Below are 226,682 nucleotides of genomic sequence, written 5' to 3'. Positions count from 1 at the left end.
AATGACTATATTTGTCTTCCCTTTTTGTCCGGCCCATAACTCTGCCTAGAAAGGCCCTACATGCCCCAAACTTGGTCTGGTCTGCTCATCAGAGTCCCCTCTACGGGCGTGTTTTGGATTGGATTTTGAGATTTTTGACCATATTTGTCTTCCCTTTTTGTCCGGCCCATAACTCTGCCTAGAAAGGCCATACATGCCCCAAACTTGGTCTGGTCTGCTCATCAAAGTCCCCTCTACGGGCGTGTTTTGGATTGGATTTTAAGATTTTTGACCATATTTGTCTTCCCTTTTTGTCCGGCCCATAACTCTGCCTAGAAAGGCCCTACATGCCCCAAACTTGGTCTGGTCTGCTCATCAGAGTCCCCTCTACGGGCGTGTTTTGGATTGGATTAAAACAAAAATTGACCATATTTGTCTTCCCTTTTTGTCCGGCCCATAACTCTGCCTAGAAAGGCCCTACATGCCCCAAACTTGGTCTGGTCTGCTCATCAGAGTCCCCTCTACGGGCGTGTTTTGGATTGGATTTTGAGATTTTTGACCATATTTGTCTTCCCTTTTTGTCCGGCCCATAACTCTGCCTAGAAAGGCCATACATGCCCCAAACTTGGTCTGGTCTGCTCATCAGAGTCCCCTCTACGGGCGTGTTTTGGATTGGATTTCTTTTTTTAAATGACTATATTTGTCTTCCCTTTTTGTCCGGCCCATAACTCTGCCTAGAAAGGCCCTACATGCCCCAAACTTGGTCTGGTCTGCTCATCAGAGTCCCCTCTACGGGCATGTTTTGGATTGGATTTTTTTTTTAATTGACCATATTTGTCTTCCCTTTTTGTCTGGCCCATAACTCCGCCTAGGAAGGCCCTACATGCCCCAAACTTGGTCTAGTCTGCTCATCAGAGTCCCCTCTTCGGGGGTGTTTTGGATTGGATTAAAACAAAAATTGACCATATTTGTCTTCCCTTTTTGTCCGGCCCATAACTCTGCCTAGAAAGGCCCTACATGCCCCAAACTTGGTCTGGTCTGCTCATCAGAGTCCCCTCTACGGGCGTGTTTTGGATTGGATAAAAAAAAAAAATGACCATATTTGTCTTCCCTTTTAGTCCCCTCTACGGGCGTGTTTTGGATTGGATTTTGAGATTTTCGACCATATTTGTCTTCCCTTTTTGTCCGGCCCATAACTCTGCCTAGAAAGGCCCTACATGCCCCAAACTTGGTCTGGTCTGCTCATCAGAGTCCCCTCTATGGGCGTGTTTTGGATTGGATTTTGAGATTTTTGACCATATTTGTCTTCCCTTTTTGTCCGGCCCATAACTCTGCCTAGAAAGGCCATACATGCCCCAAACTTGGTCTGGTCTGCTCATCAGAGTCCCCTCTACGGGCGTGTTTTGGATTGGATTTTAAGATTTTTGACCATATTTGTCTTCCCTTTTTGTCTGGCCCATAACTCTGCCTAGAAAGGCCCTACATGCCCCAAACTTGGTCTGGTCTGCTCATCAGAGTCCCCTCTACGGGCATGTTTTGGATTGGATTTTTTTTTTAATTGACCATATTTGTCTTCCCTTTTTGTCTGGCCCATAACTCCGCCTAGAAAGGCCCTACATGCCCCAAACTTGGTCTGGTCTGCTCATCAGAGTCCCCTCTTCGGGGGTGTTTTGGATTGGATTTAAATAAAAAATGACCATATTTGACTTCCCTTTTTGTCCGGCCCATAACTCTGCCTAGGAAGGCCGTACATGCCCCAAACTTGGTCTGGTCTGCTCATCAGAGTCCCCTCTACGGGCGTGTTTTGGATTGGATAAAAAAAAAAATTGACCATATTTGTCTTCCCTTTTTGTCCGGCCCATAACTCTGCCTAGAAAGGCCATACATGCCCCAAACTTGGTCTGGTCTGCTCATCAAAGTCCCCTCTACGGGCGTGTTTTGGATTGGATTTTAAGATTTTTGACCATATTTGTCTTCCCTTTTTGTCCGGCCCATAACTCTGCCTAGAAAGGCCCTACATGCCCCAAACTTGGTCTGGTCTGCTCATCAGAGTCCCCTCTACGGGCGTGTTTTGGATTTTAAGATTTTTGACCATATTTGTCTTCCCTTTTTGTCTGGCCCATAACTCTGCCTAGAAAGGCCCTACATGCCCCAAACTTGGTCTGGTCTGCTCATCAGAGTCCCCTCTACGGGCATGTTTTGGATTGGATTTTTTTTTTTAAATGACTATATTTGTCTTCCCTTTTTGTCCGGCCCATAACTCTGCCTAGAAAGGCCCTACATGCCCCAAACTTGGTCTGGTCTGCTCATCAGAGTCCCCTCTACGGGCGTGTTTTGGATTGGATTTTGAGATTTTTGACCATATTTGTCTTCCCTTTTTGTCCGGCCCATAACTCTGCCTAGAAAGGCCATACATGCCCCAAACTTGGTCTGGTCTGCTCATCAAAGTCCCCTCTACGGGCGTGTTTTGGATTGGATTTTAAGATTTTTGACCATATTTGTCTTCCCTTTTTGTCCGGCCCATAACTCTGCCTAGAAAGGCCCTACATGCCCCAAACTTGGTCTGGTCTGCTCATCAGAGTCCCCTCTACGGGCGTGTTTTGGATTGGATTAAAACAAAAATTGACCATATTTGTCTTCCCTTTTTGTCCGGCCCATAACTCTGCCTAGAAAGGCCCTACATGCCCCAAACTTGGTCTGGTCTGCTCATCAGAGTCCCCTCTACGGGCGTGTTTTGGATTGGATTTTGAGATTTTTGACCATATTTGTCTTCCCTTTTTGTCCGGCCCATAACTCTGCCTAGAAAGGCCATACATGCCCCAAACTTGGTCTGGTCTGCTCATCAAAGTCCCCTCTACGGGCGTGTTTTGGATTGGATTTTAAGATTTTTGACCATATTTGTCTTCCCTTTTTGTCCGGCCCATAACTCTGCCTAGAAAGGCCCTACATGCCCCAAACTTGGTCTGGTCTGCTCATCAGAGTCCCCTCTACGGGCGTGTTTTGGATTTTAAGATTTTTGACCATATTTGTCTTCCCTTTTTGTCTGGCCCATAACTCTGCCTAGAAAGGCCCTACATGCCCCAAACTTGGTCTGGTCTGCTCATCAGAGTCCCCTCTACGGGCATGTTTTGGATTGGATTTTTTTTTTTAAATGACTATATTTGTCTTCCCTTTTTGTCCGGCCCATAACTCTGCCTAGAAAGGCCCTACATGCCCCAAACTTGGTCTGGTCTGCTCATCAGAGTCCCCTCTACGGGCGTGTTTTGGATTGGATTTTGAGATTTTTGACCATATTTGTCTTCCCTTTTTGTCCGGCCCATAACTCTGCCTAGAAAGGCCATACATGCCCCAAACTTGGTCTGGTCTGCTCATCAAAGTCCCCTCTACGGGCGTGTTTTGGATTGGATTTTAAGATTTTTGACCATATTTGTCTTCCCTTTTTGTCCGGCCCATAACTCTGCCTAGAAAGGCCCTACATGCCCCAAACTTGGTCTGGTCTGCTCATCAGAGTCCCCTCTACGGGCGTGTTTTGGATTGGATTAAAACAAAAATTGACCATATTTGTCTTCCCTTTTTGTCCGGCCCATAACTCTGCCTAGAAAGGCCCTACATGCCCCAAACTTGGTCTGGTCTGCTCATCAGAGTCCCCTCTACGGGCGTGTTTTGGATTGGATTTTGAGATTTTTGACCATATTTGTCTTCCCTTTTTGTCCGGCCCATAACTCTGCCTAGAAAGGCCATACATGCCCCAAACTTGGTCTGGTCTGCTCATCAGAGTCCCCTCTACGGGCGTGTTTTGGATTGGATTTCTTTTTTTAAATGACTATATTTGTCTTCCCTTTTTGTCCGGCCCATAACTCTGCCTAGAAAGGCCCTACATGCCCCAAACTTGGTCTGGTCTGCTCATCAGAGTCCCCTCTACGGGCATGTTTTGGATTGGATTTTTTTTTTAATTGACCATATTTGTCTTCCCTTTTTGTCTGGCCCATAACTCCGCCTAGGAAGGCCCTACATGCCCCAAACTTGGTCTAGTCTGCTCATCAGAGTCCCCTCTTCGGGGGTGTTTTGGATTGGATTAAAACAAAAATTGACCATATTTGTCTTCCCTTTTTGTCCGGCCCATAACTCTGCCTAGAAAGGCCCTACATGCCCCAAACTTGGTCTGGTCTGCTCATCAGAGTCCCCTCTACGGGCATGTTTTGGATTGGATTTTTTTTTTTAAATGACTATATTTGTCTTCCCTTTTTGTCCGGCCCATAACTCTGCCTAGAAAGGCCCTACATGCCCCAAACTTGGTCTGGTCTGCTCATCAGAGTCCCCTCTACGGGCGTGTTTTGGATTGGATTTTGAGATTTTTGACCATATTTGTCTTCCCTTTTTGTCCGGCCCATAACTCTGCCTAGAAAGGCCATACATGCCCCAAACTTGGTCTGGTCTGCTCATCAAAGTCCCCTCTACGGGCGTGTTTTGGATTGGATTTTAAGATTTTTGACCATATTTGTCTTCCCTTTTTGTCCGGCCCATAACTCTGCCTAGAAAGGCCCTACATGCCCCAAACTTGGTCTGGTCTGCTCATCAGAGTCCCCTCTACGGGCGTGTTTTGGATTGGATTAAAACAAAAATTGACCATATTTGTCTTCCCTTTTTGTCCGGCCCATAACTCTGCCTAGAAAGGCCCTACATGCCCCAAACTTGGTCTGGTCTGCTCATCAGAGTCCCCTCTACGGGCGTGTTTTGGATTGGATTTTGAGATTTTTGACCATATTTGTCTTCCCTTTTTGTCCGGCCCATAACTCTGCCTAGAAAGGCCATACATGCCCCAAACTTGGTCTGGTCTGCTCATCAGAGTCCCCTCTACGGGCGTGTTTTGGATTGGATTTCTTTTTTTAAATGACTATATTTGTCTTCCCTTTTTGTCCGGCCCATAACTCTGCCTAGAAAGGCCCTACATGCCCCAAACTTGGTCTGGTCTGCTCATCAGAGTCCCCTCTACGGGCATGTTTTGGATTGGATTTTTTTTTTAATTGACCATATTTGTCTTCCCTTTTTGTCTGGCCCATAACTCCGCCTAGGAAGGCCCTACATGCCCCAAACTTGGTCTAGTCTGCTCATCAGAGTCCCCTCTTCGGGGGTGTTTTGGATTGGATTAAAACAAAAATTGACCATATTTGTCTTCCCTTTTTGTCCGGCCCATAACTCTGCCTAGAAAGGCCCTACATGCCCCAAACTTGGTCTGGTCTGCTCATCAGAGTCCCCTCTACGGGCGTGTTTTGGATTGGATAAAAAAAAAAAATGACCATATTTGTCTTCCCTTTTAGTCCCCTCTACGGGCGTGTTTTGGATTGGATTTTGAGATTTTCGACCATATTTGTCTTCCCTTTTTGTCCGGCCCATAACTCTGCCTAGAAAGGCCCTACATGCCCCAAACTTGGTCTGGTCTGCTCATCAGAGTCCCCTCTATGGGCGTGTTTTGGATTGGATTTTGAGATTTTTGACCATATTTGTCTTCCCTTTTTGTCCGGCCCATAACTCTGCCTAGAAAGGCCATACATGCCCCAAACTTGGTCTGGTCTGCTCATCAGAGTCCCCTCTACGGGCGTGTTTTGGATTGGATTTTAAGATTTTTGACCATATTTGTCTTCCCTTTTTGTCTGGCCCATAACTCTGCCTAGAAAGGCCCTACATGCCCCAAACTTGGTCTGGTCTGCTCATCAGAGTCCCCTCTACGGGCATGTTTTGGATTGGATTTTTTTTTTAATTGACCATATTTGTCTTCCCTTTTTGTCTGGCCCATAACTCCGCCTAGAAAGGCCCTACATGCCCCAAACTTGGTCTGGTCTGCTCATCAGAGTCCCCTCTTCGGGGGTGTTTTGGATTGGATTTAAATAAAAAATGACCATATTTGACTTCCCTTTTTGTCCGGCCCATAACTCTGCCTAGGAAGGCCGTACATGCCCCAAACTTGGTCTGGTCTGCTCATCAGAGTCCCCTCTACGGGCGTGTTTTGGATTGGATAAAAAAAAAAATTGACCATATTTGTCTTCCCTTTTTGTCTGGCCCATAACTCTGCCTAGAAAGGCCCTACATGCCCCAAACTTGGTCTGGTCTGCTCATCAGAGTCCCCTCTACGGGCGTGTTTTGGATTGGATTTTGAGATTTTTGACCATATTTGTCTTCCCTTTTTGTCCGGCCCATAACTCTGCCTAGAAAGGCCATACATGCCCCAAACTTGGTCTGGTCTGCTCATCAAAGTCCCCTCTACGGGCGTGTTTTGGATTGGATTTTAAGATTTTTGACCATATTTGTCTTCCCTTTTTGTCCGGCCCATAACTCTGCCTAGAAAGGCCCTACATGCCCCAAACTTGGTCTGGTCTGCTCATCAGAGTCCCCTCTACGGGCGTGTTTTGGATTTTAAGATTTTTGACCATATTTGTCTTCCCTTTTTGTCTGGCCCATAACTCTGCCTAGAAAGGCCCTACATGCCCCAAACTTGGTCTGGTCTGCTCATCAGAGTCCCCTCTACGGGCATGTTTTGGATTGGATTTTTTTTTTTAAATGACTATATTTGTCTTCCCTTTTTGTCCGGCCCATAACTCTGCCTAGAAAGGCCCTACATGCCCCAAACTTGGTCTGGTCTGCTCATCAGAGTCCCCTCTACGGGCGTGTTTTGGATTGGATTTTGAGATTTTTGACCATATTTGTCTTCCCTTTTTGTCCGGCCCATAACTCTGCCTAGAAAGGCCATACATGCCCCAAACTTGGTCTGGTCTGCTCATCAAAGTCCCCTCTACGGGCGTGTTTTGGATTGGATTTTAAGATTTTTGACCATATTTGTCTTCCCTTTTTGTCCGGCCCATAACTCTGCCTAGAAAGGCCCTACATGCCCCAAACTTGGTCTGGTCTGCTCATCAGAGTCCCCTCTACGGGCGTGTTTTGGATTGGATTAAAACAAAAATTGACCATATTTGTCTTCCCTTTTTGTCCGGCCCATAACTCTGCCTAGAAAGGCCCTACATGCCCCAAACTTGGTCTGGTCTGCTCATCAGAGTCCCCTCTACGGGCGTGTTTTGGATTGGATTTTGAGATTTTTGACCATATTTGTCTTCCCTTTTTGTCCGGCCCATAACTCTGCCTAGAAAGGCCATACATGCCCCAAACTTGGTCTGGTCTGCTCATCAAAGTCCCCTCTACGGGCGTGTTTTGGATTGGATTTTAAGATTTTTGACCATATTTGTCTTCCCTTTTTGTCCGGCCCATAACTCTGCCTAGAAAGGCCCTACATGCCCCAAACTTGGTCTGGTCTGCTCATCAGAGTCCCCTCTACGGGCGTGTTTTGGATTTTAAGATTTTTGACCATATTTGTCTTCCCTTTTTGTCTGGCCCATAACTCTGCCTAGAAAGGCCCTACATGCCCCAAACTTGGTCTGGTCTGCTCATCAGAGTCCCCTCTACGGGCATGTTTTGGATTGGATTTTTTTTTTTAAATGACTATATTTGTCTTCCCTTTTTGTCCGGCCCATAACTCTGCCTAGAAAGGCCCTACATGCCCCAAACTTGGTCTGGTCTGCTCATCAGAGTCCCCTCTACGGGCGTGTTTTGGATTGGATTTTGAGATTTTTGACCATATTTGTCTTCCCTTTTTGTCCGGCCCATAACTCTGCCTAGAAAGGCCATACATGCCCCAAACTTGGTCTGGTCTGCTCATCAAAGTCCCCTCTACGGGCGTGTTTTGGATTGGATTTTAAGATTTTTGACCATATTTGTCTTCCCTTTTTGTCCGGCCCATAACTCTGCCTAGAAAGGCCCTACATGCCCCAAACTTGGTCTGGTCTGCTCATCAGAGTCCCCTCTACGGGCGTGTTTTGGATTGGATTAAAACAAAAATTGACCATATTTGTCTTCCCTTTTTGTCCGGCCCATAACTCTGCCTAGAAAGGCCCTACATGCCCCAAACTTGGTCTGGTCTGCTCATCAGAGTCCCCTCTACGGGCGTGTTTTGGATTGGATTTTGAGATTTTTGACCATATTTGTCTTCCCTTTTTGTCCGGCCCATAACTCTGCCTAGAAAGGCCATACATGCCCCAAACTTGGTCTGGTCTGCTCATCAAAGTCCCCTCTACGGGCGTGTTTTGGATTGGATTTTAAGATTTTTGACCATATTTGTCTTCCCTTTTTGTCCGGCCCATAACTCTGCCTAGAAAGGCCCTACATGCCCCAAACTTGGTCTGGTCTGCTCATCAGAGTCCCCTCTACGGGCGTGTTTTGGATTTTAAGATTTTTGACCATATTTGTCTTCCCTTTTTGTCTGGCCCATAACTCTGCCTAGAAAGGCCCTACATGCCCCAAACTTGGTCTGGTCTGCTCATCAGAGTCCCCTCTACGGGCATGTTTTGGATTGGATTTTTTTTTTTAAATGACTATATTTGTCTTCCCTTTTTGTCCGGCCCATAACTCTGCCTAGAAAGGCCCTACATGCCCCAAACTTGGTCTGGTCTGCTCATCAGAGTCCCCTCTACGGGCGTGTTTTGGATTGGATTTTGAGATTTTTGACCATATTTGTCTTCCCTTTTTGTCCGGCCCATAACTCTGCCTAGAAAGGCCATACATGCCCCAAACTTGGTCTGGTCTGCTCATCAAAGTCCCCTCTACGGGCGTGTTTTGGATTGGATTTTAAGATTTTTGACCATATTTGTCTTCCCTTTTTGTCCGGCCCATAACTCTGCCTAGAAAGGCCCTACATGCCCCAAACTTGGTCTGGTCTGCTCATCAGAGTCCCCTCTACGGGCGTGTTTTGGATTGGATTAAAACAAAAATTGACCATATTTGTCTTCCCTTTTTGTCCGGCCCATAACTCTGCCTAGGAAGGCCGTACATGCCCCAAACTTGGTCTGGTCTGCTCATCAGAGTCCCCTCTACGGGCATGTTTTGGATTGGATTAACCCTTTCACACGTAGGTTCTAAATTCCTTGACTGGTCCCCCAGAGTGAGTTTTTTATGCGCGTGAGTTTGGATCAATCTCAACGTTCCAGAAATTGATTATGACGCATTAAAATCGAATTGCTATACAATTTAAGTATTTCTCGGTTCGCATTTTCCATTGACCTAGTTTGCACCCCGTATTAGTGACGAATACTCCATTCATTGGTTGTTTTGTTTATCCACCTTCTCGTTACGTATTTCTTCCGCTTCAGGGGACTGGCGGAAACCTTCAAAGTAGATATTTTGGCTATTATTCTGGTGACTGAAGTATTTGTATAACTCAAATTATACCACCCATATAGTTTGCACGATACTGAGATGAAAGCATGAACTGTTGTATTTCACGAGGTGATGTTTTTGCCAAACTAGCTAGCTCGTAGTGTAGTAAAGAGTCAATCAACAAGTTAGCTGTTGCTAATTTACTAGGCTATGTTACGTTGTTTGTGTGGTCGGATTATAACGAATACAAAATAATTTGGATACATCCAGTCAGTCTAATTTGATTTATATTCATCGTTTTGTTTTCTCTAGCTGGCTTCCATCTCGTAAACCTTCTGAGTTGGCAACGCAGCCAGTGTTCACAAAATAAGTTACTGGATGGAAGCCAGCTAAACGAAAACAAAACGATACATTACAATCCTAGTAATACGCTAGACTGACTAGATGCACTTGCATTACTTTGTTATAATCCTACTACACAAACTACGTAACATAGCCAAGTAAATTAGCAGCAACTGTTGATCGTCAACCAAATTGAGCTATAGGCGAGACTGGAACATGACTCCCACACACCTCGGCGAAAGGCGATCAAGCAAGCTCATGCTGCTTGGATACCTTCAAACCTTTTTGGTTGGCATCTTTATCTGGGAAACTTTTCTGGTGAGTAGATTATTTATACCCACAAAATATACACATACCTGTGGCATGATATTGAGACGAAAGCATGACCTGTGGTTGTTTTCCACTATCTGATGTTTTTACTAGCTAGCTCGTAGTAAAGGGTATTATTCAGGTAACTAGCGATTACTAACTTGCCATGTTTAGTCAAATTAAAGCAAACACAATAATTCAGACATCCATTCTATATTGATGGCTATGTTTTGTGATCTCTTGCTACCATCTACTGTCATTAATTTCCGTGTTGATAGAAAATGTATTCCTCATTTATTGTCAGGCCACAGTTCAAGCAAAAATGAGAGGCAAGTGTAATTTGTTTGGAAAATCTGGGCTAGGGCTAGTTGATGGACGACATGTAGAATAAACCAGACTTTATGCTTATTCAATCTAACAACCTATTGAAATGACAAGACGGCAATGTATGACTGTAATGTTTCATAGGGTAATGAAACGCACCACTTGTCATACCACTTGATTGCCTGCTGTTGACCGTTTTCTATATCTTGAACATCTCCCTATAATTTTACAGGTGAATGTTGGCCTGCACAGGCCCCGTTCCAAGAAACAGAACATGACAGCACTGCTGTACAAATTGTCCATGTATAGTACATGGCCTTCTCTCAGGTGTCGAGCAAGTACGGTCAGCACAAAGTGACCATTCCTTGCTGAACATCAACGAGACCGTCAAACACCTAATTCCTTGATGTACCAGCAGCATGTTTATTTTTTTGCAAAGGCTGAAAGCCCATCTCCCATCCCACACCATCACCACATTGCATAGAGGGACTGTAGAGAGCATCCCAAGGAGCTGCATCACGGCCTGCAGAGGACAGTGAGGACAGCTGAGAAGATAGTCAGGATCTCTCTGCCCTCCCTCACAAACATCTATACCAAATGCTGCATCCCCAAACCCACACGCATTGTGGACAAACCCATGCACCCCACACGCTCCTGTACATCATCAAACTCAATATTTTTGCATATTGCTGCTACCTCAATAACTGATGTCCATGTATTATGGTATTAGTATGTTATGTTTACATTCAGTTTCCCTTGCACTAGCTTACTTGTTTACATTCACAGTATCCCCACTTCTTGGTGTTTTGAGGCATTTGTCACAAATTTCATCTTGTCTTATTGGACCAATTTTATTGACCTAATTCCACACAGTTGTTGTAGTTGTCTAGGTTATGTCTAGGTCCTGGAAGAACGTTGTTTTGTTTCATTGTGTACTGTAAGTATATGATGACAATAAATACCAGTTGACTTGTCATGACAACAGATCCAGAAATCCCAAGCCCTTCATGATCCTGGATGTCCATAGTGGATCCTGTGTAAAGGATCATGTCCTAAACATAGCCAGTACATCACACAACTCAAACATGCTGTACCTTTTTGCCGATATGTTGACGGAAGCTTTGCCTACCCCTACACAGTAAGGTTTTAAATAATTTTGATGTGATATTTTTTTATAGCTGTGTGCTAATGATATTCATTGATATGTAACGTGACAATGACGAGATTGTACCCTTTCCTGGACATGTAATTAGCTACCTGAAATGAGTAAAAGGATACGTGTTAAAAATTAAGAAACGTGTTGGTGTGGGCTTTTTAACTTATTAAAATATTTATTAAAATAACTTAGTACTGTCATTACTGTTCCGATTTTTAAATATTCACACAGGTGAATCCACAGTGAATTGATATGATATATTATCGTAGTGTAGCTTTCGAGAAGCTAACTTGGCTAATGACGATAATGTAGGCTGCCATGTTTTTTGTTTTGATCAGTACTCTGCATTGTGGGTGTCAAATGGTCAACGAGATGACCTAATCTTCTCACGAGAAAATACTGAGGTGTACGGGGTCAAGGGGTACATCATCAAGGGTCATATTTGTTGCCGGAAGACAAAAAAAATCAAAGATGGCTTCTAGTAGCTCAAAACGAGACGAAAGACAGACGAATGTCAGATGTTTTAGATGCATATTTGTGAACGTATATCTATTATTTCGATCTCTGGTTGGTTGTACAATAGTAAAATCTGTTGAAAGCGATAGCCAAGTCAAGGAAAACGGATAATATTATGGTTTACTAGGTGGCGTGAGTAAAGCGTGAGTTATTTTTGGTTAGCTGTTAGCTAACATTAGCTAAACTAAATTGTTTGAACGTTTTCTTATGGATAATAAAGGTAAACTTTCTCAAAATATACAGTAAATTGAGATTCATGTTTATAACATACGCGTAGGCTAATGCTGAAGAGTTTATTGTTACGTAATAAGCCAAACTGGACATTCTAAAGGACGCGTTCCAACACACCGGTGTGTTGGTACGCTCCAGGGACCAGCCAGGACTCAACACACCGGTGTGTTCGTACGCGTCAAAGGGTTAAAAAAAAAATGACCATATTTGTCTTCCCTTTTTGTCCGGCCCATAACTCTGCCTAGAAAGGCCCTACATGCCCCAAACTTGGTCTGGTCTGCTCATCAGAGTCCCCTCTACGGGCGTGTTTTGGATTGGATTTTGAGATTTTTGACCATATTTGTCTTCCCTTTTTGTCCGGCCCATAACTCTGCCTAGAAAGGCCATACATGCCCCAAACTTGGTCTGGTCTGCTCATCAGAGTCCCCTCTACGGGCGTGTTTTGGATTTTAAGATTTTTGACCATATTTGTCTTCCCTTTTTGTCTGGCCCATAACTCTGCCTAGAAAGGCCCTACATGCCCCAAACTTGGTCTGGTCTGCTCATCAGAGTCCCCTCTACGGGCATGTTTTGGATTGGATTTTTTTTTTTAAATGACTATATTTGTCTTCCCTTTTTGTCTGGCCCATAACTCTGCCTAGAAAGGCCCTACATGCCCCAAACTTGGTCTGGTCTGCTCATCAGAGTCCCCTCTACGGGCGTGTTTTGGATTGGATTTTATTTAAATTGACCATATTTGTCTTCCCTTTTTGTCCGGCCCATAACTCTGCCTAGAAAGGCCCTACATGCCCCAAACTTGGTCTGGTCTGCTCATCAGAGTCCCCTCTACGGGCGTGTTTTGGATTGGATTTCTTTTTTTAAATGACCATATTTGACTTCCCTTTTTGTCCGGCCCATAACTCTGCCTAGGAAGGCCATACATGCCCCAAACTTGGTCTGGTCTGCTCATCAAAGTCCCCTCTACGGGCGTGTTTTGGATTGGATTTTAAGATTTTTGACCATATTTGTCTTCCCTTTTTGTCCGGCCCATAACTCTGCCTAGAAAGGCCATACATGCCCCAAACTTGGTCTGGTCTGCTCATCAAAGTCCCCTCTACTAGCATGTTTTGGATTGGATCAAAACAAAAATTGACCATATTTGTCTTCCCTTTTTGTCCGGCCCATAACTCTGCCTAGAAAGGCCGTACATGCCCCAAACTTGGTCTGGTCTGCTCATCAGAGTCCCCTCTACGGGCGTGTTTTGGATTGGATCAAAACAAAAATTTACCATATTTGTCTTACCTTTTTGTCCGGCCCATAACTCTGCCTAGAAAGGCCATACATGCCCCAAACTTGGTCTGGTCTGCTCATCAGAGTCCCCTCTACGGGCGTGTTTTGGATTGGATTTAAAAAAAAATTGACCATATTTGTCTTCCCTTTTTGTCCGGCCCATAACTCTGCCTAGAAAGGCCATACATGCCCCAAACTTGGTCTGGTCTGCTCATCAAAGTCCCCTCTACTAGCATGTTTTGGATTGGATTAAAACAAAAATTGACCATATTTGTCTTCCCTTTTTGTCCGGCCCATAACTCTGCCTAGAAAGGCCATACATGCCCCAAACTTGGTCTGGTCTGCTCATCAAAGTCACCTCTATTGGCATGTTTTGGATTGGATTAAAACAAAAATTGACCATATTTGTCTTCCCTTTTTGTCCGGCCCATAACTCTGCCTAGAAAGGCCATACATGCCCCAAACTTGGTCTGGTCTGCTCATCAGAGTCCCCTCTACGGGCATGTTTTGGATTGGATTTTTTTTTTAATTGACCATATTTGTCTTCCCTTTTTGTCCGGCCCATAACTCTGCCTAGAAAGGCCCTACATGCCCCAAACTTGGTCTGGTCTGCTCATCAGAGTCCCCTCTACGGGCGTGTTTTGGATTGGATTTTAAGATTTTTGACCATATTTGTCTTCCCTTTTTGTCTGGCCCATAACTCTGCCTAGAAAGGCCCTACATGCCCCAAACTTGGTCTGGTCTGCTCATCAGAGTCCCCTCTACGGGCGTGTTTTGGATTGGATTTTAAGATTTTTGACCATATTTGTCTTCCCTTTTTGTCTGGCCCATAACTCTGCCTAGAAAGGCCCTACATGCCCCAAACTTGGTCTGGTCTGCTCATCAGAGTCCCCTCTACGGGCGTGTTTTGGATTGGATTTTAAGATTTTTGACCATATTTGTCTTCCCTTTTTGTCTGGCCCATAACTCTGCCTAGAAAGGCCCTACATGCCCCAAACTTGGTCTGGTCTGCTCATCAGATTCCCCTCTACGGGCGTGTTTTGGATTGGATTTAATAAAAAAATGACCATATTTGACTTCCCTTTTTGTCTGGCCCATAACTCTGCCTAGAAAGGCCGTACATGCCCCAAACTTGGTCTGGTCTGCTCATCAGAGTCCCCTCTACGGGCATGTTTTGGATTGGATTTTTTTTTATATTGACCATATTTGTCTTCCCCTTTTGTCTGGCCCATAACTCCGCCTAGAAAGGCCCTACATGCCCCAAACTTGGTCTGGTCTGCTCATCAGAGTCCCCTCTACGGGCGTGTTTTGGATTGGATTTTAAGAGTTTTGACCATATTTGTCTTCCCTATTTGTCTGGCCCATAACTCTGCCTAGAAAGGCCCTACATGCCCCAAACTTGGTCTGGTCTGCTCATCAGAGTCCCCTCTTCGGGGGTGTTTTGGATTGGATTTAAATAAAAAATGACCATATTTGACTTCCCTTTTTGTCCGGCCCATAACTCTGCCTAGGAAGGCCATACATGCCCCAAACTTGGTCTGGTCTGCTCATCAAAGTCCCCTCTACGGGCGTGTTTTGGATTGGATTTTAAGATTTTTGACCATATTTGTCTTCCCTTTTTGTCTGGCCCATAACTCTGCCTAGAAAGGCCCTACATGCCCCAAACTTGGTCTGGTCTGCTCATCAGATTCCCCTCTACGGGCGTGTTTTGGATTGGATTTAATAAAAAAATGACCATATTTGACTTCCCTTTTTGTCTGGCCCATAACTCTGCCTAGAAAGGCCGTACATGCCCCAAACTTGGTCTGGTCTGCTCATCAGAGTCCCCTCTACGGGCATGTTTTGGATTGGATTTTTTTTTTAATTGACCATATTTGTCTTCCCCTTTTGTCTGGCCCATAACTCCGCCTAGAAAGGCCCTACATGCCCCAAACTTGGTCTGGTCTGCTCATCAGAGTCCCCTCTACGGGCGTGTTTTGGATTGGATTTTAAGATTTTTGACCATATTTGTCTTCCCTTTTTGTCTGGCCCATAACTCTGCCTAGAAAGGCCCTACATGCCCCAAACTTGGTCTGGTCTGCTCATCAGAGTCCCCTCTTCGGGGGTGTTTTGGATTGGATTTAAATAAAAAATGACCATATTTGACTTCCCTTTTTGTCCGGCCCATAACTCTGCCTAGGAAGGCCATACATGCCCCAAACTTGGTCTGGTCTGCTCATCAAAGTCCCCTCTACGGGCGTGTTTTGGATTGGATTTTAAGATTTTTGACCATATTTGTCTTCCCTTTTTGTCCGGCCCATAACTCTGCCTAGAAAGGCCCTACATGCCCCAAACTTGGTCTGGTCTGCTCATCAGAGTCCCCTCTACGGGCGTGTTTTGGATTGGATTAAAACAAAAATTGACTATATTTGTCTTCCCTTTTTGTCCGGCCCATAACTCTGCCTAGGAAGGCCGTACATGCCCCAAACTTGGTCTGGTCTGCTCATCAAGAGTCCCCTCTACGGGCGTGTTTTGGATTGGATAAAAAAAAAAAATGACCATATTTGTCTTCCCTTTTTGTCTGGCCCATAACTCTGCCTAGAAAGGCCCTACATGCCCCAAACTTGGTCTGGTCTGCCCATTAGAGTCCCCTCTACGGGCGTGTTTTGGATTGGATTTCTTTTTTTAAATGACTATATATGTCTTCCCTTTTTGTCCGGCCCATAACTCTGCCTAGAAAGGCCCTACATGCCCCAAACTTGGTCTGGTCTGCTCATCAGAGTCCCCTCTTCGGGGGTGTTTTGGATTGGATTTAAATAAAAAATGACCATATTTGACTTCCCTTTTTGTCCGGCCCATAACTCTGCCTAGGAAGGCCATACATGCCCCAAACTTGGTCTGGTCTGCTCATCAAAGTCCCCTCTACGGGCGTGTTTTGGATTGGATTTTAAGATTTTTGACCATATTTGTCTTCCCTTTTTGTCTGGCCCATAACTCTGCCTAGAAAGGCCCTACATGCCCCAAACTTGGTCTGGTCTGCTCATCAGATTCCCCTCTACGGGCGTGTTTTGGATTGGATTTAATAAAAAAATGACCATATTTGACTTCCCTTTTTGTCTGGCCCATAACTCTGCCTAGAAAGGCCGTACATGCCCCAAACTTGGTCTGGTCTGCTCATCAGAGTCCCCTCTACGGGCATGTTTTGGATTGGATTTTTTTTTTAATTGACCATATTTGTCTTCCCCTTTTGTCTGGCCCATAACTCCGCCTAGAAAGGCCCTACATGCCCCAAACTTGGTCTGGTCTGCTCATCAGAGTCCCCTCTACGGGCGTGTTTTGGATTGGATTTTAAGATTTTTGACCATATTTGTCTTCCCTTTTTGTCTGGCCCATAACTCTGCCTAGAAAGGCCCTACATGCCCCAAACTTGGTCTGGTCTGCTCATCAGAGTCCCCTCTTCGGGGGTGTTTTGGATTGGATTTAAATAAAAAATGACCATATTTGACTTCCCTTTTTGTCCGGCCCATAACTCTGCCTAGGAAGGCCATACATGCCCCAAACTTGGTCTGGTCTGCTCATCAAAGTCCCCTCTACGGGCGTGTTTTGGATTGGATTTTAAGATTTTTGACCATATTTGTCTTCCCTTTTTGTCCGGCCCATAACTCTGCCTAGAAAGGCCCTACATGCCCCAAACTTGGTCTGGTCTGCTCATCAGAGTCCCCTCTACGGGCGTGTTTTGGATTGGATTAAAACAAAAATTGACTATATTTGTCTTCCCTTTTTGTCCGGCCCATAACTCTGCCTAGGAAGGCCGTACATGCCCCAAACTTGGTCTGGTCTGCTCATCAAGAGTCCCCTCTACGGGCGTGTTTTGGATTGGATAAAAAAAAAAAATGACCATATTTGTCTTCCCTTTTTGTCTGGCCCATAACTCTGCCTAGAAAGGCCCTACATGCCCCAAACTTGGTCTGGTCTGCCCATTAGAGTCCCCTCTACGGGCGTGTTTTGGATTGGATTTCTTTTTTTAAATGACTATATATGTCTTCCCTTTTTGTCCGGCCCATAACTCTGCCTAGAAAGGCCCTACATGCCCCAAACTTGGTCTGGTCTGCTCATCAGAGTCCCCTCTTCGGGGGTGTTTTGGATTGGATGAAAAAAAAAAGGACCATATTTGTCTTCCCTTTTTGTCCGGCCCATAACTCTGCCTAGAAAGGCCATACATGCCCCAAACTTGGTCTGGTCTGCTCATCAAAGTCCCCTCTACTAGCATGTTTTGGATTGGATTAAAACAAAAATTGACCATATTTGTCTTCCCTTTTTGTCCGGCCCATAACTCTGCCTAGAAAGGCCATACATGCCCCAAACTTGGTCTGGTCTGCTCATCAAAGTCACCTCTATTGGCATGTTTTGGATTGGATTAAAACAAAAATTGACCATATTTGTCTTCCCTTTTTGTCCGGCCCATAACTCTGCCTAGAAAGGCCATACATGCCCCAAACTTGGTCTGGTCTGCTCATCAGAGTCCCCTCTACGGGCATGTTTTGGATTGGATTTTTTTTTTAATTGACCATATTTGTCTTCCCTTTTTGTCCGGCCCATAACTCTGCCTAGAAAGGCCCTACATGCCCCAAACTTGGTCTGGTCTGCTCATCAGAGTCCCCTCTACGGGCGTGTTTTGGATTGGATTTTAAGATTTTTGACCATATTTGTCTTCCCTTTTTGTCTGGCCCATAACTCTGCCTAGAAAGGCCCTACATGCCCCAAACTTGGTCTGGTCTGCTCATCAGATTCCCCTCTACGGGCGTGTTTTGGATTGGATTTAATAAAAAAATGACCATATTTGACTTCCCTTTTTGTCTGGCCCATAACTCTGCCTAGAAAGGCCGTACATGCCCCAAACTTGGTCTGGTCTGCTCATCAGAGTCCCCTCTACGGGCATGTTTTGGATTGGATTTTTTTTTATATTGACCATATTTGTCTTCCCCTTTTGTCTGGCCCATAACTCCGCCTAGAAAGGCCCTACATGCCCCAAACTTGGTCTGGTCTGCTCATCAGAGTCCCCTCTACGGGCGTGTTTTGGATTGGATTTTAAGATTTTTGACCATATTTGTCTTCCCTTTTTGTCTGGCCCATAACTCTGCCTAGAAAGGCCCTACATGCCCCAAACTTGGTCTGGTCTGCTCATCAGAGTCCCCTCTTCGGGGGTGTTTTGGATTGGATTTAAATAAAAAATGACCATATTTGACTTCCCTTTTTGTCCGGCCCATAACTCTGCCTAGAAAGGCCCTACATGCCCCAAACTTGGTCTGGTCTGCTCATCAAAGTCCCCTCTACGGGCGTGTTTTGGATTGGATTTTAAGATTTTTGACCATATTTGTCTTCCCTTTTTGTCTGGCCCATAACTCTGCCTAGAAAGGCCCTACATGCCCCAAACTTGGTCTGGTCTGCTCATCAGATTCCCCTCTACGGGCGTGTTTTGGATTGGATTTAATAAAAAAATGACCATATTTGACTTCCCTTTTTGTCTGGCCCATAACTCTGCCTAGAAAGGCCGTACATGCCCCAAACTTGGTCTGGTCTGCTCATCAGAGTCCCCTCTACGGGCATGTTTTGGATTGGATTTTTTTTTAAATTGACCATATTTGTCTTCCCCTTTTGTCTGGCCCATAACTCCGCCTAGAAAGGCCCTACATGCCCCAAACTTGGTCTGGTCTGCTCATCAGAGTCCCCTCTACGGGCGTGTTTTGGATTGGATTTTAAGATTTTTGACCATATTTGTCTTCCCTTTTTGTCTGGCCCATAACTCTGCCTAGAAAGGCCCTACATGCCCCAAACTTGGTCTGGTCTGCTCATCAGAGTCCCCTCTTCGGGGGTGTTTTGGATTGGATTTAAATAAAAAATGACGATATTTGACTTCCCTTTTTGTCCGGCCCATAACTCTGCATAGGAAGGCCATACATGCCCCAAACTTGGTCTGGTCTGCTCATCAAAGTCCCCTCTACGGGCGTGTTTTGGATTGGATTTTAAGATTTTTGACCATATTTGTCTTCCCTTTTTGTCCGGCCCATAACTCTGCCTAGAAAGGCCCTACATGCCCCAAACTTGGTCTGGTCTGCTCATCAGACTCCCCTCTACGGGCGTGTTTTGGATTGGATTAAAACAAAAATTGACCATATTTGTCTTCCCTTTTTGTCCGGCCCATAACTCTGCCTAGGAAGGCCGTACATGCCCCAAACTTGGTCTGGTCTGCTCATCAAGAGTCCCCTCTACGGGCGTGTTTTGGATTGGATAAAAAAAAAAAATGACCATATTTGTCTTCCCTTTTTGTCTGGCCCATAACTCTGCCTAGAAAGGCCCTACATGCCCCAAACTTGGTCTGGTCTGCCCATCAGAGTCCCCTCTACGGGCGTGTTTTGGATTGGATTTCTTTTTTTAAATGACTATATATGTCTTCCCTTTTTGTCCGGCCCATAACTCTGCCTAGAAAGGCCCTACATGCCCCAAACTTGGTCTGGTCTGCTCATCAGAGTCCCCTCTTCGGGGGTGTTTTGGATTGGATGAAAAAAAAAAGGACCATATTTGTCTTCCCTTTTTGTCCGGCCCATAACTCTGCCTAGAAAGGCCGTACATGCCCCAAACTTGGTCTGGTCTGCTCATCAGAGTCCCCTATACGGGCCTGTTTTGGATTGGATCAAAACAAAAATTGACCATATTTGTCTTCCCTTTTTGTCCGGACCATAACTCTGCCTAGAAAGGCCGTACATGCCCCAAACTTGGTCTGGTCTGCTCATCAGAGTCCCCTCTACGGGCGTGTTTTGGATTGGATCAAAACAAAAATTTACCATATTTGTCTTCCCTTTTTGTCCGGCCCATAACTCTGCCTAGAAAGGCCATACATGCCCCAAACTTGGTCTGGTCTGCTCATCAAAGTCCCCTCTACTAGCATGTTTTGGATTGGATTAAAACAAAAATTGACCATATTTGTCTTCCCTTTTTGTCCGGCCCATAACTCTGCCTAGAAAGGCCATACATGCCCCAAACTTGGTCTGGTCTGCTCATCAAAGTCACCTCTATTGGCATGTTTTGGATTGGATTAAAACAAAAATTGACCATATTTGTCTTCCCTTTTTGTCCGGCCCATAACTCTGCCTAGAAAGGCCATACATGCCCCAAACTTGGTCTGGTCTGCTCATCAGAGTCCCCTCTACGGGCATGTTTTGGATTGGATTTTTTTTTTAATTGACCATATTTGTCTTCCCTTTTTGTCCGGCCCATAACTCTGCCTAGAAAGGCCCTACATGCCCCAAACTTGGTCTGGTCTGCTCATCAGAGTCCCCTCTACGGGCGTGTTTTGGATTGGATTTTAAGATTTTTGACCATATTTGTCTTCCCTTTTTGTCTGGCCCATAACTCTGCCTAGAAAGGCCCTACATGCCCCAAACTTGGTCTGGTCTGCTCATCAGATTCCCCTCTACGGGCGTGTTTTGGATTGGATTTAATAAAAAAATGACCATATTTGACTTCCCTTTTTGTCTGGCCCATAACTCTGCCTAGAAAGGCCGTACATGCCCCAAACTTGGTCTGGTCTGCTCATCAGAGTCCCCTTTACGGGCGTGTTTTGGATTGGATTTTAAGATTTTTGACCATATTTGTCTTCCCTTTTTGTCTGGCCCATAACTCTGCCTAGAAAGGCCCTACATGCCCCAAACTTGGTCTGGTCTGCTCATCAGAGTCCCCTCTACGGGCATGTTTTGGATTGGATTTTTTTTTTAATTGACCATATTTGTCTTCCCTTTTTGTCCGGCCCATAACTCTGCCTAGAAAGCCCCTACATGCCCCAAACTTGGTCTGGTCTGCTCATCAGAGTCCCCTCTACGGGCGTGTTTTGGATTGGATTTCTTTTTTTAAATGACTATATTTGTCTTCCCTTTTTGTCCGGCCCATAACTCTGCCTAGAAAGGCCCTACATGCCCCAAACTTGGTCTGGTCTGCTCATCAGAGTCCCCTCTTCGGGGGTGTTTTGGATTGGATGAAAAAAAAAGGACCATATTTGTCTTCCCTTTTTGTCCGGCCCATAACTCTGCCTAGAAAGGCCGTACATGCCCCAAACTTGGTCTGGTCTGCTCATTAGAGTCCGCTCTACGGGCCTGTTTTGGATTGGATTTTTAAAAAAATGACCATATTTGACTTCCCTTTTTGTCTGGCGCATAACTCTGCCTAGAAAGGCCGTACATGCCCCAAACTTGGTCTGGTCTGCTCACCAGAGTCCCCTTTACGGGCGTGTTTTGGATTGGATTTTAAGACTTTTGACCATATTTGTCTTCCCTTTTTGTTCGGCCCATAACTCTGCCTAGAAAGGCCCTACATGCCCCAAACTTGGTCTGGTCTGCTCATCAGAGTCCCCTCTACGGGCGTGTTTTGGATTGTATTTAAAAAAAAAATGACCATATTTGACTTCCCTTTTTGTCTGGCCCATAACTCTGCCTAGAAAGGCCGTACATGCCCCAAACTTGGTCTGGTCTGCTCATCAGAGTCCCCTTTACGGGCGTGTTTTGGATTGGATTTTAAGATTTTTGACCATATTTGTCTTCCCTTTTTGTCTGGCCCATAACTCTGCCTAGAAAGGCCCTACATGCCCCAAACTTGGTCTGGTCTGCTCATCAGAGTCCCCTCTACGGGCATGTTTTGGATTGGATTTTTTTTTAAATTGACCATATTTGTCTTCCCTTTTTGTCCGGCCCATAACTCTGCCTAGAAAGCCCCTACATGCCCCAAACTTGGTCTGGTCTGCTCATCAGAGTCCCCTCTACGGGCGTGTTTTGGATTGGATTTCTTTTTTTAAATGACCATATTTGTCTTCCCTTTTTGTCCGGCCCATAACTCTGCCTAGAAAGGCCCTACATGCCCCAAACTTGGTCTGGTCTGCTCATTAGAGTCCGCTCTACGGGCCTGTTTTGGATTGGATTTTTAAAAAAATGACCATATTTGACTTCCCTTTTTGTCTGGCGCATAACTCTGCCTAGAAAGGCCGTACATGCCCCAAACTTGGTCTGGTCTGCTCACCAGAGTCCCCTTTACGGGCGTGTTTTGGATTGGATTTTAAGACTTTTGACCATATTTGTCTTCCCTTTTTGTTCGGCCCATAACTCTGCCTAGAAAGGCCCTACATGCCCCAAACTTGGTCTGGTCTGCTCATCAGAGTCCCCTCTACGGGCGTGTTTTGGATTGTATTTAAAAAAAAAATGACCATATTTGACTTCCCTTTTTGTCTGGCCCATAACTCTGCCTAGAAAGGCCGTACATGCCCCAAACTTGGTCTGGTCTGCTCATCAGAGTCCCCTTTACGGGCGTGTTTTGGATTGGATTTTAAGATTTTTGACCATATTTGTCTTCCCTTTTTGTCCGGCCCATAACTCTGCCTAGAAAGGCCCTACATGCCCCAAACTTGGTCTGGTCTGCTCATCAGAGTCCCCTCTACGGGCGTGTTTTGGATTGGATTTTTTTTTTTTTATTACTATATTTGTCTTCCCTTTTTGTCCGGCCCATAACTCTGCCTAGAAAGGCCCTACATGCCCCAAACTTGGTCTGGTCTGCTCATCAGAGTCCCCTCTACGGGCGTGTTTTGGATTGGATTTTTTTTTAAATTGACCATATTTGACTTCCCTTTTTGTCCGGCCCATAACTCTGCCTAGAAAGGCCATACATGCCCCAAACTTGGTCTGGTCTGCTCATCAGAGTCCCCTCTACGGGCGTGTTTTGGATTGGATTTTAAAAAAAAATGACCATATTTGTCTTCCCTTTTTGTCCGGCCCATAACTCTGCCTAGAAAGGCCATACATGCCCCAAACTTGGTCTGGTCTGCTCATCAGAGTCCCCTCTACAGGTGTGTTTTGGATTGGATAAAAAAAAAAAAAAAAACATATTTGACTTCCCTTTTTGTCTGGCCCATAACTCTGCCTAGAAAGGCCCTACATGCCCCAAACTTGGTCTGCTCATCAGAGTCCCCTCTACGGGCGTGTTTTGGATTGGATTTTAAGATTTTTAACCATATTTGTCTTCCCTTTTTGTCCGGACCGTAACTCTGCCTAGGAAGTCCCCACATGCCCCAAACTTGGTCTGGTCTGCTCATCAGAGTCCCCTCTACGGGCGTGTTTTGGATTGGATTTTTAAAAATTTGACAATATTTTTCTTCCCTTTTTGTCCGGCCCGTAACTCTGCCTAGAAAGGCCCTACATGCCCCAAACTTGGTCTGGTCTGCTCATCAGAGTCCCCTCTACGGCCGTGTTTTGTATTAGATTTTTAAAAAATTGACCATATTTGACTTCCCTTTTTGTCCGGCCCATAACTCTGCCTAGAAAGGCCATACATGCCCCAAACTTGGTCTGGTCTGCTCATCAGAGTCCCCTCTACGGGCGTGTTTTGGAATGGATTAAAAAAAAAAAAAAGACCCTATTTGTCTTCCCTTTTTGTCCGGCCCATAACTCTGCCTAGAAAGGCCCTACATGCCCCAAACTTGGTCTGCTCATCAGAGTCCCCTCTACGGGCGTGTTTTGGATTGGATTTTAAGATTTTTAACCATATTTGTCTTCCCTTTTTGTCCGGACCGTAACTCTGCCTAGGAAGTCCCCACATGCCCCAAACTTGGTCTGGTCTGCTCATCAGAGTCCCCTCTACGGGCGTGTTTTGGATTGGATTTTTAAAAATTTGACAATATTTTTCTTCCCTTTTTGTCCGGCCCGTAACTCTGCCTAGAAAGGCCCTACATGCCCCAAACTTGGTCTGGTCTGCTCATCAGAGTCCCCTCTACGGCCGTGTTTTGTATTAGATTTTTAAAAAATTGACCATATTTGACTTCCCTTTTTGTCCGGCCCATAACTCTGCCTAGAAAGGCCCTACATGCCCCAAACTTGGTCTGGTCTGCTCATCAGAGTCCCCTCTACAGGCACGTTTTGGATTGGATTTTGAGATATTTCATCAAATTTTTCTTCCCTTTTTGTCTGGCCCATAACTCTGCCTAGGAAGGCCCCACATGCCCCAAACTTGGTCTGGTCTGCTCATCAGAGTCCCCTCTATGGGCTAGTTTTGGATTGGATGCTTTTACCATATTTTTCTTCCCTTTTTGTCCGGTCCATAACTCTGCCTAGGAAGGCCCCACATGCCCCAAACTTTGTCTGTTTTGCTCATTAGAAGCCCCTCTATGTGCAGTTTTTGGATGGGATTTTTGGATTTTTATTTTTTGGAAACACCCCCTCTGAAGCCTTTTTTTTCCCACACTTCCGAGCGACCTCTCCAAAAACTCCCACGCCTCTTCCCTCCCTTCCACGGAGCGAGTCGCTCACCCCCCTTCCCGGCGTGTTTTTAAGTGTCTGCCAAATGATGGTGTCGCAGTGTGTTGAAGTGGTGTTGAAATGTCTTGCCTCTGAAGCCTTCTTTTTTCCCCACACTCCTGATTAATCTGTTTACTGCCTGCCTACCTTTCTGTCTGTCTGTCTGTCTGTGTGTCTGTGTTTACTGCCTGTCTGTCTGTCTGTCTGCCAGTCTGTCTGTCTTAGTATATTGTATTTTTATATGTATCTGTATATTTAGGAGGTTTACTTATTTAAGCACCTGGGAAGCACCTAGGCTGTAAGGCACCTGGGAAGCACCTGGGAAGCACCTGGGAAGCACCTGGGAAGCACCTAGGCTGTTAGGCACCTGGGGGCAACCTGGGAAGGGTTAGGGTTAGCACCTGGGAAGCACCTGGGAAGCACCTAGGCTGTTAAGCACCTGGGAAGCACCTGGGAAGCACCTGGGCTGTTAAGCACCTGGGAAGCACCTAGGCTGGGAGGAGCCTAGGTTTGTCGGCGGGTGAGTCCTGGGAATATGTCCCATTGTGCTAAACCACTGGACCCTCCAATCTTCTACCGACGCTAACTATACCTTGGAAAGCATACTCACCAAAGCCGTGGAAAACCTGGTCTGGAACCGCTACGTCAGGAGTCTGCCGAGGGATCCGGATGAAGCCCTGAATCATTTCAGGGAGACCCTATCAACTGAGGTAGCAAATCTTTCAACGGTGAGAGCGACAAGCGGCGTCGGGTATCAAAAACCCCATTGAGCCTAATCAAACTGGAACATTTCTGGAAAAATGTCTAAGTCCACCAAACAGTCAGCCCCAAAGGATCATGGGAACTCTAAATGATTGAGAAACCAAAGGTAGGAATGGTGGCCCCGAAGAGGGGTATCGGCCTGAGTATAAGTGAAGATTAAATTGATCTGCCTGTCTGATAGACACAGCAATTGGTTGACTGGAACCAAAGGTGTCACGACCACTCCCCAGAAATGTGGAGAGATCCAGGGCCACCCCCCCAGAGAGATGGGGAGGGGCCCCTGTGAAGCTAAATGGGTCCCCTGACCTGTCAGTCCAGGGGACATGGCAGTGTAGGGCGGGACCAGGCACCTGAGGGTTAGGGTTAGAGAGAGAGAAAGAGACTTTAGGACTTTACCATGGAGAAGAAAGTTTTTTTTTAGACTGTACTATGTTGAAGAAAGGGGAGTTTGGGACTCCCGCTTGATTGAGAGAAACCAAAGGTAGGAATGGTAGCCACGAAGAGGGGTACCGGCATGATTTTAAGTGAAGATCAAGCCGATCTGTTTGTCTGATAGACATAGCAATTGGTGACTGGCACCAAAGGTGTCAGGGCCACCCCACAGGAATGGGGAGGGGCGTTGGTTGGGTTTGCTCAGTAGAGTCCCCTCTACGTGCATTTTTATTTTTTCTGTTCCACCTTTATCCACCCCGTAACTCTGACTAGGATGGCCCCACATGCACCAAACTTGGTCTGCAGGGCTCCAGACTAACTTGTTGCCTTGGTTGCACTGGTGCGCCTAACTTTTTTATTTAGGTGCACCAGCACAAAATTTAGGTGCACCCAAATTTTTCCTTGCGTCGCCACAATTTCAAGGTCACCTTTTTATCACGCTCCATATACATTCATATATATTATGTAAATGATCTTAAACAAGAATAAGGTGTAGGTAAATATTTTTTTTATTTGAAGCACAATCATACTGTATATATATATATAAATATTTTAAGTGCTTCACTGAGCTACCAAACTAAAACATTTTAAGCAAAATAAAACATTTCAAAATAGAAAGTGCTACAGTTTAAAAGTGCTTCCCTGAACTGAGACCTAACATTTCATGGCTCAAAGTCTTATAGCGGGTCCCACCTTGCTGTCCCATGCCCTTCAGATGGCCAACACCTGTAATTTGGCCTTCTTGCCCTATGGCCTTGGCTAAATCATCTTGCCACACTCTCCCTAGCATCAAAATCCTAGCTCCATGGGTTAGCTCCATGGCCCAGCTTCGTAACTCAGGGGTCCGCAATTCATTTTTACAAGGGGCCACATGAGAAACCTGAAATGTGTTGGAGGGCCTAATCAATTTGCTCACTATTCATTTTCTCCCATTGTAAAAAGCAGTAAAGTATATATTTTGATTAGCTGCTACTGGTTATCAGAAGAATAAGGATATTCTGTAAATATTTATATAAATATTTTAGATTTTGGTGTAGGTCAAATAGGAAAGATTATAGAAGTAATAAACAGTATAAACAACAACAACAACAGTGTTTCATTTTATTTGTAACCAGTTAATCTTCACAAACACTGAAAAGTTGTTTTGCAGTATGTTAAATATGTGGAATTGATCAACTTTATACAAAAAGCAATACGTTTTTTCAGTTCATTTTGTTCTGTGAGAGAAATCCACTGGGCTTAAACAAGTGCATCGAAATCTGTCTGAATGTCTGAGGTGGATATGCGAAGGACAGCTGACAGGTAATGATCAGGGTCTGCAGTTCAACTAGCAAACCATCAGCCTGCGCCCACTGAATCAGTGAAGTTCTTATGTCCGCGTTAGTTTTTTTTTCTTCACAGCTTTCACTTTGACCTCAGTAAACAGATACTTAGAAGTCCATGTCTTGTTAAAAGTTAATCAGTGGCAAAGTTTTTCATTTTCGAGGGCTAACCAACAGCTAACTCTCCTGTCGGTGAGGTTGCGCAAGCGCACATATGTAAATCGCCTGATCACTGTAGTCTTTCAGGACTACATATTTACTACCGCTCAACACATTTATTTATTTTAAATTTTTGATTTACCTCACGTGGGCCGGATTGAGACAGCCTGTGGCCGGTTATGGCCCGCGGGCCATACAATGCCCAGGTCTGCTAAACTGACTCTCTGGTGCTCAGGTCGTAATTTCAATCACACAGCACGGAGCTACAGGAATATCTGGACCACAGCCAATCAGAGGCAAAGACCCGCCCCATCTCTGTCTCTGATTGGTTTAGACCACGATATGATCCAACCATGAGTGTCAGTTCCGTTTTAGGATAACAAACGCTTCATTTGTGGAGAGACAGCGGATGCGAGGAGGTTAGGTGCACCGGTGCGACCTAGGAAAAAATTTAGTCGCACCCGTACACATTTTGGTCGCATAGTGCGATCAAATTGGTCGCACTCTAGAGCCCTGGTCTGGTTACTCATACCAGTCCCCTCAACGTGCAGTAAGAATCATTTGATGCTGGGATCATTTATTTTCTGTTTTTTTGTCCGTCTACCTTTGTTCACAAAAAACGGCCTGATATAATCTGTATCCCCTCTGTAACTGTTGCTATAAAAGAGCAGACATCTCCATATTATCTCAGGTTGTTCATTGTGACCAGAAGAACACATAAAATAACACACGATGGCAGGACAGACCCTTTGCATGTTAGGGGAGGGGGTACACATATCAGGTGAAAAAACGGCCTGATATAATCTGTATCCCCTCTGTAACTTTTGCTAGAAAAGAGCAGACATCTCCATATTATCTCAGGTTGTTCATTGTGACCAGAAGAACACATAAAATAACACACGATGGCAGGACAGACCCTTTGCATGTTAGGGGAGGGGGTACACATATCAGGTGAAAAAAACGGCCTGATATAATCTGTATCCCCTCTGTAATTTTTGCTAGAAAAGAGCAGACATCTCCATATTATCTCAGGTTGTTCATTGTGACCAGAAGAACACATAAAATAACACACGATGGCAGGACAGACCCTTTGCATGTTAGGGGAGGGGGTACACATATCAGGTGAAAAAACGGCCTGATATAATCTGTATCCCCTCTGTAACTTTTGCTAGAAAAGACTAGGAAGGTGCCACATACATGGAAATTGATCTGGTTACTCATTGCCTCGGGGGGAATGTCCCTGTACTTACTGTAAGTCGCTCTGGAAAAGAGCTTCTGCTAAATGACTAAATGTAATATACAGAACATAAATGACATGCTCCAAACCCTAGGGGGGCTTTCTGATGGCCCACATTCCAACTTTCTGATGCCAAAAAATAAGAAATATAACCACAATTGGAGTGGATTGGAAGCCTCACCACTTGATATGTTGGCCCCCAGGGGCCTAGCAATCAGGGAGGGTAACCTGGAATTGTGTTTTCTGTTTGTTTATGCACATTCACAGGTGACTTGATCACAAACACAATTCTAATGCATATACTTTATTAAGAATGAGAATACAGAGAAGAAACATTTCAAAAGTAATTGTACACAAGGAAATGGGCTGGGTTTAGTACAGAAACGTATCAAATTTGACACTCAGTAAGACGTTGTGTCGAAGACTAAATCTGTTGCCATCCACTGACTTCATCTCCATCATCACACTACCAGCCCCCACCCTACATCCAAATGTCCTGTATGACACAATTCAACTGTCCAGGTCTAAATAACAGACTAGAATATGAAGACACACTGATGTCATCAAACAGAGTTGTAAATTATTACTGGTGTGTTGTGTATCCGTCATATTCTAGAAAACATCCAAGACTAAATCCAACATATTTTAGGAAAGAGAAAGAAGAGGAGAGAGGGGAAGAGAGGGGAGGAGAGAGGAGGAGAGGGGAGGAGAGGGGAAGAGAGGGGAGGAGAGGGGAGGAGAGAACCATGTTTTCCAACAGCTTTTCCAACAAAATATAAAACAGTTTAACCAACTGACCTAAGTGAAAAAATAAAAAACCTGTCTGCCATAATCAATAAACTTGAACGAAGTTATAATTTGTAAGGAAATTATATCAGAAATGAAGAATAAAATCAATAGTACGCTATAATTGCAAATACAGAAAATATATGAGATTCCAAAAACAATCACATTTAACAAGACCTAAACTTTGGTTTAAAGTTTTAAATTATCTTTACGTTAATCATATCAGTTTGAGCTACTAAATCAATCATTTGTACCAGAAATATATTTTAAATCAGTGACATCAAAGAAGAGTCAAATCAATTAGGAACATCACAGCGTAATCTTAGTTTGCAACATCTATATTATGCTTGTATCATTAACTGATTCAGGAGAAACTGAGCCCATCTTGCCAGGAAACACATGAAACTGATGCAGGAATCGGTGCATTTAAACCCGATAATGACGGTGGAGATCAGGACAGGTTAAACTGATCCTCGATTCTTCCATCCCCTCCAGGTCTGTTCACGGGGTGATGACATCACTGCCACATGTCACCGTTATCCCCGTTCTCATGGAAACGGTGCAGGTGATCGGAGTACCTGGGAGACAGGGAGAGGTGAGAAAAGGAGAGAGGTGAGACAGGGAGAGAAGGGTGAGACCGGGAGAGAAACATGAGACAGAGAGAGGGGTGAGACAGGGAGAAACAGGGAGAGAAGGGTGAGACAGGGAGATGGGTGAGACAAGGAGAGATGGATGAGACAAAGAGAGGTAAAACAGGGAGAGAGGAGAAAGACAGGGGGGAAGGTCAGGACTGTCTTCATATCCTATGTGTGAGAGTTTGCAGGGAAGCATACCTCCCTACAAAGGCAAAATAGCCTTGTGCTGCCTTCGGGTCACAAAGACCCGAAGGTTCACAACGACCCATCGTTGTGCTGCGACAACTTTACCCAATACAAAAACAAATAAAAAGCACTTTCTTTTAACCTTCGCGCTGAGGTGGGGTGAGGGGTTGTGACACAGCCCGACAGTTAAAGGAAAATGCTTCACTTTATTTTTGTATGAGGGTAAGTGGTCGCAACACGTGGGGGGGTCACAATGACTGAAGGGTCACAATGACCCGAAGATAACACAAGGGTTAACTCACCAGTTTAAAACTGAGAGAAAATATTTTTTTTTTTGTTTTAGTTGTCCAGCCAAAAGTATTATAGGTAGGACACTGGAAATCTGGCAATTAGATGTTTTAGTAATCACATTTATCTACGTAAAAAAAAATTGTCCTCAAACTTGACTTTTGACCTTTATTTTGGAAGTTACTGAACTCTGCCTCTTAGTGATGAGCATTCCGGCTCTTTTTCGTGAGCCGGCTCGTTTGACTAAGCTCACTGAAAAGAGCCGGCTCTTTTGGCTCCCAAATTACTCTTTTAAAAATATTTGTTTTAACTATGACTTTGACTATGATAGGTGTGAAAACAATTCTAATTAAATTATTAAAGGAAAACATACTCCTTAACCACGTCTTTAAAATGCATTGATTTGTTATGGCTCTCCTCCGAGTTTCGACTACTCGTCTGACTGTGTGTGTGTGAGTTGGCTCGGCCCTCCCTCATACAGTATAATTGGTTGACACTGCATGTATGATTGACAGGAACAGAATGTGAGGCTGATCAGACAGTCGAAACGAATGTGTGTGCAAAATAATAAGGGGTCATAACTTTCATTTCATCGCTTGGTTGCTGATCACTATATGAAATAAGTAAAGGATCATAATAATTATAACATCTACACAACATTTGTGATCATGGCACCATTAGGTTTAATATTATATAAACAAATATATTATGAAGAAAAGAAAAATTATAGACGTGCATAGGAAATTAATATAGTGACTGTCACAAGACTCGTTGATTGAATTGGATGAATGCCAGGGTAGAATACTCACGAACGACTCATGTTAGGGATTTTAAGTGTTGAACACCAGCGAGTAGGCTAATGTTCACACATCAAGCTGTGGATTTAACTTCTCAGGATTCTTGCAGTTGATTTTTTTTTACCAGGTTACAAAAATATCTAAGAAGTTATTTTTCTGCTGCTTAACAACGAAAACGGAGATTGCCAAAGTAGCAGAAAGTCGCCAGATTCGTTGGTAGTTTAAAAAAGAATTGTCGCTAGGTAAGGTGAAAAGTCGCTAAATCTAACGACAAAGGCAACACTGCAGAGTAGCGTAACTCAATTTGAATGTTCTTGAGTGCAGCAAAACAAAGGCAAAGAACCGTAACTGATGTTACTGGATTCTGCCTCGGCTTATCCTCCTCTCCCTCTCTCCCTCTGTCTGTCTCTCTCTCTGTCTGTCTCTCTCTCTGTCTGTCTCTGTCTGTCTCTCTCTCTGTCTCTCTCTCTCTGTCTGTCTCTCTCTCTGTCTGTCTCTCTCTGTCTGTCTGTCTCTCTCTGTCTGTCTGTCTCTCTGTCTCTCTCTCTGTCTCTCTCTCTGTCTGTCTCTCTCTCTGTCTCTGTCTCTCTCTGTCTGTCTCTCTCCGTCTCTCTCTCTCTCAGGGCTTTTGGAAGTTACGGTGAAGACAACCACCTATTTTCTCCAAAAAACATCAACATTAATTCAAGATATTTGTCCACATGATAAAGCAGACCTTAAATGATCCAAAAATGACAAACAAATGTTCTACCTAATTTAAGTTACGGTCTTTGCATGGTAGCATAGGGATATGCAAGTCAATGTAGGAGAATAAGGGTTGCGGTTAGCTCCTACACCATACTCACTTCTTAGCACAGAAAGCATTGCAGTCTCGACCAATACTTTCACTCCAGGCAGTCTTGTACAGCACCTGATCACACACACACACTTTACAATCATGGAAACATTTGGTGAAAGATTTCAAGTTGTTTTTCACTTCTACTGACAGATGGCTTTATTGGGTAGGCACTGACCCCTCCAACAGGTCCTGACCCCCCAAAACCTTCCCCCACAGGCCCTGACCCCCCTAACCTCAGTTCCTATTTGTTGATCAAAGGTGAAAGGTCACATACCAGGAAGACCAGGCAGTGCAGGAAGAGGGTGTAGAAGAAGGCTATGGTTCTAGCCATCTTGTTAGACAGGATACCCCGACCCTGGAACACCAACACTAGGTTAGGAGCAATAACAACAGTGTGTGTGTGCATGTACATATATATGTGTATATATGTATGTGTGTATATTAGGGGTGTATCAGTATACAAAAGTATACAGAAGTCACGGTGCGGTAAGTACAGCGGTTTTGGAGACACGGTTCTATTCGAGTTTGGTTCAAATGCTAGGTTTCATTTCACATTACTTCCATGTCACTTTCTAAACGTTGTCAATCTGTTTACAAAAATCTTGTCTATACAACTGTGAAACTATTACAATTTTCCATTTGGGACTTTTGAGCTGAAGTCCGATGAGTGACCCTGTTTTACATACATTCACTTAGCTAATTTATGTATCACTAGTGCAAATTTAGCAGTGTTGAGTGATAAAACAGACACAGTAGTTGAATCAGCTTCTTTGAAAGTGTTTTCTTTATGGATGAAATGTTGGCTAGTTAACTAGCAGCAATACAATATAAAATGGGTACTTTAGTTTCAGTACAGATGCAGTGAGTTCTATTTCATGCGGTTTGAGGAAAAGAGACTGGCTCAGATAGCTAACCAACTTTGAATATTTTCTGTATATTTTTTTTATAGGATAGGCTTAATTATAATTTAAACTGGGGGGCAGAAAATACAGCTGAGGGGACAAAGCCCCATCTTGCCCCGCGTGACGTGTAAGTGTGTGTAAGGGTGTGTATATTGTATGCGTGCGTGTGTACAGTATGAGTGTGTGTAAGTGTGTGTAAGGGTGTGTATATTGTATGCGTGCGTGTGTACAGTATGAGTGTGTGTAAGTGTGTACAGTTTGAGTGTGTGTAAGTGTGTGTATATTAAGAGTGTGTGTATATTGTATGTGTGCGTGTGTATATTATACACATTACATTTACAGTTAGGTCCATAAATATTTGGACATTGACACAATTTTCATCATTTTGGCTCTGTATACCACCACAATGGATTTGAAATGAAACAATCAAGATGTGCTTTAAGTGCAGACTTTCAGCTTTAATTTCAGGGTATTTACATCCAAATCAGGTGAACGGTGTAGGAATTACAACACATTTTATATGTGGCCCCCCCCTTTTTAAGGGACCAAAAGTAATTGGACAATTGGCTGCTCAGCTGTTCCATGGCCAGGTGTATGTTATTCCCTCATGGGAGTTTGTTATTTCATTGACAAGGAGCAGATAAAAGGTCTAGAGTTCATTTCAAGTATGGTATTTGTGTTTGGAATCTGTTGCTGTCAACTCTCAATATGAAGTCCAAAGAGCTGTCACCATCAGTGAAGCAAGCCATCGTTAGGCTGAAAAATCAAAACAAAATCAAAACAAACCTATCAGATAGATATCAAAAACATTAGGTGTGGCCAAATCAACTGTTTGGTACATTCTTAAAAAGAAAGAACGCACTGGTGAGCTCAGCAACACCAAAAGACCCGGAAGACCACGGAAAACAACTGTGGTGGATGACAGAAGAATTCTTTCCCTGGTGAAGAAAAACCCCTTCACAACAGTTGGCCAGATCAAGAACACTCTCCAGGAGGTAGGCGTATCTGTGTCAAAGTCAAAAATTAAGAGAAGACTTCACCAGAGTAAATACAGAGGGTTCACCACAAGATGTAAACCATTGGTGAGTCTCAAAAACAGGAAGACCAGATTAGAGTTTGCCAAAAAACATCTAAAAGACCCTGTACAGTTCTGGAACAACATCCTATGGACAGATGAGACCAAGATCAACTTGTACCAGAATGATGGGAAGAGAAGAGTATGGAGAAGGGAAGGAACTGCTCATGATCCAAAGCATACCACCTCAGTGAAGCATGGTGGAGGTAGTGTTATGGCGTGGGCATGTATGGCTGCCAATGGAACTGGTTCCCTTGTATTTATCGATGATGTGACTGCTGACAAAAGCAGTAGGATGAATTCTGAAGTGTTTCTGGCAATATTATCTGCTCAGATTCAGCCAAATGCTTCAGAACTCATAGGACGGCGCTTCACAGTGCAGATGGACAATGACCCGAAGCATACTGCGAAAGCAACCAAAGAGTTTTTTAAGGCAAAGAAGTGGAATGTTCTGCAATGGCCAAGTCAATCACCTGACCTAAATACAATTGAGCATGCATTTCACTTGCTAAAGACAAAACTGAAGGGAAAATGCCCCAAGAACAAGCAGGAACTGAAGATAGTTGCAGTAGAGGCCTGGCAGAGCATCACCAGGGACGAAACCCAGCGTCTGGTGATGTCTATGGGTTCCAGACTTCAGGCTGTCATTGACTGCAAAGGATTTGCAACCAAGTATTAAAAGTGACAATTAGATTTATGATTATGTTAGTTTGTCCAATTATTTTTGGTCCCTTAAAAAGGGGGGGGCCACATATAAAATGTGTTGTAATTCCTACACCGTTCACCTGATTTGGATGTAAATACCCTGAAATTAAAGCTGAAAGTCTGCACTTAAAGCACATCTTGATTGTTTCATTTCAAATCCATTGTGGTGGTATACAGAGCCAAAATGATGAAAATTGTGTCAATGTCCAAATATTTATGGACCTAACTGTAGTCATTTAGCAGACGCTCTTATCCAAAGCGACTTACAGTAAGTACAGGGACATTCTCCCCCGAGGCAAGTAGGGTGAAGTGCCTTGCCCAAGGACACAACGTCAGTCGGCATGACCGGGAATCGAACTGGCAACCTTCGGATTACTAGCCCGATTCCCTCACCACTTAGCCACCTGACTCCCTACACAGAGCTAATAGTACACATTATACAGAGCTAATAGTGTCTTACTGAGTGTACTTCGTGACTGCCATCTGACTGTAAGTAACCAGAGTTTGTTTCATTCATTTGTGTTTTTGCTAAAACGTTGCCTCTAGTACAGAGGGTAAGGGTATAGCAGCTAAATTGGTCAATAGGTAGCTAGCTAGAGATCGAGTTTCAGGGTACTTGCCGCCGTGTGAAACCCTGGCTTTGTTTACATAATTAGGGCCATTGTCAGCTGCGCCTTTAGCATATTTAGGCGATTAGCACTGCAGAGGCAGCCTCGTCTGGCAGCCTCGGTGCACGAAGACTCGGTCGAACAAAGACAGGGAGTCTACCTGCGGGAGTCCGCCGAGGATGGCCGACGTGGTGGATCACCTCTTCTGACAAGTATCACCCTATTTGTATTGTAATCCACCTAGAACATATTCATAGCTAGCATGTGTTTCTTCAGCATTCCCGTTCACTACACTACCCGTAGACGTAGATATATCACAAAGTATATACGGTCAACTTCTAACCTTCACTACCTATCCAGATCTTCTCAACCTGCCCTCTCTCTTTCTATAGGGCTCTGGAACTGCCAGTCTGCTGTGAACAAGGCAGACTTCATCCCAGCGTTTGCATCTCATGCTTCTCTTCATGCCCTTGCGCTGACAGAGACATGGATCCGCCCTGAGAACACTGCAACTCCAGCTGCTCTCTCCGTCAACCACTCCTTCACTCACTCACCCCGCTCAACCGGGCGGGGTGGTGGGACAGGGTTGCTTCTTTCCCCACATATTAAATACACATCCACACCACTCCCTGTTACTGCCAAATCATTTGAACACCATTGTGCGATGCTAACTGATCCTATCAAAGCATGCTTAATTGTTCTTTATCGCCCACCAGGCCCGCTAGCCGACTTTGTGGAGGAGCTGGACATGCTCCTCAGCGTCCTCCCGGATGATGGAACCCCCCTGATAGTCCTTGGGGACTTCAACATCCACCTCCAAGGAACTCAGGCCGTCGACTTCTTGTCTCTCCTGACCTCCTTCGACCTGACGTTGCTGAGCACACCGGCGACCCACAAAGCAGGCAAACAGCTAGACCTCATACTGACACGTAACTGTATCACTGACTTAACCTTTGTAACCCCACTGCATATTTCTGATCACTACTTTATCCAATTCTCTATCTCTCTCCCTCCAACTCCTTCTACCTCCCCTCCCCTTGTAACTTTCCGGCGCAACCTCCGCTCCCTATCCCCCTCCCATTTCTCCTCTATTGTAACATCCTCCCCCCCCCATTGACGAGTTCTCGTCCCACCCCACTAACACTGCCACTGACACCTTGTTAACCACTTTAACTGCATCACTTGACTCTCTCTGTCCCCTGTCAACCAGGCCTGCACGATCTTCTCCCTCCTGCCCGTGGCTTACGGATGTTATCCGTGAAGAACGGTCCACCCTTCGGGCAGCTGAGAGGAGATGGCGCAAATCCAAAGGCGGTCCGGACCTTGATAAGTATCACTCCCTCCTCAAATCCTTCTCTTCTCACATAACTGGTGCTAAAACCCTCTACTTTCTGAACAAAATTAACTCTGCTTCAAACCCCCACAAACTTTTTTATACCTTCTCCACGCTTCTTAACCCACCTCCCCCACCCCCTCCCTCCACCCTGACAGCAGACGACTTCTCCTCCTTCTTTGAGAAAAAAGTCGCAGACATTAGCAGTCGGTTCCCTAAGCCCACCTGTCCTACCCTCTCACCCTCCATGACTGACCCGACTAAATGTCTAAACTCTTTTTCTCCCCTGTCTGAGGCAGAGATCTCTGACCTCATTCTCTCTCATCGCCCCACCTCCTGTCCCCTTGATCCTATACCCTCCCCTCTCTTTCAAACCATCTCCCCCTCCATCATAACTTTTCTTCTCCATGTCCTAAACTCCTCTCTTACCTCTGGCACCTTCCCCTCTGCTTTCAAACAGGCTAGAGTTACCCCTCTACTCAAAAAACCCTCCCTTAACCCTGCCGTTCTCCAGAACTACAGACCGGTATCACTGTTACCCTTCCTTTCATAAACAATTGAACGTGCTGTATCTAACCAACTGTCTAACTTTCTCTCTCAGAACAACCTGCTTGACCCCAACCAATCGGGCTTCAAGACTGGCCACTCCACAGAGACTGCCCTCCTTTCAGTCACCACTGCCCTCCAGTCTGCCAGAGCGGCTTCCAGGTCATCTGTCATCATTCTGCTGGACCTTTCTGCAGCGTTTGATACGGTTAACCACCAGATCCTGCTCGCCAGACTTTCTTTCCATTCAGAGATGGGCATCACTGGCACTGCACTCCAGTGGATCTCATCCTACCTGTCGGGAAGATCCTACCAGGTTTCCTGGGGAGGCAAACTGTCAGGCCCTCGCCAGCTCTCCACTGGTGTCCCACAGGGCTCCGTCCTTGGACCCATCCTCTTCTCTCTGTACACCACCTCACTTGGACCAATCATCACCTCCCATGGCTTCTCCTACCACTGCTACGCTGACGACACGCAGCTGTACCTGTCGTTCCCCCCGACAGATCCGGGGATCTCAGCTAGGATTGAGGCCTGCCTGACAGACATCTCCGCCTGGATGACCGAGCACCACCTCCAGCTGAACCTCGCCAAAACAGAACTTCTCATCATCCCGGCTAAACCCTCCATCTCCCACGATCTCTCAATCACCCTGGGATCTGCGACGGTGACCCCTTCATCCTCTGCCAGGAACCTTGGGGTTACCATGGACGACGAGCTCTCCCTCACGGCCCACATTGCTGCGGTCTCCCGGTCGTGTAGATTCACCCTCTACAACATCCGGAAGATCAGGAGATACCTGTCTGAGCACTCCACCCAGCTGCTAGTCCAAGCACTTGTCCTCTCCAAGTTGGACTATTGCAACTCGCTGCTCGCTGGTCTCCCAGCATGTGCAACCCGCCCTCTTCAGAGGATTCAGAACGCAGCGGCCCGCCTGGTCTACAATCTACCCAGACGCTCCCATGTTACCCCGCTCCTCATCTCTCTCCACTGGCTACCTATCATGGCCCGTATCAGATTCAAGACCCTGGTATTGACCTTCCGAGCAGTGAACGGGACTGCACCCGTCTACATCAAGTCTCTCCTGCAGCCCTACACCCCCACCCGTCACCTACGGTCTTCTTCAGACAACCGCCTGGTGGTCCCACCGCTCAAGACCGCCCGGTCCCAACACAAGCTCTTCTCCTGTCTGGCCCCCCAGTGGTGGAATCAACTCCCCACTTCCATCAGAGACACTGACTGTCTCTCCACCTTCAAGAAAAGGCTCAAGACGCACTTGTTCCGGGAGTACAACGGTACTTAGGAATGGTTCGCTTGACCCAATGTTAGTTTCCTCAAGGATCACAATGACTCTTGCTTAGAGACTTGTTGCTCTTGTGGTTAGTGGTAACTGACTTAAATTTTTGTACTCGCTGTGATATATTGTTTTATTATTGTTGCTTGCTTTTTTTCCACAGGTACACTTGCACTTATAGCAGTTCATGTTTAATTGTAACTTGTTTAACTACATGCTCTTATGGTTCTTCCCTTTGGCACTTATTTTGGTTGTTCACAATGTGTGCTTCATGTTTTGGCTACTCGCAATGTTTTGTGGCTATCTCGTTGTTATGATCAGTGACCTATGCACTTTGTAAAGCTCTCTCTTGGAAGTCGCTTTGGATAAAAGCGTCTGCTAAATGAATAAATGTAAATGTATTATGAGTGTGTGTATATTGTATGAGTGTGTGTAGTGTATAGTAGAGTGAGTGTGGCGCTGGGCCTGCTCTATCTAGCTAGCTGGCCGCAACCATTTCTCAAACTCCCGGCAAAAAAATGTGGACGGATGAGGGAAGATTGAGTTTTCATTCATCTGATTAACCTCATAATCTGTGTCCATAGAAACGCCTGACTCAAGTGTGTTCTTCGTCTGACTGCATGCACCAAACAGTGACGTCCATACTGTGAATTTGCGGTATTTGCTACAAATACATGCACTGTTACACCCCCTAGTGTGTGGATGTGTATGTATATATATATTAGTGCCGTTAACGGCGTTAACGCAAACCCATTTTATCGCAAGATTAACGTTCTTTTTGGCCTAGCAAATTTGTAGTTTTATTCCACATGCTGTTGCAACAACTAGTAACGTTAGAAAACCTACAACACCGGATCTAGCTAGACCGGAAACAAAACAACAGGCACGCCGCACACACTTGTTTGGGCTTGCGAGCCGGCCAGAGTAGTAGGCTAACGTTGCGTTTTGAGTGGATGGCGAGCGCGAGACACCAAAATGGATGCCAATAAGATTCTGAATGGAAAGTTTACTTTTAAAAAGTTGCCAAATTGTTCCATTGACAATACCAAAGTGATCTGTGTGTTTTGTCGTAGTGAACTGAGCTATCATCGCAGCACGTCCATTCTGAAATACAACTTGATGGCCAAGCACACAGCTGATGTGAATTCTCCGCCCCCTCGTCAAAGCCAGGCGACAATGGACAGAAGCACATGGATACCACAACTAAGAACAAACTTACTGCAGCCATAGCTAAATGGGTGGCTATTGCATGTAGGCCTGTTAACGTTGTGGAGGACGAAAAATAATGGGACAAAAAGAAATCAAGGGACATTTAGAATAGTTAAAAATGTGCGATTAATTGCGAGTTAACTAGGACATTAACGCGATTAATCGCGATTAAATATTTTAATCGTTTGACAGCACTAATATGTATATATATATATGTATGTGTGTGTATATTTATGTATATATATATACCGGTATGTGTGTATATGTGTGTCTGTCTCACCAGGCTGAGCGTAGCTTTATCCCAGGGGCTCAGACTCAGGTATCTGCGTTGGCGTTCCTGTGGACGTACTCACACACATCACACACACACCCCAAATCATACACACACCTCAAACCCTAACGTCAAGGTTTCTATGGCAATCATCAATGTTTTCACTTGGGGGTGGGCAGGGCTACTTATGTCTCCTAAATAAGCAAATGACTACATAGACAATACTTACATTTAGAAAAATTGCAGATGGGATAGGCTACATTTACATTTAGTCATTTAGCAGACGCTCTTATCCAGAGTCACTTACAGTAAGTACAGGGACAATCTAGGGCTACCTAGGTAAAAAATATATATTTTGAGTGTGTGAGAATACAGTGCAAGTGTGTGTGTGTGTATGTGTATATAATGAGTGTGTGTACATGTGTGTGTAGTGTATGATTGTGAGTGTCTAGTATAAGTGTGTGTAGTGTATGAGCGTGTTGTATAAGTGTGTGTAGTGTATGAGTGTGTGTGTGTGTGTGTGGTGTATGAGTGTGTGTGTGTGTGGTGTATGAGCGTGTTGTGTATGAGTGTGTGTAGTGTATGAGTGTGTGTGTGTGTGGTGTATGAGCGTGTTGTGTATGAGTGTGTGTAGTGTATGAGCGTGTGTGTGTGTGTGTGTAGTGTATGAGTGTGTGTGTGGTGTGTGTAGTGTATGAGTGTGTGTGTGTGGTGTGTGTGTGTGTGTGGTGTATGAGTGTGTGTGTGTGTGGTGTGTGTGTGGTGTATGAGTGTGTGTGTGTGTGGTGTGTGTGTGTGTGTGTGTGTGGTGTATGAGTGTGTAGTGTATGAGTGTGTGTGTGTGTGTGGTGTATGAGTGTGTGTGTGTGTGTGGTGCATGAGTGTGTGTGTGTGTAGTGTATGAGTGTGTGTGTGTGTGTGTGGTGTATGAGTGTGTGTGTGTGTGTGGTGTATGAGTGTGTGTGTGTGTGGTGTATGAGTGTGTGTGTGTGTGTGTGTGGTGTATGAGTGTGTGTGTGTGTGTGTGGTGTATGAGTGTGTGGGTGGTGTGTGTGTAGTGTATGTGTGTGTGTGTGTGTGTGTGGTGTATGAGTGTGTGTGTGGTGTGTGTGTGTGTGTGGTGTATGAGTGTGTGTGTGTGTGGTGTATGAGTGTGTGTGTGTGTGTGTGTGTGTGTGTGTGGTGTTGCTGGGTGGTCCTCCTCACCCTCTTGCTGAAGGAGGTGAAGGGGTCTAGTCTCTCTTCATACTGGCTGGAGTAACGCATCACTGTGTCATCATTGCCACCACCCTGGAGAGAGGGGGGAAGAGACAGGGGAGGCAGAGACAGAGCGAAGGACAGAGAGACAGGGGTCCATGTTATAGCTTAGTGGTAGAGTATATGACTCCAGATCTAGAGGTCACAGGTTTGATTCCACCCCTGCTTGCGATGAAAGTGCCTGCTAAATTAAAACATTATTATTTTCATCCTGGTATTCTCAAAACTTCAGGGTTTGTGTGACGACAAGAGAGCAAAGAAACAGGAGAGGAGGAGGAGGTAGAGAAAGGGAGTAGAGGAGGTAGAGAAAGGGAGGAGAGGAGGTAGAGAGAAAGGGAGGAGAGGAGGTAGAGAGAAAGGGAGGAGAGGAGGTAGAGAGAAAGGGAGGAGAGGAGGTAGAGAGAAAGGGAGGAGAGGAGGAGGAGGAGAGGAAGAGAGAAGGTAGAGAAAGGGAGTAGAGGAGGTAGAGAAAGGGAGGAGAGGAGGTAGAGAGAAAGGGAGGAGAGGAGGTATAGAGAAAGGGAGGAGAGGAGGAGGAGGAGAGGAAGAGAGAAGGTAGAGAAAGGGAGTAGAGGAGGTAGAGAAAGGGAGGAGAGGAGGTAGAGAGAAAGGGAGGAGAGGAGGTAGAGAGAAAGGGAGGAGAGGAGGAGGAGGAGAGGAAGAGAGAAGGTAGAGAAAGGGAGTAGAGGAGGTAGAGAAAGGGAGGAGAGGAGGTAGAGAAAGGGAGGAGAGGAGGTAGAGATAAAGGGAGGAGAGGAGGAAGAGAGAAAGGGAGGAGAGGAGGTAGAGAGAAAGGGAGGAGAGGAGGTAGAGAGAAAGGGAGGAGAGGAGGTAGAGAGAAAGGGAGGAGAGGAGGTAGAGAGAAAGGGAGGAGAGGAGGTAGAGAAAGGGAGGAGAGGAGGTAGAGAGAAAGGGAGGAGAGGAGGTAGAGAGAAAGGGAGGAGAGGAGGAAGAGAGAAAGGGAGGAGAGGAGGTAGAGAGAAAGGGAGGAGAGGAGGTAGAGAGAAAGGGAGGAGAGGAGGTAGAGAGAAAGGGAGGAGAGGAGGTAGAGAGAAAGGGAGGAGAGGAGGTAGAGAGAAAGGGAGGAGAGGAGGAGGAGAGAAAGGGAGGAGAGGAGGAGGAGAGAAAGGGAGGAGAGGAGGAGGAGAGAAAGGGAGGAGAGGAGGAGGAGAGAAAGGGAGGAGAGGAGGAGGAGAGAAAGGGAGGAGAGGAGGTAGAGAGAAAGGGAGGAGAGGAGGTAGAGAGAAAGGGAGGAGAGGAGGTAGAGAGAAAGGGAGGAGAGGAGGTAGAGAGAAAGGGAGGAGAGGAGGAGGAGAGAAAGGGAGGAGAGGAGGAGGAGAGAAAGGGAGGAGAGGAGGAGGAGAGAAAGGGAGGAGAGGAGGAGGAGAGAAAGGGAGGAGAGGAGGTAGAGAGAAAGGGAGGAGAGGAGGAGGAGAGAAAGGGAGGAGACTCACCCTCCCCGGGTAGCCCTGCAGGAACTTGATCTTCTCATACAGCTTGATGTTGTCTGCTCTCATGCTGTCCAGCTCTGTCTGCAGGGCCAGCATGGTCTGCTGCATGGAACGACCCTCCTGGAGGGAGAGAGTTGTGTGTGTGTGTGTGTGTGTGTGTAAAAGAGAGAGGGAGTCATGTTTGTGTGTATGTGTGTAGTGTATGTGGGACTCACAGCCTCCAGCTCCTGGTTGCGTGTGCGGAACCTCTCCCTCTGGCTGGAGATGATGGAGAGCAGGGAGTCCATCTGGCCCTGAGGACCTGGGGGTTAGGGTTAGGGTTACTGCATACATTCATACTGGGGGTTAGGGTTAGGGTTACTGCATACATTCATACTGGGGGTTAGGGTTACTGCATACATTCATACTGGGGGTTAGGGTTAGGGTTACTGCATACATTCATACTGGGGGTTAGGGTTACTGCATACATTCATACTGGGGGTTAGGGTTAGGGTTACTGCATACATTCATACTGGGGGTTAGGGTTAGGGTTACTGCATACATTCATACTGGGGGTTAGGGTTACTGCATACATTCATACTGGGGGTTAGGGTTACTGCATACATTCATACTGGGGGTTAGGGTTAGGGTTACTGCATACATTCATACTGGGGGTTAGGGTTACTGCATACATTCATACTGGGGGTTAGGGTTACTGCATACATTCATACTGGGGGTTAGGGTTAGGGTTACTGCATACATTCATACTGGGGGTTAGGGTTACTGCATACATTCATACTGGGGGTTAGGGTTACTGCATACATTCATACTGGGGGTTAGGGTTAGGGTTACTGCATACATTCATACTGGGGGTTAGGGTTACTGCATACATTCATACTGGGGGTTAGGGTTAGGGTTACTGCATACATTCATACTGGGGGTTAGGGTTACTGCATACATTCATACTGGGGGTTAGGGTTAGGGTTACTGCATACATTCATACTGGGGGTTAGGGTTAGGGTTACTGCATACATTCATACTGGGGGTTAGGGTTACTGCATACATTCATACTGGGGGTTAGGGTTAGGGTTACTGCATACATTCATACTGGGGGTTAGGGTTAGGGTTACTGCATACATTCATACTGGGGGTTAGGGTTAGGGTTACTGCATACATTCATACTGGGGGTTAGGGTTAGGGTTACTGCATACATTCATACTGGGGGTTAGGGTTAGGGTTACTGCATACATTCATACTGGGGGTTAGGGTTAGGGTTACTGCATACATTCATACTGGGGGTTAGGGTTAGGGTTACTGCATACATTCATACTGGGGGTTAGGGTTACTGCATACATTCATACTGGGGGTTAGGGTTAGGGTTACTGCATACATTCATACTGGGGGTTAGGGTTAGGGTTACTGCATACATTCATACTGGGGGTTAGGGTTACTGCATACATTCATACTGGGGGTTAGGGTTAGGGTTACTGCATACATTCATACTGGGGGTTAGGGTTAGGGTTACTGCATACATTCATACTGGGGGTTAGGGTTACTGCATACATTCATACTGGGGGTTAGGGTTAGGGTTACTGCATACATTCATACTGGGGGTTAGGGTTAGGGTTACTGCATACATTCATACTGGGGGTTAGGGTTACTGCATACATTCATACTGGGGGTTAGGGTTAGGGTTACTGCATACATTCATACTGGGGGTTAGGGTTACTGCATACATTCATACTGGGGGTTAGGGTTAGGGTTACTGCATACATTCATACTGGGGGTTAGGGTTAGGGTTACTGCATACATTCATACTGGGGGTTAGGGTTACTGCATACATTCATACTGGGGGTTAGGGTTAGGGTTACTGCATACATTCATACTGGGGGTTAGGGTTACTGCATACATTCATACTGGGGGTTAGGGTTAGGGTTACTGCATACATTCATACTGGGGGTTAGGGTTAGGGTTACTGCATACATTCATACTGGGGGTTAGGGTTAGGGTTACTGCATACATTCATACTGGGGGTTAGGGTTACTGCATACATTCATACTGGGGGTTAGGGTTACTGCATACATTCATACTGGGGGTTAGGGTTACTGCATACATTCATACTGGGGGTTAGGGTTACTGCATACATTCATACTGGGGGTTAGGGTTACTGCATACATTCATACTGGGGGTTAGGGTTAGGGTTACTGCATACATTCATACTGGGGGTTAGGGTTACTGCATACATTCATACTGGGGGTTAGGGTTACTGCATACATTCATACTGGGGGTTAGGGTTACTGCATACATTCATACTGGGGGTTAGGGTTACTGCATACATTCATACTGGGGGTTAGGGTTACTGCATACATTCATACTGGGGGTTAGGGTTACTGCATACATTCATACTGGGGGTTAGGGTTACTGCATACATTCATACTGGGGGTTAGGGTTAGGGTTACTGCATACATTCATACTGGGGGTTAGGGTTAGGGTTACTGCATACATTCATACTGGGGGACCAAGCCTGCACCTGGGGGGGGCACGGTTATATACTGTACACATACATTCTGTCTCTCTCTCATGCACACACACAACAGGACCCTCTCTCTCTCACAGACACGCAACAGGACACTCTCTCACACACACACATCCACGCACACACACAACAGGACCCTCTCTCTCTCACCTCTCACACACACGCAACAGGACCCTCTCACACACACACACACAACAGGACCCTCTTTTTCTCTCTCTCTCTCACACACACACACAACAAGCCCTCTCTCTCACACACATACACACAACAGGACCCTCTCTCACATACACACACATACACACAACAGGACCCTCTCTCACACACACGCCCGGTGTACCAGTGAAGGTGGCACTGGCCTCCTTGACGGGCTCTGGGATGGAGTAGCTGAGGTCGCAGCCCTCTGCGTCCGGCCGGGCGGAGGAGGCCAGGGATTGGATGGCCGGACGGACGGAGGAGGCCAGGGATTGGACGGTGCTCAGGTCCTGCTCCAGCTTCAGTATCAGCTGTTTCTGCTCCGCACCACAACGCACCGCCGCCGAGAACTCCAGCTGCAGCTCTGCATAGCGGCCTGAGGACCACACACACACGCATGCAGATATACACACACACACATATACACATACTGACATATCTACGCACACATGTATGCACATATACATGCATGAACACACACATGTACAGTCAAAATGAAACCACACACAGCCAGGGCAACAGAAGCAGCAGTAGTGAAACATACCTTGTGTTGACAGCCAAGGATCCATAGCTCCAGAACTATACCTAAAATGTGACCCTGTTACTATGAACACTTCACTGTGTTGATGTTAGACTTTACTGACTCACTATGGGATTCAGCCTTCTTCTGATTGACACCCACACACCCTGCTACGGCCAATTAAAGAGCTACAGAGGTCATAGCTACATTTTTAACTATCAGATTAAAGTACACAGGAATAAAGAACATACTTCTAGTGTTTGTATAAAATAAATTTACTTCAATGATCACAACAAGGGTGCTAGTGAATGATTATGAAGAATCAATAATACCAATAACAAATCCATATTGTTTCCACCTGTGATATTGCTTCTGAGAGTAGAGAGGAAGAGAGGAAAATTGCTAAATGAACATTATTATTACTAAGCAGACCCATGTCACAAAAAGCGTCTCAGCTTTCATGGGAGGGTTAAGAGCATGTGGGGCAACAGCTAACTTCTACTTGCCGTCAGCATACAGCCGCCCTGGGACTCCTAATCCCAACTACCCCATACAGCCACCCTGGGACTCCTAATCCCAACTACCCCATACAGCCACCCTGGGACTCCTAATCCCAACTACCCCATACAGCCACCCTGGGACTCCTAATCCCAACTACCCCATACAGCCACCCTGGGACTCCTAATCCCAACTACCCCATACAGCCACCCTGGGACTCCTAATCCCAACTACCCCATACAGCCGCCCTGGGACTCCTAATCCCAACTACCCCATACAGCCACCCTGGGACTCCTAATCCCAACTACCCCATACAGCCATCCTTCTCCGTAATTGGCTTTGTCTGCTACACATACAAACTGAAGTACAAGTGTGTGATGAGTGAAAACACTACCCTGCAAAGAACACACACACATGTAGTTACCCTCTCTCTCCATCCATCTCTCTCTCCTTCCATCTCTCCATCCATCTCTCTCTCCTTCCATCCATCTCCCTCTCTTCATCCATCTCTACCTCCATCTCCCTCTCTCTTCATCCATATCTACCTCCATGTCCCTCTCTCTCTCTTGCTAGTGCAGTAACACTACCTCACAAAGAACACACAGACCAGTAAGGATGATGTAGGAGTGAATTGTTTGTGTGTGTGATCTGCATATCAGTGATTCTTGATGTATGTCCCTACAAACCCCTAATACCTTCATAACTCATTCAACATTACAAGGCAAGTCTTCATCTGGATAAGGTGCTGCTGGCTGTGTCTGTTAAAACACAGATGACGGTAACAGCAGAACAGACTCAGCTACTACGTGTGTTGACCCTGTCCAACAGTACATAGCGTCTATAATCTGATTCTTCTTAATGAAAACAGTAGTCTCAACTGTACATAGCATCTATAATCTGATTTAGCTTCAAAGAAATAGTAGTGTCAACAGTACATAGCGTCTATAATCTGATTTAGCTTCATAGAAAAATATGTATAGCTGAAAAAGTACTGAATCTTCCCACCCCCAACCCACAAAAATCAATCAAACGCAATGGATAATGTATCTGATGAGCGGTCAATGTCCTAGGTAGGTAATTGTTGGCATTGCTAGTTTATTGAATCCCCCTTAACCTGAAAATATTTAAGAAAAACAAGGACGGACTCAACGAGCTGAGGTGGATTCCCTCCAGAAGAGCAGGAAACCGTCTCCCGTGAAAGCAGGAAACTGTCTCTTGTGAAAGCAGGAAACCGTCTCCCATGAAAGCAGGAAACTGTGTCCAGAAGAGCAGGAAACTGTCTCCCTCTTGAAAGCAGGAAACCGTCTCTTGTGAAAGCAGAAAACAGTCTCCCGTGAGAGCAGGAAACCGTCTCCCGTGAAAGCAGGAAACCGTCTACCGTGAAAGCAGGAAACTGTGTCCAGAAGAACAGGAAACCGTCTCCCGTGAGAGCAGGAAACCGTCTCCCGTAAAAGCAGAAAACCGTCTCCCGTGAAAGCAGGAAACTGTATCCAGAAGAGCAGGAAACCGTCTCCCTGACACTCCCGTGAAAGCAGGAAACCGTCTCCCGTGAAAGCAGGAAACCGTCTCCCGTGAAAGCAGGAAACTGTCTCCCTTGAGAGCAGGAAACAGTCTCCCGTGAGAGCAGGAAACAGTCTCCAGTGAGAGCAGGAAACCGTCTCCCTGACACTCCCGTGAAAGCAGGAAACCGTCTCCCGTGAAAGCAGGAAACCGTCTCCCGTGAAAGCAGGAAACTGTCTCCCTTGAGAGCAGGAAACAGTCTCCCGTGAGAGCAGGAAACCGTCTCCCGTGAAAGCAGGAAAGCCATGTTCTCACTACTTGACATTGTACAATTTCAAAATGGCCATGGACGTTTATTTCTGTCAGTAATTATACACAAAATTGAGAAAAGCTTTGTTTTTGAGTATGTACTGAAGCATGAGACGTGTTTTAAAACTCCTGAATTGGTGTAGGGGCACAAGGTGTGGATAGAAGCAGCTGTTCTGTGGGGCAGCATGGTGGGTTAGCCCTAACCCATGCTGGGGGGGCAGAGGCTGTGCTTGGTTTGAAACCACATTTGCCAGAGTTCCTAGGAAAAGAAGGGGCAGGGCTGTTCAGTCCCTGTCCTGGGGGAGCCTAAGGAAACTGTATTAAGTGCTTGGTTGTAGACATCTTGAACAAACGTATACGCTTTGCAATCTCTGTTCAGTGAATGATGTAGTGCTTTGAAACTGAGTTTTTACAGAGATGATGGTCAGACAGACCTGCCAGACCTGTTGATAACACAAAGATTAATGACTGTGATACTGTGATGCTTCACAGAATTCTTTACTAATCTCAATTTGGCAAAGATTATTCCCTTCTGGGCATGCGAGTCATCTGATTATCGTTAGTTTACAACCGTGAACTTTGACCCCATCTGACAGATGACAATGTGCCATCCAACTTCCTGTCATCCCATCTGGTTCATGTCCTCTGAAGGAATGGTTTAAGAGCACCAATGTCATCAATAGACACTCCTGCTTCTGTAACCATGCAGAAAACATCTCGCGAAACAATAAAAATGACTAACAGTAACTTAAGTAAACATCATAGTGTAGAAAGAAACAAATAGAATGAAAACTAGGTTGTCTTGTAAATAGGGTTAGGGTCATTGCGCCATTACTGCTGGCAGTTTGTCAGTCTAAAACTTGGTTCTTTTCCTCAGGTAATACCCTCACACAAAAATTACAATCTCAAAAGATTAGATGTACAATGAAAAAATACAGCACCTATAAATAAGCAGAATAAAATTGACAAAAGTCACACACTATGCAATATATATAGGGATGAAACAATATATAGGGATGAAACAAAACTACAATAAGTCAGAATACTCAACATCGAAACCCTACTGATAACTGACAACCAATAATCCTACAGAGCACCCTTGTGCACTGGAGTACAACACAACTAGAAACCATCAATTCTTCCTCTTACACACACGCATACACACACACACACACACACACTTAAAGCCCAGTCTTAAACCTATGACAGTGATGTTGACATCGCTGTGTATATTCAGTGAAATGTTCCTGATCTGGCCAGTAAAACTGGATTTGTTCTGTGAGAACATTTAGTCGTCACACACACACATACACCTGGTAGGTCCAACCATTGTTAAAGCTGTGATGCAGGTCATTACCAAACTACTATATAAGCTACATAGTTTCAACATTTCATGTTTCAACAACACAACTTTTTTTTTTTTACAGTAACTCCTCTTTTTAGGTCATATAAAAATCCCTTATTTCCCAAACTTGTACTCTTTAGTACAAGTTTGTACTAAAGAGTACTACAGTACTGTAGTACTCTTAGTGGCAATCCCAACTGCAGTGTGTACACTGCAGTTGAAGGTGGGGTCTGGAGGGGGAGTTCAACAGAAAGTTACGCTGCCCATATGCTGCACACACACTCACACACACTTAGTAGAAATAAAGGCAAAGGGTTTGTAACAGTCACTCTACAGTGTGCGTGTTAGGGCCCGGGGCTGAGGCCAGGTATATGGGTGAGGTTGGGGCTTTGCTGAGGATGGGGGAGAGGCTGGGGGTTAGGGTTAGGGAGGCTGTGACTTCCAGGACGGGTAAGTGCTTTTCTCAGTATAAAAAAATAAAACCTAAAACATTAAACTGTTTCCTTGCATCTACTTTTGATCCTTCTATCTTCACCCCTCTCTCTGGGATAAGTTTGTGTAACAAAATGGCCGATGAGCTTCAGTTTGGCTGTCCCCCCTCTTTCTCTGTCCTGTCGGAGCAGAAAAGGAGAGTGGAGGTTGAGGGGTCGTAGGTCAGAGTTCACGAGGTCACAAGGAGGCATCAAGCTTCAGAACTCCCACTCCGAGGGCTCCTCCTTGCCGGCAGCCTTCTCCAGTCTATGGATGATGTTGTTGAGGTTGGCTGCTTTCTTCCTGCGCAGGTTGTTGTCCCGGGGGTTCCTGGCAGGGGCCGGGGAGACCCCACCGGGAGCTGAGGCCTCTGGGAAGCTGAAGAGCCCTCCTCCTCCTCCTCCCTGCCCAGACTGGCTGCTGCAGCCCCAGGTAGTGCAGTCTGTTGGGGCAGGGGAATAACCCGTGGCCCCTGCCTGGGCCTCCCTGTCCTCCGGGGGCTTGTGAGGGCCGTGTGACTCGGTCATGTCCCTGCCTGGCCGGGACAACCGCAGGGAGCCCCCGCCCCCCCCCGCCGCCTGAATCTCCTCTATGAACAGCTCTCTCCTGATACGAGACCTGGAAGGACACAAACAGGAAGTAGGACTACTGGGAGGACACAAACAGGAAAAAGGAGTACTGGGGAGGACACAAACAGGAAGGAGGACTACTGGAGAGGACACAAACAGGAAGGAGGACTACTGGGGAATCATCTCACTATCATCTACTACTATCATCTCACACATACATTGAATAGTAATAATTCATTGTTTGTTGCAAAACATCCATGCACACAGAAACTAATCTTCCTTTTCAATATGACGGCTCACCTGTAGTTGTGGAACCAGTTAATAACGGTGCTGGTCTTGAGGCTGAGCTGGCCAGCCAGCTGCTCGATGGTCTTGGGGGAGGGGTACGGCTTCTGCTGGTACGCCCTCTTCAGCACCTCCTTCTCCTCAGGGCCCAGAACCACCCGGACCTTTTTCTGCTGCTGCTGGGGGCTGTGTCTCTGCAGAGGCTCTGACCCCGCCAAGCCCTCCCCCACCACGCCCTCCCCCGCCACGCCCTCCACCGCCACGCCCTCACTCAGAGAGCTGAGACGCCTCTTCATGTAGGCTGAACACACACACATACGCAAAACAGGGTAAGGCGCAGATATAATTTACTTACTGAACAGATGCCTTTATACAAAGTGTGTATAGGTGTGTGTGTGTGAGGTGTGTGTGTGGGAGGTGTGTGGGTGTGTAGGCAAGTGTGTTTGAGGTTTGTGAAGTGTGTGTGTACCTTTCTTCTCCATGCGCTTCATGTCAGCTAGCTTCTCTACGCAGTGCGCGTCCTGCAGCCAGAGCTGCATGCGGACAAATGGCTCGCGGCCCTTCAGGCTCAGCTTGTTCCAAGGTTTGGGCCGGGCCAGCAGGTCAGACACGGAGCCCTGCGTCAGGCCCAGCACACTCTCCCCAAACAGACGCTGGCCTGGGAGCACACAGGAACAAGGTAGACTGAGAAGGAGAGAGGAGGGAGAGTGAGGGGGACAGAGAAAGAGAGGAGGGAGAGAGAGAGTGTGAGGGGGAGAGAGAGAGAGAGAGTGAAAGAGAGGAGGGAGAGAGAGAGTGTGAGGGGGAGAGAGAGAGAGAGTGAAAGAGAGGAGGGAGAGAGAGAGTGTGAGGGGGAGAGAGAGAGAGAGTGAAAGAGAGGAGGGAGAGAGAGAGTGTGAGGGGGAGAGAGAGAGAGTGAAAGAGAGGAGGGAGAGAGAGAGTGTGAGGGGGAGAGAGAGAGAGAGTGTGAGGGGGAGAGAGAGAGTGAAAGAGAGGAGGGAGAGAGAGAGTGTGAGGGGGAGAGAGAGAGAGAGTGAAAGAGAGGAGGGAGAGAGAGTGTGAGGGGGAGAGAGAGAGAGAGTGAAAGAGAGGAGGGAGAGAGAGAGTGTGAGGGGGAGAGAGAGAGAGTGAAAGAGAGGAGGGAGAGAGAGTGTGAGGGGGAGAGAGAGAGAGAGTGAAAGAGAGGAGGGAGAGAGAGAGTGTGAGGGGGAGAGAGAGAGAGAGTGAGAGTGAAAGAGAGGAGGGAGAGAGAGAGTGTGAGGGGGAGAGAGAGAGAGAGAGAGAGAGAGAGAGAGAGAGAGAGAGAGAGAGAGAGAGAGAGAGAGAGAGAGAGAGAGAGAGAGAGAGAGAGAGAGTGTGAGGGGGAGAGAGACCCTCACCTAGGTTGTTGTCTGTGAGGACCTCCTTCACCCTCTTGGTGATGGCGTAGGTGTCCAGCTCTGGAGACATGGACACCGTCTCCTGGATGCTGTGGCCAGTGGAAGGGGCGGGGGGGAGCAGGGGCGTGCCGGGCTGGGAGCCCCCCCCAGAGGCATCCCCAGAAGGGGGCTCCAGGGAGGAGCTCGGGGGGACCAGGGGGTCTGACTCCTCTGCAGAGCTGAGGGGGGATTCTGAAGGGCTGCAGCTGGCTGAGGTCCTGGGACTGCCCTCTGGTGGACAGGGGAGGAATACAGGCAGGTTAGACATCACTTCATCCAGCAGAAGCCTTCATCCAAGGGGACGTACACAATATACAAAGCATATTGTCGGAGTATATATATTGTCTGGGTATATGCAATTGTCTGAATACTTCATCTGCTCTATAAAGTATACATTTAGTATAGTTCTCTATAAAAAACAGTGTGTGGGATATCCATTAAGATGTCATCTCACCTCCTGTAGACCTTCTAATCAATGTCCACCCATACTGCCATGGCTACCCTAAGCCTCTCTTCTCCTTCCTTCACTCACTCTCTCCCTCCTTTCTCATTCCTCCTTCTCTCCAGCGCAGGGTTGCTCTGCTGTAGCAACAAGCTGGTAGAGAGCATCTATAAGGAGCTGTTACTAAAGGGTACCTCCTTAGATCTCTGGAGTCACACACACAACCCACACACACCACACACACACACAGACACGTGTGTAACCTTGCTGTGTGTGTGTGTGTGTTACCTTACTGGGTGTGTGTGTGTGTTACCTTGCTGGGTGTGTGTGTGTGTGTGTGTGTTACCATGCTGGGTCTGTGTCTGTGTGTTACCTTTCTGGGTGTGTGTGTTGTGTCTGTGTTCTCCATTGAGCCACAGCTGCATGCGGAGGCCTCTCTGTTTGATCTTGTAGAGACACCTGGCTTCCTCACTCTGGAACACACACACACACAGGTAATCAGCTCCAACACTGAACAACAACTACATATTCAGAATACAATTTAATGACTCACTACAGATGCACAAACACAGATCATTCCAGTCACTGTCTATCACATCTGTGACAGCACTGACGCTATTCTAGTCTACTGTACTACAGACTACATCCCATTGTGTGTGCATCGGTAAGATTCTATTTATTTCACTTTTCACAAACCATAACTTAATGTTTAGTTTTTAATAGTGATCATGTGCAGACCACAGTTGGGCTGGGCAATAAAACAATCCTGATATTTTCCACAATAAAATCTTCCACAATCACGATAACAAATAGAAAAAAAAAAAAAAAACACAGCGGGTGCAAAATGCTGCTGCTAGACTATTGACCAGAACAAGAAAGTTTGATCACATAACATCTACTCTTGTCTCTCTACACTGGCTCCCTATCCAAGCCAGAGCTGACTTCAAAGTTCTACTACTAACCTACAAATCTCTGCATGGATTGGCACCACTGTACCTCTCCGGTCTCCTTGCACCCTATTGCCCCGCAAGGACACTTAGATCTCAAGATGCCGGCTATCTGGTGGTTCCCAAAATTAAGAAAAAAACAGCTGGAGGTAGGGCGTTCTCATATAGAGCACCTCTTCTCTGGAACAAATTACCCGTCTCAATTAAGGAGTCTGATACTGTTTCGACATTTAAAATTAGGTTAAAAACGTTATTGTTTAGTCAATTCTACGACTATTAAAGGTAAGTATGTTACTAGTTGGAGGCAACGGGGGACGGGTTGTTTCCATCCTTATTCTATAAGTACAACTTATTTTAGAGTTCTCTTCCCCTGGAACAGATTTCATGTTCCAAATGAGGGGGGCTGTCGCTGTCTTGGTGTGTGGGGTTGCATCAAATTCCCCTTTTTTGCTCTGTTAAATTGCTGCACCAGTCCACACTTGACCGGTGGGGATCTCATTCTATTATGACTGTAACTGTTAGCTGCTCCTGGCATTCTCTAATCCCTGCTCTCCTCTCTCTGTCCCCCCCACACACATCCCTTGTGGTGTGGGGGGTTTGAGTTGTCAGCACCTGCCTGGTCGTCGGTCAGCCAACGCTGGACCTGGTCGCGAGTCTCCCGGTCCTGTCCTACATCTATAAAGTTGAACAATGGATTTTGGTGTTTTAAAAACCCATCGACACTGTATGACTATGTTTAGCCTGTGTTCTGCTCCTCTCTCTCACCAACCGTCTCTGGAGGAGGGGATCCCTCTCTGAATTGCTCCTCCCAAGGTTTCTTCCATTTTTTTCTCCTGTTGAGAGTTTTTTGGGAGTTTTTCCTTGTCTTCCTTGAGGGTTTAGGTTGGTTGAGGGGCAGTTCTATGGGCATATGTGAAGCCCTCTGTGACATGCTTGCGTGTAAAAAGGGCTATACAAATAAATTTGATTTGATTTAGATTCGATGTATTTTTGTTAGTTTTTTTTCTCTACCTAAAAAAACACACACAGCTAGCTAACTCATACTACTGGAACACACACAGGTAGCTAGCTAACTCATACTACTGCAACACAAACAGGTAGCTAGCTAACTCATACTACTGGAACACACACAGGTAGCTAGCTAACTCATACTACTGCAACACAAACAGGTAGCTTGCTAACTCATACTACTGGAACACACACAGGTAGCTTGCTAACTCATACTACTGGAACACACACAGGTAGCTAGCTAACTCATACTACTGCAACACAAACAGGTAGCTTGCTAACTCATACTACTGGAACACACACAGGTAGCTTGCTAACTCATACTACTGGAACACACACAGGTAGCTACCTAACTCATACTACTGGAACACACACAGGTAGCTAGCTAACTCATACTACTGGACCACACACAGGTAGCTAGCTAACTCATACTACAGGAACACACACAGGTAGCTAGCTAACTCATACTACTGGAACACACACAGGTAGCTAGCTAACTCATACTACAGGAACACACACAGGTAGCTAGCTAACTCATACTACAGGAACACACACAGGTAGCTAGCTAACTCATACTACTGGAACACACAAAGGTAGCTAGCTAACTCATACTACTGGAACACACACAGGTAGCTACCTAACTCATACTACTGGAACACACACAGGTAGCTAGCTAACTCATACTACTGGAACACACACAGGTAGCTAGCTAACTCATACTACTGGACCACACACAGGTAGCTTGCTAACTCATACTACAGGAACACACACAGGTAGCTAGCTAACTCATACTACTGGAACACACAAAGGTAGCTAGCTAACTCATACTACTGGAACACACACAGGTAGCTACCTAACTCATACTACTGGAACAGACAGCCAGCTGGTTAACCTCTATGTTCCTAAAGACTCGATAGTTGTTTTCTGACATTTAACAATGTCAAAGCTGGAGATTCCAGAAGAGCACCTGTGCTTATGGTGTTGTCAGGACTAGGCGATGTGTGAACATGGCTATAGCTGCAGCAGTGGCTAGCAAGCTAGCATGCTGGTGGTAGTCTAATTATTTATTTTCTTCTATTAATAATTAATAATATAAAAACCACAAAACAACTGCAATGCAATCGTGACCAAGACACACATCGTGACACCTTTCATGTGTGGTGTGACCAGATTTGAGTTTGTGAAAAAGAAGAGACTTCATCACGTCGACGGGGACGGGGTGCTGGTCGTGTATTGCATGCCGCACTATCTGATCAAAATGACAGTTCTCTCTACAGTCAGAGCTCGCGCAAGAAGGTGGAACGTAAGGGAGATACCCTTTCCAAAACTTATAAGGGCGTAATAGTTTGTTAAAGACCCAGAGAAACACAAATATCCGACGAGGCAAAATCCCGGAAAATTTTGGAATCCCTGCCGGACGCATTTTTTAGGTCTCGAAAAGAGGACATGTCCGGGTAAAGAGGACGTCTTGTCACCCTATTCATGTGTATACGTAGGCTACTGACACAGATGGGGTTCGGGCATAAGGTGGGTATAATAGTGTCATGTGATGTCATAAGGATAATAATCGACATTGATAAAAAACAAAAAAGTGGCTATATGGCCCAGCCCTAGATTACAGGACTCAAGACAGAGAAGGACTGTCAGTCTATATACAGAAATAAGCTTAGCTTGACCTTCTGACCTCTCATGACCTCTAACCCAGGAAAGGAAACCCAGTGTCCTCACCTCTCTCGGGTCCTCCTGTGATTGTCTGTCATCTCCCCCTGGAGTTGTATCTGGGTGGGTGCTGTTCCACAACTGCTCCCTCCAGCAGTCTCCCCCTCGGACCTCACCTCCCCCGGCTGGACACTCCGCCCTGCCCCTGGCCCCACCCCTGGCCTCACGCTTGGCGCTGGAGCTGAAGTCCAGGAGGGGGGAGGGGGGCCTCTTCAGAGAGAGCCCCAGGGGGGGGTTGGGGAGAGGTGAGGAGGGGGGGGGTCTAAAGAGGGGGTCCAGGGCTTGTTGAGACTCCATCTCTCTGCGAGCCTGTTCCAGGATGGTGTGGATCGCATTGTCTGACCCACCATCTCTTTTCAGAGCCCTGCCGGGGGAGGGGGGGAGGGACAGGTCTGCAGGAGGGAGAGGAACAACAGGTAGTCAGACACACACACAACTTCACCAGGTAGAAAACTCTCAAACTCAAGCTGAACAGACACAGATACACACACATGTGCACACCCTCTCTATCACACATGCTCTCTCCTCTGCCCCTGCAGCTCTCTCTGACACCCAGTCTCACCCATCCTCTGCCCCTGCAGCTCTTTCTTGGCCTGCTCCAGGATGAACTTGATGGCCTCGTCTGAGCTGTCTGCAGAGTTGCCATGTGAGCAGCCTAGAGAGGTCAAGGTCATCTTTAATTATCCCCGTGGGGCAATTTGTTCCACAGCCATCAGTAAATACAGTCATAATAAAACGAATCAACACACAAACAATTCATAAAAAACATGATTACGTGATGCTAATCTGACACACCTGTCTGAGAAGAGGAACCAGAGGTGGATTTCTGCTTTGACACATCCTGAAACACTCTGCTGATGGTCTGCCCGGGGCCTTCTGTCAACAACAACATCCTCAGTAACAACAACAATATCCTCAGTAACAACAACAACATCCTCAGTAACAATAACAACATCCTCAGTAACAATAACAACATAATTAGTAGCAACAGCATGCTGATGTTACTACACTTCCTGGATCAGAGCTACATTGAATATGTCTCACCTCTCAGTCTTCCCTGAACGCTCCTCAGAGCCAGGATGTTGTGCGTGTCGGACAGGAAGTGCCTCATCTTGTGAAAGGGCTCCTTCCCTCGCAGGGTGAGCTTGCTCCAGGGTTTGGGCCGAGCCAGGATTTCACTGACAGAGCCCTGAGACAGGCCCAGCACGTGGTGACCAAACACACGCTGGCCAACGTTGTGCTTGACCAGCAGCTCCTTCACCTGCCGCGCAATCTCCGCTGTCTCCAGGGCCTCTCCTTCAGAGATCCCCTCCGGCTGGCCAGCTGTCTCCAGGGCCTCTTCCTCAGAGACCCCCTCCAGCTGTCCAGCTGTCTCCAGGGCCTCTGCCTCAGAGACCCCCTCTGTCTGGCCAGCTGTCTCCAGGGCCTCTTCCTCAGAGACCCCCTCCAGCTGTCCAGCTGTCTCCAGGGCCTCTGCCTCAGAGACCCCCTCCGGCTGGCCAGCTGTCTCCAGGGCCTCTGCCTCAGAGACCCCCTCCGGCTGGCCAGCTGTCTCCAGGGCCTCTGCCTCAGAGACCCCCTCCGGCTGGCCGGGAGAGGGAGACTGGAGGCCAGAGTTTCTGTTAACGTCTGGGCTGGGGGGCGGATGGGGGCTGGCGGGCGCGGGGGCTAAGGGGGGGGTGTAGAGAAGTGCCCCCCCAGAAAGACAGCACTCGTGGAGGGTGTTGGAGTAGAAGGTGTGGAGAAACTGGCGCTGTGAGAGGGGGCTGAGTGCCCCCTTGCCCTCCCCCAGGGGGAACGGGGGGTAGACGTCTTGGCCGTTGCCCGTGGGGGCGAAGGCGTGTGTTCCGTTGGCGGTGTGGGGGTCTGGGGGGTCTGTGACAGTGCGTGGCAAGGGGGTTAGGGGGGGAGGGGGGGGTGAGGAGGAGGGGGGGTTGGTAGGAAGGATTGGGGGGGGAGGTGGAGGGGAGGAGGAGTGGGGTATGGTAAGACCCGTCTCCTCCAGAGGGACAGGCACCTCTTTTTTGGCTTTTCGTCTCGCTGACCCTACAAGAAAGGTCAAACACAATGCATTATGGGGGAGTCAAAAAAAAAAAAAGGGTTCCGAAGAGACAAAAAAAAGACAAAAAAGCGTCTTTTATCAAGTAGTTTTTTTTAATATTTTTTCCAAAATTTCTATAACTCTTCCCCCTTGTGTACCCACCTCCCCCTAGCCTAGGGGCCATGCATTGCTCATTTGAACCTTTCTTGTAGGTGACACCTGGAAGGTGCCAGCCAGGGAAGGGAAGGCTGAGGTCTGGCACAGTTCTCCCAGACAGGGTCCAGTCTAGCCCTAGTTTGGCCCAGTTTATCCCGGTAAAACCAGTTTAGCCTGGCTAGGACTCGTTTTGCCTCAGTTAGTTCCAGTTTAGCATGGGTTAGACCAGGCAGTGACAGGAAGTGATCCAGGAAGCCATCTTTAACGAGCACATCCTCCTTTGTTGTTTGTTGTTTGTTGTTGGTTAGCATCATTCTGCTCCAGCAGGAGTGATCGTTTAGGAATATTTAATAGTCCAGGTTCATCCTCATAACAATGTTTGAATGTGTGGTTGTTTAGAGATTGCACAGCTATAACACTACAGCTAAACCAAGAGTACATAAACTAAACAAACTCTGAACCCGGGATGTTTCATTCAGAATATTCTCTAGAGCACACTGCTCACAGCGGGTCACATTACTACCACACTAACCCTAACCCTAACCCTACCACACTAACCCTAACCCTACTACCACACTACTACCACTACATTAGACAACATACAGACAGAATGACAGTTTAGAACAGTGTCTGTGTGTTTATATGGGTGGCAGCTTATCATCCATCTCTCTCCCTAGTAAAAGCCGCTCTATTAGCCCTCTATTTTCCTCCAAAGATTAGCTCTGGTTCTTGAAGCGGTCCCATTCAGGGTTGTTGGAACCTCGTTGCTATCTAGAGAACCAGCCTGAATTTCCACCAGTTTTGAGCGAAACCATTGTAATCAAGGACATGTCATAATTTTTTTAATGTGTCGATTAGAAAAAGGGGGTCAGGTGGCTGAGCGGTTAGGGAATCGGGCTAGTAATCTGAAGGTTGCCAGTTCGCTTCCCGGCTGTGCAAAATGACATTGTGTCCTTGGGCAAGGCACTTCACCCTACTTGCCTCGGGGGGAATGTCCCTGTACTTACTGTAAGTCGCTCTGGATAAGAGCGTCTGCTAAATGACTAAATGTAAATGATTATTTGATTTTGCATTTGAGTGAACCAAGCTTTAGCCAACTCTTTGACTAGTTGGGTATCTTATGGGTAGCTTATTCTTTTTAATGCTACTTTCTTGTAGGGTATAAATAAACGGAATAGAAATATACTGGTATGAATTTGCCCTACAGTACGGACTTAGGCTATACCATCCTAACTGCGCTACAGCCTTCCGGAAATAAGATTTGTCACAGCCCCATTCACACCAGGCATGGCAAAAAATTACCGGTATTGCACAGATGGAGGAGAGCCTTATTTTGGGACTTTATCGTTCGGTTTTCACATATGACAATACTTCAGACGTTTACAGACAAACGTCAAAAATGCAGCATGGAATAGTGTAACCATGCAAGCAAGGGTGTCAGGTTGGTTAGAATTGTAAAATGTAGGCCAACAAGTATCGAGTATTCAGCCATGTAATCATTTATTATAGCTAGCTTACTACAAATATTGAATATTGTTTTGATGTGATCCCATAAACGTACTGTTGAAAGCTACATAGTATTAGCTCTTCTTCCGTGGCAAAGACCCCACGGACTCCAAATCTGTCCGAGTACGGTATAATAGCCTCAGCGGTGCGGATTGCATTCTATTAAAACAAATGGACTTGAAATTTGAATGAGATATACCTTTCCCGTCCGTACTTCAAATTATACCGTGATATACATTTTAGGCCATACCGCACTGACTCGTTTTTTAACACAGTCTATGCTCGATAGCGTTAGCAGTAATGAGTTGTTGAGAGGGGGCGGGGAGGTCGATGCTCTGCCCCTGGGCCCGGGTTGGCTGTAGCTAGGAGATCACTGTGACTGACAGGTGCATCACTTGTTGCAGTCAGCGTTTGAAGTAATGCGTTATAGTCAACAGAGTAAACGGGCTGAAATTTGGAGAAGTATTTTATCAACTTGTTCAATTGCAAGAAGAAAGAACGGTTACATTAAATGCGCTCAAAACTCAGCTGAGTCGAAAGTGGTGGGGCGGGGCCCTACCACTTTGAAAAGGAGTGGGGCGGGGCCCTACCACTTTGAAAAGGAGTGGGGCGGGGCCCTACCACTTTGAAAAGGAGTGGGGCGGGGCCCTACCACTTTGAAAAGGAGTGGGGCGGGGCCCTACCACTTTGAAAAGGAGTGGGGCGGGGCCCTACCACTTTGAAAAGGAGTGGGGCGGGGCCCTACCACTTTGAAAAGGAGTGGGGCAAATGCATGCTCGCCACAAGTGTGCCTGCGGCTCTGAAGCACTGGGTTGTCAGTAAACCACTGCACACTCGTCATTCAGATTATTTTCACTTGATTTCCACTGCCCCTCTCTGATCTGTAGACAGGGTTAGAGTGATAGTTGTGATTTCCAACACTTACTGACAGATTTATCTCTACTGTCTCTTTTCCTGATAAGGCAACAGTACAGGAAAGGTCTGCACCATAGTCTGTGTTGGCGGGCTGTCACGGTGAGGGTTTAAGGCAAGCCCAGTGATGTTGTCTACAGCCCCTCTCTGACCTGTAAAGCCCAGTGATGTTGTCTACAGCCCCTCTCTGACCTGTAAAGCCCAGTGATGTTGTCTACAGCCCCTCTCTGACCTGTAAAGCCCAGTGATGTTGTCTACAGCCCCTCTCTGACCTGTAAAGCCCAGTGATGTTGTCTACAGCCCCTCTCTGACCTGTAAAGCCCAGTGATGTTGTCTACAGCCCCTCTCTGACCTGTAAAGCCCAGTGATGTTGTCTACAGCCCCTCTCTGACCTGTAAAGCCCAGTGATGTTGTCTACAGCCCCTCTCTGACCTGTAAAGCCCAGTGATGTTGTCTACAGCCCCTCTCTGACCTGTAAAGCCCAGTGATGTTGTCTACAGCCCCTCTCTGACCTGTAAAGCCCAGTGATGTTGTCTACAGCCCCTCTCTGACCTGTAAAGCCCAATGATGTTGGCACAGTGCTCACCTCAGGTCAAGGTAAACCGGTAACCCTAAACCTGCTATTTTTTGGTTCCAGCTGGAATTTAAAAATATATTTTTTTGCATTTTTTGCATTGATTTATTTATTGGTCGCAATGCTCCGAATGGTACAAGATTTGGTGCGCAAATCGGAATAGAAGGAATCTTCTAGTGACCACGATAACAGCCTCAAAAACACAATAACCCTTATTGCCCGTGTGCACAATCAGGTCGGATCCTGTACCTGCAGAACCCAAAACCTAGAATCAGCTCCAGTACCTGTACCCATACCCAGAACCAGGTCCAGGTCCACGTCCAGTACCCAGAACCTGGTACAGGTCCGGTATCCAGTACCCAGAACCAGTTCCAAGCACCAGAACCAGGTCCAGTAGCCGACTCACCGTTCAGCTCCGTGTTGGCGATGCGCAGGGAGGAGCTCTCTGACTGGAGGCTCCTGTTCCTTTCCAGCAACAACACCTCCAGAGGCTTGGAGTCCTGGGAGACAAGGACAGAGGGGAGAAGAGAAAGCAGGAAGAGATAAAGAAAAAAGGAGACAGAAGAGAGAGAGAAGAGAGGGAGGGGAAAAAGACAGGGAGACGAAAGAAGGTGAGAGAAGAGAGAGAAGGAGAGAGGGAGAAGAGATAGATAGGAGTAACAGGGAGAAAAGAAAGATCAGAGGAAGAGGGAGAAGAGGGAGAAGGAAGAGGAGAAGGGAGAGGGAGAAGGAAGAGGGAGAAGAGAGATAGCAGGAAGAGGGAGAAGAGAGACATAGGAGGAAGAGAGAGGGATAAGGAAGAGAAGAGAGATAGGAGGAAGAGAGAGATGGGAGGAAGAGGGAGAAGAGAGATAGTAGGAAGAGGGAGAAGAGAGAGATGGGAGGAAGAGAGGGAGAAGAGAGAGATGGGAGGAAAAGGGAGAAGAGAGAGATGGGAGGAAGAGGGAGAAGAGAGAGATGGGAGGAAGAGGGAGAAGAGAGATAGTAGGAAGAGGGAGAAGAGAGAGATGGGAGGAAGAGAGGGAGAAGAGAGAGATGGGAGGAAGAGAGGGAGAAGAGAGAGATGTGAGGAAGAGAGGGAGAAGGAGATGGAGAAGAGAGATAGGAAGAAGAAGGAGAAGAGAGAGATAGGAGGAAGAGGGAGAAGAGAGAGATGGGAGGAAGAGAAAGAGAAGGAAAAGGAGAAGAGAGAGATGGGAGGAAGAGAAGGAGAAGGAAAAGGAGAAGAGAGAGATAGGAGGAAGAGGGAGAAGAGAGTGTAATGTCCAAGGTGTACAAGGCAGACAGGTGTAAAAGGAGGTGGAGAGATATGACAGTTTACCTGCTGAGAGCTGTCAGCAGGTCCAAACTCCATAGACTTGAGGATGCTGTGGATATCAACACAAACGTTTAATACCGACACTAGCAGCCAAGCAAACATTGACAACTGCTCAACAATCATACACACACACTCTTCACCTCAGCTCCTTCTTCACTTCCTCATAGTCAGCCTGCTCCTGCAGCTTCTCCTCCAGCTCCTGGGAGAGATGGCGAGAGAGAGAGAGAGAGAGAGAGAGAGAGAGAGAGAGAGAGAGAGAGAGAGAGAGAGAGAGAGAGAGAGAGAGAGAGAGAGAGAGAGAGAGAGAGAGAGAGAGAGAGAGAGAGAGAGAAGGAGACAGAGAGAGAGATGGAGAGAGAGAGAAAGAGAGAGAGAAGGATAGAGCGAGAGAGAGATGGAGAGAGAGATGGCAAGAGAGAGATGGAGAGAGATGGAGAGATATGAACAATTGTTGTTTTCATGCAGATAAAGCCCTTTGAACTGAACTGAGAGAGAGAGAGAAATGGAGAGATGGCAAGAGAGAGAGAGAGAAACTAGGAGATGGATACAGGAGAGATGGCACTGGTGTCCTGGTGTGTGTGTGTGTGTATATGACTGTGTATGTGTGTGCACGCCTTGTGGCAGGGTGTTAGATGGGAATGTTTCATATTCCCTTCTCGGAAGTAACTTTAATGATAACACTTTAGTGGCGCGGCGGCCCTGCACATGGTGGTGACTGAAAGGGCAGTGGGACTACGCCCTGCGTCCTGATTGGGGCCCAGGTAATCATGGGGAGGGCTTTAGCCCTTTTGAACTCCAGGATGACAGAAAGGTGGTGGCATCAGAGTTTGTTTTGGAGGTGTAACCCTTGGTGCCGACCAGTTGTTTACTGGTTTTCTTTTCCCCTCTGCGGTTGTTTCCCCTCTGCTACCTGTTCCCCTTTCCTTTGTGTGACGCCGTGCTTAATGTATATTTACATTTAGTAATTTAGCAGACGCTCTTATCCAGAGCGACTTACAGTAAGTACAGTGAAATTCCCCCGAGGCAAGTAGGGTGAAGTGCCTTGCCCAAGGACACAACGTCAGTTGGCATGACCGGGAATCGAACTGGCAACCTTCGGATTACTAGCCCGATTCCCTCACCGCTCAGCCACCTGACTCCCTATATATAAAACTGATCGATTATACCAACCGCTAACGAGCTGTTCGCCAAATGGAGCGGTGGCTTGAGCTGTCCCTGAGGCCGGGGTGGGAGTCTACCTGGCTGGGGTGAGTTTTCCTGCTTCTCCTTCCCAGTATCACCTGTCCATGCCCGCCGCTGGTAGCCATAGTATCGGTGACAGTCTAATGGTATCCCCCTAGACAACGAAGACCGTAACATGTGTGTATATATGTGTCAGCCAACAAGGGATCCAGCTAAGCCTCGTTGGCTGATTAGGAAGCAACCCTGGATAAAGGCGGCCCTCTGCCCAAGACCAGGGAGAGGAAAGAAAGAGTAGAGGAAACACCATGTAGGTGAGCCCCAGCCACTGTCTGAGCCTGCTGTTCTCAGGCCTAGAGCCAACCCCAAACCTCGGTGTGCCGAGAAAGCCCTCATCGGAGGGAAGTTGTTTTTTTGATAGTGGTTTTTATGCAGTACGTTTTGGTTGAATAAATGCCCTTTCACGGGCTTGCCTGTCAAGGGTCATGTGTTCCCCTGAGTAGTGACAGGTCAAACCCTCCTTGGTTGCCACAGTGTTTGTGTATATGTGTGTATGTGTATATAAATGTAAAAGTGTATGTTTGTATATATGAGTGTGTATATATGAATGTGTATAAGTGAGTGGGTACCCTGAGCGTGGTGGTCGTGCTGAGTAACTGGGTCTTCAGAGTAGTGATCTGAGAGACGGAGCTCTCTCTGAGCATGCTCAGGCTGGTCTGTAACTTCTGTAAATCCTCCAGAAGCTGGCCCACCTCCCTCTCCTTCGCGCCCAGCTCCGCCTGCAGGCTGCAGCCATCCACACCCTCCACACCCACCGTCTGGGGGAGAGGAGGGTGGGAGGGGTGCGGGGAGAGAAGGAGAGGGGAGAGGAGAGGGAGCGGGGAGAGAAGGAGAGGGGAGAGGAGAGGGAGCGGGGAGAGAAGGAGAGGGGAGCGGGGAGAGAAGGAGAGGGGAGTGGGGAGAGAAGGAGAGGGGAGCGGGGAGAGAAGGAGAGGGGAGGGGAGTGGCGAGAGAAGGAGAGGGGAGGGAGCCGGGAGAGAAGGAGAGGGGAGCGGGGAGAGAAGGAGAAGGGAGGGAGAGGGGAGAGGAGATGAAAGGAGGGGGGGCAGGAGAGAGTAGAGGAGGAAAGGAGAGGAGAGTCAATGGGCCATCAATCAACCAAACAGCCAAGATATAAATAACAACTGTTCAACTCCAGACATCAACTGATCCGGCAAAACAGCCAATATGGTTTCAGGTAATCCAAAACACCCCTAACTATGCATCAGTTCATACTACTATACTCAATCTAAGTATGAAATCCTACTACTACACTCAATCTAAGTATGAAATCAAAGCTATCGATGGATCAGTGGACAGGTGATGATAAAGGGTTTGATAAAGGGTTGTTACCTTGTCCAGGTGGGCCTGGTTGTAGGAGGCCTGGAGGAGGACATGCTTGGTGGAGCTCAGCTGTTCTCTCAGAGCCTCCATCTCCCTCTGAGCTGCCTCTGCTCTCTGGGGGGGCACCAAATGTTAATCTGACCCTTCACATTAGCACATGAAACAGTAGTTATCTTCTGAGTAGGGATGGGGATCGATGCCCGGTTCTGTAAGGACCCGGTTCCAAATTTCTCAAAACCCGAAGATCAATAATGTCCGAGCTTATCGATACCGCTATCGAGACTAGGTAATATAATGTAACTTATGTCTCGAGAGATAAGTCAGGTCATTTAAATCAAATCACTGGTGCACAAACATACATCGATTGTCTAATAAAATTACTAAATTCAATTGAATGGCCTGCCAACCGCCTTTAAACTAAAAGAAGAAGAATTTAATTGGCTTACGCCCTTCTTCGCTACATTTCTCATTTTGTTACTAGCTACGATGGCTAAACGTACTAAGCGGTCAAAGGCTTGGCTACATTTTAATAAAGCCAAAGATATGGATGAAGTGACGTGTAATATATGTTCGAAGATAATTTCTTGTAAGGAACACTGTTGCAATGAATAAGCACCAACGTTGTGCATCAGCTAAAGGTAAAATGCAGTACATTCCACTGTCTTCGAGAAGCAACGGTGCCAACTCCAGCTGCCGTTGCAGGACAACCCTCCTCCTCCACCCAAGGTATGCATGGTGAGCGCAGTCAGCGCACCCCAACTTCGTAGCATCGTTGACAATAACAGACATCCCAACCTCATTTCCGGGAGGTGGCTAACCCTAACCCTAACCCACAGGCCTGCAGTGACAGGGATGCTAGTGGTGTTATCTTGCTAATCCACAGGCCTGCAGTGACCTACAAAGATAAGATCACGGCTGGGGGGTTAAATGTTTTTAAATTTGTATCTTTCAATTACAAAATGGGGAGGGGGGGTCTCACCTGATTGGCTCTCTCCAGGTCTGTCATCACCATCTCAATCTCATCGGCCCTGAGGAGGAATAGGAAGTGTTACCATGGGAACATCAGTTGCAAGCAAAGTGAAGCACGCAAATTCAAAGTGATCCTGGTAATCATCCTGGAGAGAGTCAGTGCTGCTCAGGTTACTCTCTGGGCCTCAACTACTAACGCTTTTGCGCCTATTTCAGGCGTATTTGTTTCGCAACGTGCGCGTAAAAGCATGGCGAGGTATGTACAAACATGCCGCACTGAGGTAAAAGCGCAGACTGCCTGTCGCGGGAACTGAAAATTTCAAATTGCGCTTTTCCGTGTCATGCATATGCATTCACGGAAGGGTCAAGGGGAAAGAGGGAGTTTCCCATAAAGAGATGGGAGGGGATGTGTAAAGTGCGCCTAATTATGTAATCCGCGGTATGTACAAAAACCGCCCTTGAAAGCGCGCCTCTATATTGTGTGGAAAATTCTACGCCTCTTAAAAGCAGGTGTAAACCAGAATGCGGGGTTCCTCGCATTTGCCTCCTGGTGAAATGGCAGCAGTAATCCGAGCCAGACGCGACATAGGCCAAGGAGACGAGCTGCCGTTTCCCACAGGGATCACACTTTTTCAGTTGAGTGAACACAGAATCATTAGGCGTTACAGATTAAGGGCCCTATTTTAACGATCTGAAACGCAAGTATCAAAACGCAAAGCGCAAGTAACTTTGTGGGCGGGACCCCGGCTCGGTTGCAATTTTGCCGGCGGGATAAATGACTTTGCGCCTGGCGCAAATATAAAATGGGTTGGTCCGAAGTAGCTACATTACTAATGGGTGTGGTTTGGGCGTAACGTGCAATAAACCAATCAGAGCGTCATCTCACATTCCCTTTAAGAGCAGCGCTTGTTCCATGGCGGATTGCTATTATAACGGCGGATTTGCCAGGCGCACGCCAGGAGCGGTTTACAGCCGAGGAGACCGACGTTCTAGTCAGGGCCGTAACAGATAGAGAAGTGACATTGTATGGGAAAGGCAGAGCAGTTTTCTCATTACACTAAATTGCCCGCTCATGCTGCTCATTCAAATTCTTATTCTTATTTTTATATATATTTAATATATATTTTAATTGTTTAGTTCTTAGAATTAGTTTAACTATTGTACTTTTTTACTTAATTTAAGACCCGTATGTTTATTTTTTGCACCTTCCTGCCACAGTAAATTCCGTGTTTGTGTAACATAGGCTACATGGCGAATAAACCGAATTCTGATTGAGATTCTGATGGAGATGGGAGAAGAAACCCACCCAAATTAGCTTTGATTAAACAGGCGTGGGAGGAAATTGCCACAATTGTTACAAATAAAGTTCACATAGGCTACATAGAGATTTCTCATGAAAATCTTTTTATAATCATTGAAGAAATGTAACACGCCATAAATCAAAACAATGTAACGCAGCTTCGCAAGAAGAAGACCCTGGCCTTGCCAGCAGTGCTCACGGGCCAAGCATGCGCCTTTAAAATAGCATCTGAATAACGCGCCACTGACTTTAGACTACTTTTTTCCTGGTCTGTGGCGGAATTGTTTTCTGAAACTGAAAAATAGCACCAGGGAACGTTTGCGCCGGAACACGCCTCCTTTTTTCACTGAACCGCCCCCGGGAGCGCAAAGTCATTGCCTAATTTACCGACGTGCGTCTGTGGAGGGAAAAGTCTGATTTGCGTCGAGTGCAAACTAGGAATGATACTTGCGTCGTTGACAAAGTCAATTGCGCTGGGTGCAAGATATCCATGCAATATTACAGTTTTTGTGTCAGTGTGGAATTCCGGCCTTGTATAATATTTAAATTCGCTGTTACCTCATGAACAAGCACATCAACTTCGTTATCACTAAATCTTTGTTTTTGCTGTTTTGACTTTGGTGGCTGATCCATGATAGAAATAAAGAAGAACGCCCATTCAATTGAACGTTTAAATGCTCGCAATGTACGGTATAGTGGGCGGAAAAAGGCGCTGATTACCCAAGAACTGCAGGGTTGGTTAATACGACGTAAACTGAAGCATCTCAGCGTGCGCTGTCTGTGGGTTGGCCATGGCGCTGATAACGCTACGTTTGCAAATGTACGTACATGAGGTCCCAGTATGGGGCCCAGGGCTGAGGTGTATGGGGCCCAGGGCTGAGGTGTATGGGGCCCAGGGCTGAGGTGTATGGGGCCCAGGGCTGAGGTGTATGGGGCCCAGGGCTGAGGTGTATGGGGCCCAGGGCTGAGGTGTATGGGGCCCAGGGCTGAGGTGTATGGGGCCCAGGGCTGAGGTGTATGGGGCCCAGGGCTGAGGTGTATGGGGCCCAGGGCTGAGGTGTATGGGGCCCAGGGCTGAGGTGTATGGGGCCCAGGGCTGAGGTGTATGGGGCCCAGGGCTGAGGTGTATGGGGTCCAGGGCTGAGGTGTATGGGGCCCAGGGCTGAGGTGTATGGGGTCCAGGGCTGAGGTGTATGGGGTCCAGGGCTGAGGTGTATGGGGCCAAGGGGTGAGCAGTGCCAGTCCTAGCACATTTGGTGCCCTAGGCAAGGTTTACCTAAATTAGAGCAGTGTGTGTGTGTGTGCGTGTGTGCGTGTGTGTGTGTGTGCATGTCCAGACGTACTTAGCTGTGGACTCCTCATCATACTTGGTCTTCAGATCGAAGAGTTCTGCCTGAGTTGTTTCAAGTGCTGAAAACACCAGAGCATGCTGGGATGTTATATTGGGATACAGATGTTATACTGGAATACAGATGTCATACTATGCACTGGTTTAACCTGACTAGTTTGTACTGGTCAAAATTTACTAGTGTGTACTGGTGTGTAGTGGTGTGTACTGGCCTGTACTGGCGTGTACTGGCGTGTACTGGTGTGTACTGGTGTGTACTGGCGTGTACTGGCGTGTACTGGCCTGTACTGGCCTGTACTGGCCTGTACTGGCCTGTACTGGCGTGTACTGGCCTGTACTGGCCTGTACTGGCCTGTACTGGCCTGTACTGGCGTGTACTGGCCTGTACTGGCCTGTACTGGCCTGTACTGGCGTGTACTGACCTGTACTGGCCTGTACTGGCCTGTACTGGCCTGTACTGGCCTGTACTGGCCTGTACTGGCCTGTACTGGCCTGTACTGGTGTGTACTGGCCTGTACTGGCCTGTACTGGTGTGTACTGGCCTGTACTGGTGTGTACTGGCCTGTACTGGTTTGTACTGGCCTGTACTGGTGTGTACTGGTGTGTACCGGCCTGTACTGGCCTGTACTGGTGTGTACTGGCCTGTACTGGCCTGTACTGGTGTGTACTGGTGTGTACCGGCCTGTACTGGTGTGTACTGGCCTGTACTGGTGTGTACTGGCCTGTACTGGTGTGTACTGGTGTGTACCGGCCTGTACTGGCCTGTACTGGTGTGTACTGGCCTGTACTGGTGTGTACTGGTGTGTACTGGTGTGTACCGGCCTGTACTGGCCTGTACTGGTGTGTACTGGCCTGTACTGGCCTGTACTGGTGTGTACTGGTGTGTACTGGTGTGTACCGGCCTGTACTGGCCTGTACTGGTCTAACCTGTTTGGAGGATCTGGGTCTGGTGGTCAGCCTCCTCCAGTCTGGATGACATGGAGTCCTCATTCTCCTGCAACTTCCTGTAGGAGAAATGGGGGGTGGGGGGGAGGGAGAATAAAATAAGTGATATACTGTATATTATGACACAATCCTTCATCAGATCAAATGTATTTTATCAATGTCACAGATGGCTTCACATACGCCCATAAAACTGCCCCTCAAACAACCTAAACCCTCAAGGACACAATCCTTCATGTTCCCTAGAAGTATTTCCAGTGAAGAGAACCAGACCAGACCTCTCCTTCTCGGCGTAGTCATGCAGGAGCTGCAGCTGGTTCTCCTCAGCCAGATTCTGGGCATGCGTCCTCACCGCCTGCTCATTATCACGCAGACGCTCCTTCAGAGCCTTGATGGTCACCTCTACAGGGCGGGAGGAGAGAGGGGAGGGGAGGAAGTGAGGTGGGGATGAGAGGGGAGGAGAGGAGGGGAGGGGATGAGAGGGGATGAGAGGGGAGGAGAGGAGAGGAGGGGATGAGAGGGGAGGAGAGGTGGGAAGGAGAGGTGGGGAAGTGAGGAGAGGAGAGGGGAGGAGGCGAGGAGAGGTGAGGTGAGGGGGGGGAGGGGAAGAGAGGGTAGGTGAGGGTGGGAGGGTAGAAGAGAAGGGAGTGTGTGTGTATGTGTGTGTATGTGCATGTGTGTGTATGTGTGTGTGTGTATGTGCATGTGTGTGTATGTGCATGTATGTGTATGTGCATGTATGTGCATGTGCATGTGCGTGTGCGTGTGCATGTGCGTGTATGTGCATGTGCATGTGCGTGTATGTGCATGTGCGTGTATGTGCATGTGCATGTGCGTGTATGTGCATGTGCATGTGCGTGTATGTGCATGTGCATGTGCGTGTATGTGCATGTGCGTGTATGTGCATGTGCATGTGCATGTGCGTGTATGTGCATGTGCGTGTATGTGCATGTGCATGTGCATGTGCGTGTATGTGCATGTGCATGTGCGTGTATGTGCATGTGCGTGTATGTGCATGTGCATGTGCATGTGCGTGTATGTGCATGTGCGTGTATGTGCATGTGCATGTGCGTGTATGTGCATGTGCATGTGCATGTGCGTGTATGTGCATGTGCATGTGCGTGTATGTGCATGTGCGTGTATGTGCATGTGCATGTGCATGTGCGTGTATGTGCATGTGTGTGTATGTGTATGTGTGTGTATGTGTATGTATACTCGTGAGTGACTTAAAGGTGACATGACATGAAAACTTCACTTTAGGAGGTTATTTAACATTAATATGAGTTCCCCTAGCCTGCCTTTGGTCCCCCAGTGGATAGAATTTTCGATCGGTGTAAACCAAGCCCTGGGTGTTCTTCTCCGCCTTTCAGAAAATGAAGGCTCAATTGCTCTGTTTGAAAATCTCCTCTTTGTTACGTCACAAGGAGGAAGGTTACCTCCCCTCTCTCTGCTTTGCCCGCACAGATAATCTGGCCCGCCCATAAGAAACTGAGCTACGACCGTGCAAGTGTTTTATCCTCGAGAGACATCATGGCTTGCAAACGAACGAAGCATTACATTTGCTCAGTTTGGATGTACAAAGGAAAACAACAATCTTTGTTTCCATTTAAGATGAAGAGGATCAATGTCGTCCACTAAGAGAGTCAGACATGTGTATGTGTATATGCCTGTTTGTGTATATGCGTGTGTGTGTGTGTCTCACCCTGGTTCTTGACCTCAGTGAACTCTCTGTTGTAGTCCTCCAGGGTCTCCCTCAGCTTGCTGTTCTCCATCTCCACATCGTGCATCCTCTGCAGCTTCACCTGCAGCTGCACACACAGCTCCAAGGCTGGGGTGGGGTCTACACACACACACAGAGGAAGGAAGGGGGGAGGGGGAGGGAGAGAGAGAGAGAGAGAGAGAGAGAGAGAGAGAGAGAGAGAGATAGTTAGAACATATCTACAGTGTTGTCAGCCACACATCTACACTCTCTCACACACACACACACACATCTACTCTCTCTCTCTCCCACACACCCCTACCTGGAACATCGATTAGTTTCTTATAGACGTTCAAGAAGGCAGTCTCTGCTTCTTTACTTCTTTTACTCAACGCATCAATCTGAGTAGAGGAGAGAGGAACAACAGAAGAATAAGCCTGTTTAACATGTCTAACTGTTCTCCTCCCTGGGGCCAGGCAACCTGGAACACAGGCCAGCACCAGCCCTGTAGCACCACACACACACACACACACACACACACACAGGCCAGCACCAGCCCTGTAGCACCACACACACACACACACACACACACACACAGGCCAGCACCAGCCCTGTAGCACCACACACACACACACACACAGGCCAGCACCAGCCCTGTAGCACCACACACACACACACACACACAGGCCAGCACCAGCCCTGTAGCACCACACACACACACACACACACACACACACACACACACAGGCCAGCACCAGCCCTGTAGCACCACACACACACACACAGGCCAGCACCAGCCCTGTAGCACCACACACACACACACACACACACACACAGGCCAGCACCAGCCCTGTAGCACCACACACACACACACACACACACACACACACAGGCCAGCACCAGCCCTGTAGCACCACACACACACACACAGGCCAGCACCAGCCCTGTAGCACCACACACACACACACACAGGCCAGCACCAGCCCTGTAGCACCACACACACACACACACACACACAGGCCAGCACCAGCCCTGTAGCACCACACACACACACACACACACACACAGGCCAGCACCAGCCCTGTAGCACCACACACACACACACACACACACACAGGCCAGCACCAGCCCTGTAGCACCACACCCACACACACACACACACACACACAGGCCAGCACCAGCCCTGTAGCACCACACACACACAGGCCAGCACCAGCCCTGTAGCACCACACACACACACACACACACAGGCCAGCACCAGCCCTGTAGCACCACACACACACACACACACACAGGCCAGCACCAGCCCTGTAGCACCACACACACACACACAGGCCAGCACCAGCCCTGTAGCACCACACACACACACACACACACACACACACACACACACACAGGCCAGCACCAGCCCTGTAGCACCACACACACACACACACACACACACACACACACAGGCCAGCACCAGCCCTGTAGCACCACACACACACACACACACACACACACACAGGCCAGCACCAGCCCTGTAGCACCACACACACACACACACACACAGGCCAGCACCAGCCCTGTAGCACCACACACACACACACACAGGCCAGCACCAGCCCTGTAGCACCACACACACACACACACACACACAGGCCAGCACCAGCCCTGTAGCACCACACACACACACACACACACAGGCCAGCACCAGCCCTGTAGCACCACACACACACACACAGGCCAGCACCAGCCCTGTAGCACCACACACACACACACACACACACACACAGGCCAGCACCAGCCCTGTAGCACCACACACACACACACAGGCCAGCACCAGCCCTGTAGCACCACACACACACACACACACACACACACACACACACACACACACAGGCCAGCACCAGCCCTGTAGCACCACACACACACACACAGGCCAGCACCAGCCCTGTAGCACCACACATACACACACACACACAGGCCAGCACCAGCCCTGTAGCACCACACACACACACACAGGCCAGCACCAGCCCTGTAGCACCACACACACACACAGGCCAGCACCAGCCCTGTAGCACCACACACACACACACACACACACACACACACACACACAGGCCAGCACCAGCCCTGTAGCACCACACACACACACAGGCCAGCACCAGCCCTGTAGCACCACACACACACACAGGCCAGCACCAGCCCTGTAGCACCACACACACACACACAGGCCAGCACCAGCCCTGTAGCACCACACACACACACACACACACACACACACACACACACACACACACACACACAGGCCAGCACCAGCCCTGTAGCACCACACACACACACACACAGGCCAGCACCAGCCCTGTAGCACCACACACACACACACACACACAGGCCAGCACCAGCCCTGTAGCACCACACACACACACACAGGCCAGCACCAGCCCTGTAGCACCACACACACACACAGGCCAGCACCAGCCCTGTAGCACCACACACACACACACACACACACACACACAGGCCAGCACCAGCCCTGTAGCACCACACACACACACACAGGCCAGCACCAGCCCTGTAGCACCACACACACACACACACACACACACACACACACACACACAGGCCAGCACCAGCCCTGTAGCACCACACACACACACACAGGCCAGCACCAGCCCTGTAGCACCACACACACACACACACACACAGGCCAGCACCAGCCCTGTAGCACCACACACACACACACAGGCCAGCACCAGCCCTGTAGCACCACACACACACACAGGCCAGCACCAGCCCTGTAGCACCACACACACACACACACACACACACAGGCCAGCACCAGCCCTGTAGCACCACACACACACACAGGCCAGCACCAGCCCTGTAGCACCACACACACACACACACACACACACAGGCCAGCACCAGCCCTGTAGCACCACACACACACACAGGCCAGCACCAGCCCTGTAGCACCACACACACACACAGGCCAGCACCAGCCCTGTAGCACCACACACACACACACACACACAGGCCAGCACCAGCCCTGTAGCACCACACACACACACACAGGCCAGCACCAGCCCTGTAGCACCACACACACACACAGGCCAGCACCAGCCCTGTAGCACCACACACACACACACACACACACACAGGCCAGCACCAGCCCTGTAGCACCACACACACACACAGGCCAGCACCAGCCCTGTAGCACCACACACACACAGGCCAGCACCAGCCCTGTAGCACCACACACACACACACACACACAGGCCAGCACCAGCCCTGTAGCACCACACACACACACACAGGCCAGCACCAGCCCTGTAGCACCACACACACACACACACACACACACAGGCCAGCACCAGCCCTGTAGCACCACACACACACACAGGCCAGCACCAGCCCTGTAGCACCACACACACACACACACACACACAGGCCAGCACCAGCCCTGTAGCACCACACACACACACACAGGCCAGCACCAGCCCTGTAGCACCACACACACACACACAGGCCAGCACCAGCCCTGTAGCACCACACACACACACACAGGCCAGCACCAGCCCTGTAGCACCACACACACACACACAGGCCAGCACCAGCCCTGTAGCACCACACACACACACACACACACAGGCCAGCACCAGCCCTGTAGCACCACACACACACACAGGCCAGCACCAGCCCTGTAGCACCACACACACACACACACACACAGGCCAGCACCAGCCCTGTAGCACCACACACACACACAGGCCAGCACCAGCCCTGTAGCACCACACACACACACACACACACACACAGGCCAGCACCAGCCCTGTAGCACCACACACACACACAGGCCAGCACCAGCCCTGTAGCACCACACACACACACACAGGCCAGCACCAGCCCTGTAGCACCACACACACACACACAGGCCAGCACCAGCCCTGTAGCACCACACACACACACAGGCCAGCACCAGCCCTGTAGCACCACACACACACACACACACACACACAGGCCAGCACCAGCCCTGTAGCACCACACACACACACAGGCCAGCACCAGCCCTGTAGCACCACACACACACACACAGGCCAGCACCAGCCCTGTAGCACCACACACACACACACAGGCCAGCACCAGCCCTGTAGCACCACACACACACACCTCCCCCCTTCCCCAGGGAAACTCACCTCTCCTTGGAAACTCTTCAGTAGAGGAGCCACCTGTTTTCGTACATCCTGAAAATCAAGAGACTGAGTTAGACTGGGGGTGGAGTAGGGGGAAGTGAGGAAGAGGGGGAGGAGAGGAAGAGGGGGAGGAGGGAGAGGGGGAGGAGGGAGAGTAGGAGGAGGAGAGGGGCAGAAGAAAATCAGCATGTGTCACAGCTAACCCCTAACCGTATCTGTCCAGGGCCCAAATCCCACCCGGGTTCCAGGCACTTGTCTAGGGCGGTAATGACCTCCTGACCTCCCTGAACCCTGCTCATTGTTACATCAGAGGTTAGCATGGTGGTTTGTCTAGACTAGCACACTGACCCCTCCCCTTCTCCCTCTCTAACAAATGTTCTCTCTAGAAAGTGTTCACCAAACATGTCAACATACATTTTATACTGTCCCTTTCCCACTGTCCCTGTTCCTCTCTCTTTCTCTCTCCCTTTCTCTCTCCCTCTTCCTCCACCTCCACCTCCGCCCCCCCTCTCTCTCTCTCTCTCTCTCTCTCTCTCTCTAACAAGCCTGTGATTTAGGATCTTTGTGGCGTCAGTGTGGACCCTGGTATGTTTTTGATATGTGGCCCCCTATCAGAGAAAGTGTGCGTGTGTGTGCGTGTGTGTGTGTGTGAGAGTGATAGGATTGTGAGTGAGTGAGTGAGTGTCTCACCTCGGGCGTGTTCTTCTTGAACTCGCGGCTCTGATCTATGAGTTTCTTTCTTGACTGCTCACTCTCATCCTGTCTGTTAGCAAGCTGTGTGGCGGTGGCATCCAGCTCTCTCTGCAAACACGCAACACACACACATGCAACACATGTAGCACACACATAACACACACATACGTTAGGGGCTAAAATAGAGATACACCTATACATCATTAAAATAAATAACAGTAGACCAGGACAACGCCTTCCCACCCTCCTCCTCCACTCCTTTTCCTCCTCCACCTCCTCCTCCTTTCCTCTTCCTCCTCCTCTTCTCCCCCAACCAACCCCACCCCACCCCAAGTCTTTAATATAGCATGTTTTACTGTGTGTATTAATTGTTCTTTATGTGAGATTTTCCAGACACTGGGCCAAACACAGACACTAGATATTTGGGACGGATAACATTGTGTCATGTCTTCAATGTCTGTTCTCCCCCTCTCCCTCCATCCAGACAATCCTCTCCAACTCTCATTCTACACTACCCCTGTATCTCCCTCTCTCCCTGCCCTTCGACTCTCGCTCATCAGAATCAGCTTTATTCGCCAAATAAGTTTGCACAAACAAGGAATTTACTATGGCAGGGATTTACTCCATACCCTCCTCTCTCTGGCTCTTCTCCCTTCCTCTCTCTTTCTACCTTCCTCCCTCTCCCTGTGAGACTGCAGTACCCTTGAGAGTGTTTATCTAGGCCTAGATGCTTCCGGGCCAGTATGCTAAGTAGCATACTAATCCTTAAATGCACACACGCATACACACAGGTTTCTAATTGGAGGTAGACTGGCGTAGTTTGGGGTGGAACATTTACATTTAGTCATTTAGCAGACACTCTTATCCAGAGCGACTTACAGTAAGTACAGGGACATTCCCCCGAGGCAAGTAGGGTGAAGTGCATTGCCCAAGGGCACAACGTCATGTTGCACGGCCGGGAATCAAACCGGCAACCTTCTGATTACTAGCCCGATTGCCTAACCGCTCAGCCACCACTCAGCCACCTGACTCACCTCAACGGAACAGCAGTGATGTGAGATCTCAGACTACAGGGCCTTCTGCTATAATCAGTAACATACACAGTAGGGAGATGGAAGGAGAGAGAGAGAAGAGAGAGATCGAGGGAGAAGTGAAATGTAGGGAGATAGAAGAGGTGGAGGGAGAGAAAGAAGAGAGAGGTGGAGGGAGAGAGAAGAGAGGTGGAGAAGAGAGAGGTGGAGGGAGCACACACACACACACTACTGTAACCCTGCATACAGAACTCACTCACTCCCCTGCACACAAGTTGAAGGCAAGGAAGTGTAGCAGTGGAGAACAGATGTTCATGAACAAGAACAACAGGCTGACCTTGTTGTTAGCAACAAAGTCAGCCTGAGGTCAGCAGCTCCCATGACCTCTGACCCTAGACTGTAGCAGTTGCAGAGGTCGAGGGTCAAGAGGTGCTGGAAGACAGACAGACACCACAGCTGACAAGGGCTCAGCTACCAGACACAGTGTAAAGTAACCACATCTCAGCTACCAGACACAGTGTAACGTAACCACATCTCAGCTACCAGACACAGTGTAAAGTAACCACATCTCAGCAACCAGGTTATCACTAACATTTAATAATTTTTTAATTTGTAATTTTTTTAATTAAGATGGATGGTTTTATTGTCATTGTTTACGTAGCCAGGATATCGGTCTGGTAGTCTACTAGCTTATTGTTTTGTTAACATTTAAGTCTGCTGTTCTTTACAAAGTGCAGGCTGGATGGATTGGTGAACTAACTATACTGTATAGCTAGGATTGTTTATCGACAATGTCCTGCATCCTGCTGTAGACCCTTAGCAACCTGTCTACCTGAAAAACGTGGCAACATCGTGAAACTTTATATTTAGTTGTTATTTAACACTGGCGGAGCAGGTAGGCTAAATAGTCTGGACAGCAGGGAAGCTAGATACGGAACTACTTTAGACACCAACTACGGTTAGGGTTAGGGCTAGGGGTATGACTGTCAAGCTAGGGGAGTAATCTAAAATCGTACCAGCTGTCGGCGTATTAAGATAATATTATAATGCTTATGGAAGTAGAAACATTCACAAAAGCGTGTCAAGTTAAAAACTAATTTTTCCATTGTAATGACACCTCTGTGTATTGCTAGCTAGCTAGCTTGTGTCATGCTAGCAGTTAGCTACTGGACTGGCAGTCTGACACTACAGACACAGCAAACCGCACAGGAAAATTTAAAGGCTTGCTAGCTACCTTGTCTTTATTCTGTCAAGTTAATTACGGCACACACATTTTGTAAATAGGGTATTTAAACGTTTTCAGTTTGAGACTGCCAGTTGCCTGTGACGAGACAGCGCCTTCCCGCGACTTCAAGACTCAGAGGACCTGCTGTCGTGTCCGATCAATGCAAATCGAACAAAGAGCATCAATTTATGATCAGCGGGAGAGAGCCACTTTCACAAATGCGAGAGAACCTGTCCCGAAAAACCAACTTGGAAGTTAAAGGGGAACTTAAAGTTGGCGTGGAGAGTGAACAAATTATTGAAACGCTAAGAGCCACAGCAAGTACTTGGAAACAGACTGACCTGTAGTTGCTGTAAATCAAAGCGTTTCCAATATTGAGACATCGATCCTGCATTGGCGGCCATCTTGAGTCATATCGAGGTTGGAATGAAGCGGAGGAATGAGACGCTGATGGCAATACAACGTGTGGGCTGGAGTCAGGGGAAAGGGAAATATTAAAAACCTGTAACGGAGCAGTAGCACAGTATGGGTGGTTATTGAACAGCAATGTGGAATGGACGTGTTCAATACGACTGTCACGGATCGGAGTTTATTGAACGTAAGATGGCAATTTTTCGAATAGGTAAAACGCGAAGTGGAGTTCTAGGCCAAATCCCAATTCTCTTACCCCTACCCCTTTCCCTTAGTTTACCCCCAGCCCCTGTCCCTCGAAACTGAGTGTTAAGGGCTAGGGGTGAAGACATACCCCTAAGAAATGAGACACCACTTGGTAGTGATGGGAAGTTCGGATCATTTTACTGACTCGATTCTTTGAATCTCGTTCATTAAAATGAACAAATCTTTTTTCGAGTCATTCGTTCATTTCAACGGGGGGGGGGGGGGGAGGGGGGATTGCTCACCATTTTATAGTCAGTTCCCTGGCCTAAATACGTCCACTGCAAACATTTATCATATCATATTCACCCCTTGGTTTCAAGTAGGCTAAGCTCCCGAAAACACTTGTTTTTAAGGGGTATGTACCCCTACCCCTTAGCCCTACCCCTCTATCAAGACGAGAATTGGGACAGCCCTTAGGCCGAATCCCAATTCTCTGTCTTACCCCTACCCCGTAGTTTTGCGCGTTCACGTGAGAATAAGTGGTGTAGGTGTAGGGCTAGGTGAGGGGTAGGGCTAAGACGAAGGGGTATACACCCCTTAAAACCAAGTGTTTTCGGGAGCATACTTGAAACCAATGGAATTGGGATTCAGCCCTAGTTTGTTCCCAAAATAATGTGAAGGAAATAGACCACTACAGCGGGTACAATTTCTGGAAAAATTCTGAGGTGTGCTTGCGTCGGTTGCAGCTGGGGCAGTTTTTTTTTACTATATCACCTCCAAACCTATTGTTTAACCCTTGTGCTGCCTTCGGGTCACATGACCCAAAGGTTCATAACGAACCATCGTTGTGTTTACCCAATTTTACCCAATACAAAAACAAATAAAAATAATTTTCTTTTAACCTTTGCAATGTGGGGGGTCTGAGACAGCCCACGGTTAAAAGAAAATGCTTCACTTTGTTTTTGTATGCGGTAAAGTTGTCGCAATACGACGGTGGGTCACAATGACTTATGGGTCAGAATGACCCGAAGATAACACAAGGGTTAAACTAATATCAAACATCTAAACATTTGGAGAAAGACAATATTTTTAATGGGTGGTAGACTACATTGAAAGAAAGTGTCGCGACCCAATCCATTGATTCACTATGCGAGTGATCATTAGAAAGGGGGGATGGGATATCTCACCTTTCAAACAACCTAAAATATGCATTCACAGTTTACCAGCTTAACCCTTGTGTTATCTTCGGGTCATTCTGACCCATCAGTCATTGTGACCCACCGTCGTATTGCGACAAATTTACCTCATACAAAAACAAAGTGAAGCATTTTCTTTTAACTGTCGGGCTGTCTCAGACCCCCCACATTGGAATGGTTAAAAGAAAATTATTTTTATTTGTTTTTGTATTGGGTAAAATTGGGTAAACACAACAATGGTTCGTTATGAACCTTTGGGTCATGTGACCCGAAGGCAGCACGAGGGTTAAAGAAAAGAAAAAAAATCCTTCCACAATGCAATACCTGAGATTAGAGAATGCGAAGCGTCCCGCAGCGTTGCATGAAGCCACCATCTTGTGAGGCTCGCGCTAACCCTATCCCTACTGTGAATACCAGAATTTTATGGAGAAGGGAAAAGAAAGTGGGCTCTACTGGGACAAACTGAATGTCAATGGCAAGCAACGATATTTGGAGAAATTAAACACTATTATAATGGTTTAATGCAGCAGGAATGACCATTGTGATATTTTCCCTAAATCTTTGTATTGTTTTTGTATTGAAGTCAATGTAGCCAGAGGAGGATGGAGGCTAGCTGTCCTTATGTACCATAGTTCGATCACAGACAGTGCTGTTGAGTTACCATAGACCTTCAGTTCAATATTGTGTATTTTTATACATTTTCCTGTGACATATTCATATATTTAGTAATGTTTTATAAAAAAATTGTCACTTTTGAACGTATTGAACATTTCTTAAAATACTATGATAATCCAGTGTTGAACATCATGCAGGTATTAGAAATGGAAGCCTGGAAATCCATGTGCAAGTAAAACTAGTGTCCAAGTCGAATTCTATATCATATAATAAGTCAGCTTTTCAGATGAATTATCAACATCACCAGGCTTGGTGGCAGTATTCATATGCTTTTCAGTATTTGTCCCAGTTCCAGTTCCATCAGGCGTCTATGATGCTTCATGCTTCACATATAGGCTTGGTCTCACCTGCAGAGTCTAACCAAACCAGCCTGGCAGCTCTCAGATGTTAAGGCTTGTGGGGACGGAGAGTGTCAGTCACACTACTTGTGTGTTATGCTTGCAGTGGAAAAGTTCGGAGGATTTATTCTGTTTCTCTCTGTAGATGTGCTTGACCTGGCTGCATGGTGGGAGGGTGAGGGATGGGAGCCAGGGGGTGAGACTGTTCAACACAGATACCATTTTATTTCAGCAAGGGAAGTTTGAGGATTTGTCTGGAATATATTTCAGAATAAAAATATGATTAAGTTAAACGTATAGTAAATCTCCCTTAAGGAAAGCCATTATAAGTGTGACTTGTCGGCTATCAGAAGCTTCCACACCTCTGTGAGAGTCCCTGGAGGACAGTCCTTAAACAGGAATCACAGCAGAAAAATGTGTCCAGGTGACAAAACATGGATGGTCTCTTCCCTGTTTTATGCTGTGGGATTGGGTGCACAGTGAGATTTGTTGAATTTAAGATCAAATTCACTGTTAGTGAATCAAATGTCAAATAAATCAAAACATTGGCTTAGTATTTGTTTGAATGAGAGTGTTTCTCGAGGTATGAAATAACATCTGCATTTGTTGGGCTTAATGTAGGCTACTCTCTAAATATGATTCCAGACTGCCACTATGCCACAATGTCTGAAGAGAAGGCTATTAGCACTGCAGCAAGAACAGCCAGCTTCTGTGTTTATGTCTTCTGGAAGTGCCTCCTAAACCGACCAGCAACGGTCTGCCTCTCAAAGACCCGATTCATCCGTGAGCTGGAGGCGCCACGTCGCCGAACGGTGTGTGTGCATCCAACAACGAACAGAGATGTCGGTAAAACTGGAACCCAGGCCCACGGTATGCTCCAGTCAAGGATCCGTTTCATACCACCTTCTAATCGCGCTTCAAAGAACGATGATAGTCGATACAAAATGAAAGAAGATCGATGAACGATGACGTTCATTCCTGTAACCGGAGAGCGTAAACACTCTCCTAGGCTCACAGGGGAGGATCGGAATGTCTGCTCTTGAAATCTGATCCACAGGCAGAGGAACTAGTTACAATTTCTCTTTCAAAGAGTGACACATCAAGCATAAGAAGGGAATCATGCAGGAGTTTCTGGCATAGCGTGTGGGACTGGTTACAACTTCATGGAAGTCATGACCAGGTGGAGAACGCCAGGACGTTTTTCAGTTAATAGATTCAGCAAACCGCCCATTATTTACCGTCGTAAACAATGTCAAGTGTTTATATTGCGAACGTCTTGCTCCTTGATGTGTGTGTACGTCCTGGGAGGTGTTATATTCCTGCTGGGAGTTGGCCTGTGTGTGTTCAACCTGCGGAAAGCGTCAACGGGCAACGCCGGAGCCACTGCAATGCTAGTCATCTGGACTCACCCATTCGGACACATCCGCAAACTACCAGACTGCGAGGCGCGCTACGGCGTTAGCGGCTGCACGCTCACAGACGACAGGCACGCGTATCCAAGCGCAGATGCTGTCATCTTTCACCACCGGGAGATTTCGACCAACGTGAGCATTCTCCCATTAGACCCACGCCCACGTGACCAGAAATGGATCTGGATGAACTTCGAGTCTCCTTCTCACACTCGCAACCTGAAGCGGTTTGAAGGCATGTTCAACCTCACCATGAGCTACAGAGCAGACTCAGACATCTTCCTTCCCTACGGGTACCTGGTTTCTCGCCACAGCAGTCATGGACACCCCCTCCATGTCCCCTCCTCCCCCCACCCCAGGCCCTGCCTCCTCGCCTGGGTCATCAGTAACTGGGCGGAGTCTCAGGCTCGTGTGGCGTTCTACCGCCAGCTGAGCCGGTACGTCCGCGTGGACGTGTTTGGGAGCGCCGGCCTCGCCCTGCCTGGGCACAGCCTGGTGCGGACGGTGGCCCGCTACCAGTTCTACCTGGCGCTGGAGAACTCCCAGCACACCGACTACATCACAGAGAAGGTCTGGAACGCTCTGCGGGCCGGAGCCATCCCCATCGTGCTCGGCCCGACGCGGGAGAACTATGAGCGATTCCTGCCGGCCGAATCCTTCATCCATGTAGACGACTTTGCCAGCGTGCACGGCCTCGCCCGGTACCTGAGGCTTCTTTGGCGGAGCCCCGCCCACCTGGAGCGTCACCTGAGCTGGAGGCGGAGCTACAGCATGCATCAGCCTGCGTTCTGGGCGGAGCATTTCTGCACGGTGTGCCACGCAGTGATGAAGGCCAGGGGCAGGACCAGCACTGTCGAGGGCCTGGCCAGGTGGTTCCAGTCCTGACCACCAACATCCTAGACAATGTGAATAAGTGCTACTGTATTTGCTCCTATACACAGTACTAAAATGTGTTTTAAAGGGAAGCTTTGTGAAGGTTCTGTATGGGAAGAAGGATTGATCTTGAGTGTGTGGGTGTGTGCTTTTTTTCTTCAAGCACGTGCTAAAGTAGTAGTGAACAGTAATCTCATTCTGCCCAGAAACAGATTATTTTTACATAAACTTCCTCTGGGAGTCGGTCTTCTGTTCGATCAGAGAGGTGAAGCTAATCCCTCTGAAATGTGTTTTCACCCTGGGTGGTGGTGACCTGGAGTACGAGTCGTTTTCACTTCCAGCAGAGCTACGGAAGAGTGAAGTCACCTGATGCACCTTCTCGCTTTCTTTGTCTTTTTTCTGTCTCTCCCTCCCTCTCTCTCTCACACAAACACAAAAGGCTAAATATATTTTGTGGGGGACTTTTCATGTTCTAGGCATCAAACCTTTGTGGAAATACTGCCTATAAAACAACAAGCCCCTAGACAGGCAGAGTTCCTCTCTCTTTCTGTTCCCCACTTTTTCTCCCTCCCCTCTCTCTTCGTTCACATGGCAGCAGTAGTGGTAGTTATGGGTTGTCTTCCCCTCTCGTCTCACTCTGCCCCATGCCGCCCTCTCCGTCTCACTGATGGCTCCTGTGATTGCATCCATCCATCTTCCTGTCAAAGGAGAAAAAAGAGAAAATCCCTCTCTCCGTGTCCCTGGCTCCCGTGTGTCCACCAAGCTAGACACCCCGCTGAGTAGAGTCAACACAGGCCTCACAGGCTCACTGGGGCTTGGTAGAAGCATGTGTTTGTGTATGTGTGTGTATGTGTCTGTGTGCGTATGTGTGTGTACATGTGTGTTTGTGTGTCATTGGTGCACTATGTTGACCACTCACGCTGCTCATTCTTATTCTTATTTTTGTATATATTTTATTTTATATTTAAATTGTTGTATTCTTAGATTGTTTAGTTCTTATAAATAGTTAAACTTTTGTAATTTTACTTAATTTAAGATTCGTATATGTTTAGTGTTTTGCACCTCCCTGCCACAGTAAATTCTGTGTTTGTATAACATACATGGCGAATAAACCGAATTCTGATTCAGGGGGAATCTGGAATGTGTGTGATCTTGCACAAACTTGCTGTAACTCTGTCCCTAGTGATGCAAGCTGAGCTGAGCTTCACATCTCTGTTCACTGGAGAGGAAATGGATGAGAGGGAGTGAAAAAAGGTAGCAAGAGTTAAAAAGAGAGGGAGGGAGGGGGAGGAGAGGGGTGAGGGAGGGTAGAGGACAGAGAGAGAGGGAGGAGGGGGTGAGGGAGGGAAGGGTAGAGGACAGAGAGACAGAGGGAGGAGGGGGGTGAGGGAGGGAAGGGTGGAGGACAGAGAGAGGGAGGAGGGGGGTGAGGGAGGGAAAGGTAGAGGACAGAGAGACAGAGGGAGGAGGGGGGTGAGGGAGGGAAGGGTAGAGGACAGAGAGAGAGGGAGGAGGGGGTTGAGGGAGGGAAGGGTAGAAGTACTTACTGTAAGTCGCTATGTAAAATGTAAATGTAAACCCCAGGACAGCATCTCCACTCAAGCCTGGTGTCCTGGCTGTAGGCCACCTTGTAGGAGGGTCTGACCATGGTCCTGTAGCTGCCAGAGAGACAGTCAGTCCAAACATCTCCTCTCATCTCTACAGACATCTGCCAAGGTGAGCAGTTCCGCTCACTCTCTCTACCTCCCTACCTGATGAGCTTGTTGCTCAGGCATGGCCAGCGGCAGTCCTGAAACAGTCTCTGGACCGTGGTCCTGAAACAGTCTCTGGACCATGGTCCTGAAACAGTCTCTGGGCCGAGGTCCTGAAACAGTCTCTGGACCGTGGTCCTGAAACAGTCTCTGGACCGAGGTCCTGAAACAGTCTCTGGACCGAGGTCGCAGTCCCGTTGTGCACCTGGCAGGTCACCGTAGTCCTGGAGACCGTGTACTGGGACCAGTTCCTGTCGGTAATCGTTTTAGGTTCAGAATAGGCTGTTGGTTTTAGAAACTCGAATATTTCTAGAAAATTATGTGAAAATAATCGAAGTGTACTAAAATAAATGTGATAATAATCTAAATGTAGCCTACTAAAATAAAGCATGTGAGCCCGTCATGTTGTTGCCCAGTTTAAAGCATGTGAAAGAGAGAAAGAGAGAGCTGGACTGAACTCAATCACTTGACATGACTCCCTTGTACCACAGAATAATCGGCTTCTGACGTTTAACCCCTCTGGGCGGATTGCAGAGTCAAATATCATCTGAATTAACGTGAGTGAAACTCACTCACTCTTCTAATTAAAGAAAAGTGTGCCGAAGTTTGCAGAAGGAAAACGTTAAAAATAATTCTGAATGTAACTGCCATAGCAGGGAATAACATTAACAAATCCAGGTCAAAACATAGCGTTGTTTAGCGTTGCTCAAGTAAACAAAAACAAAAAAAAAGAATTAGATTTCACCAACTGTAAACACGAAAAGCTACTCAGAGTCTATCAGAGTGAGTTAATATTGATCTGGTTTGTATGGAGGATGTTTTTAGTGAGCGTGTGCTCATATCTCCCGTGTTGTGAAACTGCAAAACTGCAGCGGTGTCCGTTTGGGTGAACTGTATGAACTACCTCTTTAACGACAACCTCGTTCATGCTTTTGCGCATGTGTGGTAGAAAGCAAACGTGTCTCAGTGGCAGGATGGAGGCGGACAGCCTACAGGGTCCCGGCAACATGGACGACAACGTCGATGGAGAAAATCCGTTTGAACCGTATTTAATTTATCTACGAAAAGAATTGGATAATCAAGACCCAATTCTTATCATAGGAATTATTGTTGCATTGGCAGTAATTGTCATCACATTTGGTAAGTTTCATAACAAACTATCTAACTGGGTAGGTAGCAAGTTAGCTAGCAAACTCCGTCATGGCCTGCTCCGCCTCCGGGTTAATCCAGTCATCAGTCCGATTACCTTGTGCACTGTTGATGTACCAGGTTGGCACTGTGCGCCGCAGATCTGTCGAGGAAAGGGATATTCGTGCGACACCTAAACCAGCTATAACAGAAGATTTAATGACCACGTATTTCTCCGTGTCTTGCTTTTCAGTTTTCCTGAAATATTTTGTGAGCAGTAAAACTGTCCGAAGTTCCTTGTTGCTGGTGGGATTGTGCGATTCTGGAAAAACCCTCCTCTACAGCCGGGTGTGTTTATCAATCAGAAACCACTTAACACTTTACCGACTGAATGACACAACTGTATTCAACACGATATTATATCACATCACATTAGTCTATAAGGGTACTAACAGCCCCGGTGAGACTGTCTACTGCCCAAACAGCTGGTGATTTATCAACGAACCCTTTTCTAACCCTTTCTACCTCGAACCCAACAGCTGGTGTCGGGACAGTACAAGAGGACCCAGACCTCCATCACCGACAGCAGCGCGCCTTATAAAGCCAAAAACGACAAGGTAAGACGACAATTTTGGAATATTTTCATGCTTTATTTGAGCATGTTTACTAACATCCCTTTCTGAAAATGCAGCACTTACACATGCACACACATCCCCTTTGTGTAATCTGTCATTGTTAAACTATTACAATATTATAGTAGTCATTTAGCAGACTTATTAAAAACAACCTGCAACCTCTTGTTCTGTAGTCAGATTATTCAAAGATCTATACCCAAAACCAATTGAACCCAATTCATCCGTAAACCCTATGAAGCATCAAACCTTATCGGTAAACCTTGTTAATCATCCTGTGTGCTTGCAAGGTTAGGGTAATCATGCTGTCTGCTTGCAGGGTTAGGGTAATCATGCTGTGTGCTTGCAGGGTTAGGGTAATCATGCTGTGTGCTTGCAGGGTTAGGGTAATCATGCTGTGTGCTTGCAGGGTTAGGGTAATCATGCTGTCTGCTTGCAGGGTTAGGGTAATCATGCTGTGTGCTTGCAGGGTTAGGGTAATCATGCTGTGTGCTTGCAGGGTTAGGGTAATCATGCTGTGTGCTTGCAGGGTTAGGGTAATCATGCTGTGTGCTTGCAGGGTTAGGGTAATCATGCTGTCTGCTTGCAGGGTTAGGGTAATCATGCTGTGTGCTTGCAGGGTTAGGGTAATCATGCTGTGTGCTTGCAGGGTTAGGGTAATCATGCTGTGTGCTTGCAGGGTTAGGGTAATCATGCTGTGTGCTTGCAGGGTTAGGGTAATCATGCTGTGTGCTTGCAGGGTTAGGGTAATCATGCTGTGTGCTTGCAGGGTTAGGGTAATCATGCTGTGTGCTTGCAGGGCAGCATCTGGACACTGATCGACCTTCCGGGTCACGACAGCCTGAGGCCACAGTACCTGGAGAAGTTCAAGTCCTCCGCCAGGTGAGATCAGGTGACATGTCTTCCAGGTGAGATCATGTGACCACATGGGGACAGACATCAAGGCATGTTGTCTACTGACCTCAGAGAAAGAGGAGGCAGAACACCTTCATTTAGCAGATGTACAAGGGGGGTATTTGAACCTGCAACCTCTTGATCTTCAGTCTAATGCTCAACAGCTGAGCTTCACCCAGTGATGTTGAAAGACTCTTTCTGCAGAGCGTTTGTGTTCGTGGTGGACAGTGCCATCTTCCAGAAGGAAGTGAGAGACGTGGCAGAGTTCCTTTACTTCCTGTTGACGGACAGCGTGGTGTCTCGGACTACCCCCAGCCTGGTGGTGGCCTGCAACAAGCAAGGTACATGCTCTACCACTGAGCTATACCCATCCCCATGCTCTACCACTGAGCTATACCCATCCCCATGCTCTACCACTGAGCTATACCCATCCCCATGCTCTACCACTGAGCTATACCCATCCCCATGCTCTACCACTGAGCTATACCCATCCCCATGCTCTACCACTGAGCTATACCCATCCCCATGCTCTACCACTGAGCTATACCCATCCCCATGCTCTACCACTGAGCTATACCCATCCCCATGCTCTACCACTGAGCTATACCCATCCCCATGTTCTACCACTGAGCTACACCCATCCCCATGCTCTACCACTGAGCTATACCCATCCCCATGCTCTACCACTGAGCTACACCCATCCCCATGCTCTACCACTGAGCTATACCCATCCCCATGCTCTACCACTGAGCTATACCCATCCCCATGCTCTACCACTGAGCTATACCCATCCCCATGCTCTACCACTGAGCTACACCCATTCCCATGCTCTACCACTGAGCTACACCCATCCCCATGTTCTACCACTGAGCTATACCCATCCCCATGTTCTACCACTGAGCTATACCCATCCCCATGCTCTACCACTGAACTATGGTTGCTATGGCTCCCATTGATTTCCTGTCTGTCTTCTCTCTAGATATCACCATGGCGAAGTCAGCCAAGCTGATCCAACAGCAGCTGGAGAAGGAGCTGTAAGTATGCTACAGTATAGTACACATACATTTACATTTAGTCATTTAGCAGACGTTCTTATCCAGTGCGACTTACAGTAAGTACAGGGACATTCCCCCGAGGCAAGTAAGGTGAAGTGCCTTGCCCCAGGACACAACGTCATTTTGCACGGCCGGGAATCGAACCAGCAACCTTCTGATTACTAGCCCGATTCCCTAACCGCTCAGCCACCTGCCTCCTAAATACAGTACAGTACAGAAGAGTACACTACAGGACAGTACACATATAGTATAGCACACTGCAGCAGTCTACAGTACAGTAGTCTATAGTATTGTACAGTTCAGTAGTGTACAGTACAGTTTGTAAAGGTGTGACAGAAGGATGAACCCAGCCTGCTTGTTGTTTCCCTCAGGAACACTCTGAGGGTGACGCGCTCGGCGGCGCTCAGCGCCCAGGATGGCTCGCTGGCGGGTGGTGCAGTCTTCCTGGGGAGGAAGGGGCGGGACTTTGAGTTCAGTCAGCTGCCCATGGGGGTGGAGTTTGTGGAGTGCAGCGCCCGTGGGGGGGGCGAGGAGGGGGGTGCCGACATTGATGGTCTGGAGAGGGTTCTGTCCAAGCTGTGAGCCCCTCAACATCACAGGGTCATGGACATGTGGCTGCTCTGATCCCAAGCTGTATTACCAACCAGAGAACAATAAACATTTCTGGTTTTTGACTGAATTTGTGACAATTGAGCATTTAAACAGTCTGCTCTGTGCCTTGTGGGTTACTTCAACAGGGATGGTGGCGTTGCTCTGATCTGTAGGATAAATTGGCATGTTTGAGTGGAACAATGAATGTATGGGTCTTAAGATGGCGTTGCTGTGTTTTCTGTTTGTAAATAAAATGATTGGCTTATAGCGGTATTTTACTGTATTCTGAATGGTGTCATCTTGATCAATATTAGATTGTATTAGTTCGTATATATCAGGAGGTGTGCAGGGCACAATCCTATTAAGACAGCAGAAAGCATCAGCACAGAGAAACTTTATTGAGACTTGCACCACAGAAATCCATGTCATGTTTTAGATGTGTGCGTATAAAATCAGTGCAACAGACTGAATGGAGAATATAGCTGATCGTATCATACACATCAGTCTGGCTAGCACACCCAAGGCACACAGAAATCTAAACACCAACTATCCATGCTACACTAACCTTGAAAATATAACTGAAGCCTCTCTAAGACTGCCCTCTATATAACACCCCTTACACACAGATATAGTACAGTCATGCTTGAGTACACACTTACTGGAGAACACCCCTCTTAGTGCTGATGGTTTAGTCTGCTCTGGCTACATGATACAATCAAGCAGAGAGCATAGTGAGAGGGTTGTTTGATCTGTTGTAGTTGTGCAGCCAGAGGTGGAGCTATAGGCCAGCCAGAGAGTAGACAGTGAGGCAGGGACTCTGGTCTGCGACCACCAGGCTGGGCTCCCCCCTGAGCAGGGCAGGGCAGATCCAGTTCACCTTGTCCCCGTGGCTGAAGCTGACCTTGGGCCCAGCCTTCTGCTCCTCTTCTTGGCCAGGTGAGGGCTCAATGCTACTACCAGGATCCCCCTCCTCACCCCCCCTCTCCCCTTCCTCCCCCCCCTCTCCCCCTCTCTCCTCCTCTCCCCCCCTCTGCCCTTTATCCAACAGGCGCTCAGTCTTTTCCTTCCGTCCTAGCTGGGCCTTAACCAAGGCCGTGGCTGAAGCCTGGGTCTGGAGTCTGACCTTCCCCCTGCCCTTGGCTTTCCTGCGGGGGGCTCCTGGCATCCGTGTGTGGGCGTTGCCCTGCGGGGTCACCACAGGGTGCTGGCTGAGGTCCCAGAGTGCTACCAGGCCGTCATTGCCCCCGGTGACCAGCCAGTAGGGCTGTGGGAGGCAGTGTAGGAAGTGAGCCTGTGAGGCCCCCTGGCTGTGGGCCCTCAGCGCCCCCTGCTGTTCCAACTTGGAGCCGGCGCCGACCCGCAGCAGGTGCACCCTCCCATCCTCAGCAGCACACGCCAGCACGTTCCCACACGTCGCCACGGAGACACAGTGGGCCAGCGGGGGGTTGAGGAGCTGCCCCGCCCTCTGCTGATGCCCCTCCTCTTCCTCCACCCCTTCCTGCAGGCTGACAGTCCACAGGGGGCATGTCTTCTGCAGGCTCCACAGCATCACCTGGGGGGACATGAACACAGGACTATGTATATATACTGGTAAATACATGTCCCCCTCCTCACCTGCATGCACAGGACTATGTACAGTTAGGTCCATAAATATTTGGACATTGACACAATTTTCATCACTCTGTATACCACCACAATGGATTTGAAATGAAACAATCAATATGTTCTTTAAGTGCAGACTTTCAGCTTTAATTTCAGGGTATTTACATCCAAATCAGGTTAACGGTGTAGGAATTACAATACATTTTATATGTGGCCCCCCCCTTTTTAAGGGACCAAAAGTAATTGGACAATTGGCTGCTCAGATGTTCCATGGCCAGGTGTATGTTATTCCCTCATGGGAGTTCGTTATTTCATTGACAAGGAGCAGATAAAAGGTCTAGAGTTCATTTCAAGTATGGTATTTGTGTTTGGAATCTGTTGCTGTCAACTCTCAATATGAAGTCCAAAGAGCTGTCACCATCAGTGAAGCAAGCCATCGTTAGGCTGAAAAATCAAAACAAACCTATCAGAGAGATAGCAAAAACATTAGGTGTGGCTCAATCAACTGTTTGGTACATTCTTAAAAAGAAAGAACGCACTGGTGAGCTCAGCAACACCAAAAGACCCGGAAGACCACGGAAAACAACTGTGGTGGATGACAGAAGAATTCTTTCCCTGGTGAAGAAAAACCCCTTCACAACAGTTGGCCAGATCAAGAACACTCTCCAGGAGGTAGGCGTATCTGTGTCAAAGTCAAAAATTAAGAGAAGACTTCACCAGAGTAAATACAGAGGGTTCACCACAAGATGTAAACCATTGGTGAGTCTCAAAAACAGGAAGACCAGATTAGAGTTTGCCAAAAAACATCTAAAAGAGCCTGTACAGTTCTGGAACAACATCCTATGGACAGATGAGACCAAGATCAACTTGTACCAGAATGATGGGAAGAGAAGAGTATGGAGAAGGGAAGGAACTGCTCATGATCCAAAGCATACCACCTCATCAGTGAAGCATGGTGGAGGTAGTGTTATGGCGTGGGCATGTATGGCTGCCAATGGAACTGGTTCCCTTGTATTTATCGATGATGTGACTGCTGACAAAAGCAGTAGGATGAATTCTGAAGTGTTTCGGGCAATATTATCTGCTCAGATTCAGCCAAATGCTTCAGAACTCATAGGACGGCGCTTCACAGTGCAGATGGACAATGACCCGAAGCATACTGCGAAAGCAACCAAAGAGTTTTTTAAGGCAAAGAAGTGGAATGTTCTGCAAAATTCAATTGAGCATGCATTTCACTTGCTAAAGACAAAACTGAAGGGAAAATGCCCCAAGAACAAGCAGGAACTGAAGACAGTTGCAGTAGAGGCCTGGCAGAGCATCACCAGGGACGAAACCCAGCGTCTGGTGATGTCTATGGGTTCCAGACTTCAGGCTGTCATTGACTGCAAAGGATTTGCAACCAAGTATTAAAAGTGACAATTAGATTTATGATTATGTTAGTTTGTCCAATTATTTTTGGTCCCTTAAAAAGGGGGGGGCCACATATAAAATGTGTTGTAATTCCTACACCGTTCACCTGATTTGGATGCAAATACCCTGAAATTAAAGCTGAAAGTCTGCACTTAAAGCACATCTTGATTGTTTCATTTCAAATCCATTGTGGTGGTATACAGAGCCAAAATGTATACAGAGCCAAAATGATAAATTGTGTCAATGTCCAAATATTTATGGACCTAACTGTACACTGGTAAATACATGTCCCCCTCCTCACCTGCATGTCCAGCCCAGCAGACACCAGGTTGTTGGGCCTGTGAGGGCGGAAGGCGATGGAGGAGCAGATGTTGGTGTGTCTCCTCAGCGTCCGGTTCAGCCTACCCCCTGGCAGCTCCAGCACCCTCACTGCTCCTGTGTCGTCAGCCAAAGCCAGCAGGCCGCCACTCTCGTCCAGCGCCAGCGCGTTGATCTCCTCCTCGCCGGCCCCCCGCAGCTCCTGGACCGCCCCCTTTAGGCTGCGGGGGTCCAGCACGCTCACCGTCTCCCCATGTGCTACGTACAGCAGGCCGGTGGGGGAGAACACGGCGCTGGTGACGTCTTCCTCCGTAGGGAGGCTCAGGCTGCCCACCACCAAGCCCTCCTGGCTCCACACCCTCACCGCCCCCCCCTCCGAGCCGGAGGCCAGCAGGCCGTGCAGCCCCGCTGCAGCCCCAACACACAGCACCGGCCCAGGGGGGGCTCCAGTCCACCGCCTGGACATCGACCTGAGAACGAGGAGTCTATTAAGATGTTTAAAGCAGAACTTTCCTTTCATGGGAGCACAACGTGCATGTTAACTTGGAGCATTTAAAGCGGAAACATCCCGGCACGAGAGGAACCATACAACTAGCCAGGATAGCTGTTGTTAGCGACACCAGTTGCTAAAAACGGGCTAAATCGTATTTCACGCATAGGCCTACTAACAGGGTAGCAACGTGTCCACAGACAGCGGTTAGACAGTAGGACGCCCATTTTAAACACTCGAAAATTCCAATTACTAGTGGAACGGGCACCTAGAGTTAATAAAAATATTTTTTATTAAAAAAAAAAAAAGATTATTGCAGAAAAGTGATCGTTTGGTTTGCATAGATGAAAGCGACCTAGCATGGGGACTTTTAATTTAAATAATCGTTTGTTGCAGCCCTAATGGTGACCCAAGAACGCAGACAGTACAGTTAGCACTGTTTTCTAAAACAAGTACCTCACTTTACATATTAAAATTGGCATGGTTTTCGAATCAGCCGTCAAGCAAGATAAATAGTTCATCAATAGTTTGAAACTTGATACTGCAACTACTGTAGTGTAAGTAGGATTGACAACTTTCCGTATTAGCCGGAACGTCCCTTATATTGGGCCTAATTAATTTGTCTCATACGTGACCTCCCTTGTCCCGTTTCCAGATAGAACACCAACAGTGCTAATCACGACACTTGAGAATGATCACCGATATACCTGGCATCATCCAATCACAAACGCAATCATGACAAATGGCTTAAAACAATTCACTGTATATTCACACAACCATACCCGCACTGCTGCAACAGGTCACATTTTCATAGTGACACAGTTGGCAACCTATTAGGGGTCCCGTTAACGTCCATTCAAACTCCAACGTTCGGGGCCCCAATATCGTCAAACACTCGAGATAACAACGTTTTACCGTTAATTTTGTAACTCCGATAATGACACATCTTATATTGCCCCTGCGCCAAATTACAGCCTCCTACGTGAACATATCAATACAAACACACCCTTGCCTTACCCTTAGACAAATGTATCTAGCTAGTAACTGTTCGTTCCACTGAGCAAGGATAAAGTTTAGCACTAATGTCTATTTAAAACTAAAGTACGATGAAATATCCTTCAGGCGTATAGCGTTAGACTTAACACTATAATTATTTTAATATACATTTTAGCTAGTTTGCAGTGCACTAGCTTGATTGCTAACGTCAGCTAGCTAGCAAGATGTGGCTTTTTTAATACATTTGATTTATCAATGATATCCTAACAGATAGCTACATAAGCTCACCAAATCGAAGTTAACACAAATAGCAACCTTCGTGAAAAAATATTCTTAATACCTTTTAATTTTTGTTGACGCTGCTGCTCAACTCATGTGAGGCAGAGTCGCACATTAATGACGCCACGTAAGGTTGTTGATTGACAGGACTAACAGCCAGTAACCTAGGGACTGTGTCAGTATCAAACCAACTGCATAGCTACTAGTCTGGTATTTGTTTTAGACACAACGAATACAATGTTCTGTACATAAACAGATCAGATGGCTGAGCGGTTAGGGAATCGGGCTATTAATCTGAATTTGCTGGTTCGATTCGCAGTCGTGCCAAATGACGTCGTGTCCTTGGGCAAGGCACTTCATCCTACTTGCTTCGGGGGAATGTCCCTGTACTCACTGTAAATCGCTCTGGATAAGAGCGTCTGCTAAATGGCTGAATGTACATGTATGTGTACTATACTGTAGCATACTTACAGCTCATACAAAATGTGTGTTGTAAAGTTATCAGACTGATCTGTCCTTTACTCATACCCTGACAGGCCAAAGACTAGCCAGCAGAAATGACCTGTTGTCTTCAACAACTAGAATAATTGGCAGAAGGGACTGTTTCTGCTCATTATGACAGTGATCTGCCTCATGCTCTCCCAGCTTGCTTTGGACAATGTAAGAGTCTCTCTCTCTCGAACAATGACACACTGAATAGTAGCATTGTTTTCTGTTAGTTCATCCAGAGCAGCAGATCTGATGAGTCCCCATTTCTGGGTCAGTGAATACATAGAACAGAGGGCAAAGCAGCTCTCTCTCTCTCTCTCTCTCTCTCTCTCTCTCTCTCTCTCTCTCTCTCTCTCTCTCTCTCACTCTCTCTCTCTCTCTCTCACTCTCTCTCTCTCTCTCTCTCTCTCTCTCTCTCTCTCTCTCTCTCTCTCTCTCTCTCTCTCTCTCTCTCTCTCTCTCTCTCTCTCTCTCTCTCTCTCTCTCTCTCTCTCTCTCTCTCTCTCTCTCTCTCTCTCTCTCTCACTCACACTTCCACATACGTACACACTGACACACAGAACCCTGACCCAGCCAGTCCCTTTAACCACTTGATTGTGAGTACTTCATTGTTTCTTCATTCATAGTTCTCAAACTTAACTGCACAAAGCCAGTTCAGTTCATGTACATGCAGTTTTTAAACTGAACCGCATGTACATGTATTTTTTTTTAATGTTGTTTTTAAATGGTTACTGAACTGTATAGAGAATTATGTTAACACTTCTGTTTTTCATTGGAAGAATGTTTCAAAGTATATTAGAGGGTCAAATTCTGAGAGTAAAACCATTGGAAGGTTTTAGGAGGGAGTAGGAAAGTACTAGTCATGGTTTGGTTCATGATCGTTAGTAGAGCCTCCAGGGAAGAATGCTGACTTATCTCAACATCCACACCCACACTCGCCACTCTCTCTGTACTTCCGTCAGCAGAAAGACTGGCTCACCAAACTAGACTCGTCTCTCACCAAACTAACTAACTAACTAACTCCCCCTGTACACAAACACACAGGACTGGAGAACACTAAGACCCTTAGCTCTCTTTCCCCCCCTTCTTTCTCTGCTTTCTCCTTTCTTGGAGCTGCACTGAGCTGAGCTGCAGGTCGAGGACTTCCCCTCTTCTTTCTCTTTTACCTAAACACACAATCATTATTCTATCCCATCCTATCTTATCACAGACACAAACGCTCTAACATTCCTTTCTGTCCAATCACACACATATGATACGTTTTATTCCATCCTATCATACACACACGCATGATGAGGTCACCGTACTTCCCGGCTCGCTCAGTACTGTTCCGTAAGGAGGAGAATGGCGTGACCTACCGTGTTCCTGCGCTGCTCTACCTCCCCTCTTCCTCCTCCTTCCTGGTGTTCTGCGAGGAGCGTCTGAGTCCCTCCGACTCCCAGGCACACCTGCTGGTCATGAGGAAAGGCACCTTCTACAAGAACTATGTAGAGGTCAGTACAGGAACTATGTAGAAGTCAGTACTAGACACCTACAGGAACTATGTAGAGGTTGGTACTGGACACCTTCTACAGGAACGATGTAGTGGTCAGTACTGGACACCTTCTAAAGGAACATGTGAACAAACGTCTCTCATCTTACCTCCCTTTCCCTCCCCCCAGTGGGAGGGCATGCGTGTGTTGGGCTCAGCGCGACTGGAGGGGCACCGCTCCATGAACCCGTGTCCCGTGTACGACGAGTTTACTGGCACGCTCTTCCTGTTCTTCATTGCCGTACTCGGCCACACCTCGGAGGCCCACCAGCTGATCACCGGCAAGAACCTGACACGTCTCTGCTGCGTCTCCAGCAGCGACCATGGAGACACCTGGAGCCCCACCATTGACCTCACCGTCAGGGTCATAGGAGACACCATCACAGGTTAGCATAGGAGACACCAGCACAGGTTAGCATAAGAGACACCAGCACAGGTTAGCCTAGAAGACACCATCACAGGTTAGCATAGGAGACACCAGCACAGGTTAGCATAAGAGACACCAGCACAGGTTAGCCTAGGAGACACCATCACAGGTTAGCATAGAAGACACCAGCACAGGTTAGCATAGGAGACACCAGCACAGGTTAGCCTAAGAGACACCAGCACAGGTTAGCCTAGGAGACACCAGCACAGGTTAGCATTGGAGATACCAGAACAGGTTAGCCTAGGAGACACCAGCACAGGTTAGCCTAGGAGACACCAGCACAGGTTAGCCTAGGAGACACCAGCACAGGTTAGGACTGGATAACTTGTTCTGTTTGGCGCTCCTGCAATAGTGTATCTTTTTAACTTAATTCTGGCCGACTTCTTGATCCCTTATCTTTCTGGATAACTGTGTCTGGTCCTCAGACTGGGCCACCTTCGCCCTGGGCCCGGGTCACGGCATCCAGTTGAAGTCTGGCCGGCTGCTGGTCCCGGCCTACGCCTACCTCATCACCTGCAGGGAGTGCTTTGGCCAGGTGTGCCAGACCACGCCCCGGGCCTTCTGCTTCTACAGCGACACCCACGGCCGCACCTGGCGCTTCGGGGAGGCGGTGCCGGGGCCGGAGAGCGTGGAGTGCCAGGTGGTGTCTGTGGACGAGGAGGACGGCAGCAACGTTCTATACTGCAACTCCCGCAGCCCGCTGGGGTTCCGCGTGCAGGCGCTGAGCCGGGACGACGGAGCCACCTTCCAGGATGGCCAACTCGTCCGCAGGCTGGTGGAGCCTAGGAACGGTTGCCATGGCAGCGTGGTGGGGTTCCCTGCCCCCCTCCACCTCCACCCTTGCCCCACACGCTCCAGATACTGGACCTCCTGCAGGAACGGAGGAGCCCCAGAACCCTGCACTGCACCCCCCAGCCCTGACCCCAGCCCTGACCCCAGCCCCGACCCTGACCCCAGCCCTCAGCCAGACCAGGCCCCCAGACCCAGCCCCGGCCCGGCCCCCAGCCCTCCCCAGAACTTCCTCACCCCCACATGGGTGGTGTACTCCCACCCCACTTGGCCCAATGCCCGGAGGGACTTGGGAGTGTACCTCAGCCCATTCCCCCGAGACCCAGACAGCTGGTCCGGCCCCTGGGTGATCTACGAGGGTCCCAGCGCCTACTCTGATCTGGCCTGGCTGCTGCTGCCCTCCTCTGGAGGCCCCTCCTCCTCTGGAGGCCCCTCCTCCTCTGGAGACCCCGTCCCGTCCTCCTCTGGAGGCCCCTCCTCCTCTGGGGGCCCCTCCTCCTCTGGGGGCCCCTCCCCCTCTGGGGGCCCCTCCCCCTCTGGGGGCCCCTCCCCCTCTGGAGGCCCCTCCCCCTCTGGGGGCCCCTCCCCCTCTGGAGACCCCCCTGCTGTGGCCTTTGCCTGCCTGTTCGAGTGCGGAAGCTACACGGCGTATGATGAGATCTCTTTCAGCATCTTCACCCTCTACGAGCTGATAGATAACCTCCCCAGGAACACCCCCTGGGACCACACACACACACGTCCAGGCCACCACACACACACACGTCCAGGCCACCACACACACACCCCTCCACACACACGGCCGGCCCTCGGGACACTGAGACCAGCGTCCGGTCGTCGGAAGCTGTCTGACCTCTGCTCTGTGTCCTAGTCACATGTTGTTATGAGTCTCACAGCATCCTGTTAAAATCACATCTAGAAACACTGAATCATGTTCTAATATTATAGATCTATTTGAAAACGGTTATTTGTGGCTACCTATGAGTCAATCCATGCCTTGATGTAGCTTGAACACTGAAGAGAAGTTTGATCATGTTATGGGGGCTGAGAGGAGAGACAGACAGGCTGAGAGACAGGGTTGATCATGTTATGGGGGCTGAGAGGAGAGACAGACAGGCTGAGAGACAGGGTTGCATGATGTGTTGTGATGAACAGGCACCATAATAAAAGAAAGAAATGTTGTGACCAGTCTCTTGCATCTATTTGATCTGATTATTACCACCTTTGACTGATTGTTTTATTCACGCCACCTGTCACCAGTTGCATTCTGGGAAATCAAGTCATTAGTCAGCAACAACTACTTCATGAGTGCATCATGTCTAGCTAGGCTGACTATGGTAGACTTTCTGAAGCCATGTGCAAGCGGAGAGAGCAGGAGCTATAAAATTTTGTTTAGATAAAGAGAAAACCAAGAGCTTTCCCAGCTGGGTCTGGACACCCTCTCAAAACCATCTCCTCCCTCCGTGTTGCGTAACCAACCCCAGGAGGGGTTCAGTCCCAGCCTGCATTCCTGTAGATGTCCTCCAGCTCCTCGACATTCTGCTGTTCCTGTTCTCCAACCTCAAGCTTTGTTGTCCTGCTGTTCCTGTACAGAGGGGACTATGACGGGGAGAATGTTGGTGGTGCTGACTGCCCTGCTGACTGCCCCTCTGACGGCTGGGACGGGAGCTGAGCAGCTTCCCAGCAGCTCTCTGGAGCTCCACTCTGAGGTGAGCGAGTCTAGCGGCTGCAGGCGAGGGTTACCTACAGCGACGCTATCGTGGACACGCAGGGTTAGATAATAGATCAATCTTATTCAGTCTTTTTTTTTTTTTTACACATTTATTACATATGCTGTACATAGTACAAAACCAGTCTCTGGACACACCCCAGTCCAAGTTGTTGATCTTTTTAGTTGTCGTGACGCCTAGGCAGTGAGGAGGGATCAGAGGACTGAGGTCATAAACACACAAACGTACGTAACGTACTATTTGATTTCTCATCTCAGATTGTATTCCTGAAAGTTTTTAGGATATTTTTAATAAACAACCCAGCCCCAAAGTCTTAAAAACAAGCTGAGGAGCATCCCAGTATGAGTATGGAGGTAAACCATCTGCAAAGTTTGTTGACCGTGTGTGTGTGTCCTCCTTTCTCAGTTCAAAATATCTGTCTTGTACTGATCATAAACTAAAAACAAACTTGTGGGTGTCTCTACCAAGTAGGAGCAGTGCTGCATGTAGTTGTCCTGTGTGTGTGTGTGTCCTCCAGGCTCAGTTCTTCCACTTCCCCTTCTTGGCGGGCAGCTGTCCGGTGGATTCCAGATGTTTGTTGATCAGCTGGTCCTGAGTGTCGGACATGCAGGGCTGGTACCTGCTGTAGTCCATGGTGTACTCTCCTTTACCCTGCACACACACCAAACCTCTTAGTTCAGAAATGTATTGTATATATTTTTTTCTATGTATCGTACACTGGTGCACTGTAGTTTACTCCTTAATAGAGAGTGACATGGTTCTGAGTGTCGGTGCTGTAAGAGCGGCGCGGTGCAGAGCCTCACCTCTGTACAGGAGCGCAGCTCCGTGGCGTAACCAAACATGTCATTCAGAGGCACCTGGGAGGAGAAAAGGAGGGTTACAACATGCTGCTGGCAGGAAGTTGTAGGCTGGTGAACCGTGATTGGTCAGAGGCTTTGTTGATGCTTATTGATTGGGTGAATGACGTATGGGTTGACACTCACGTCAGCGTAGAGGGTGAAGTAGCCTTCTGCCCCATCCTGGCCCGTGATGACACCATGGCGACGGTTGACACCGGCGATGACGTTGCCCTGGAACTCGTTCGGCGCCACAATCTCGACAGACATGACAGGCTCCAGCACGGTCACACTGGCCTTCTCCATGGCTGCAGGGCAGCATGTAAACACAGCAGCATGTAAACACAGCAGCATGTAAACACAGCAGCATGTAAACACAGCAGCATGTAAACACAGCAGCATGTAAACACAGGATATACTGTGCGTGTGTGTGTGTGTGTGTGTGGGGGGGGGGGGGGGGAAAGCGTGAAGGGTTCTGATTGGTCCACATCCTACCCTGCTTGAGAGCGCCCTCCCCGGCGCGGATAAAGGAAATCTCGTTGGAGTCAACCATGTGATGAGCTCCGTCCTCCAGGATGAACCTCACGCCCGAGATCTTGTGTCCCGTCAGAGGACCCTTCTCACACGCTTCTCTGAACCCCTGAGGGAGGAGGGGATGACAGGAGGGAAGGGATGAGAGGAGGGAAGGGATGAGGGGAAGGAGGAAGCGGGGGATGAGAAGAGGAAGAGGAAAGAAACACCTACATAGTGAGTCCTATTAATGGGGACAGGTGTAGCTTGGTGGTATAAATGGGGATAGGTGTAGCTTGGTGGTATAAATGGGGATAGGTGTAGCTTGGTGGTATAAATGGGGATAGGTGTAGCTTGGTGGTATAAATGGGGACAGGTGTAGCTTGGTGGTATAAATGGGGATAGGTGTAGCTTGGTGGTAAAGCATTCGACTGCAGATCTGTCCTCACCCTCTCTACAGCTGGTACAAACTGCTTGGGGACGTTGGTTCCAATTGTCTGATCCTCAAACTCTAGTTTGGTGTTTTGTTCTGGGTCCAGGGGCTCCAGGGCCCCAACCACCTTCCCGTACTGGCCAGAACCGCCCGACTGCTTCTTGTGTGTGAAGTCAAACCTGAGGATGGACACATGAAAACGTCAGTTGTTTTTGAACAAATATATTTTAATTTCATTCATTCAGTACAGTGGTTCTCAACCCTGATCTCAGGGACCTGAGATCAGGGTTGCCCTGCATGTTTTAGATGTTTCCGACAATTCATTAGAATCAGGTGTTGGAACAGGTTGCAGGACAGGGGTCACTGAGCACCAGAGTTCAGAACCACTAATTTACCAGAGGCTTTTTCTTCTTCAAAGAGACATACAATTACTGCTTGTAGAAAATGCGGCAGAAAATCCAAGTGCATAGTTCTAAAAGACACCATGTCAGTCACCAAGTTTGGTGTAACAATAATTAATTAACTACATTAATACATACATTAATAACTACAGTATTAGTATTAACTAAAATATTAACACTAGTCACCCAAACCACAAACACTACGACTGTAGTATCTTTTATCTTTCAGACCCTGTCACAGATGGTGTGTGCAAGAGACACGCAGTAGATGGTGTCTGTCTCTTTAAAAGGGGGCGGGCCAATCTGAACTCCTGACTTGAGAAGAAGCAGGAAGTAGTTTAACTCTCTCTCAAAGCTACAGCTGTCCCGGCATGTGTGACAGCTAGCCTCTCTCTCTCTCTCTCTTTCTCTCTTGGGGCAAACAGAGTGACGAGCATTCCTCTCCAGAACAGGCAAGAACACGGTCTCTCAGTTCTTCTGGTTCTCCTCATTTAGCTGCTTGGTTCTCCGGTCTCTCTCCCTTCTCTCCTCCATTTCTCTGCTGTCTTATCTTAAGGCAGGTCCCTCATCTCACCAGGAGGTCAGAGTCCCTCTGAGCAGACTGCCTCTCTGCCCATCCCTGACGACTACCACTTCTGTTCATTCAGTTCTTATTGCTCTCTCCATCTCTCTCTCTTTCTCTCCCTGTTGCCAGGTAGACGTAGCCCAGCTGTTGGTGTTGGAGGAGACAGACGTTGTCATGGCTACAGGGAATTTGAACCCGAGTCATTACCCTGCCCAGCGGGCAGCCAAGGTGGTTCAGCACTACCTCATCACCCGCTACGGAACCCCCCACAGAGTCATCACGCTGGAGAGGGTTCACAAGGCCAGCGCTGAGGTGAGGTGAGGGGGGGAGGGGGATCTAAGGTAAGGGGGGGGATCTGAGGTGAGGGGGGGGGGATCTGAGGTGAGGGGATCTGAGGTGAGGGGGGGGGAGGGGGATCTGAGGTGAGGGGGGGGGGGATCTGAGGTGAGGGGATCTGAGGTGAGGGGGGGGGATCTGAGGTGAGGGGGGGGAGGGGGATCTGAGGTGAGGGGGGGGAGGGGGATCTGAGGTGAGGGGGGGGGATGGGGATCTGAGGTGAGGGGGGGGATCTGAGGTGAGGGGGGGGGGATCTGAGGTGAGGGGGGGATCTGAGGTGAGGGGGGGATCTGAGGTGAGGGGGGGGATCTGAGGTGAGGGGGGGGATCTGAGGTGAGGGGGGGGGGATCTGAGGTGAGGGGGGGGGGGATCTGAGGTGAGGGGGGGGGATCTGAGGTGAGGGGGGGGGGATCTGAGGTGAGGGGGGGGATCTGAGGTGAGGGGGATCTGAGGTGAGGGGATCTGAGGTGAGGGGGGGGATCTGAGGTGAGGGGGGGGATCTGAGGTGAGGGGGATCTGAGGTGAGGGGGGGGGATGGGGATCTGAGGTGAGGGGGGGGGGATCTACCAATGAAATGTTTTTTTCATTTCCTGGGTATCACGCACAATAAACGTAAGATAGTCTACAAAGCCACGGAGCAACGCAACAAGGGGAAAAAAAACAAATAATCACAATTACGTTTTGCATCCTTGATGAGAACTCTACTGTACTGGCTGCTTTCATCTACTGTGTTAGGCTTATTGGGTGTGCTTTGCCTTCGGCAAGGGCACAACCTTTGTTCTCTCACATATATATTATTGGGTGTGCTCAAGCCTTCGGCGAGAGCACAACCTTTGTTCTCTCACATATATATTATTATTATTTTTATTTATTTTTGCCCCCCTAAAACTCAGTCAATATTTGGCCTACCTAGACAACCTAGGTGTCAAAAGTTTCGTCTTGGTAGCGATTGAGTTGCTTCTATTGGGATTTACGTTCCGTTGCATGGTTTAGGCTGAAGTTACGTTTTTGTGGCGAAAAGTGAAGCTAGCGGTGGCTAACTTGCTAGCCACAGTCAATGACGCTACTTACGTCACTAACGTCACGAAAACTCACGTGACTACCTCTAGCAGAACATTAGTTTAGCAGCTCGTTAACTTCTGGGAGATAGCTAAGCTAACTGCTTTACTGCAAGGGAGCTGCAGAAACGCCACAAGCAAAGAGGCCAGGGTGATAACTATTTACTAATTTTACTTTGTGATATGACACACAATTGTGACGTGTAATGTACAATATAAGCTGATTTTATTAAGGAAATACATCTACTTTCGGAAACAGTAGTCTACTATGTCACTGAAGTATTAGCATCATGACATTAGCCTCTGTTGGCCGGGCAACACATACTACAGTGGTCTATGATGCATCTGTTTTCGTTAAAATAAACATTCCTCACATATACATTTTCGTTGTAGGATTTATTATGACATTAGATTACAAGTAAACGATTTGTGAGTGAAATTATCATTACCTGTGGTTTCAATCCAGTGTATCACTGCAACGCTGTAGCCTACGCGAGACACTACAAAAACAGCTACACAGCTGTAGGAAGTCAAACGGCGACAGAACATGTTCGGCACTCCCCTTACTTAAATCAAAAGTCTATCTAACTACTAACCTGAACTTCATTGCCACAGCCTAAACTTTGTCAATCTGTTCATGAAAATGATTAATTTCAGCCTAAACCGTACAACGGAACGTTAAATCCAATTCAACCAACGCAATCGCTACCGAGACGAACACAGCAGTAGTCTAGTACTGTACCGTAGTAGTACAATTTACCGGGGCAGCTTCTCCACACAGGGCTATATCGCATTTTGCGTTGTTACTGACAATGATCGCTACCAGTGAGCTTTTTATGAATGAGCGATTTTCCACTAAATAAATGTCAAGCTTATTTACGTTTTGAGGGGCATATTTTCAGTTAGCAGATGGTACTGTTTGAATCGCGATTCCATCTTCTACTGCCGGTAACGTCGTAGAATAATCTTCAAAGGGGGTTCTTTATTAATGAATGCAATGAGTAGGCTAAATGCCTGAAAATATCATGAGAAGGGAAAAACTTAAAATGACGTTTAAGTCATAGAGATTAGGTCAATTTTTACACCGGTCTGCCAAATTTATTCGTTTTGTTTCAACGATGAGGCTGCCTCTTGCAGGGGAAATGAGAAGACATCTATTTCATTCTACACTTCACTCGTATTTTCAGTTGTAAATGAGCAGCAAAAAAAAAAAGCTTTTAAATCTATGTAATCTTTATAAATAATAAGTATGCATTTTTATATAAAATATACAGAAATATCAGTTGTAAAAATGTCATTCAAAAACGGACCCCTGTGCAACCGACGCAAGCAAGCACACCCTACAATTTCCCCAGAAATTGTACCCTCTCTAGTTATCCTCTCTCCTTTCATTGAGTGAGGAATAAAATGTTTTGAAAGGTTTAAAAACTATTTAAAAAATAAAAGATTATAAAAAATAACATGTTTTGAAATGATGAATTTTTTTTTTTTTAAGAAATTTGTAAAAAAGTAGATCTCCTTCCTCTCCTTTCACTGAGTGAGGAAAAAGGTTTAAAGAAAAAAGAGATTTTAAAAGTTGAAATAATTTTTTTATATTTTACCATCTCTGCAGGTCGGAGGGCCATCCCTATTTACTCTCTATTGTATGCATCCATGACTATGGTTTCCATGTATATGGTATGATTACATCAGCTTACACTTGTCCTGACAGGAAGTGGCAGAGCTGGGCAGGAAGTACCACCTGGAGCTCTCAGTCCAAGAGACAATCACCAACGTAAGACTGCTGTCCCCAACCTTCACCCTAACCCTAATCCTTCCATAACCTTCAACCTAACTCTACACCATTCTATAACCTTCATCCTTCCTTCCATAACCTTCACACTAACCTTTCCATAACCTTCACCCTAACCCTTCACACTTCCATAACCTTCACCCCAACCCTTCCATAACCATCACCCTTCACCCTAACCCTTCCACAACCTTCACCCTAACCCTTCCACAACCATCACCCTTCACCCTAACCCTTCCACAACCTTCACCCTAACCCTTCCACAACCATCACCCTTCACCCTAACCCTTCCACAAACTTCACCCTAACCCTACTGTGGCTGAAAGCATCTTCTGGGAGCTGACCTGCCAGTGTGGGGTTGGAGTCTTGTTATTCTAATGTGTTTGGTTACCAGGGTTACCAGGAACATGTTAACCTTCACCTGACTAGTCTGGAGTGGATGACACATCGTTCAGGGTTGTAAATGAGATGTAAACTCAGTGTTACCATGGAGATAAGCATGTGTTTGTGTATTTACGGTTACACAATCCCCCCCCCCCCACACACACACAGCGGACAGAGAGCGTCTCTGCGGAGGTGGTGTTCCCGGGAGGAGAAGGCAAGGCCGCCCCCCTGGTCCAGGCCACCTGTGACGGGCTGCTTCAAATTAACACCCAAGTTCTAGATGAGGCCTTCTACCAGAAGCACAGAGCCAGCAATATGCTGGTGTCAGCAGAAAACATACCAGGCATGTCTCTTTCACACACACACATGCACACAAACACTGAGTGGGGTATAGGTGTATCTCGGTGGTTAGAGCATCTGACTGCAGATCTGCCAAATAAACACTCTTACTACACATACCTCATGGGAACATCGACCCTACCAGGAATGTTTTACACATTCCTCTCTGTGATGTGTGTGTGTGTGTTCTGTAACAGACAGCTACGGGTACGTGGACCCCAGCATGGAGGCGCTGTGGAACCTGGGGAAGGTGGTGTCCAGTGAGGTCATGCTGAGGGAGTCCAATGAGAGCACTCTGTACAACCTGGCCCAGGTGGCCAGTGTCACACAGCTGGTGAGGAGGGATCTCTCACACTCTCTCTCTCTCTCACTCTCACTCTCACTCTCACTCTCACTCTCACTCTCACTCTCTCACTCACTCACTCACACTCCCCCCCTCCCACTCACAGGAGACTGAGAACGCCCAGCTGAGGTTCCAGTATCAGGTTTTGCTGCATGAGATGGTTTCCCAGGTAACTAAACATTCCAGAGTAGTCATCATTAGCATTATGCTAACTCCAGGATCATGCTAACTGCAGCATCATGCTACCTCTTATGTGTCACCAACGCTATGCTGTCCTGCTCACAGGAGATTATAACCTGGAAGCTGCTGGTCAGCTGGTCACCAGCAGAGGGCGTCAGAGTGTTGGAGACAGAGTGGATCCCCAAGTGTGAACATTGTGTGACCCCTCCCAATCACTAGAAGTAGAGATTCCTCCATCCATCACCTCCTATTCTTCCCTACCTCACCTCCCTCACAACAATTAGTTTCCTCCCACCTCCTCTCCCTCCCTCACCTCCTCTCCCCCTGTCTCCCTCCCCCCTAACCTTGTTTCCCTCCCATACCTCCAAATCACTAAGGATGTTCACAGTGCAATGTTTTTCAGCTGGGCGACACAGTTCTCATGTCTCCTCTGAGATGTAACTGGGATATAAATTCAGGCAGCACGTTTGACAGTTAGCTGTAGTCATGCTGAGTGATACAATTACAGCATAAATGCAATGCCTGCTTTTGTTTGAAGCCTGAGACTACAATCTAAGCACTGTACAACATTTTTTTTAACTGAAGATTGAATACAATTATATTTAAAAAAAAACTATGAATCTGGCTGAATGTGTTTTTCCCGGTGTAGGGTACTTACTGTACGGGGCTGAATGTGTTTTCCCGGTGCGGGGTACTTACTGTACAGGGCTGAGTATGGACTCCCTGAAAGCCACCTTGGGTTTTCCCATCACACAGGGGCAGCTATACTCCCTCTCCATCCTCTGCAGACACACAGCAGGATCATGTGATGGATGCTCATTACTGACATCTTATCCACTGAGGCGGCAAGGTGAGATCTCTACTGGTACTGGTTCAGCTGTGTGTGTGTGTCTACCTGAGAGTAGATCTGCAGGTGTGTGTGTGTGTCTACCTGAGAGTAGATCTGCAGGTGTGTGTGTCTACCTGAGAGTAGATCTCTAAGTGCAGCTCTCCCATCCCTGAGATGACTGTCTCCTGGCTCTCAGGGTCGTACTGGACTCTGAAAGTGGGGTCTTCTCTGGTGAAGCGGTTGATGCCCTTGGAGAACTTGTCCATGTCGTTCTGCCAGAGTCAGAGAAGAGAAACCGACAGGTGGGTGGTGAGTCAGAGAAGAGAGGCCGACAGGTGGGTGGTGAGTCAGAGAAGAGAGGCCGACAGGTGGGTGGTGAGTCAGAAGAGAGGCCGACAGGTGGGTGGTGAGTCAGAGAAGAGAGGCCTACAGGTGGGTGGTGAGTCAGAAGAGAGGCCGACAGGTGGGTGGTGAGTCAGAAGAGAGGCCGACAGGTGGGTGGTGAGTCAGAAGAGAGGCCGACAGGTGGGTGGTGAGTCAGAAGAGAGGCCGACAGGTGGGTGGTGAGTCAGAGAAGAGAGGCCGACAGGTGGGTGGTGAGTCAGAGAAGAGAGGCCGACAGATGGGTGGTGAGTCGGGGGGTAGATTCTGGGTTTGGTATGTATATCACGGCCTGTCTACAGCTGGTGTCATGCTAACCCCAATAACATAAATACATGCTGGTGTCATGCTAACCCCAATAACATAAATACATGCTGGTGTCATGCTAACCCCAATAACATAAATACATGCTGGTGTCATGCTAACCCCAATAACATAAATACATGCTGGTGTCATGCTAACCCTAATAACAAATACATGCTGGTGTCATTTTCAAATGCACATAAATACATAACATAAATGTTAGGGTTAGCCCCAGATGTCATGTATAATACATAACACTATTTTCAGGCTTCCAACAGTGCTGACAAGAATACAAGATAAAACAATTTAAGCTATTGTATGTAAACAGTGTACAGTATGTAGCTGTTAAAAAACTGGCCAATATAAAATGAAATCATAACTATAAAGGCACTGTAAGATTGAGATAAGGTTAGTATTTATAAGGGTTAAGATGAGTATTTAAAAGGGTTAGTATCGTACCTTGTTGAAAGGCTTCATGGACATGGAGATCACTGCCTCTGGGACATGGATGGACTCCTGCAGGCCACACACAGTAAGAGCCATGTTACAATATCCAGGATATACTAACCACTCATTCATTTAGTAGATGCTTTTATCCAGGGCTAGATTGCAGTCTCCATTATGATACAGTTGGGTACAGTCTAGTGGGTAAAGAACTAGGCAGATTAAGAGGTTGCAGGGGCAGACGCTGTCATGTAAAGCGACACACAGCAACACAGGGGGATCTGCATCTGCGACCTCTTGACGTGCAATAAATTAAAATGAGAGTAGTGGAGGCGTGGTTCTGTCAGAGGGCCAACCAGAGAAGACCCCACTTTCAGAGTCCAGTACGACCCTGAGAGCCAGGAGACAGTCAGGTTCTGTCAGAGGGCCAACCCACCATGGACAGGCTGGTGCTGGTTCTGGAGGTGAAGGTGTCGCCGCTGGCACAGTCGATCCCAAATAGAGCACAGATATCCCCTGCATGCACCTCCTCCACGTCCTAGCACAGACACACACAAGTTACCCTTGGGGTAGGCCACAGTCAAATCAAACTTTATTTGTCCAGCCCTTTTCACAAAGGGTTAGGGTTTCACACGTGTCCCAGAGAGCTTCCCAGACGCCCACAGATCAGCTCCTGTGGCCTAAACCCTCAGTATATCAAGGTTGCATGCTTGCAACTCAAGTCAATTAGCTTTACTGATCCTGAAGGAAACTCAAGCATTGAGATATAACAAATCCAAGAAGGTTCATCCCCCCTCAGCAATGAAGCTACATCCTGTTTAATTTCTGTTTACACACTTCCTGGGTCTCACCTCCATCTGGTCGGCATGGAGACGAACCAGCCTCTGTACGCGGACCTTCTTGCCGGTACGAGTGTTGTAGATGTTCTCTGTCTTCCTTACACAGCCCTGGTACACACGCACGTAGGTCAGCTGGCCAAACCTGCCCGCCTACCAACAGAACACACTTATGTGATGTACAGTGATGTACACCCCACTGAGCTATACCCATCCCCACTAAGCTATACCCATCCCCTGCTCTACCACTGAGCTGTACCCATACTATCACCAGGTGAATATTGACCAGTTGATGACCAGGTGAATACTGACCAGATGAATATTGACCAGGTAAATGCTGACCAGGTGATGACCAGGTGAATATTGAACAAGTGAATACTGACCAGGTGAATATTGACCAGGTAAATGCTGACCAGGTGAATATTGACCAGGTAAATGCTAACCAGGTAAATGCTGACCAGGGGAAGGTGGTGACAGTCTAGACTCGTACCTCCAGTTTGAAGGCCAGACCAACAAACGGCTGGGTAGCGTCTCTACTGGAGTCCATCAGGATCTTGCTGCTGTCGCCGGACTCCCTGATGGAGTGCAAGGTCAAGGGTCAGGTCATCAGGGGGGTGGGGCACCCTGACACTGATCAACAAACACTGAGTTTTTTGAACTACCTCCATTCAGCATAACCCTAACCTCCATTCAGCAGTTGAACACAAATAGGACAGATAAAACAATGCTGATTAACCATCACATAACTACTGGACCCACATGCCGCCCCCCTCCCCACACCACCCCGGCTACGTCACAGATCACAGGTCTCTGTCTGGATTGGCTCACGCTGGTTCCTGAACACAAAGTAGAACTCTGCACCCCTGACCCTGCTGTCTACAAGCACCACCAAGGGAAGAGAGACTCACTCCTGGTTGAGGATAGCGTAGTTGTTGACCTCTGTGGGGTTGGGCATGTACTCCAGAACTGCGTTCAAGAGAGGCTGGACCCCCTTGTTCTTCAGGGCACTGCCCACCAGAACCGGGCTGAAGAGACGCTGGATTGTGGCCCGCCGGATAGCAGCCTGCGGGGGGGGGGGTGTTACAGGACGGTTTGACAGAGCCATCCATTTGAAGTTCATTACTATATTCCCGCATAGACACCCCTAATTGCTCAATGACAAGAGCACGTACACATTTATACAAGCACACACACACAAATCTACACACTCGCACACCTTCAGGTCAGCGACAGTGGGGACCCTCTCACCTTCAGGTCAGCGACAGTGGGGACCCTCTCCTCCAGGAACATCTCTCCCAGGACATCGTCAGCATTAGCCACACACTCCACCAGCTCCTGCCTCCGCTCGGCTGCCTCCGCTCGAAACTCCCCGGGGATGTCGGCGAACCGGAGCTGCTGCCTGGGGGGGAGGGGGGGACTGAGGTTAATATGTATAAATGTTTATATGAGAGAGAGATGGAGAAGGGAAGAAAGAAAATCAGAGAGACAGTCAGAGAAAGGAGAGAGAGAGAAAGAAGAGAGAGTGAAGACCGACAGTCAGAGAGAGAAAGAGAGGGAGAGGAGAAAGAGAGAGATGAACGCTAGTCAGAGTGTCTCTGGTCCATAGCAGCAGCTTGTACCCGAAGGGCCCGTCGAAGTAGACGCTCCTCTCCTCCACCAGGTCGATGACACCCCTCAGCCGGCCCTCCAGGCCCATGGGAATGTTCAGGAACGCAGCGTTTTGGTTCAGCTTGGTCCTGATCCCACAGTAACAATAACAATGTGTTAATTTATTTTATGCTTACATCTAAAGCGATATAGGGAGGAAGATGTCACTTCTATCTGCAATGAAACACTGCTCATCCTACCCACAGAGCTATTCCCAGATATGGTGAATAATAGTTTTTCCTTTTACCGTTTAAGCTTCAAAATACCAACAAAGGTAAAACACTTTCTCTCACATTTTATACAATTAAACTTTGAAACCTGTTTGAAGGGACCATACTGGGGCCAAACATTTAATCAGTTAAAGATCCGCTTTTCCACATTTTACCCTGGAGTTGACCCTTGACGTCACCTGAGCTGCTGCAAGGCCCGGCTGGGGTTGGAGCCTGTGCGGTCCAGCTTGTTGATGAAGGTGAGAAAGGGGACGTTGTAGCGCTTCATCTGCCTGTTCACGGTCATGGTCTGGCACTGCACGCCTCCCACCGCACACAGCACCAAAACTGCTCCGTCCAACACACGCAGCGCCCGCTCCACCTCAATGGTGAAGTCCACATGACCTGCAGGTGGGAGAGAGGAGGAGGGGAGAGAGAGGGGAGTGGAGGGGGGAGACAGAGGAAGGGAGAGAGATAGGGAGATGAGAATAAATAAAGGGTACAGGTGTAATACAGTGGGAGAGCTTTTTACTGTAGATCTAGAGGTTGCAAGTTCAAATTCATCCTGTACTTCCCTTTGGACAAAAACATCTAATAATGAATACATTATTAATATTATCTTTCGGCTGGGTACGTCCACAAGATCACCAGACAGCTATACATTTTGGTGTTAGTCCACAGGCCCCCTCACGGCCTCGCTAGCTGTATCTGGTGTGTCTATGATGTTGATGTTGTGTTCCTTCCACATGGTGTAGGTAGCTGCTGACTGTACCCGCTAGCTGTACCTGGTGTGTCTATGATGTTGATGTTGTGTTCCTTCCACATGGTGTAGGTAGCTGCTGACTGGATGGTGATGCCCCGCTGACGTTCTAGCTCCATGGAGTCCATGGTGGCTCCGACTCCATCCTTCCCCTTAACCTGCACACAAAACAACAAGGCATTTATATGAATACTCAGATTCCCAAACTAACTGATTCAATGACTGACAAGAACAAGTTTATTAAAACGGGCAAGACGGTTTACACGCAGTAAAAACGGATATCCATAGCTCACCTCGTGAATCTCTGCTATTCTGCCGGTGTAGTAAAGGACACGTTCGGTCAGGGTGGTCTTCCCCGAGTCGATGTGAGCGGATATACCGATGTTACGAATCCTTTCGTTGGGGATGAGGCCGGAGGAGCATGATCGCCAACTATTCATCAACATCTGGTAAAGATAGTAATTATTAGAGACGTTTTAGGACATTACGCAACACATACAAATAGTAACGTTAGCTAGCTCGCTACCTGCAAAGTTACGTTCAGCAGCACGTTACAAAAACAATGTTAGGGTCTGTCTGCAGACTATTTATCTTACCTTCTTCAATGTGACGGTTGCCGGTTTCCGTAGATGTGTTTGACTTAAAGTCATGCCTGCTTTTAGAAGTCGCATTTTGCCGGTAAAGTGGTGGACTGGTTTGGCAACACAATTCCCCACTGGATGTCAGTCAACCCGTTGAAAGTCACGCCGACACCAGCGACTTAACCAGGAACACCAGAGCGGTACTTCCGGTTTATGGCATCAAAACTTCCTGCTTCCCGGTTTGCCTTCAAAATAAAAGTGCTAGGTAAAGCTCTAGTATATGCATTGAAAAAAAACATGTCTGTACAAAAACATTGATGCAGAATGTTAAACAAAATTGTGGGGCGAATACAAATTTGATCAAAATTATGAATTTTAACCATATTAAGTAATATTAAGTATTTCGTTTGAAAAACTGTGGCACGGAAGTACTTCCTTTCTTTCTGGCTACACATTGGTTCAAACCGCAGTCATCACACGCAAGAGGCGCTGGCTAGGAAACTGACGTTAGCCTGAAGTTAGTCACCCTCCCAGCTAGCAAGAGAGGCTGTCGTATAACATAACATTTCTAACAAGGGGAGGCGACAAATAAGGAAAACAAAGAAGTTGTTTCGTCCGTTTGAACATCTTGATTGTACTTCACCATCAAGTCAACTACGTGGACACAGAAAATATAGAGTTTGAGAGGTATGAATAGTAGCTATATTAATCTAATGTTGCTGCAGATATTTTGTTATTAGTAGACTACAGTAGGTAACTGAAGTAGCTAGCCTAGCTAACTGAGCTCAGAATCTTTTGGTTTTGCGTGCGGCCTGTCTAAAGGAAGCTTGTGGGTTAGCACAGTTTTTCTGGTCAGCTAAAGCTAACAAGACTAGTAGTTAGCCTTAATGCACCTGCAAAAATACGAACTCATGTAGCCATCTGGTCGTTACGCTACGTTAGGTACTTGTTAACGAGTAGCACTAGAGCATAGCGAATTTACCGTTTGTTTGTTGTGTACAGTAGTCTAGTTAACATTCACTGGGTATAGGACACTAGTTAACTAGAAGTGAACTCAGGAGGAGACCTGATATTCGAACCTTGACATTTTAGATAGCTAACCATCTAGCGACGGTACAGCTAGGGCTAGCTACTCTAGCCTACAGTTAGACTCTTAATTTGTTGCACATGTTATAATTTGCTAGCGTCCCGTCAAGACTGATGATCTTACGATAAAATAAAAGTCCTGTTTGTGAAAATATTCTGTGGACACCGTCCATGTATCTAGATGCATGTTGGCAGTGTTCATTTATGAGTGGGCACAGACAGGGTGCGAATTACGCGGGGGGTTTGGGGGGTGTCTGACCCCCCTAATTAGGACTTGGACCCCCCCCCCCCCCCCCCAAAAAAGAGATCAAAACCACAGGTCGGGGGGGTCGATACACGCTCGAAGTTAACCCCCCCCCCCCCGATTGTCATTGTATAAATCGCAATCTAGGCACAGATTGAAATACCAGCCAGCTAGTACTGGAGCCTAGCTAGCCCAGTCCGCCATCCTTGCTATGCTAGTGCAACAGCTACAGGCTAGCAGTGCTGTTTCACCACTGTTTAACGTTATGAAATTTGACGAAATTAGCTGGCAATTCATTTGCTGTGTTATGGATTTGCTCTATGCGTGGCATAGCTAGCCTAGCGGGCTAGATTACAAATATTGCTGTACTTTCTTGTATCTGGCAAAAACCGGATAACAGGGTTGGTTCATTTAGCCATAGTGGTAGCTATTAAGCTAGTAGTACACGATGTAGGCTAGCTCTTTACGTGACTGGCCAAGTGAGAACACTGTCAAGCTAGTTACCCACTTATTAATAGCAGCTCTAGGCTACTGTAGTTAAGATAGCAATGCCAGTGGACGCAAGAGTTTATTTTAATTATGTTTTTGCGTTTGCTTGCCAAGTAACTTTGGCTTGCCAGCTTTCTCGCTGTCACGAGTTTAGCTACCATACGCATTTCTCGTGTGACGACGTACGACCACAGTGGTGCTAGTACTAGTCTAGCTAGCTCTAACTCAACCGAAGCTGCCAGTCGTGCTGTACAGTAATTGTTAGAGCTAGATATCTAGGCACTAGCCAGCTATGACAGCGGGCTGACCATCACTGGAGGAAATTTTTGTGTAACGTAAGATAAAGCATAATATTAGTATTGCATCGTATAGTAATGTTATAGTGGCTGAACAGTATTTCCCAAGTTAACATCAACACAAGCCGAGTTTCAATGCTGAATCTGTGTTGTCATGGCTACCTAATCATTGACATCAAGGGTTCCAAAGGGATCACGTTATATTCACAAGCTTCTTTAGCTCTCAGGCGGATTTGACCACCTGGGGAACTTGATACATGTGGCTGATGACTAAGGGAAATTATTCAGCCTGTGTCGGAATTCTCCCTGAATACACACGAATATGGATGGGTGGCTCAGGCAGTGTGTCAGATAAAACCTTGAATATGGATTTACACGTTGTGTGTGGGAGCAGGGAAACATCTCAAACATACAGGACAGGGGGTCCTAAGGACCAGGATTGAACACCCCTGGTTTAAACTGATGGCTTTATGCTGGTTGAACCTCCCCTTATGTTTACTGGGGACCTGTGTTAAAGGCGTGTCTGGTGTAAAACGTCTGTCTGTTTGTGATACACTTGAGAGATAGACCGACCTGTGTTTGTTTAGGTAGGTTTGGCTGTGTGTGATTGTTTAGATGGGTTTGGCGGTGTGTGTGTTTGTTTAGATGGGTTTGGCGCTGTGTGGGTTTGTTTAGGTAGGTTTGGCTGTGTGTGTTTGTTTAGATGGGTTTGGCGGTGTGTGTGTTTGTTGGGTTTGGCGGTGTGTGTGTTTGTTTAGATGTGTTTGTGTTTAGGTTGGGCAGTGTGTGTCCAGGTGTGAAGCACTAGGTAAAGAATGCTCTGTGTGTCACAAAGATAGCACATAGCCCACACATACTTTTGTAATCCAGTAACCCTAACCCATCACAGCTGATTATCAGTGAGCAGTCAGGAGCAATGTTGCCACAGTTACTTTGAAAAAGTAACTTGGTTATGTTACAGATTACTTGATTTAAAAAGTAACTTAGTTACTTTACAAGTTACTTGATTTTAAAAGTAACTAAGTTAGATTACAAGTTACTTTATTAGTTACATTCAGCAGCTGCCGACAACACCTCCGCCGCCTCAACATAAAAATAGGTGCGTTCGACTTCATGTAGCACCGGCGGCGCCGACAGCCGGCTGCGGCCGGCTGCCTTGAAGTTGAGAATGCCATTGGCTGCTTCAAGTCAGCCGGGCTGCAGGCGGCTGCAGGCGTCTCCGGCGCTGCATGAAGTTGAACACACCTATTGACAACCAGCTCTATAAGTTTGACTGTGCAGTGCTGCGACTCCAAATGTTTCTTCAAATTTGACGTCGTGTTTTTGTAGCTTGATAGCACTTTGTCGCCACCAGCACAGAGTGTACAACGAACCTTGATATTTCCATCTTTAGCTGACAAATACTCAAAATAGTGATTGTATTTCCAACTCGAAAATGCGCATCTCTCTCTCTCCTGCTAGCTACATTGTTGTTTGTGTCGCTGAGAGGTAGGTCTATGTATATACACGTGACGTGACCCTTGTGCTGAAAACGTGACTTAATTGTCGCATAGGCTTAACTCCCAGAGACGCAAGAAGAAATCAAATATATATTTTACCATTAATGACAAAATAGTAACGCACAGTGACTTGGACAAGTAACATTAATCTGGTTACTGGTTTGGAAATAGTTACGCGTTACTCTAATCTGACCACTTTTTTCAGTAACGAGTAATCTAACGCGTTACCGGCATCACTGGTCAGGAGTAACCGTGAAGCACTGGAGTACTTTAGGCCTCATGGACGTAGGTGTGGTTGTTAGATTTGTGCTATTGATTATCATCATCAACATTTGCGTCACCAGGAAATGCCTGATAACACTGGTGTTCAACGTGTCTATCAGCGGCACCAGTGTCATTCTGCCCTGACTTGTACTTTATGGAGTCTCAGTATTGGTATGATCTGTAATGTCACAGATTGTCTTGCTGTTTCGCCACAAAAACACGGAGAAAATCCCTCGAATTAGTTCAAAGATCCTGTAAAGTGGAATCGAAAATGAGTTTAAGTTCACCACACCACAGAAGAATGTATTATTAACTACCCATCCAAATTCAAATGAAAAAAAACACAGACAAGTATGTTAAATTAGGCTTTGAAATCGTGAGAAAATCAGCAGTCTTCTCTGCTTGAGACTGGGGGGGGGGGGGGTGTCGCCTGAAGGAGCTGAAGCTCCGCCCCTCGCTGGAAGGCGCCACCTCTCTCAAGTAGGCTACCTACGACCCAGATAATAGACGCTACGTCAAGCCGAACAAAACAGTATAGAATTAGAATGTATTTGTTCAATGAGTGAAACATACAGATGCATATAAATGAAATGTTCCCCTCAGCTGTAATACAGGAGTTAAAAAAATGGACACCAGAGACAGCAGACAGTGAGCTCTCCAACTACTTCTAGCACATTAGCTACCATTTCACCAAAATACCATCATTCTACACCGAGTAGCCTAATGTAAAGTTAGCGGTTTGCACTAACTCATAGCAGAGATACCTCTGGATAATTATAACAAGCACACCGAACTGAGTGATGAACTGCTGGCGGCGGTGGATGGTCCAGGTGCGACCGGAGGAGGAACGGCCGGGCGATGCTCGGTACGGCTCCGCGCTGCAAGAGTAGCCGTGTGTCCCTGAACCCCGTCCGTCTCTGGTCCATGTTAAAACTATCCGCCGTGAAATGGTCACTGCAGAGGCGGCTGTTGGAGTTTATCCGAAGCTTTCCATCAGCGTGGCTCTTCACAAAATCAATCCACCTATTTTTCCTTTCCTCATCAATAGGGAAATTAAATAGCTTCTTGCTTCCAGGGAAGATGCAGTTGCGGGTGGAGGGAGACATCCTGAAGCTAGCTGTTGTAGGCTACAATAACAGTACAGCAGGAGGAGCCATTCAGTGATCTGACGTAGATCGGTCAAAGTGACGTAGATCTGTGATTTTTTGGCTCCGCCCATTAAGACCTGATCTGAAAACAGAAGAGAAACTGTTCTACGGTCTAGCTCCACATTTCAGTGCGACAAAGTTTTCGCGCTTTGCACATGCTTTCAGGAACTAATTTCACACGTATATAATGTACTGAGAAGCAAATCATGGAATTTGCTTTACAGCAATTTTGTCTTTTTTGTGCCCCACTCTGCCATTTTGGTTTCATTTTGTCAGGCCATCATTTAATGGAGAGGCAGTAAGCTAGACATGTTTTGGTTTTATATTTGAGCTGTAAATCCAACCAGCCTGCAGCCATGTGACCATGAGACCATCGACAGTGTGGAAGAAACCTCTTGCAAATTTTATCTACGGAAAAATACCACCAAGGGATTGCAATAACCTTTGTGATAAAGTTAGGAACCAAAGTGAGCAATCGAAGTGCGCGTCTTATCCAATCTACGGTTCATGGAAATTTGGAATTGGTTCTAAAATGGAACCGGTTCTCGATACTCAACCCTAGCCTGTTAAACTTTGCATCACCAAATATTGTACCACAACATATTGTTCCACCCCTAGTATTAGTTGCAGATTGAATAACATGTCATAACGGCATAACATGTAATTACATGTCAACGTTCTCTCCCTCCTCGCCAAATGGACAGGTGGACCACTCACTGCATTGTTGCTCCTGGTAACCGGTAACCATGCCATTCCCATTTGGCAAGTCCCACAAGTCACCGGCGGACATCGTGAAGAACCTCAAGGACAACATGGTGGTGCTGGAGAAACATGACCTCTCTGACAAGAAGGCTGAGAAGGTACCAAGCTTTATCCTTCTTCCTCCAACCCCTCTCTCTCTCCCTCCCTCTCTTTCTCTCTCTCCTCCTTTCCCTCTACTCCTCCCACCCATCCCCCTCTCCTCCTCTCTTACCTCCTCCCTCCGTCCCCTCTCTCCTTCTCCCTCTCTCCGGCCTCTCATAGTATGGTGAAAGTGTGGTTTCAGATGAGCTAATGTTTCTGCCCGTGTGTGTGGTTGCGTCCATGTGTACATGTATCTGTATGTGTGTTTGTATCTGTGTGTTTATCTATCTGTGCGTGTGTGTGCTAGGCCTCAGAGGAGGTGTCGAGGAGCCTGGTGCTGATGAAGGAGGTGCTGTACGGTACCAGCGACAAGGAGCCCCAGACGGAGGCTGTGGCCCAGCTGGCCCAGGAGCTGTACAACAGCGGTCTGCTCAGCTCCCTCATAGCACATCTGCAGCTCATAGACTTCGAGGTGTGTGGGAGGGGGTGAAGCGGAAACATTGAAGCATGACTTGTGTCTGTAAGTGGAGGACAGGATTGAAGTTCTCCTCAAAATTCAAAATACCTGACGCACGAGATTAAGCTGTTTTCACACATACTGGCAATTCGCTTCTTGCTCGTTGCCTCAAAAGTTCAATTCATTTGCGACTAATGTTTAAGCCAAGTTGCCCTTGTTATTTACACCTGATCGACTGTCGATGAGTACCATAGACTGTAAAAATAATGCACAGTATAACAACTCTGAAAAGAGAAGCCAAAACATCTATATCGCCCCCTGGTGGCTGACTGCAGTATAGGTCATAAGTACCGCCCCTGCATGTTAAGGGATGGTACATTAAGAAAAATGTCATTAGCCGCCACCCGACTGCACAGACTCTGGCTCCACCACCCGACTGCACAGACTCTGGCTCCACCACCCGACTGCACAGACTCTGGCTCCACCACCCGACTGCACAGACTGGCTCCACCACCCGACTGCACAGACTCTGGCTCCACCACCCGACTACACAGACTCTGGCTCCACCACCCGACTGCACAGACTCTGGCTCCACCACCCGACTGTTAGCCCTGGACCTGGGCATTCACTGGGTTAGGATTAGCGGGTTAGCCCTGGACCTGGGCATTCACTGGGTTAGGATTAGCGGGTTAGCCCTGGACCTGGGCATTCACTGGGTTAGGATTAGCGGGTTAGCCCTGGACCTGGGCATTTACAACATACTGAGGTTTCTCCTCACATGCCTTAATAAACGCATAGAATAGGGTTTGCTTCTATTGCTACCTGTTCGTGCTGCCAGGTATCTCACACTGCTTTGCATGCAAGTCGCTGGTTTTTACACGAGGGGGCACCACTGGGCCTTCCGTACTTGCAGGGCCTGTCACGTGACTTCCTTTGAAAATGCTTTTTTTTTTTTTTACATAATCAAATCCAAGTTATTGGACTTATAGGCCTACACCTACATGTTTTTACAAGCAGTGTCACAGAGGGCTTCACAGACTCCCACAGATCAGCACCTGTAGCCAGCCTAAACGGTAGACTACCCAGAACCATCGCACAGGTCGCAGGTTCAACTCCCTCTCTCTGCCCAGAACCATCGCACAGTCCCTACTGTATGATGGAGTTGTGGTGTTTCTCTCCTGTATGATGGTGTTGTGGTGTTTCTCTCCTGTGGTGTTTCCCTCCAGGGTAAGAAGGATGTGGCTCAGATCTTCAACAACATCCTGAGACGGCAGATCGGCACACGCACGCCCACGGTGGAGTACCTTTGCACCCAGCAGAACATCCTCTTCATGCTGCTGAAGGGGTGAGGGGTCACACACACTCTCCACACACACACACACACTCTCCACACACACACACTCTCCACACACACACACACACACACACGTGTAATGTGGTGATGTTGTGCTCTCAGGTACGAGGCGCCGGAGATCGCGCTGAACTGTGGCATCATGCTGAGGGAGTGCATCCGCCACGAGCCGCTGGCCAAGATCACGCTCTCCTCAGAGCAGTTCTACGACTTCTTCAGATACGTGGAGATGTCCACTTTTGACATCGCATCGGACGCTTTTGCCACTTTCAAAGTGAGTTTCTTTCAATAGGGGACGCAATGGGTGGGGATCCGTAAGAGAGGAGGAGACAGAGGGTGGAGGAATAGAGGAGAGTCAAGGACACAGGAGGGCAGGGAGGAGGGTGAGGAGATGGATTGCAGAGATTACGGGGAGGAGGGTGAGGAGGAGATGGATGGCAGAGATTAGGGGGAGGCGGAAGACAGGAGGAACTACTCTTGACAGAACTAGGATGAGACTAGTAAAAAATGAAGACGTTGTAGAGCACGGCTGTGTGTAACAGACGTTCCTGTTCTGTGTAGGATCTACTGACGAGACACAAACTCATGAGTGCAGAGTTCCTGGAGCAGCACTATGACCGGGTGAGTCAGACACGTACAAGTCTTCTTTTGATGATGTAACTGGACATGTGTTAAGCAACAACTGCAGTCACTTGAGGCCAAGCTACGTTTATTTGGGGGATTTTATATTTGATTTGGTAATTGAGGAATAATTACTCACCTTTTGAGAAGCGGTAATATATGTGAGCTAGTGGTCTGACAACAAACTCACGCTCTGTGAGATCAGAACAAATGTACTGCTTCAACACGAGCAGCAGATGAATCCCCCCCTCCTTCTTGTCCTTCTCTCTCTTCCTCTTGTCCTTCTCTCTCTTCCTCTTGTCTCTCTCTCTCTCTCTCTCTCTCTCTCTCTCTCTCTCTCTCTCTCTCTCTCTCTCTCTCTCTCTCTCTCTCTCTCTCTCTCTCTCTCTCTCTCTCTCTCTCTCTCTCTCTCTTGTCCTCTCTCTCTCTCTCTCTTGTCCTCTCTCTCTCTTTCTCTTGTTCTCTCTCTCTCTCTCTCTCTTGTTCTCTCTCTCTCTCTCTCTCTCTTGTTCTCTCTCTCTCTCTTGTTCTCTCTCTCTCTCTCTTGTTCTCTCTCTCTCTCTCTCTCTCTCTCTCTTGTCCTCTCTCTTGTTCTCTCTCTTGTCCTCTCTCTCTCTCTCTCTTGTCCTCTCTCTCTCTCTCTCTTGTCCTCTCTCTCTCTCTCTTGTCCTCTCTCTCTCTTTCTCTCTCTCTTGTCCTCTCTCTCTCTCTCTTGTCCTCTCTCTCTCTTTCTCTTGTCCTCTCTCTCTCTCTCTTGTTCTCTCTCTCTCTCTCTTGTCCTCTCTCTTTCTCTTGTTCTCTCTCTCTTTCTCTCTCTCTCTCTCTCTTGTCCTCTCTCTCTCTCTCTCTCTCTCTCTCTCTTGTCCTCTCTCTCTCTCTCTTGTCCTCTCTCTCTCTCTCTCTTGTTCTCTCTCTCTCTCTCTCTTGTTCTCTCTCTCTCTCTCTCTCTCTCTTGTCCTCTCTCTTGTTCTCTCTTGTTCTCTCTCCCTCTTGTCCTTCTCTCTCTCTCTCTCTCTCTCTCTCTCTCTCTCTCTCTCTCTCTCTCTCTCTCTCTCTCTCTCTCTCTCTCTCTCTCTCTCTCTCTCTCTCTCTCTCTCTCTCTCTCTCTCTCTCTCTCTCTCTCTCTCTCTCTCTCTCCCTCTTGTCCTCTCTCTCTCTCTCTCTCTCTCTCTCTCCCTCTCCCTCTTGTCCTCTCTCTCTCTCTCTCTCTCTCTCTCTCTCTCTCTCTCTCTCTCTCTCTCTCTCTCTCTCTCTCTCTCTCTCTCTCTCTCTCCCTCTTGTCCTTCTCTCTCTCTCTCTCTCCTGTCCTCTCTCTCTCTCTCTCTCTCCTTGTCTCTCTCTCCCTCTCCCTCTTGTCCTTCTCTCTCTCTCTCTCTCTCTCTCTCTCCTTCTCTCTCTTGTCTCTCTCTCTCTCTCTCTCTCTCTCTCCCTCTTGTCCTTCTCTCTCTCTCTCTCTCTCCCTCTTGTCCTTCTCTCTCTCTCCCTCTTGTCCTCTCTCCCCTCTATCTTTCTCTTTTTATCCAGTTCTTCAGCGAATATGAGAAGTTGCTTCACTCTGAGAACTACGTTACTAAAAGGCAATCTCTGAAGGTAAGAAGGAGGAGGAGGAGGCGTGCAGGGAGGAGGAGGAGGGGTCAGAGGGAGGAGGAGGAGGGGTCAGAGGGAGGAGGAGGAGGCGTGCAGGGAGGAGGAGGAGGGGTCAGAGGGAGCTGCCAGCAGGAGGTGTGCAGGGAGGAGGAGGAGGGGTCAGAGGGAGGAGGAGGAGGCGTGCAGGGAGGAGGAGGAGGGGTCAGAGGGAGCTGCCAGCATTATCGCCATATGGTGGATGAAGTCGGAATGTTTTGAATATATTATTAATAGTGGTGGGCATAGATTAATTTTTTTAATCTAGATTAATCTCACTGTAATCTTGGCATTAATCTAGATTAAAATGGCTCATTTGAATTCCGCCGAAGGCATTCAGAATATGTGTGCTACCCAAATAATGACTAAAAGTAAGTCTTTGAGAACGGGTTTCTCAAGCCAGGTGGCGCATTAGACCAGGAGCTCATCTCCTGTTTCCAAAATGCATCACAAACTGCTTGAGAAAGCTGTTCTACTATGATAATTGGTGATGAAAATAAATTATGTTCAATAAGATGTACTTGTGTTTATTAACTGTTTATTAGATTAGTTAGCTTGGCTGATAGAGCTGTGCTGACGGGCTTGCCTCGGTTGCACTCAAACATCGTAGTTTGACGACGACTCTTCCCCTGCGCTACATCAGTGCTTGGCCCGGCATCTTCCGCATTAGCTAAGGGATACTTTGCGTTTAGGTGGTATTTGAGACTGGAAGAACTCCTACAGTAAACTAATTCCGCATAGCACAAGGTGCAAACAACCTTAGTCTTGTCGAGGTTTCCATTGGGAAGCTTCTTAAAAATACATTTTCCCTGAAGCAAACCAGGCGGCTTCATAGCTGCATCCATGTTAGCACGTCACGTTTGATGTGGTAATTTCATACACAAGGCATACACACAGGTTCGAAGACTCGTTCTCGCCCCCTACAGTGCAATTGGGCTAGGTATACATCCGCGCTAAAATATCAAGGTGAAAGTCATCATAGCTTGCGTAGTATAGACCCAGCTCCAAACCCAACTTTGAGAATAGATTAACGGCAATATTTTTTTTATCGCCGATAAGAGTTGCAGCGCGTTAACGCCGATAACGGCCCACCACTAATTATTAATGAGTTAATTTAGCAGATGCTTATATTAAAAGGGCAGGGGGGAGGGGGGGTTCAAACCTGCAACCTATTGATCTGAAGTCCAAAGCTCTACCCCTGGGCTGCACCCACTGAAACGTGATCTCTCCTTTTAAGAACCTAGTAATCTTTGATGCTAAGTTAACATAATTCTTTCATCTCAGAAACATTGCAAGACCGCACCCCATGTTGTCTTTCTCTGTGATCAACACTTTCAGATTCTCCCAAATTGAATATTGAAATGCTTCACTTGTAGGAGTCTCTAAATCCACATTAAATAAATTGCAGTATGTGCAAAACTCTGCCGCTAGAATCTTGACCAGGGCAGGTGATCAGAGCACTCCTAGTTTGGAGACCCCACACTGGCTCCCGGTCAAGTTTTGTATAGATTTTAAAATTCTCATTCTGACCTACAAGGCTCTGCACGGTCTGGCCCATGTGTTCTTGTCTGAACTTCTAACCCCCTCCATTTCAAAATTATTATATATATATATATATACATATAATAATATTTTTTATTTTAGTTTTTTATTAATTAAAATTGTTAATAATAATATTTGATGTTCTTCCTTCATGTTTCAGTTGCTGGGAGAACTTCTCCTGGACCGACATAACTTCACCATCATGACGAAATACATCAGCAGACCAGACAACCTGAAGCTCATGATGAACCTGCTGAGAGACAAGAGCCGCAACATACAGTTTGAGGCGTTCCATGTCTTCAAGGTGACGTTGAGATCAGACTGGGTGTTAACATTTTTAAGATGTTGCATATTGTGAGGAAGGGCAGTGCAGGACACTATGTTGACTAGCCCTACCACTCATGAATACGATAAAGTACTTCACAATACTGACACCCACACTGAAGTTGATTCAGATATGGCGAGTCCTTCAGCAACACTGTTGTTGTGCTAGCTAATGTTGAAGAAAATCAGACGTCCATAGAAGGTAGTAGAAAAAAGGAGTCGAAGGCAAAATATCTTTCAACAGCTCAAGGCAGCTTAACCCTTGTGTTCTCTTCGGGTCATTCTGACCCATCAGTCATTGTTACCCACCGTCGTATTGTGACAACTTTACCGCATACAAAAACAAAGTGAAGCATTTTCTTTTAACCGTCGGGCTGTCTCAGACCCTCCACATTGCAATGGTTAAAAGAAAATAATTGTTATTTGTTTTTGTATTGGGTAAAATTGGGTAAACACAACGGTGGTTCGTTATGAACCTTTGGGTCATGTGACCCGAAGGCAGCACAAGGGTTAATGGTTTATTTCGGCATGGCAGATGTGCATACACAAACACATACAGGAGAAGACCACCACATTTCCTTAGACATCTCATTATATAGACAGATATGAGGCACAATCCCCCTCCCTGCCTGATATAATGACATAACATTCTAGAAGGTTATGTCATTATACACCCAAAAATCAATTTCCCACAACACTAACCAAACATCCCAACAATGTTGTTGTGCTAGCTAACCAAACATCCCAACAATGTTGTTGTGCTAGCTAACCAAACATCCCAACAATGTTGTTGTGCTAGCTAACCAAACATCCCAACACCCTCCTGCTCCCCCAGGTGTTCGTAGCCAACCCCAACAAGACCCAGCCCATCCTGGACATTCTCCTGAAGAACCAGAACAAGCTCATCGAGTTCCTCGGAAAGTTCCAGAACGACAGAACGGAGGACGAACAGTTCAATGATGAAAAGACCTACCTGGTCAAACAGATCAGAGACCTGAAGAGACCTGCACCCCTGAACGCCTGATTGGGGGCGGGGGGCTGTGGGGGACATCTCACCCTAAGGGCTGGCGGGGGGCTGTGGGGGACATCTCACCCATGAGCAGAAGACGTTTTAGTTGAAGGAACATTTGAGGAAACAAACTAAAACATTGTCCCTTGGATGGCCCCAGCCCCTCTGCTGTTAAATCCACGTTTTCACTTTTAGTTTTCTTTCATTTTTAGCTGTCCAGTTTACTTTCAGCAAGACAGAACAAGACAAATTATATATGCTGTTGCTTTCTTGCACATTGATGAATGGAAGGTATCCCTCAACAAAAACGACAAAAGTTAAACTACTTTGAACGATAGACAGAATCCTTTTGTGCTGTGAAAACTCTTACAGCATAAACTTGTTATTGAAAGGAACTAGCATTGAGATGTGTCAGGTGTATGGTTGTACTGGTCCAGGTGTATGACTGTATAAAGGGCTGGTTTAGATGTATGACTGTATACAGGGCTGGTTTAGATGTATGACTATACATGGCTTGTTTAGATGTATGGCTGTATACAGGGCTGGTTTAGATGTATGGCTATACACAGGGCTGGTTTAGATGTATGGCTGTACTGGTCCAGGTGTATGGGTGTATACTGACCTGGTCCAGGTGTATGGCTGTATACAGGCCTGGTCCAGGTGTATGGCTGTTCTGGTCCAGTTAACCTCCAGACTGCAGGTCCAGTGCCAGCTCACACCCACCATTCATCTGGTCGAGCGATGGGTGAGTTTAGAGAGGGGCTGTTCCTGGAGCCTTGTAGCTCCTCTATGCTCCGTGTCAGAGGAGAACGGGGATACATAGGGTCTGATTGGGTGCATTGTGTTCTGAGACAGGGTAAACATGTACATATGGCGTTTGTTTTGCTTTGTAGATTATTTTTGGTTTTGTTGTTGAACTTTTGACATTTGAATATATATGGATTACATTGAACATCAAATTTTGGGGTTAATCTAATCAATCTTATTTTTAGATTGATGGAAGGGGGATGAATTGATCAATGATCATTTGCGTTTCATTTTACTGATGAGAAACTTTTCTTTGTACATGACATCTAACCTTTAAGACAAAAAATAAGTTTTACAGTGGTGGAACGTCAAGCCGGTAGTCTATATCTGATATTAGCATTTTTTGTTCAGGTAGATTTGTGAATCTTCTACAAACTGCTAAAAGCATGTGATGGTCTTGTGTGGCAGGGGAGGGATGCAAACCCAGCAGGAAGCTGGCGTGTCTGCAGTGTGGGGATGCTCTGGTAGCTAGCTGGAGAACGCAGCTGGTATGGCTTCTCCTCTAACACTTGTACTTCTTCTATGGTTGACCTGGTGTGTGGGAGTGTTGCGTGGCAACCAGGTAACTACAGGGGCCAGTGTGTCCTAAACTATCTACTTGGTACATTCATTGGTTCTTTCGTTTCCACTACCATTTCTCCTTAAATTTAAGCCTTTTTTTAAATTCCAGTACAAATATCAATGTGCTTGAACCATCGAGTTCTGACATCCGTAAATAAATAAGCTGTTAGCCATCAGTCTAACAAATAATAAACGGACCTACAATGCAAAAGGCCCACATTTCCTCACCGCAGTTAGAAATGGCATGTTGCTCGACCAGCTGCATGTTATACGCTTTAAAGGATGTTGTCCTGGAATCTTTTTAAAAGTTTTGATTTACGGCTGAAATTTTACTCCCACTCCAGCGCTGTCAGAAGTGTCAAAAAGACTTGGGCTCTACAGTCTGAAACTGAAATAAAGGAAAAAACATTTGGAACAAAGGAATCATGTTGTGAAACTGGTATTTGTTTATGGTCCATTAAGCCTGCGCTTTACTATTCTGCACTCAACTTGTGTTAATCTGAACTATATAACAGACTACATAATACATAATATAAATTATCAGTTTACTATGGATCACAGCGGGATGTCGTATCCAACTATGGTTTCTGTCTGTCATGAACCGACTGTGCTACATCATGAGTCTGTAATTCTCATCCCCGACGACTTGTCAGTTACAGGCGCTTCACCCCCTCAGCATCCTGACGTGCATCCCTGCCAGCCACTAGCCGGCGTAATCGTGCTTGTCCCTTTAAGGGCGTAAAAAAACGACTTCCGTCTGACAGACAAAACATATCTAGGCTACAGTAACGGTGTCAAGAGATTAAAAACCTACCTACTGTAGGTCTATCTCATCAACAACCATGGTGAAGATAACCTTCCAGTCTGTCGCGGGACAGAAAGTCGAAAAGGAGAATGACTGCGACAAGACCGACGTTCTGATCCCCCATCAGATGGTGAGTTGACACAAATATTTTATTGCCTTTAGAAAAATAAAAACACTACCCGACGATGGTTTTTCAGTGGACAACTTCTAAACGATTTTTTTGTGTAACACAAACACACAAAATATAAGATGTCTGCGTTAGACACGACCTTTGGCATCGCCATTTGGCCCGAAAGAAAACGAAGCTTTGCGTTGAGCTGCAAGGTCTTTGAATAAATATCGGCCTTCTGCCAAACGTCTCACAGAAAACAATGAGAGCAGTCGAAATGTAAATGAGCACATCGTGAAAAGGAGCCTTGAACATGGATATGTCATTGTTTTGTAATACGGCATTAAGGGGTTCTCTGCCCTAAAAGGTGGAACAGATAGTAACGACCCCTACCAAGCGCAAATGTTTCAAAAATACAAATATATTGCGACATTCTGCCCCACTGCAAATAAAGATGCAGACAATGGGATACCCTGCAGTTGGCTACTTAGAAAGTTCGTAGTGCCAGGACCGACAGCTTATTACTTCCGAAGCTGAAGAAAACAAATTCCACCCCACTAGTTTAACCCAATCAAGATACTAAGTTTAGCGGTTGTTATCCGTTGTACAATAAACTACACAACCTCTGCATTTTAAAGCGGGATTTATCTGACGCCAGATTTACATTTTTTCGAGATGGTGTGCGGGTCTGATTCTGCTGAAGAGGAAGGTCAGGGTTAGTGAGCACACTGATTCATATTCGGGTTTTTGGTTTTCATGGTATCGTGATAGAAAAACAGACTTGATTGTGTCAAACGTTGTCAGTGCAAGAACTCTTTTACCACTCTGCGGGGGGCCTCGAGAGAGGGAGGGCGAGAGATGGAGAGCTAAAGAGAGGGAGAGACCGCCTCTGCTGCCAAACCAACAGTGAGTAGATCCTCACTAACAGTTGTAGCATATAAGTGTTCACCTTGTAGATATAGAGCCGGTTTTCGTGCTAGGATCACTTGCCGTCAAAACTATTCCTTATTCCATATTCTTTGCTCTGGAGGCACAGGTGAACGAAGCCTATAAGGAGCGTTGCAGCCGTGACCTCAGCGCTGTTGGACTTTGCAGGCCTGCTTCCACACAATACAAGCAATTTTGTTTTCTATGAATCCAAGCAATATTTCTGGCTATGCAGGAAATCAACGTCAGTTTTTTCTACTGTACCTGCCTAAAAATAGTCTTTGTAGCTTCATCAGAAACTGGTGTCATCACCGGACCTACCTGCATGAGACGTTCTATGCTACTACGGTACGTCCATTGCCAGTCTGCCAGCCCAGACTCAGAGGAACACGGCCAGATGGAGTGAGAAACTGGAGGCGTTCTGGGTGTGAAGTCTGGTGCTACTCTAGATAGTTTATTCCAGAGTCTTCCATCCCTACCGTTTCCAGTGCATTGTGGGAAATATATTTTCTGATAGAGGATGCCTTTTATGAGGAAATACCTTTTCTAGGATTATAGGATCTTCATCTTCTTACTGTTCACCGGAATCTTGAGTTCATTCAGTATTGTGTGTGTGCACATGGTTTATCAGGGGACACTTTGCATATGTTTTGGTATGTATGAATAACACGTGTGGACGTGTGTGTATGTACCCATGTGTGTATGTATCTCTCTGTGTGTTCTTCCAGGATGACGAGGATGTGGAGCTGCCAGTGCGCCCCAGAAGGTCTCCTCTGAACGGGCTGTGCTGCCTGACCTTCTTCCTGGTGGTGTTCATGTCCGGCCTGGTGCTGGCCTCCATCTACGTCTACCGCTGCTACTTCATACCGCATGTAAGGGGTGCAGGGGGTCTGTGTGTGGGGATTTAGCAGATGCATTCATCCACAGGAACATACGGGGGGAATTCAAACTGGCAATCTCTTGAGCTACTGTCTACATCTTCCCCAAAATGCTGCATGGAGTCTGCACTGCAAGTCCTGCATTGTCATCCTGACCCTAAATTAACTCCTGACTTGTTCTGACGTCCTCCTCCTTTATGCTGTGTGGAACCCAGAACCCAGAGGAGAACCTGTTCCACTGCCGGGTTATGTACGAGGACTCTGTGTATGCACCGCTGCACGGCCGGCAGGAGTTGGAGGAGCGCGTGGGGATCTTCCTGGAGGAGAACTATGAGCAGATCAGCGTGCCTCACTTCGGAGGCAGCGACCCTGCTGACATCATCCACGACTTCCACAGAGTGAGGAACAGCTTTCTGATGCAACCAGCTTCAGATACATAAATACGTATATAAAGAATAATCTGATCTAGGGGTGGGAATCTTTTGGTACCTTTCGATTCGAATCAATTCTTGGGGTCACGAATCGATAAAAAAATCCAATCAAGATTTTTCATAAAACATTAAATTGAAAATAATGATAATAAAAATAACATTGCAAAAAAAACTGATTTTTTACATTTTTGAATCAAATGTGAATCGATTTTTTTCCCCCCACCCCAAGTATTTATGTAACAGGCATGTTGAAATGATGGACGGGGATTCCAACATGAACTCACCGGGAGATGTATCTTTGCTGACCTGTAATATTGGAGATCACAGAACTGTTAATGTACTGTAACAATGGTTAATTTTTACATTTAATAATCTAGCAGATGCTTTTATCCAAAGTAACCTACAAATAGTGCATAGAAAGTACAGCCAGAAATCAAGGATCCCAAGTACATAGTTCTAACATAGTGATCCAAGATAGCGACACAGATTGGCGAATAAACTTGATTCTGATTCAACAATCAGCATTGGACGGGAGGTTTTGTGACCTGTATCCCTGTCTGTGTCCAGGGTCTGACGGCCTACCATGACATCGCTCTGGATAAGTGCTACGTCATCGAGCTGAACATCAGCATCGTCATGCCCCCACGCAACCTTTGGGAACTGCTGGTCAACGTCAAGGTGAGGCTGGGCTGGTCAACGTCAAGGTGAGGCTGGGCTGGTCAACGTCAAGGTGAGGCTGGGCTGGTCAACGTCAAGTCGAGGCTGGGCTGGTCACAGTCAAGTCGAGGCTGGGCTGGTCACAGTCAAGTCGAGGCTGGGCTGGTCACAGTCAAGTCGAGGCTGGTCGACGTCAAGGTGAGGCTGGTCAACGTCGAGGTGAGGCTGGCTTGGTCAAGGTGAGGCTGGTCAACGTCGAGGTGAGGCTGGGCTGGTCAACGTCAAGGTGAGGCTGGTCAACGTCAAGGTGAGGCTGGGCTTGATGTTTAGCTGGAGGAACACTGGCTTTCTGTGTGTCTGTCTCTCCCTTAATCTCTCTGTCCCTCACTGTAAAAAAAAAAAAAAAAAGTTACTGTTGAGCTGACAGCCCTTCCCTTCCATCTCTTTCCCCTGCTCTGTGTGTGTGTCGTGTGTGCACACAGAGGGGGACGTACCTGCCCCAGACCTACATCATCCAGGAGGAGATGGTGGTGACAGGAAAGGTGTACAACATGCGCCAGCTGGGACCTTTCATCTTCCGTCTGTGTAACGGCAAGGACACCTACCGCCTGACCCGCAGAGCCAGCCGGCGCCGTGAGTGGAGGGAAGGGGGTGGGGTGGGGAGGGGGTAGTGTAGGGAGGGTTAGGGGAAGGTGGGGTAGAGAGGGAGAGTAACTTGAGTTTCTTTACTCCAGGCTGTTACTGAGTATTTGAATTGTAGTCTAACAAATATGTTCTCGCTAGAAAGTGTTCACCAAACATGTCATTTTATACATCTCTCTCTCTCTCTCTCTCTCTCTCTCTCTCTCTCACAGGCATCAACAAGCGCGAGGCCAAGAAGTGCCATCACATCCGTCACTTCGAAAACACGTTTGTTGTTGAGACCGTTATCTGTGACTAAGTCTACCTTCTCAGTCAGCTCTAACTGTTTCAGCACCCAAAGCAGCCGTAGCACATTCTTGTGGATTTACTTTGAGTTATGTACCAGTTGCACTTTACTATTTAGTTTCCTCTTCTGATTCTTAAGTTAATGTATTCTAAATTGTGATGGTCTCATTGTGTTTCCCTCAGAATGTAGCAGCGTCATTCAACCAGTAATTAATTCTGTTACAAAGACTTTTTCCACTCAAGGGAATTGCATGATGCCCTCTGTTGTCAGGGGAGATGACAGTTTACACTTGTTGTCACGCTGACTGTTTTCCTTTCCTGCTCTTGAGAAGACTGTGCCCTGCCCCCCTCATGTAACAGTACCCAGTGGTAAGGCGTTGAGTTGACATCAGCTCTGATGTTCAACAGGGGCATTCCTCTTCTAGTTTTCTGTGTCACTCTCGCTGCCTGATTTCCCCCCACCACCACCACAAGACTGCACTTGCTTCTACCTCTCCTCCTTTCATCTTTATCTGTAAGCCTTGCTAGTCATGTGGACATATAGAAAAGTGAACTAGATCAGTCTTTAGTCTAGCGGTCGTGTGGGTCTGTGTACTAGGGCTTGTTTGAGTACAGTAGACCCCAGACCCCCTGTAGACACCTGCTCCTCATCCCTAACCTGTGGACAACATATTTATTATACTAGATATTCTTTTTGTCCTGCTATTTTTGGCACTCAATGTTTCTGCAAACGCTTTCAAAATGTCCCTTCTTTATTCACCTTCTGCATGTAACTGCTGTTTAGACTACGTTCCTTTAGTCCGGAGTCAGAGACTGGACTGCAGTCATACGTGCTGACTTGGAGCTCCTCCTATATCAGATGATTATATACCCTGGGTTGATATGTATATTTTGTCTGCTGGTGAAGTCTATCTGTGAATAAAGTAGTTCAAATGGGGTTATGTTTTTCCTTTGAACTTTCCATCACAGCGGAACTTAGCGGGTAGTGACACAATAGGGTTAGGGTTAGTCGCTTTAGTCATTTAGCAGACGCTCTTATCCACCCTTGCTTTGGTTTGCATCAGACAGTCTGGTTCAGCTGTGCGCTCAAGTTTCCTTCATAGGAAGACGTCAAGACTGAGGCACCTGGGGAAAGGGGGCTGTATCACGTGTAGTTGTTTGTTTTTAGCTCTCCAGGACATATCACGTCTAATTGTATTGCAGTCTTAAGAGTCCTTAACACTACATTTTAGTGTTGTTTGACTTTGAATTCTCTACTTAATTATGACATTGTTGGGCTAATACATGTCACACATTCAAAGAAAATATACTTTATTATTAATAATCAAAGACTCCACATGCAAGGGGTAATTCAAATGATACCAACTTCAGTGAATCTTAAAATCAACTTCAGCGCCTTGTGGCCTCCAGGGTCGAGGTGGTTCAGCATGCTGATGTCTGACTGTCATGGGATTTATCAAGAGGGATCTTGACGTCAGATGCGTCTTCTTCCAAAATCCATCAAGAGAAAAGTAGTGCAACAGAGGGTCCAGACAGCAGTTGATACTGGCAAGACACACGGCTGCCATCTTGGAATCGGAGTGCGTCTCGGGGAAACCATTTCCATCGGCAGGAAGCAGACGAGGAACATCAGCAGGTTTGTGAGGAACAACACTCGCGTTCCTCTTGTTGACCCTGCGCCATGCTGGTGAGGTTCTTGCGCAACTTCAGAGAGACCATGGCTGTGGATACCACGTTTACCACCAACAACGTCAGCAACAACGCAGAAAACAGATTGTTAACCAGCCTGCTGTCCATATGGCACTGTGAGAGATGGAAGCAGGTGGTGATGTTGCTCGTCTTCATCCTCGGGTGAAGAGGAAGCCCTCGGGGAGGCTGGTAGCCACAGTCAGCAGGCACACCAACACACAAGCCTTCCAGGAAGGATCCGGCGTCCGCAGGTGCCATGTCTGCAGAGGAAGACCAATGGCCAGCAGCCGGTCCAGGGTGATGAAGGTGATGAAGAGCACGCTGGAGCGGATATTGTTGCGGAACAGCATGGTGGCAGTGCAGCAGGTTTCCACACTGAAGGGCCAGGTCTTGGGGCATAGAGGAACACCCTGGCCAACAGCACCAGGAGCAGGTTGGACAGTGCCAGGTGGCACATGGAGACGGTGGAGGAGGAACTAAGGCCGTGACGACGCAGCAGCACCCAGAGGGACGGCGTTCAGCGGGGGACCGAACGCTATAACACCACTTTTTTCTAGGGACGAGCGAACTTTGTGGCGGAGAGAAACTGAGCTAACCACAGGAATTGAGGTTTACACATTTAGGAAGAATATCTACTGCAGTAACGTTCTGAGAATTCTGTCGTTTCAGTTGAAATAACTTTCCATATGAAATGTCAGTTGATTTCAGTGATTATTTTAGATACAGGTGGCACAACTCAAGTCAGTTAAACCTTCTGGAATGTTTTGTAAATGTTAAAAAACATCAAATAATAAGTCTTTGGGCAAAGCTGACAGTTGAATACCGTCCCAATCTTTAGCCATTGTGACCCTGGAGCAGTGACTGTAGTTTTCAGTACTTTAGGCGAGATTATGCACTCCTCCATCGTTGACAGATACCTAGAAGTCAGGAGCAAGAAGCATCACTAGTTTTAGCCTCCCCACTCTGAGCAATGAGGTTCATTTCTCTTGGGACTTTGTTTAAAACCTTTTCCCTGTTGCCTGGGAGCAGGTTCTGTTTCCCTAGCCCCTCTACATTCCCTCTGGTGGACAGCCGGCGTCGCTCCAGCCGGGCTGAAAGCAGGTTCTCCTTCAGAATGAGGTAGTAGCAGATCCCGTCCGTCAGGCAGTTGACGCTGCTCACGCACGCGCTGATGTGCACCATGTCCCGCAATGGCGTGATGACGTCTTTGTCCGCCTGCCCGTGCTTGGCCAGGAAGTAGATGAGCGCCATCACGTGGTAGGGGATGAAGCACAGCAGGAAGGCCACCAAGTTGGTCAGAACCACCTTCACAGACTTGTTGTTCCTTAGTTTCTGGTCCAGCGGGTTCCTTCTGCGCAGGTTCCTCAGGATCTGCATCACACGCACCGAGAAGAACACCATGGCGCCGGTGCAGGCGGAAAACACGGCCTCCATGAGCACGATGATCCACAGCTTGTTCCAGGTTTTGTCTGAGAAACCCTGGAAGCAGTATGCGTTGCCATCCTTGCTGTGCAGGTCATAGACCGGAGCCGTGGCAGAGAACACAAGCACCCACAGCAGCAGGCTCACCAGTGCAGCCTTGCGCGGAGAGCGCAGGTGCTTGGACTCGAAGGGGAACTGCAGGGAGACGAAGCGGTCGGCCGAGATGCAGACGATGAGGATGATGCTGCCGTAGATGTTAACGAACACCAGGCTCTCCAGGAAGGTACAGAAGCCAGTCCCCAGCGCCCACAAGTGGTTGTAGGCGTACATCTTGAAGGGCAGGGAGAAGATGAGCAGGCTGTCGTTGATTACCAGGCTGGTGAGGTAGACCGTGGACTCTGTCCAGCGCTGGATCCTGAAGAGGAGGAGCCACAGGGCTGCCAGGTTGAGAGGAAGACCCACCACCAGTGTGGGGACGTAGACCACCCACTGGATGTAGCAAACGGAGCTGTTGCAGTATGTCATCCCACTGCAGAGCAGGAACAAGAGTTATAAAGGTGTAACCCTAACCCTAACCACATCTCAGGTACCAGGCAGGGGTTATAAAGGTGACCACATCTCAGGTACCAGGCAGGGGTTATAAAGGTGACCACATCTCAGGTACCAGGCAGGGGTTATAAAGGTGACCACATCTCAGGTACCAGGCAGGGGTTATAAAGGTGACCACATCTCAGGTACCAGGCAGGGGTTATAAAGGTGACCACATCTCAGGTACCAGGCAGGGGTTATAAAGGTGACCACATCTCAGGTACCAGGCAGGGGTCAGCAATAATACTAATATAGGTAAGAAGGGTTGTTCTTGACTCCCAGATTTTTCTCTTTGCACTATGCATTTCTGATTCAAGAGACAATTATTTATCATTTTATGGTGTTTGTGTGATCTCAATGGTGAAACACAGTAACACTTCTATTTACACTTTTATTTACATTAATTTAACCAACTTTTATCCAAAGCAACATGCACAGCACAAACAGTGCATAGAGAAAGTAGAGCAGGAAGTCATTTTAACAGTATTTCGGTGTTCAAAGTCAAGGAACGGTATTCATCAGGTACAGTGCAAAATAACCACATTTCAGCTAAGAGTTCACCTTTCTCTTTAGACCCAATCACTGATTGTCTGATTCAAGACATGGTGTTCAGAACACACCGTGCATCAGGACTGATAAACCCATCGACGGGTGGTGGGAGCTGGAACTGTCCCTGCCAGTGGTGGGAAATGGAACTGCACCCTGCCACCAACGTTACATATTGTGATTTCAGCTTGTCGTAACATTAGTTGTCCCATCCGTCAGATCAAGTCTGACACCCTGCCTGCCGGGGACCCATCTTCCTGCCATGCTCCTGCCATCTTCCTGCCATGCTCCTGCCATCTTCCTGCCATCTTCCTGCCATGCTCCTGCCATCTTCCTGCCATCTTCCTGCCATGCTCCTGCCATGCTCCTGCCATGCTCCTGCCATCTTCCTGCCATGCTCCTGCCATCTTCCTGCCATCTTCCTGCCATCTTCCTGCCATGCTCCTGCCATCTTCCTGCCATGCTCCTGCCATGCTCCTGCCATCTTCCTGCCATGCTCCTGCCATCTTCCTGCCATCTTCCTGCCATGCTCCTGCCATGCTCCTGCCATGCTCCTGCCATGCTCCTGCCATGCTCCTGCCATCTTCCTGCCATGCTCCTGCCATCTTCCTGCCATGCTCCTGCCATCTTCCTGCCATCTTCCTGCCATCTTCCTGCCATCTTCCTGCCATGCTCCTGCCATCTTCCTGCCATGCTCCTGCCATCTTCCTGCCATCTTCCTGCCATCTTCCTGCCATGCTCCTGCCATGCTCCTGCCATCTTCCTGCCATGCTCCTGCCATCTTCCTGCCATGCTCCTGCCATCTTCCTGCCATCTTCCTGCCATGCTCCTGCCATGCTCCTGCCATCTTCCTGCCATCTTCCTGCCATGCTCCTGCCATGCTCCTGCCATGCTCCTGCCATCTTCCTGCCATCTTCCTGCCATCTTCCTGCCATCTTCCTGCCATGCTCCTGCCATCTTCCTGCCATGCTCCTGCCATCTTCCTGCCATGCTCCTGCCATGCTCCTGCCATCTTCCTGCCATGCTCCTGCCATCTTCCTGCCATGCTCCTGCCATCTTCCTGCCATGCTCCTGCCATCTTCCTGCCATGCTCCTGCCATCTTCCTGCCATCTTCCTGCCATGCTCCTGCCATCTTCCTGCCATCTTCCTGCCATGCTCCTGCCATCTTCCTGCCATGCTCCTGCCATCTTCCTGCCATGCTCCTGCCATGCTCCTGCCATCTTCCTGCCATGCTCCTGCCATGCTCCTGCCATGCTCCTGCCATGCTCCTGCCATCTTCCTGCCATGCTCCTGCCATCTTCCTGCCATCTTCCTGCCATGCTCCTGCCATGCTCCTGCCATCTTCCTGCCATCTTCCTGCCATGCTCCTGCCATCTTCCTGCCATCTTCCTGCCATGCTCCTGCCATCTTCCTGCCATCTTCCTGCCATGCTCCTGCCATCTTCCTGCCATGCTCCTGCCATCTTCCTGCCATGCTCCTGCCATCTTCCTGCCATCTTCCTGCCATGCTCCTGCCATCTTCCTGCCATCTTCCTGCCATCTTCCTGCCATGCTCCTGCCATCTTCCTGCCATCTTCCTGCCATGCTCCTGCCATCTTCCTGCCATGCTCCTGCCATCTTCCTGCCATCTTCCTGCCATGCTCCTGCCATGCTCCTGCCATGCTCCTGCCATCTTCCTGCCATCTTCCTGCCATGCTCCTGCCATCTTCCTGCCATGCTCCTGCCATGCTCCTGCCATCTTCCTGCCATGCTCCTGCCATCTTCCTGCCATGCTCCTGCCATGCTCCTGCCATGCTCCTGCCATGCTCCTGCCATCTTCCTGCCATCTTCCTGCCATGCTCCTGCCATGCTCCTGCCATCTTCCTGCCATCTTCCTGCCATGCTCCTGCCATCTTCCTGCCATGCTCCTGCCATCTTCCTGCCATGCTCCTGCCATCTTCCTGCCATGCTCCTGCCATGCTCCTGCCATCTTCCTGCCATCTTCCTGCCATGCTCCTGCCATCTTCCTGCCATGCTCCTGCCATCTTCCTGCCATGCTCCTGCCATCTTCCTGCCATGCTCCTGCCATCTTCCTGCCATGCTCCTGCCATGCTCCTGCCATCTTCCTGCCATCTTCCTGCCATGCTCCTGCCATGTTCTTGCCATCTTCCTGCCATGCTCCTGCCATCTTCCTGCCATGCTCCTGCCATCTTCCTGCCATGCTCCTGCCATCTTCCTGCCATGCTCCTGCCATGCTCCTGCCATCTTCCTGCCATGCTCCTGCCATGCTCCTGCCATCTTCCTGCCATCTTCCTGCCATCTTCCTGCCATGCTCCTGCCATCTTCCTGCCATGCTCCTGCCATCTTCCTGCCATGCTCCTGCCATGCTCCTGCCATCTTCCTGCCATGCTCCTGCCATGCTCCTGCCATCTTCCTGCCATGCTCCTGCCATCTTCCTGCCATGCTCCTGCCATCTTCCTGCCATGCTCCTGCCATCTTCCTGCCATGCTCCTGCCATCTTCCTGCCATGCTCCTGCCATCTTCCTGCCATGCTCCTGCCATCTTCCTGCCATCTTCCTGCCATGCTCCTGCCATCTTCCTGCCATCTTCCTGCCATGCTCCTGCCATCTTCCTGCCATCTTCCTGCCATGCTCCTGCCATCTTCCTGACATGCTCCTGGGGTGGGATTTGGTTCTAATGGCTGTGTCCTAAATATAAACTATTCATACACAGCTACACTTTACAGATATTAACTACTGTTGTGGGCTGTTTCAGTAAGGTTGCTTTCAAGGAGGGATGGAAGTCAGGTTTGTGTCTTTGAGTTCAAATGCAAGTACTTTATTTTGTCTCATCACAGATATAGGCAGTGAAAGCCCTGGAATAGTGTGCATGGCAGAGAGTGCACAGAGTAATAGACAGGATATCGTTTTATACACTTTAGACAAAGCTCGCCCTTAGCTAAACATGGGCATAGAGAAAAAACATCCGGCTCTGGCTATCTCTTCCTTTTCCTAATGTCAGAACTTCTGTCGGAAGTGCATCTTTCAGTCTAAAAGGTCCTACATTAAACTGTGTGTTCTTTTTCATCTTAATGTCTCCTGATTAACCTGGTCAGTGACAGTCCATCTAAGGTAACCATTCAGTCCTTAGTCAGTCATAGTTCATCTAAGGTCAGTTATCAATTTAGCTAATAGTTTCATACAGTTTTCAAACACAACACTACCACGTAACTAGATAGTAACAACATAGTATGTAGTTACATAGCAGTTCATGTAACTAATGTAAACTGTTGCAAATAAACTGTGCTGTACTGACCTACCTAATCCTCCAGTACACCCACGTTAGAATCCGCCTTGGACTGGTACAGCAACACTCTAATAAGTAAACAAAATAACTAATATGGATGGATATATAATATCCTAAATACCATAAACTGTTTGTGTTGTGATCCATTTAGCATTTATCTACTGTTTCTAGAATTGTTGAGCGAAGCCTTTGGAGTGTTGCGGAACAGAACAACAAGCCATTGTAATGAAATCTCATGAGAGTTAAACCCAGTTTGACACGTGGCGTGTCTCCAGACGCAGACGCTACTATCTATTTGATTATTAAAAACTGCACTGTTGTAGGTAGGTCAGCGGCAAAAAGCTTTTCATTGTACTTGTGTATTCTGTATATATGACAAACTTGAATTGAATTAAACGTGCTTAAATAATACTGTGCTTTTATTTATTTCAGTTTCAATCAGCATATTACTCCAGGTCGGTTAAATGTATTTAATCATATAAATCCCGGTTTGGAAGATGGATTTCAGATGCTTAAATTGCAAGACTTTCGATTTATAGTAACAATGTATATTTGGTGTCTTTGTTTTAAGTGGTGATTGTTATGTTTGTGCTTCTAATATTCGGCTAATCTAACGTTCTGACTGGATTGAATGACCTGTGTAGGCGTGTACAGTCCTATAGTGAGTAATTTACGTGAAATAAAAACGTGTGGCCCACATCCACATTTGGTGTTGCGATTTAGATAACTGTAGACATTTAAGAAAATGCGGTTTCTTTTAAGAAAAATAAAACACTTACCAAAAATGTTAGTTAGATCCTCCGTTGCGAACTTCTTGGTTTGGAGTTTGTTAATATAACAGGGTACTAAATAGACTTATTGACTACAAAACGTGACGTGTCGAATAACGTGTTTTAATAATCTCCCCTGAATGGACTTTGTCAGCTGTGCGCACTCTGTTACCACATTCTGAAGAAGCGGAACATGGCAGCATGCAGTCAAATTTAGTCATTTAGCAGATCATGTCACTCAGACTCGCTGTCGTGAGTTTGAGGATTCGGAGGAAGAAACGTGTTTTTGTTCTCATTTGAAACCAGATGTGTCTGCATGGTACTGTTTCCAACATCCAAACAACACGGGGTTTATCAGTGGGTGGCACGCGTAGGCAGTTTCGGTTTGGTATGACCTACTTACTATCAATCCACCTTTAGAGTTTCCTTAACCCTCGTGCTGCCTTCGGGTCACATGACCCAAAGGTTCACAACGAACCATCGTTGTGTTTACCCAATTTCACCCAATACAAAAACAAATAAAAATAATTTTCTTTTAACCATTGCAATGTGGGGGGTCTGAGACAGCCCGACAGTTAAAAGAAAATGCTTCACTTTGTTTTTGTATGAGGTAAATTTGTCGCAATACGACAGTGGGTCACAATGACTGATGGGTCAGAATGACCCGAAGATAACACAAGGGTTAACAACTCAAAAGCCTTATTCATATTTATTCATTCCGTTCTAATTTCTACTTTTAATTTTTAATTTTTTATCTTCATTTTGTCTTCATGCCAGGAACTTAAATGCTGACGTCATGACACAAACGAAACACGAGATGGCGCACTGTAATTGTTCAGGAAAAGCCAGTGTTGTGTCTCTGATTAGATTTAATAGATTAGTACACACCTGATAATGTAGTTTGAACACGTTCTATACACGTATCAGCCACACGTCACGCACACAACAATGGTCATGTTGTCACAGGCAGTACCAGATGACGCTTGTAAATACTTCAGTAGAAATGTTGCCCGACCAGCTACGAAGCCAAGAGGCTGACCATTACAGCTGCCTGTGTAGAGACATTCCCTTTGTTACAGTCAGCATGGACATCAACAACATAGTGATATTCACGATCAGCCATAACATTATGACCACCTGCCTAATATTGTGTCGGACCCATTTTGCCGCCAAAACAGCCCTGACCTGACTCGGACTAACCTCTGAAGGTGTTACGGTTAGGACTATGACTAACCTCTGAAGGGTTTAGGGTTAGGACTATGACTAACCTCTGAAGGGTTTAGGGTTAGGACTATGACTAACCTCTGAAGGGTTTAGGGTTAGGACTATGACTAACCTCTGAAGGGTTTAGGGTTAGGACTATGACTAACCTCTGAAGGGTTTAGGGTTAGGGTTAGGACTGGGACTAACCTCTGAAGGTGTGCTGTGGTATCGCATATTATCAGCAGATCCTCTAAGTGCTGCAAGTTACGAAGTGGGTATAATGTACTTAAGTAGATTTATCTGGTATCAGTACTCCACAATTTTTTTACTCTGCTAAAACTCAAAAACAGGTAATAGCAAAGGCTACTTTTTATTTAATATGTCAGAGCCCATACTTCTTTACTTTAACTTGAGTGAAAAAGTGTAGTCAGTGTAGTGTAGTTTCAAACATGAGTATCTATACTTGAGTGAAGGATGTGTATACTTTTGCCATTTCTGCTTTCATGCCTAATACATCCCACCCACTGACAGGTGACATGCCGAATACATCCCACCCACTTGACAGGTTCCATGATAACGAGGTAGTCAGTGTTGAATGAATGAAAAAATGTGTTCTGCACCAAGAGCTTAAAAACAGAGATACATTCAACACTGCAGACAGGACAGTACAGTGGACATAACACAATTTTCAAAAAGCACAGCGAGATTATAAATGCAAGAATAAAATAATACAAAAATACAACTGAAGGCATCGCAGGAATAACTTAAGAATGTCAGCAGCTCTAGTGCAACGTAAAGTACCAGAAAGGATAAAAATATCTGATTTGATTGAGCAGCAGTTATTCACTTCACCTGTCAGTGGTCATAATGACCCCTAACCCTAATGACAGGGTGTATGAGGTCATAATAACCCTAACCCTAATGACAGGGTGTATGAGGTCATAATGACCCTAACCCTAATGACAGGGTGTATGAGGTCATAATAACCCTAACCCTAACCTTAATGACAGGGTGTATGAGGTCATAATGACCCTAACCCTAATGACAGGGTGTATGAGGTAAAGTGTCAGTGGTCATAATATGCTGACTGATCGGTGTATAGTCGGTAAGGATTATAATAATATAACTGAATGACAATGCTGGAGAAGATGGTCTGTAATGGGTTAGGGTTAGGGTTACAGAAGATGGTCTGTAATGGGTTAGGGTTACAGAAGATGGTCTGTAATGGGTGCTGGACTCTTCCTCTTCCTCGCTCTCTTCCTCGCTCTCTTCCTGTTCCTCGCTCTCTTCCTCGCTCTCTTCCTGTTCCTCGCTCTCTTCCTCTTCCTCGCTCTCTTCCTCTTCCTCGCTCTCTTCCTCGCTCTCTTCCTGTTCCTCGCTCTCTTCCTCGCTCTCTTCCTGTTCCTCGCTCTCTTCCTCTTCCTCGCTCTCTTCCTCGCTCTCTTCCTGTTCCTCGCTCTCTTCCTCTTCCTCGCTCTCTTCCTCGCTCTCTTCCTGTTCCTCGCTCTCTTCCTCTTCCTCGCTCTCTTCCTCGCTCTCTTCCTGTTCCTCGCTCTCTTCCTGTTCCTCGCTCTCTTCCTCTTGCTCGCTCTCTTCCTCTTCCTCGCTCTCTTCCTCGCTCTCTTCCTGTTCCTCGCTCTCTTCCTGTTCCTCGCTCTCTTCCTCTTGCTCGCTCTCTTCCTGTTCCTCGCTCTCTTCCTCTTGCTCGCTCTCTTCCTGTTCCTCGCTCTCTTCCTGTTCCTCGCTCTCTTCCTGTTCCTCGCTCTCTTCCTGTTCCTCGCTCTCTTCCTCGCTCTCTTCCTGTTCCTCGCTCTCTTCCTCGCTCTCTTCCTGTTCCTCGCTCTCTTCCTGTTCCTCGCTCTCTTCCTCGCTCTCTTCCTGTTCCTCGCTCTCTTCCTGTTCCTCGCTCTATTCCTGTTCCTCGCTCTCTTCCTGTTCCTCGCTCTCTTCCTGTTCCTCGCTCTCTTCCTGTTCCTCGCTCTCTTCCTCGCTCTCTTCCTGTTCCTCGCTCTCTTCCTGTTCCTCGCTCTCTTCCTCGCTCTCTTCCTGTTCCTCGCTCTCTTCCTGTTCCTCGCTCTCTTCCTGTTCCTCGCTCTCTTCCTCTTCCTGTTCCTCGCTCTCTTCCTGTTCCTCGCTCTTCAGAGTCCAGCCCCCTAGGGGATGGATGTGAGTCCAGGCAGCTTGTTCCTGGAGCTTCAAGGTAATAATCAACCACCATCTGGTAACTTGGTGTTATCAGCTGTGGGTGTGGAATTTGCACTATTTGTTCTGCCCCAACGACCTGGTTACTAGTCACTGTCAGCCTCTTTTCTGGTCTGTCAAATCCTCCTGAGACACAGAAACAAGCTTTTAAAAGAGCAGGGGGAGGAGCCTCACTAGGGCAGGCTGAGGCCTCCAAAGTGGCAAAAGCCAGAGTGAACTTTGAACCCGTCAGCTGACTGGAGAAGTTACGAGCTGCCATCAAAGTTGAGAGAAGGGAGGGAGAGAGCTTACGGTGCTATGGGTTGCAGGTCTGGATGAGGTGGTGAAGATGTGGAAGAGAAGGGTTTAGGATACTACGGCCAGGTGGCTGGTTTCTCTGGCACAGGTGAGTGGATGTTCTGGATTCCCTGACAAACAGGGGGCAGGGAACAGTACAGAGAAGCAAGTAGTTGATTCAGGCAGGTGAGACAAGTAGGTGATTCAGACAAGTTAGTAGGTGAGACAGGCAGGTGAAAGTAGGCAGGGCTCTGGAATGCCTTTCAGGTACAAAAACAGTAGAGGGTGGTGCAGAGGGCGAGGAGGAAGGAACGGGGAGAGTAAAGGTGAAAGGGAGGGACTTAGAGAGCCCATGTAGGAGGGAGAGAAAGTAAAGAGGCAATGGCAAGAGAGAAGGTAAGAACGCATTAAAGAGGGAGAGAGAAGGTGTCACATGAAACAGTAATTACATCTTAGGGAGGGAGGCAGGGCTGGCTCAACTGCTGTCTGGGTAACTAACAACACGCCTGTCTCCAGGGCAGGGGGAGGAGACAGAGAGGGGCAGAAAGGAAGGGGGGAGGAGAGAGGAGGGGAGAGAGAGCAGCCTGGACCCAGTCTGCCACTGGCCTCTGGAGTTTCTGAATCACTGACGTTTCAATGAAGCTCTGAGGTGTTGTGTTGTCTCAGGATGCTATAGTTCACCAAGATGGAGTTCCTTCTGGATTCTGGATAGTCCTGACAGTCTCCCTTCACTCTGCCCTCCCCCCAGCCTCCAGCCCCCAGCCTCCAGCCCCCAGCCTCCCGCCTGAGAGAGTCCCTCTCGTGTGGATCCAACAGGGGATAGGGATAGGGGCTTGTTCCCATGGCGATGACTGCCCTGTTCAAGTGGTGGCCCAAGGCGCAGGAGCCGGCGGCGAAGTGTCCTGCTGCCACCCAGCCGGCACACAGCCGCGATGATGACGATGATGAAGATGACACCGGAAAGGAGTTCATCCGACGTAACTCCCGTTTCTACCGGTCCATGAGGAAGAAGAAATTAGCGTCCACAGAACAGAGCAACAGTAAGAATATATTCAGTTCACTATAAGACTATTACATTCAGTTTGATTCCGGGTTTAAAAAAAAGTATTAAACGACTACACAGTTCGTTTGTGAGTCAGGTGGATCTTAGGGAATATCAGCCAGCTTCACGTGATAAACCCCCATTCATTCCTTCATCATGTGTTTGAATAACAGTCTCCATGGTTCCCAGAATCCCCTGACCTGTGATGTTGTGGTTCTGTCAGAGAAGCGCTTGTGTTGTTGTGGTTCTGTCAGAGAAGCACTTGTGTTGTTGTGGTTCTGTCAGAGAAGCACTTGTGTTGTTGTTGTTCTGTCAGAAAAGCGCTTGTGTTGTTGTGGTTCTGTCAGAAAAGCACTTGTGTTGTTGTTGTTCTGTCAGAGAAGCACTTGTGTTGTTGTTGTTCTGTCAGAGAAGCGCTTGTGTTGTTGTGGTTCTGTCAGAAAAGCGCTTGTGTTGTTGTGGTTCTGTCAGAGAAGCGCTTGTGTTGTTGTGGTTCTGTCAGAGAAGCGCTTGTGTTGTTGTGGTTCTGTCAGAAAAGCGCTTGTGTTGTTGTGGTTCTGTCAGAAAAGCGCTTGTGTTGTTGTTGTTCTGTCAGAGAAGCGCTTGTGTTGTTGTTGTTCTGTCAGAGAAGCGCTTGTGTTGTTGTGGTTCTGTCAGAAAAGCGCTTGTGTTGTTGTGGTTCTGTCAGAGAAGCGCTTGTGTTGTTGTGGTTCTGTCAGAAAAGCGCTTGTGTTGTTGTGGTTCTGTCAGAGAAGCGCTTGTGTTGTTGTGGTTCTGTCAGAAAAGCGCTTGTGTTGTTGTGGTTCTGTCAGAGAAGTGCTTGTGTTGTTGTGGTTCTGTCAGAGAAGCGCTTGTGTTGTTGTTGTTCTGTCAGAGAAGCGCTTGTGTTGTTGTGGTTCTGTCAGAAAAGCGCTTGTGTTGTTGTGGTTCTGTCAGAGAAGCGCTTGTGTTGTTGTGGTTCTGTCAGAAAAGCGCTTGTGTTGTTGTGGTTCTGTCAGAGAAGCGCTTGTGTTGTTGTGGTTCTGTCAGAAAAGCGCTTGTGTTGTTGTGGTTCTGTCAGAGAAGCGCTTGTGTTGTTGTGGTTCTGTCAGAGAAGCGCTTGTGTTGTTGTGGTTCTGTCAGAAAAGCGCTTGTGTTGTTGTGGTTCTGTCAGAGAAGCGCTTGTGTTGTTGTGGTTCTGTCAGAAAAGCGCTTGTGTTGTTGTGGTTCTGTCAGAGAAGCGCTTGTGTTGTTGTGGTTCTGTCAGAGAAGTGCTTGTGTTGTTGTGGGAGAAACACAGGCTCCACCGGTCCTGGTAGAAACCTGAAAGACAGGTTCTGTAGCTGGCAGGATGAGAGGATGGCTGGATGAAAGCATGGATGGGGCCTGGGTTTCTAAATCTCCCAGCCCTAGGTAGTGTAATGAGGGTTAGGTAGTGTGATGAGGCTTAGGTAGTGTGATGAGGGTTAGGTAGTGTGATGAGGGTTAGGTAGTGTGATGAGGGTGATTGCTTCATGTCTGCCTGGTCAGCTAGCCCGGATCAGGCGCCCTAGTTAAACAAGACTATCAATAAAGAAACTGCCCATATAACCAACATGACCACTGTCATAAAATATACAAACACTTCCTCTAAGGTGCACTAAGTTCATGTACGTCGTTTTTTTTTTACAATGTTTTAGACAGGAGGCTTTTGTAGAGGAATGAAAGAAGTTACATAACAAACAAGGATTTATGACCTGTGCCTGTGATCATCTTATCTCTCAGTGCTCTTTCGCACCTTATTGTAGTTGCACCAAAACCGTTGTCCAACTTATGACCTTTACAATTCAGAGACAATTTCAGACTATCGTGATCCTCTTATCCAGATGACCAAACAGGGTGAACTGGCAGTGCAGAGAAAGATTTGTCCTTATGAAGAAAAGTATATTTTCCGACTGTAGCAAGTCCAAACTAGCAATTTCTTCTGTTTTGAAACAGAAGTGAATCCAACCATCTGTCTCCTTCTGACTGAGATTAGAGAACGTGCTCATTATCAGACTGCATGGCCAGCATGGGTAGGTGGAATATCTTTGTTTGTTTTAAACGTAAATATGAATAGCTTCTTTTGTCCAGGCAGTTACGTAAGATTGTATAAGTGTGGTGAGCGGTATCTCATCTCATTTTGGTAGCACAACTTTCAACTGGCCCTTTACAACATCCACTCACCCCTCACACCTCTCCCCTATACTGTGACGTTTTACACTTTGTAATATATTCTACCACTAACACTTAATACCTTTTAAATACATAGTAGTTCCTATGTACCTACAATGTTGTGACAAATTTTGGTATGAAGTGACATGGTAGTTCATGAAACCCTCATATAGTGTTGCTATGAAGTGACATGGTAGTTCATGAAACCCTCATGTAGTGTTGCTATGAAGTTACATGGTAGTTCATGAAATCCTCATGTAGTGTTGCTATGAAGTTACATGGTAGTTCATGAAACCCTCATATAGTGTTGCTATGAAGTTACATGGTAGTTCATGAAACCCTCATATAGTGTTGCTATGAAGTGACATGGTAGTTCATGAAACCCTCATATAGTGTTGCTATGAAGTGACATGGTAGTTCATGAAACCCTCATGTAGTGTTGCTATGAAGTTACATGGTAGTTCATGAAACCTTCATGTAAAGTGTTGCTATGAAGTTAAATGGTTTTAAGACTTTTTTTATGTACACAAAAGGCCTATTTCTCTCAAATATTGTTCACAAATCTGTCTAAATCTGTGTTAGTGAGCACTTCTCCTTTGCCGAGATAATCCATCCACCTCACAGGTGTGTTACACAAACACAAGACCTGTAAGTGTGCATTACACACATTAAGACTGGAGGAGAGTGTTCACGTGTTCCTGGGTGTGGTAATCTACTGGAGCACACAGGCTGCCCCTAGCAACACATTCCTTTGTACAACTGGCTTTCAAAGTCATTACTGCCTGCCAGTCTGCCTCGTGTGCTGACTGAAGTTGTGTGTGAATGTGTGTATATTGTGTGAGAGTGTGTGTGTGTGTGTGTGTTTGAGAGAAAAATTAAGATTCTTTCAACAATTGTTTTAATTTAACAAATTACCCCCCCCCCCCTCATCCTTCCCTCCCCCTTTCACCCTCCCTCACCATTTCTCCCCCCCTCACCCTTTCTCACCCTCTTCACCCCCTTCCCCCCTCACACTCCCTCACACTCCTCACCTCACCCCCCCAACACACACAGCGTCTCCCAAGTCAGGGTCAGAATGCAGCAGCTCCAGTAGAGGCCGCTCCCACCTCAGCCCCCCAGCGTTGCAGAAACCTCCCAGCTCCCCCCTGGCCCGGCGGTAAGTCTGTGCACACACTCATACATATACACACACCCACACACACACACATAAATATATACACACACCCACACACACACATACAAATTCTCAGTAAAGTGGAAACAAACTAGTACCTGTAGCAGGTGTAGTCGTGCCGTTCATCAGTCACTTCCTCCTGATCCTCCCCTGTCTCAGGTCTTCTGACTTACAAACTTTTACTAACCTTTACAAACTACACTTTAACCAGCTACACCACTGAAAAGCTCTTCAATGGTGCGAGTGGGTGGTGTTTATACTGGGGAGTGAGTTTATACAATTCAACTCGGCTACTTACATTTCTACTCTCCAACATGTTTGCACATAAGCATCATACATCCTCTTTCAGCCTCTATGGAGGTCAAGTACAAACAACAAATATACATTATGTACATCTCATGAACTATTTCACTGAGCAAAACCCAGTGAAGACGCACAAGCAGATCTGAGTGTCACTGCCTCTCATGGCCACACTTCCTCCTCCTACCTTCATCTCCTCTTCCTCCCACCCTTCCTCTCCTTTCCTGTCGTGTTTCAGTTCACCAGCCTCTCCTAGAATACACCATTCCAACACCGCGTTGCCAAGCAACGGGGACCCCCGGAGCCCACGCTCTGCCTCCAACAAGGCCCCGGCCGAGGGAGAGAGGAGAGAAGGAGGAGGGGCCGGGGACCGAGGGAGGAGAGGAGGAGAGAGGACGGGAGGAGCTGCTTCCTCTGTCTCCAGCGGTCAGTGTGGAGGCTCTCCTGCCGACACTGGACTGTTCTACCGGACGCACGCAGCTCACAGCAGAGACATGGAGAGCCTATCACAGCGCACCGCTACAGCATGCTCCCTAGGGGGGGCCGGAGGAGACACACAGAGCCCCCGAAGACCCAGCACAGAGGGGGCCAGCTTGGAGGGGGTGAAACTCAGGTAGGGAGAAGAGGGGAAGGGGATGGGGAGGGGGATAAGGGGGAGAGGAGGGGAGAGGAGAGGGGGAGGAGGGGGCTGCTAGAGGACTGGGTACAGGTAGGGAGGGGAGGGGAGGGGGGAGGAGGGAGGGGAGGGGGGGAGGAGGGGGCTGCTAGAGGACTGGGTACAGGTAGGGAGGGGAGGGGGGGGGGAGGAGGGAGGGGAGGGGGGGAGGAGGGGGCTGCTAGAGGACTGGGTACAGGTAGGGAGGGGAGGGGGGGGGAAGGAAAGGAAAGGAGGGGGAAAAGAGGGGGAGGAGGGGGGAGAAGAAAAGGGAGGAGAAGGGAGAGGAGGAGAAGGAGTGGAGGAGGGGGAGAAGAAAAGGGAGGAGAAGGGAGAGGAGGAGAAGGAGTGGAGGAGGGGGAGAAAGGAAGACGGGAGATGAGGAATAGTTAGAAAGCTGAAAGGTCCATTGTTGTCAATGCTTTCTCATAAGCTTTCCTCTTTTCATTTAAAATGGGAAATGTTACATTTACAGTGTTATAGATTCGGTTGTCAGACAAACATGATGATTCGGTTTATTCTTGTGAGTGGCACACAGGTATGTCATAAATAACTAAACAAACATGTTTGAATAAGAGTAACTGCTGCTATGTGCTCATTATGTCATTATTCAGCCTAGTCTGAATTGCCTGTTCATATTCCTGTCGTCCCTCATGTTCACAGTTCTGCACTGCAGAATTTCCGTAACAAGTGTGACCTTGTGATGCGGTGTTGTACCAGAAGGGTGGAAATGCTTTTCAATTCCTTCTTGTCCTCTCCTTTGATGTTCTCATTGGTTGTGATTGCCTTTGGCAAGACGCAACCTGTATTTTCTCTCATATATATAATTTATTATTATTATTTTCCCACCCTTCAAAAGTCGTAAATGTTTTCACTACATAGACAATGTCGGTGTAAAAATGTTCGTCTTGGTCCTGATTGCATTGCTTGTATCTGCGCGAATGTTCTGTTTGACGGTTTAAGCATAATTTCAGTTATTGTGGATAAAAATAAGCTAACTAGCTAGCCACAGTCACTAACGGCACAATGTAAAAAACCCACACGCAATTACCTCTAGTAGAACATAAGTTCAGTAGCTCGCTAACTTTTGGGAGATAGCTAGGTACCTAAAACGGCAGAAATTCAGCTGCAGAAATGCCACAGGCAAAGGCCAGGGTGATAACATGTTGCTAGCTATGTTTCCAGGCTGTGATATCAACACAATGTATCTGCGATTCACACACATCGGTAGTCTAGTATTTAGCTTAGATGTAAAAGGGGGTCAGGTCTGCATCTAGGAGCAAGACAGAGCACAGCTGGGAGGGGGGGGGGGTGATGTTTCGGATGTGTTGCATGAGAAATGGTTGAAATGCGTGAATTTCATGGCGAATACATGAGACTTAAGAGCCCTGCAGTTAGTTAATGCTTAGTCAGCTTTGCTTTCCCTGTATTTGCTTTGTTGAGCTAGTATTGTGGTCAGACTGATAAATTATTAAAGAAACTAACCATGAGAGGGGTATCTAATGATGATCATAAGTCCTGTAAAGCAATTGATGTCATTCAATATGTGAATGATTGTAGCGCAAGGTGGTTATTTCTACTTACAGCACGGATAGCCGGTCACATGACCCCCTAGTATTTGGACAGGGACGTTGTTACTGACACATAATGATCACTTCTAGTTAAGTGTTTTCCAGAAATACATTTCAAGCTTATTTATGTTTTTTGGGGCATTTTTTCAGTTTGCAGATAGTACTGTTTGAATCGCGATTCCAGTTAAGATACTGCCAGTGACAACGTTGTTAGATATAGGTCAGGACCATTTTTACACAGGATTTCCCAATTTCTTTGTTTTGATGCAACTGTTTCAACTATGTGAGGTTGCAATATAGCCTATCACCATTCCCTCTAGCACTAAGGGAAATGACAACAGAACCCTGTACCATTCTACACCTCACTCTTAGTATTTTGAAATGTAAATGAGCAGCAACAAATGTATATGCTTTTTTATATATGCAATCTTCATAAATAATAAGAGGTGCATACTTATTTAAAATATACAGAAATATCAGTTGTAAATGTTTTGTAAAAAAACAGACCCATTTGCAACCGACGCAAGCACACCTCACAATCTCTCCCAGAAAGTGTCTCTAGTTCTTTCTTCTTCTTTCAGAATATTGAACAACGGAGAAAGCTCCTCTCAGATGAAGATCGAGTCCATCTGCCACACCCTGAACATCGTCAAAAACATAGGTGAGAAGAGAGGAGGAGATGTGGATGTGAAGACAGAGTGGAGAAGTGGAGGAGATGTGGAGGTCAAAAAACAGAGTGAAGAGGTGGAGGAGATGTGGAGGTGAAGACAGAGTGGAGAGGTGGAGGAGATGTGGAGGTGAAGACAGAGTGAAGAGGTAGAGGTGAAGACACAGAGTGGAGGTGGAGGAGAGGTGGAGGTGAAGACAGAGTGAAGAGGTAGAGGTGAAGACACAGAGTGGAGGTGGAGGAGAGGTGGAGGTGAAGACACAGAGTGGAGGTGGAGGAGAGGTGGAGGTGAAGACACAGAGTGGAGGTGGAGGAGAGGTGGAGGTGAAGACAGAGTGGAGGTGGAGGTGAAGAGAGGTGGAGGAGAGGTGGAGGTGAAGACAGAGTGGAGAGGTGGAAGTGAAGACACAGAGGGTTAAGGTTTAACTGTAACACCAGGCTCTGCTCGCTGGCTAAACCAGCTGCTCACTCTTCCTACACACACTATTTTATGTAGTTTTTGATAAAAGCACCTGCTAAAATAAATCAAATATTAAACGTAACTGTTGTAGAAGAGGTGTGTTCAGACTAGGGTCCGTCTAAAGGATTCCTGTTGAACATGACGGAACAGGGACTCATATTCATGGAGTAACTGTAGAAAGTGTTCACCAACATGTCATTTTATACAGCTCTCTCTATTGTTCTGTCTTTCTCTCTTTCTATCTCCCTCTCTCTCTCAGCTATAGTCTCAGTAAGTCTCTCTCCCTATCTCTCTCTATCTCCCTCTCTATCTCAGCTCCAGTCTCAGTAAGTCTCTCTTTCCCCTTGTAATGTTTCTCTCTCTGTATGTATTCTTCCTACTTCCTCGTCTCCTCGTGTCTCAGTAACACCCCTCTCTCTCTGTGCCTCTTATGTAAGTGTTAGCTCGGACGCCCACCTTGGTGAGTTTCTGAATATGACGGTGGTTCTTATGCAACATGTTCAAAGTCCTTCTCCTGTAACCTCCTCAGCCTATTTCCTCTGCAAGAAATCACCAGCTTCAGAAAAAATCTAGCTCACTTGAACCTGCCCCCTACCTACCCCTACCCGCCCCCACCTCCCTCTCTCTGCCCCCCACCCCCCTCCCTGCCCCTCCCCTCCCTGCCCCCCCCTCCCTGCCCCCCTACCCTCCCTGCCTCCCCCTCCCTGCCCCCCCTCCCTGCCCCCTACCCTCCCTGTCCTCAGTTTTTCCCTTCCCTGACTCCATATACAGACACAAATCATTGATTGGCTTCAGCAGAATGCCAGCCATGCATGAGAGAAATGTTACAAGGGAACTGATTGTTCTTTGTACATGAAGTACATGAACACATAGTGTCCTTCCTCAGACGGAGCTGGTAGTGTTAGGGTTAGGGGAGAGGACCTCTGAGCTGGTAGTGTTAGGGTTAGGGGAGAGGACCTCAGAGCTGGTAGTGTTAGGGTTAGGGGAGAGGACCTCAGAGCTGGTAGTGTTAGGGTTAGGGGAGAGGACCTCAGAGCTGGTAGTGGGCAGGGAGAGAAAGCCATGTTCTGCATTCATGATTGATCTGACTGCATGATCCCTTGTGTACTTTGCTGTGGATAAAAGCATCTTCCAAATGAATATGTTTTCAGTCGAGGCCTTTTAATTAATAAAATATTCAGTGTGACATAAGTTATATTTGTACATTACGCGACTACGGGTGAGAAAAATGTACATTATCATTATTATTATCTATTATGATTGTTGTTATTATTATTACTGTTATCATTCTTATTGTTGTTAGCATTATTGTTGTTAATACTATTCTTATTATTCTTATTCTTATTGTTGTTATTATTATTATTTTGATTGCTATTGTTGTTAATATTATTGTTATCGCTATTATTCTCATCCCTCCAGCTTTCCTGTACCAGGAGTACCGGGACACGTCCAAGCAGCAAGAGATCGAGCAGCGTCGGCAGCGTGACGGGCTAACGTCTGCCGGCCCGGGGGGACTTGGGGGGGGCGGGGGGGCTACCTCGCCCCCGGCCCTGCAGTTGCAGCTGAGGAACAACACTCGCTCCCTCAGCCTGTGGCAGAACCTAGAGGCCGTGCAGCACAGCGGGCTGCTGAAGCTGCTGCCCCAGAGGGAGATCATCATCCAGGAGGTGAGGGCGAAGGCTGAAGGTCGTACCAGGGGGAGGGAGGTGAGGGCGAAGGCTGAAGGTCGTACCAGGGGGAGGGAGGTGAGGGCGAAGGCTGAAGGTCGTACCAGGGGGAGGGAGGTGAGGGCGAAGGCTGAAGGTCGTACCAGGGGGAGGGAGGTGAGGGCGAAGGCTGAAGGTCGTACCCGGGGGAGGGCGGGGGGTCAAGGGGGGAAAGAGAGGGCCAGGTAGGTCATGTAGACAGATCATGATATGGAATGGAAACTTTAGTCGGCTGGTTTTAGTGAGTGTACCCAGTGAATGTGGTATGGATGTACTTTATAATCTATATTTTGGTGACATATTTCTGGTCCTGTCTCCCAGGCCATGTTTGAGCTGGTGACGTCGGAGGCGTCCTACTACAAGAGCCTGGAGGTCCTGGAGACACACTTCCTGCGGAACCCAGGGCTGGTCAACACTCTCAGCCAATCAGACATGCACTTCCTCTTTTCAAATATTGAAGAGGTGATGAAAGCCAGTGAAAGGTAAAACAATTATTCATTCTGTGGTTGCTTTGTTATTTGGTATAATTAGGCCCTAGCTGTAGATATGTCAAATACTGTATTTTAGAAATAGAATCGAAAATTGCTTTTTATGTCAAGACGGCTTAGATCAGTGAACCATTAACCAGTTAACACCACAAATAATTATGGTGACAATACTGTTTAACAAGCCATTGATGCAACCTTTGTTTTGCTGTCCCTATCTGATGATGTCACATCCTGCCAGGTTCCTGATGGACCTGGAGAACCGCATTGAGCAGTCGATCCAGATCTCCGACGTGTGTGACATCGTCTGCCTCCACGCCAGGGAGCACTTCCACGTGTTTATCGCCTACGTCATCAACCAGGTCTACCAGGAGAAGAACTACCGACGCATCCTGTGGGTGAAACACTGTCTCTTACTGATGATGTCAGCTGTGTCATCTCTTATGGTTCATGGTGGTGGGGCTTTGAGCATATGGTTTGTCAGGCAAAGCCATTCTGAAATCAGCAATTTTACAAACTTTAACACAAATTTGTGTTTTTTCATGGTCAAGCCCACCAATTCTACAAACCACAGCCGTTACATGCCATATCTGGTTAACGGCTGACAACACAGACGTGACATGATATAGAACCAGACTAAAGCAATACAGCATATTTATATTTATGGGCCTAGTTTTACCACTGTAGAGTCAGACTGACAGCATTCCGGCTGTCTGTGTGCGGAAAAGGACAGTCCACTGACAGACTTGTGTGACTGGCTGCTATGAGAACAATACAACCACACCCCTCTGCTATAATAACATGCCGCTCAGTCATGTGTTCATAAGAGCAAAGGTGTGTTTGAGAAAACACAGAGTATTCTATGTCTTTGTGTGAGTGTGTGTGTTGCGGTGTCTGTGATCTTGATGGTAAACAGGGCCAGCGTCTCTCCTCCTCTCACCCTGACGTCCTCTCATGGAGAATGTGTGTGTGAGGGTGTGTGTGTGAGTACGCGTGCATGTGAGTGTGTGTGTATGTAGGAAAGAGACACAGTGTGTAAGTCGGGAGCAGTAGTGACCATAACATCCAAATCTCAGTGAGATCATGAGACTTTAACGGGGAAACGTAGAGATCTCCCTGTCTGACAGGATGGCAGGTTCTAACGTAACGTAGAGATCTGACAGGATGGCTGGTTCTAACGTAATGTAGAGATCTGACAGGATGGCAGGTTCTAAGGTAACGTAGAGATCTCCCTGTCTGACAGGATGGCAGGTTCTAACGTAACGTAGAGATCTTACAGGATGGCAGGTTCTAACGTAATGTAGAGATCTGACAGGATGGCAGGTTCTAACGTAACGTAGAGATATGACAGGATGGCAGGTTCTAACGTAATGTAGAGATCTGACAGGATGGCAGGTTCTAACGTAATGTAGAGATCTGACAGGATGGCAGGTTCTAACGTAACGTAGAGATCTCCCTGTCTGGCAGGATGGCAGGTTCTGTTGTTATTGTCAGTCTGTGATTTATGACAATCCTCTGATAGATGTACTGTCCATCTTGACGCAGGCAAGTGAGCAAAACTTTCAGAACCTGAGGGACTCAAGAGGTTTCTGCTGCAGTCATACCAGAGCAGATTACCTTCAAGCTGCAGCTCTGGGGAACAAACAAAGGCTATTGTTACGCTCTCCCCCTGGCCTCTATGCAAAACACTCTTATAAAACGTACAAATGGACAACAGGATCAGGGTCCCCTGGTGGTTGGCTGACTGAACTGCCAGGAGAGGGTGACGCATAAACAGGTTGTGGTGGATGTTGGGTCAGACAAACAAAGCCTCATGGTTTGAATGCTGATGTTTGATCCTACCTGTTATGAGAGTTAACTTTTCTGATTAGAATCTAACAGTCCTCTAAAGTCAGATAGAAAAGTTAGCTATACTTAATTGACAAAATCTGTTGAACTGCTTTTGAAGGTGATTGTTGGTGTAAACTGACCTGAGACGACTTGTTGTGAGGCACACTGACACAAGCTACCAGGTCACACCTAAATAATAATATTGATTAAGAAAATAAACTCTGGCTTTTATACGACCTTCTAGACATCCAGAATCTTAGTGGAAATCAAGCTGGCCCTGTGAAGAGACTACTCAACTGTGGTCTGTGATTGTAGAGACTATTCAACTGTGGTCTATGTTTGTAGAGACTATTTAACTGTGGTCTGTGTTTGTAGAGACTATTAAACTGTGGTGTGTTTGTAGTACATCTGTTTTCTGATGACAAATTTACCATTTACATTTTGTTATTGTTAGTAGAAGTGTTTTTTAATCCAAAGTGACGTACAAATAGCGCAACAACATTTACTGTGTGTATTCACTGCTAACCTTCCGACAATCTTCACATGGTTTAACGTGTGGGCCCAGACAGGGAAACCAGGCGTTCCGTGAGACCATGGCTGTGCTGGAGAACCACTCCCGGGTCCGAGGCCTGTCCTTCACCTCCTTCCTCATCCTCCCCTTCCAGAGGATCACCCGGCTCAAAATGCTGGTTCAGGTCAGTTAGTCAAACAGGAGCTGGTGGTTCAGGTCAGTGAGTCGAAATAGCCGCTCTGTACTTCCAGCATAGGAAGGGATGTATATAAATTAGATGTGTTATAACACGTTTGGTGTAATTGTCCATCTGAATCCCAAATTGCTGAGAGGAACAGCACAGTTCTCGGGTGATTCTGGTGAATCACCGTCATGGGTTGAAAGTTGTGACGGTGCAGTGAATATGTTTTTCCAGCCAATCGTTGGGTGACGGCTGTGATGATGTCGAGGAAACACCAAACACCCCAGAAGAGGGGGCGGTATTATCAACGTCAGAGTTTGAGCAAGTCTTCTGTGTTGCTTCATAGAACATCCTGAAGAAAGCAGAGGAGAGCTCAGAGAGGGAGGCCAGCGCCATCAAGGCTCACCAGCTGCTGGAGCAGGTAATCCTGGCCCTCATCCTAGCCCTCATCCTAGCCCTCATCCTCATCCAAGCCCTCATTCTAGCCCTCATCCTCATCCTAGCCCTCCTCATCCTTACCCCGGTAGTTTAACCCCAACCCTCATGCCTGGGAGCATTCAGGGTGTGGTCGCTCACAAATGATCAACAACACAGTTGGTTCTGACAATGGCTGTCACACCTGTCTCTGACTCCCATGGAATGATACCGTATAGAAACCATCACCTGGCTCAACTCAATGGAATGTTGTTTCTAAATCGTATAGATCATTGTGGGGTTTGGTTTTGAAACCTGGAACTGCTTAAGATTCTTTGTTATTATTTTTGACAAAACTCTACATTAAGGTTACATTAACTAACTGGCAACACTTTACATTAAGGCAATATTAACCGCGATTGTAACCACACACACAGCATAACTTTATATAAAGGTTACATTACTTACAAACGTGTCAGAAGGCCCAGTGTGGGGAGGGGTGTGAGGGGTGTGAGGATGATGTGAAGGGTCAGTTGAAGGTTGTGTTAACAAAATGAGATCAATATTAGCCTCCACTTACCTCTGGAAAGCCCAACCTCTCCCATACCAAGTTTCACTTATGTAAAATATTATAAGACGCACTTGTTCCGGGAGTACAATGGTACTTAGGAATGGTTTGCTGGACCCAATGTTAGGTTCCTCAAGGATCACAATGACTCTTGCTTAGAGCCTTGCTGCTCTTGTTGGTTGTGGTAACTGATTTAAATAGTTAAAATATTTTTTTACTGTTGCTTGCTTTTCTACAGGTACACTTGCACTTATAAAGATTCATGTTGTTTAATTGTAACTTGTTTAACTACATGCTCTTGTGGTTCTTCCCTTTGGCACTTATTTTGCTATATTTTGCTATACGCTATACCCTTGTTACCATATGTATTGCTATGTAGTTAGTTTGTTAGTTAAGTGTCTTATTGCTTTATTTAATTTTAAGGATACACAAATAACTACAACATTCATTACAATCCTTATTTGAAGATTGTCTAGAGTGTCTACAGATAGTTATTTAACATGGCAGGTGTTGCCCCTGTGTCAGTACAGGGTTTTATGATGCAGAACTGTGTTCTGTAATGCTGTTTCTGCCCCTGTGTCAGTACTGGGCTGTTTCTGCCCCTGTGTCAGTACTGGGCTGTTTTTGCCCCTGTGTCAGTACTGGGCTGTTCCTGTGTCTCTCAGATCGTGAAGGAGTGTAACGAGGGGGTGAGGAAGATGAGTCGCACCGAGGAACTCATCAGCATCGAGAAAACACTGGAGTTCAAATCCAAGGTACTATAAAACACTAAGTGTTTTATTCATCAAATAGTCAGTGACAATTAAATGCTTAAGACAAGACTTCGGTCAACGAGGTAGCAGCAATTAAAGAAATAAGCAAAATAAAACAGAAATAAGCAAAAATAGAGCTGCAAGCAGCGATGCAGGTTCCTGGCAAAATATTAGAAAAATGTACATTGTAGAAGGTCAATAGATGGACAACAAGAGAGCTAAATGTATTCATGCTTGGCAAACAACAACAGGCTGCATGGAGATTCAAACTCAAGAGCATGTGGTTGCTAGTCAGCCTCTCTATCCTCTCTGCTACACATCAACTGTTTAGTTTCTATGAATAGAAAGGGAAGACTATTAGCTTTGGTCAGCTTTGGGACAAAGTTTAAACAGCTGTAATTCAGTCATATTTTGACATATCATAGTGAAATCGTGCATGGTACTTCAGAAGGATGTCATCTGGAAGCCTATACGGTTTGAAACATCATCAGTCAAAAGGACATTTGTATTATTGACACATAGACAATGTGGACAGCCATATTGTCTTGTATTAATTTTTGCTAAAAATTGCTTTGAAAGAAATGTATCGTACACATCTACAACAAATGTAGGTTTTCTATACACATGATGCAAGAAATACGATGCTCTGTTTAGATGAAGCGGGATCTTATCTACAGAGCACAAGTTAAAAAAGAGCCAGACCCAGTTCTGGCTCTTCTGATGTAGTAATCCCCATTATGATTGTGCAGTTAGACAGCTGCTGTGGTGTACTTGGATCCCTGTTTCATGAAATAGATGATCAGTATCATTACAGACTTGTTGGCTGTGGCTGGATTTGAACCTATGACCTTGCCCTTTGTAATACATCGCCTCAGCCCATTGATCTATTCTCAGTGTTGGGAATTGCTCTGGTCAGTTACTGTGTAAAAAAAGTAAGCCGTTTCTCCTGTGGCAAGCAATGTTAGATTCGGCCCAAGTTTAAACAGCTGTAATTCCATCATATTTTGACTTACCAAGTTGAAATTTTGCATGGTACTCCAGAGGGATGTCATATTGAAGCCAATTAGGTTTGGAAAACCATCAGTCAAAATTATATTTGATTTATTGACACAAAGATATTGAGGCAATGTGGACATTTACATAAATACACCCCTTTCAGCCATTTTGCATTGCATTCCTTATTCCTTTGCAAACTATAAAAATACATATATTCTACACATGTATATCAAGACATATATGAAGACAATTGGACTTACAGGTCATGAGAAGAGGATTTTTGTGGGTTTACCCAAATTTTCACTGTACAGCAAAATATATTATGGCGGACCTTATGGGTCCTTGAGGAATTTTTGTTCCCCATGATAAATAATGCATTCAGGCATTTTGGACTAATAGGGTGCCTGGGAATTCATGTAGACTTTGGGCGTGGCTTATAGTGCCACCTATGGGCGTACATGGGCCATTAGCGGTCTGGGATTAGTGAGTGACCTGGTGCATCATTGAGCCAAATTTGAAAAGATGTGGCCAAGGACTTTTTGAGCTATTTAATTGAAATAAATTAGTATAGGAATACTAACAAAAACAATAGGTTTCCTCCTACCGGAGGAATTATAATAAAACAAAAATACGTGACAGTGTGACGTGCAGGGCGTTCATACCAGGGTGGGGTGGCAGGGTAACATTCTCTTCTCAGTCACACAGAGAGTTCTGAGCACATAGAGTAGCAGGGTAACATTCTCTTCTCAGTCACACAGAGAGTTCTGAGCACATAGAGTAGCAGGGTAACATTCTCTTCTCAGTCACACAGAGAGTTCTGAGCACATAGAGTAGCAGGGTAACATTCTCTTCTCAGTCACACAGAGAGTTCTGAGCACATAGAGTAGCAGGGTAACATTCTCTTCTCAGTCACACAGAGAGTTCTGAGCACATAGAGTAGCAGGGTAACATTCTCTTCTCAGTCACACAGAGAGTTCTGAGCACATAGAGTAGCAGGGTAACATTCTCTTCTCAGTCACACAGAGAGTTCTGAGCACATAGAGTAGAACTGCATCCACCCTGACTAAAGTCAGTTGACCAAAACATTACCGGTACTAAGAACAAACCTTTCGGAAGAAATCATTGGGCAGTAAATATGTCTTTGGTGTGTAAACAGCTGTAGTATCAGGGTTCTCAAACTTCTATATATCAAATTCAAGAGCATCTCAGTGTCTCAAAATCCCAGGACTGGACAGACACACTTAACACACATGCACAGACTCGCACACAGACATCTTTCAAAATTATGATCACATTTGAAACAGCAGAATCGAAACCTTCTCTAATTCATTCATTCATTCGCTCATGTATAAAGCGTCTCAATGAAAGAACAGAATCACGAGAAGCTCCTTTATTTCTGCAAAATATTGAACTGAAACTTGACCTTTTCACAACAATAGTGACAAACAGTATAATAATGTCTTCTGTACCTTGGCTGTGGGCTGGAGTGAAACATTCAGTGTTCTGTATCAGTAGGACAGTGTTCTTTCTACCTACCAGTCAAACACGTCATCCTATCAGGGATTTTTAAAACAAACAAAAGTTCCAGTGAATTTCCGGAAGATCGGTCTGAAAGGAGGGCGCTTATTCACAGTGAGTTTGCTGAAAACATAACCCTGTGTTTCCTGGCAACGCTTTCTAAATGTTGCTTCAGTGCTTTTCTAATTGTCGTCTTCCTTATTTGCATTAATACCAGTATTGTGGTGTGGTCCCTGTTTTGTCTCAGGTTTTGAAAGCTAGTTGGTTGCCTTTTTTTGCAATGTAAACCTGAAGCAAAAATACCCCTTAGTCTCCTTGAGTAGGGCCACACATCTAAACAATCGACAAGAAACAAAGCATTCTAATGTTTCTGGGTAATTTTAAAGATATAAACATAATGTACTGCTTTGTTGTTGACTTGATTGATCAAAAGGTAAACTCAAAGTCTCCATGCAATTTAATATTTAACCAGCTTAGAATTTCACAATAACTCTGAATACCCTGTTTTTTATTTTCAAATTCACACAATTCCAAGAGCACTGTGAACTGTGTCCAGTTGCACATCTTATCAAGTTTTTATTCATCCTTTGACCTCCTCAGTCCGTGCCTGTCATCTCCCACTCTCGTTGGCTGCTGAAGAAAGGCGAGGTTCAGCAGATGACCGGACCCAAGAGCACTAGGACCATGCGGAGCCGCAAGCTGTACCAGCCCCTGTACCTCTTCCTGTTCAACAATCTGCTGCTCGTCACCAAGCGCAGCTCCAGGTCAGCTCCACAGTCCATCCCGCAATTCACTGCAACCACAAGAAGTCCCCCCACGACCATAGACAAGATGACAGAATGATCAAAGACTGGAAGCTCAAGACTTCTGTGTAAAACAACACAGTCTCTGGTTTGTGACTTTGTATGACAGACCTTTGTCAAGATGCTAATGTTGGTTATATGTGTGGGGGTGTGGCTGTCTGATGTGTGTGTATGGTGTGTGTATGGTGTGTTTCCCATGGTAGTGGGGACAGGTTCCAGGTGCTGGACTCCTGTCCGCGGGCCATGCTGAGGACGGAGGACCTGGAGGACCAGGGACAGCTGCTGGCCAGTGTCTTCACCCTCAAGCTGCTGGAGAACCAGGAAGACCGGCAGGTCAGCTACATGCTCAAGACCAGCAGCATGTAAGCTCTCGCCTTCTGGCTTCAGAACCAACACCTAAAACTAACAACTGAGTTAACAACTGCAGAACCAGTTCTTGTAACCAATGTGTTGATCTCTGCCATGATGATGCTGCTGGCAGGAGCGACAAGCTGCGCTGGATCTGTGCTCTCACTCCTAACAGACGCACACGCTTCACATCCACCAACACCCACCAGGCTGGTGAGCTCATCCCGCTCTGATGATACACACACACGTTCATAATGTCAGTGCTGAACCTTGGAGAACTCCGTCTAACCTACAGGCCTTCCCTCTGGTCCTCTCAGACTCTCCCCAGGTGCAGTGTATTCAGTCTTACTTGTCCCAGGAGCCTGACGAGCTCTCTATAGAGATGGCGGATGTCCTTAACATCCTGGAGAGGACGGTCGATGGTAAGAGGAGAGCTGCTTCATCTCATGAGCAGGATCTCTGACACTCAACAGATTTTATTCTCTTTGTTGGTCCTTTTTCATAGCACACACTCCTCTTGTCCTTCATACACTCTCCTCCCTCTCTACCTCTCCTTCCCCTCCCTCCTCCCCCCAGGCTGGATGATGGGAGAGCGGCTCCACGATGGTGAGCGGGGCTGGTTCCCCAGCCGTGTGGTGGAGGAGATCCAGAACCAGGAGGTGCGAGCCCAGAACCTGCGCGAGTGCCAGCGGATCCACCAGGCTCAGGGGGGCTCCAGTGGGGCCTCCAGGGGGGCCTCCAGTGGGGCCTCCAGTGGGGCCTCCAGTGGGGCCTCCAGGGGGGGCTCCAGTGGGGCCTCCAGGGGGGGCAGGCGCACTCCCAAAGTCTCCAACTTATTTGGTACTTGGACAGACCAGCCGGAAGACGAGCAGTGAACCTCCAGGACCAGGAAGCCAGGGTGGTTGTGTGGAAGGCAGGGATGTGGTTTGATTCAGGGATTGCACCAACAAATGTATTGTGCATCTGATTTTGTGCTTTATGCCGTGCTGGGCTTGCTGGTTCGGAGCACTTACAAACCTGCATGCTTAATATAAACTTCCTCTGAAATGTTCTGGGACTGAATTATACTGCGACCCAGACCCAGGCTGGTGATAATCTACGCATGAGAGAACCAGCCTGTTTGCATGGAGAGCATGTGAATGTACTGTAACCAGCCTGTTCTCATGGCTAGGTAAGGGTTAGCCTTCACCCTGTAACCACATCTCCTGCATGGGTGTCTAGTCTAGTACTTCTGAAGCGCATCATAAGAGAAGCAAATCGCCCTCAACAATGACTTGACAAATCCACCCTTTTGTAAAGAGAGACTTGTCTGTACAGAATGAACAAAAGTGAAAAGCTAAATATAAGCCACCCAGTCAAGAATGGAAATGAACCATGAATGTATCAAGAATCTGTATATAATGAATGTATAATTACGAAAGGAAGGTGCTAACTTTTGCTCTAGGGTAGAATTAAGAATTTCAGGACTTTCACACATGTATTTTGGAGTTAGGGCTTGCTAACACACACAAATGTGCAATAATCCTGCTGGACCACTCCTTCACCAAAACAAAAGCATGTGGAACACCCGAACAGAATGTGCCAGAACACCAACCAAACCGGCACATGATACGTGTGTGTGTTGTGTTTAAGTTATGTACATGTTTATATTGTCAACCTTAACAATGTTTAATGAAGAAATAATAATTACAGAATTACTGTCTCATTTCATTTTGTAAGATGTAATTGTAATTTATTCTTTATAAAAAAATAAATTTGAAATGAATGACTGTTGTTGTAACTGGGTTCAGACTGGTTTGACAGGTAGCTAACTTTAAGCACAGTTTTCCCAGCAATTGTGTTGATCTTGGAACATCTGTGTGAAAATCAAATAAACAGTGAGAAAGACAACTGAACTCTTCCTGTCCATGACCCGAGGGAGTTTATCATGCAGGATTAATACACACTATTGTTTACCATGCAGGATTAGTACACACTATTTTACAAGTTTCTGATTGATTCCCACAACAGATGATTCAGGTGGATGGGGCTTTAAGGACCGGTCAACAGTGACCAGAGAACCATCGCTCTAAACTTCTACCTCCCCCTCATGTACAAATACACCAGCACTCTCCCTAGTGTACAAATACACCAGCACTCTCCCTAGTGTACAAATACACCAGCACTCTCCCTAGTGTACAAATACACCAGGGGCCTGTTCCATAAAGGCCGCTCAAATAAGTTGGACTTAAAGTCCCAAACCAGACTTGAATTAGCTTAACAAGTCAAGCGGGGCTAAAGCGGTTCCATAAAGGCCCATTTCAGCTCACGCAGTCCTACTAATTCAAGTCAGATTTAAGTAGTCAAGCTAATTGCGCGTGCACCCTATTCTTAAGCAGCCCGAGAGGTAAAACATGGATCATACAATCCACCACGGCAAAAGCAATGCACACGGCCACGTGACTTCTTCCAGAAAGAACGTTCCCTTTAAGCCTTGTACTATGACAGCTCCCTCATCCACCGCTTCATCAAAATGAAACGACACGCCATGATTGACGTGAACGATAGGCTACGTAGGTCGAGATCCTTTTTTAGACCTTTAGTTACGTTGATTAAGAAACAGACACCCTCTAAACACATGTAAATTTACTTTTTTTTTTACATTGTTTTAAATAAATAGCCTACTATTAATCAATACATTATCCAGTAGCCTAACTTTTTAACATGGTTGTGTCGGGAAATGGAGGATATAGATGTAGCCTATGGATTTAGGTTTGTTTTGCAATTGTAGACTGTTAACAACTATATAGCTATGATAATTATACTCAGATAATTTAGATTGAGATAGGCCTATGCCTGATGCCTAAACATTTGAAATCACAAACTACTGTAGGCTAGGCTACGTTTAACGTGGTGTGTATCAAATCATTGTTCATCATCGTTTAATGCATTAGGCTAAATGTTGTAGCCTATGTAGGCTATTTAAGTTGATTTTCTATCAATGTTGAACATATTGAACTGATGAGAATAAGAAAATGAGAATATCTGTGGTAAATCATCGTTTTCCCGTTGGGTCAGTGTTACAGGAAGGTATGGTTAAGCACCAAATCACGCTAAGCCTGACAGTTAGCCTGCCCCGGACCAGACTAGTTTCGCAGCCTAAGTTGCCATAGTAACCGAGTTCGAACTACGTTGAGCTAGCTTTATGGAACCGAATGAACTACAAATGAGTCCGACTAACTGACATAAGTCTGGCTTATTCGGTAAACTCGCTTTATGGAACAGGCCCCGTTCGTCGTAAGGGTTGAAGCTAAGTTAATCAATTGTCCCTTTAGCCCGTTAACATTAGCGAGATGAGTGAGAACAGCAAATATCGGTTCGTCAACGGCTGATCCGCATGCAAATCATGTGGTTAATTTCAATCAGGCTAAACTTATCAGGAAAATTGCACGTGCACGTCCTACTTCAAAAGGCAGGAAAGGTCGATCACCAAAACCGTGATTTTCTAACGGTATGATGGCGGAAAAGACGAAAGAGAGAGCGGTGATAGGCTATTCTCGCCATCCGAGCAAACTATTATAATGAGTCTCTAGACAATAAGCATATTATCATGGCTAAGTCAAACACCGCCACCGCTGCCAGAGCAAGACAAGCAGCTTGGGAAAAAATTGCCGATAAGCTAAATGCGAAAGTTTTGGGGAAATGTATAGGCTCATCTTAAGTGCCTCATTACCCCAATCAGTCAGATCACATTTCTTTAATTGTGCCTGCTGGCAGTAGGCTTAATGGAAATTAATAATCGAATGAGATATTGCTAGCGAAAATAATGATCTCAACTCTTTCAGAATAAGTAGGCTAGATAAAAACAAGGCCAAAGAGTATCTAATTGATACGAATTCATAGACAATTATGAGGATATATGTAGTCTACTGCGCTTATATCATGTACTATATATGTGTATATGCATGTAGGCATACGTGTAAATCCCTCTTTGATGTCATTGACTGGGACATGGCCAGGGAATATGATGAATTTATTCATCAGCTGGTTAAGCGCCAAGTACACTTTTCTTACAGCAACGCATGCTGCGGCTTTGCCAATGTTTTCTGCATCGCCTATACTGTATAAAAATGTAGCCTATAGCCTACCTGACGCAAAAAAACTCAAGGCTATGCAGTCTGAAGCACAGTTAAAGTTTCAAGTAGTAGCTTTATTGTCAATTTCTTCACATGTCAAGACATAAAAAGGAATCGATATGACGTTTCCCACTCTCCCACAGTGAAACATATAAAAAGCACAGGCACAACAGATAAGACAAGACATTTCGTAAAACATAGCGTTACATATTCACATACAGCAGCATAAGCTCATAATAAAGCATAAAGCTTGCTGCGGCGTGTGATATTTGCAATGTACGGCCCGAGAAGGTCTTTCAAATAAATGAGTCCATGTCGGCTGAATCGATATCGCTCAAACAAGAACTCATCCGTGTGAAATAAAGGATCTTGGCAATCGCGAAGAACTCTATTGGTATGGAAAGCTAATCGAACTAAAATATAGCTCCTTGGTCAACTGGGTCTCTCAAAAAAAGGGATCTGCCATGTTATTTTCTGGGGGTGTGGCAAGCTTATACAGCTACACTTACGTTAGCCTGCTCTGGAGCAGGTTAGTGCTAATTGATATTGTAATGAAATGATGTTGTGTTGGTAATGGTTTGACGTGATTATTGTAGGGGGGAGGGATCTAAGGGAAGAGCTGGGGGTGTTAATTAATGAGCGACACCTGGTCAGTGATAATCAGCGAGGGAACAGGGATAAAGGACCAGGACAGCAACAGGTGAGCGGTCTGGGAAGCGGCGCTAGATTGCTCACGTCGAGCTGCACTCAAGGAGACAGGGTGGGTGCCGTTCGCACGCTGTTTAGAGCTGCCGGCGGTGAAGATAGGCTAGTGGGGTGACTGATAGCTAAGGCGGGGAAAATAGGAGTGCATTTGCTGCTTCTCAGCTAGAGGTTTCCCGCTGACGTCACTCGCGGGGACCTACGAGCGCTGGATCGGTGGCTGCGGTCTCTCCCCTTACCGGCCAGTGCCCAAACTCAGACCCCGGGGGAGGGTCTTGTCACTCGGGCGAGTTAAGTTTTTAACCCTTACTTCTGTGTGTGTGTGTGTGTGTGCGCGTGTGTGTGTGGTTTTAACCGAACGGCAGTACCAGTTTATGATCCGGGGTGGGAGGGTGAACGAGGGGCGGTGGCTTCAGGTGTAACCAGGTTGGCGTCTTGTGTGCCTATTGCAGTGCCGTGAGAGTGTGTGCGGTGCCCTACGGGGGTGGTGTGTGGAAACCTATTGGTTGCGGTGGTTTGCAGTGTTGTGTGACCTGCCCGAGTTTAACGGGGCCTTGGGGGTAGTCGGTTAGTTGGGTGGCATATCGAAGCTTTCTGGGGCCTTTAGTAGTCTGTCCCTATCCGGCATAACTGGTAGTAGCCGCATGAATTTGACTACTTGTATAAACCCTGAATAAAGACTGAACCTTTTCCAAGGCCGTGGTGCAGCTTCTGTTTGTGCGCATTCTCCTGGCCGAAATGATCTGGCTACATTCTAGGTTTATTACAATATGTTACTATGGTGATTTATCGAAAGTTGCTTCCACGAACCAAGAAGAGGGGCGTTTTGTATCTTAGCCTGAAAATTAGCTCGCTAAACCGCTTAGCGAGCTACGACGAATACCCCCCAGGCCTCAGCACTCTCCCTAGTGTACAAATACACCAGCACTCTCCCTAGTGTACAAATACACCAGCATTCTCCCTAGTGTACAAATACACCAGCATTCTCCCTAGTGTACAAATACACCAGCATTCTCCCTAGTGTACAAATACACCAGCACTCTCCCTAGTGTACAAATACACCAGCATTCTCCCTAGTGTACAAATACACCAGCACTCCCCCTAGTGTACAAGCAGAATTATTGCATCAGGTCAAGTAGCCTACTTTGTGAATACCACCAAAAAACATCTCTGTTATCTCATAAAATAAATATCTCAGAAACACAGAATATAAAAGTCTACAACAAAAAAAGTATCTGAAATCCAAACCTCTATAGTGACCCCCATGCAGAATGGATCACTTCCCAACTGGCCTAGCTGTGACATACTGTCCCCAGCGGGCTCAAACACTGCCCTGCCATTCGCTGTCTATTTTAGCGACTGATCAAAATAGCACTCAGTCTCAGTCCCTCTCCTCACAGTTCTGTTCAGCAGACAGGGTTTGGGTGTTGGTGTCTGGGCATGTGAGAGAGTGTGTGTGTTTCAGCTAGTGAGTGTGACAGCTGTTGGGAGGTGCTTTTAGAGGGTTGTGTTGGGGTGAAGTGCGTGCAAGGGGCCAAGATGTCTGGTGAAGAGGGCAGCTCTGACCGAGGCTTCAGCAGCACGATGGACAGGTGATGCATGGGGCTGGAGTTAGGGTTAGGGTTAGGTGATACATGGGCTGGGGTTAGGGTTAGGTGATACAGGGGCTGGAGTTAGAGTTAGGGTTAGGTGATACAGGGGCAGGAGTTAGGGTTAGGGTTAGCGTTAGGTGATACAAGGGCTGGAGTTAGGGTTAGAGTTAGGTGATACAGGGGCTGGGGTTAGGGTTAGCGTTAGGTGATACAAGGGCTGGAGTTAGGGTTAGGTGATACAGGGGCTGGAGTTAGGGTTAGGGCTAGCGTTAGGTGATGCAGGGGCTGGAGTTAGGGTTAGGGCTAGCGTTAGGTGATGCATGGGCTGGAGTTAGGGTTAGGGCTAGCGTTAGGTGATGCATGGGCTGGAGTTAGGGTTAGGGCTAGCGTTAGGTGATGCATGGGCTGGAGTTAGGGTTAGGGCTAGCGTTAGGTGATGCATGGGCTGGAGTTAGGGTTAGGGCTAGCGTTAGGTGATGCATGGGCTGGAGTTAGGGTTAGGGCTAGCGTTAGGTGATGCATGGGCTGGAGTTAGGGTTAGGGCTAGCGTTAGGTGATGCATGGGCTGGAGTTAGGGTTAGGGCTAGCGTTAGGTGATGCATGGGCTGGAGTTAGGGTTAGGGCTAGCGTTAGGTGATACAGGGGCTGGAGTTAGGGTTAGGGCTAGCGTTAGGTGATGCATGGGCTGGAGTTAGGGTTAGGGCTAGCGTTAGGGTTGCTGGGGGATAACATCTGAGAGGGATGTCAACAGCAGCACAGGCTCTGTGACTGGACAAGACTGATTGTGACGGTCTGAACCCTCCAGACTGGAGCGGAGGCTTGACAACATCAGCTGTCGTTTCAAGGAGATGGACGAGGCGGGGAGTCTCCTGCTGGAGCGACTGCAGCGCCACAGACAGGCCCAGCAGGACCAGAGACAGGCCCAGCAGGACCATGCGTGGGCAGCACTCATACGGGACAGGTGAGCTGGTTTGGGGAGTTTTTTGCTTAATCTTTGAAGGTTTAGGTCGGTTACAGGCTGTGGGCATCTGTGAAGCTGTCTGTGACATTGCTGTCAGAAGGGGCTGAAGGAAATAACATTTGATTTGTGGAAAGGTTAGTGTTACTGTTAATGTTATTGATCTCTGTCCTGTGCACCAAGCCTGTCTCCAGATGAGGTACGCCTTCTCTTCAGCTACGTGTCCGACACACTGCTCCGCTGCCACAGCCGAGTCCAGGAGCGGGTACCAGACTTGGCCCCCGGCCTGCCCACCACGGCCGCCATCCTGCGCCGAAGACTGAAGAACCGGCGTGTGGATGTTGCCTGGCGAGCCACCCTAGGCGAACTGGGCCTGGTGGAGGCAGATGCCAAAGCACTCTGTGGCTTCTTTGTGACACAGGGGTTTCAGTGTGAGTACGAGAGGGTGGGGAGGACTCCAGGCCAGCAGGGGGCGGTGGAGTCCATGATTAGGAGGTGTGTGGAGAACCAAGTGCTGAGAGACAGCTTGCTGAGGGCTGTGCAGGTGGTGGAGAAAGGCCAAGCAGGGGTGATCAAGACAGCAGGATCTGGAAAGCAGACGCCATCTATTTTAGAGCTGATCAAACAGGCAGAAGGAAGACCGTAGTAACTGATGCATTTTGAAATGATTGTGGAGAACCGTGCTTAAACATGAAGTAAACTGTGGTAGATGTGCGTGTAATATAAAATATCAGTCAAATAAAATCAACACGTTACGTTTAAAACGACTGTTTTCACATCTAAAAAGCACAGTTTGACAGCAGGTGAACATGGCCGGTTAGCTCAGTTGGTTAGAGCGTGGTGCTAATAACGCCAAGGTCGCGGGTTCGATCCCCGTACTGGCCAACAGTTTTACGCTGAATCAGTAAGATTTTAGCTCAGTTTAACGATGCAACTCAAACCTGTTGTTAGGTTACCGTACCGCAGCATTTACAACTAAATCATACATACAATCTTATAACATAAAAACTCAATAACAACGCTATACCTTAATTGTACCGTCTTGGACGTTACCCACAAAAGCCTCAACTTCATCACACGATTTAAAAGAGCGGGCTCGTCCGGGATTTGAACCCGGGACCTCTCGCACCCAAAGCGAGAATCATACCCCTAGACCAACGAGCCACCTTAGAGTCAAGGAATTCAAAAGAATTATACTTTTAAATTATGTTCACGAGATGCTCTGTTTCTCATAGCACAGGGTTTTGTACTTAACGATTCAACGTTTCATGGGGTAAATTATTGTTTGTGAAAAGCCATAGAAGAAAGATAATTTAAATTACCACCAAAACTGTAAGCGGTTGAGATCAGTAGATGGCACTAGTTGCACGCTTCCAACCGAGTTTCCAGCCTAGCGTAAACGTGCGCCAAGTTGCGTTGAAACTTCTTGGAAAAGTAACAATCTGAAGCAAATTTAGGGCTTTATTCACAAAGTAAGTTCACACAAACAAAGGAATTTACTGTGGCAGGAAGGTGCATACGATTAACATATTTTAACATATCTTAAACATAAACATTAGGGGGGGGGGGGGGGGGGGCGTCTGGTCACCCTAATTTATTGCCTGCTCTTTCTCGGTTGTTTAGAATACATTTGCCGAGCCCGGTTGAAAACTATAGTAATTAACTACAGAAACTACAGATTGCGCACAGGTTGGTAGGTTGACAGACAGGTAGCCCGGCGTCCAATTATTAGTCTCTGAACGGTCTTGATGATTTGTGGCGTTTATTAAAGTCACGAGACGCCCACAGATGTCGGATTGATTTCATATTACCGTCAAACCTTAATATGTGCTGGTTGCTATCAAGATGTGAGGTTTACTTTGGCAAATATGACAAAAAGTGCTTCTCAACAACTGTCTTCACACCATCTTGAACTTTAAATAATAAACTTTGTACATTAGATTCAGACACTCTTTTTTCTGATTATCGTAATCGGACCTCGTGGCGCAACGGTAGCGCGTCTGACTCCAGATCAGAAGGTTGCGTGTTCAAATCACGTCGGGGTCAATAGTTTTGACTGATTCTCAACATCAAGTCAACCTTTGTTGCAATGTCACAGACGTCTTCACGCATATTGGTTTAATTATATGCCAGCCAACCTAAACCCTCAAGGAAGACTAACCATCAAGACACATTGGCTTCTGCTTTCCCATCAACATCATAGTTCCGTGTGGTTGCTTTACCTGCATAGGCTATTATTTAGTAATTGTATAGTTTTAACATTGGAAAGTGTGTATTTAACAAGACGTTTAAATTTTTTTGCTGTCCTGTTACAGCAATATGACATGATAAAAGTAGGGCTCGTCCGGGATTTGAACCCGGGACCTCTCGCACCCTAAGCGAGAATCATACCCCTAGACCAACGAGCCATGCTGATTAAACATGAAATTTCATTTTCAAGAATTGTCGTCGTACTCAATGATTCATGAGGAGTGAAATGGTTTTAATGAGGCATTATATTAATTGATTTAATATTCTATGACTTGTGTTCTTGTTAAATACACGCTGTGTATGCAACCCACTCGATTTTCCAAATCAGAAATGGTAAGCTATGCGTTTTTCAGTAAAGCCCATCGTTCACGGAGGGTGTTATATCATTGGGTGTGCTCACGCCTTCGGCGAGCACAACCATTGTTCTCTCTCATATATATTATTATTTTCCCACCCCACTACATGTTCGTCTTGGTCCCGATTGAGTTGCTGTACTCGCGCGAAAGTTCCGTTTGACGGTTTAGGCTTGAATTAAGTTTTTGTGGCAAAAAGTGCCTTGTGTGGCCAAAGGGAACTCAGTGCTAGCCTAACGTCACAACTGTGATGTTTTTGGATAAATTCAATAGGCTAATTCAGGAGTCAGGGGGCTGAGCGGCGACGAGAACAAAGTACCCACTGCAATTAACAAACTGGCGTCTGGTGATCAAGTGTACAGGCTAGCATGGCGGCTATCATCGGACATGTCGAAGCATTTGACGAAGCGAGAGAACAATGGTCCACTGTAGAACGATTTGAGCATTTTGTGGAAGCGAATGACATCAAGGATGAAAAAAGAGTAGCAGTGTTTCTCATTGTCATGGGGGCACCGACATACAGACTGTTACGCAGCCTCATTGCATCAGCTAAATTTGGGATTATGGATTATAATGGAATGGTAGGCACATTGTAAACACATTTTACTCAAAGCCCATTGTGATCGCGAGAGAGATTTCGGTTCCATAAACGTAACCAAGCAGAGGGTGAACGTATCATATCGCTCAATACGTGGCTGTGTTGAAGAGACTAGCGGAGCACTGTGAGTTGGGAGATAATTTGAATGACGCGCTGAGGGACAGAATTGTTTGAGTAGCGAGTCGATACAAAGTAGTGACGGGCGTTCGCGAACGATCCGGCTCTAAGAGCCGGCTCTTGAAGGTGAACGTCGGGAGCTGGCTCGCATATCTGAAGAGCCGACTCTATTTTTAATAGATTAATACAGCCTATAAAAACTAAATGATTATGAAATAATGAATTTTAATTGTATTTAAAATAATTGACTAATTCAAAAGAACAACAAAAAAATACTTGTAGGCTTAAAGGCGCACACGATCATCCTCACATTCTGTTCCTGTCAATCCTGCATGAGGGAGGGGCGAGCCAACTCACACACAGTCAGAGAGTAGTCAAAACTCGGAGGAGAGCCATGACAAATCAATGCATTTTTAAAGATATGTGGTTACGGTCGAGTATGATTTCATTTAATAATTTAATTCAAATTGTTTTCACACCTATCATAGTCAAATTCATAGTTAAAACATGTATTTTTTAAAGAGCCGTTCGGGAGCCAAAAGAGCCGGCTCTTTTTAGTGAGCTGAGCCATACGAGCCGGCTCACGAAAAAGAGCCGGAATGCCCATCACTAATACAAAGGAAATTGTTGACAGAAATGGCTCTCACGTACCAAAAGGCTGTGGACAGGGGCGTTGTTAGACCCTTTTTACTGGGGCACGTGCCCCAGTAAAATCTAAAGTTTGAGTTTTAACAATTGACTTTATTAGTCAGTGCATTCATTTAGATTGATAATCGTATCCCAATCAATGCTTGTAAAATCAAAGCAGTTTAACCAAGGCCGTAATCACAATATATATTGTGGGGGACACCCCCCCCCCCCCCAATATTCAAATCTGCTCAAAATGTCCCTCCCAATATATTGATATAAAAATATAATATGTATATATGGGGGGAGGGGAATATAAATTCCTGCATTATTATAATGCGTTCATCTGCCGGGTATGAGTCTTTGGATACTTTTTTATGTGACCTGCATAGGCTCAGAAGAGGAAACAAAAAGGATTTGTTTACCTCATTCACTTTCGAGTGACTAGGTTTAGTAAGACGTGAATCATACTAATGATTCGTTCAAAATGAACAAATCGTTCACGAACGACACATCATTAGTTAGCACACGTCAGAAACGACGCGTTTGCAACGACGCTTAGATACGCCGTTCTAGTAAAACAGACAGTCACAGCGATATCAGCGAGCTCTCAGCATTAGTACCGTAGCTGAAAGTTGAGGCAACATGCCACTATCGATACTTTTCTGGGGTGAGCTTGAGCTAACCACCATCTAAATTAATGAATTTGGCAAATGTTAAACATATAGCAGCACCCACACAACCCACGCCACACTTCATGTAAACAATATTACTGAACAACATTTATAACAATAACTTCAGTAAAACAGATGTCAAATAGAACAAGGGGAACGTGTTGCTCTCAGGAGGAGGCTGGATAAAAGGAGCACATATTGGCACAATGGATCCTGGCTCTGGCTAAATCTACAATTGTCCACTACAGATGTACTATCCACAACCTGGATGAGTAACTAGTATAAATGACTGTGATTGGTTGGTTGACAAAAAGTGACATTGACAAGCTGTCATTGTTCAAGACGTTATGAAAAGTTTAACACGTTTCAACAAAAGGCGCCTGATATAGCTAAATGATCAGCTAACCAAACCCAAAGCTTTCTTATCTCATCCCTATTTTGTTCTGTCTCTGTTATTGTTTAACGAGCTGCTTAAGCAGCCCACAGAGCCACGCTCCCGGTGACTATGGTTTGAATGATCAGCAGGGGCGGGGGAGGCTAGTCTTTACTCACACACTGACTGTGCTCGTAAACTCGCGCATGCATCAAACTTTAGGGGCATAGGCGAGTGAAATAGTTGCACTGTAGAGCCCTGGCTCTTATTATTGAGGCTTATTATTGTCAACGATGGATACTTGCTACGAAGTTGGGGTGCGCTGACTGCGCTCACCATGCATACCTTGGGTGGAGGAGGAGGATTGTCCGGCAGCTGGAGTTGGCACCGTTGCTTCTCGAAGACAGTCGAATGTACTGCATTTTACCTTTAGCTGATACCCAACGTCGCTTCATCCTTATCTTTGGCTTTATTCAAATGTAGCCAAGCCAGTGTCTCCTACCATTATATTAGGGGGGCACCCCGCCCCCCCCTGGAAGGTCAAGTTAATATTATTTTTATTTTTTTTATCTTAAAAAAAAAATATATATATATATATTCCCGATCACAAAATAAGTCATTTAAGGTTACCTTTCCTATAAAACAGGCCTGATACCAGGCATCCCTACTAGCAACAAAATTAGAAATGAAGCGAAGTAGGGCGTGAGCCAATTAAATTCTTCTTCTTTTAGTTTAAAGGCGGTTAGCATTAAATCAAATCACCAGTGATTTGATTTAAATGACATGACTTATCTTTTGAGATATAAGTTACATTATATTAACTAGTCTTGATAGCGGTATCGATAAGCTCTGACCTTATTGATCTTCGGGTTTTGAGAAATTTGGAACCGGGTCCTTACAGAACCGGGTATCGATCCCCATCCCAACTCACAAGCCCTACTTACCCGGTGTCATGGAGCCAACCAGGTAAATAGTTATTTAGCACTAGCGTTGCTACCTGCATATACCTACAGCAACCAATGGAATAATTCCCCAGAAATCGTACCCTCTCTAGTTTACCTTTGATTGAGCAGCTAGTTGTCCAAAGCACCGGGTCTACCAACGATTGGAGTAGATACTATAGATCAGTGGTTGTCAACTGGTCTAACCTTCGGATGTTTTCTGATTGGCCTTTGACGCTGTATAACTCCAGACAACTATCATCTCAGTATGCCTGCGCCTCGTCCATTAATTGTACATAGCGGGAAAAGTTATCCCTTACTTCTCAGCGTGAGAAATGGCTGAAATGCGGGACTTGAGAGCCCTGATAATTTCATAAATAATTTCATATATTTCAATCATTTCCTAGAATGCGGGCGGCACTGTGTGAGCCTACGCACTTTTCAAAATTAAAGCGCACCATTGGAAGTTCAGTAACTTATCAAAATAAAAGTTAAACTTTTTGAGGGAGCTGAAGCATACGTCCGCGTTCCTCTCCACACAAGCTCGCAACCCACTTTTGGGTCTTGACCCACCAGTTGAGAAACATGGCTATAGACAACCCATATAGTGAGCAGCACTTCAAGTTTCCGTTTGGCTACCTAGTCGAGATATGAACGAACTATTGCTTCTTAGACAACAGTTCAATTGAAATGCCTGTATTTCCAGCAAAGTTTTCAGCCAGTTTTCCCAAAATAAATGTGAACTTATTTACGTTTTTTGGGGCATATTGTCAGTAATCAGATGGTGTTTGAATCCCAATCCCAGCTAAAATAGTGTCAGACACCCTGAGTGGCTACTCTGTTTGAACCAGCTTGTTTCAAAGGGCTTTCTTTATTACAGTTTTTTACAATCGCTATGACACTTTTTTCAATACCTTTAACAAGTTTCCTAAACTCTTAACACAGTTAGCACAACATCCGTCTGTGTAGGCTATACAATTAACACATTTCTTGTTGCTTTGACACAAAATGCATAGAGTAAACACAAATTTAAATTGTTTGAACTTCTTTTACACACAAGCTCAACCAAGACCAAAACAATCGATTTTTAGGGACTAATTTACCAATGCTTTCACATTATGTCAGAACAGATAACATCATGCTAAATGTAAATGTAAATGTTCAAAACCTAACTTATTGGCTAAAGTCAAAGTGAACAGCTGTTCATATTGTGAATTGAAATACAAATAAATCCCCTGTATTTTATTCTATTGCTACTGAGAAAAAGCTGGTTGAAGTAATGCAAATACTGTAAATCACAGCTGATTCCCAACTAGGAAACACTCAGATGTTGAGGTTCTTTCAATCACATGACCATATGGTACAAATAAAGAGGACCTCTTTGGACTGATCGTGTGCGGAAAAAGAACAATATAGAGCAACACAAAGAAAGTAGGAATACAGTTACTATGCCTGCACGAGGGAGAGGGAGACAATTACCAGGACAAGAGAGAGGAAGACAAGTACCAGGACAAGGAAGAGGAAGACAAGTACCAGGACAAGGGAGAGGAAGACAAGTACCAGGACAAGGGAGAGGAAGACAAGTACCAGGACAAGGGAGAGGAAGACAAGTACCAGGACAAGGGAGAGGAAGACAAGTACCAGGACAAGGAAGAGGAAGACAAGTACCAGGACAAGGGAGAGGAGTGGGACAAGGGCAAGGGAGAGGGAGAGGAAGACAAGTACCAGGACAAGGGAGAGGAAGACAAGTACCAGGACAAGGGAGAGGAAGACAAGTACCAGGACAAGGGAGAGGAGTGGGGCAAGGGAGAGGGAGAGGAGTTAGAATGTGTGGTGGCGCTCAGAGAAGGGCCAGAGCTAGTGTAATACTGTAAATGGAAGCTATATTGCATATTTCTTGCAAATGAAGCCTTTACTGCAGCAATTATGTTTCTGTCTTCTTTTTTTCAATACAGTAACCGTACATTCTATAAAGCTTCTCTGAGATGGGTCATTCATTTTTTGTTCTGAATTTCTGCATCAAAAGAAACAAAATTCATGCATTTACAAAACCCAACAAAACAAAAATGTAGAGAGGCTTCAAAAGAAACTGCATTGCAAACACAATCTATAATCCATATACTGTGAGACCTGACACATACCTGCATAAATGAATGCGTTTCTGTAATTCCATATGATGTCAGTGTTTTTTATGACATTGTGCTATGATTGACTAAATGTTCCTGTGAAAAGAGAACGTGTGTTAGTGTTTGGTAGACATGGTGTCATGTTTAGTGTATTTTTGTGTTATGACAATTAGTGTTTGAGTTTAGTTTACAATGTGTGACTTTGAGCATGAAATTAACAGTTTTGCCAATTGTGTGTGGTAGGTGTGTTGGTGCGTTAAGAGTTTAGAAAACTTGTTAAAGGTATTGAAAAAACTGTCATAGCGATTGTAGAAAACTGTAATGAAATGAAATATGAGTACTAGTAAATGCTTTACAATATCAGTAGAAGGGGAATATTACGTCACAATATAGTTTATGACCATTTTTACACAGGAGTGACCTTATTTTCATCGCCTAGTTGTACCCTCTCTGGTTTACTGAAATTAAGAATTTCCATGGCTGCCACACTCAGTAAAGCCAGGAACATCCAGTCTCAGCATCAGTTCCTCTGCTGAACGACAGGGGGCAGTGTGGCACAACAGAAACAACTTTTGAAACAGAAAAAACATGTCCATCTCATAGAACATGTTTAGAAAATATCCTTTATTACTTATAATGTACACTGTACAATCCATTGTAATATTATGATACAACAAGATTTCGCTTTCTAAAATCTCACGTCCGACAACAAGTTATTTCCTCAGTCTCTCATTTTTAAACTTTCATATGTTTTTACCCTTTCAATTTTTAGAATCCGTTTGAATCCAACAGTGATTCAGTATACATATACCAAAAGATGACTATAAAACGTGTGTTATCACATTCTTCTATCTCAGCTTTATAATCAACACTACAGGGATCTCTCCTCATGGCAGTGTCTCACTCATTTAACCCTCGTGCTGCCTTCGGGTCACATGACCCAAATGTTCATAACGAACCATCGTTGTATTTACCCAATTTTACCCAATACAAAAACAGATAAAAATAATTTTCTTTTAACCTTCGCAATGTGGGGGGTCTGAGACAGCCCAACGGTTCACTTTGTTTTTGTATGCGGTAAAGTTGTCGCAATACGATGGTGGGTCACAATGACTGATGGGTCAGAATGACCCGAAGATAACACAAGGGTTAAAACGGTCAAGTGATCTTAAACTAATCATTTGTGGATATAAATACTGATTTTAGATTACTTACAAAAAATTCAATACAAAAAAACAGCTAACTCACAATCATGGCAATGTTCTATTCAATCAATCATTTATAAATCAATCAATTAATCAATCAATTAATCAACAGAGATGAAGTGGTGATTGTTCTCCTTCTGCAGTATTGACTATCTAGCATGTGCAGCTGATGTCTGAATCAGGGTGACAGGAGACACCAGGTCCTAGTGCAGCTGGTCTACAGAATCAGGGTGACAGGAGACACCAGGTCCTAGTGCAGCAGATGTCTGAATCAGGGTGACAGGAGACACCAGGGTGCAGCTGGTCTACAGGACTTAGCAGCTCTGCGCTGGTGGAAGGAGGCCTCACCCTCTGAATCCATCTCAGGTAGAGATGAGTCCTAGTGGTGATCAGAGCAGGGCTGGTCCCTTACACCCCAGGGTAAACACCCCAGGGTAAATACCCCAGGGTAAACACCCCAGGGTAAACACCCCAGGGTAAATACCCCAGGGTAAACACCCCAGGGTAAATGCTCCAGGGTAAACACCCCAGGGTAAACACCCCAGGGTAAACACCCCAGGGTAAACGCTCCAGGGTAAATACCCCAGGGTAAATGCTCCAGGGTAAATGCCCCACGATGTGGATTGAGTCAAGGTGGCTCCCCACCTCCACTACCCCCACCCCACCTACACTACCACCCACCACACCCAACCTCCCCTCCACTACCCCCCACAACCTCACCTCCCCACCCCTCCAACCCCCCCTCCTCACTCCACATCCTAGCCTCCCTACCTCTACCCCATCTCTATTTCCCCCCCCTCTACCCCTCCCTCTGCCCCTACCCCCCCTACTCCATCCTGTCATTCCCATCCCCGTTGATCTGCACCACACACTCCTTATCCAGGGCCTCTTTAGAGTGGGTGGTGTCAAAGTGCTGAGTGCTCACCTTGTACCTGCCCAGACGGTCCAGCCCTGCAGCCGGCACAAAGCAGCGCTCCAGCTGGATCTCCTGCCGCAGATACGACGTCCTCTTCTGGCAGGTGTCCCCGGTGCCCTCCTGGGACGCAGAGAGGAAGACCACCAGCTCGAAGTGTCCAGCGCGGCCCTGGCGCAGGGCGGGGTACAGTGGGCTGGGGCGCTCCAGGAGGTGGTAGAAGGTGAGGGGGAAGATGAAGAAGGGGCAGGGCTGCGAGCCCAGATGGTCCAGATGGAAGTCTAGTGCTGTCTGGTGCAGGGCCTGGCCGTCGCGCTCCTCGTACAGCACGGCACTCACCTTCACCTGCACCAGGGGGCGCCGCAGCAGGTTGGCGGCGCGGAACATGAGGCAGGGCTGGCCCAGGTGCTGTCCCACCACGGCCTGAGGGCTGAACTGGATAGCACCTGCCCGCTTCTGGGGGCGGGCGATCTTCGCTACGAAGGCGCCTGGAGGTAGGAGATGGTGGAGAAGGGTGGGAGGAGGAGGGTGGAGAGGAGGAGGAGGGTGGAGAGGAGGAAGATAAGTGAATGACAGGATTTCTACAGGCTACAAGAACATGTTTTTTTTTCTCTCTTCTCCGATGATTCTTCTCAGATGATTATAGATCATCACTTTCAGCTTTGGATTCAGTGTCATAAATAACAATAACTCACTCATCTGTATCTTTCTGATAAGCATTTAACATTAAATTAATATAAAATATTTTACCATTTCCCAATATTTGAATATTAACCATTAACCTCTAAAAATGAACCCTTTCCCATTTCCTACAGTGAAAACCCTCATAGGGTTGGAGGCTGGACCCTCCTGTTCCCCACCTGTGATGAAGGCCTCCAGCATGAGTCCCAGCAGCATCTGCACGGCCAGTAGCACGATGGCGCTGGGACAGTCTCCACTGGGAAACATGGTCCCGTAACCGATGGTTAACTGTGTCTCCAGCGAGAAGGAGAAGGCTGCTGTGAAGGAGGTGATGTGTTTGACACACACTACATGGCCCTCGGGCGGAGCGTCGTGGTCCGCCACCTCCAGGTCTCCGTTCAGGTGAGCCAGCAGGTACCACAAGCAGGCGAACAGCAGCCAGTGGGCCAGGAAGGAGGTACAGAAGGCCAGCAGGACCCAGCGCCAGCGCAGGCTGAGCAGGGAGCCCCACAGATCCTGCAGGGCCAGCAGGCAGGCAGAGGCCCAGGGCCTGGGGAGGGGCGCGGGGGGGCGCAGGTTACACCGTCCGTCCTTGGTGACCAGGCGCTGGCAGGTCGTCGGGGACAACAGAGGCGAGGACTGAGCCTTGGCGTCCGGGCCGTGGTTGCTGCTGTTTGGTCTGGTTGTCATGGTGACAGGAGGCGAAGAGGGGGCACAGGGTTTCCGAGGCGACACGTCGGGGGTGACGAGGAGATCTGCCCAGAAAACACAAGTCATAAGTACCGCCGTGTGTGTGTCAGTACGAACGCTCGGAGACGGGAATCATGCGATCGATCACCCAGCTCTGCGTCGTTCGTCTTGTAAAGTTATGAGGAACAGTGACAGAAATAACCATGCAGCTGAACACAGTCTCTGTTTCTGTGTCAATATTGTTGCTGGTGATTAGAGAGGAGGCCGGCGGGGGGGTAGGCTGTGGGACCAGCGCCCTGCAGGGCAGGAATGCATCTCTTCTCTGTGGGGAACGGAGCTCTTACTACTTACTCTAATTGCACACTAAACTGGCTGGATCTCTTTCATCCGAGTGGTACGCAAAAATGAATGACAGTACTTGTGCGTAACGTAACATCGGTTACACATCTCTGTGTCTGCACGGGTGGGCGTCCCTGGAGGACCATGGCAGAACCCCAGGGAGAAGGGCCCCGAGTCCTGAGCAGGTTGTGTGTGATCATATTTAAAATAAAATAAATAACAAGGAAAGAAAGTGCCTCTAAGAATGTGTGAGCCACGCGCCACAACACTGCAGGTGCTGGGACTCATGGGTAACACTGCAGGTGCTGGGACTTATGGGTAACACTGCAGGTGCTGGGACTCATGGGTAACACTGCAGGTGCTGGGACTCATGGGTAACACTGCAGGTGCTGGGACTCATGGGTAACACTGCAGGTGCTGGGACTTATGGGTAACACTGCAGGTGCTGGGACTCATGGGTAACACTGCAGGTGCTGGGACTCATGGGTAACACTGCAGGTGCTGGGACTTATGGGTAACACTGCAAATGTCTGCTCACCTTGCTAATGAACAATTAATTAACAATTGACAAAGTCTTAAACAATCAAATTATTTGATGAAACTGTAAAATCCATCTTGAACAAATGGGTCTTCCAGCCGTGTAATCCCAGAGGACCCGCAGGATCATGTGGTCATGCAGGGGCCCTGAGCGCTGGTTAGAATAGTCAGAAGAGAGCTGGTGTCTTCAGTCATGAGAGCGTCTTTAACAGACTGGGGGGCCGATTTAATGTGGTCATCTTAAAAAAAATTAAAAACATGGTTTATGATGGTATTCCAGCCTACTGATTTGAGAACATTAGAGAAAGTTCTCATCATTGCAAACAAAGACAGACTAGTGTGTGTGTGTGTGTAGCTTGAGTGTAGCTGGTGTGTGTGTGTAGCTTGAGTGTAGCTGGTGTGTGTAGCTTGAGTGTAGCTGGTGTGTGTAGCTTGAGTGTAGCTGGTGTGTGTAGCTTGAGTGTAGCTGGTGTGTGTGTGTAGCTTGAGTGTAGCTGGTTTGTGTAGCTTGAGTGTAGCTGGTGTGTAGCTGGTGTGTGTAGCTTGAGTGTAGCTGGTGTGTGTGTACAGCTTGAGTGTAGCTAGTGTGTGCGTGTAGCTGACGTGTGTGTAGTGTGTGAAGCATGTGTGTACCTTGAGTGTAGCTAGTGTGTGTGTGTGTGTGTAGCTTGAGTGTAGCTGGTGTGTGTAGCTTGAGTGTAGCTGGTGTGTAGCTGGTGTGTGTAGCTTGAGTGTAGCTGGTGTGTGTGTGCAGCTTGAGTGTAGCTGGTGTGTGCGTGTAGCTAGTGTGTGTAGTGTGTGTAGCATGTGTGTAGTGTGTGTAGCATGTGTGTAGTGTGTGCAGCATGTGTGTAGTGTGTGCAGCATGTGTGTAGTGTGTGTAGTTTGCATGTGTAGCGTCTATGTAGCTGGCATGATGTAGTGTGAGTGTAGCTAGCATGTGTATATTTGTTTGGCTGACGTGTTTGTAGCGTGTGTACATTTACATTTACATTAAGTCATTTAGCAGACGCTCTTATCCAGAGCGACATACAGTAAGTACAGGGACATTCCCCCGAGGCAAGTAGGGTGAAGTGCCTTGCCCAAGGACACAACGTCATTTGGCACGGCTGGGAATCGAACTGGAAACTTTCAGATTACTAGCCCGACTCCCTCACCACTCAGCCATCTGACTCCCTGTGTGTAGCTGGCATGTGTGTAGTGTGTGTGTGTAGCATGTGTGTAGTGTGTGTGTGTAGCATGTGTGTAGTGTGTGTGTGTAGCATGTGTGTAGTGTGTGTGTGTAGCATGTGTGTAGTGTGTGTGTGTAGCATGTCACATGAGCAGCATATGGGTTTGAGGTTTAGATATCATTAACCACCGCATTAGATCAGTAGCCCAACTGTTAGCTGGCATTAGTAACCCAACTGTCAGCAGTGACAAGGTCTGTTCGTCCCACATCCACTGAAATAGAACACTAAAAACAACATGGCTGTTCACGTGTGCTGTGTGGGGCCGAATTCCAAATTTCAAACAGAGACAGGAAGAGGTTTTACTACTGGTCCCAGTAGTAAAACTACTGTCTGGTCCCAGACAGATCGTCTTGATGAACTGCAGTGGAGGACAAACAAGTTTGGCGGTGCTGTTTTGTGTCTGTGTTTCTGAACCCTGCCGCACATTAATTTCCTTTTTAAGGATAAATAAAGTTGGAAGTTGAAGTTGAGTTGGCTGCTTACAGAAACACACAACATTCACAGCATCTGCATTCACTGCATTTGCATTCATTTAACATTCATTCATTATAAAATGTATGAATACATCACAATTTGGTTCCCTGTGGTGTTTCTGTGAGGGAGGGCCAACTGTCCAGACAACCCCCCCCTCCCTCTCTACCCCCCCTCTTTATCAACCCCCCCTCCCTCTCTACCCCCCCTCTTTATCAACCCCCCCTCCCTCTCTACCCCCCCTCTTTATCAACCCCCCTCCCTCTCTACCCCCCCCTCTTTATCAACCCCTCCCTCCCTCTCTACCCCCCCCTCTTTATCAACCCCCCCTCCCTCTCTACCCCCCCCTCTTTATCAACCCCCCCCTCCCTCTCTACCCCCCCTCTTTATCAACCCCCACCCCCTCCATCTCCAGCAGACCAATGACTGCCATGCAAAAGTAACACCAGGAGTTTGTTAATATTCTTCCTGATTCTTGTCTGTCTTGTCCTAAACAAATAATATCATTCAACCAGTGCATGCAATAGGATTGTACGAAGACATAATTTATGTGAGCTACATGACTATATTTAAACATGAACCTTTAGCATGTTTTCTTATTGTGGATGTGTGGTTGAGAAGTCTACATGCTGTCTACTGCTTATTCATTCTGGAAAGTTAGTGATCCTTCAAGGACACCTGTAAATGCTTTCTCTGGTGTTGAAGAAATGGGTGATAGAATGTTGTTTGTGTATCTACAGTCGCCCTGCCATTGCCCCTCCCAGACACATGGTGAGGATTAGAACAGACACCATGCTGTTGCTTCAGCTTGGAAAATGTTTGACCCTTTGTTCTACTTTTGCAAAACACAGGCCTTACTGACGACACGAAGCATGTCTGTCTTACTGACGACACGAAGCATGTCTGCCTTACTGACGACACGAAGCATGTCTGCCTTACTGACGACACGAAGCATGTCTGTCTTACTGACGACACGAAGCATGTCTGTCTTAGTGACGACACGAAGCATGTCTGTCTTACTGACGACACGAAGCATGTCTGCCTTACTGACGACACGAAGCATGTCTGCCTTACTGACGACACGAAGCATGTCTGCCTTAGTGACGACACGAAGCATGTCTGTCTTACTGACGACACGAAGCATGTCTGCCTTACTGACGACACAAAGCATGTCTGCCTTACTGACGACACGAAGCATGTCTGCCTTACTGACGACACGAAGCATGTCTGACTTTATGACGACACGAAGCATGTCTGTCTGACTGACGACACGAAGCATGTCTGACTTTCTGACGACACGAAGCATGTCTGCCTTACTGACGACACGAAGCATGTCTGCCTTACTGACAACACAAAGCATGTCTGCCTTACTGACAACACGAAGCATGTCTGCCTTACTGACGACACGAAGCATGTCTGCCTTACTGACAACACGAAGCATGTCTGTCTTACTGACGACACGAAGCATGTCTGTCTTAGTGACGACACGAAGCATGTCTGTCTTAGTGACGACATAAAGCATGTCTGCCTTACTGACGACACGAAGCATGTCTGCCTTACTGACGACACGAAGCATGTCTGCCTTACTGACGACACGAAGCATGTCTGCCTTACTGACGACACGAAGCATGTCTGTCTTACTGACGACACGAAGCATGTCTGTCTTAGTGACGACACGAAGCATGTCTGTCTTAGTGACGACATAAAGCATGTCTGCCTTACTGACGACACGAAGCATGTCTGCCTTACTGACGACACGAAGCATGTCTGTCTTACTGACGACACGAAGCATGTCTGTCTTACTGACGACACGAAGCATGTCTGTCTTAGTGACGACACGAAGCATGTTTGTCTTAGTGACGACACAAAGCATGTCTGCCTTACTGACGACACGAAGCATGTCTGCCTTACTGACGACACGAAGCATGTCTGTCTTAGTGACGACACGAAGCATGTCTGCCTTAGTGACGACACGAAGCATGTCTGCCTTACTGACGACACGAAGCATGTCTGAATTTATGATGACATGAAGCATGTCTGTCTTACTGACGACACGAAGCATGTCTGCCTTACTGACGACACGAAGCATGTCTGACTTTATGACGACACGAAGCATGTCTGACTTTATGACGACACGAAGCATGTCTGTCTTACTGACGACACGAAGCATGTCTGCCTTACTGACGACACAAAGCATGTTTGCCTTACTGACGACACGAAGCATGTCTGACTTTATGATGACATGAAGCATGTCTCTGCTTCTTTTGTCTAAGACCATGCATCAATACTTTTCTATACTCTCTGGTGCAGATGTAAAGTCTGCATTTGCAGTTGCAGCAGCAAACTTGCGCTGTAAAACTCACCATGCAGTAACTGAAAAGCTACAAAAATGACGTACTGAATCTGTTTTACTGAATCAGAAGTTTAAGCTTGTCAATAAAATTGAAATAAGATTTAATCAAAATAATAGGCGTACAAAATGGACATTCAGATTGTTCCCTGTAATATTGACAGTATTGAGGTTGCTTATATCTCCTTAGACATAAACAGAAGGTAAATTCTGCAGTAGATAATATATGACACTATCATAACAACAACCAAAAAGAGAGAGGAGCATCGACAATGGAGGATGCACTTTCGGCCCTACTATAGATCACTATAGATTACTATAGATTACTATAGATTACATTTCGGAGCCCGCTCTGATGCCTCTCCAAACTCAAACTACATCATGAGTTCACAAGCCTTATTTCAGACAAGTTTGTATCCTTCTTCGACTCTATCAAGATGGAGCGAAATAAGTGCCTTCTCTTCAAAAAACAGGCTGACATTTTAGAAAATGTAAATGTGGGAAGACGAGAAATATTTATACAAGTTTAATGTTTGATTGATGAAGAAGATTTAAGACAACGTTGGACATTCGTAAAGTGTTGAAACCATACTGGCCCTGTGCTGTTGGTGAAAACAGAGAAGCATGGAGATTTAGGCTACTACGGTAACATTTAGACAAATAACAAGGAAGTTGCTGAGAAGTTTGCTAGTCCGTTTGACACCACCTGATATGACACCATCTGTTGAACCACCTAAAATGACCAACAAGGAAGTTCTTCAGTGATGCGCATCTGAAGCGAGGTGATACTGTATTCACTGGCTAGCAGCATGTGAATACAGCGTTACATCACCGTCCCGTGTTCACCAGCCTGTCGGTGAATGTTTATCTTTAACAATGAACGAGTTGTTTCGCTTTTCTTTTGCATAATTCCGATGAAGTGTAACTGCAATTGTACACAAGGAAATACCGCCTGCTAGAATTAAGATTCAAATGCAGTATTGAGATTCATACGATTTGAATGTTTGGTGGAAGAATTTGCCTGTAGTGCATGTTTCACCGGTGCTTTGAGCTTCCGTGATGTGAAAAATGATTGGAATGTGATAAATTTGCCATTCCAGTGTTTTTTACATGTAAAAAGTCTCTAGCATTGAGTTTGTAACTGCAATTATTCATTCGTTGTTTGGTCAATTTTTTGCCTCTGGCACAATAAAAACATTAAGCTTTAAATATATTAATACAAGATTACAGTGTTCTTGATTACATCTAAATACCCAAGATACTAATTAAAATACTGAATGTAACTGTCTTCCAGTTTAAATATCAAACAAGCCAACACACCAAGGTTTCTCTACGAAACTCCCTGAAACAGCTCACATATTTTCATTCATTTGCCTCGACCAGAGAAGGACAGATGAAACTCATTTCTGCTTTGTAAAAGTGTTCCAATCTCTCAAGCCATACCACAAACACATTCTACCAACATAGCGGTTACCAAGTCTTAGTTACTCAACCATCTGTCTTGTTGAAGGTTGGTCTAATCAACAACAAAACTCACCGGCGAGCGCAGACAGAGGGGCCAGGGATGGGCCCTCGCGCTGGTCGGGGGGCGGACGGGACCCAGAGGACACCCGAGGCGAGGGGACAGGACGTCGTCTCCCCAGGAACTCTTCAGGGTGGCGGGCGGACTGAGCTCCTCCGCTCTGCTCTCCCCAATCTGAACCCTCCTCCCGCCGGAGGATGATTCGATTGGTCACATTACTCTGCATGTAGCCAATTAGTGTTCCCGGAAGGCAGGAGAGGGGGGGGTGAGAGAGGGGGGGCAGGAGAGGGGGGGCAGGAGAGGGGGGGCGGGAGAGGGGGGGTGGGAGAGGGGGGGCTGGAGAGGCCCAAGAACAACACCTTGTCACAGTTCATTGAAAGAGTCGCTTGTTGGTCCTGTGGTTGGTAGAGTACATGAGTGTGGATTATGGAGAGAGGGAGCGAGGGAGGGGGGTCATGTAGAGAGAGAGGGTGACAGGGTGTCTGTGTGTGTGTGTGTCTCTATTGTATCTCTCCCTATCAACGCCCTCTCTTCTCTGGAGAACAACACAGTTCCTACACTTCGCTTTCACAGTTCAGTTTTCTGTCACCACAGGGTCAACGGTTTGTGATGCCAGAGGGCCAGGGTCCCCCGGCAGTCCAGCCCCGAGAGGAGAGGAGAGGAGGAGGAGAGAGGAGGAGGAGGAGGGAGGAGAGAGGAGGGGGGAGAGAGAGGAGGAGGGAGGAGAGAGGAAGGAGGAGAGAGGAGGGGGGAGAGAGGAGGTGGGAGAGGAGAGAGGAGGAGGGGGAGAGAGGAGGTGGGAGAGGAGAGAGGAGGAGGAGGAGGAGAGAGGAGGGGGGAGAGAGGAGAGGAGAGGGGAGAAGGAGGAGGGAGGAGGGGGGAGAGAGGATAGGAGAGAGGGGAGAGGGTCCTGAAGGAGAGTCATGCTGTTATCTTCCATGCTGCTATGTCATGTGATCACAGATGTCATGTGATCACAGATGTGATCCTTCCTATGTCATGTGATCACAGATGTGATCCTTCCATATATAAACCTCACAGTGCTCTTCTGTTGCCTGAGCTACAGGGCAGCCATATGACACAGGGTCAAAGGCCAACTGCAGTCTCCGCTATGCTATCACCCCAACTCATCCAAGCGAACTTTACTCACTGAGCCGACAGGAAGGCTTTCTCTGATAACCACTCTGGATGGAGACACAGTTCCTGGGGAGATAAACTCTTATCTAGTGTGTATTTAACCCTTGTGTTATCTTCGGGTCATTCTGACCCATCAGTCATTGTGACCCACCGTCGTATTGCGACAGATTTACCGCATACAAAGACAAAGTGAAGCATTTTCTTTTAACAGCTAGGCTGTCTCAGACCCCCCACATTGCAAAGGTTAAAAGAAAATTATTTTAATTTGTTTTTGTATTGGGTAAAATTGGGTAAACACAACGATGGTTCGTTATGAACCTTTGGGTCATGTGACCCGAAGGCAGCACGAGGGTTAATGTGTAGGCACTGCTCCCCCCTACAGTACAATACTGAATGAGATCAATGAGTCAGGGGACATGTGATGAAGAGGAAGAGGAGAGGATCAGAGGAGTACAGGAGGTACTGAGTTGTGCTGAGCCCATTTCATTAGTTTTGTAGTAGACGAGGGGAGAGGTGTGGGTGGGGGGATAAAGGTGGGTAGAGGAGTGGAGGGGGAGGTAGAAAGAGGGAGGGAGGGGGGGGAGGTAGAGTGAGGGAGGGGGGGAGGTAGAGGGAGGAGGTAGAGTTGGGGAGGTAGAGTGAGAGGGGGGGTAGAGGGAGGGAGGGAGGGGGGAAGGTAGAGTGAGGGGGGAGGTAGAGGGAGGGAGGAGGGGAGGTAGAGGGAGGGAGGAGGTAGAGTTGGGGAGGTAGAGTGAGAGGGGGGGTAGAGGGGGGTAGGTAGAGTGAGGGAGGGAAGGGGGGTAGAGTGAGAGGGGGGGTAGAGGGAGGGAGGGTGGGGTGGAGGGAGGGAGGGGTAGAGTAGCCTGGTCCTAACCAGACTCTCGTACATTTCATTTGTACAGAGAGTCTGGGCTCGCTCCATCGACAAGCGTTAACTTCCTTGAAGGCGGGTACTCTGTTGAAGTTTAAAACTATTGGATCTGCCCAGAGCCACTCTGGATCTGCCATAACCAATCGCTAGCGTTCGCCTTCGCCAACTCCTTCACGACTAACGGAGCTAGCTGGAAAATCAAACGAACCCCGTGGGGATCAAAGATTGTTCTTGCTCCGGCTTTAACTTCTGGATATTCGGCAGCGTTACCACAACGGACCGAATGGCTTCGCTCGCATCTTTCTCCGCAGCCATTACGGAACTGCAACACAAACTAGCGCACGACATCTTCGTCATCATTCTCAGCCACTCCCTCTGTTCGCTGATTGGACAGGTAGAAAATTAACCGGAGACATACTTACTTACGTACCTCATGCCCAGACCTAGTACAGAAGCAAAAATTTTAATTGAGCGGAAGTACGTAGGAGGGCAGAGCCAGGCTAGGGGTAGAGGGAGGAGGTAGAGTGATAGTGGGGGTAGAGGGAGGGAGGGTGGGGTAGAGGGAGGGTGGGGTAGAGGGAGGGAGGGGTAGAGGGAGGGAGGGTGGGGTAGAGGGAGGGTGGGGTAGAGGGAGGGAGGGTGGGGTAGAGGGAGAGAGGGTGGGTGGGGTAGAGGGAGGGAGGGTGGGGTAGAGGGAGGGTGGGGTAGAGGGAGGGAGGGTGGGGTAGAGGGAGGGTGGGTGGGGTAGAGGGAGGGTGGGTGGGGTAGAGGGAGGGAGGGAGGGTGGGGTAGAGGGAGGGTGGGTAGAGTGAGAGGGGGGGTAGAGTGAGAGGGGGGAAGAGTGAGGGGGGGGTAGAGGGAGAGGGGGAGGGGGAGGTAGAGGGGGGGGTAGATTGAGTGTGAGAGGGGGAGGTAGAGTGAGTGAGGGAGGGGGGGGTAGAGTGAGAGGGGGGGGTAGAGTGAGAGGGGGAGGGGTAGATTGAGAGGGGGTGTAGACGGAGGGAGGGTGCGGTTGGTACTGCTGGTCTCCCCACTGTTATCCTTTTTATCATCTTTTCATTCTATCTGCCCCCTTTCCCTTTCTCTCTGTCTACCCCTTCTCCCTCTCTGTCCCTCTCTCTCCGTCTCCCTCCCTCTCTCTCTCAATTCAATAGTATTTTTTTAATAATGCACACTTATTATTTATGAAGATTGCATAGATTAAAAAGCATACACTTGTTGCTGCTCATTTACTCTTCAGCCAAGCGTCCTACAAAAGTTCCAATCTTGAGGACTTCCTGAATGATTGTTGCCGTCATTACAACCCTTCTCTTGACCACAACCACTACGCACGCAACCTCCTGTCTTACGACTTTGGTTTTGACAACCACATCGCTGCAGATGACCCTGGCTTGGTGAAAATGGCTTCCAATGTGATAACTGCAATTCGGCATGATTTCCACCTATCTATTTTAACTGAGTACTTTGATGAGTCAATGATCCTGCTCAAATACGCCCTCTGCTGGTCGCTGGATGATGTGGTCTCCTTCAGACTTAACAGCCGCAATCAAGGCTCACGCCGCACTCTCTCGTCACTCACTGCTGACAAGATCCGAACCTGGAACGCCCTCGACTGGCGTGTTTACCTGCACTTTAACGCCACCTTCTGGAGAAGAGTGGACATTTTGGTGGGTCGGAAGGAGATGAAGCGAGAGGTGGCTCAGTTGCAGGAGCGACGCGCCCAGCTGACAAGAACCTGCCTCAAAGAGGGTGGGGCAGTTGACCCTTCACAGGTCAAAGATACCGAGCTGAAGCCATTCCAATATGGCGCAGCCGTTATCCAAGGTTACAACTTGAACCCGGGTTTGGACGGCCCTGACAGAACTTTCTTCCAGAAGCTCATCACTCCAGAACTGATGTACACGAAGGCTCTGTACACCAAGCAGTTCCCAGAGCTACAAGCTGCTGCATTACAGAAGTAGAGGACAGAATGAGCCCAAATAGTTTTCACAACCAAATGCCTCCAAGTTCCTTGTCTAAATAACACTATTTCTCACACTACACAGTCACACTACAGTCAAGTTCAAGTATTTTATTGTCAGGTACACAGAACAACACAAGGTCAGACTGGGCACCGAAATTCTTGACAAGACAACGCAAGCAACTGGCATGACATAACATAACAAATAAGTACACAGAACATAATTTACATCTATGCTAAGCTTAAATAAGTAAAACTTCCTAAATATACAGATAACAATAAATAATACACTATATTAACCCTAAATACTAAAACTTCCTAAATATACAGATAACAATAAATAATACACTATACTAACCCTAAATACACATAAAACCTATTACAACCCTATAGCCTATTCTAACCTAGGTGGAGTACAGTGAGTGCAATAGTGCAAAATTACAGATAGTGCAACCAGTCTAACCAGTCTATAGTTAGACCACATATTTAATATTTAAGATTCCTATATGTTGAATATGGCACCTTCCTGCCAAAGGAAATTCCTTGTCTGTGCAAACTTTCATGGCGATTAAAACCCTTTCTGATTCTGATTACACATCAAACATACCTCTACACAAAGTGAATCATACCAAAGCATTGTCTTGTTTGTACTGTCTGGAAACTGTTACTTTGCTATATTTATATTTCACTTTAGATAAACGTTTTTTCATTAATTTATTACATTAATGCATCCTGACTTGTTAACTACACACACTTACACAAACAGACCCATCATTCAGAGACTATTAATGCTAACTCGTAACAATGAGTGTTTGTGTTTTAGGGATGCAAGAATACAGTTAGCCCACAGTTTGATACCTTGGTTTTTTAACCACGGTTTTTGGATTGGTTCTGATGGCACATCAGTGTTTTTTGTTATTTTATGCTTAGGCAACAGAAACAGTAAAAGGTTAATTTTCTGTTATTCCGTGTTGTCATAGAATGTCGCTTTCCACACAATGTCACTCTTGCAAAGCCACATTGTTTGAATGAGTTTTGAAATAAATAGGCCAAAAGATTTACACGCGTTTACAGCAAGAGACAGCAGGCAGACTCAAAGGAGCTTAGGTTTATTAACTCAAAGATACACAATTTGCCAACTAACGTAAATGGTTCCAAACTGGGGGAAAACACAGGCAACAAATCAGGAACACAGGAACACAGGAACACACACATCAAGACAGGACTAACCGACAAACACGAGGAGCAGACATACACAAGAGGAGCAGACATACACAAGAGGAGCAGACATAAACACGAGGAGCAGACATACACAAGAGGAGCAGACATACACACAGAAGGCAGTGTGATTACAAAAGACTACAGCGGGTGATTAGGAATGTGTGTGTGCGTGTATATGTGTGTGTGTACATGCACATTTATGTGTCTGTCTCTTCCTCGCTCCTCTTCTCCCCGTACACCTCTTCCCTGCTCCTTCTCTCCCCTCTCATCCTTCTTTCCCCCGGTCATCCTTCTTTCCCCCGGTCCCCAGTATCCTTTCTCACCCCTCTATTCCCTCTCTCCCCTTTCCTCCCTGGCTCCCTGACCCCCTCTCCCCTGCCCCCTCCCTCCTTCCAGTCTCCTCTCCTCCCTCTCTCCTTCCCCTCTCCTCCTCTCCCTCTCTTCTCCCCCTCTCCTCCTCTCCCTCTCTTCTCCCCATCTCCTCCCCCTCACCTCTCCTCCCTCTCTTCTCCCCCTATCCTCCCTCTCTCCTCCCCCTGTCTTCCCTCTCTCCTCCCCCTCTCATCCCACTCTCCTCCCCCTCTCCTCTTCTCCCCCTCTCCTCCCTCTCTCCTCCCCCTCTCTCCTTCATCTCTCCTCCCCCTCTCCTCTTCTCCCTCTCTCCTCCCCTTCTCCTCCTCTCCCTCTCTTCTCCCTTTCCTCCCCCTCTCCTCCCTCTCTCCTCCCCCTCTCTCCTTCATCTCTCCTCCCCTTCTCCTCCTCTCCTCTCCTCCCCCTCTCCTCCATCTCTCCTCCCCCTCTCCTCCTCTCCCCTGACTCAGTTCCCTGGCTTCATTGTAGGCACCTCTCACATTGCTATTCTGAAATTCACCTCTTTTCACACGAGTATGAGCTGTCTAGAGTTCCATACTCCTTTCCCAGTCTGTCTGTGTGCTGTGTGCGTTTGTGTTATTTCACACATAGCTGGGAAATGGTGTACACTCTACTATGTGCAGTTTTGAAGTGTGTGTGTGTATCCTTACACACCAACTCTTAATGTCTGTTCCCTCTTTTTTCCATGCCCACTGCAATGGGCTCTAAGAGGAAGCATGTGTTCTCCAGTCTAAGAGATGGGCGGAGCTGTGAACACACACACACCAGACACTGGGAGGAGGAGGAGGAAGGCAAGGCAGAGAGGAGGGGGAGGAGGAGGAGGAGGAAGGCAGAAAGGAGGGGGAGGGGAGGAGGAGGAAGAAGAGATAATGTGAGCATGTGAGTGTGGTCTGTGAATGCATGCAGTAGTTATGTCCTCTCAAGGGTGAGTCTGATGGCACCTGACACACACTCCTTTTCATGAAGTCTTCAAGTGTTGGCCAAACATCTGCATACATATCTAGATACACCTTAGCGTGTCAGCTCAGGTTTGCTAGCTGGGGAACTAAAGTAGGCTCTTTCTTACAGGGAACTGTCTCTGTGGCACAATGGACACAGAGTAATGAATATCTAATCCTGAGAGTGTAGGAATCCAATTAGAGCGCAACTCACTTTGACAGTCTGAAAATCTGACCTTATCCAAGATGTCTATATAACTGGCTGTGACAGAGAGGGGGAGGGAAGGAGAAAGACAGGAAGAGAGAGAGGAACAGAGCAATTAGCTAAAAAGTATTACCCATGAGGTGAAACAAAGGAGAAAGAGATGATGAAAGAGAGAAGATGAGTCCATCTGAGCCTGTGTGTGGAGAGTGTATGTGTGTGTGTGTGGGGGGGTACGAGTGTGGAGGGTGTGGTAAGCGTGTGTGTGGAGGGGGGTGTGTAAAGTGTGTGTGGTGTGTGTGGGAGTGCGGGTGTACCATGCCACATTCAGCCCAGTCAAGTGTGTGTGTGTGGGGGTGTGTAAGGTTTGTGTGGTGTGTGTGTGTGTGTGTGTGTGTGTGTGTGTGTGGGGGTGAGTGTGTGTGTGGGGGTGGGGGTGTGTGTGTGGGGTGGGGTGGGGGTGTGTAAGGTGTGTGTGGTGTGTGTGTGTGTGGGGGGTGTAAGGTGTGTGTGTGTGGTGTGTGTGTGTGGGGGTGAGTGTGTGGGGGTGTGTAAGGTTTGTGTGGTGTGTGTGTGTGTGTGTGGGGGTGAGTGTGTGGGGGTGGGGGTGTACCATGCAACATTCAGCCCAGTCCAGTGGGCCTGCTGCAGGCTCGTTTTACCTCTAGTTCCATCCGACAAAGGAGGCTTTTACTGGCAAAACAAGCTCCAACCACCCCACACACCCTCCACACACTCACACACACCCTCCGCCAGGGCCGGCCCAAGGCATAAGCGAACTAAGCGGCTGCTTAGGGCCCCCGTGGCCACCAGAGGGCCCCCAAGAGCACATGAAATTACAGTTTAATGTACCGTGTTTCTTCGTTTAAACGCCGCACCAAAAATGAACATTGTGTAATAAACGCCGCCCCAGAAATACGGTAGGAGCAGCATGTCCTGAAATACCTAGTAGCAGCATGTCATTTTAATGAGCATTCTCTTGTGTTGCACTAGGGGTCCACTGTTAGCTAGATACGTTTCAAATATCACATCAACATACTTTACTTAGCAAATTACTCTAGCTAGCTAGAGACTAGCTGTTAGTTGGCATTAGAAGGGAAGCTTACGAAAAAATAGCCATAAAAACTAATAGCAGTCTAGCCTATTGCTAACGCCTGTCTAGATTATCTATTGAAAGAACTGGAGAAGCAGGTGCTCTTGCGTTAGCAAGCTAAACTAGTTTACAGGCTATAGTAGGTAGTCTAGGTGTTTTCGCTATCTAGCTGTTCTTGCATTCCTTGCAAATCAGCCTTAATAAAAAGCAGATGAGATAGAGCTAGCTAGTCTAACTAACATTGACATTTACTCGTTGCTTAATCGGTGATTTAGAAGACGGTACTGTTCAAACTGTCTAAAAACATTTAATGTAGCGAACTAACACGTTAGCATGTTCACGCAGCTATCCTAGAATACCGTATTTCTTCAATTAAACGTTGCCCTCAAATAAACGCCACCCTCGAATAAACGACGCACCAAAAATGAACAATGTGTAATAAATTGAAGTTTAATCGAAGAAATACAGTAATTAAGAAAAAATAATAACAATTGGCGACGCCAAAGGGCCCCCAAATAAATTCTGCTTAAGGCCCCATAAAGGCTTGGGCCGGCCCTGCCCTCCGCACACACGCACAACCTCCACACACACAAACACCCCTTCCCCCCACGCACACACCCTCCACACACACATCTATTACTAAAAACAGCCCAATTCTGATCTGAGAGAAGCTTTCAGCGTCTGGGCTTCTACGCCTCGTCCCCTCTCCTCTCACCTGCCCCTTTCTCACCCCCTCTCTCATCCCTCTCCTCTCACCTGCCCCTCTCTCACCCCCTCTCCTCACACCTGCCCCTCTCTCATCCCCTCTCCTCTCACCTGCCCCTCTCTCACCCCCTCTCCTCTCACCTGCCCCTCTCTCACCCCCTCTCCTCTCACCTGCCCCTCTCTCACCCCCTCTCCTCTCACCTGCCCCTCTCTCACCCCCTCTCCTCTCACCTGCCCCTCTCTCATCCCCTCTCCTCTCACCTGCCCCTCTCTCATCCCCTCTCCTCTCACCTGCCCCTCTCTCACCTCCTCTCACCTGCCCCTCTTTCATCCCCTCTCCTCTCACCTGCCCCTCTCTCACCCCCTTTCCTCTCACCTGCCCCTCTGTCACCCCCTCTCCTCTCACCTGCCCCTCTCTCATCCCCTCTCCTCTCACCTGCCCCTCTCTCACTCACCCACTCTCCTCTCACCTGACTCTTGAGTTGTTAAAGCAGGCTGAGGCCTGAGGTCAAATTTAGGAAATATTCTGGCACCTCCCCTTCAGAAGGGAAACTGGAAACTTTTTAAAGATCAAAAATGTTGAGGCTGTAGGAGACATTCTTTCCATGAAAAACGTACCATTAGGCCTATAACAAACGTGTAATTAGGCTTTAGCTGTTAGGTGTGTTTATCACATGAATCGAATGCTGATGTTATATTATTTGCGCTACAGGCTGTAGATAATAGATGTGTATAAACTGGCGTAGGGTGATCTTACACTGTGGTGAGAAAGGAGTGAGATTGCGGCGCGGGCGCCAACCGTGCGGATCTATCGCCTCAGTGCCTATGATTAGTTGAACGTCTGTAGCAAAAATGATTCATGGCAAAAAAATGCTCATTACATTACATCTTAACATACGGCTTGACTGGAAAGTAGTAATATCAACGAACACATTTATATTTAAGTTATTAAAGCCTGAAGACTGAGTGAAGTGCAAATCCTTTCCCCCTGTGAGCAGCGCTACGTGTTCACCTCCAGGTCCTGCTGGCGACAGCAGCAATCTTTGTTCTTATTTTCATTCTCCGTCACCCACCCCTCTTTCTCTCTCTCTCTCTCTTTCTCTCTCTCTCTCTCTCTCTCTCTCTCTCTCTCTCTCTCTCTCTCTCTCTCTCTCTCTCTCTCTCACTCTCTTTCCATCTCTCTCCCTCTTTCTCTCTTTCCATCTCTCTCCATCTCTCTATTTCTCTGATTGCCTGAGCCTGTTCTGGCTGAAAGTCGATCTCATAACGACATAGCGGGTGGAGTTGCTAGCAAGAGGAAGAGAGAGAAAGAGAGAGACATCGGGGATAGGGCACTGTGAAGAACGGGAGACACGAAGACTGACTCGGGACGGAGTTTGTTGCGGAGTTTAGAGACTTTAACCATAGACAAGATGCCCCCCTCACCAAATAAATCACCCATGAAGCAAGCAGTGTTCTCCCAGGCGTCGTCCCTGCCGTGCCCTTCGTAAGTACAGACATGGTCTTGATTTGGGGCTGTGCTGCCTATTGTGTGTTAGTGTGTTAATACGTCCAAAAAGACTGGAAACTGTTGGTGTTTCGGTTGTACCCGATGGATGCTTTTCCATGAAAGGCGACAAAGAAATAACCTAATCCATTCCGGTAGCTATGCTCACGAGCAGATTTAACGGTAATACTCTACGAAATGTTTGCCTTTGAAAGAATGTACTTGTTAAAGACGTGGGTATTTACGTTGAAATACAAACAGACTGGACACGGTAGGAATGCAAACTTGGTGGCAGTGCAGCAGATAATAGCGGTATTTCCTTGGCAATGACAATGACACAAGTAGGCCTACCTGAACAACCCAAACCATTTACAGTCTTTTTCAAACAAATGTTCTACACGAATATTGAAAAAGAAAAGTCTATATCGGAGCAGCTAGCCTACTTACAGTGCCTCATACTATTTGAAACATTCCTGAAAAAACACGTGTTTATTTATTAATGTGATTTTCCATAAATATATTCAGACTTAAGCGCGTGATGAAAAGGGTAGGCTAAAACAACTAATGCAAAGACAGAAAAACTTTCAAGCCTGTTCCACACGATGCCTTACCCACGGGCTACAACACATGAAACTATATATCTGTCCAACCTCTTTCCACAAGGACGCGGTGTCAGCATTCTCGGCTTGGTTTCACCTATACTGTTACAGATAACAACAGCACTAGAGTAGATGAAGTGAATCGTTGCGCCGTGCCTGGTAAATACAGACCGTTCCTTGACTCTGACCTCTGTCAGATACTGTTAGACTGTGGTTAAAACTATGCTCTTTTTTTGTTGATTTTCTGTTGTAGCCCAATTGCTACATGTAGTTTGGATAAAAGCGTTTCCTATGAATAACATGTAGCCTAAATGCAAAAGGTAAATCTAACGGCAAACACCGACTGTAACCCTATATAGATACAATTATACTGAGGCAGCTCTGGAAGCTTGTGTTGGCAGCTGAGACCTGGAAATTGAGAACTTGGCCCTGATTGGAGAGCAGTTGACGGATTGTCGCTAGATTTTTGAGGCAAGCAGCAATTATATTATTACATTTACATTTATTCATTTAGCAGACGCTTTTATCCAAAGCGACTTCCAAGAGAGAGCTTTACAAAGTGCATAGGTCACTGATCATAACAACAAGATAGCCACAAAACATTGCGAGTAGCCAAAACATGAAGCACACATTGTGAACAACAAAAGTAAGTGCCAAAGGGAAGAACCATAAGAGCATGTAGTTAAACAAGTTACAATTAAACAACATGAACCGCTATAAGTGCAAGTGTACCTGTGGAAAAAGCAAGCAACAACTAGAGAGGGTACAATTTCTGGGGAAATTGTAGGGTGTGCTTGCTTGCGTCGGTTGCACAGGGGTCCGTTTTTTAATGACATTTTTACAACTGATATTTCTGTATATTTTATATAAAAATGCATAGGGCCTACTTATTATTTATTTACATTTATTCATTTAGCAGACGCTTTTATCCAAAGCGACTTCCAAGAGAGAGCTTTACAAAGTGCATAGGTCACTGATCATAACAACGAGATAGCCACAAAACATTGCGAGTAGCCAAAACATGAAGCACACATTGTGAACAACCAAAATAAGTGCCAAAGGGAAGAACCATAAGAGCATGTAGTTAAACAAGTTACAATTAAACAACATGAACTGCTATAAGTGCAAGTGTACCTGTGGAAAAAAAGCAAGCAACAATAAAACAATATATCACAGCGAGTACAAAAATTTAAGTCAGTTACCACTAACCACAAGAGCAACAAGTCTCTAAGCAAGATCATTGTGATCCTTGAGGAAACTAACATCGGGTCAAGCGAACCATTCCTAAGTACCGTTGTACTCCCGGAACAAGTGCGTCTTGAGCCTTTTCTTGAAGGTGGAGAGAGAGATTTATAAAGATGACATAGATTTAAAAGCATCTTTTTTTTGCTGCTCATTTAGCCTACAACTCAAAATACGAGTGAAGTGTAGAATGAAATATGATATCTTCTCATTTCCCCTGCAAGAGGCAGCCTCATATCTGAATCAAAACGAATACATTTGGCAGACCGGTGTAAAAATTGACCTAATCTCTATGACTTAAACGTCCTTTTAAGTTTTCCCTTCTCGTGACTTAAACTTTCAGCTGCAGAAACGCCACAAGCAAAGAGGCCAGGTTGATAACTATTTACTCATTTTACTTTGTGATATGACACACAATTGTCATGTGTAATGTACAGTATAAGCTGATATTATTAAGGAAGTACATCTACTTTCGGAAACAGTAGTCTACTATTTCACTGAAGTATTAGCATCATGACATTAGCCTGTGTTGCCCGGGCAACACATATACTACAGTGGTCTATGATGTAGCGTTATCTGTTTTCAATCGTTAAAATAAACATTCCTCACATATACATTTTCGTTGTAGGGTTTATTCTGACATTAGTAAACGATTTGTTGGTGAAATTACCATTACCTGTGGTTTCAAACCAGTGTAGCTCACTGCAACGCTGTAGCTTACGTGAGACACACTACAAAAACATCTACACTACACAGCTGTTTAGGAAGTCAAACGGCGACAGAACATGTTCGGCACTCCCCTTACTTAAATCAAAAGTCTATCTAACTACTAACCTGAACTTCATTGCCACAGCCTAAACGTTGTCAATCTGTTCATGAAAATAATTAATTTCAGTTTAAACCGTACAACGGAACGTTAAATCCAATTCAACCAACGCAATCGCTACCAAGACGAACACAGCAGTAGTCTAGTACTGTACCGTAGTAGTACAATTTACCGGGGCAGCTTCTCCACACAGGGCTATATCGCATGTTGCGTTGTTACTGACAATGATCGCTACCAGTGAGCTTTTTATGAAAGCGATTTTCCACTAAATAAATGTCAAGTTTATTTACGTTTTGGGGTGCATATCTTCAGTTAGAAGATGGTACTGTTTGAATCGCGATTCAATCTTCTACTGCCGGTAACGTCGTAGAATAATCTTCAAAGGGGGTTATTTATTCATGAATGAATGCAATATGAGTAGGCTAAATGCCTTAAAATATCACGAGAAGGGAAAAACTTAAAAGGACGTTTACGTCATAGAGATTAGGTCAATTTTTACACTGGTCTGCCAAATTTATTCGTTTTGATTCAATGAGGATGCCTTTTGCAGGGGAAATGAGAAGATCTATTTCATTCTACACTTCACTCGTATTTTCAGTTGTAAATGAGCAGCAAAAAAAAATTCTTTTAAATCTATGTAATCTTTATAAATAATAAGTATGCATTTTTATATAAAATATAGCCTACAGAAATATCAGTTGTAAAAATGTCATTCAAAAACGGACCCCTGTGCAACCGAGCAAGCAAGCACACCCTACAATTTCCCCAGAAATTGTACCCTCTCTAGTATATATGTGAGAACAAAGGTTGTGCTCTCGCCGAAGGCTTGAGCACACCCAATAAAGACAAATAATTGAAATTTTATTTGGTCTTCTTCATTGCCTACAAATAGAAATCTAACAATGAGTATGTTTATCGGCTATTGTTCCTATAATTTACATGATTCACCTGTGACCATGTACCGTCCTGTAACTGGTGTTTCAGAAAATCTATTTCAAGATTGTAGGGGATCAATATTGACCAAACAACCAAAACTAATTCCCCTATGGTTTGAAAGAAGATGTACTAACAGTGTATTAACACTAACCAAATAATGCCAATACCAATGGAATTACAGTTATTTGACTCTATGGGTTAAATCAGAGCAAGAATGGTCAAAGTAATGTTAAATAATATGATCATTTAATCCTATTGCAAATGAATTAAATCATTTTTTTTTTAAGAAACAGGGACAGCGTACAATAAACATTAACCTCAAGAGGAGAGATGCATAGTAGGCCTACCAGGTTTTAGCTCAAGAGCAATTTTTCCCCGTAGTCCCTGGGCAGGCTGATCTTAACTAAAATACATAATACATCATACATACATGAATAGTGACATTTACATTGACCAAGTAAATAATATAAAAAAGGTCATATTCACACCTTTCATGTACTCAAATCTACTCTTTTAGACCTCAGAACACACACTTACACATACATGTGTCATGTATGTGTAATGTCACATGTCATGTCACATGTGGGTCATGCAAGCCTGTAAATAAAAGTACATGGGGAGAGAATTACCAGTAGCTACCATACATCATTCTCTGCATCCATTTCTGCGGCAGCAGTCGGTCTCTTCGTCATCTTAATCATCATCATCATCCTTTGATGAAAAGCATTCTGTTGGGGGAAACTGCTACTACAAGTTCAAATATGCACCAATTGATATTTACTTTGTATTATGTCGAATATGATTAAAATCAAGGTGACGTCGAGGTTACAATCACAAGCGTATAGCCTAAGCAAAATATGTCTTACCTGTTCGTAGTACGTTTTCATATTTAATATAACATTGAACATGCTATTTCATTTATTTAAGTCCACCACTTTTTCTCCTGTAATATTACATTCACATTTAGTCATTTAGCAGACGCTCTTATCCAGAGCGACATACAGTAAGTACAGGGACATTCCCCCCGAAGCAACTAGGGTGAAGTGCCTTGCCCAAGGACACAACGTCAATTGACACAGCCGGGAATCGAACTGGCAACCTTCAGATTACTAGCCCGACTCCCTCACCGCTCAGCCATCTGACTCCCATATTAACGGACAGTGGGGTTAAATGTTCAATGTTTGGACTGGCTATTACATTCAAATGTATGCATTGACTTGGCAGTTTGTCTCCCACGCCAATTGTATACGCTGCTACAGCCGTGTTGCTTTTTTCCAGAATATGTGCTCAGATTGACGTTTTTTGTCCCCAGGTGCCATGGTGGATCTTAGTATCGGAGCTCCATTGATGTAGGCTTTTAATAGTTCTCATGCCCGAGCTTAACTCAGAGTTGACGTACTCAGAGTTGAGTTAATAAATTCAAATCAGCTTATCTGGAAACGAGTTTTTCGGAGTTTCCCATTTTAGAGTAACTCAACTCAGAGTTCAGGGTTAGGCTCAGAGTTTGTTAAACCCGCTACCTGGAATACCCCTCTGGAGCGGTTCACAGCCGAAGACACCGACGTTCTTGTCAGGGCTGTAAAAAATAGAGAAGTGACATTGTATGGCGATGGGAGAAGAAACCCACCCAAATTAGCGGTTAAACAGGCATGGGAGGAAATTTACATTTAGTCATTTAGCAGACGCTCTTATCCAGAGCGACTTACAGTAAGTACAGGGACATTCCCCCGAGGCAAGTAGGGTGATGTGCCTTGCCCAAGGACACAACGTCATTTTGCATGGCCGGGAATCGAACTGGCAACCTTCAGATTACTAGCCCTATTCCCTAACCGGTCAGCCACCTGACTCCGAATTGCCACAATCGTTCACATACATAGAGATTTCTTTTCTTTTTAATCTTTGACATGAAAGAAATGTAACAGCCATACAATAAATCAAAACAATGTAACGCAGCTTCGCAGGAAGAAGACACTGGCCTTGCCAGCAGTGCTCACGGGCCAAGCATGCGCCTTTAAAATAGCATCTGAATAACGCGCCACTGACTTTAGACTACGTTTTTCCTGGTCTGTGGCAGAATTGTTTTCTGAAACTGCAAAATGGCACCAGGGAACGTTTGCGCCGGAACACGCCTCCTTTTTTCGCTGAACCGCCCCCGGGAGCGCAAGGTCATTCCCTAATTTACCGACGTGCGTCTGTGGAGGGAAAAGTCTGCTGTGCGTCGAGTGCAAAAAAGGAATGATACATGCGTCGGTGTACAAAGTCAATTGCGCTTGTGCAAGATAGGGCCCTGTATGTCATGTGTGTAGTTTGTGTGTAGCATGTGTGTATTGTAGTGTGTGTGTCCTGTGGCTGGTGTGTGTGTGTCCTGTATGTGTGTGTCCTGTGGCTGGTATGTGTGTGTCCTGTAGAGTGTACCAGCAGTGTTGGAGGCTCTCTTATCCTTTGCCCTTGAGACGCCTCGCCTCACTTCACGGTTGTTCCACTGGACCCATGAAAGGGTCTGATGTTGACTTATGATATTGTTGTTTTTGCTGCATTACCTTAATCTAGATGTTTCCCGCACGTTTTCCCCTTTGGGCGGCGTTTCGCTGCTTGAGCAAAGCCTAGCGCGGCTTTGACAAGAATGCCCACTAATTCTGCCGCTGGGAGCAGAAAAGTTGGAAATAAATCCACAGGAGTTGATGTTTAGAAGTTTGTCTCTTGTTAGAGAACTCCGAAAATCCTAGCAGAACACTGAATTAACTGACAAGACAAAACAAGGCGCACCGTCCTGCCGAGGTCCATCATCGGCGCCATCTTTGATCAATGTTAACACAACAGTAAACGAGCAACGTACATTGTGCAGTGTTTGTGGGCCGGGCGATCAGCAGAGTGAGCTAGAGAGCTGCCAGGGTTAGGGTTAGTAATGTCTCAGCTAAAAACACACACATGCTGCACACTCCGTGTTCCACAACATAAAAAACATTATATTTTGACTCGAATAAATACAGTAAAATCACCGGAACAAGCCAGGGGGCAAAAACAGACATGCAAAACCACCAAAATCTATTGGGGTCTTTGCTTCAAGCCAAGGAGCAGAGGGTGGGGCCTTGGATTGCGTACACTTTTTATTTGGTTCTTCTTCAACTAGTGTAGGTTGTAATTCCTGCTGGTCCTTGCCTGCCCCCTGCAGGCGGTGGATGGTCTTGCTGCAGAGTCACCTGGGTAACCTATTGAGGCTGATGATGGTCCTCATGGTGCTTCTTACAGCCACACAGATCCTGGGAGTCGTCTTCCAGTGCAGGTATCACATTATCATGTCACATTAAAGTTTTGTTAGGTCATAGACTGAGTATGAATATAACGCAGTGGTAGAGCAAGAGATCCTGGGTTCAAATCATCTACTCTGTCTCCAGCAGTGGTGAAGAAACACCATTCCATTGTTTAAAAACATGTATCCCAAATCACACCATGGACAAAAGTAGGTGGCTACTACAAGAGCACTGATAAATGACAATAAAATGACACATAATAAAATAGAAACATTCTACATTACTTTTTTCATTAGGAGACATTATAAATAAGTGCCTGATCATGTTTCAGGACAATTTGATTGACAGGTGTGGTATGTGTTTGGTTCCAGGAATGACAAGCTGATGGATGTGCAGTTCAGCATGATCCAGAGAGCCCTTCCCTTACACTCAGCACACACACGTCCCAGCACAGAGACGCCAGAGGAGCGAGGAGAGAGGAGAGGAGGGAGGAGAGGTCAGAGGTCACAAGATGCTGAGCCGAGGCAGGAAGTAAGAAAGCACCAAGAAGAACTCTTCTCATCTTCAAATCCTTCCTTGCCGAGAGGACTTGATGAACTTGTCACCAGAATCCTAAAGTCCAAGACAAATACACGCAGAGTCCAGTTACACGCCATTGTTCAGAGTTTGGATTTGGCCAATGAGTTGGGTAGTCCTAACAGCCCTGCCCAGTCACGCCCCCCTAGTCTCCATAGCAAGAGTCAGGATTCATTCCCGGGATTCCCCCAGAATATAGCAGAGGTCAGAACATGTAGGCCAAAGAAGCACATCTTCTTCCTGAAGACACACAAAACTGCCAGCAGCACCATTCTCAACATTCTGTATCGGTATGGCGACAGCCAGAATCTGACCTTTGCCCTTCCGTATAACATGCACAGCCAACTGTTCTACCCTAACCTGTTTGCGTCCTACTTCGTGGAGGGTGAGCAGAGCAGGAGTAAGAAGAAGTTCCACATCATGTGTAACCACCTGAGGTTGAATATACCAGAGGTGAGTCCTGTCATGGATAATGTGCAGATGTTTTACATTGAAAATGCAGACCATTTGTGGCACGGTATGGTTAGGGTTCACTGCAATACACTACGTTACGGTACAGTACACTGTTACGTTTGGGTATGTTACAGTACCTTACAATATAGTATGTTATTTTGCAATAAGTTACAGTATGTTACAGCACACTACTATGTTGGGGCACGTTACAATAAGTTGCAGAAAGCAATGTTACGTTGGGGAACGTGACAGTATGATTAGTTACGTACAGGCATGGTACATTGCACTATGTTGGGGAACATTACAGTTTGATTAGTTACGTACAGGTATGGTAAGTAAGTAAGTACATTTTATTTATAAAGCACACTCTTAACACAGCAAGGCTGACCGAGGTGCCGAACAAAAGCACAAAATAATAATACAAATACATTTAAAACACTATAAAATACATAGTAAAAACAAAATACAAAACAGTCAAAATACAAAAGTCAACAACAGCAAAACAAGTAATATCACAACTCAAGAGGCAGTGGGAAACGCCAGTACATATGTGAGTCTTAAGTCTGGATTTAAAAGCAGACAATGAGGGAGCCTGCCTAATAGACAGGGGAAGCTGATTCCACAGCTTAGGACCAGCAACCGCAAAGGCTCTATCACCTGTGCGTATACAGCGTGATCGAGGAATATACAAAAATAGCTTGTCTGCAGACCTCAGTGACCTAATGGGTGCATGCAATTTTAAGAGGTCCGAGATATATGAAGGGGCCTGTCCACTAAGAGCTTTAAAAACAAACAGTAACATTTTAAAAAGTATTCTAAACTGGACAGGAAGCCAGTGCAAAGAGATCAAGACTGGGGTAATGTGGTCAAACTTCCTAGTGGACGATAAAATTCTGGCAGCAGCATTCTGCACCATCTGAAGACGGGCAATTGAGGACTGGGGGGGACTATCATAAAGGGAATTACAATAATCTAAACGTGAGGTGATAAAAGCATGAATAACAGTTTCAAGGTCTTTAAAAGACAATGCAGATTTAACCTTATAAATCAGTCGTAACTGATAGAAACTATTTTTCACAACTGAGTTTATCTGCTTAACTAACCCAAGGTCTGAGTCAAAAATTAACCCAAGATTCTTAACATGAGAGCTGACATTAGGGAAAACATTACTAATCCTATTAACAAGACTAGCTCTAGAGCCAGCAGGACCAAAAATAATCACTTCAGTCTTTTCATCGTTCAGTTGGAGAAAGTTACTTGAAAGCCACTTTTTTATATCCGCAAAGCAGTTTAAGAGAGGTTGAACAGAATCATTGGGTTTCAAAGGCAGATAGTTGTGTGTCATCGGCATAAAAATGAAACGAGATGTTTATGGAGCTAAATCAGGGCAAAATGTTTTGTTAATTTGAAGAAAAAAAATCTTTAGTTGAAAAACTAAAGTTTGACATTTAAAATGTACGTTTTGGTCAAAAACGTGAAAAATAAAACCATGAATTAAAAGAAAAAATACGTTTACCATTTTTTTTTTCAAGTTGAATAAAATTTCGATTAAAGTCTGGAATTATTTTGAATAAATTATTAATTTTCACTTTTAGATTTTCACAGTTTCACATTTAATGTTTTCAGATTCAAAACTTTTTTTTTTACGGCTTCAATTTTTTTTGAGTTTCAGGTTGTTTTTTTTTGTTTTTTTGGGGGGGGGGTATATGGTACAATACATTATGTTGGGGTACTTTGCGGTACACATTCGGTCCAAATGCCGACCAATCATTCAGTTCAATCCATTCAAAATGATTGGTCATGTTTATAACAATCCTTTAATTTTACTGTCAAAGCTTTAGATGTATTGGTTGCTATTAGGATGTGAAGTTTATTTCAGAAAATATGACAAAAAGTGAATCTCATCATTACTGACCTTGCTTTTGTATTTTGAAAAACCCATAAACATTTTGGAATTGGAATGGTTGATATGGTCTCAAAACGAGGCCAAAAGTTTTGCGAATATAAAAAAACTCAGTAAAAAAACACAAACACAATCAGGTTTTCCACCCGGCCATCCTGTCCATGTTCCCATGACAACAGGGATGAAGCTTACTCCCCCTAGAGGCTGAATGAGGTACACCAGTGCCCAGACAAAAAGCATGTTACGGTGTGTTGCTGTGAACCGGCAGCAGATTCCATGTCTGTAGAGGTAACACATCTGTAGAGGTAACACATCTGTAGAGGTAACACATCTGTAGATGTAACACATCTGTAGAGGTAACACATCTGTAGAGGTAACACATCTGTAGAGGTAACTGGCTCCCACATCTCGGAGTCAGGTGGCTGAGCGCTTAGGGAATCAGGCTAGTAATCTGAAGGTTGCCAGTTCGATTCCCGGCAGTGCAAAATGACGTTGTGTCCTTGGGCAAGGCACTTCACCCTACTTGCCTCGGGGGAATGTCCCTGTACTTACTGTAAGGCGTCTGCTAAATGACTAAATGTAAATGTAAAAGGTAACACATCTATAGAGGTAACACATCTGTAAACATTGTTCCAATAGCAATGGTCAACCCAAAAGTAAACGTATGTGGAATTATTACGATCTACACTATAACTACTGTTGTGTTGACCCTTCCTGTTACATTTCTCTCAGGTGAGGAAGGTTATGCCTGAAGACTCATTCTACTTCTCTATACTGAGGAATCCTGTCGACATGATGGAGTCAGTCTTCATGTACTACAAAAGCAGCCCAGCGTTTGTCAAGAGTAAAGATCTTGATGACTTCCTGGGCAACGGTTCAAGTCATTTCAACATGTCTCTACCCGGCAACCACTATGCACGCAACCTCCTGTCTTACGACTTTGGTTTTGACAACAACATCGCTGCAGATGACCCTGGCTTGGTGAAAATGGCTTCCAATGTGATAACTGCAATTCAGCATGATTTCCAACTCATTCTTATATCCGAGTACTTTGATGAGTCAATGATCCTGCTCAAATACGCCCTCTGCTGGTCGCTGGATGATGTGGTCTCCTTCAGACTTAACAGCCGCAATCAAGGCTCACGCCGCACTCTCTCGTCACTCACTGCTGACAAGATCCGAACCTGGAACGCCCTCGACTGGCGTGTTTACCTGCACTTTAACGCCACCTTCTGGAGAAGAGTGGACATTTTGGTGGGTCGGAAGGAGATGAAGCGAGAGGTGGCTCAGTTGCAGGAGCGACGCGCCCAGCTGACAAGAACCTGCCTCAAAGAGGGTGGGGCAGTTGACCCTTCACAGGTCAAAGATACCGAGCTGAAGCCATTCCAATATGGCGCAGCCGTTATCCAAGGTTACAACTTGAACCCGGGTTTGGACGGCCCTGACAGAACTTTCTGCCAGAAGCTCATCACTCCAGAACTGATGTACACGAAGGCTCTGTACACCAAGCAGTTCCCAGAGCTAGCGGCCAAGCACGTACAAGCTGCCAGGATGGCTGCCTCAAAGCATCAGGCCAGGATGAACCAATCAGGTCCAGGAAAGGCAAAGGAAGCCTAGTGTAGGGTGGGGCCTGGAGTGAGGTCAATAGGAGGACAGTCTAGGGTGGGGCCTGGAGTGAGGTCAATAGGAGGACAGTCTAGGGTGGGGCCTGGAGTGAGGTCAATAGGAGGACAGTCTAGGGTGGGGCCTGGAGTGAGGTCAATAGGAGGACAGTCTAGGGTGGGGCCTGGAGTGAGGTCAATAGGAGGACAGTCTAGGGTGGGGCCTGGAGCGAGGTCAATAGGAGGACAGTCTAGGGTGGGGTCTGGAGCGAGGTCAATAGGAGGACAGTCTAGGGTGGGGCCTGGAGTGAGGTCAATAGAAGGACAGTCTAGGGTGGGGCCTGGAGCGAGGTCAATAGGAGGACAGTCTAGGGTGGGGCCTGGAGCGAGGTCAATAGGAGGACAGTCTAGGGTGGGGCCTGTGGTCAACAACGAGGTAGTTTTTTTGCAGGTTTGATTCATTCTGAAATCATTGTTCAGCATTGTCTCCTTTTATTCTATTTTATTTAAGTGGTTTCAGGTACAACAACACCTTTCACTGTATATTGTACCATGTATAATCATGTATGTGACAAATACAAATCTTGACTCTTGAATCTGAATCTTGAATTTAATGCATAAAACTTTTCATAAATGTAACTAGATTTTCTATAAATGTACATTATGCCAGAAAGTCTGGTGAATTATAATTTTCACGTTGGGACAGTTTTACAGGAACGTCTGGTTAAGCAACAACACGGTCTAAGCCTGATAGTAAGCCTGCCCCAGACCAGGTTAGTTTTTCAGCATACGTTGCCATAGTAACTGAGTTCAAACTACGTTGAGCTGGCTTTATGGAACCGAATGAACTGGAAATGAGTCGGACTAAGCCTGGCTTATTCAGTAAACTCACTTTATGGAACAAAAAACTAAACAACAAACCACAGACAAGAAACTAAAAACCTATCTTACAACTGTTGGATAACATGATACACTGTCAGTCATTTTATGCCTGGTCCGAACTTAAGAAAACTAACAAAATGACTGGACTTCCCTCAGGTAGGACCTCCTAAAGGAAAACTACAAATAGTAAAAAATAAAAATAATAATTTGTTTAATTGTGTTTGTATCTTGTTCATTGACACCCTGCTATAAGCAGTTTTACAATTATAGATATAATAGTTAATGTTTTGTTTGAAAAAAAAGAAACGTTTTGTTCTCTATGAACACCTTTTAAGTTGATGAGACCCTCAGAGTTGTTTAACAACACAGATAGCTCAGTGTCACTAAGACTAATCACATTTTTGGGCGCCCCACTACTTGCCAACCAATTATGTTCCAGCAATCCTGTCCCTGCCAATAGCCTTCGGCCAAGTGAGCCCTTCCTCCTTGTCTTTTTTTACACAACCTATTGCAGCTTTACAATGTATGAATGTATGTTTGAAATGCTAAACAAAGTGCCTCTTTGTTGTGACCTCTCATAGCAGCAGGTAAGACATATGAAGGCTTTCTACCAATACTACTTTTGGTGCTTCACAAGTAATAAAACCACCAGTATATCCCACATCAACACCTACAGTCTTATCACTGTTGCACTTGTATAAGCAATGTTATAGTTGGGTGATCATGCCCTCTCATTGGCTGAATCAAGTTCCCGTCAAACTATTCCTGGTATTTCTGCCAGCTTATCTGAATTCCTTCTGAGGGTGTCATTCGTATGTAAACCAGTAGTGTCCTTGTCATTGCATTCAAAGCTTTTCTGATCAGCAATTATGACACAGTGGCGCCCTCTTGTGCTACAAGACGAATCTTCAGGTTACGGTTTGGCAGGACAGCACAGGGATGTAATGTTTTGGGTCAGTGCATGTGTGTGGTGCATGTGTGTGTATGTGTGTGTGTGTGTGGTGCATGTGTGTGTGCGTGTGTGTGTGTGTGTGTATGTGCAGTCATGCACGCAGTGGGCAGCCTAGTCACCAGGCTTGTGTACTGAGAGATGGCTTGAGAAGACATGTTTAATATATGTGCACTCACACTGTTTGTGAGTGTTCTCTCTGTGAGTGTGTGTGTGTGTGTGTGTGTGTAACTATGGATATGCATACAAATTGCCCTGTGAAGACTGCAGTAAAACACAGTGACTGTGTTCAGAAACAAAGTCCCTGTTTAACCTCTGACACAGCTGCTCCAGCTCTCCTCCTCCGCTTCAGTTTCAAATGATTGCTGATGTTCTTGGAAACCTCAGTTTCAATGGATCACTATGTTGTAGTGTTGTTGCAGAGGAACTGAGATGTAAATGTGGATAGTTAACACATTAAACCAAATACCACAGACTGCAGTTACATTTAATTTAACCTTTATTTAACCCTTGTGTTCTCTTCGGGTCATTCTGACCCATCAGTCATTGTGACCCACCATCGTATTGCGACAACTTTACCGCATACAAAAACACGCATAAACACACACACACACACATCCACACACACAAACATCCACACACACATCCACAGACGTGGGCGGACTGGGAAAGGCTGATATGGGCGCTCTCTAATCCCTGTATGCGTTGCGTTCGTATCGACGCTGCCCAGATGAACACATCCACGACTCACTGCACTACCTGGTCACACTGTGATACCTCTGCCCTCTGCTCACCTGCCTCGACACACCCCTCTGCCCTCTGCTCACCTGCCTCGACACACCCCTCTGCCCTCTGCTCACCTGCCTCGACACACCCCTCTGCCCTCTGCTCACCTGCCTCGACACACCCCACTGCCCTCTGCTCACCTGCCTCGACACACCCCTCTGCCCTCTGCTCACCTGCCTCGACACACCCCTCTGCCCTCTGCTCACCTGCCTCGACACACCCCTCTGCCCTCTGCTCACCTGCCTCGACACACCCCACTGCCCTCTGCTCACCTGCCTCGACACACCCCACTGCCCTCTGCTCACCTGCCTCGACACACCCCTCTGCCCTCTGCTCACCTGCCTCGACACACCCCACTGCCCTCTGCTCACCTGCCTCGACACACCCCACTGCCCTCTGCTCACCTGCCTCGACACACCCCTCTGCCCTCTGCTCACCTGCCTCGACACACCCCACTGCCCTCTGCTCACCTGCCTCGACACACCCCACTGCCCTCTGCTCACCTGCCTCGACACACCCCTCTGCCCTCTGCTCACCTGCCTCGACACACCCCTCTGCCCTCTGCTCACCTGCCTCGACACACCCCTCTGCCCTCTGCTCACCTGCCTCGACACACCCCTCTGCCCTCTGCTCACCTGCCTCGACACACCCCTCTGCCCTCTGCTCACCTGCCTCGACACACCCCTCTGCCCTCTGCTCACCTGCCTCGACACACCCCTCTGCCCTCTGCTCACCTGCCTCGACACACCCCACTGCCCTCTGCTCACCTGCCTCGACACACCCCTCTGCCCTCTGCTCACCTGCCTCGACACACCCCTCTGCCCTCTGCTCACCTGCCTCGACACACCCCTCTGCCCTCTGCTCACCTGCCTCGACACACCCCTCTGCCCTCTGCTCACCTGCCTCGACACACCCCACTGCCCTCTGCTCACCTGCCTCGACACACCCCTCTGCCCTCTGCTCACCTGCCTCGACACACCCCTCTGCCCTCTGCTCACCTGCCTCGACACACCCCTCTGCCCTCTGCTCACCTGCCTCGACACACCCCTCTGCCCTCTGCTCACCTGCCTCGACACACCCCACTGCCCTCTGCTCACCTGCCTCGACACACCCCTCTGCCCTCTGCTCACCTGCCTCGACACACCCCTCTGCCCTCTGCTCACCTGCCTCGACACACCCCTCTGCCCTCTGCTCACCTGCCTCGACACACCCCTCTGCCCTCTGCTCACCTGCCTCGACACACCCCTCTGCCCTCTGCTCACCTGCCTCGACACACCCCTCTGCCCTCTGCTCACCTGCCTCGACACACCCCTCTGCCCTCTGCTCACCTGCCTCGACACACCCCTCTGCCCTCTGCTCACCTGCCTCGACACACCCCTCTGCCCTCTGCTCACCTGCCTCGACACACCCCTCTGCCCTCTGCTCACCTGCCTCGACACACCCCTCTGCCCTCTGCTCACCTGCCTCGACACACCCCTCTGCCCTCTGCTCACCTGCCTCGACACACCCCTCTGCCCTCTGCTCACCTGCCTCGACACACCCCTCTGCCCTCTGCTCACCTGCCTCGACACACCCCTCTGCCCTCTGCTCACCTGCCTCGACACACCCCTCTGCCCTCTGCTCACCTGCCTCGACACACCCCTCTGCCCTCTGCTCACCTGCCTCGACACACCCCTCTGCCCTCTGCTCACCTGCCTCGACACACCCCTCTGCCCTCTGCTCACCTGCCTCGACACACCCCTCTGCCCTCTGCTCACCTGCCTCGACACACCCCTCTGCCCTCTGCTCACCTGCCTCGACACACCCCTCTGCCCTCTGCTCACCTGCCTCGACACACCCCTCTGCCCTCTGCTCACCTGCCTCGACACACCCCTCTGCCCTCTGCTCACCTGCCTCGACACACCCCTCTGCCCTCTGCTCACCTGCCTCGACACACCCCTCTGCCCTCTGCTCACCTGCCTCGACACACCCCTCTGCCCTCTGCTCACCTGCCTCGACACACCCCTCTGCCCTCTGCTCACCTGCCTCGACACACCCCTCTGCCCTCTGCTCACCTGCCTCGACACACCCCTCTGCCCTCTGCTCACCTGCCTCGACACACCCCTCTGCCCTCTGCTCACCTGCCTCGACACACCCCTCTGCCCTCTGCTCACCTGCCTCGACACACCCCACTGCCCTCTGCTCACCTGCCTCGACACACCCCTCTGCCCTCTGCTCACCTGCCTCGACACACCCCTCTGCCCTCTGCTCACCTGCCTCGACACACCCCTCTGCCCTCTGCTCACCTGCCTCGACACACCCCTCTGCCCTCTGCTCACCTGCCTCGACACACCCCACTGCCCTCTGCTCACCTGCCTCGACACACCCCTCTGCCCTCTGCTCACCTGCCTCGACACACCCCTCTGTGCCCTCTGCTCACCTGCCCTCGACACACCCCACTGCCCTCTGCTCACCTGCCTCGACACACCCCTCTGCCCTCTGCTCACCTGCCTCGACACACCCCTCTGCCCTCTGCTCACCTGCCTCGACACACCCCTCTGCCCTCTGCTCACCTGCCTCGACACACCCCTCTGCCCTCTGCTCACCTGCCTCGACACACCCCTCTGCCCTCTGCTCACCTGCCTCGACACACCCCTCTGCCCTCTGCTCACCTGCCTCGACACACCCCTCTGCCCTCTGCTCACCTGCCTCGACACACCCCTCTGCCCTCTGCTCACCTGCCTCGACACACCCCTCTGCCCTCTGCTCACCTGCCTCGACACACCCCTCTGCCCTCTGCTCACCTGCCTCGACACACCCCTCTGCCCTCTGCTCACCTGCCTCGACACACCCCTCTGCCCTCTGCTCACCTGCCTCGACACACCCCTCTGCCCTCTGCTCACCTGCCTCGACACACCCCTCTGCCCTCTGCTCACCTGCCTCGACACACCCCTCTGCCCTCTGCTCACCTGCCTCGACACACCCCTCTGCCCTCTGCTCACCTGCCTCGACACACCCCTCTGCCCTCTGCTCACCTGCCTCGACACACCCCTCTGCCCTCTGCTCACCTGCCTCGACACACCCCTCTGCCCTCTGCTCACCTGCCTCGACACACCCCTCTGCCCTCTGCTCACCTGCCTCGACACACCCCTCTGCCCTCTGCTCACCTGCCTCGACACACCCCTCTGCCCTCTGCTCACCTGCCTCGACACACCCCTCTGCCCTCTGCTCACCTGCCTCGACACACCCCTCTGCCCTCTGCTCACCTGCCTCGACACACCCCTCTGCCCTCTGCTCACCTGCCTCGACACACCCCTCTGCCCTCTGCTCACCTGCCTCGACACACCCCTCTGCCCTCTGCTCACCTGCCTCGACACACCCCTCTGCCCTCTGCTCACCTGCCTCGACACACCCCTCTGCCCTCTGCTCACCTGCCTCGACACACCCCTCTGCCCTCTGCTCACCTGCCTCGACACACCCCTCTGCCCTCTGCTCACCTGCCTCGACACACCCCTCTGCCCTCTGCTCACCTGCCTCGACACACCCCTCTGCCCTCTGCTCACCTGCCTCGACACACCCCTCTGCCCTCTGCTCACCTGCCTCGACACACCCCTCTGCCCTCTGCTCACCTGCCTCGACACACCCCTCTGCCCTCTGCTCACCTGCCTCGACACACCCCTCTGCCCTCTGCTCACCTGCCTCGACACACCCCTCTGCCCTCTGCTCACCTGCCTCGACACACCCCTCTGCCCTCTGCTCACCTGCCTCGACACACCCCACTGCCCTCTGCTCACCTGCCTCGACACACCCCTCTGCCCTCTGCTCACCTGCCTCGACACACCCCTCTGCCCTCTGCTCACCTGCCTCGACACACCCCTCTGCCCTCTGCTCACCTGCCTCGACACACCCCTCTGCCCTCTGCTCACCTGCCTCGACACACCCCTCTGCCCTCTGCTCACCTGCCTCGACACACCCCACTGCCCTCTGCTCACCTGCCTCGACACACCCCTCTGCCCTCTGCTCACCTGCCTCGACACACCCCACTGCCCTCTGCTCACCTGCCTCGACACACCCCACTGCCCTCTGCTCACCTGCCTCGACACACCCCACTGCCCTCTGCTCACCTGCCTCGACACACCCCTCTGCCCTCTGCTCACCTGCCTCGACACACCCCTCTGCCCTCTGCTCACCTGCCTCGACACACCCCTCTGCCCTCTGCTCACCTGCCTCGACACACCCCTCTGCCCTCTGCTCACCTGCCTCGACACACCCCTCTGCCCTCTGCTCACCTGCCTCGACACACCCCTCTGCCCTCTGCTCACCTGCCTCGACACACCCCACTGCCCTCTGCTCACCTGCCTCGACACACCCCACTGCCCTCTGCTCACCTGCCTCGACACACCCCACTGCCCTCTGCTCACCTGCCTCGACACACCCCACTGCCCTCTGCTCACCTGCCTCGACACACCCCACTGCCCTCTGCTCACCTGCCTCGACACACCCCTCTGCCCTCTGCTCACCTGCCTCGACACACCCCTCTGCCCTCTGCTCACCTGCCTCGACACACCCCTCTGCCCTCTGCTCACCTGCCTCGACACACCCCACTGCCCTCTGCTCACCTGCCTCGACACACCCCTCTGCCCTCTGCTCACCTGCCTCGACACACCCCTCTGCCCTCTGCTCACCTGCCTCGACACACCCCACTGCCCTCTGCTCACCTGCCTCGACACACCCCTCTGCCCTCTGCTCACCTGCCTCGACACACCCCACTGCCCTCTGCTCACCTGCCTCGACACACCCCTCTGCCCTCTGCTCACCTGCCTCGACACACCCCTCTGCCCTCTGCTCACCTGCCTCGACACACCCCTCTGCCCTCTGCTCACCTGCCTCGACACACCCCTCTGCCCTCTGCTCACCTGCCTCGACACACCCCACTGCTCTCTGCTCACCTGCCTCGACACACCCCTCTGCCCTCTGCTCACCTGCCTCGACACACCCCTCTGCCCTCTGCTCACCTGCCTCGACACACCCCTCTGCCCTCTGCTCACCTGCCTCGACACACCCCACTGCTCTCTGCTCACCTGCCTCGACACACCCCACTGCTCTCTGCTCACCTGCCTCGACACACCCCACTGCTCTCTGCTCACCTGCCTCGACACACCCCACTGCTCTCTGCTCACCTGCCTCGACACACCCCTCTGCCCTCTGCTCACCTGCCTCGACACACCCCTCTGCCCTCTGCTCACCTGCCTCGACACACCCCACTGCTCTCTGCTCACCTGCCTCGACACACCCCACTGCTCTCTGCTCACCTGCCTCGACACACCCCTCTGCCCTCTGCTCACCTGCCTCGACACACCCCACTGCCCTCTGCTCACCTGCCTCGACACACCCCTCTGCCCTCTGCTCACCTGCCTCGACACACCCCACTGCCCTCTGCTCACCTGCCTCGACACACCCCACTGCCCTCTGCTCACCTGCCTCGACACACCCCTCTGCCCTCTGCTCACCTGCCTCGACACACCCCTCTGCCCTCTGCTCACCTGCCTCGACACACCCCTCTGCCCTCTGCTCACCTGCCTCGACACACCCCTCTGCCCTCTGCTCACCTGCCTCGACACACCCCTCTGCCCTCTGCTCACCTGCCTCGACACACCCCTCTGCCCTCTGCTCACCTGCCTCGACACACCCCACTGCCCTCTGCTCACCTGCCTCGACACACCCCTCTGCCCTCTGCTCACCTGCCTCGACACACCCCTCTGCCCTCTGCTCACCTGCCTCGACACACCCCTCTGCTCTCTGCTCACCTGCCTCGACACACCCCACTGCTCTCTGCTCACCTGCCTCGACACACCCCTCTGCCCTCTGCTCACCTGCCTCGACACACCCCACTGCCCTCTGCTCACCTGCCTCGACACACCCCTCTGCCCTCTGCTCACCTGCCTCGACACACCCCACTGCTCTCTGCTCACCTGCCTCGACACACCCCTCTGCCCTCTGCTCACCTGCCTCGACACACCCCACTGCCCTCTGCTCACCTGCCTCGACACACCCCTCTGCCCTCTGCTCACCTGCCTCGACACACCCCTCTGCCCTCTGCTCACCTGCCTCGACACACCCCACTGCCCTCTGCTCACCTGCCTCGACACACCCCTCTGCCCTCTGCTCACCTGCCTCGACACACCCCTCTGCCCTCTGCTCACCTGCCTCGACACACCCCTCTGCCCTCTGCTCACCTGCCTCGACACACCCCACTGCTCTCTGCTCACCTGCCTCGACACACCCCACTGCTCTCTGCTCACCTGCCTCGACACACCCCACTGCTCTCTGCTCACCTGCCTCGACACACCCCACTGCTCTCTGCTCACCTGCCTCGACACACCCCTCTGCCCTCTGCTCACCTGCCTCGACACACCCCTCTGCCCTCTGCTCACCTGCCTCGACACACCCCACTGCTCTCTGCTCACCTGCCTCGACACACCCCACTGCTCTCTGCTCACCTGCCTCGACACACCCCTCTGCCCTCTGCTCACCTGCCTCGACACACCCCACTGCCCTCTGCTCACCTGCCTCGACACACCCCTCTGCCCTCTGCTCACCTGCCTCGACACACCCCTCTGCCCTCTGCTCACCTGCCTCGACACACCCCTCTGCCCTCTGCTCACCTGCCTCGACACACCCCTCTGCCCTCTGCTCACCTGCCTCGACACACCCCACTGCTCTCTGCTCACCTGCCTCGACACACCCCACTGCTCTCTGCTCACCTGCCTCGACACACCCCACTGCTCTCTGCTCACCTGCCTCGACACACCCCACTGCTCTCTGCTCACCTGCCTCGACACACCCCTCTGCCCTCTGCTCACCTGCCTCGACACACCCCTCTGCCCTCTGCTCACCTGCCTCGACACACCCCACTGCTCTCTGCTCACCTGCCTCGACACACCCCACTGCTCTCTGCTCACCTGCCTCGACACACCCCTCTGCCCTCTGCTCACCTGCCTCGACACACCCCACTGCCCTCTGCTCACCTGCCTCGACACACCCCTCTGCCCTCTGCTCACCTGCCTCGACACACCCCACTGCCCTCTGCTCACCTGCCTCGACACACCCCACTGCCCTCTGCTCACCTGCCTCGACACACCCCTCTGCCCTCTGCTCACCTGCCTCGACACACCCCTCTGCCCTCTGCTCACCTGCCTCGACACACCCCTCTGCCCTCTGCTCACCTGCCTCGACACACCCCTCTGCCCTCTGCTCACCTGCCTCGACACACCCCTCTGCCCTCTGCTCACCTGCCTCGACACACCCCTCTGCCCTCTGCTCACCTGCCTCGACACACCCCACTGCCCTCTGCTCACCTGCCTCGACACACCCCTCTGCCCTCTGCTCACCTGCCTCGACACACCCCTCTGCCCTCTGCTCACCTGCCTCGACACACCCCTCTGCTCTCTGCTCACCTGCCTCGACACACCCCACTGCTCTCTGCTCACCTGCCTCGACACACCCCTCTGCCCTCTGCTCACCTGCCTCGACACACCCCACTGCCCTCTGCTCACCTGCCTCGACACACCCCTCTGCCCTCTGCTCACCTGCCTCGACACACCCCACTGCTCTCTGCTCACCTGCCTCGACACACCCCTCTGCCCTCTGCTCACCTGCCTCGACACACCCCACTGCCCTCTGCTCACCTGCCTCGACACACCCCTCTGCCCTCTGCTCACCTGCCTCGACACACCCCTCTGCCCTCTGCTCACCTGCCTCGACACACCCCACTGCCCTCTGCTCACCTGCCTCGACACACCCCTCTGCCCTCTGCTCACCTGCCTCGACACACCCCTCTGCCCTCTGCTCACCTGCCTCGACACACCCCTCTGCCCTCTGCTCACCTGCCTCGACACACCCCACTGCTCTCTGCTCACCTGCCTCGACACACCCCACTGCTCTCTGCTCACCTGCCTCGACACACCCCACTGCTCTCTGCTCACCTGCCTCGACACACCCCACTGCTCTCTGCTCACCTGCCTCGACACACCCCTCTGCCCTCTGCTCACCTGCCTCGACACACCCCTCTGCCCTCTGCTCACCTGCCTCGACACACCCCACTGCTCTCTGCTCACCTGCCTCGACACACCCCACTGCTCTCTGCTCACCTGCCTCGACACACCCCTCTGCCCTCTGCTCACCTGCCTCGACACACCCCACTGCCCTCTGCTCACCTGCCTCGACACACCCCTCTGCCCTCTGCTCACCTGCCTCGACACACCCCACTGCCCTCTGCTCACCTGCCTCGACACACCCCACTGCCCTCTGCTCACCTGCCTCGACACACCCCTCTGCCCTCTGCTCACCTGCCTCGACACACCCCTCTGCCCTCTGCTCACCTGCCTCGACACACCCCACTGCCCTCTGCTCACCTGCCTCGACACACCCCACTGCCCTCTGCTCACCTGCCTCGACACACCCCACTGCCCTCTGCTCACCTGCCTCGACACACCCCTCTGCCCTCTGCTCACCTGCCTCGACACACCCCTCTGCCCTCTGCTCACCTGCCTCGACACACCCCTCTGCCCTCTGCTCACCTGCCTCGACACACCCCTCTGCCCTCTGCTCACCTGCCTCGACACACCCCTCTGCCCTCTGCTCACCTGCCTCGACACACCCCACTGCTCTCTGCTCACCTGCCTCGACACACCCCACTGCCCTCTGCTCACCTGCCTCGACACACCCCACTGCCCTCTGCTCACCTGCCTCGACACACCCCACTGCCCTCTGCTCACCTGCCTCGACACACCCCACTGCCCTCTGCTCACCTGCCTCGACACACCCCACTGCCCTCTGCTCACCTGCCTCGACACACCCCTCTGCCCTCTGCTCACCTGCCTCGACACACCCCTCTGCCCTCTGCTCACCTGCCTCGACACACCCCTCTGCCCTCTGCTCACCTGCCTCGACACACCCCTCTGCCCTCTGCTCACCTGCCTCGACACACCCCTCTGCCCTCTGCTCACCTGCCTCGACACACCCCTCTGCCCTCTGCTCACCTGCCTCGACACACCCCTCTGCCCTCTGCTCACCTGCCTCGACACACCCCACTGCTCTCTGCTCACCTGCCTCGACACACCCCACTGCCCTCTGCTCACCTGCCTCGACACACCCCACTGCTCTCGCCATCCCTCCATCCCTCTATCCCCCATCTCTTCACCAGCCAGCCACCCCCTCATCCATCCACCATCCCTCCATTCCCCCATCCCTTTACCAGCCAGCCAACCATCCCTCCATCCCTCCCCCAGAGTGATGTTGTGAGTGTGGAAGAGTCGGGCAGAGCAGAGTTCCTGGACTTCCAGGGATCTGCAGGCTGTGTCACATCAAGGTGCTCCAGGTGATGACTCCAGGCTGCAGACCAACACAGGAGTGTTCCTGCCCTCCTTCAGGAAGGTGAAACCTCCATGGCAACATTCATTCAGATAAGTAGAACCTCCATCACTGATTAAAGAAAGGAAAGTGGTTCCAGATTACACTGGAGAACTGCAAGGTTGTTACTGTAACCAGGCTCTCTATACTTTTACCTCAGAAACGAAAGGTCTGAACGCACGATAAGTGCTGTATTGTCTTCTAAAGGAAGCTTAACTGGCTGTACTCCCAGTTCCTTTATGACGATATAAATGCTACCTCTTACCTCATGTGACCACACGATGAGGTGCTCGTTACATACAACAGGTACCCTCTCTGTTCAGGCCTCATACAAACCTCAGGGGTAACATAAAAAAAACATGTATAGAAAGAAAGAAACATTGAAACTCATTTCTTGAACAGAAGTATCCTGCTTGCTATTAAATGTTAATGTAAACACAGAACAGAATAAGGAATTAAAAGTAGGTGGTTTAACATGTAGGACTCCTGGTGCTCTGGCGTTGAGTTAGGAAAGCCCAGAGTGTCTCATGGAAACGAGATCCTGTTGGCTGGAATTTTATATCGCCAGGAAACAGGAGTACTTTCACATGTATGGTAACAGCAATATGCAGGGGAGTCATAAACACCATCCAATTTAGATGTTGTGGGGTATAAAATATTCTCTTAAATTCAGTTTCCTACTTTTATTGCTTGTGCTTCCAGGAGGAACTCAGTTATTTCAAACGACACCAGATCTTTTGCATTGGTCTTTGTAGTGAAATCTTTTTTTTTTCCTTCTGGTTTTGACAGTAGACACTGTATCACTGTTTCACATTGTCCATTCAGCAAATGCTCTGAAGCCCCTGCCCTGTGTTCATCATCAAGTCTGATTCAGTTCAGTGGCTGAACATGCTCTGAGCAGCCAGCCTCTCAGAACACAGTTTTAGAAAAGTAGGTTGTCTTTCATCTTTCATTTGTGTGTGCATGTGTGGGTGTTTGTTACTAGAGATGTACAGTGTTTGTATGTGTGTGTGTTTGTCGTTAGAGATATACAGTGTTTCATTATAACATAGAGTGAATGTGAGTTCACGTCTCGAGGGCCGCTGTGTGTGTGTGTGTGTGTGTTTCTGTGTGTGTGTGACTGTGTGTGTGTCTGTGTGCTGCCAGTATGGGTCAGGCCAGGCTGGTGCACAGCAGGACAGCTGGAAGTTTCTGTTTGTAGCTGATGAGGTCTCTCTGTCTCATGAATTATTCAGTGGCTTGCGCCCTATCACTGTAGTGGCAGCTTGCTCTAATTTGCATACCGAGATATCAACCCTCACAGGGAGGTTGTTCAGTGACTGGAGCAGAAACGAATAAAAGGGTTGGAAAAAGGGAAAACAACAACAGTATTTTATGGAAACTATTAACCCTAACTATCCCCCCGCCCCTCCATCCTACACCCCCCCCCTCCCACCGTACGTATTGGTATCAGTGAGACTTCATGGGGGTAATTATCTCAACAGGAAAGCAATTTCACCAGAATATGCTGTACCTTTGTGGGGAGGTAAAATGAGTGGCTTTTGTTTACTGCTGTGGCTTAATTGGAGGAAATTGGAGATGGCAAGTGCTGTTTTTGGGCCACACCGGTGTTGTGTTTGAAAGAATACACTTATATAAGGAAAGTCTGAGGAATGTTTAAAGGCTTGTTTTGCTTACAGTGTGACTGGAAAGGTTTGATTTCATTCCATCACTGTTTGTTGTCCTGTGGACGGAGGGATGAGTTCACATGAGCACTACAGTGGGATCACATCAGCGCTACAGTGGGTGATTGTCATCCAAAATTGCCTTTGTTTGCAGTTTGTGTATTTTTTTATGGTTCAGTCATTAGATTTGCCCGCGTAACTGTTAGGAATAAGATTGATTGTGTTTTAACCCTTTCCAGCCGGACCATTAAATGTTAAATGTTTTCAGCACATTGAAGTACCTAGCACACAACACCCAGAGCAGCATCAGCATTCGGAGGAGAAAAAAAAAATGTTTTTTTGTAAGTCTACAAAAATACAATGCTGATCGATCTGGTTTTAGTTTCTTATGTAACTTTTGTCAACTGACCAAGTATCCTGGTAATGTAATCCTCCTGTCTTGTAAATGTAGTCCTCATCCCTGGTTACTGCAGTCTTCTGCAGGGGAAATGTAGTCTTCCTACCTGGTAAATGTTGTCTTCATTCCTGTAGGCCACCTGCCTGTTTGAGAGCCTGACGTACCTGTGTTTCAGGGCCTGACGTGCCTGTGTTTCAGGGCCTGACGTACCTGGGTTTCCGGGCCTGACGTACCTGTGTTTGAGGGCTTGACGTACCTGTGTTTCAGGCCCAACGTGCCTGTGTTTGAGGGCCTGACGTAGATGTGTTTCAGGGCCTGACGTACCTGTGTTTCAGGGTCTGACGTAACTGTGTTTCAGGGCCTGACGTGCCTGTGTTTGAGGGCCTGACGTACCTGTGTTTCAGGGCCTGACGTACCTGTGTTTCAGTTCCTGACGTACCTGTGATTCAGGGCCTGACGTACCTGTGTTTCAGGGCCTGACGTACCTGTGTTTGAGGGCCTGACGTAGATGTGTTTCAGGGCCTGACGTACCTGTGTTTCAGGGTCTGACGTAACTGTGTTTCAGGGCCTGACGTGCCTGTGTTTGAGGGCCTGACGTACCTGTGTTTCAGTTCCTGACGTACCTGTGATTCAGGGCCTGACGTACCTGTGTTTCAGGGTCTGACGTAACTGTGTTTCAGGGCCTGACGTACCTGTGTTTCCGGGCCTGACGTACCTGTGTTTCAGGGCCTGACGTGCCTGTGTTTGAGGGCCTGACGTGCCTGTGTTTGAGGGCCTGACGTGCCTGTGTTTGAGGGCCTGACGTGCCTGTGTTTGAGGGACTGATGTGCCTGTGTTTCAGGGCCTGACGTGCCTGTGTTTCAGGGCCTGACGTACCTGTGTTTCCGGGCCTGACGTACCTGTGTTTCAGGGCCTGACGTGCCTGTGTTTGAGGGCCTGACGTGCCTGTGTTTGAGGGCCTGATGTGCCTGTGTTTCAGGGCCTGACGTGCCTGTGTTTCAGGGCCTGACGTGCCTGTGTTTCAGTTCCTGACGTGCCTGTGTTTCAGGGCCTGACGTGCCTGTGTTTCAGGGCCTGACGTGCCTGTGTTTCAGGGCCTGACGTGCCTGTGTTTCAGGGCCTGACGTGCCTGTGTTTCAGGGCCTGACATATCTGTGTTTTGAGGAGACATATTCCATGACTCTTGTTTCCCAGGAGACTGAAAGCATCCTAATCACCAAGAACTTCCCAGGAAACACTTGCTAGTCTTTACTTCCACACCCTGACTAAACAGGAACGTTCATGTCACAATGCCACAATAACAATGCCTATTATTACACTGTTATGACACTGTTATTAACTTGTTAATATGTTCTTATTACGTTGGTATTACATTGTTATTACATTGTTACACTGTTATTATACTATCATGACACCATTGTTACACTGTACTTAAGTATATTTTTCTGGTATCAGTACTTTATTTAAAATTTCTGAACATACTGTACTTTCACTTTTTTCAGTTTTTTACACAAACGTCTGTACTTTCTACTTCTTACATTTTAAAAACAGGCTTGGTATTTTACTCTGTATTTGGTGGCATGATCAATATTATTTCTTGTCATTGCACACTTTTTTAAGAAGCTAAGAAGCTACCATGGAGGCAGGAGACAACAAGAAGATGTTCGAAAGTAAAAAAGGATTACTGTCTTTCGTGTCCTCTTGTATTAATGTATTAATATGATGTGAGGTCCTGTTAACAGCGTGACACTAAAACGGGTAGTAGTAATGGCTACTTTTTACTTAAGTATATGTCAGAGCTCTCTCTCTCTCTCTCTCTCTCTCTCTCTCTCTCTCTCTCTCTCTCTCTCTCTCTCTCTCTCTCTCTCTCCCTCCCCCCTCTTTCTCTCTCTTTCTCTCTCCCTCTCTCCCTCCCTCTCTTTCTCCTTCTCTCTCTCCCTCTCTTTCTCCCCCCTCTCTCTCTCTCTTTCTCCTTCTTTCTCTCCCCCCTCTCTCTCCCCCTCTCTCGCTTTCTTTTTCTCTCCCCCTCTCTCTCCCTCTCTTTCTCCTTCTCTCTCTCCCTCTCTCTCTCTCTCTTTCTCTCTCCCTCTCTCCATTTTCACGGAGAGCACAATTATCATAATAGGTGCTTTAATGGAAGCCGTGTTGGCCCACAGTGTTGTCCCTGTGCATGTTCAACACCTTGATAGATTCACCGCTCCATCTGTCACCATCTGCCGGGCCCCCAGCCCGCAGTAAACACAGCCATTACCAGGCCCCTGGCTGGTCAGGGGAGAGCCACCGCAGCTCCCCCGCAGAACAGAGCACTGTAGCTGAGGGTGGTTCAGTGGTTCAGCCAGCATCCCCCTCCCCTCCACTTGGACGAGCGCCCAGAGAGCTGGAGGACGAGGTGAGGGTGAAAACCGAGCCAGTAGAGACGCTACATGGTGATCAGGTCCATCCAAGGGGGGGGGGGGGGGGAGGGGGGGGGGGGAGGGTTTGAGTGAGAGGGAGGAAGGGAGGGAGGGCGGGACAGAGTGGTGTGTGTGTGTGTGTGTGTGTACAAGCCATGTACAGTACATCCTGAAAGTATTCAAATTTTGTTATGTTACAGCCTTATTTCAAAATTGATTAAATTCCTTTTTCCCCCATAAAATTATATACACAATATGCCATAATGACAAAGTTTGTTTCAGATTTTTTATAGATTTGCAAAAATGTAAAAACGTTTTCACGTTTTCATTATGTGCTGTGAATACTTTCCGGATGCACTGTAAGAGTGTGTATCGTGTGTGCGTGCAATCTGCGATTGTAGGATGAATGCTGGACAAGGTAGATGTCATCTTATCACCAGAACTCTAAAATGAAATTACCGTTTGTCAAAAAAAAATTATACTCACTCAAGACTACGCACACACAAGCGCCCGCAGGATATGACTATATAGCTGTCGGAATTATGGACAGTTTCTGTGCGGGTTGAAAGTGATTCTTGCGCCGGCATCACGGTGTATGTCAATAAGCAGGGCCTCGCATGTTAAGCACAGGGACTTGCACCCCACTGCTCTTCTTATCACTGTTCCAAACTAGCAGGTCAACAGTTACACCAAAACATCAAATGAGGGTTGAGGCCAGGGAACAAGGATGAGGGATGAGGGAGGAGGGAACAGAGATGAGTATAGTGCTGGTGTAGAGAGAGGAGGTGGAGGAGGGAACAGAGATGAGTATAGTGCTGGTGTAGAGAGAGGAGGTGGAGGAGGGAACAGAGATGAGTATAGTGCTGGTGTAGAGAGAGGAGGGAGGAGGGAACAGAGATGAGTATAGTGCTGGTGTAGAGAGAGGAGGTGGAGGAGGGAACAGAGATGAGTATAGTGCTGGTGTAGAGAGAGGAGGTGGAGGAGGGAACAGAGATGAGTATAGTGCTGGTGTAGAGAGAGGAGGGAACAGAGATGAGTATAGTGCTGGTGTAGAGAGAGGAGGTGGAGGAGGGAACAGAGATGAGTATAGTGCTGGTGTAGAGAGAGGAGGTGGAGGAGGGAACAGAGATGAGTATAGTGCTGGTGTAGAGAGAGGAGGTGGAGGAGGGAACAGAGAT

The 226,682-nt window shown here is 47.5% G+C and overlaps 15 protein-coding genes, 2 long non-coding RNA genes and 4 other non-coding genes across 33 annotated transcripts; 12 read left to right on the top strand and 9 right to left on the bottom strand.

Moving 5' to 3' along the window:
- Nucleotides 1–28,825: 28,825 nt before the first annotated feature.
- cux1b (cut-like homeobox 1b) lies at nt 28,826–46,833 on the bottom strand. Of its 3 annotated transcripts, XM_062473814.1 has the most exons (9): nt 45,972–46,832; nt 45,573–45,803; nt 42,936–43,021; nt 42,724–42,840; nt 41,219–41,302; nt 40,022–40,078; nt 32,347–32,427; nt 32,080–32,144; nt 28,826–29,906 (listed from the first exon to the last, which is right to left on the bottom strand). In XM_062473814.1, exons 1-9 carry the CDS (start codon nt 45,994–45,996, stop codon nt 29,846–29,848), a joined length of 807 nt encoding a protein of 268 aa, XP_062329798.1. In that variant the 5' UTR covers nt 45,997–46,832; the 3' UTR covers nt 28,826–29,845. The 3 variants fall into 3 exon arrangements, with proteins under 3 accessions (XP_062329798.1, XP_062329797.1, XP_062329796.1); XM_062473813.1 differs by having other exon boundaries at nt 45,592–46,833; XM_062473812.1 differs by having other exon boundaries at nt 45,573–46,832.
- Nucleotides 46,834–49,162: 2,329 nt separating this feature from the next.
- LOC134029597 (homeobox protein cut-like 1) lies at nt 49,163–79,399 on the bottom strand. Of its 3 annotated transcripts, none has more exons than XM_062473809.1 (23): nt 79,254–79,399; nt 76,654–76,764; nt 75,967–76,014; nt 72,108–72,186; nt 71,789–71,926; nt 70,365–70,488; nt 70,072–70,148; nt 69,140–69,206; nt 66,507–66,555; nt 65,537–65,641; nt 64,774–64,962; nt 63,106–63,164; nt 62,969–63,014; nt 62,054–62,147; nt 57,503–58,504; nt 57,254–57,334; nt 57,021–57,113; nt 56,468–56,850; nt 53,158–53,257; nt 52,304–52,573; nt 51,394–51,582; nt 50,940–51,225; nt 49,163–50,688 (listed from the first exon to the last, which is right to left on the bottom strand). In XM_062473809.1, the coding sequence occupies exons 1-23, from the start codon at nt 79,314–79,316 to the stop codon at nt 50,289–50,291; spliced, it is 4,053 nt and encodes a 1,350-aa protein (XP_062329793.1). In that variant the 5' UTR covers nt 79,317–79,399; the 3' UTR covers nt 49,163–50,288. The 3 variants fall into 3 exon arrangements, with proteins under 3 accessions (XP_062329793.1, XP_062329794.1, XP_062329795.1); XM_062473810.1 differs by having other exon boundaries at nt 57,254–57,331; XM_062473811.1 differs by lacking the exons at nt 70,072–70,148; nt 70,365–70,488; nt 71,789–71,926; ... (2 more) ...; nt 76,654–76,764; nt 79,254–79,399 and having other exon boundaries at nt 65,537–65,639; nt 69,140–69,174.
- Nucleotides 79,400–82,517: 3,118 nt separating this feature from the next.
- LOC134029047 (alpha-(1,3)-fucosyltransferase 4-like) lies at nt 82,518–85,124 on the top strand. Its single transcript, XM_062473018.1, has 2 exons — nt 82,518–83,832; nt 83,896–85,124. Exons 1-2 carry the CDS (start codon nt 82,882–82,884, stop codon nt 84,010–84,012), a joined length of 1,068 nt encoding a protein of 355 aa, XP_062329002.1. The 5' UTR covers nt 82,518–82,881; the 3' UTR covers nt 84,013–85,124.
- A 1,573-nt stretch (nt 85,125–86,697) lies between these two features.
- Nucleotides 86,698–90,318, top strand: srprb (SRP receptor subunit beta). Its single transcript, XM_062472709.1, has 7 exons — nt 86,698–86,891; nt 87,133–87,227; nt 87,419–87,496; nt 88,311–88,393; nt 88,610–88,746; nt 89,385–89,439; nt 89,832–90,318. The coding sequence occupies exons 1-7, from the start codon at nt 86,726–86,728 to the stop codon at nt 90,040–90,042; spliced, it is 825 nt and encodes a 274-aa protein (XP_062328693.1). The 5' UTR covers nt 86,698–86,725; the 3' UTR covers nt 90,043–90,318.
- Nucleotides 90,319–90,430: 112 nt separating this feature from the next.
- Nucleotides 90,431–171,970, bottom strand: wdr53 (WD repeat domain 53). Of its 4 annotated transcripts, none has more exons than XM_062472708.1 (3): nt 171,959–171,970; nt 93,365–93,851; nt 90,431–91,603 (listed from the first exon to the last, which is right to left on the bottom strand). In XM_062472708.1, exons 2-3 carry the CDS (start codon nt 93,845–93,847, stop codon nt 90,830–90,832), a joined length of 1,257 nt encoding a protein of 418 aa, XP_062328692.1. In that variant the 5' UTR covers nt 93,848–93,851; nt 171,959–171,970; the 3' UTR covers nt 90,431–90,829. The 4 variants fall into 4 exon arrangements, with proteins under 4 accessions (XP_062328692.1, XP_062328689.1, XP_062328690.1 ...); XM_062472705.1 differs by lacking the exon at nt 171,959–171,970 and adding an exon at nt 95,208–95,343; XM_062472706.1 differs by lacking the exon at nt 171,959–171,970 and adding an exon at nt 95,208–95,282 and having other exon boundaries at nt 93,365–93,866.
- Nucleotides 96,191–99,561, top strand: neu4 (sialidase 4). 2 transcript variants are annotated; one of them, XR_009931642.1, is made up of 4 exons: nt 96,191–97,128; nt 97,297–97,552; nt 98,019–99,403; nt 99,456–99,561. XR_009931642.1 is itself a non-coding variant. In XM_062473714.1 (3 exons), the coding sequence occupies exons 1-3, from the start codon at nt 96,925–96,927 to the stop codon at nt 99,248–99,250; spliced, it is 1,692 nt and encodes a 563-aa protein (XP_062329698.1). In that variant the 5' UTR covers nt 96,191–96,924; the 3' UTR covers nt 99,251–99,537. The 2 variants fall into 2 exon arrangements, 1 of the variants encoding a protein (XP_062329698.1); XM_062473714.1 differs by having other exon boundaries at nt 98,019–99,537.
- lxn (latexin) lies at nt 99,869–107,850 on the top strand. Of its 2 annotated transcripts, none has more exons than XM_062472828.1 (7): nt 99,869–100,088; nt 102,984–103,166; nt 105,960–106,022; nt 106,590–106,764; nt 106,958–107,094; nt 107,210–107,272; nt 107,389–107,850. In XM_062472828.1, exons 1-7 carry the CDS (start codon nt 99,981–99,983, stop codon nt 107,500–107,502), a joined length of 843 nt encoding a protein of 280 aa, XP_062328812.1. In that variant the 5' UTR covers nt 99,869–99,980; the 3' UTR covers nt 107,503–107,850. The 2 variants fall into 2 exon arrangements, with proteins under 2 accessions (XP_062328812.1, XP_062328814.1); XM_062472830.1 differs by having other exon boundaries at nt 99,871–100,088; nt 106,590–106,768; nt 106,962–107,094.
- gfm1 (G elongation factor, mitochondrial 1) lies at nt 100,191–113,469 on the bottom strand. Its single transcript, XM_062472827.1, has 18 exons — nt 113,289–113,469; nt 112,986–113,138; nt 112,718–112,850; nt 112,133–112,337; nt 111,696–111,812; nt 111,325–111,475; nt 110,985–111,139; nt 110,567–110,651; nt 110,092–110,229; nt 109,677–109,778; nt 109,256–109,312; nt 108,247–108,384; nt 107,983–108,065; nt 101,905–102,067; nt 101,441–101,585; nt 101,093–101,253; nt 100,913–100,966; nt 100,191–100,760 (listed from the first exon to the last, which is right to left on the bottom strand). Exons 1-18 carry the CDS (start codon nt 113,361–113,363, stop codon nt 100,629–100,631), a joined length of 2,247 nt encoding a protein of 748 aa, XP_062328811.1. The 5' UTR covers nt 113,364–113,469; the 3' UTR covers nt 100,191–100,628.
- On the top strand, nt 113,741–127,860 carry cab39 (calcium binding protein 39). The gene is made up of 9 exons (XM_062473945.1): nt 113,741–113,960; nt 119,004–119,159; nt 119,450–119,614; nt 120,826–120,944; nt 121,056–121,224; nt 121,512–121,571; nt 123,096–123,161; nt 124,897–125,040; nt 125,896–127,860. Exons 2-9 carry the CDS (start codon nt 119,046–119,048, stop codon nt 126,082–126,084), a joined length of 1,026 nt encoding a protein of 341 aa, XP_062329929.1. The 5' UTR covers nt 113,741–113,960; nt 119,004–119,045; the 3' UTR covers nt 126,085–127,860.
- itm2ca (integral membrane protein 2Ca) lies at nt 128,141–133,108 on the top strand. Its single transcript, XM_062473946.1, has 6 exons — nt 128,141–128,372; nt 130,007–130,150; nt 130,372–130,554; nt 131,155–131,265; nt 131,727–131,877; nt 132,099–133,108. The coding sequence occupies exons 1-6, from the start codon at nt 128,280–128,282 to the stop codon at nt 132,182–132,184; spliced, it is 768 nt and encodes a 255-aa protein (XP_062329930.1). The 5' UTR covers nt 128,141–128,279; the 3' UTR covers nt 132,185–133,108.
- On the bottom strand, nt 133,466–140,795 carry gpr55a (G protein-coupled receptor 55a). Its single transcript, XM_062473543.1, is given in 6 exon segments — nt 133,466–133,875; nt 134,014–134,251; nt 134,254–134,372; nt 134,374–134,428; nt 134,793–135,811; nt 140,481–140,795. Coding segments are annotated over 5 exon segments (1,764 nt in total). The 5' UTR covers nt 135,808–135,811; nt 140,481–140,795; the 3' UTR covers nt 133,466–133,538.
- ngef (neuronal guanine nucleotide exchange factor) lies at nt 144,173–164,070 on the top strand. 2 transcript variants are annotated; one of them, XM_062472694.1, is made up of 16 exons: nt 144,173–144,252; nt 144,885–145,192; nt 148,420–148,522; nt 149,079–149,453; nt 151,648–151,727; nt 153,613–153,860; nt 154,221–154,381; nt 154,626–154,778; nt 156,780–156,909; nt 157,253–157,327; nt 158,554–158,643; nt 161,755–161,918; nt 162,161–162,319; nt 162,439–162,518; nt 162,623–162,727; nt 162,882–164,070. In XM_062472694.1, the coding sequence occupies exons 2-16, from the start codon at nt 144,994–144,996 to the stop codon at nt 163,178–163,180; spliced, it is 2,421 nt and encodes an 806-aa protein (XP_062328678.1). In that variant the 5' UTR covers nt 144,173–144,252; nt 144,885–144,993; the 3' UTR covers nt 163,181–164,070. The 2 variants fall into 2 exon arrangements, with proteins under 2 accessions (XP_062328678.1, XP_062328677.1); XM_062472693.1 differs by lacking the exon at nt 144,173–144,252 and having other exon boundaries at nt 144,696–145,192.
- Nucleotides 154,787–155,869, top strand: LOC134028841 (uncharacterized). Its single transcript, XR_009931582.1, has 2 exons — nt 154,787–155,635; nt 155,816–155,869. It is a non-coding gene; the product is annotated as an uncharacterized LOC134028841 (long non-coding RNA).
- Nucleotides 168,530–170,436, top strand: LOC134028968 (single-pass membrane and coiled-coil domain-containing protein 1-like). Its single transcript, XM_062472898.1, has 3 exons — nt 168,530–168,714; nt 169,520–169,675; nt 169,856–170,436. Exons 1-3 carry the CDS (start codon nt 168,662–168,664, stop codon nt 170,316–170,318), a joined length of 672 nt encoding a protein of 223 aa, XP_062328882.1. The 5' UTR covers nt 168,530–168,661; the 3' UTR covers nt 170,319–170,436.
- On the top strand, nt 170,484–170,557 carry trnai-aau (transfer RNA isoleucine (anticodon AAU)). The gene has a single exon. It is a non-coding gene; the product is annotated as a tRNA-Ile (tRNA).
- On the bottom strand, nt 170,765–170,836 carry trnap-ugg (transfer RNA proline (anticodon UGG)). Its single transcript has one exon. It is a non-coding gene; the product is annotated as a tRNA-Pro (tRNA).
- trnaw-cca (transfer RNA tryptophan (anticodon CCA)) lies at nt 171,647–171,718 on the top strand. Its single transcript has one exon. It is a non-coding gene; the product is annotated as a tRNA-Trp (tRNA).
- Nucleotides 171,971–172,008: 38 nt separating the features above from the next.
- On the bottom strand, nt 172,009–172,080 carry trnap-agg (transfer RNA proline (anticodon AGG)). The gene has a single exon. It is a non-coding gene; the product is annotated as a tRNA-Pro (tRNA).
- A 6,255-nt stretch (nt 172,081–178,335) lies between these two features.
- On the bottom strand, nt 178,336–179,152 carry LOC134029366 (uncharacterized). Its single transcript, XR_009931633.1, has 2 exons — nt 178,876–179,152; nt 178,336–178,634 (listed from the first exon to the last, which is right to left on the bottom strand). It is a non-coding gene; the product is annotated as an uncharacterized LOC134029366 (long non-coding RNA).
- A 584-nt stretch (nt 179,153–179,736) lies between these two features.
- kcnj13 (potassium inwardly rectifying channel subfamily J member 13) lies at nt 179,737–187,798 on the bottom strand. Of its 2 annotated transcripts, XM_062473014.1 has the most exons (3): nt 187,687–187,798; nt 180,710–181,285; nt 179,737–180,337 (listed from the first exon to the last, which is right to left on the bottom strand). In XM_062473014.1, the coding sequence occupies exons 2-3, from the start codon at nt 181,218–181,220 to the stop codon at nt 179,763–179,765; spliced, it is 1,086 nt and encodes a 361-aa protein (XP_062328998.1). In that variant the 5' UTR covers nt 181,221–181,285; nt 187,687–187,798; the 3' UTR covers nt 179,737–179,762. The 2 variants fall into 2 exon arrangements, with proteins under 2 accessions (XP_062328998.1, XP_062328997.1); XM_062473013.1 differs by lacking the exon at nt 187,687–187,798 and having other exon boundaries at nt 180,710–181,376.
- Nucleotides 187,799–197,324: 9,526 nt separating this feature from the next.
- On the top strand, nt 197,325–209,313 carry gal3st2 (galactose-3-O-sulfotransferase 2). Of its 2 annotated transcripts, XM_062472865.1 has the most exons (5): nt 197,326–197,656; nt 204,432–204,542; nt 204,882–205,539; nt 208,175–209,058; nt 209,091–209,313. In XM_062472865.1, coding segments are annotated over exons 1-5 (1,728 nt in total). In that variant the 5' UTR covers nt 197,326–197,582; the 3' UTR covers nt 209,092–209,313. The 2 variants fall into 2 exon arrangements, with proteins under 2 accessions (XP_062328851.1, XP_062328849.1); XM_062472867.1 differs by lacking the exon at nt 204,432–204,542 and having other exon boundaries at nt 197,325–197,656; nt 208,175–209,313.
- Nucleotides 209,314–226,682: the final 17,369 nt, after the last annotated feature.

Source organism: Osmerus eperlanus, chromosome 11, assembly GCF_963692335.1.
Source record: "Osmerus eperlanus chromosome 11, fOsmEpe2.1, whole genome shotgun sequence".
Lineage (NCBI taxonomy): Eukaryota > Metazoa > Chordata > Actinopteri > Osmeriformes > Osmeridae > Osmerus > Osmerus eperlanus.
Note: the sequence above shows the minus strand (reverse complement) of the source record. Positions and strands in the feature narration are given on the sequence as shown.

Excerpts from the sequence above, each read along its gene's own strand:
- cux1b (XM_062473812.1), bottom strand. The coding sequence starts at position 45,996 with ATGGATCCTTGGCTGTCAACACAAGGTATGTTTCACTACTGCTGCTTC. Across the intron at positions 42,841-42,935 it reads GCAACCAGGAGCTGGAGGCT|GAGGGTCGTTCCATGCAGCA; the intron begins GTGAGTCCCACA and ends CTCTCCCTCCAG. Across the intron at positions 29,907-32,079 it reads AATGCTTTCTGTGCTAAGAA|GTACTCCGATCACCTGCACC; the intron begins GTGAGTATGGTG and ends CCTGTCTCCCAG.
- LOC134029597 (XM_062473809.1), bottom strand. The coding sequence starts at position 79,316 with ATGGCCGCCAATGCAGGATCGATGTCTCAATATTGGAAACGCTTTGAT. Across the intron at positions 57,335-57,502 it reads CGTTCAGGGAAGACTGAGAG|AAGGCCCCGGGCAGACCATC; the intron begins GTGAGACATATT and ends TGTTGTTGACAG. Across the intron at positions 51,226-51,393 it reads GAAGCGCATGGAGAAGAAAG|CCTACATGAAGAGGCGTCTC; the intron begins GTACACACACAC and ends GTGTGTGTTCAG.
- LOC134029047 (XM_062473018.1), top strand. The coding sequence starts at position 82,882 with ATGGAAGTCATGACCAGGTGGAGAACGCCAGGACGTTTTTCAGTTAAT. Across the intron at positions 83,833-83,895 it reads TGCACGGCCTCGCCCGGTAC|AGCATGCATCAGCCTGCGTT; the intron begins CTGAGGCTTCTT and ends AGGCGGAGCTAC.
- srprb (XM_062472709.1), top strand. The coding sequence starts at position 86,726 with ATGGAGGCGGACAGCCTACAGGGTCCCGGCAACATGGACGACAACGTC. Across the intron at positions 87,228-87,418 it reads AAACCCTCCTCTACAGCCGG|CTGGTGTCGGGACAGTACAA; the intron begins GTGTGTTTATCA and ends CGAACCCAACAG. Across the intron at positions 88,747-89,384 it reads GGTGGCCTGCAACAAGCAAG|ATATCACCATGGCGAAGTCA; the intron begins GTACATGCTCTA and ends TCTTCTCTCTAG.
- wdr53 (XM_062472708.1), bottom strand. The coding sequence starts at position 93,847 with ATGTCCAGGCGGTGGACTGGAGCCCCCCCTGGGCCGGTGCTGTGTGTT. Across the intron at positions 91,604-93,364 it reads CTGCTGGGCTGGACATGCAG|GTGATGCTGTGGAGCCTGCA; the intron begins GTGAGGAGGGGG and ends ATGTCCCCCCAG.
- neu4 (XM_062473714.1), top strand. The coding sequence starts at position 96,925 with ATGATGAGGTCACCGTACTTCCCGGCTCGCTCAGTACTGTTCCGTAAG. Across the intron at positions 97,129-97,296 it reads TCTACAAGAACTATGTAGAG|TGGGAGGGCATGCGTGTGTT; the intron begins GTCAGTACAGGA and ends CCCTCCCCCCAG. Across the intron at positions 97,553-98,018 it reads CATAGGAGACACCATCACAG|ACTGGGCCACCTTCGCCCTG; the intron begins GTTAGCATAGGA and ends TCTGGTCCTCAG.
- lxn (XM_062472828.1), top strand. The coding sequence starts at position 99,981 with ATGACGGGGAGAATGTTGGTGGTGCTGACTGCCCTGCTGACTGCCCCT. Across the intron at positions 106,023-106,589 it reads TCCAAGAGACAATCACCAAC|CGGACAGAGAGCGTCTCTGC; the intron begins GTAAGACTGCTG and ends ACACACACACAG. Across the intron at positions 107,095-107,209 it reads TGGCCAGTGTCACACAGCTG|GAGACTGAGAACGCCCAGCT; the intron begins GTGAGGAGGGAT and ends TCCCACTCACAG.
- gfm1 (XM_062472827.1), bottom strand. The coding sequence starts at position 113,363 with ATGCGACTTCTAAAAGCAGGCATGACTTTAAGTCAAACACATCTACGG. Across the intron at positions 111,813-112,132 it reads CGGGCCTTGCAGCAGCTCAG|GACCAAGCTGAACCAAAACG; the intron begins GTGACGTCAAGG and ends CTGTGGGATCAG. Across the intron at positions 108,066-108,246 it reads ACTTAGAGATCTACTCTCAG|AGGATGGAGAGGGAGTATAG; the intron begins GTAGACACACAC and ends GTGTGTCTGCAG.
- cab39 (XM_062473945.1), top strand. The coding sequence starts at position 119,046 with ATGCCATTCCCATTTGGCAAGTCCCACAAGTCACCGGCGGACATCGTG. Across the intron at positions 120,945-121,055 it reads CTCTTCATGCTGCTGAAGGG|GTACGAGGCGCCGGAGATCG; the intron begins GTGAGGGGTCAC and ends TTGTGCTCTCAG. Across the intron at positions 121,572-123,095 it reads TGGAGCAGCACTATGACCGG|TTCTTCAGCGAATATGAGAA; the intron begins GTGAGTCAGACA and ends CTTTTTATCCAG.
- itm2ca (XM_062473946.1), top strand. The coding sequence starts at position 128,280 with ATGGTGAAGATAACCTTCCAGTCTGTCGCGGGACAGAAAGTCGAAAAG. Across the intron at positions 130,555-131,154 it reads TCATCCACGACTTCCACAGA|GGTCTGACGGCCTACCATGA; the intron begins GTGAGGAACAGC and ends GTCTGTGTCCAG. Across the intron at positions 131,878-132,098 it reads CCGCAGAGCCAGCCGGCGCC|GCATCAACAAGCGCGAGGCC; the intron begins GTGAGTGGAGGG and ends TCTCTCTCACAG.
- ngef (XM_062472694.1), top strand. The coding sequence starts at position 144,994 with ATGGCGATGACTGCCCTGTTCAAGTGGTGGCCCAAGGCGCAGGAGCCG. Across the intron at positions 154,382-154,625 it reads GTGATGAAAGCCAGTGAAAG|GTTCCTGATGGACCTGGAGA; the intron begins GTAAAACAATTA and ends ACATCCTGCCAG. Across the intron at positions 162,519-162,622 it reads CACCAACACCCACCAGGCTG|ACTCTCCCCAGGTGCAGTGT; the intron begins GTGAGCTCATCC and ends TGGTCCTCTCAG.
- LOC134028968 (XM_062472898.1), top strand. The coding sequence starts at position 168,662 with ATGTCTGGTGAAGAGGGCAGCTCTGACCGAGGCTTCAGCAGCACGATG. Across the intron at positions 168,715-169,519 it reads TTCAGCAGCACGATGGACAG|ACTGGAGCGGAGGCTTGACA; the intron begins GTGATGCATGGG and ends TGAACCCTCCAG. Across the intron at positions 169,676-169,855 it reads GCAGCACTCATACGGGACAG|CCTGTCTCCAGATGAGGTAC; the intron begins GTGAGCTGGTTT and ends CTGTGCACCAAG.
- kcnj13 (XM_062473013.1), bottom strand. The coding sequence starts at position 181,307 with ATGACTTGTGTTTTCTGGGCAGATCTCCTCGTCACCCCCGACGTGTCG. Across the intron at positions 180,338-180,709 it reads GCTGGAGGCCTTCATCACAG|GCGCCTTCGTAGCGAAGATC; the intron begins GTGGGGAACAGG and ends TCCTACCTCCAG.
- gal3st2 (XM_062472865.1), top strand. The coding sequence starts at position 197,583 with ATGCCCCCCTCACCAAATAAATCACCCATGAAGCAAGCAGTGTTCTCC. Across the intron at positions 197,657-204,431 it reads TCGTCCCTGCCGTGCCCTTC|GCGGTGGATGGTCTTGCTGC; the intron begins GTAAGTACAGAC and ends TGCCCCCTGCAG. Across the intron at positions 204,543-204,881 it reads GGAGTCGTCTTCCAGTGCAG|GAATGACAAGCTGATGGATG; the intron begins GTATCACATTAT and ends GTTTGGTTCCAG.